Source organism: Prionailurus viverrinus, chromosome X (genome assembly GCF_022837055.1).
Source record: "Prionailurus viverrinus isolate Anna chromosome X, UM_Priviv_1.0, whole genome shotgun sequence".
NCBI lineage: Eukaryota > Metazoa > Chordata > Mammalia > Carnivora > Felidae > Prionailurus > Prionailurus viverrinus.
The window spans coordinates 40,698,807-40,987,164 of NC_062579.1; the positions used below are offsets into that span (position 1 = coordinate 40,698,807).

The 288,358-nt window shown below is 40.1% G+C and overlaps 2 protein-coding genes and 1 pseudogene across 4 annotated transcripts; 1 reads left to right on the top strand and 2 right to left on the bottom strand.

The window, feature by feature from the left end:
• Positions 1-8,500: 8,500 nt before the first annotated feature.
• Positions 8,501-144,320, bottom strand: SHROOM4 (shroom family member 4). Of its 3 annotated transcripts, none has more exons than XM_047844495.1 (9): positions 144,200-144,320; positions 54,075-54,209; positions 50,412-51,708; positions 43,061-43,122; positions 23,814-24,611; positions 18,860-19,009; positions 17,807-17,987; positions 12,845-13,114; positions 8,501-11,555 (listed from the first exon to the last, which is right to left on the bottom strand). In XM_047844495.1, exons 1-9 carry the CDS (start codon positions 144,313-144,315, stop codon positions 11,286-11,288), a joined length of 3,279 nt encoding a protein of 1,092 aa, XP_047700451.1. In that variant the 5' UTR covers positions 144,316-144,320; the 3' UTR covers positions 8,501-11,285. The 3 variants fall into 3 exon arrangements, with proteins under 3 accessions (XP_047700451.1, XP_047700449.1, XP_047700450.1); XM_047844493.1 differs by having other exon boundaries at positions 49,212-51,708; XM_047844494.1 differs by lacking the exon at positions 144,200-144,320 and adding an exon at positions 59,050-59,445 and having other exon boundaries at positions 49,212-51,708.
• On the top strand, positions 66,325-66,424 carry LOC125157990 (uncharacterized; annotated as a pseudogene).
• A 124,582-nt stretch (positions 144,321-268,902) lies between the features above and the next one.
• LOC125157606 (protein Shroom4-like) lies at positions 268,903-274,954 on the bottom strand. The gene is made up of 2 exons (XM_047844496.1): positions 274,749-274,954; positions 268,903-269,049 (listed from the first exon to the last, which is right to left on the bottom strand). The coding sequence occupies exons 1-2, from the start codon at positions 274,863-274,865 to the stop codon at positions 268,942-268,944; spliced, it is 225 nt and encodes a 74-aa protein (XP_047700452.1). The 5' UTR covers positions 274,866-274,954; the 3' UTR covers positions 268,903-268,941.
• Between the last annotated feature and the right edge of the window lie 13,404 nt (positions 274,955-288,358).

The window sequence follows — 288,358 nt, forward strand, 5'->3', positions numbered from 1 at the left end:
GTATTTAGGGGCACCTGGGTGGGTCAGACGGGTAAGAAGCTGACTCTTGATCTAGGCTCAGGTCGTGGTCTCATGGTTTGTGGGATTGAGCCCCATGTTGAGCTCTGTGCTGACAGAGTGGAGCCTGCTTGGGATTCTCTGTCCCTCTCTCTCTGCCCCTTACCTGTGTGTGTGTGTGTGTGCTCTTTCTCTCTCTCTCAAAATGAATGAATGAATGAATGAACTTTAAAAATTGTATATTTAGACTTTATCAATAGTGGAAGTAAAGCTATGTGAAAAGTAAGGAATTCAATAACAATTTGACCTCAAATCTAAAGAGGTTTGAGAAAAGTAGAGGATTTCCTTAAACCACCCTCAAATTCAAGCCCAATATACAGGTGAAATAGTTCTTTCCCTACTGTTCTTGGGACTATAGGTGGTCATCTTGCTGGCAGCTAGTAGATGACATTGTTCTAAAACATTTTCTCTGCAGGCCCCCCAAAATCTTGACTTGGTGCACAGAACGGGTGGGCAATGAGGGGAATCACCATTTACTGAGAACTTACCACATGTCCAGCTTTACTAAGGATCTCATTTGTTTCCTATTTTGGCTTTATAATAGTTAATACTCATTGAGTACTTACTCTATGTAGGCACTTTACATGGATTAACTCAATAATTCCTCACACCAACCCAGGGAAGTATTTTTGTCACCTCCAATTGACAGAAAAGGATACCAAAGGCACACAGAAGTTAAATATGCTCTAAGTCACACAACTTGTAATTGGTGGGGCCAGTATTCAAATCCAGGTGGTGTGGATTCCAGAGTGCAGGTTTTAACCTGCCTCCCTAGAGGATAATTATTAGCTTTATTATTACATAGGAGCTAAGGTTTGATAAATCAAGTGACTTCCCAGAGGCACCTGGGTGGCTCAGTTGATTAAGTGTCTGACTTCAGCTCAGGTCATGATCTCATGGTGTGTGGGTTTGAGCCTGTGTTGGGGTCTCTGCTGTCAGTGTAGAGCCTGGAAACTGCTTCACATTCTGTGTCTCCCTCCTTCTCTACCCCTTTCCCATTCACGGCCTTTCTGTCTGTCTCTCTCTCTCTCTCAAAAATACATAACATTAAAAAAATAAAATTAAAATAAAGTGACTTCCCAAGGTCATATTAAGAGAGCTATCTGGCTCCAAAGTTGAGGGTGCTTTAGTTTTCCTTATATTATTTTGCTTCAATCTCACCTCAATACATATAATAAATCTAGCAGCTAATGTTTATTGACTACTTTATGGAAGGCATTATTTTAAGTGTTTCACATGGATTATCTCATTGAATCTTCATAATAATAATTTAGGTGGTGCTTTTTTAGTCCCTTTTACAGCAAAGGTTGAGAGGGTCAAGTAATTTATAAAGGTGACATAATAAGTTGGTGGAGTCAAGATTTAAAACCTGGTTTATTTGCCTAAAGAACTGAAGTCCTTAACCACTCTACCGTACTACATGCCTAGAAAGATTGTCCCTATTCCCCAACAGGGCCTGTCCCTCTTATTCATGCTGAAGTCAGGAGACAGAGTCGAGACTACTCTTACTCATTGTCTTGCTTGGTCGGCCAGATCTGAAAGGGGAATAAAGTTATGACAGGCTCCCTCCCAAAATTCAAAAGATGTGAATATTGTACCCTTTGGACTCAGGCACGAACTACATGCTTACCATCAATTCAGACTTTGTGAAGAGGAGTGAGACTGAAAAATAAACAAAAGGTTTTTTTTAAACACCTTTACTGAGAAACCATATATCATACAGCTCAGCAATTTAAAGTATACAAGTCAATGGTTTATGGTTCATTCACAGAGTTGGGCAATTGTCATGGCAATCTAATTTTAGAATATTTTTATCATCCCCAAAAGAAACTCTATGCCCATTAGCAATTGTGGCTGATTCACTCCAGCTCTTGAGCCCTTGGCAACCATTAACCTGCTTTCTGTCTTTATACATTTGCCAATTTTAGATATTTCATATCAGTGGAATCATACAACATATGGTCTTTGGTGACTTACTTCACTTAACATGTTTTCAGGGGTTATCCCTGTTGCAGCATCAGTAATTCATCCCTTTTTATGGCTGAATAACATTCTGCTTTATGGCTAGACAAAAGTTTATCCATTCCTCAGTTGATGGAAATTTAGGTTGTTTCCACTTTTTGGCTCTTATGAGTAGTGACACTTTGAGCATTTGTATACATGTGGGTTTTTTTTAATGCCTGTTTTTTTTCATACTAAGCTTTATCTTTTTTAAAAAGTTTTTATTGTTAATTCCAGTTAGTTAACATACAGTGTTATATTAGTTTCATGTGTACAATATAGTGATTCAACCCTTCCATACATCACCCGGTGCTCATCACAACAAGTGCAATCCTTAATCCCCATCACCTTTTTCACCCATCTTCCCACTCATCTCCCCACTGGTAACCATCAGTTTTTTCTAAGTCTGTTTCTTGGTTTGTCTCTCTCTCTTTTTTCCCTTGGCTCATTTGTTTTGTTTCTTAAATTCCACATATGAATGAAGTCACATGGTATTTATCTTTTGCTGATGAATTTATTTTGCTTAGCATTATACTCTCTAGTTCCTTCCCTGTCATTTCAAATGGCAAGATTTCATTCCTTTTTATGGATTGTATATACATATTGTATATACATTGTATATACATATTGTATATACATTGTATATACATATTGTATATACATTGTATATACATATTGTATATACATTGTATATACATATACCTCATCTTCTTTATCCATTCATTAGTCAATGGACATTGGGCTGCTTCCATAATTTGGCTACTGTAGCTAATGCTTCTATAAACATAGGGGTGCATGTATCCCTTTGAATTAGTGTTCTTGTATTCTTTGGGTAAATGCTTGGTAGCGCAATCCAGTGGTTGCTAGATTGTAAGGTAGCTGTATTTTTTTAAATTTTTATTTAAATTCCTGTTAATATACAGGACACTTTGAGCATTTGTGTACATGTGGGTTTTTTTTAATGCTTGTTTTTTTCATGCTAAGCTTTATCTTTTTAAAAAGTTTTTATTATAATATAATTATAATAAACTATATAACTAGTATATAACTAGTATACTAACTATACTATAACTAGTATATAACTAACTATAAGTTAGTTAACATACATGTTATATTAGTTTCAGGTGTACAGTATAGTGGTTCAACACTTCCATACAACACCCAGTACTCATCACAGCAAGTGAAATCCTTAATCCTCCTCATTTTTCCTACCCCCACCCACTTCCTCTCTGATAACCATCAGCTTGTTCTCTATAGTTAAGAATCTGTTAAGGGGTAACAGGATGGCTCAATTTACCATCTGACTCTTGATTTCAGCTCAGGTCATGATCACAGGGTCGTGGGATCGAGCTCTGCATCAGGCTCTGTGCTGAGCATTGAGCCTGCTTAAGATCCTCTCTCTCTCTCTCTCTCTCCTTCTACCCCTCTCCCCCACTTGTGTTCTCTTTTCCTCTCTAAAACAAAAAAATCTGGTTTTGGTTTGCCTCCTGCTTTTTTCCCCCCTTTGGCACACTTGTTTTGTTTCTTTAATTCCACATATGAGTAAAATCATACTGTATTTTTCTTTCTCTGACGGACTTATTTCACTTAGCATAATATACTCTAGCTCCATCTTCATCATTGAAAATGGAAAGATTTCATTCTTTTTTATGGCTGAGTAATCCATTTTATATATATATATAATTATATATAATATGTATATAATCCATTATATATGTATACCATATATATATCATAAAGTGTATATATATATATATCACTTCTTCTTTATCCATTCTTCAATCAATGGATACTTGGGATACTTCAATATCTTGGCATTGTAAATAATGCTGCTATAAACATAGGGATGCATGTATCCCTTTTAATTAGTGTTTTTGTATTTGGGTAAATACCTAGTGGTGCAATTGCTGGATCATAGGGTAGTTGTATTTTTAACTTTTGAGGAATCTCCATACTGTTTTCCAGAGTGGCTGCATCAGTTTGCATTCCCACCAACAGTGCAACTGGGTTCCCCTTTCTCCACATCCTCACCACCACCTCATTTCTTGTATTGTTGATTTTAGCCATTCTTACAGTTGTGAGGTGATATTTCATTGTGTTTGATTTGTATTTCCCTGATAATCAGTGGTGTTGAGCATATTTTCATGTGTCGGTTGGCCATCTGGATATCTTCTTTGGAAAAATATCTATTTATGTCTTCTTCCCATTTTAATTGGATTATTAATTTTTCTGGATGTTGAATTTTATACATTCTTTATACATTTTGGATACTAGCCCTTTAGTGCATATGTCACTTGGAAATATATTTTCCCATTCTGTAGGTTGCCTTTTAGGGTTTTTTTTATAGTATTTTTGAGAGAGAGGGAGAGAGAGAGAGAGAGTGTGTGTGTGTGTGTGCAAGTGAGCAAGGGAGCGAGAGAGGGAGAAAGAGAATCCCAAGCAGGCTCTGAGCTGTCAGCTCAGAGCCCAACATGGGTCTTGAACTCACAAACTGTGAGATCATGACCTGAGCAAAAAGCAAGAGCCAGATGCTTAACTGATGGAGCCACCCAGGTGCCCCAACTTTTAGTTTTGTTGATTGTTTCCTTTGCTGTGAAGAAGCTTTTCATTTTTATGTAGACCCAATAGTTTAATTTTGCTTTTGTTTCCCTTGCTCAGGAGACATATCTAGAAAAAAGTTGTGGCTGATGGGGGGTGGGAGGGAGGGGAGGGTGGGTGATGGGTATTGAAGAGGGCATCTTTTGGGATGGGCACTGGGTGTTGTATGGAAACCAATTTGACAATAAATTTCATATATTTAAAAAAAAATAAATAAATCACCAAAAAAAAAAAAGAAAGAAAGAAAAGAAAAAAGTTGCTATCGCTGATGTCAAAGAGGTTACTGCATGAGTTGAACACTTGTTTTCAGTTCTGTTGGGTATATGTCTAGAAGAACGCTAAATCACATGGAAACTCTGTATTTAACATTTCAAGGAACTGCCAAATTGTTTTCCAATGTGGCCACAACATTTTACATTCCGACCAGCAATGTAGGACTGTTTCAATTTCTCTGCATCCTCACCAACACTTGTTATTGTCTTTTTGAACATAGTGTATGAAGTGGTATCTCATTGTTTTGATTTGTATTTCCTCAGTGTTGAGCATCTTTGCCTATGCTTATTGCCCATTTACATTATTCTTTGTAGAAATGTCTATTCTGATTCTTTGCCCATTTTTTGGTTATTTTTATTATTGAGTTGTAACAGTTCTTTATATGTTATAGATAAAAGTCTAATATTAGATATATGATATGTAAATATTTTTCTGATTATATGGATTATATTTTCACTTTATTGGTAATATTGTTTGCAGCATAGTTTTTACTTTTAATGTACTCCAATTTATTTATATTTTCTTTTGCCACTTGTGCTTCTGGAGTTCTAAGTAATTATTGCCTAACACAGTATCATGATTTACTCCCATGTTTTCTTTTTAGCATTTTGTAATTCTTTTGTGAATGTAATTCTTTAATGTTTTATTTGTTTATTTATTTATTTATTTATTTATTTTTGAGAGAGGGAACTCAAGCAGGGGAGAGGCAGAGAGAGAGAGAGAGAGGGAGACACAGAATCTGAAGCAGGCTCTAGGCTCTAAGCTGTCAACACAGAGTCTGACATAGGGCTGAACCCATGAACTTTGAGATCATGACCTTAGTCAAAGTCGGATGCTTAACCGAGTTACCCAGGTACCCCATGTAAATGTAATTCTTACATTTAGGTTTATAATCCCTTTTTAGTTGATTTTTGTGTGTTGTAAGGAAGGAGTCTAATTTCATTTTTTTCTATGTGGATATCCAGTTGTCCCCCCATCATTTGTTGAAAAACTATTCTTTCTCTATTTTTTATTGTCTTGGAACCATTATCAAAAATTAACTGATCATAAATATAGGGCTTATTTCTGTACTGTCAATGATATTCTATTTATTTACATGTCTACCCTTGTATGTGTACCATACTGTCTTGATTACTGTAGCTTTGTAATAAGTTTTGAAATTGAGAAGTGTGAGTTCTCCAAGTTCTTTTTAAAGATTGTTTTGACTATTCTGGGTCCCTTGCAATTTCATATGAATTTTAGGTTTGACTTTTCAATTTATGCAAAAAAGACAGCTAAGATTCTTTCAGATTGAATGTGTAGATCAATTTGGGGAGTATTGTTATCTAAAATAGATTTTAGTCTAAGTACTTTTTTAGATTTTAATTTTTTTCAACAATATTTTTGTAGTTTTCAGTATAAAATTCTTACATTTCTTTCATTAAATGTATTCCTGTTTTGTTCTTATTGATGCTATTGTAAGTGGAATTATTTTATTTTTTATAATTAAAAAAAAGTTTATTCTGAGAGAAAGAGTGCACATGTGCTTGAGTGCATGAGTGGGGGAGGGGCAGACAGAGAGGAAGAGAGCATCCCAAGCAGGCTCTGTACTGTCAGCATGAGGCTCCATCTCAGAACCATGAGATCATGACCTGAGACAAAATCAAGACTTGGATGCTCAATGGACTGAGCCACCTAGGTGTCCCTATTTTCTTTTCATAATTTTTTAAATGGAATTGTTTTCTTAATTTTGTTTCCAAATTGTTGATTACTAGTGTGTAGAGACACAAGTGGTTTTATGTATCAAACTTGTATCCTCAACGTTGCTGAACTCATTTAGGCAGGTAGTTGGGAGCAGCATGAGAAGATCAAGAATATGCCTGGGAGTAGAAAAGAATGAATTGAATAAATCAGGACTAGAATATTAGGTTGTTACCATGTACTAAGTTTATGATAGGTTAGTGCTTCTCAGCCTTTAATATACATATAAATCCTCTGGGAATCTAGTTAAAATGCAGACTATTAGTGGGCATGGGGTGGAGCTGGGATTCTGCCTTTCTAACCATTTCTCAGTAGACAGCTGGTAACTTTCATTTATTATTTTCAAGCCACAACTATGCAAGGTACATATTATTATTCCCATTTTACAGATAAAAAATGAACTCAAAAGTTGAAAAAATAACCCAGGTTCATATAATAAGTGGCAAAACCAGGATTTGAACACATTTCACTTTTTTTTTAAATTTTTTTTCAACGTTTTTTATTTATTTTTGGGACAGAGAGACAGAGCATGAACGGGGGAGGGGCAGAGAGAGAGGGAGACACAGAATCGGAAACAGGCTCCAGGCTCTGAGCCATCAGCCCAGAGCCTGACGCGGGGCGCGAACCCACGGACCGCGAGATTGTGACCTGGCTGAAGTCGGACGCTTAACCGACTGCGCCACCCAGGCGCCCCTGAACACATTTCACTTTAATGCCAAAGCTGGGCTCTTTCCACTCTACCACACTGGATACCTAGGAGATCAGTTGGAATTTAAACAATGTGTAGACTGAGGGAAAATGTAGGCTTTTAAGTGTCAGAGTTGGTTCCTGGAGTGCATTTGGGTCTAAATGAGGTTATTTAGAGAGAGCTGGTCAGTGAGAACCTTGTTTTCCAGGTTGCTAAGAGGAAGGTATAAGACTGGACTATTAGGTAGAAGATAGTAGAACTCAAGATTGGAGGAGGTGTAGAAGGTGTCTCAGCTCTCTGATTAGGCTAGACTCCAGAAGTGCACTCTGTATACTACTGAGGTCTATACTTGAGATTACACTTATTGTTGAGTCTTCCTGAATTCTGAATTATTTTACTGGGGATAATGAATGGTATAGCATCAATGCTACCCCCAATGGGCCAGGGTAAGAGTTTAGGGATGTGGGCAAGACTCTGGTCATACAGTTACATATGAAGGATTATTGATATGTGACCAAATTGTTTTCCAATATTTTTCAGCAGAATATTAGAGAATTTCCATCACTTCAGTCAAAACACGTGAGATAATTTCTTTTTTTTTGTCCTTAGCACCTTTTATTGAAGTGTAACCCTTGATGACCATCTGGCAGACATATCAATGTCAGCCAAGAAGGGAATGGTGGAGGACACAATTGCAGAAACTATAAGATTCAGAAAAATAATAACATGGCATAGATGACCCCCAACAGTTGTACAACAAACACTGGTTCTTTATAGAAACTGTCCCCTGCCCCACCCCCCTCTAAAGATCTACTAATCTTCCAAGAATACAATAGGCTGTTACAGAAATACTATTGGCATAGACAACTTCTTTGGCAAAGACAGTGGGAGTCACCAAGCTCCAGACAGAAGGGAGTGGCCATATATGTGCCCAGCTTCCTCCATCTGGGACTTGGTACTACTGACAGAGCAGCACCTTCAGGGAGATGGGGGGTTAAAGGTTATGGCTCTAGTGCCCAGGGCAGCTTTTTGACACTTGAGGTTAAATGGAAAACAGAACCTGACTCTGGCCTTGAAAAAAACTTTTCGTCTTTCACCCTCTCAGTTCCTCTGCTTCCAGTCTCTCCCTTTCTAGAGCTTTTAGTGTGTCTGCCTCTTTCTCTCAGGTTCCCCTTGAGCATTTACCACTATACCCTGGCTGGGTCTGCAACTTGTGGGACTCGAGACTCAATTATCTAGGTGGGGGTGGGGGAGTGAGAAGGGACAAGTGATAGTAACTCTTGTACTGACTCCTCTCTCTAGATCAACCTATTACCCACTGGGGCCTATATGAGTATCTGAAGAGAGAGGGCAAAAATTAAGACCAGTAATTGTCTTTGGGGAAATCCCTTGGCTTGCCTTCCAAACTGCTTACCCCTGGCAGGCCTTGCAAGAGGGCTGAGCCCAGGAAATAAGAACAGGGGAGAGACACCACATCGCAGCTCTGAAGCACTATGAGGCATGATGGCACTGCTGCCTCAGCAGCGCAGGGCATTAGTTCCCTTTTGGTACTTCACCTGTCTGCCAAGCTTCACTGCTCAGTATAGGTTGGTGGTTATTATATTGTTTTAGAAACCACCCTTCTTCTGTGTGAAAGTGAGCATCCTTGTGTTCTGGTTTCAACTTTTATTTCAGGTGGGATAAGGGACAAAAATAATACAATCAATAGTACTTTTTTGTGTGAGAAATTTAATGTACAAGCAATGTAACACTGACTAGAGAAACCCAGACCACAGTCATCATGCCCAGGCAAGTGACCACTCTTCCCTCGGCCTGTGTTCCCAAAAAGCTATTCTGGCCCCAGAAAATCTTAGAATGATGGACTACATTGGCCTCACCCCCCAATGTAGGATGTCTCAACTTACTCATTGTTTATCCTAGAGTCTGCTTAAGAAAAAAAAAAGATGGCAACCATAGCTTCTATTCATAGCACTCCCCCACCTTCCTCAAATGTGGCTTGGGTAAGCCTAGCCCTTTAGGAGCCATCGGCCTTCGTGAATAGGGTAGACTTCCCCAGTTGAGGGGAGAATGGCAGGTTGACATTTTAACAGTGGTTCTGAGAGCAGCAGTGTACTAAGAGCATACCCAGGGCCCCCCTCAGGACACCCTGCTGGCCAAGATTCTTCCATTGTTTTCAAATACAATGAAAAGGAAACGGAAGCTAGAGACCACTATTTGTAGCAGCAGCAAAGTTCTTTGGCAAATCCTTTGGTTGAATGAGGCATCCCTGCTGCTACAGTTAACCTCCAATGATCCTGAGGAACTCAGCAGTAACTAGAAGAGATGCCCAGGTTTGTTGGGCAGAGCTGTGCAATATGAACCGTGGGTGCCAGTGAGCAAGGAATGGGGAATTGAGCTGGATAACAAGCCAGAGTTTGGCCGCAATTCCCTTCCTGCCATCACCCACCTGAGGGATTTTCCAGGACAGAAACTGGCTAGTGGTGTCAGGGAATTGGCAACAACAGCAGCATTAGTTGTTTGTGTGCCTAAGATCCTGGCTGGATAATTTGCTCTGGGGGGCTGGCCCTGGCTGGAGCTTCCAGCTACCATGACTTTCAGTTCCCTGAGTCAGGCCACAGGCTGAGAAAGCAATTGTGAGATAGAGGGATCTCCTCCTGAGTTCACTTATACCCATTTCCTTAGATGGGAGATAGTAGAAAAATGGGTGATGAACTTTTGTCAGTTTTGGATATCTTTGGTTTTGAGAAAAAATAAGTAAAAAACTGAAATCCATTGGGGAATGCTAAGCTTATGGTCATTGCTGACTTTAGTATAGGGCCAGGCCATAGTAAATTAAGTTCAAGGTGAGAACTCCTTTCTTAGACACTTGTAGTGTTTGGTGGGAAGAATTCAAGGCCTTGGCATTCCCTCATCTAGCCATGGTGAATCCAGGCTGATCTGCAGAACACGCTTTCCTTCTAGGGTTCCTTTTCCCTTTCCACCTCCCCTCTTCTCACCTTATTAGTTACAAAAGGAAAAAAATAAATCAAAAAATAAAAATAAATAAAATCAAAAGGCGATTTAAAATACAACAAAGAACCCCTCACCCCAATAATGAAATGGGTATCCAGAAGTCAGCTTTAGTAGAGCTATTAATGGTCCATAGTGTGAAGCCCTTAGGGTAGGCACCGGTGACCACTGGCAATGAAAAGGTAAGATGGAACAGGAAGTGGTAAGCCAGAAGTATGAGGACAGGAGGAGGGCCACACTAGTTGGAGTAGGCCTCTTCCCCCTCAACCAGATGCTGGGGCCAGTGGGGGTGGAGCCCATTTGTTTAAACCTAGCTTCAGCAGGGCACCTAGGGATTCCCGATCTTTGCTCACATTCTGTTTAGTGTAATTTCTCCTTCTGTGCTTCCCACTGTAAAGCTTAGGTGAGGCCCTTAAACTGGTGGGAAGTGATGCTCTCAAGACAGCCAGATCTCTGTGGGAAATGGCTGGGCTTTGAGCCTTGGGCAGAATGGAGCTGCACAGGCAGCTTCTCTCTGAGCCTTGAGAGGCTGATTGGGGCATGGGTGGGTGGTGAGTGCATGGTGTCTTTGCAGTCCTTGGACCAAGAAGAATGAAGGCACTTTGTTGGTTCTGTGTGTGGTGAGCACTTGCCTGTGCAAACCGTGGGAAGGGGAGTTGGTTGTATGATCACCCTTTGCTGCAGGCAGCTCCTAGCTCTTGTATCTATTCCCTAGAGTAGAGGCTTGGGGGCCTCCTCAGGAACTCCTAGCTGGTTGGGAGCAATGCTAGGTAAGGGGCAGTGAGAGATGTCCAAGGTAGAGGATATGGAACAAACTGCTAACTAAATTGCTATCTACTTGCTAACAAACTGCTAACGAAGACTGAAAGCACTTCCCGTTGTGGCTGGGCAGGGATGGTGTGACAGTCTGCTGGTAGAATTAGAAATTGCTGGGCCCCAGGAGTAGGCTCTCCCTGAGACATTTGAGCTGTTCTTCCCCAAGCTTAATTTTCTCTTCCAGCTCTCGCTGTTCGATGATGAGAGCAGATTTCATCTTCACAAAGTGCTGGTAATCTTGGAGCTGGTCCTGAGGCAGGTAGCGGGAGACCATCCCAAACACCAACTTCTCCCGGTGGTCCACATGCTCCTTCAGCTCCTTGGCATCTGCCAACTGCCCTGTCAGCTGCTGCTTCTTCTCTATCAGCACCAACTGGGGAATCAGATAGACCAATTAAGAGCCATCCCAGTTACTAGTCATCTCCCTAACTCACTGCTCCACAGTGGAGCACAGCAGCTCCCCACTCTGTTAACTGATCAGTCCTATATTTCCTGCCCTGAAGTCCACCTTCAGGCAAAAGCTCTTCTGTGCTATGGCAGGGGGAGGATAAACACAACAGTGATACTGGGTGGGGCTACATGCATTCACCTCTTTCCATCTCTAAGCTGTCTTTAATCCATGGACCACCCCTGGGGTTAGGGTGGGGGAAGGCTCTGACAAAGCCAGCTCAGACCCCTTCCACCTGGAGAATAGGTATCACTATGACAGTGCTTTCAAGATGGTATGTGTCTCTGTGTGGGTGTACATGTGTGAGTGTATGTGTCTGTGTGTGTATGCACATGCCTGAGTGCTTCTTATTGTGGATTCAAATTTGTATCCCAAACCACTTGTATATGGAAAGGTGATGTAGGTTTGGTTCTGGAATGTACACAGTGTGGCCCAACCCATGAAAATGACAGACTCCCAATTTCAACTACTTGGTGAGATCTCTTCCTCTAACTCAGAGAGAAAGTGAGGTAAAATTGCTGCTGCTGCTACTACCACTGCTAGTACTAGTACTAGTACTACTACTACCACCATTATGACCACCAATACCCCCACCACTATTCTACTACTATTACTACCACCATCAGTACCAATACCACTACTACTACTATTACTGCTATCACCACCAATGCCACTACCACCACCACTACTGCTTTATTACCACTATCACTGCCAATACCCACACCACTATTGCTACTACTACTATTACTACCACCATCGGTACAAATACCACTAATACTATTATTACCACTATTGCCATCAATACCACCACTGCCATTACTACTATTACTACCACTATCACTATCAATACCACCACCACCACTACTACTGCTACTACTACTACTGGCAACTAGAACTGATTCAGTGTTTACCCTATTCCAGGACCTGTTTTAAGTAATTACTGTGGACTAATTTAATTCTCACAATCCCATGAGTTAGGTAGTGTGTTCACCCCATTTTTGAAGAGACTGAGGTAGAGTACGGTTAAGTAAGTTGCCCATAGTCACATAGCTAATTACTGGTAGAGCCAGAATTGCAAGGCACTTAAAAGCCAGTGCCCCCACTCTTAATATTATCCTTTACTGTCTCCAAGACAAGCCAAACTTGAAAGAGGGGGCCCTGAGTGAAGCCAATGGCATTTACCTCCATCTATACCCCAGAGACCCCAACTCTACCTTCTCCTGGTTAGCTTCTGAATCAATGCTGTTGAGAGCATTCTCCACCCGGGCTAGTCGTCCAGAGAGTGACAGCAACAGGTTGACCACTTTGTCCAGGTCCCCGATAAACAAGCGGTATTTTTCAAACTCATTGGATTTACAGACAGCTTTCAGGTTGGCCTCCACCTCCTCCCCAAGGGCAGAATTGGCACTAATGTCCTCTAGCAGTCCTCGCTGGGCTTCCCGCAGGACCGACAGTTTTCTGCCAATGCTTTCAATAAGCTGTATCTAGGAGAAATAAACAGGAGAAGGCAAAGGATGAGAATGGGGACTGACAGAAACTGATCTGTGCTTGTAACCTCTGTTTTGGGATCCATGGAACAGATGGCAGGCTCTACCCATTACCAGAAACAAAGGAAACCCAAGCAACTCATGAGCAATTCAAGTTTTTTGAATAGCCACCCTCCCTCTCATCTCTTCATATCTTGCAGGAGTCAGTCACCACCAAACTTCTTGGCATTAGATAAGTGATACCCATGGGCTAATTCTCATTTGCCAGATGTAACTTAATAAACACTTGCTGAGACTATTTTTTAATAGCTTAGTCTTGTTTAATTTATACTTACTGAAATCTGTATTTTCAAAATAAATTTGAACCAGCATATATGTATGTATATATCCCCCGACCCAACATCCCCACCAGCAACCTTCAGTTTGTTCTCTGTAGTTAAGAGTATCTTATGGTTTGCCTCCCTTTCTTTTTATCTTATTTTTCCTTCCCTTCCCCTATGTTCATCTGTTGTGTTTCTTAAATTCCACATATGAGTGAAATCATATGATATTTATCTTTCTATGATTTATTTCACTTAAAATAATACACTATAGTTCCATCCACATTGTTGCAAATGGCAAGATTTCATCCTTTTTGAACACTGTACACACACACACACACACACACACACACACACACACACACACCACATCTTCTTTATCCATTAGCCAGTCAATGGACATTTGTTTGGGTTCTCTCCATAATTTGACTATTGTTGATAGCACTGCTATAAACATTGGGGTGCGTGTGTCCCTTTGAATCAGCATTTTTGTATTCTTTGCATCAATACATAGTAGTGCAATTGCTGGGTCATAGGGTAGTTCTATTTTTAACTTTTTGAGGAACCTCCACATTGTTTTCCAGAATGACTGCACCAGTTTGCATTCCTACCAACAGTGTGAAAAGGATCCTCTTTCTCTGCATCCTCACCAACACCTGTTGTTGCCTGAGTTGTTAATGTTAGCCATTCTGACAGGTGTGAGGTGGTATCTCATTGGAGTTTTGATTTATATTTCCCTGATGATGAGTGATGTTGAGCATCTTTTCATGTGTCTGTTAGCCACCTGGATGTCTTCTTTGGAAAAGAGACTATTTAATAAACAGGAACTGGAATGCTTGTGAGAGCATAGTTTGGAAAAGTATTGTCAAATATTTGCCTATGTCTTCATTCATTCCCCTTCAATCCACTGAAGTACCTCTGGTGTGTATGACACTGTGCTGGATCTTCCTTCCCTCCCTCCATTTGGCCTCTGAGGCCTTTTGGTTAAGACTGTGAGTTCTGAAGTCCCAATGACTAGCTTGGACTACTAGTTCTGCCAACTTCCTGGCTGTGTGACATGTGTGAATGTCTCACAGTGTTTTACTTTCTTTATCTGCAGAGTGGGTACAAATTGTAGTACCCACTTCGCTGAACTGTAATAAGGACTGAATGACATGATGCATGCAAAGGGCTTAACATGGACTAAGTGTTTAATCAAGGTTGGCTGCTATTGTTATTATTCAGTCTGGCCCTGCCCTACCATTCCAATCTCAGGGCTCCAAAACTTTCATGATTAGTTTCTCGTTCTCTGTGTTCACCACACTCACCCTGGTGTTCCTGATTTGCATCATGCAGTTCTACCTGCTCTCAAACTCTTCCTTCACTTTGGCTATTCCCATTCTTTCTTCAGAGCCCAGCTTTGCTCCCACCCTCCCTGCTGGAAGCTTCTGCTTCCCTTAATAATGTCTTTCTTTTCTGAACTCTCCTGCCTTTCAGAAATAGGACCTATAGTGTAATTTGAAGTGGCTCATTCCCTGTTTCATGTGGGTACGTCTGATCCCTCTCCTATTGATGGTAACTTTCTTAAGGGAAGCACTGCCTGTGTCTTCTGATTTGTCTTCCCTGTAGGTATAACCAGTTCTGGAATTCCACTCCCAGGAAGGTAGTGTGGTAGAGTGGATGCTGCTGCTGCTGCTATTGTTATTATTATTATTACCAGGCACTCTGAGATAATAGATGATTGTCTACTGCAAAGTCCTAAAGAGAATTGACCTGCCCCAGCAGATCAAGCATCGCATCATGGTTAAGAGCATGAACTCTAGTGCAAGAACTACTTGGGCTTGAACCCTAGGTCTGCCACAAAGCACTGGTGTGACCTTGAGCAAATTACTCAACCTTTCTGTGACTCAATTTCCCCATCTAATTTTTTAATGTTTATTCATTTTTTAGAGACAGAGAGAGAGAGAGAGGGAGTGAGAAAGAGAGTGAGAGAGGGAGAGAGAGAGAGAGCATGAGCAGGGGAATGGCAGAGAGAGAGGGAGACACAGAATCTGAAACAGGCTCCAAGATCTGAGCTGTCAGCATAGAGCCCGACACGGGGCTCAAACTCACAAACCACAAGATCATTACCTAAGTTGGAGTCAGGCTCAACAGACTGAGTCACCCAGGTGCCCCTCAATTTCCCCATCTAAAAAATAGGACAACAATAGCACCTACCTCATAGTATTGTTCTAATACAGGTTACATGCTTACAATAGTATTCTGTATCTTGTATGTATATACTGAAGTCTGCTTCAGTGCTTGTTTTATTATTATTCCTTCCCAGGTACTCTGGGGCCATACATAGGTTTGTAGTTTTCTAGCATGTGCTCCTTTCTAGTAAGCTATTTAGACATGTCCAAGGTGACCAAGACCAAGAGAGCCTGATCTGGGTCCAGGGCCTATTATCATATTTCAGAACTGGCCAAAGGTCAGGAGATCACCATGATCTTAAATCTGAAGTGTCATAGGTTTACATTTAGGGGAAATTCTAAAACCTTCTAGGAATTAGGAATCAATGATAGAAACAAGGCAACACAATTAGATACCAAAGACTCCCAGTTATATACCTACCCTCTGCTCTCCCAAACAAAAGTCAGTGCCAGGGTCAAGGGAGGGGTGGGGGCCAAACAGTCAACTTGGAAAATCACCTACCCACCCCAGCTCTTCAGTTCCCAAGATCTAGAAGGATGCAAGAAAAGAGAACCCTTTGTTTCTTGGCACCTGGGCTTTGCAACCTGAACTTCAACCCTGGAGAAAGTGTACTGGATAGATCTGAGGAGTCATCACAGACCCTGTTTGAGTTGAGTTGCTTTTCTAGGATACTGCAAATAGGTGACCTTCTTCACCTGTCCTCAGAGACAAAAACTGTCCTAGCCGCCCCTCCCCCTCGCCCCCCCCGCCCCCCCCCCCCCTCTGATAATCACTTCAAATCACTATCTGCTGTTCTGTCCTTTGCCATTTCTGGTCATTTTTCTCTTTTCCTGGTCAGACTCTTATTAGGTTTGCTCCTAAAGAAAGGTCCTGAGTAAGCTGGGAGCAGCCTTGCCATGCTCAGGGAACACAGAATCCAAGGAGGTAGACATCTGGATCAATAAAACTTTGATACCACCATGATTTCAATTACTTCCCTGACATTTTGCTTCAGATTTGAAAGTGGTGGTGGGGTCTCTTGCAAATGGCCTTCAGTTTTCCTACAGGTCACATCCTGAATGAAAATTATGGGCAGAGGAGCAATTTATGTTGAGTTCAGTTGTCCACAAAGTGGCAAATTGGGCCTTTGGGGTTGCCATGGAAATCCTATTTGCTTATGAAATAAAATGGGTAAGTACAGGGAGGGCAAAGTGATTCCAGGAATTTGATTAGAAAACCAGCCTAGCATAACACTCTCCAGTTCCATCCATGTGAAATAAGCCATACAGAGAAAGACAGATACCATATGGTTTCACTCTTATGTGGATCCTGAGAAACTTAACAGAAACCCATGGGGGAGGGGAAGGAAAAAAAAAGAGGTTAGAGTGGAAGAGAGCCAAAGCATAAGAGACTCTTAAAAACTGAGAACAAACTGAAGGTTGATGGGGGGTGGGAGGGAGGGGAGGGTGGGTGATGGGTATTGAGGAGGGCACCTTTTGGGATGAGCACTGGGTGTTGTATGGAAACCAATTTGACAATAAACTTCATATATTGAAAAAAAAATAAAAAAAGAAAACCAGCCTAGTGATGCTTAGAGGAAGAATGGGTAGGCTTCAGAACAACATAATTTCTGTTGATCATTCTAGTGCTTTTAAGAAATTATTGATTATTCTTGCAAATAAATACTAAAGTTTACCAGGCCATAATTTCTCCTTCTCTTGCTTAGTCAATCTATTCCATCTCCCAGAAAGTTACAGAGAATACAGTCAGTGGCTGGATTGGTTAGAACTCATTGGCAAAAACTCTGATGTGCCACGGGAGGTGAGTTACTTGCAAGGCTGGCTTATTTCAGAGGGGGATGTCATGATAAAGTAGAAAGTGAGACAGTCTTGACTTCAAGTCCTAGATCTACCACTTAGTCTGTAACCCTGGGCAACCTAATCCTCTCAACCAGCAAAAAGGGGATCGTTGTCAAATTATTTTAAAGATTCAAGAGACACAGTGATGATGATTATGATTTCTACTACTATTATTACTAGTATTTTCTGGGTCAAAAGGAGACTGGAGAAACATTTCTGAGAAACACAGAGAAGCTATTTGATTTCCATACTGAAAATATGGGAATATACCAAGTTGTTCTGGAGAAGCGTAGAGGACAGGTCAACTTCCAGATACTTAAACTAAATGCTGAAAATCTAAGTCATATAAAAAAAGTCACCTTTTTTTGAGCCAGTTCATGGTCAACTTCTTCCTCTCCCAGGCCAGTCTCTGCCATCTCAGGTTGGTCTTTCAACTTGTTCAACAGCTCTGCCTTGGCCACCGAAATATTGTAATAAGCTGAGTAAGAGGTGGGGATCCCTGGGGCCCCTGGAGGAGGTGAGAAGTGCTGAAACTCTTGTCTGTGGAAACAAAGAATGACCATTTGAGCACTTCTGCTGAGAGGCTCTTGACCTTTCTGCTTCTTGATTTCCCCATTTGTAAAAATGGGACCCTGCTTCACCAATGGAGCTATGAAATAAGGAAATAATGGACCAGGAAGCACTGTTGAAACGTAAACAGGCCACATGAAGATTACCTAGAAGCCAAGTCAAGGCCAACTTTGAGAACTTGGGAGGCTATTTCTACGCCCCTGACTTTCATAGGTAAGGGGACTTCTTTAGAGATGATTTGGTTTGTTCATCACCCCACTAAGATCCAGAAAAACTGGCAGGTCCCCAAAGTTCTGGGCTTCTGATCTTCCATGATACCCATGGGTTTATGGCCCCAGTGTATGAATCCCCAGGGAAGGAGGCGGTGATAGGGATATGGCTGAGACCTTACCTCTTCATCCTCCAAGACTGCTGACCTCCCTCCTACCCATCCCAGATCCCCACCTGCTTCTGCTCTATCTAGTCGGCTTGCTTACAAAAGCACCCTGTGGCTTTCCTGGACACTCTCATCATTTCTTCTTTCCTGATGGTGCCACTCCTGCTTGAAATGGCCCCTCCACTGCAGATCTCCCACAGCAAAGAGGTCACCCATGACCTCAGCAGTGGTCACCATGTTGGAAGCCGGGGTTAAGACACGTGCCAGGGACTTGTCACGGCCTACCACATATCTCATGAGCTCTTGTGAGACTGCCTGTGAGGCAGGCCTTTGGTCTGGGAAGGGATAGGATCTCTCCACTTCTGGCATATCCCCAGTGGCCCCAGTCTCCTCCATGGTTGCAGAATGACATGGGGAAAAAATGGGACCAGTGGCACCCAGGGGCTTGACAAGTGGAATGGCAGACCCTGTTGTCTTGGATTCACTGAAGCCCATGGGACTGAGGTGCTGCTTCTCAGAGCTCCAGCCCATGAAAGAGAACTGCTCCTCAGGAAAGAAGTAGCTCTGGCTCCATGCTGGCTTGGGTTTGGACTCTTCTGCCATCAAGGCTTCTGGTCTGGTGTGAGGAAGGAAATAGAAAAGCTTCAATGTCAGGTTTCAGTGATGGAAGGGCAAGTAATTCCACCCATGGTTTATGTGAGAAGGAGGCCAACCCCCCAGTATATTCTTGTTGCCTACCAGCCACCTCTACCCTCCACCTGTCTGTGTCACTGCACCTTTGCTAACCTCTAGTTGTCTGAAAGGAAAAATAGGAGTAACTCATTAGTCATTTTCACAGCTACTTGAAGCTCTTAGATAAAGGTCAAAAATAATGGTTAAAAGGCTCCACAGCTATTTACTGATTCATGCTATGCTGTCTTCTAATTCATCACCCAAAAGAAACTTGGACATGCCAATATTGCTCATCTGAGGTATTCATTTTACATGTAGGTTTTTAAGCTAATAACACTAATAGACGAGCAATACTAGCTAATATTCACATAGTGCTTACCATGCCCTGGAAGCTGTCTTAAGATATGTGTGTGTGTGTGTGTGTGTGTGTATGTGTGTGTAGATATATCTATAAAATTTAATGCTCATGACAACCATTTTATAGATAAGGAACATGAGAACTGAGAGGGAGAGTGAGTTCACCAACGTCACCAGCCAGTAAATGACAGATCCAGGATTTAGACCTAGGTAAGCTAACTCCAGAATCTATGTTTTTAGCCATAATGCTATATTGCCAAAGGGACAACTTGATATAATATAAAACTTTGCATGTAAGGGCTTTTCTGGCTGGACTATATCTATATTAGCAGACAAGAGAACATTCTGGAGGGAATATGAATGTATGAACTTAGGGAATTCTTACTTACAAGAAAAATATATTTAGGGTATGTGTGAGAGTTCTGACTCAGAAGTTACTAAAAACACAGAATGAAGAGGAAAAAGGATGTGGCTGTATGTCAATTATATCTCAGTAAAACTGGAAATATATATATGTATATATATGTATATGTATTTTGATGAACCTGGGTGGCTCAGTCGGTTAAGCATCTGACTTCGGCTCAGGTCATGATCTCACGGTTCACTCTGCTGACAGCTCAGAGCCTGGAGCCTGTTTCAGATGGTGTGTCTCCCTCTCTCTGCCCCTCCCCCACTCATGCTCCATCTTGCTCTCACTCTCAAAAATAAACATTAAAAAATTAAAAAAAAACACCTGGAAATATTTTTAAAAGGATGTGCTAATTATAGACTGAGTTCACAGCAGACACAGCCCTGCACCATATTACAGTGTATCATATTAGGCACCATATGTCCTAGTGTTCCTTTCCTCATAATCTCCACTAATAGGGCAGGGGGTACAGCAGATCTTTGAGAACATATTCTGCAGTTGATAATGAACATTGAAGCAAAAATCAGATTCCTTCTGCAGAGCACTGAGAGGAAATGCATGGAGTTCAGGAAGCAAACTATAGCTATACTTGAACCAGTTTTGAGACTTAAGCAACACTTGGAAATTTCACTAACCTGCTCCTACATGTATCATAGTGTTTTCTAACTGAATAGTAGGTGGGTTACAGAGACACTCTGGTCTGACTTGGCTGAAATTAGGATGTCTTTGGGTTTTTTTGCATTTTAGATTCAAAATATGTATCTACTTGTTCTAACACTTCTCCCTTTACAAAGCCTTTTTTTAAAACAAAATTTAATGTTTATTTATTCTTGAGAGAGAAAGAGAGAGAGAGCACACAAGCAGGGGAGGGGCCTAGACAGGGAGACACAGAATCCAAAGCAGGCTCCAGCTCTGAGCTGTCAGCATAGACCCCCTACACGGGGCTTGAACTCATCGACCGCGACGTCATGACCTGAGCCAAAGTCGGACGCTTAACCAACTGAGCCACCCAGGCACCCCAAAATTTTTTTTTAAATTTTTAAAATGTTTATTATTTTGAGAGAGAGAGAGAGAAGGAGAGAGCACAAACGGGGGAGGGGTGGAGACAGAGGGAGACATAGAATCTGAAGCAGGCTCCAGGCTCGAGCTGTCAGCACAGAGCCCAACGTGGGGCTGGAACTCATGGACCTCGAGATCATGACCTGAGCCGAAGTCCGACACTTAACTGACTGAGCCACCCAGGTGCCCCTCCCTTACAAAATCTTAAAGCCACTTCCTTCTGGTTAGAACTCTATGTTCTGCAAGAATCTGGAATAAGATCTCAAGGAGCCCAGAGATCCTATGAGGATGCAATGGGCACAGTGAACCAGACGGCCTGGGTTCTGGCTACCTGTGATCTTCTGCAGGTTCCTTTAGCCACCTGTAATTCCTCATTCTAAAAGATGTAGCACACCAATGATATCTATTTCATAAGTTGGTTGTGAAGATTAAATCAATCAACACATAAAAGTGCTTACTTTAGAACAATGCTTGGCACATAGTAAGCAGGCCAAAAATATTAGCTATGTTGGGAATAATGCTGTTCCTTAAATCTAAATCATTCAAAGAAGCATCTATAATTGATTTTTTGCAGCCACAAGCTAAAGCTGTGTGCAAACAAATGTTTCTCCTCGCATCCCAAAGTCATCAAAAGAAATAAATCTCTGGAACAAGTTACAAGATCTCTAGTAATAGCAGTTTCTTTCTCTCTGGCCAAGGGGCCAAGGTACATGAAGGAGGCACATGGAGGAAGGACTAGGAGGCTGAAAGGGGCAAGTCTGGGGCCTGGAACTACTACCTCTTGTACACACTGCCCTACAGGGAACAAGAGGGCCTGGTAAAGGCCCAGCCTATTGCAAGAACAAGATCTCTCTGAGAAAGGCTGCCTAGAATGGCAAATTAAGCATAGGTTTTAGAGTCACATAGATCTAACTCTGGAATCTTTGCTGTGCAATTCTGAGTTAGTCTCTTGTCTTTCTTAGCTTTAGTTTCCTCATCTGTCAAATGGGAGTAATTAATGGCCCGCAGTCATGTAAAATGACTACCAGTGTCTGGCACACAGCAAATGCTTAATACATATTTGACCCTTCATTTTTTTGTTCTTTCTTCTGAAATGTTAAGTGCCTACTATGTGCTAGGTCGCCTTCCCTTCTCCCTGCTGTGACCAGTAACAATCACAGTCACTTTCCACAAAATGTTTTCTAATTACAGTAAGAACACTTCTGGCTAGATGGATAGCTTGAGAAGCAGGTGCTAGGGATCTGATAGATTCTCACAGTATCTAGGAGCCAGGCCCTGTAGTGCCTTACTGGTGGCACCTTATGCCAGAAAACTTCTCACTTAGCTCCATATAGCCCAGATCTCAGTAAAGGATTTGTGTGTCAGTAAAAGACTTGATAACAAGGTTCTTCTAAATGCTTTATTTATGTTTGAGAGAGTGTAAAAGTGGGGGAGGTGCAGAGAGAGAGGGGGACAGAGGATCTGAAGTGCACTCTGCACTGACAGCACAGAGCCCGATGTAGGGCTTGAACTCACGAACCTCAAGATCATGACCCGAGCTGAAGTCAGATGCTCAACTGACTGAGCCACCAAGGTGCCCCAACAAGGTACTTCTTTTTTTTTTAATGTTTTTATTTATTTTTGAAGGAGAGAGAGACAGAGCATGAGCCAGGGAGGAGCAGAGAGAGAGGGAGACATAGAATTTGATCAGGCTCCAGGCTCTGAGCTGCCAGCACAGAGCCCGATGCAGGGCTCGAACTCACGAACCGTGAGATCATGACCTGAGCCGAAGTTGGACGCTCAACCGACTGAGCCACCCAGGCGCCCCCCAACAAGGTACTTCTAATAGCAACAAATCTCAGGCAAGTTCCTTCTATAAAGGGATTTAAAGAAAGCACTTCTGGGATAGATACCAGGCCCCCCACCCCCCACCCCCCCATCAGAGCATTGCCTGAGCTCTCAGAAGGATGACTGGCAGAACTGAGGCCCAAGCTCCTCTGCTTCCGAACCAAGCGGACAACCAGGTGCTACAGGGCATGCAGATGAGCACTGGCACAGGGAAGCCGACACCAGGCAGCTCACCCAATCAACTACCACCTATTGCCCACTGAGGCAAATGCAAAGAGGCGGGGGGACAAGGGTGGGGGGAATAGAGAATGTGGAAGAGGAAAAGAGTGCCCTTACCTATTATAAGGAATAAGCAGGGCATAAAGGGCCCAACTCCAGGTATACCTTTGCTGCTGGGGGTAAGGGAAGAGCTTAGAAGCCCAGGCAGGGCCTAGAATGGAGGTAGGTCAGGTTGTCAGCTGGCCTCTTATTCTAGAGAGCAAGCAAAAGAAAAGGCAGAAAAGGGCCTGAGCCAGGCTTTTGGGAAATGCCATAAGGGAACAAGGGTTTATGCCTTCTGGCGCAGGGGCACCTGGGTGGCTCAGTTGGTTGAACATCTGACTTTTGATTTCGGTTCAGGTAATGATCTCTTGGTTTGTGAGTTCAAACCCCACATTGAGCTCTGCGCTGACAGTGCAGAGGCTGCTTGGGATCCTCTCTCTCCTTCTCTCTCTGCCCCTCCCTTGCTTTCTCTCTCAAAAATAAACTAAAAAAAAAAAAAAAAAGTAATGCCTTCTGGCTCACAAGCCTGAAACTGATCCATACCTTAAAGACAAACTGAGGAATAATAGTGTATTTTGATAGTGATATTTAAGAACACCAGCAGCTACTATTTACTGAGCACCTACTATGAGCTACACGTGGGGCTCTCGGCTTTATACAGATTATCTTCATATTTACAACTGTGTAGAATAGGTATAATCATGCCCATTTTCCTGGTGAGAAAAATGAAGCTGGGAACAGTTTAATTCATTGATCAAAGGTCACACAGCCGGGAGGTGATATTGCAAACTCATGGTGCAGCCTCTTTGGGGAACTTTCTTTCATAAGCACTTACTTGGGGGAATCAGTGGTCTCCTTCTCTGATGTTCTCCAAAGGCCACCAATACCATAATAGCAAGGGGGCTGAGCCTTCTCAGGTTGAGAGTCCAAGTGTCCCCTTATTGGAGGCAGGAAATTGCTGGAATGGAGACCAAAGGACTCTTGCTCTGCTGAGAGGCTTTCTGAGCCCTGCCTTGAATCCTCCAGGTGGCCAAAGCCTGGGGGTTGTGGCTGCTCCAGGACCTCTTCAGGATTGAGGGCACTGGTACCAGTGGTTTCTGAACTGAAATACTGGGGTGGCAGCTCCTCCTCCTCCTCCCCCTCCTCTTCCTCCTCTGCCCCTTCCTCCTCTTCCTCCTCTTCTTCCTCCTCTTCCTCCTCCTCCTTCTGCTGCTGTTGCTGCTGCTTCTGCTGCTGCTGGGCTGCACGGAAAAGCCTGTACTTCTCCCAGTTGGGAGGAGGAGGGCGAGGAGGAGGAAAGGCCTTCTTCCTGGCTCCCAGAGGATCCGGCTGGGTCTCAACCTTGGTAAAGAGCTCTCTCCTATGCTGCCGCCAGGCCAGGGAGCTCTGGGGCTCCAAGCTTATATGGCTTTCGGAGAAGGCACGGTTGCGCAGTGGGTGGGGCATGGAGGCCATGGAGCTCCCCTCCTCATAAACAGAAGTTTCCTCTGTTTTTTTTGAAGAGTGCTTGAAGTCTTCAAGGAGGTCAAGAGAAGAGACTGCTCGGTAGCTTGACAAGCCCAGTGCTGGGTTCTCAAGGCAAGGATTGAACGGAGTTGCCCACGAAAAGCTAGCCTTGGAATGAGCCATTTCTCTGCAAAACAGCAAGATGAGGATTGTGTAAAACAAGCAAGTTGCAGGTGGCCCCCTATTTTGGATAAAATCATTTACGTAAAATTTACAACGGCCAAAACCAGATGCAAATATTCATAGTAGATGCAATAATAAGAATAGTAATACTAACACATAATATTGATAGCTAACACTTATTGAGTGTGTACTAAATGCCAGGTACTGTTTTAAGTGCTTTCCCAGTGTTAACTTAGTTAATACTCACAATAACCCTAGGAGGTAGCTATTAGTATCATCCTAATTTTACAGCCAGGAAAACTGAGGCATGGGCAGTTTAAGTAACTTGCTCAGGGTTGTAAAGTTAGTAAGTGGTAGAGCTGGGATTTGAACCTGGACAGTCTAACTCCAAAGTTTGGATACATGCACTACGCCCACTCTGTAGCACTCAGATTGAATGTGCTGTGTACTGGGGCTTACAAATCTGGTTATCCTGTTATATTGTTTTTGTTTGCTTTGTTTTTAGTCACAAAAATTTTAAATATTTAGAAACATACAGAGATTGCTATAATAAATATTCATGTTCCCACCTACTGCCCAGGATTAGCACATTTTATTAAATTTTTTTTTACATTTATTTATTTTTAAGAAACAGAGTGAGACAAAGCGTGAGCAGGGGAGGGGCAGAGAGAGAAGGAGACACAGAATCTGAAGCAGGCTCCAGGCTTTGAGCAAGAGGTCAGCACAGAGCCTGATGCGAGGCTTGAACCCACAAACCATGAAATCATGACCTGAGCCAAAGTTGGACGCTCAACCGACTGAGCCACCCAGGCACCCCGGATTAGCACATTTTAATACCATGCCATCTATACTTTATGATTTTTTAAAGAAATGCTAATAGGCTTTGTTTCACTCCCCACTTCTATTCCCCTGCTGCCTCTCCAGATGCAAGCTATATCATGAATATGACATGTTTTCTGTCCAAGCTTTTATATTAGCACCAAAAAATATCAAGCAGGAAATTTACAAATGCTTGCTACTTGGGGTTTAAAATAGATCCTCCTAATGCAATTCTCCTCAGAATTCTCAACAGGAATTTTTAACAACAGCATTTTTTATTAACCTTTAAAATAAAGTAAGATATAATATTAAAAAGTATTTTGCTACAGAAGAATTGAGGGTAAGGGATTAAGCATGTTATAAAGCAATTATAGTTAAAACAGTGTGTTACTGATTAATATAACAGAATGAAAACTCCAGAAACATATCAAGCTATCTATAAAAACATCATCTATAATTCACCTTCTATAACAAGGAGATAAAAAATGATATCAAAAAATGTTTTGAGATAACTGCAGAGCAGTGACATTTAGAGCTGTACCTTCTATTATATACCAAAATAAATTGCAGCTTCAAGAGTTAAGGATGTGTGTGTGTGTGTGTGTGTGTGTGTATTTTAATAGATATATGTGTATACATGTATATATAGTATATGTTTATAAGAAAAAAACACTATGAGAAAATTAAAAAGACTATCACTTGTGAGGCAAAATGAGATTCTTATAAGCAATAGAAAAAATATTTAAAGAAAGAAGTACAGGTTTATTTAAATATATACAAAAATATGCATAAAAAGGCAAACTTCTGTTTAATAAAGAGTGACCAAAGTCAAAGGACATCTCTTTAGGCTCAGAGTATAAAGAGTTAAGCCCTCTATACCAGAAGATCTGGGCTTCCTGCTGTAGCCTGTGAGCAATCAGCATCATGCTAAGTAAGTAGTGCTTAGTGACAGGAAATTCCAACAGTTTAATTAAATCATCAGACAGAATACCCATTCAATAGTCATGTTGAAAACCGAGAATAGGGGCGCCTGGGTGGCGCAGTCGGTTGAGCGTCCGACTTCAGCCAGGTCACGATGTCGCGCTCTGTGAGTTCGAGCCCCGCGTCGGGCTCTGGGCTGATGGCTCAGAGCCTGGAGCCTGTTTCCGATTCTGTGTCTCCCTCTCTCTCTGCCCCTCCCCCGTTCATGCTCTGTCTCTCTCTATCCCATAAATAAATAAACGTTGAAAACCGAGAATATTTCTTTAAGAAATAATAATATACATAATGATAGCCAAGCTCAGATAGAATGAAGAACAAAATCTCTTTCACTTAGCTCATCTCCAGTCCCCATCCTGACTAGCTCATCACTCACATGGATCAGAAATTCACATCCATAATCTCATTTGGGCCTTTGGCCACCTATAGTTCCTTAGGACTATAACAACTCCTTGTGTGCAAACTGTTCCACCTGGCATTTCCTCCATCAGGAAACAAACAAACATGATGGTTACTGTAAAGTAAAAGGATGACAAATGCTATAAGCAGAGGCCTTTCCTGACCACCTTATATAAAATAGAGATGACTTATCCTTAATTATCTTTTTTCTATTTTGTTCTTTCTCAGTACATACATCCCCACCTAATATTATATCACATATCTAATTTTACTTGTTTATTTTGTGCTCTACTAAAATGTAAGCTCCATGAGAGCAGAGATCTTGTGTGTCTAATTTATCTAGTACCTAGTGCCTGGTACACAGTGGGTATTTAATAAATATTTGCTTAATAAATAAATTAATGAACAGAAATACCATATTATCCAGTAATTCCACTACTGGGTATTTAGCCAAAGAAAATGAAAACACTAGTTTGAAAAGATATACGTACCTCTATACATTCACTGCAGCATTATTTACAATAGCCAAGATATAGAAGCAAGCCAAGTGTCATCAATAGATGAATGGATAAAGAAAACAGATAAATGGATAAAGAAGATGAATGGATAAAAAAGATGGTATGTGTATACACACACACACACACACACACACACACAGAGGAATTGTACACAGCCATAAAAAAGGATGAGATCTTGCCATTTGCAACAAGATGGACCTAGAGGGTATTATGCTAAGTAAACTAAGTCATATAGAGAAAGATAAATATCATATGATTTTCTTCATATGTGGAATCTAAAAAACAAAGCAAACAAACAAAAAGCAGGAATGGACCCATAAATATAGAAAACAACCTGATGGTTGCCAGAAGGGTGCAGGTGAGGGTGGGGGTGAGCTTGATGGGCAAAACTGGTAAAGGGAAGTGGGAGATACAGGCTTCCAGTTACCTTTGTGAGCATAGCATAATGTATGGACTTCTCAAATCACCATGTTGTACACCTGAAGCTAATGTAACATTGTGTATCTACTATAATTCAATAAAAAAATAAATGAATTCATGCCAAAAATGAAAAAAACAACAGCCATGATATTCATAGCATAAAAAAGTTGAATTAAAGGCAAAAATCAACAAATAAGACAAAGAAGGGTGCTATAAATTAGTGGTTAGAATGCATGATTAAGATCTAACTACTCTGAATCTTTATGTATCAAATAACATAGCATCACAATTCAGAAAGCAAAATCCATGGGAAATGCAAAGGCAGAAAAAAGGAGAAATAAACTATGAGACTGTTTCAGCTGATTACAGACATGATAGTCAAAACAAAGATAATGGGAACATTTCAACTTCTCTATTTTCAAGGGTCCATTGAACCTTTTTAAAATTGACTACATATTAAGCCAAAAGGTGAAATAAGTACAAACTACAGCACCTACTCATAACACAACAACACTAGAAATTAGTAACAAAAATGAGAAAATTTTCTATGTATTTCTAGTACATAGAAAATAAAAGGAAAAAAATATTCTCCCTTCTAGTCAAAGAAGAGCTCTAACCTGAAATTGTAGAATACCTAGAAAATAACAACAAGAAAAATATCAGAAACTAGAGAATATGACCAATTAAAGCAGTAGTCAAAGGAAAATCTGAAGCCTTTGATGCTTACATTAATAAATACGAATAAATTAAAATCACTGAATTAAGCATTGAGCAAAAGAAGTCAAGAAAAGAGCCACAAAAATCAACCCAAACAAAGCAGAAAGAGAACTGATGGCAGAAATTAACATACTTGGAAATAAATGATAGAATTAATAATTAAAGTCAAAAGCTACTTCTTCAAAAGAAAACATAAAACAATAAAAAAGATAAACCACTTGCCAATCTAATTAAAACCCTAAACACACAAAATTAGAAATGGAGAAATAACCACAGTTACAGAGTAAATGAAAAGAGTAGGAGAATAATTTGCTCTACTCTATGAAAAGAAATTTGAAAACTTAGAATGGTTTTCTAGGAAAACAAAAATTACCAAAACCGATTGCCAAAGAATGGGGGTATCTAAACCCACCTGTTAACCATTGGAAAAAATGTTGATAAATTTGACAAAAAAGCACACTCACATGGTCTTGCATTAATTCTATCAACCTTCAAGGAACAGACAACCTCAATACTATTTATACTTCCTAGACTCTAGAATCTATTGAGGGAGAAGAAAAGAATCCTGTGTAATGTCAATACCCAAACTCAACAACTAGAACATACATAATGAAAAACTGGAAACCATTTTCACCTAAGAATATGAATGCAAAATGCTCACCATTTTTTCTATTTAAAAACATAAATATTAGGACATTAGTACATATCAGGAATTTATTTATAAACTACCAACATATATTGAAAGTGCATGCTCAAAAAATTCTTTCTGAAAAGGGTGCATGATCCAGAAAGTTGGAAAACACCAGTCTGGAACAGTTGTTCCTAATCAGCGTGGCTCCTGATCGAAATTACCTGGAGAGGTTGTTTAAAATGCAAATTCACAGCCCCCCCCCCCCCCAAATTTGGACTAAGTACCTCTGTGGTGGCGCATAGGAACCTGCCTTTTTAACAACTGCCCCAAGGGATTCTAATACAAGTGGTTCAGGGACCATACTGTGGAAACAAAGGTCCAGGGTGAAAAGGATGGGAGTGCCGTGGTCTGGGGTGGAGGTTTGGGGGCAGAGTTATTTGTTACAGTTAGGTTGGTGTCCAATCTATACAGCCTGACTTCCATCTCTCACCACACACATTCCCACATCCTTTCCCTGCCTCTCTCTCCCTTCTCCACCTTCATCTCCAATTTAGATCTTATGAAATACAGGTGGTGGCAGCCACATCTCCATGATAGTACTCAAATTTACCACTCTTTCCCTTTCCCTCGCAAGGGCACAGGAAAGGCAATAGGGCAGAGTGGAAAGAACAGTGTCAGAAAGACTTGGGTCTGAGTTCCAGTAAAAATTTAAAATCTGGCTCCATAACACAAAAGCTGCATGACCTTGAGCACAGTAATTTATCTCAGTTTCAGTAAAATATTTATCTTACAAAGCTGTTTTCAGGATTAACTATATAAAAAGGACCTAGAAATGATGCTGGGCACATGGAAAGATGATTAATAATAACAGAACTATGTTTATTGTTAGAACAAAGTCCCTAACTCAGGGCCACAGCATATCGTTGTGCAAGTTGTGCAGTGTACTACCTTCACTGCTGTGTGTTTCAGCCTTTTTCCTCATTCTCATCAAAGGAATTTGACTGCAAGGTCCCCTGGTTAATGTTTAGCCCTGCTCAATAGCCAAGAGACCAGGAGATCTTGGGTCTCAGCTCAGCCACATGTCTGCTAGCCAGGAGGCCCTCACCAACCAAGGATTTTAACCCGAGGCTCATTCACTCACTGTTCTCATCTACTAAAAATGGACATATAATAAAAGGCAAGTTGAGGCTTAAGAGCAGTGTGAAAATCAAAAGGATTAGATATTCTAAGTTATCTTGTTTGGGCACCAATTGCTTATGTCAGCCTTACAGAATTTACCTATAGGTAGCCAACCCCAGAATCAGTCGGAAGAAACATACAGTGCCCTTCTAGACATTTGGTGTCCCAATTCTTGGCACTGTAACCTTATCTGGAGGCACTGGGCTCTGGCAAGGCAACTTGGAAATTTCTATTCTCTGCATCAATACTGATTTTAAAGGCACTCCCCTCTCCCTACTTACAGGGCCAGCATGAGCTTTGCAGAGTCACTTCTGACAGGGAAGCAGAAGTGGGAATGACTCCACAAAGGAAAAGAACCTTCAATGGGATCAGCTGGGTCAATGAGCACATATTCTGTGCAAGGTGACCAGATCAAAGGGGAGCAAAACCGATATAGCCCCTCCCTTCCAGGCACTACAGATGAAGCAGACTGGTGAACAGAAGGCTGCCATTGAAGTGTGTCAGGCTCAAAGAAGGATACTGGCCCCTAGAGGTCCTATTTTCAGCAGGCTCGAGGTGTCTATATGCACAGATATCTACATCTGTGGCTTTGGGACCAAGTGGAGTGGAGTGAAGGATAAGGAGTTTCATGAAGGGAAAAAGAACTAGAGTTTCTTTCAAGTGTGTCTTAGGCACTGTTTCAGGCACTTTCACGTATGTATTTCTATTAGTCTTCCCATCAACCCATCAAAGTCGGTGCCATTATTGCCAGTTGGCAGATGAGAATCCCGAGGCTTAGAAGGAGTATATCATTTTCCCAGCTAGTAAGAAACAGTAGTGTCCAGACTGAAAATTGCCTTATCTGACTCCAAGGGACAATCCCATCGAATCAAGGACTCCTAAGGTGAGGCAAAACGTACTTGCACAGCAGTCATTTCCAGGTGTCCATGGAGACATTAGCTCTTTCCATGGCATCATGAAAGCTAAGTGTAAGAAAGGGCTTTGTTGACACCAGCAAGGAGACTACATCTCAAAAACAAAAGCAAGTTGCCTGCCAAGACCTGGGCTGTTCTTCTCTTTTCCTCTTGGCACAGTTACCTTTTCTTCTGATGAATAGATTTGCTTGTTTTGTTAAAATCTTTCTTTTTTTTTGAGCCTAATAATGACTGAAAATGAAACCCAGTATTTGCCGAGACTGAAAAATCTCCCCTGCCTCTTCCTCAGCAATTCTGAAGTTTTCTTGTTTGGAAATTTTACTTTTAAACCCACCACAATAGCTTGGCATTCCGGGATCTCGGCAGCAAGGGCACAGAGGTCAGCTCCTCTCCCCTTTCCCTTTCCTCAGCAGCCAAAAGATAAGGTTGCTCCAAGAGAAACAGCCACTCCCAGGTTATTGCTGAAGGAAATATTTGCAAGATCCAGGAAGTGAGACACAAGGAGGCTTGCACAGGGAGGGGAGAAGGGCCAAAGAGTTTGTTGTTGCTACCCTTCTCTGCCTCTGGCATCACAGAACTTAAAGTAAAGAACAACTCATCTGGCAATGACAAATGCAAGTAGCAAGACTCGTCCTGAACCTTCTACAGCCCCCCAGGAGGCTGTTGTAAAGTGTCCTTTGAAGACATCAGAGAAGTCATTGTATTATTGGGACTGTCCTGGGTAAAGACTAGCTCCCTTTCTCCAATGGCCCCAACTTAGAATTTTGAAGAGGTCTTCCCATTATTCCTTTGGATTTTACATAGTGTCATGGAAATGGTGGCAAGGGATGATAACAATCGGTCTTGTTTACTGAGAGTCCATCATGCATCGGGCACAGGGCTGGACAGCAGAAAGACCTGATTTCATTTAACTCTCAAGACATCTTCTGGCATAGGTTTTCTTTTGTCCATGTTAGAAATGAGGCTCAGAGAAGTTAAACAACTTGGTGAACACAAAGGGAATAGGGGCCAGGAGAAGTAATAGCTGAGGTCTCTCATGCCCACGCTTTTGCTAATAAAACATGCTGCCTCGCCAGGGTTCTGATAACCTTCTCAAGAGATTTAATAAAAGGCATTTTAGGAATAAGTAAAACACTGTCAAGGGACCTGGATGGTCTGATATCCACGAGAACAATTCCGCTGAGGATCAGGCTGGCCAAGGCAATCAAGGTTCTATTCTCTGATATGCAGAGGTTCTGAAACTTGGGCATGCATCAGAGCCACCTAGAGGGCTTATTCAAACAAAGACTGCTGGGTTCTACCCCAGAATGTCTGATTTAGTAAGTCTGGGGAAGGGTGGAGAATTTTTGTTTCTAACAATTTCCCAGATGATGATGGTATTGCTGGTCTGGGACCACACTTTGAGATCTGCTCTAATCATCATTACCTACCAGGTTCCCAACTCATCAGGTTATCTTAAGAGGTATAAAGCCATTTGGAAAAAAAAAACTTCTCAAAACTAAATTCATTCAAGTAACTATATATATATATATATATATATATATATATACATATATATATATATATATATATATATATATATATACACCATCCATGTGACAACTGGGCTGAAGATTTACAAAATAAAATAATGGGAATACTGGAGGTCCAAAAAGTTCTGGGAATCCTGATGTTATTCAAGGAAATTTGGTGCCCAACCATGGTTAAGCAATGGATGGGTCAGGGAAAGAGAGGGAGTGTTGTCTATTTGAGTCCTCATGTATACCAGATGTTAATGTACTGAATTTTAAAGAATACAATGGGAAAGTTATAAAGAACATGATTCTATCTTGTCTAAAAGTTTAAAAGGCATTTTTGGGGCACCTGGGTGGCTCAGTCAGTTAAGCATCCAACTTCAGCTCAGATCATGATCTCGTGGTTCGTGAGTTCAAGCCCCACGTCAGGCTCTGTGCTGACAGCTCAGAGCCTGGAGCCTGCTTCAGAATCTATGTCTCCCTCTGTCTCTGCCCTTCCCCTGCTCATGCTCTCGTGCTCTCTCTCTGTCTTTCTTTATTTCTCTCTCTCTCTCAAAAATAAACATTTAAAAAATAAAAAAGACATTCTTGTTCAATTATTAATGAGAATTATTATTATGGAGTAGTTCTCTGTGATGCATGTATTTAACATTTAAGAGTAACCCTAAAAATTCAGGAAATGTAGTAACTGGTCATTTTGCAAAGGATATGAATTTGACTTCAAGGCATCGCAATACTGGCTTATAGGACAAGTCACCAAAGAAAGGAGAGAGCCTAGTCAACAACTTGGCATTTCAATGTGGCTTGGTGGGTTTCTATTTGCCATTGAGGTACACAGGTGCAGTAACTGTGGCAGAGAGAAAATGTGCTTCTTTTGAATAATGGCACTGAAATGCAAATTATCTGTAAGCTAGTACTGGACACAGAAGTGATGGAAAGTTCTTAAGAAAGTGATGCTTCTCAGCTAGAAAATACAATGTTTATTTGTGGGGTTGGGGAGGTTCTATGTTGGGGTGGTAGTGACAGATTTGGAAATTCGCAAAGGTCTGGTGATGTACACCCTCAGAAACATCAAAGCTCTTACAGATTTAAATAAGCAGAAGTGTTGGTTGATGGAGAATTCTATCAAACTGAATTCTAGGTAACAGTGAGATCAAATGTGTTTAGTAAGTAATATTGTCTATCTGTCATTAGTATGTGGTTCTTTCCAAAGTCTTTGATCTTTAACTTCCCAGGCCTAAATCAAACCAACCAGTTCTCTTCTTGAGATTTTCTTTTTCATTATAAAAATCCAGCAATTTGACATATACCCAAAAAACACCATGCACATTCAATTCCAGCTACTTACACTTTACCAGTTGCCTTTCTGAATTTTCTTTGTGTATGGCTACTATCAGATTCAACATGTGATTTAGGATTTAGCCCTTTTTTGGTTAATATTATTACAAATACTCATTTCTGTGCAAGAGCCAATATTTGTACACCTGCCATTGTTAATGGCTATATTCTGTTCCATGATGATAATATATTAGCATGGTAAATGGTTTCCCCGATTATAAATAGCACTACTATGAATATATTTAAACAAATCATTTTTTCCTTTTTAGGTTATTCCCTTGGGGGTCTGCTGGGCCAAAGAGTATGAACAAATAGCTTTGTAACTTCTGTCACATATTTCTAGATTGCCCTCCAGAAAAACTGAATCAACTTATACTGCTCCCAGAAACAGTTTCCCCACAGCCTTGTCAAGATAATGTTTTGTAATTTCTACTGATCATTTCCATTAATTGTTGATAGTTTAATAAGCAAGTTGTGATATGTGGAAGTTGTTTTTGTTTGCATGTCTTTAATTGCTAGTGATCTTGTACTTTTCCATGCAGTTATTTTACTGCCTTTATTTTCTCATGTGTAAAGTCCCTGCCCAGTTTCCTTGCTCTTTTATGAAGCTGAATCTGAAAGCTGACTTTCTATATCTATATCCATTCTTTATATTTTTTGGACAGTCAACTGTTATCAGTGATGCTGGCCCCAGATATTTTTCTCATTCTGTTGTTCAGCTTTATATTACATTTTGTTGTACAAAGGTCCCTCCCCCCCAACTTTCATATATTTAAAATCATCCATCTTGTCTCTAATGGTATCCTCCATTTAACAGACACAAATTTATCTTCTATCCAAGCTGGAATAAATATGCTAATTCACTGTCTGATTTTTTGAATTTACTACAGAGTAAAGTGTGTACTAGTTATCTAAGTTAATCATTCTTGGGTGCCTGGGTGGCTCAGTCAGTTAAGCATCCGACTTTGGCTCAGGTCATGATCTCATGGTCCATGAGTTTGAGTCCCGCGGTGGGCTCTGTGCTGACAGCTCAGAGCCTGGAGCCTGCTTCAAACTGTGCGTCTCCCTCTCTCTCTGCCCCTCTCCCACTCGTGCTCTGTCTCTGTCTCTCAAAAATAAAATAAACGTTAACAAAATTAATTATTCTCCATAATGATACCTACAATTCCAACATTAAAGAAAGAATGATTGCTTTCTCCAGTTCAGGGATGTTTCCAGTGCTCTATATTCTTAGAATAGCTTGAATCTATTCCTAGAATCTTTAAAAAAAACATTTCACTGTTTTCCTGTTTTCAACGCACTATCATATGGTTTTGATAATTGTCACTTTATGACAGGCTTTAAAATCTGATAGGGTAGGTCTACCATCATTTCCTTTTTATTTAAAATTTTTTTTTTTCAACATTTATTTATTTTTGGGACAGAGAGACAGAGCATGAACGGGGGAGGGGCAGAGAGAGAGGGAGACACAGAATCGGAAACAGGCTCCAGGCTCTGAGCCATCAGCCCAGAGCCTGACGCGGGGCTCGAACTCACGGACCGCAAGATCATGACCTGGCTGAAGTCGGACGCTTAACCGACTGCGCCACCCAGGTGCCCCTCATTTCCTTTTTAAATAAATGTATTCTTTGGTATTACTGCCTACTTGTTCTTCCAGATAAATTTCACTATGAATTTGGCAAGTTCTATAAAGTCCCACAGTGACTCTAATCAGTATTAACTTAGGGAGTGTTATAATCATTGCTATATTTAGTCTTCCCAAATTGAAGCAGAGTACAGCTATGCATTTATTCAGGTCTTTATTTCTCCCATTAGAGTTTTATAATTTTCCTTGGATAAGTTTTGTGTGTCCAGGATTAAATTAATACCCAGATATTTAAATTCCCTTTGTCACGCTTTTGACAAATCCTTCCATGCCTCGGAAGACTGCATTCTTCTTAGATGCAAAGCCTTCCTGAAAAGTGTACTCTTCCTAATACAATGAGATTCAACTCTGAATTATCCATTTTCTTTCACTCAGCAAATAGGAAATGTGTACTAGATATTCTATACTCTGCTTATGGTGTGGTTTGATAAAAGGAAGGAAGAAAGCCCTAGGCTGAGAACTGAAACAACTGGGTAGTAGTCCAGTTTTGTCACGTACTTGCTTTATAATCCCAGAAGCAAAGGGCTTTGGAGTCAGATGCCTGTTTGACCTTGGGAAAAGGACTTTAATCTATCTGTAAGTTCCCTTGTCTGTAAAATTGGGTCAATAAATGGTAACTATCTTGTAGGGTCATGATAAATAATGAATAATGAAAGGGAAATGCTTATAGCAGTGCCTGACACATAAGAAACACTTAATAAACGTTAGCTATTATACCTTTTGTTGTCGTTGCTAATAATAGTATAATACTACCTTTCCTGAGTCTCAGCTTCCTTCAGTGAAATGGGAAAAAATAAGGCTTAACTGCATAGGGTTGTTGTGAGGATTAACTGTAAATGTGGCCATGTGTATAAAAACACTCTACACACTTTAAAGCTCTGTGCCAAGTGGTAAAATGGAAAGGATCACAGGAAGCAATTGTAGGTACAGAAAACAAAAAGAGATAATTTGGAAAATACTTTCTTTTGGCTTTTAAATACATAGCTTATGTATATAGCTTTTTCTCCCAGCAGAGCTACTCACCGCCGGTTTTCCCTCCTGCTAATATTATAATGCATTTGCATTCTCTGCACACAAACCAAATAACAGTGGAGGGATACAACCAAGAGTGTAACTACCTGGAATTAAAATTCATTGCAGGCTTCCAAACAAAGACAATGGCTCAAGAATATACATTTGATTTTCCCACCTACACCCATCATTCCAATTGAGACAGAAACGACATAAAAAATGTTAAAAATTTGTATTGTGGTGGTTGGAGGGGAAGGTGAGCGGAAACTCCATCAAGATTTCTCTTCTTAAATGTCATCTCTGCCCTTGACCTTCTCATCTTCCCTGAGGTCATAAACTGTCATCCATCTTAAGAATCCATACTCTTTTTCCTTCCATTGACCTCTCTCTTCTGGTTTTAAATTTAAACCAGTCTCCCAGATCCTGACCAAACCTTCACTTAAACCAATGGTTCTCATCAGTAGCTGGAATAAGAATCACTTGCAGGGCTGTTAAAATACAGACTGTGGGCCCCATCCCAGTTTCTGATTCAGTAGGTCTGAGTGGGGCCTTGGAATTTTCATCCCTAACAAATTCAGAGGAGATACTGAGGGTGTTGGTCCTAGGAACACATTCTGAGAACCACCAACTTAAAACTCATTGCTCTAATTACCACCCCATTTATCTCATTCCTTTCCCTGGCCAACTTTTAGAGCATTTTGAAGTGTTCGAATTCTTCCTTTAAAATGTTTTTCAAATCACATGGTCACCCTAACACATATTCATTGTATTAAAATTAATGAAAGGAAACTGAAACCTTCCTACAGTGCTAGTGGAAATGGGAAATGGTACAGCCACTTTGAAAAACAGGCTGTTCCTTGGAAAGTTAATAGAATTACCATATGGCCCCCAAATTCCACTCTTAAGTATGAGAGAACTGAAAACATGTCCACACAGAAACTTGTACATGAATGGTCATGGCAGCATTATTCACAACAGCTAAAAAGTGAAAATAACACAAATGTCCACTAAATAGATAAGTGGATACATAAAAAGTGGTATATCCATACAGTGGACTATTATTTGGCAAAGAAAAGGCATGAAATACTGATACAGGCTACAACACAATGAACCATTATAGCACACGAAGTGAAAGAAGCCAGACACAAAAGCCCTCATATTGTATCATTCCATCTACTGGAAGTGTACAGTATAGGCAAATCCACGGGAACAGAAAGTAGATTTGTGGTTGCTTGAGGTTGATGGTGGGAATGGGGAGTGACTATAAATGGGCACAGGGAATCTTTGTAGGGAGATGGATAGGTCTTAAAATTGGATTGTGGTGATGATTGCATAGCATCATAAATTTACCAAAGCTCACTGAATTCTACACTTAAAATAGGTGAATTTATGATGTGTAAAGTTCTATACATTTTTCTTCTATGAATACCCCTCACAGACCATCATGCCATCTACTTGCTATGCCCATTGCTTTACTAAGTTTGCTTTCTTGAAGGTCACTTGCTATTCCCAATTGTCAGAGCCAGTAGCAATTCTCTCTGTATCTTCTGTGATGGTGCACTGGCCAACCTCTTCTGCCACACCAGCTGCTTGCCCATTCAGTTTCCTTTACTGGTTCTTCTTCCTCATCCTACTCCCTGCCTGGATGATTGACAAACCTCCTGCAAAGAATCCACCTGTCTTCCTCACTAATTTCAAGTTCAACATATCTCAACTCAAGCTTATCTTCTGCACCAAGCTAGCTCCCCTCTCTCACCTGTCCCAGCTACTTCAATAACTTTCTCCAGGTCACCTGGGGCTCAGAGTGTTGTTGTTTTGCCCAGAGTTATTTTTGACTTATTTCCTTTCTTTCCCAAATTCCAGTCACCAGTTCTCTCTACTCTTCCCTCAAAACGTGTCACTTATTTGTAAACAAATCATTTGAACAGACAATTCACTTGAGAAACAATGCAAATATTAAATAAACACACGAAAACATTTCAAACTAGAATAATCAAAGTAAGCCAATTAAAATTATAATAGGTGCCATTTATGCCCATTGCATTAGAAACATTTTCCACAGATGGCAAGATTTGGGGGAAAATGGTATCCTTATATATTGCTAATGGCAGTGTAAATTGCCTCCTGGGAAAACAATTTGGTGAAATCGATCAAGAACAAGAAGAATGTTCACATTGCTTCAACTAGTAATCACAACTCTAGATAATTATTTTAATGAGATAATTCACAATGAGAAAAAGGTTATAGCTACTCCAAATTTTTCTGCAGCATTACTTTATAATAGCAAGAAATTTGAAACAACCTAATTATCCAACAATTTGGGAATGATTAAGCAAATTACAGCACATTAAGCTGGTGAAATATGCAGCCATTAAAATTTATAACAATTGAGGAGGCCTGTATAGTAACATGAAAAATTGTTTGCCAAGTAATGCTTAGTGGGGAAAAAAAAGAAGCCGGACACACAAAAATCGCATCTACATAGTTTTTATATAACTATGCCAAAAAAATCTCCATACCTATAGATAAGAGCTGGTAGGGAAATAAAAACAATCAGGGTGTTTGGGTGGTAGGAATAAGGCTACTTTTTCTTCTGTTTTTAATTTTCTGTAATTTTGTTTTCACAATAAACATCTCCGCACACCCCCCCTCCAATATATCACACATATTTATCTATCTCTTCTGCTTCATTCCTACTGCACCTCCACCTTCCCAATCCAAGGCCCTCCTCTTTCATGCCTGGATCACTTACCCTAATTTTTCTTCCTTCAACCTATCTAGGCTACAAATGCAGCAAGTTTGCCTCAGTACCACATTTATCACATCATTTACCTGATCAATAACCTGCAGTATCTTTCGTATTTGTGATACTATATAGTTTTCAAGGCCTACCTATCCTGGTCCAATATTTCACTCTTCACCCCTTTCCTCTACTGTTACTGCTGCTGCTGCTCCCCCATATTCCTCTTTATTATTACAACTAACATTTACCGAGGGTTTACTGTGCCAGGTTTTGTTCCAAATGCTTTGTACCTATTTTCCAATTTAATCCTGGCAACAATCACCTAAGCTAGGTACTCTTACCCCATTTCACAAATAAAGAAACTGATAGGGCAGAGAGAGGAAGAGCCACCCACTTGCCAAGGTTACACAAGCTAGAGAAAATAAGAATCTGGATTTGAACCCAGGCAGGCTGATTCCAAGGCCAGAACCATTAACCCGTGAAGTTTATTTCTCCAACATACTCTGCTTAGCCCCCTTGGGTTTTTCCTCCTGTAGGTCCCAGCCTTCAGTTTTCTTACCCTCCAGCAAACTTAAATAGAAAACAATTTATCATGTATTGGCTCCTTACCACGTGCCAGATACTTCTTGTTTAAACCATGTATTTGACACTTTTCATCTTACAACAACTCGTCAGAGTAAGCAAAAGTTAAGTTTAAATCCTGGTTTGTCCCTTTGATAGCCATGAGACCTTCAGTAAACTACTATAACTTCTCTGAGCCTCATATCTTTCTCTGAGTCAGTGGTTCCCAAAGTGTGATCCCAGGACCAGCTGCATGAGCATCACCTGGACAACCTTGTTAGAAATGCGGATTTTTAGTTTTATTCCATACCTACTGAATCACAGTTTCTGGAAGGGGTTGGGGGGTAAGTGTAGGATCCACCTGTCTGTGTTTTAACAAGCCCTCCAGGTGTTTCTAAAGCACATTCAAGTTTGAAAGCCACTGTTCTAGTTATAATAATACATACCTGAAAGGATCTTGGAAAATATAAAACATAACATAATATGTGTAACTTAGCTTGCAGCACATTGTTTTGTAAGTGGTAATTTATGATTATTGCTACTTAACTTTGTGTGGGTTAGTCTTCCTTGCTCAAGCTGTGGGTGGACAGGCATTGTGCTTCCTGATGCTCGCTCTCTAATATTCCCCTGCTTGCCTAGAAAAAGGCAGTGCATACACTAGGTTTTGAATAAAGTCCTCTTACTTCACTGGCTGACTGGGAAGAGAACCATTTTGTAGAAGCACTGTAGCTGAGTCTAGTGTCTCTAAAGGTAGACCACCTGGGTCTAATCAACTCACACTTGTGGGATTTTAGTAACGTGAATTTATCAGTTTCTTCTGCCAGAGAGACTAATAATAACTACCCCTTTAGGTTATGGTGATAGACACAGTTGACCTTTGAACAACGTGGGGGTTAGGGACACCAATCCCCACCCCCCATGCAGTTGGAAATCCATGTATAACTCTCGACTCCCCCAAAACTTAACTACTAACAGCCTACTGTTGACTGGCAGCCTTACTGATAACATAGTCAATGAGCTCATATTTTGTATGTCTTAGGTACCATATGCTATATTCTTATGAGGAAGTAAGCTAGGGAAAAGAAAAATTTCATTAAGCAAATCATAAGTTGGGGGGGGCACCAGGATGGCTCAGTCAGTTGATTTCAGCCCAGGTCACGATCTCATGGTTTGTGAGATTGAGCCCCGTGTAGGTGTAGGACTCTGTGCTGACAGCGTGGAGCCTGCTTGGGATTCTCTCTCCGTTTCTCTTTGCCCCTCCCTCACTTGCTCTCTCTCAAAATAAATAAACAAACATTTTAAAAAATCATTAAGGAGAGAAAATATATTTAAAGTACTGTATTGTATTCATTGGAAAAAAAAATCCATGTATAAGCAAACCCATGCAGTTCAGACCTGTGTCATTCAAGGGTCAGCTGTAAATATTTGTAAAGTGCTTTGGTGCCTAGAATAGAGCAATGTGCTCAAGAAATTCTAGTTAGCATTATTATTTTTGTGTCATTTCACCCATTCAATGGTGGAGGAGGCTCTGTTTCCTCAGTTGGTAGGCCAACGGCAAATACCTCTTGAGGGACTTCTCTGTGTCAGGCGCTATGTTAGGCACAGAGGATAAGTCTCTGTGGTAAGAAGATAAGGCCGAGATGTGGTCTCCTCTCTCAAAGGTCTCAGTCTAATATGGGAAACTCAGCAGATCCACAGCAGGGAATCAGACCAGCCAGAGAGTTCCAAAGGCCTCAGACTTCTGAGACAGGATGCTGAGGGATCCTTTTGAAAGGTTTCCTTTGGGATCCTAATCGATGAAGTTGTAAGGGGAAAAGCATAAACTTTGGGGCTAGACAAACCTGGGTCCAAATTCTGGCCTCATCGCTTATTGGTTGTGTGACCTCATCTATAAAATATGTAATGAAATGAACTGTTGTGGGGAATAAATGAGATTATGGGTTAAAAAAGATCCAGTCCAGTGACTGACACTTAGTAGATTATTCAAAAATGTTGGGTTCCTCTCTTTTCTCATGGCCAACCAGAAACCTGATGGGTGTCCCATACTTTGGAGTCAAAAGAAAGCCAAAATTATTCCTGAATGTACCACCAAATCACAGGGGGTCAGAAGACCCAGGATTCTAGTCCACTTCCTTGGTGCTCCCTCCATTGGTGCCCCCACAGAGGCACAACTAAGGGCCTTCTTCCTCCTTCATTTCTAGAGTTTGAGTTAAAGAATCAATATAATTTCAGGGTATCTTGTGTAATTTGACCTACAGAAGAACTGGCTAAAAGAACACATCAAGGAATTTCATGAAAAAGAAGGCTGCCAGGCTGATTGATGGAGAGCAAACTGGAAAAACTAACTGTCCACTCCTTCTAGTCGCCTATGGCAAGCGGGCTTATCTCTGGGGAGCATGAGCACTGGGTGCCAAGCTCCTCACATTACAGGAGTAGACTCTCTACTTTTTTTTTCCTTAAGGGTTTTGTCCAAGCAACTCTCTTCCCTTTAGTCCAGGCCATATGTGCTGTTTGCAAAAATGTCCCTACCTTCTTCCAGGAATTTTAATCTATCGTTAGCATGATCTGCCCCTGGATATGCCTTAAGTTCTTCACAAGCCCTGTAAAAAGAAAGGTGGCAGAGGCCAAAAAACAGGTGGCTCCAACAAAGGAGGCAAAGGCACAGTGGTAGATGGACAGTCTTATCTCGTCTCTGTACTTTCCAATTAATTGTCCAGTGGCTGCTGTGGATGTGAGCATACTTTATGCCGTCTCACCTATATTTCAGCATGACCTGCTCCCACATGTCCTTGTGGGTGGGCAAGACTGCCCCAGGCCTCTGAGCTGATGGGCACACTTCCCCACAACATACTGACTACTATGTATTCCAAAACATCATAGTGATCAGTTTGGTCTGTAGCCCAGCTGCCTGGGGAGCAGGCTAGATTACATCTGTGGTATGAAGTTCTTGGTATGGACACACCAGGCCAGGTTCCTCAAAGGAAACCGAGCAAACAGAAGATCTTACCAATTTCTATAGAAGTCTCAGAGACATCAACGCACCCCACTCCCTGAGTGATCACTTACCTCCCTGACTGGCTGGTCTTCCTGTTTCCTGTTATTGGTTTCCATTTATCCCCAGAAAATTCCTGCAAAGCAAAATTCTGATAAATTAGGGAGCTCTGAGCAGCCAGGTATCCAGATGTCTTCAAAAATGTGAAGAGGTCAGAAGCCTGTCCCTGACCAGACCCCGCTCCCCGCACTTGGTTTCTTCTACTTTCCCACACAGGCTAGAGAAATATGCACCTGGAGTGCTGCCTTTCTGTCCAGAGGCCTGGTGAACTGCTGGGGGCATGCAGAGACTAAGAGAGTACTCAGAGACCTGGATCATGTGCTCTAGAAACTCCGTGTTTCCCTCTCTTTCTCCACTCCCCTCCCAAACCATCTTGTAAACGAGTTTAGCACGTTTGCTGTTTGCTCTGGCTCTTGTGAAGCAGGTCTTTTTGTTTATTCTGCCACATGAACCTGCTCATTCCTCTTGCCTCTTCTAACATAGAAAGCATCTTCTTCGAAGCCCTGGCCCTTGAGGGGGCTTTCAGGCCTGAAGCCCCGTGCTGCTCTAACCTTTTCCCAAGGTGAGGCACACACAGAGCATGCATGCCAGCACACCTTTGTACTGCAGGGGCCCTTCCTTATCCTCCCAGATCCACTGGTAGCGGCTGAGGCGGGCTCATCTCTGGGGAACACGAGTGCCAGGTGCCACGGTCCCCACATTACAGAAGCATGCTCTCCACCCTGGACATTTTTTCCTTAAGGGCTTTGCCCAAGCAAACTGTAGCTCAAGCCATATGTGCCATTTGTAAAAATGCTCCTCCCTTCCTATTCTAGATCCAAATCTGATGCAAATTTGCCTTTTGACATTCTCCCTGACTTTGCATGCAGCATTCTCTACCTGGCAACCCAAAGCTTAACTCAACAGGAAAGCACAATTTTTCCTAAACCTCACTGATCTCCCAAATTCCCTCTTCCTCCAATGCTGTCATTAGTCCTATTCAAAGTTTTATTAACCTTTGCCCCAGTAAAAAAAAAATTTGCTCCCTTTTGGGGGTAAGATACTTAGTGTCTGTCATTCTGGCTAAGACACTTATTAGCTGTGCTGTCTGAGGGAAGTTATATCACCTCTCTGAACCTCAGCTTCCTATCTAGTAAATAAGGGCTATGCCATCAAGCTTTGCTGGCTTCCCCGGAGTGAGTACAAAATGGGATATGCATAGAGAATGCCTAGCACAATGCTTGGCATGCGAGAGGCTGTAGATGTTAGCAGTCACAAGAAAGATGAGGTTTTATAGCTTTCCCAAGACCAGAGCGGTCCCTGCCTGTACTTGTCATATTAGAGCAGCTATGACCACTTGTTAGACTTCAAACTCTGCCTCAACACCCTTCTGAGATGTTCCTGCCCTCAAAGACACTATTACTCCTTCAGGCACAGTGGGATCCAGGATTTCCTGTCCATGCCCTGTGGAAAGTGCTCAGTAAATAGCAGTGGCCAAACCAAAGTCCTGTCCCAATTTGCAACCTCCTTGTCAGCTCCCCAGTATCACCTTACTTTGTTTCCTTGAATCACTTAAGTTGGTGTAAACTGCCTGTACTCTATGGACCAATGAGGCAGTGAGCCCTACAGCTTGTCGCAGACGGGGTTCAATTGTTGCCCCAATCGAAGTTATACTGCTAGAAGGCATCCTGCCATACTGGAGAGGGCCTGGGCTTTTCTTTCTCTTTCTTTTTGCATTCCAATTTTCTCTTTATTTGATTGGCCCAGGTTAAACTTAATGAAAATGCTAAATATTAACAAGGTTATGGGGAAGACAAGCACTGTCTTCAGGAGGAGAATTTGACAATATCAACCAAGGCTTTTATTTTTTTATCTTTTAAATAGTATATTCTATTTTTTTAATATAATTTACTGTCAAGTTGGCTAACATACAGTGTCTACAGTGTGTTCTTGGTTTGGGGTGTAGATTCTCATGATTCATCGTTTACATACAACACCCAGTGCTCATCCCAACAATGCCCATCATGCATTTTCCCCTCTCCCCTTTCCCCCCATCAACCCTCAGTTTGGGCCTGGGCTTTTCAATTAGCTTATGGAGAGGCAGTGTAGCACAACTAGGAGCTTGGCCTCTGAAGCTAGATGACATGGATTCAAATACCACACCTGCCCTTCCCTAGTGGTATGACTTCAGGCAAACTACACAGCTTCTCTTTAGCTTATCTCCCCCAGCTATTTAATAGTGAGATCATCATAATAACAGTACCTATTTCCCGATTGCTTCCAGGACTAAATGAGTTGATACATATAAAGTGCCTAGAATAATACTGAGTGCAAAGTGGATACTCAAATGTCAGTTATGGTTATGTTGCTCAAGTTTTGCGTTTGCCACTTGCTAGATGTGTCACCTCTGTGAGCCTCAGCTTCCTTGGCTATAAAATGGGGATTCTAGGGGTGCCTGGATGGCTCAGTCAGTTGAGTGTCCGACTTCAGCTCAAGTCGTGATCTTGCAGTTCGTGAGTTCGAGCCCCGCATCGGGTTCTGTGCTGACAGCTCAGAGACTGGAGCCTGCTTTGAATTCTGTGTCTCCCTCTCGCCCTGCCCCTTCCCTGCTTGCACTCTGTCTCTCTCAAAAATAAATAAACATAAAAAAATAAAAAATTATTTAAAAATGGGGATCCTATTATACCTTAATCTCAAACAATTGTTAAATGAAATAATCTGATAATATGTGAAAAACTAACTGGCATGAAGTATGAGGAATGTAAGTGCATGATGATTTTAGTTCTCTTAAAGTACTAAGGAGCTAATTAGCTCCCTAACCTCTTTCAGGGGCCATAAGGAGCAGAATCTCAACCCTACTTCAGACAGCCACCGACCATCACAACCACCTTGGTCATTTGACCTGGGGTGTCCTATCCCATATTGTAAGTTTTCCTATGTCTGGCATGTACATGTGGGTGTTCAGGTGGCAGGGGAAGAAACAGGCATGAAGTGGCTTCACATATCTGAAAGCCTAGTGTATAAGCAGACTTGCTGAGCTGGTCTAACTGGCATTGGGAACCCATTGTGTCCCCTTCCTTCAGAGTACAAAAGGAGAGGCATGGTGTGGGCACAGGCACACCTGCATTGCTGCTACCAACTGCTGCAACCTTCACATTTCATCTCCTTCTCTTATGGAGCTACCAGCTCTGGGCCAATACTCCTGCAAGCCATCATGTCCTTTCCCCCAACTTCAGACTACTTCCTCTACTGTCTACTCGCAGGACCTTCTTTCAGCAAACATTTCAAACTAAGCTCAAATCTCCCTTTAGTTTAGGAGACAATAACTCACACTCAAAAGATGATAACTCTCTGGTAGATACTGTTCTAAGTGCTTTACCCATGTTCCACCATTTAATCCTCTCAACCAACTTATGAAGTAAGTTATTACTTGCATTTTTTTTTCACATGGGGAAGCTTAGGAATTTGAATGCAGGCAGTCTGGTTCCAGCATCAGTGATTTTTTAATCATTATTTTATATTTCCTCTCCTCTTTGCTTCAACATTTTGTCTTAAGTATTTCCAAGCATCCAGAAAAGTTGAACAAGTTTACAATCATCTATATACCCACCACTTAGATTCTGCAATGATTATGTTACTACATCTGCCTGATTCCATACCTATTCACTCCTCTACCCATCCACCAATCTATCTTACATTCTTGATGCATTTTTAAAGTGACAAAGAGATTTATCCCCATAAATTTGAAAACTTAAAGAAAATAGACAGATTTTTCTTGATGAATTACCAAAGCTCACTCAAGAAGAAAAAGATAACTGAAACGACCTGTATCTATTAAAGAAATGGAATTTGTAGTTTAAAATATTTCCACAAAGAAAACTCCAGGTCCCGATGGCTTCGATGATAAATTCTACTAAACATTTAAGGAAGAAATAATACCAGTAGTATGCAAACTCTTTTTGAAGATGGAAGAGGAGGAACAACCTCCCGACATATTTGGTAAGGCCAGCACCTTGTCATGAAAACCAGACAAGGACATTATAAGAAAACTACAGACTAAAATCCCTGATCATCATAAACACAAAAATCCCTAACAAAATATTAGCAAATCTAGTCTTGTTCTTATTTCAAAAACCAATCAATAGAATTCACCATATCAATAGAGTAAAAGAGAAAACTATAAGATCACTTCAATAGATATAGACAAAGCATTTTAAAGAATCCAGCATCTGCTCCTGATGAAAGCTCTCAGCAAATTAGGAATGAAAGGGAACTTCCTCAAGCCGTCAAAGGGCATCTATGAAAACTTATCGCTAACATCAAACTTAATATGGAGAGATTAGGAACAATGCAACACTAGCCACACTTACTATTTCCACTAAACATTGTGTTGGAGGTCCTAGACAGTGCAAGAAGGCCCCCCCTCCCCTAGAAAATGTATACACAATAGAAAGGAAGATAAAAAACAATTTCATTTGCAGATGACATGATTGTCTATATAGAAAATCTTTTTAAAATCTACCACAAAGCTACTAGAACTAGTGAGTTTGGCAAGGTTGCAGGACACAAGACCAATATACAAAATTAAATTGTATTTCCATATAGTATTAACAATGAATTTTAACTTGACATTAAGAAAACAATACCATTTACAATAGCATCAAAACCATGAAATTCTAGGGATAATAGCTAAATATTTGCAACATTTGTATGCTGAAAACTATAAGTTGTATACATCAATATACTTCAAAAACATCAGCATACATATTAAATAAAGTTTGATATTTGTTTATAATATTTGTAGGCAAAATTTACTTGCAGGGAAATGCACAAGTATTAAGTGCACATTTGTTGAGTTTCAATGAATGCATACACCTGTGTAACTCAAATGGTTATCAAGATACAGAACACTACCACCATCTGACAAAGTTCCCTCATGCGTTTTCCTGCTCAATCTCTGTGGCACCTTCCGTAGGTAACCAGTGTTTTCTTGTTTCCCACAGAATAGCTGTTATAGAATGTTACATAAAAGGAATAGCATATACTCTTTTGTGTAAGGCTTCTTTCGCCCCTAAGTTTCCTTTTTTTTTTCTTCAAAGAATGTGTATTGAAGAACTCCACACACTAAGTCATTCAGGAGTGTCTGCCTCTGCAACAACAGTTCAACACAGGAATTAACTTCTGATTTGAGTGCACCAGCCAAAAGGTGGCGCTAGGGAAGCCATGGGGAAGGAACCTGGCAGTGAGCTGGTAAGGACATAGGGGATCCTCTCAGGAGTCCCTTGGGGGATTGGTAGTAGCCTGTGTTTGGGGGTGGGGGGTAGGTTATAACCAGAGTATAACAACAGCTAGTCTAGACCTGGGCCTCTGACAAAGATAGGCTGGAGAAGGGCATAAGGATTTGTTCTTTAGAAAACCTGGGGGACATTTACAAATTTTGCAGGTCCAAGTAGTTTTTCAAGCAGGAATTGGAAGGGAATAAGTGCTATTTTCTGTCAGGCATTAGACCTGTTTGATCTTCACAACTGATATATGAGGCAGCCATTATTTTCCTCTACTTTAGAGATGAGGTAATAAGACTTCTCTCAGTACTGGCCATTTTATGAGGTAAAAGTTCTGTTTTTTTCCCCTTTAAAAATCATGTACCTGTGGGGCACCTAGGTGGCTCAGTCGGTTGAGCATCTGATTCTTGGTTTCGGCTCAGGTCAGGATCTCACAGTTTGTGAGTTCAAGCCCCACATCAGGCTCTGTGCTGACAATGTGGACCCCACTTGGGATTCTCTCTCCCTCTCTCTGCCCCTCCCCTGCTCATGTTCTCTCTCTCTCTCTCTCTCTCTCTCTCTGTCTCAAAATAAATAAATAACATTTTTAAAAGGTCATGTAATGCAAGTTTTGGTGGTTGAATGACTTACTTGCTCAAGGTCACTCAGATACCAATTTTACAGTCAGGATATACATCCCAGTTCTGTCCATTTTGTGAGGCAAATGTCATTTTCATCTAAAGATGGGTTAACTGCAACTTTGGTGGCTGAGTGTCTTACCCAAGGTTACTAAGCTACCACTTGGAGAAGCCAGGGCTATACAGTTTAAAGGAATTGTAATCATTACATTTTCCAATGATTTGCCTCACTTTCTCCTCACCAAGAGAATAATGGAAGCAAAAGTATCCAAGAACCAAGTCCTCACCTGCACTGTCAGCTTCCTGGGTTTCCAAGTATTGCTAGGTGCCAAACTGCCATCCTCAGGGCTACTGTGCTGGGGATTATGATAGCAAGCTGAACACCGGATGCATTGGTGGTGGTGGCACCAACAGTTGTAGCAGTTTGGCATCATATTTCTCTTTCGCAAAGCAGGGCAGATTTCCCCAGAACAATACATGCAAGGGTCATGGACTATGGCTCCCTGGACACTGCAGGAGTAGGAGCAGGTCCTGTGGTAGTCAAAATCCCCACAGTGCAGCGACTTACAGCACATGGATGGTTCTAGACCTTTGCTTGCAAAACATTCTGAGTATGTAGGAGTTTCTGACTGAAGGGGTGACACCGAATGATATGATTTGTCTGTGGCATGATATGGTTGGTCTGTAGAATGATATGATTGGTCCATTGGATGGCGCCTCAATTCCCTATAGCTGGAGCTCATTGGCTGGAAGTTTTGGTCTATAGGTTTTGGTCTCTGGGTAAAAGTCTTATTGCTATGAGTGGTTAAACCTGGCAAATGTGATGTAGATAAGGATTTGCTACTCTCTTCAAAGAACTTTCTTCTGTCTGCAAAGGGAAGGAGGATGGCTTCCTCCCCAGCTTGGGCAGTAGAAACCTTCAATTCCTTGCTGTCACTTGGGTTAGAAGGGCCTTCCATGGATAGTGCCACATGTGGCTGTAGGTTGTTCTCTGGAGACCATCTCCAGTGACCTCCACAGACTCCACGGTGAACATTTGTTTTCTCAGAGTCTGAGGAGGACAAGTCAGATGCTTTCCACCAGGTGTTCAGGCCAAAAGAGGGCTGGCCAGGCCTCTGGCCAGGGCTTATTTGTCCCTCTAAGCCTGTCCTAGATTCATGGCTCTCAGTGGCTTGGGTGAGGCACTCTGAAGACCTAGCCTTGAGTATCATGCTCTTGTTGAAGAGCTTGTCCCTGGGGCTAGGTGGTTTTTTATATGAAGATAGAAGACATGAGTTCGAGGCAGAACGTGGAGTACTTTCTAGGGGCTCCTCAGTCTCTTCCACTGGCTCCTTAGTGTCACACAGCTGTGACAAGGGATTCTTGCTCTTCTGGAGCTGGGCCTTCCTCCTCTGAATCTCATTACGCAGATTGGTAGCAAAACGCTCACTCTTACGCCGGTTTTGTATTGAGCGGCCCCGGGGCCCTCTATTTCGTCTCTCACCTACCTGGCCACATTCCTTGGGTTCACTGTCCCCTTCTTCAGTAGCCTCCATGCTGCCAGCTACTTTAGTGGTTGAATAACAATCCCTGGCTTGTTGAACAAGGGAGCCAGAGGCAGAGGGCTGCTGGCTGGCTAATTCACTGCTTGCTCTACAGGCTCTGTTTGGGTCCCAGAAACTTATCTCTGGAGGGTGCCCATCAGCCTCTCCATGTGGGGAACTGCTTGGGCTCTGGTGTCCTGAACCCAAAGACCTGTCATCCACTTGCCTGGTCTTTCTCTCTTTGCTAGGCTGGTCCTGGGTTCTTCCTGTGGAGGAACATGGACTTTTCTTCCCTGTGTGGCTGCTATGCAAAGGTGACAGAGTCCACTCATGCCCATCCTCCCCGGTCGGGAGCTCCATTCCCTTGCTGCCCCTCATATCAAGGTGTACATGCTGTAAATGGGATTCCAGAAGCTGTTCAGGGGCACTATGACGATGCCCCGTGGGTCCTGTGAGGTGTGGAGGGCTGCCAAGAGAAGCAGCCTTAGTTGGCTCTGCTGAAGCCTTCTTGAGTGGGCTGGAATCTATGCTGGAAGCTTTGTCATACACTTTTGGGAATCCAACGGCTTTGGCTGAGGCCTCCATCAGTAGATGCTCAGAGTCCTGCTGGCCGGATTCAGGACCTTGGCTGAGCTCACAGTTCTGATGGCCCTCATTTGTCACTTGGTCTTGCCCGCTGAGGCAGCAGAACCTGTTAGGGTTCCTTGGGGATAGCACGGTGTCTAAGCTCACTATCTCCTTCTGCTGCAAGGAGTCCACATGCTCAGAGGTCCAATGCTGCTCTCCATTAAGGAGCTGGGCTCTGGAGGCCTGAAGGCTGTCTCGCCTCACTGGAGGCTGTGGTGGGCCTCTGATAGCCTTGGCAGGCCCAGAGTGGTGGGCCTCCTGTGGACAGGATGACATCTGGGAGCTGGGAGTCAGGTGGCCCCCATTGGTGGTGCGCCGGCTACCTCCAGAGGTCTCAGTCACATTGGGCCGGCCACTGGCAGCTTTTGTTGGCCCCGGGCCTAGCATGATGCAGTCTACAGAGCCTGGCTCTTCTGGCTTGAGGGAAAGGGCACAGTCAGAGGCATTTGAGCTGGCTGAGAAGGAGCTATAGGCTGAGTCACGCTGGTTGGGGTACATGTTCTGATCCATGGGCAAGAGGTGGCCCTCATAGGAAGCTTGGCCTGGTTGCTCCAGGCTCTCCATGCTGCCAATGGAGCTGCTTTTCTCAGTGCTGCAGTGCCGGGAGAGTGGACACCACTGCACACACACGTCACTGCAAGACACAGGGCACACTGGTTAGTTAGCCAAATTACCACATCCCTCTCCCGCCATGGCCAGCCCTGCCGTGGGAGAAGGCAGAACAACCCAGAGGCACCCGTGCCACAAATAAGAAGGAGATAAGGCAAAAAAAGGAAGAAGGGAAACAGAGAAAGATATGGATACTGGGGCTCCAGAGAGACGTGGTAAAATGGGAGACAAAACAACATATGGAAACAGGAGAGGGCAAGATCCCAAAGACTAAAAGTGTAAGAACTCCACTGGGGCTTATGCTCTGTTTCCCTGCCGCCAGTGAGTCTAGAATTGCTTCTGGCCTGTCACTGTCCTTAGGAAGTCAGCATGTGGCTCTCTGCCAGGAGAGACAATCACAGAATATTAGTATTAGAGAGAGACTCTAAAGGGTTGATTCAATTTCAGCCAGCCCACTTTGTAAATCACTGGCTGTCAAATTTGAATGTGCATCAGAAGCACAGGGAGGACTTGTCCAAACAACACAGGTTTTCGGGCCCCATCCCCAGAGTGTTAAGTCTGGGTGAATCCTGAGAATTTTTGCCTTTGACAAGTCCCCAGGTGATGTTGGTACTCTTTGTTGGTCCAGGGACCACACTTTTGAGAATTGCTGGAGTAAAGCGAGCCCTGCAAAAGGAAGTGATTTTGTGGAGGTGATTTTCTCAAGATCACCCAGCTGTAGCTTGTGACCCAGACAGGGCTGGAATTTAGGCAGCGTCTGGTTCTCTTCTTGGTAGTAGTGATCCTGACCATTTACCAAGGACCTACAATGTGCCAGGCACTTTACAATGTCTCATTTCAGACTGAAGGGGACAGATTATTATCCCCCAAACAATAACTGAGAAAACAAGCTTAGCAATGTAAATTGACAAGCTCACATAGCTGCTAAAGAAGCAAAGCTGGAATTTGAACCCAAGCCTCTGTGAGTCCAATGTCTTAGCTCTTCTGCTATACTATTCGTTAAATTGGAATAATAATAATATCTGTATTATTAATAATAATAATATAATATCAGGTTGCTTTGTTGGTGGCATCAGTTAATAAATGTAAAGCTCTTGTCACAGCCCAGGCACCTAGCAAAGGTTCAATACACAGCTAGCTGCTGCTCTCTTGCTTTTTGTTTTAATTTATATTGTTATCAGCACCCTCTGTATCACTAGTGTTGATATTATGGTTGGCCCTTCATACCCATCACTCCCTCATCCCCCATAGCAAAGCCAAACCAGGGAGACCAAGGAAGGAACCAGGATAAGACACAATCTTGAATTTTAAGTACCATTTCCCACAAACAAAGCCAAAGTGAGCCAAGTCATGCCAGTAACTCCCTATGCCTAGAACCTCTGAGGTCACAGACTGTTCTCAGAAAGGCCATAGTTCATAGACCCAGAACTGGGAGGTGGCAAGGGCTCCCAAGATCCCCAGATCAGCCTCCCTTCATACTTGCTTCCTGCCTTGCCACTTAGCCACTCTGCTCATGTGACTTCTGGACTAAGAATCCATCAATTCCTTGTTAGTAAGGCAACCTGCCACCCACCCTACCACCCTTCCTGCTGCAGACAACCACACCCCCACTCAAATAGGAGCCAAGCTAAGAATGTGTTTCAGTGTATTCTTCCAGAACAGAACTGCCTCTGCCCGGAGCTCCTGTCTTTTGGTGCTAAATAAAGTCATTGGGGGCAAACTCAACCCTTAGCTTCCCTGAGCCTCATCACCAGAAATTCCTTCTTAGAGGGAAGTTCTTGTTGTGGAATGGAAAATATAGCTGAGGCCAGCATCCCTCTGGGCTCTGAGTTTGCAGAAAAAGTTCTCTTCCCCTTCTGGGCAGCTGTTTTCACAACAGACAATACTAGGCCCCCTGAATTGAGAGATCCTCATGGCAAATAGACCCTGTTCTTCAGAGAGGTGCCCATTCTGAGGGCTTTGGCCCTGTGACAGAGCTGGTGAACTCTGGATGAGATCACCAGTGAGTCACTGTAGCTAGAGAAGAGAACCAGAACTGAGCCCCAGTGCCCTCCAGCATTGAGACCCGGGGGGATTAGGAGGAACTAGGGGAAAAGACTGAAAATGAGCAGCCACTGAAATAGGATGAAAAGTAGAAGAGTGTGGTGTCTTGCAAGCCAAGTGCAGTATTTCAGGGAAACATTTTCTAGAAGTAAAGGGACTGTCCCAAAGTCACAGAGAATTAGCAGTAAGTAGCCTAGGACTAGAACCCAGGTACTATGGATTCCCACTCCATTTCCCATTATAGCACTCTGGGCTCTATAGCATGCATCTGGGACTAGAGCAGAAGGGTAGGAGTGGCCAGATGGTCTACCCTCCAGTTCATCTTGAAGGGGAGGGTTCTAGACTCACCTTGTGTTGCAGCCGGAATGCCAGGACAAGCTGAAGGCTTCAGAAGGGAAATGCATGGTGGTAGCCACTTCAGGGCATCCTTCCAGCAGCTTGGCCACATGCCATGAGTGTGGCCTACTGACAGGGGCGTTTCTCCTACAGCAAGAAAGGGACAGGAAGTCAGCTTAGGGAACCAGAGCTGAAATCACTTCCCATGCAGCTTCCACCCCCACCCCCTCTTTCCCTTAAATGAAGTAAAACATCTTGCAAGGAGCTGGTATGGGAATCTTAGTGGCCCTCTTCGGCTCCTGGCACTCAAATCTCCTTCGTGCTGAGGATGAGGTATGGATATACAGAATGTCAGTTTCACAGGGCTACCTTGCTCATGGGTGTATCCCAGGCACACACAGCAGTGCCAGACCCATAGTAGATGCTCAGTAAGTATTTGTGGAATAAATGAGTACTGCTGCCCAATCAACAGTGAGCCTACCCTAAGTTGTCTTTGAGGAAAAAAATCAATCTGGACAAACATCCCATTTTTCTCTAAGAAAAGAATAGGCAAGGGGTGCGTAGGTGGCTCAGTCAGTTAAGTGTCCATCTTTGGCTCAGGTCATGATCTTGTGGTCAGCAAGTTTGAGCCCCACATCGGGTTCTGTGCTAACAGCTGGGAGCCTGTATCCTGCTTCAGATTCTGTCTCTCTCTCTCTCTCTCTTCCCCTCCCCCACTCACACTCTCTCTCAAAAATAAATAAACATTAAAAAAAATTTTAAAGAAAAAAATAGGCAAGTGATAGAGAAGTTCAAAGAAGTCAACACCAGGCTGCAAATCCTCCAATTTTCACTTGTTCCTGTGATAAGCATTTGTTATATGTTTACTTCTTCACAATGTACCGTCTGTGTATAGCTCTGGGGATACAGAGATGAATCAAACATAGTCTTTGCTTACAGATTAGTAGGAAAGAGAGCTAATTCGAATAAAGCATGGTGAAGGCACTGAGGGAGTGAAGGATAAGATGGGCACAGAGGTGAGATGCCTGAGTTTGTAGGCAGAGGGGGACAAGGAACCCCAACTCCTGCCAGGGAAAACAGCACCAAGTGGTGAGTGATGCAGTGCTGGGCTGACAGAGAGACTGTCTGCTCTGCATGACGGGGGTACATAGAGGGATACAGGTCTGAGGCCAATGCCCTGGAGGCAACCACAAGGTGTCTGGTGCTGGAGGCTGCAGCCATACTATTGTACTGACTGGCATAGACAAGACCCATTCCTGTCCTCTGGTATATTCCCCGTGAATAGATACCACCCTTACAAGTGGAGAAGAATGACATGGGGAAGAGCACACGTGGGACCTGGGTAATTCACCAGAAGATAAGGAGAAGGTTGATTAGATGGGGGGCGGGGGGAAGGAAACAGAGAAAAAGAATGAAAGGGAGAGAAAGAAAGAAAGAAAGAAAGAGAAGAGAAGAGAAGAGTGAGAGAGGGAGGGAACCTGGGTGGCTCAGTCAGTTAAGTGTCCTACTTCAGCTCAGGTCATGATCTCACAGTTCGTGAGTTTGAGCCCCGCGTCGGGCTCTGTGCTGACAGCTTGGAGCCTGAGCCTGCTTCAGATTCTGTGTCTCCCTCTTTCTCTGCCCCTCCCCCACTCATGCTCTCTCTCTCTCTCTCTCTCTCAAAAATACATAAACATTAAAAAAATTAAAAACAAAGAGTGAGAGAGGAAACAAATGACACAGTGGGAGAAAACTGAGAGAGATTATAGAGGAATACATAGTAGAGAGAAATGGGTGATAGAGAAAGGGATGAATGACAGAGTAAGAGGAGGATAAATAAGTAGATGAGAGACAGAGACAGAGACAGAGAGAGAGAGAGAGAGAGATGATAGCCTCTTTAATTTATTCAGTCATTTACTGTGGCAGGCTCCATGCTAGACACTAACAGTGCAGAGTTGACTAAGATAATGGCCCCTGTTTTGAACAAGCTTGTAATCTAGTGAGATAAATCAGCTCTCTACCTCCTAGGAGCAGTAGTGGATAGACTTGAGCTGGATTCCATCCTGGCTGGGAATGCCCCTCACCCTAGTGGAAACACAGAAAATCCCAGCAGTACAAGGTTCTAGAGGCCCAAGGCCTAAAAAGGCAGTCCTGAGGAAAACAGCCTTGCTAGGGAAAACAAGGGTTGAGTGGTAACAGGCCAGACATGGACAAGGAGGTGTAAGAGGAAGGGCAAGGGAAGCTGCTCGTCAAAGGTCAGGAACCAGAGCCACAGGTCAGCAGCGCTGGCTAGATTTATGGGGAGGAAAGCCAAGCGAGGCCCCCACTTTTAACTATAGTGTTCTATTATGGGTTTCAAAATGCCCAGTAGGGAATCTAGAGGTACAAGAAGACCTTAGAGCAGGAGGAGGTGGGGTGCCTGTTCCAGAGTTTCACACACAAAGCCATGTTGTTAGAAATCTTTCCAGCTAATATTACCTGGTAGTCATCCAATAACAACTGTAGATAAAGCAGCTGACAGAAGTACTGTGTATTACTACATACTAAGAGCCATGTGTTTCTACTAGGTACTATGCTTCCAGGCGCTGAGATACAGTGGAGAACAAGGCACCTCTCTTATTTTGGGCCCTTCTTCCACATCCAGGATTTCTGAAGAGTCCAGGATTTAAAATGTGAGTGGTCAGCCTTGATACCATCTTCCCCCAGCCATCCAATCTTTCATTGAGTTCTACTGGGTCTTCTTTTATATCTTTCTGGCTTTGCCTCTCTCTCTCTCTCTCTCTCTCTCTCTCTCTCTCCATTTTCATTGATTCTATTCTACATAATTACACTTCTCCACAGAACCCACCACCAACACCTTCTGTTCTAGTCCAGGCCCTTAACACTATAATGTCCAAAATACCATGTCAGTCTGCCAGCCAGTCTCTCGTTGTTCCATCTCCAGTAATTGCTTTTGGGTCATATCACATCAAACACCAATTGAATTGTGGCACTCACCTATTCAAGAATCTTCCCTGGCTCCATGTTTCTTCCCCTGTCCTGCATCAAATATAAACCAGGTGAGATGTTCAAAGCTGTCTATGAGCTATCTTTACCCACCTGGCCCAATCTCCCATATCTGTGCTCCAGTCATGTCCTGTAAACAACTTTGCACTTTTGCCATTGGTTCTCCAATAGAATCTAGCACAGGCTCTGTAGATGGACTACCTTGGTTTGAATCCCAGCTCTCCCACTTATGAGACTATTACTTTGCACAGGTGACTTCACTTCTCAGAGCTCTAAAATGGGGATAAAATAGCTAATTCGTGGGGTTGTAAAGATCACATGAGACAATGTATGTCGAATGCTTAGAACAAGGTCTGGTAAGCCCTCAACCTATCTTAGTTATTACTCTGACTATTCTCTTCAGCTGGAATCCCCCTCTAATTTTTTCAGTCTGCATCCCACCTATTCTTTAAGGTGCTGCTCAAGTACCATGTCCTCCAGGGTGCTTGCCCTTAGTAATCTAGTCCTCACAATTTATCTTATAATAATATTATGTTTTATATTGCACATCATCATTTCATGTATGACAGTCTCATCCCACCAACTGTATCAGGCCAGTAAGGAAGGAAACAAACATGAGTGAGGTGGATCTCGGTTCATATCCTAACTCTACCAATTTGGATGTGTGACTGTACGCAAGGCACTTAACCCATCTGAGCTTTGGTTTTCTTATCTGAAAAAGGGAACAATAATCCTTACCTGGCTAGGTTATGGTGAGGATTAGGGATAATATTTTCAAAGCATCTGAGACAGAGCCTGATACGTAACAAGTGGTCAATAAATAGCACGTACTATAATAAAGGTTATCAGCTCAGACTTGTCCTTCTGGATTGTTCAAAAGTACTCCCACCAGATTTGTCTATCTGCTGTCAAGGTTTGGCTACACCACTCCTCAGCCACAATTTGAAATGTAGCTAACAAAGGCATCTACTATCTAGGGTCTCTCCAGGAGTTGGAAACAATCCCAAAGAGACAGAAGCAAGGCAATAGGGATTTGGGACCACTGAGAGAAAACCACAAGTTATGGGAAGGAAAATCCTAGCAGAGGAACTGTAGCCAGAGCTGGAGACTTCTAGCCCTAGTTTGGAAAAGGAGAGGAAACTATCAATAGGGTCTAATACTCAGTCTAGTATTATTACTAAACATCCCTAGACTTGGAGACAGTCTACACTGACATTCCACTCCTGGCTGTGTTACCTTGGGCAAGTCACTTCTCTGAGTTGTAGGTTCTTTGTCTGTAAAACTATGAAGAGAACCCCTTACTCACGAATTACAGCCTCGATTAAATGCAACCCTGTGTGTGAAACCACTCAGTGTAGTACCTGACATACCATGAACTTTACAAAAACAGAACAGGGACCATTAATTGACCACTTAGATGTGCTGGGCACTAAGCACTTTGTATATATTAGTTGATTCAGTCCTCACTCCAACCTTATCAGTAAGAGCTATTATTATCCTCAGTTTACAGATGAGGAAACAGAGACGCAGATAAATTGCTTTGCCAAGAGCACACATAATGAGGATGAGGCTCAGAACCTCCAGCCCTTTCTAGGATACCACAGGACTCCTCCTCCCCAAAGAGGGACTTGACTCAACAAGCTTGTATATCTGAGGCTTCTCCTAGCTGTTTCTACAAGAAGCAGTCATAAAGGGAAAGTCTTGGTGGTCCTTGAGTTTAAACCATACCTTCTTCGGGCAGTGGGGAAGAGTGATGAAGAGAAAGAAGCAGAGAGTTGAGAAAATGCCAACCACCAAACATGCAGCTCCAGGCCTAGCCATGGAAGGAATGACATCAGTGCCTGCCCTTTCTCCCAAGACTGGCTCAGGTACTGTCATGAACACATACCGTACCATTCATTACTCCAAAGTTCCTTTCTTAGAAAGCAAAGATAAAGGGATACTGAAGAAAGAAAGCAGAAGGGGAAGAGAGGCAGCAGCCATGGCTACCAGCAGCACCTACCATGGAAGTTGGTCCTGGTGGGGAGATGGCTTAGGAGAAAAACTGGGTATCCAGCCAGCTCAGGTGCTCAACAACCCCTCCAGCCAGCTCCTAGTGCTTCTTTCTGCAGGCTGGATCTTCCCTTAGGTGAGACCCATCTGCCTTCCTGTTAAGACTTCCTGAGATGAGGGGCCATCAGCCCAAGCTGCTGAGTGCGATGCAAAGGGCTCAGGCACAGTCAGGTCCCAGTTCCAAGAACAGAGAGGAGTGGCATTGAAGGCAAGGTATGGCCATCAACCGTTGGACCCAGATGCAGCCACAGCCAGAGGAAGGAAAGCCAGTGTCAAGAGCAGGACAGGAGTGAAGACGCTGCTCCAGAAACCAGCCAGTACCCTGGTGGCAAAGGGAAGGATGAAAGGCAGTTCCAGAAGCATAAACAGTCCCCCTGTTCCCTACTCCAGCCTCCTCTGAGCCCTGGCCCACCCCCTTCCACGGCTCAGGGGCCAATAAGGAAGCTGGGCCCCCAGCCACTGCTAGAACTCAGGAAAGGAGCAAGGAAATGATGTTTGGGAAAGATAAAGCTAGTGTCTAAAAAGAATTTTTAAAAATACACGTAAGTAAGAGAGAAAAATACCCCAGACACATACACTTAAAAGAATTCCTGTGCTTCCTGAACTGAGCTGACCCCACCCAGCCATCTCCGTGGGTCCTCTGGGCCCCAGAAAAGGAAAGCCTGGAGCAGCCAAGCCTAGCAGACTCCAGGTCCTGAAGAGCAAGTAGTAAGTACTACAGCTTATTTTACATGGCTGGGGGATAGTGACCTAGAGATTTTCCAAGGTGAATGTCCTGCTGAGCTATACAGACTTACAAACCAGTCTCAGTCATATTTACAGGGTCTGCACTTCCTATGGGCACCTGGAAAGATCCAAAGAAAACTTCATTTTGCAACTGAGATGGTGGTGCTTGGAGTCAGCATCCCTGGCCCTGCCATGAATTCTCTGAACTCTGACAACTTACTCCCATTCTCTGAGCTTCTGTTTCCTCTATGCAAAATAAAACATTGGACTCCATTGTTACAAACAACCCTTCCAGCTATAGCATGTTATGATGTAATAGTCCTAGGCCCCAGGCTGGGGCTTCAAATGATGTCCTCACTGACCTATGTGATAGCCAGAAACCAGAGTGGCCCCACATGATTTTGTTGTATATCCCAAGCCCAAAATCAGGCATCAGGGTTTAATTTCTCTCAGAGATTTAGGGTTGGGGGTTTCCTTTTGTAATACTCCTGATCCCCACTCCAGGTTCCCTTGGCATCTGGTCCTAATTCCAGCAATTTCTGGCCCAAGAAGGCTTATGTGAGCTCCCTCAGGACAAGAAGTATGCTCAGGCCATTTCTTTCTGGGGAAATCATGCCTGGAGGCCCCTTCCCTTCTCTTTCCTCTGTACCACCTAGTGAAGTCTGGGTTGACTTTTTGTCTACTCCCTAAAAGACAGGTGCCATCCAAGTAAGCCCATAGGCCCTCCTTTGGTAGTTAGTACTGTATGGGCAAAGTTTGGGGATTTTATGGGTGTATAATATGGCTTATAGTCTCAGCTTTACCATTCACTACTTGTTTGGTCTTGGGTATGTCACAGAGCCTTCATTTTCTCATCTGCAGGCATTCAACAAATGGTACCTTCTGTTAATATTATCTTCTACACAAAATAGCAATGGGCAAAGTACTGTTAATAGCATGAAAAATGACTTCTTCATTCCAAATGAAGATTAATGAGAAAGGACTAATTTAAAGAAGGTTCAAAACAGATGGTTACCAGAGGGGAGGTGGGTGGGGGGATGGTTTAAACAGGAGATGAGGATTAAGGAATGCACTTGTTGGGATGAGCACCGGAAGACATACGGAAGTGTTGAATCACTACATTGTACATCTGAAGCTCACATAAGGATGTATGTTAACTACCCTTGGATTAAATAAAAACTTAATTAAAACATTTAAAAGAAGAAAAGAAGGTTCAAAAGCCAAACCTATACTCTAGAGAAGAGCTTCTCAAACTTTAATGGGCATATTAATCACCTGTGATCTTGCTAAAATGCAGATTCTGATTTAGCAGGTCTAGAGCAGGCTCCAGATCTAACTTTCTAACAAGCTCTACAGTAATGCTGATGCTGCTGGTGTGATCACCATCCTTTGACAATACACTGGGGAATACAGTACCATTAACAGTATACTAAAGAATAATTCTTGGTCTGAAAAAGCATGAGGATAAACAGTTTCTTCTCATGTCATTCCTCAGGCCTGGGTGCCCAGCCTTCGCTAATCTTCTGGTTATCAAGTACCTTCCTCCTTTCACTCAGCAACCCAGTGCAAAACAGTGCTTTCCTGATGAGATCTGCTGATCCCCACATCATAAAAAAATAGAGAACAATGAGTTTGATAGGAGTTGGGTCCTGTCTATAGCCAGGTGAGGCTGAGAAAATTATGAGTAGAGGAGCAAGCATGTTCATGGGACTTCCTGAGGTACAGGTGGGGCAGGCGGAGGAGATGCAGAATCACCAAATGAGGTGATATGATAGGCAGGTGGGCACAGGTGGAATATACCTGAAAAATTCTTGGGCAAAGGAAGATAAAATAGGAACACTTAACAGTGTGGCCAATTTGGGATTTGGAAAAGAGGCTGGGGGTTGGGGTGAGGGTAAAAGGGGAATCCTCTCACTTATCAATGCTGAGTTCCAGATTACATTATCAAGTATAACCTCCTATATTTGGGGGAAGGTAAAGATGACTGCTTCTTTCCCAAGCACTCAGAAAATAAGAACTTGGCATGGATGCAAGATGAGGATGGTCACATGAAGGTGAAAGTGGCAGATAAGCCAGAAGCTAGCTCCCAGAAGAGTCCTCTGGTAAACACTTGTGAGAGATGAGGAGAGGGAGATGCAAAAATTCTGGATGGGGTGCCTTAGTGGGCTCTTGCCCCAGTATCTTCTGACAGCATTACCCATCTCTGATTCTGGCTCCCAGCAGACCCATTAAGCAATACTTAGAGGCACACAGAGAAAGAGAACCATGGCTTTGCCCCAACCCAGGGCAAGAAGGAAAACATGGCCTGTGTTGCTTGGGATTGTGCTTAATACGAGGTCTGGGATATAGCCTATTGCAGGCTCTTTCCTCTTTTGAAAGTGTTTAGATAAGGAGAAGCACAAAAGAGTGTCCTTGACTAGTTTTGTTTACTTTCTGTGGTTCTTCCAGCTTCCCCCTGAACAGTACATTCCACTTGCCCCACATGAAGGAGTCCAAGCTTATTCTGGCCAGCTCTGCAGGAAGGGAAGCCTGCGTACAGACCGGTGGACAGAACAATGCATGGCTTGTTTATCTGACAAAATAGGGGAAAAGCTGCTTGATCACCATGGAAGGATACAGAGCTACTAAGGTCCACTCACACCCCACTGCTAGTGGGGGACCTTGCGGCCTGGTGATCCAGGGACCCTTTCTTATTACAGACCAAACCAAGGGGGAACGTGTGTGTGTGTGTGTGTGTGTGTGTGTGTGTGTGTGTGTATAATTTTAAAGACAACTTTTACAACAGTGGCTTTCTTGTCTGGGAAAGTCAAAGTTTCAGTCATCTGAAATGTGGGTATTTTACATAGGAGGGCCTTTGGTATACTTCTGTCTCCCCAGATTCCCCACCTCCTCCAACCTTCCCTCACCTCTCTGAACAGTCAGGTCAAGCTCTTTCATGTAAATATGCTGGATCCACCTCTCCACCCTCCATCTCAGGATCCATCCCTGGCTAAAAGGAAACCAAGGGCAGTGAATAAGAAAGGGAATGTTGCAGTGGAAATAAAGACTCCCTCAAATGCTGTTGTATGTGTCAGGAGGTACCTTTGGGCTCTCCAATTAGAGAATGATAACTTTATCTGATAAGGGTCTTTATATTTGACCTTCTGTTTTCATGTATCAATTTTCACATTGAAATCTTTAAAACAGGGGGACACCTATTTTTTTTAAAGAAGGCTGGAAAGAGGTAACCTATGAATGATTCAGGAGAGCTTTGCAAATATTAGGGGCTAAAAATGCTTAGTATTTTAGAAGCACAGTACCTGTAATTCTCTTTCAGAGTGGGATAGAGAGTATATTTTAGTTCTATGTACAGTCTAATAAGACATAGCCATCATAGACTGTTTGTTGTCAATGATCCCAAAGGCAAGAAGGTTGACGGTTCATATTTCACAGCTTCTAGAAATAAGGTGAGCAAGTCAAGAATCTGAATAATGAAAGAGAGTTTTTCTCACTTCCCTGTATATACAAAAGCTAAGAGTGAAACACCAGAGGGCTGAGGGAGACTTCAGGAGAGAATATAGGGAAAATGACAATAGGTTCACAGAGAATCATCTGTTGAGCCAGCTTCTGGTGTGATGCCCAATTTCCTAAGCCAACACCCAGAGTGATAAAGGTGGAGGATGTTTGTCCTCCAGCTCTGGTTTCTATTAGTAATATTTGTAGTATCCCTTGGGAAGGAAGATATGGGAATAATACAAGATTTCCTTTCTTTTCCCTTTAAGCCAAATATCTTCTTCAGCTTAGACTCAGTACTGGAGATGCCACTTTTTCAAGAGGATGGTGAAACCCACAAAGGTTTTTCCTAAAGTTAAGTCTCAAAGCCCTTAGAATTACTTCTGGCCAGTCTTCAACTTATCTCCACTACGAAGGACATGGAGCCCTATGACAATAGCCAACAATAGTGAGGACCCTGGTAGAACCAACAGTACCCACTCCCTCTGCTTTGTGCAAACATGAAAATGAGGAAGGGTCAATGCTCAGCAGAGCTGGACCACAGTGAGCCAGGTGGAAAGCAGTGGGAGATGAGGTTGGGAAAATGCCAAGACCAGACTGTAGAGTTTTCAAAGGCCAAAGTAAGAGGTATGCATTTAATTCTCAGTGCAATGGGAAGCTGCTGGACATTGTTAAGCAGGGGACTACCATGATCTACATTTTATAAATATCTCACTTGGCTGATGAATTTAAGCAGGATGAGAGTAGAATCCAGGCAACCAGTTAAAAAGGCTCTCATAGGTAAGAGATAATAGTGGTTTGTTCTAGGGAAGAAGCAGTAGGGTAGAGAAAAGAAGTTTGATTCGAGAGATCTTGAAGAGGTAGAGCTGACAGTACTTGTTGATTGACTGAATGTGGAGAGTGAGGGAGAAAGAAGAAGCCATGATATTTGGGTCATTTGGCATCTGTACCTTCTTAACACAGAGTTCATTCCTGAAACTGACTCATTAGTAGTATATATTTTTTTTAAAAAAGTCAGCAATCTTCACCATTCTCTTATTCAAGCATTTATGGAGCTTCCATCCACAATTTAAGGTGCTTGGAGAGGTACCATGGAACATGCCAAAATGAAGATGATATAATCCATGTGCTTAAAGAATTTACAATGTGAGAGGGGATGAATAGAAATACCTAAGTAACCACTAAACCCTAACCAGAAAGTTATGTCATTGAAGGAAATGCTAACAAAATGAGGGTTTAAAAAAGGAGAAAGCACAGGTTAATTAAGGAAGACTTTACAGTGCCTCTGGGCTAAATCTTGAAGACTCAGTTTATTTATTATTTTTAATACAATTTATTGTCAAGTTAGCTAACATACAGCGTATACATTGTGCTCTTGGTTTCAGGAATAAATTCCTGTGACTCATCACTTACATAACAACACTCAGTGCTCATCTCAACAAGTGCCCTCCTCAATGCTCATCGCCCATTTCCCCCTCCCCCATACCCCCCCACCGCATCAGCCCTCAGTTTGTTCTCTGTATTTAAGAGTCTCTTTTGGGTTTGCTTCCCTCTCTGTTTGAAACTATTTTTTACCCTTCCCTCCCCCATGGTCTTCTGTTAAGTTTCTCAAGTTCCACATGAGTGAACGCTGTCTTTCTCTGATTGACTTATTTCACTTAGCATAATACCCTCTAGTTCCATCCACATTGTTGCAAATGGCAGGATTTCATTCTTTCTCATTGCCAAGTAGTATTCCATTGTATATATAAACCTGGCATAACGTCTCCAGTCTCCTCCAGTTTAAACCGAGACTCGGTTTAAACTGGAGGAGACTGGAGACATCATGCCAGGTTTGCATAAGTAAGAGTGGGAAAAGAAGGAATATGCTGAATGAAGCACAGTTTATATAAGGCACACAGGAAGTAAAGTTAAAATGATGCAAGAAAACGGTGGGCTTTAAGTGTCAGTGTATTTACCTCACATAACCCAATAGGCAAGAGAGAGGCTTAGGAAGATACAGAATAGGAGAGCAACATGGTAAAAGCAGTATGTTGGGAAGGTTATTTTGGTAGTCATGTGTAGGTTGAATTGTGTGGATAAATACTGAAAGCATGAAGTGAGGAGGCTTACACAATAGATACAATAAAAGGTAGAGCTAGAACATGACAGTGGGGATACGACAGAAGGGAAAGACGGAAAGAGAACATGAGACACAGAGCCAACAAGGTTGTACTACTCATTAAATATGAGAAGGGGGTTAACATGACCATGAAGCACGTGGAAGAAAAGTGGTAGTGCCAACCTAGATAGGGAAGTTGGAGCAGGAGCCAGAGAAATGTTTGATTTTAGACATGAATTTGTTTCACATGCTATCAAATTATGTAGATAGACACGCCCAGCAAGCAGCTCAATGTCTGGGCCACAGCACTAGAAAGAGGTTAGGGCAGGGTATGGACATGTGGTCATTATTCTGAGAAAAGGCAGCTGACATGCTGCATTAGCTACGACTGCCCATGGTAAATGTGTGCAAAGGAAAGACCATGGATGACAGGTCCCTGTAGAACAGCTAGAGTTTAGGTGGGAGAAGAAGACATGCTAATCAAAGAAACAAAACAATAAAATGTCATTTTCTTTTTTTAAATTTTTTAAATGTTTTTTAAATTTATTTTTGATATATATAGAGAGAATGCATGAGTGCAAGCAGGGAGGGGCAGAGAGAGAGGGAAACACAGAATGCAAAGGAGGCTCCAGGCTCTGAGCTATCAGCACAGAGCCCAACATGGGGCTTGAACTGAGGAACTGTGAGATCATGGTCTGAGCTTAAGTCAGATGCCTAACCGACTGAGCCACCCAGGCGCCCTGTCACTTTCAATGATATTGGTAATATATATATATTTAAACTAAGTGTCAGTAAAATTTCAGGGAAATGGGCATTCTTGTACATTCCTGGGTGGGGAGGGATATGGGTATACATTTGCTAGAAAGAAATGTGCCATATCAAGAGACATCAAAATGTTCCTATTGTGCTTGCTTCAGCCAACATACATGAAAATTGGAATGATGCAGAGATTAGCATGGCCCCTGCAAAGGCTGACATGCAAATTTATGAAGCACTCCATTTTTTCTTCGCTGGAATTAGACAGTATTAATAGTTGTGCAACCTTGTGAATATACTAAAAGCCACTGAATTACACACTTGAAGGTAATGCATTTTATGATATGTGAATTATATCTGTTTTAAAAAATGTTCCTACCCTTTGGTACAGTCTTTCCACTCCTAAGATTCTACCCTAAGAGAGCAATTAGAGATGCACACATTGATTTGTGTACATGAAGTGTCACCTACTGCAGAGTTATTTATAAAGGTAAAAACAGGAATATCCTAACTGTCCAACATTTAGGAAGAGTTAAGGGAGGTATTGTACATCTACATGAAGGAAAAATAATCTGCCATTAAAAACCATGTTTCTCAAGACTACTTAATGATCCTGGAAAAGGCTCACAATATAATGGCAAGTGAAAGAAAAAGCATCCAAACCTGTACATAGTATCAGCCCATTTCAAAAAATATATATGGATGTACATATATATTCATATACAAGCCTACACATATTATAGGGCTGAATGCCAATACATCAATATCTTACCAGCAGGTGTTTGTCTCTGTGTGGCAGAATTAAGGGTCATTCTTATTTTTTATACCTTTAAAAAATTTCAAAGCTTTCTACACTACACATGTATTAGAGCTGAATGAGAAAAAGTTTTCAAAGAAAAAAGACACCATTCTACATGGGCATATCATTTACCCTGACAATCATCTGATGCAACTGTCTGATACATTCCTAAGTTAGGGATATGCAATACTCATAATACTTGTATAATTGTAATACTCGTATACTTAACTATTTCAAACATCTGTATTTTGCCCTCAGATAAATCAGCCTAGAGCCCGCCAACCTAACAAAATGCTTCCCCAACAAATGCTTTGCTCTTTGGTGGTGGATTCCTCTGTCTATTGTACTAATTAAAAAAACCTCCATCTGACAGTTTTTTTTTACCACAATATTAGCAATGGGAGCTGTTCTTTGCTGTCAGAGGTGGCCAGGGCTGGAAGAACAAGGGGCAAGTTGAAGGAGACCAGGCAAAGGAAAACAAAGGTCAAGTCAAAGTCAGCATCAAGGCTGTGCCCAGTGGATTGAAAAAAATTGCTACTCAAGGCTTTGTTGGCTATAGTTTTTTCCCAAGTGCCTCATGAACTTGGTGGGACAAAATTGCATGGAGAGGGGACAAGCCACAGGAAAATCTGGTGGGGGTGTGTGGCAGTAAGTACCATCTGTAAAGCCATCTGATTGCTAATATTTGTACACCAAATTCACAGTCACACAGAACTTTCATAGACACCATTCCATTTAATTCTTAAAACAACTTTATAAACTCCACTTCAGGAAAGAAGAAACTCAGGTTCAGAGGTGAAATAAATCACACAAGGCTTGAACTGAAGTTCTTTGCCTCCAAATTCCTGTGTTTTTTCCCTGAACAGTGGTTCTCAAAGTTTGTTATATAGATCAGCATCAGCATCACCAGAGACCTTGTTAGAAATGAAACTCTGGGGCCCTACTCTGGACCTTCTGGATCAGAAACTCTGGGAGTGGGGCCCAGCAATCTGAATTTTAACAAGCCCTCCAAGTGATTCTGATGCATACCCAAGTTTGAAAGCCATTGCTTTAAAGAATGCTACCATATATTTTTTAAAACAGATTTTTAAATGGCTTCTTTAAAATACTGGCTGCTGATGCTTTGACTTAAATGGGTTTTTGTCTTCCAGGGCAGGCTGGGAGACTCTCTTCAACTGTCAGTGGCTGTATACACAATATAAGGGGCTGCCTGAATAGAATGCAGGCTCCAGGGGTGGGTGGGAACATACTATTTCATGGTGAGGAAGGTCCCAGAACCAAGAGGGCAATCCTCTGCTCACATCTTCCCTGTTTGAAGGGGATATGAGCTGGAGAGCAGCTGCCATATATTTATCTCCTCTTCTGAAGTTTCACTTCATAAAAGCTTTCACGTGGTTCCACAATGTCCTGCATGAGCCCCTGGGAAATTTCCTGATCTGATGTATTTACATTTACAAACCTCTGGTTGACCAAGCTTTTCATTTCTTTGGTTTTCATTTTTTTTTACAGGATTTTCAAACAACAATTTAGAAAAAAAAATGCAGCAATTGAAACAAAATTATTTTCCTTCTGGGTAACATGAACTCCCCTACTCATGCCTCCCCAACCCACTCCCTATCCAATTTCCTCACTGCAGGTAACTGTTCTCTCTCTCATTCTCTGTCTCTCTGTCTCTCTCTCTCTCATACATACATACACTCATGCACTCAATCATACACATTCCTTTCCCTTGGGATGGAGAATAAACAGATCATGTATTTTTTTTAAAAAATTGGACTTGACTTAAACCAGATTTTAAATTTTGTCAGGGTAATGTTTGTAAAATTGAAACAAAACTCATACATAAATATAGATTTATTCTGAAAAAGCTAAAGCTAAAAGAATCATGGAATTAAAATTATAAAGTATTCAAAATTCTAGCAATGAACAGAATTTGTTGTTATTCCCTTTTCTTCATAGGTACTCGCACTGAATTCATTCATTCATTCATTCATTTATTGGTTAGTTATTGAGAGCCAAGCAAGCACTATTCTGGGGTGCTGGGGACAAAGCAATGAACAAAACAGACAAGATCTCAGTCCTCATGGGGTTCAACTCAAAAAATATGAAATATATGTCAGGTCGTGGTAAATGCTCTGAAGACAGAGAAAGCAGGGTAAAGGTGGACTGACTGACAGGAGTGTGTGGGGGCCAATGCTATTTCAGAAAGTGTGGTCAGTGAAGGCCTCTGTTGGGAGGTGATACTCGAGCAGTGGCCTAAGTCAGGGAAGTAGTCAGGCACATAAGAATGTGCCTGGGCAGAAGGATCAGCAAAGGTGATGGTCCTGAGATAGGATCACTTTGCCATCGTCCAAGAACAGCAGGAAAGTCAACGTGGCTGGAATGGAATGAGCAAGACAAAGAAGGGGAGGAAATGAGGTTGAGGAAGGAGCCTGGGGCCAGGTGAGTGGCTCATTCTAAGGACTCTGGATTTAATTTTAAGAGTGATGGAAAGAAACCCTGTTTCTACTATGTGTCTAGTGGGGGCCAAAGAGTCTAAAAGTCTGCACTATGATCCTTGCCTTCAAGAAGCTTTCAATCCAGGGTGCCTGGGTGGCTCAGTCAGTTAAACATCTGACTAGATTTTGGCTCAGGTCATGATCTCATGGTTCCGTGAGTTCAAGCCCTGCTTCTGGCTCCAAACTGCCAACTGCTTGGGATTCTCTTTCTCTCTCTCTGCACCTCCCCAACTTGCACTCTTTCACACTCTTTCTCTCTCTCAAAAATAAACAAATAAACATTAAAAAAAAGAGAAGCTTTCAATCCATCCATTTGAGGAAACAAGCCAGAATTACAGGAGACTTGAGGAGGGGTGGGGATTCTTGATTTCTCACCTATACTTGGTCCTAATCTTAAGGAGCCACCTTTAGTAGAAAAGAATTCCAAAGGAGAAAGAGGCTTGCCTCCTATGCCAATTTGAGAAGATTCTCCCACTTCATAATTTGGGCATTTTAATCTCAAAAACACAATGTTTACTATGTGTTCTAAATATTAAAACATTTTATACTCATAACAACCCTACAAGGCAGGCACTACTATTGTCATCCCCATTTTACAGAGGGGAATATCAGCAGCTCAGAGAGGCTGAGTAACTTGCTCAAGATCACATAACTAAAAAGTTAGTATTGAAACCCAGGGAGTCTGGCTCCAGAGCCCACATTTTTAACCACTATTCTCACCTGCCTTGCCTACAGATAGAGACAAAAGGATGGGGAGGGGAGGATGATGAATCTAAAGTTGAGAATTAAAGGGGAAGTCTCTCAAATGTCCCAGGTGACCAAGAAGAGTGCTGGAGGTGTAAGGAGACCTGGGGAAAAGACCCTGAACTAGCCATGGGGGGAGAGCTAGACGAGCAGGCCGCAGGATACTGCATCCATGTTGGGAGTCTGCAAGGAGTGTGAACACACAGTGTTCAGGTAGGAGGGCTTTGACATTGGAGATATTTCCTGTGGGACACTGAGATACCATGGGACTTTGGGGTATCCTGACCTTCCCAGTATAGAATATATAACGTGTAATAACCTGCAGGCAGAGAAATCTACATAAAGGACGTCATGCTTGAGGTTTGGTCTTGAAGGAAGTGTAGGGATTGACCCAGATGAAAGGCACTTCTGTAGAAGGAATAGCATGTGAAAATTATGGAAACGTGTGGGGAAAATGGTGTTCTGAGGATAGGATGTGAGAGGAGGGGTGGTGAGAGGTAAGGCTTGAGAAGCAGGCTGGGCCAGAACATGGAAGAACTAAGTTGCCATGTTAATGAGTTTGGACTTTCCCCACAGGCACTGGAGGGCCAGTGTAAGATTTTAAGCACGATGGTGGCAGGACCAGATTTACATTTTGGAAAGATGTTATCAGTTGACGTTTCATAGGAAGAAAAGGGGCAGGTGGGCCACTCAGGAAATAAATGTTACAGTCCAAGTTATCTGTAATTCAGGGATAGAGTGGAGAGGTATATCTGAGAATTATCTTATCTGGGAGGTAGAACCAATAAATCTTGGTGCCTGATTGGACAGATGTGAGGAATAAAGAAGAGGAGAGAGTCCAGAATGTCTCCCAGATTTCTCACTTCAGTAAATGATTCAGCCCATCACCAATACCAGAAGAGTGGAGAGAGAAATCAATCCAATTTTGGACAAGTTGATTTTTAGTTATTTCTTTTTTTTAAAGCAATACTCACAGAAGGCAAACCATTCAAACAGTATGAAGGCATATACAATAAAAAATGAGTCTCCCACACTCCTGGGGAAACCACTATTAACAGCTTCTTATTTATCCCTGGGTAGCAGTATGGTACAGTAGTATTAAAAGCATATGCTCTGTAACCAGACTGGATCTGAATCCATCATTGCTAGCTGTATGGGTGCTTTGGGCTAGTTATTTAATATCTGTGCCTCAGTAACATCATCTGTAAAATGGGGATTATAATAATAGAGCACAAAAAGCATACTAGAATGCTGTTCAGAAACTTGATGCTTGTGCTAAACAATATATCGTGGAGATAATTTCATATCTGTATGTGCTTTTTCACATATTTTTTAATAACTGCATAGTATTTCAGCATGCAAATTTTGTTCAGTTTATTTTACTTTTACCAATTAATGAATATTGAGGTTGTTTCTATTTCTTTTTTGCTATTACCAATAATGCTGCAGTGAATATCTCTGTACATCTTCACATACACAGATGATTATATCTGTTAGATAATTCCACTGCAATTATGGTTCACAGAATATGCGAATATTTGTGATAAAGTCTCCTGAAATCCAAAGAGGTTATGCTAATTTGCACTTCCACCAAGAATGCTTTTCAATGCATTGAATTGCTTTACAGCAATGCTTTTCAAACTTTCATGTACAAACAAATTGCCTGGGGAGTTCATTAAAATGCAGATTCTGATTTAGTAGATCTGGGTTGGGACTGTGTTTCTAACAAACTCTGGGTTGATACAGATACTGCTGGTCCAAGGATCACAGTTTAAGTAACAAGGTAGATAGCAAGGTGTGAGAGTGCATTTCTCTGCATGCTTGCCAAAAAAATAGCATATGCTAAATGCTCTGATTTTTGCCACTGAGATAGGTGAAGGTTGTATCTTAAGGTAAGAGTTGTTGCTTAAATAAATATTCATTTCTTTAATTATGAGTTTTGTTGAGCATCTTTCCATTTATTTTTATAAGCCGACTTTCTTTTTCTGTGGACTGCCTGTTTAGGTCCTTTTTTCTCATTTATAATGGTTTTCTGGTATTTTCCTTAGTGATTCTCAATCTGAAGAGCTATTTATATATAAAGCCTTTGCCCATACCAGATGCAAAACCTTCTTCTCAGTTTTTTGTCTTCAGATACTGTTTATGTATTTTTGCAGTGCTGTACATTCTTTTATGTAGTCGAATTTAACAATGTTCCCCTTTTTGGCTTCCTCTGTGTCTTGTTTAGAAAGACCTTTAATATTTCAAGATAAAATCATATATTAAAAATCATGTACTAAAATATGTCTTTGGATCAATTTCTGGACCCAATTATGGTCCACTGATCTGTGTACTCATGTGCCAGTTGTAATTAAACTGTTTTAATTACTGTAGTTTTATAATATGGTTCCAAAAGGACTGGTCCCTTTCTCCCTTATTACTCTTCTTTTTCAGACCTTTCCTGACTATTTCCATATGTACTTTGGAATCATGGGCATGTTGGATTAGGGCATGTTGGATTAGGATGTGTCTGGGAGACAGTTTTGTGGAGACATGTAATACGCGGTTGAATCTGGAATATAGGAGCGTGGTCTTCTCTGGATACAGATATCTGACAGTTATCAGCAGTACCTGAAGTCTCTTGAGAAAAGTTCATAGAATGAGAAACAGGGTCTGAGATAGAACTTTAGGTTAGTGGTTCTCAGAGTCCAGTACTCAGACCAATAGCACCAGCACTACCTGAGAACTTCTTGGGCCCTGATTGGATCAGAAACTGTATGGGGAGGAGGGCAGCAATATGATCTTTAAATACTCCAGAGAATTCTAATGCACACTGAAATTTGAGGACCACTGTTTTAGGGTATACCAGTAGTTAGGAGACAGATTAAGGAAAAAGAGCTGAAAATAAGCAGTAGGAAGAAAACCAGAAGAGAGAGATGTTTAATAATCAAAGACAAGAATTTCCGAAAAGAGGTATTCAACCAGGCTAATATTTATTAAGCAACAAATACTTCCAAAGAGCTTTATACACATCATCTCATTTACTCATATGACTCCATAAGGCTATAGAAATCTTCCAGATGAAGAAATTGTGATTAGGTAAATTGCTAAAGGTTGGCCAGTTGGTAAATGATTTGGCACCAGTGCTATTATATACTAATGGCTACGTTCCTTCCTCTATACTACACTGCTGAAAAACTCAATTGGAAAATTGCCAACTGGAAAAGAAGGAAAGATGCCCTTCATCTTTTTTCAATCTTGAAGACACTAATTCATCTTGGAACAACACAGAGAAGAGGGTTACGGTAGTGGAAGAAGCCAGAATGCATTGAGGAAATGGGAGGGGGAAAAGGGGAGACAAGTAATATAAGAATACTTTTCAAGAGCCTAAGCAGCTGAGATGTGAAGGGAAAGACACTGGTAGTTGGAGGAGGATGAAGGTTAAGGGCAGGTGATGTTTTTTTTTTTTTTTTTTTTTTTTTTTTTAATTTTTTTTTTCAACGTTTATTTATTTTTGGGACAGAGAGAGACAGAGCATGAACGGGGGAGGGGCAGAGAGAGAGGGAGACACAGAATCGGAGACAGGCTCCAGGCTCTGAGCCGTCAGCCCAGAGCCTGACGCGGGGCTCGAACTCACGGACCGCGAGATCGTGACCTGGTTGAAGTCGGACGCTTAACCGACTGCGCCACCCAGGCGCCCCAAGGGCAGGTGATGTTTTTAGGAGGAAGTGCCTACCTAAAGATACTTACATGTAATTGAGACTAGTTTATATTGGGAATAGCATTCTGTGGGTCTAAAACAATCTTTGGTCTTGATCTACCTATGCTGTTCAACTGCCAGTTGAATCGCTACATATCTGATCAATCACCTCAAAATAAATAGAAAACCAAAAAACAACAACAACAACAACAACAAACATTGACACCAAGCCCAACTCTTCCTAATTTATCATTTTTTAAAAAAATCTTGTTTATTTGTTTGCTTTAAATCTTTAAAGGTCTGACTGGCTCAAATCTCGTAACCAGTTTACTTCTCCTCTCCTTTAGCCTGTGTATTGAATCAGTCACTAAGTCCTGGCTTTGAAATGTCTCCCCCATTAACTCTTCCTGTCTATTCCTACTGTCACTACTCTATATAAGCAATCACACCACGTGGCCTCCTTACATACAATCCAACCCACACCAATCTTCCACAAACACCAATTTCATTCCTATTCACCTACTCACAATCCTGCAATAGTTGCCTCTGCATACTAGGTAAAGTTTGCTTTTCTGGGCTTTCTATAGATTGCCCAAATTTTCCTCTTACTGATTCCCTACATAAAGCTTACGTTGGATGGGCTTCCTTAATAGTCCCCAAATCTACATTTCTATCTTCTCTTTATGCCTTCCCACATACCATTTAGGAATTTGGCCAAGCCCCCCCTCTTTTTGTTTTTTGTTTAGTTTTAGTTTTAGTTTTTTTTTTGTTTTCTGTTTTTTTGTTTGTTTTTGCAAGCTCCTTGTGGTGTTCTTCCAGCGTTCACAATCACTTGTTGCTGGTTATCACTCATTTTGACAATCATCTATTTCCTTACTCAACCATTTTACCTATACATGTCTCATCTCCCTCCCCTAGAGTTCAGGGCTAGAGCATACTTCTTTTTTTTTCTTCTTAATTTTTAATGGTTATTTATTTTTAAGAGAGAGAGAGAGACAGAATGTGAGCGGGGAAGTGGCAGAGAGAGAGAGAGGGAGACAGAATCTGAAGCAGGCTCCAGGCTCTGAGCTGTCAGCACAGAGCCGGACACAGGGCTGGAACTCATGAGCTGTGAGATCATGTCCTGAGCCCAAGTTGGATGCTTAACTGACTGAGCCACCCAGGCACCCCTAGAGCATACTTTTGCTATGATTGCCACCACATTGTTTAACATATTGCTAAGTACGTGCTAAATACTCACACTCAAAAATATTTATTAAATCAGTGAAATTGTATCATGGGAATTTGCTATTTAAAGAGATATTTGGTGAGTTACTGTGTAGAAAATGTCTATTTCTTTTTAACTTTCAAATGCCATATTAAAAACAATATACATTCACTGGTAATGTACCTGGTATCAGGTATTGTTCTAGGCATTTTCTCATGAAGTACCTGTTTAATCTTTACCAGATACCCATCAGGTGGGAATTACATCCCTGAATTACCCGTAATGACAAGACTACATGATGGTTAGAGGCTTGCCTAGTATTTCCACTATTTTCACTGAGTACTCAGAGTTTATACTTAAAACCCCCAAGTCCATTGCTCTATTCTTCATAACACAGATTCCTTTCTTTCTATTTTTATTTTTTAAACACGGTCCCATGGTTCTTAGTTGAATTATAAACAATATTTTTCTAGAGTCTTGGTGTAAGAAAAATTCTAATTAACAAAATAGGTAAATAATGAATATATTTACATCTCAAGTTTAGTGTCTAATTACAGTTCCTATGAATAATGAGAGAAAGTACTTTTGTGTCCCCAAAGTAAACCTGTGCCACAATGCAAAGGGAGATGAGATGCAGCAGGGTGCTGTATTAACATTCATAATTATGCATCTTATGTTCCAAAAATGAATTGTTGTTTGACAGCAAGGGAAAATGACAATAATAAAAATTATGGCAAAAGCACATAAGGTTAATCAACATATAATCGACTCACGAATTTGCACATTTTAGATGTTTTTTTATTGGTGTTTATGATTTATTATTTAGAAACACCATAAACTAATCTACCAGAATATATTTCCCTATTAAAGATGCCTGAAATGAAAACATGCACACATAAAGTGAGTTAACTTTTTATGACACATAGTAGATATATCACTTAAGGGAGATTTTGTTCCACAAATGCAATAACCTACACATAATGAGGTGTCAACTTCTTCAGTGATACTTAGTCTAAAACACACTCACATACACACACAAACACACACTTTGGGGCAATTTAAACCTATTGGGGAAAAAAGACTAGATTAAAAACTCTTTTTCTTTTCAGTATCTCCTAATGTGTGCTTTATTAAACAGAGCACACCCCAAAGAAACAGGAGGAATGCAGAATACAAATGACAACATTTTCCCATGGACTGAGACTGACCCAGCTTCAGGTCAGAAAAGAAGATGCCTTCACCTGTCAGATGGCTACTGAATATCTTAAGAAGCCAACAGCCATCAGTTTAGTTGCACAGACCCACACCTAGAACTTTAACTCTCACCCTATCCAAGAGCTAACTCTTGGATAACTCAGTTTATTCTCCTTTTGAAACTAGCAAGCATTCCAGATCAAGGCAAAGCTAAAGCCTGGGTGACCGAGAAACACTCAATTATCCTCTCAGGCCAGTTTACACTTGATTTTTCTCTAGGCTTTACTGGGATGCAAGGTTACAGCTGAGGATAATACTCACAGGGTGAGGCAAGGGAGAAAGCATGCACAGCCTAAGGATTTGTAAAGTCATACAAAGATTTCTTGAAGATCTCAACTAAAATATTCAATTTAAGGCCTCTGAAGGTATTACTGAGACAGAAACAAAGTAGGTAGGTAGGCAGAAACCAACTGAGGTGTTTAGAGAGCAAACTATATCCAGAGTCAGACAGACCTGGTTATAAGATAGTATATGTGCTAGTCACCTCATTTATTTGTCCCTCAATCTCTTCATCTGTACGATGGGGGCACGCTCATCCCAATACCTCATAAGAGAGCTGTGATGATTAAATGACACTATGTACTTCAGAGCTGCTAGCACTGTATCTGATCCATAGTGAGTGCTGGGATAGAAGGACAGAAACTAACATTTAAAGCATGTTTATTAAATCTGAAAGGAATCATATTTCTGCTTCAACCTCTTCAAACTTAGGTGAGAAGGCTCCTTGGTGGGACCTTATCACCTGACTCCAAATTCCTAAAGAGAACGCCATTCTTCCCTTACTAGTATTAACATTTTAAACCAACTACTCAGGAAAGGAGTAATACAACACCATCCTATGGAACTATGGAACTATGATAGTCCCAATGACTGGAATTCATAAAAACTCAGCAATGTTGATACAGGGAAAATTGATGGGTTCTGGAGTCACAGAGACTGGATTTGAGTCCCAGCTCTGATGCTTATTAGTTATTTGGCATTAGACAACTGACACATCCATTCTGAGCCTTGGTTTCCTCAGATGATACAGACTTTGTAGAACTGTGGTGGGAATGTAAGTTGCTATCACTATTATATTCTTATGGTCACACAGGGTCTCAGGCCAAGCAAACTAATCAGATCCTGTGATATAATACACAAGCAACACAAAGCTACTTTCCCTGTCCAGCTGTGACAAACCAATGGCAATTGCAAGGGACTACCCTGATAAGCAACTTGGAGGGAAGAAAAAATTATTTTTACTGTGGCATGAAAAGGGGCCTCTAGAAATTCTTCTTTGGGGGGATTAATCATAATAGTGATCCTGAATCACATATAAGAGATCAGTAATACTCCTTATCACTTCATGAGTGTCCTCTCCCACTCAACCTTAAACTTTCTTTTATCAAGCACCAAGCTTCTTCCAAGAAGTACAGAGTAGCAAGTAGCAAAGAATCGCACACACACACACACACACACACACACACACACACACGTATGCAGAGGGAGAGAGAGAGAGAGAGAGAGGAAGGGAGAGAGGGAGAGAGGGAGGGATAGGGAGAGAAGGAAGGATGCCACAAGAAAAAAATCCTAATCTCATACAAAATTCATGCGCCAAAACTAGTTTTTAATTTTTATTCAAAATTTATTCCATTCTGTTGGAAGGGCCATGGGTACTTTAAGAAATGTATTCCTGAAGTGCAAAGAGGGTCAACTTCAGGTAAGTAACTTTCACTGTATGTAAATTTACGTCAAACAAATTTTATGACTGAGAAAAAGAGAAGGGCAGGTGATGTTCTACTCCTTCCCTTAGAGAGAAAACCTACACTGTATAACTTCTCAAAGACTATTCAAAGGCATACATTAGCTGTATACTTAACAGAATTGAAGGATATACTGCACCTTCATCACAGGGGAAAATAAGAATATATCTTTGTATTAGGAACCAGAGACATAATCATTTTTAGCTGAACAAGCATGCTAGAATGGCCAACCAATGCTTTCCCTTTGATTAGCTGGAAAGCAATCAATGCACTCTTGCTAGATTGGAGATTTCACTCAAAATATAAACTGGCCTGAAGTCCAGAAAGCTGGCAGTTCAGAGACAAATCCCCAGAAGGGATCTTGACACTTGAACTAAGATCCAGGTTTGGCATACTCATCAGGACCTAAGTTTAAGACTAGAGCTTGAAGAAGCTGTTAAGTAATAAGAGCTGGTAAAGCATACTGACCATCTTTAGGATTCATATGTTTCTTTCATCAGCTAAAAGAAACACCTTTGGTACTTGAGATTTGTTTAGGTTAGCTGTTTTTAATAATGACATTAGATTTTTAAGAAGACTATTTTGGGGAGGTGTAGTTTTAGGTTTACAGCAAAATTAAGAGAAAGGTACAGAGATTTCCCATATATCCCCGGTCTCCACACATACATAACCTCCCCCCCCCCGTTATCTACATCCCCCTAGAGCATGGTACATTTTTTACAATTGATGAACCTACATGGATACATCATAATTAACCAAAGTCCATAGTTTACACTATGGTTCACTCTTAGTGTTGTATGTTATATCAGTTTGAACAAATGTGTAATGCCATGTATCCACCATCAGAGTATCATACAGAATAGTATGATATTCTACCCTAGAAATCCTCTGTGCTCTGCCTTTTCATCCCTCCCTCCCGTCTCATTAACCCCTGGCAATCATTGATATTTTTACTATCTCCATTTTCTTTTGCCTTTTCCAGAATGTGATATAGATGGAATTATACAATAACGAGACTTTTCAGATCAGCTTCTCTCATTTAGTAATATGTATTTAAGTTTCATGGCTTGACTGCTTATTTCTATTTAATACTGAATAATATTCCATTGCCTGGATATACTATGGTTTATTTATCCATTTACCTACTGAAGGACATCTTGGTTGCTTCCAAGTTTTGGAAAATATAAATAAAGCTGCTATAAACACCCATGTAGATGTTTTTGTATGGACATACGTTTTCAACCCCTTTGGGTAAATACCAAGGAGTGCAATTGCTGTATCATTTAGTAAGAGTATATTTAGTTCTGTAAGAAACTGCCAAACTGTCTTGCAAAGTGGCTGTACCACGTTGTGTTCTCACTAGCAACGAATGAGTTCCTGTTGCTCCACATCCTTGCCAACATTTGGTATTGTCAGTGTTCCAGATTTTGGCTGTTCTAGTAAGTGTGTAATTATATCTCACTGTTGTTTTAATTTGCATTTCCCTGATGACATATGACATGGAGTTGTCTGTTCAGGTCTTTGGCCCATTTCTTATTCAGTTTTTTTTTTAATTTTTTTTATTGTTACGTTTCTTTATTTTTGAGAGGCAGAGAGAGACAGAGCATGAGTGGGGGAGGGGCAGAGAGAGAGGGAGACACAGAATCCGAAGATGGCTCCAGGCTCTGAGCTGTCAGCACAGAGTCTGACGTGGGGCTCGAACTCACAGATCATGAGATCATGACCTGAGCCAAAGTTGGACGCTTAACCGACTGAGCCACCCAGGTGCCCCTATTTTTTTTTATTGTTGTGTTTTAAGAATTCTTTGTATATTTGGAATAACAGTCCTTTATCAGATGTATTTTTTGAAAATATATTCTTCTAGTCTGTGGCTTGTCTTCTCATTGTCTTGACAATGTCTTTCACAGGGCAGAAATTTTTTATTTTAATGAAGTCCACCTTATTAATTATTTCTCTCATGGATCATGCCTTTGGTGCTGTATCTAAAAAGTCACTATACCCAAGGTCATCTAAGTTTTCCTATGTTATATATTAGGAGTTTTATACTTTTACATTTAGTTCTATGATCCATTTTGAGTCAATTTTTGTGAATGGTGTAGGGTCTATGTCTATATTTTTTTAGTTTTATTTTTGTAAGATATTTGATTTTTAATAAAGACATTTATTCAAGTTAGATATTTATTTAATTTTGAATTATTAAAGATATGTGGAATTAAGGTTTATAAATATCAAGATGAGGGATTATAATTGAGACTTCTGCTTCTATGAAAATGAAGTAAACCTTTCCCTATTCCTCCCACTAAGTACAACTAAAAGCTTTGGATATTACATGTAAAACAAACATAAGAAGACTCTCATCTGGTTTCCTCTAATACCATTCATTTGGAGAAAATATTTGCAAAACACATGTATGACAAAAGACTGGTATCTAGAATATATAAAGGATATTTAAAATTCAAAAGTAAAAAATAATCCAATTAGAAGAGTCTTGATGTAATGAAGAAGACTTCTACATTAAGAAAGCAGACTGGCTAGAAACTCAGTAGTAAGTTCCTTTTTTTTTTTTTTTTTTTTTTTTTGCCTTATGTAGCCAAGTTTGAAACTGAGGAGCAACAACCTGGAAATGCTAATGGGCACAGACAAAATAAGTCCCAACAGAAGTTTCCTCTCCCTATCCAGAGAACCAGGAAAGGGTTCCTAATAAGCCTAATAAGAAAGAGAAAAATTTAGACAATAATTGCTCTACTCCAGCCAAACACCACAGAAAAACCGTGGCCTCATCTCCACTCATGCCAACAAAGGCTGAGTGGGGAGCTTAGACCTTTGCCCTGTCCTGGTCTTTTCTAACATCACCATGGCCAAGATGGTGGCAGAAGAGGCTAGATATGAAGACAAGACTTTAATCCATGCTGGGTGGTAAGAAAACCTCCCCTACTCACATTGTCAATGGAGACCATGTGAGGAGCATGGGCATGTACCCCCACCTTGTGGTAATAAGGAACCACTCCCTCTCCATACTGAGGTGGTGTCAGACGAGACTTAATGGACAGTCAGAACTTCTACCACTGCCTAGCAGTAAGGAGGCCACATCCCTCTGTGTCAAGGGAAGCCTCAGTGGATATAGCAAGGAAGCATTCTACCCCTCCCAGTAAGGGAGGTATCAGTGGAGACTGATTAGCAGGAAAAGGGAGCCTCCTTCCTTGTTATTAATAAATGCCAAATAGGGACCCTGCACTTCTACCTCCATGTGGCAGTAATGAGGCAGCAAACCCCTTTTCCCTGCCAGAGTGGTGTTAGAGGAAACCAGAAAATAGAAATTTTAAGTATGATTCAAAGTTTCATAATATAATACTCAAAATTTCTATATTTCAATTGAAAATCACTTGTCATACTAATAACAAGGAGGATCTCAAACTACAAGAAAAAAGAACATCAGAGGAGACCATTATCAAGATGATAGAAATGTTAGAATCATATGACAAAGGAGCAATCATAAAAAAAAAATTTCAATGACCAATTACAGATATACATGAAACAAATAAAGAAGTATAAATTTTAAGCCAAGAAGTAGCAAGCCTTGGCAAATAAACAGAAGATATAAATAAGAATCAAATGGATTTTTAGAATTTAAAAATATAATATGAAAAAAACCTAAGTAAACAGTCTACAGAAAGATGGACGGGACATAAGCATCAGTGGATCTAAAGATAGAACAACAAAAATTACCCAATAAGAAAAACAGAAAGAAATTAGACTGAAAAAATAAAGAGAGATCCAGGGACCTGTGGGGCTATAATGAAAGATCTAACATTCATAGCACTGGTGTCCCAGAAGGAGAGAAGAAAGTAGGACAAAAAGAAAATATTTGAACAATGCATGAAAACTCCCTCAAATTTGGCAAAAGATATAAATCTGCAAATTCAGCAAGCTAAACAAACTCCAATAGGATAAACTCAAAGAAATTCAATACCAAGACACATTTTAGCCAAATGTCTGAAAGCTATAGATGAAGTCTTGAAAGGAGAGACAGAAAGAGTGAGAGAGATGATACCTTTCCTGTATAGGAAAGGTAATTTGAAAGGCATGATTTCTCATCATGAATCAATGCAAGCAGAAGGAAGTGGCACAAAATTTTCAACTGCTGGAAGAAGAGAACTGTAAACCCAGAATCCTATATCCAGGGAAAATATCCTTCAGGAATGAGGGGAAATAAAGACATTCTCAAATAAAGGAAACTAAGGTAATTCATCACTGGCAGATGTACTCTTTTTAGAATAAGCTTCCTTTAGAGTGGCTAAAGGAAGTTCTCTAAAGAGGAAATTACAAAATAAGAAATCTTGGAATACCTGAAAGGAAGAACCAACTTGGAAAAGTGTGGGTGTGCGTGCACACAGACACACTGGACTTCTTTCTCTTCAGTTTTCTAAATTATGTGTGATGGTGGAAACAAACATTATAACAATGTCTTATATGGTTCTAAATGTATATATTTGAGTAAATATTGAAGACAGTTTTATTATAAGTGAAGGAGAATAAATGGATATAAAGAAAGATAAATTTTCTATACTTAACAAAAACTAATAAAATGACAATACCAATAAACTTAAATAGGTTATGTATAAATAACATAATACCTAAAAGCAATCACTAGGAATCTATATGAAGAGATATATCTAAAAACTATAGATAAATAAAAATTTAATTCTAATCCGTTTAAGTAACCTAGAGTAAGGTATGAAAAAAGAAAACAGAGAAACGAAAGACAAAAAGTACAAAGAGAAAACAAAATGAAACGTTAGATAAAATCCTAACATATCTGTAATTACGCCAAATGTGAATGGTCTAAATACATCAATTAAAAGATGGAGACTGGCAGAATGCATAAAAATACATGACCCATCTATATACTGTACAAATAAATTCACTTGAAATAAAATAATATAGGCAGGTTGAAAATAAAAGGATGGGAAAATATATCATGTAAATACTAATCAAAACAAGGAAGGAATGGCTATATTAATAGCAGATAATGCAGGTTCCAAGTGAAGAAAATTACTGGAGAAAGAAAGCAACACTGCAAAATGATAAAAGAGTCAATTCACCAGGACAACATAACAATCCTAAATGTGTATATATCAAACAACAGAACTTAAAAATACATGAACAAAAACTCATAAAACTTGAAGGAGAAATACATAACTCCATAGTTATACTTGAAGACTTTAACACTCCTTTCTCAACAGTTAATAGAACAATTAGACACAAAACAAGGATATAGAAGAAGTCAACATTACCATTAACTACAGTAGGATGCATATTATTGTCAAGCGCCCATGGAACATATGCCAAGATAGACTATATCCTGGGCTATAAAACAAACTTGAACAGATTTAAAATAATTGAAATCATATACAGTATATTCTCTGAACGCAATGAAATCAAACTAGAAATGAATAATAGAAAATAAATAGAAACTAAACAACATAGTTCTAAGTAATCTATGAATAAAAGAGGCACTCTCCAAAGAAATCACAAACTACATTAACTAAATAAAAACAAAAACACAACATATCAAAATTTGTGAGACACAGTTGAAACAGTGTTGAGGAGAATTTATAGCACTAAGTGTTTGTATTTGAAAAGAAGAAAAGGCTCAAATCAACAATCTAAGTTACGATGGCAAAAAGGAAGAAAAAGAAGGGTGAGAGAAACTCAAAGCAAGCAGAAGGCAGGATACAGTAAAGGCAAGACCAAAATCAATAAAATTGAAATTAAAAAAATTAGAGAAAACCAATGAGAAAAAAGCTGATTCTTTGAAAAAGCTGATGAAATTGAAAAACCTCTAGCAAGATGGATAAAGAAAAAAGAGAAAATGACACTTATAGACTTTGTGGACATCATAAAGACAATGAGCGAATACTATGAATAATTCTATATGCATAAATTTGATGATTTAGGTGAAATGGACCAATTTCTTGAAAACTACAATCTACCACAGCTTACCCAATATGAAATAAATCATTTGAATACTCCTATAGTTATTAGGGAAATTTAATACATAAATTGAAAATTATCAGAAAAGAAATTCCAAGGTGATATGGTTTCACTGGAGAATTCTATCAAATGACTAAAGAAGAATTAGCACCAATTCTACACATTATATTCCAGAAAATCAAAAAGGATGGAACACTTCTCAATTCATTTTGTGAAGCTAGTGTTATCCTGATATAGAAACCAAAGATAGTATGAAATATAAAACTATAGACTTCATGAATAATGACATATTTAACTTAAAAATCCTTAACAAAATATCAGAAAATAGAATTTGGCAATATATAAAAAGAGTTATATTGGCCAAGTGGGGTTTATTCCTGTGATATAAAGCTGATACAACTTTCAAAAATCAAGTCAACATAACACCATATCAACAGGCTAAAGAAGAAAACTCATATAATAATACTGATGCAGAAAAGCATTTGACCAAATCCGACATTCTGTCATGATAACAACTCTCAGCATATATGGAATAAAGGGAAACTCCATCAGCTTGATAAAGAGCATCTAAAAAAAAAATCCTATTGTTAACATCATACTTAATAATTAAAGACTGAATGCTTTCCCCCTAACATCAGAAACAAGTAAATGATATCTACTCTTGCGCTCTTATTCAACACAGCACTGGAATTTATAACCAGCATTATAAGGTAAGTAAAAGCAATAAAAACCATTCAGATTGCAAAGGAAGAAATAAAACTGTCCCTATTTGCAGATGACATATGTAGAAAATGCCAAGGAATATAAAAACAAATACAAACAAGCCAAAGAAACTCCAATAACTCATAAATTCAGCAAATTTGAAGCACACAAGATCAACGCACAAAAAGCAATCACATTTCTATACACTAACAATGAGGATATGGAAAATAATTTTTAAAAATAGCATTTACAATTGCTGTAAAGTAAAAGAAATACTTAGATGTAAATCTAACAGAACATGTATAGGACATGCATGTTGAAAACTGCAACAGTGCTGATAAAACAAAGATCTAAATAGAGAGACACACTGTGTTCATGGATTAGAAGACTCAACATAGTAAAGATGTCAACTCTCTCCAAATTCAAATACAGATTTAGCACAATTCCCATCAAAATATCATCAAGATATTTTGTATGTATAGACACAATTATTCTAGAGAGTCAGAGGAAATAGGGACAAACCAGAAAACCCAGAAATAGACCCAGACAGATATGCCCAAATTATTTCTGACAAAGTTGCAAAAACAATTTGATGGAGGAAAGAGCCTTTTCAACAAATGGTGCTGTAACAATTGGACATCTACTGGCCTAAAATTGAACCTCAATATAAGTCTCATACACATAATAAACCCTCAGAATGGATCATACATTTAATGTAAACATAAAACTATATATGTTTTAGAATAAAAAAATAGGAGAAAATCTGTAGAACCTAAGATTATGCAAAGAGTTCTTAAACTTGACACCAAAAGCATGACCCATTAAAGGAAACATTGATAAATTGGATTTAGGTTACATCATTTATTCTTTATTAACTGTTATCACAGAGTATTACATGCTAGGTGCTGCAACTTTAAAGCTGATTAAGATGCAGTCCCAGCCTTCAGGAAGTTGAGTTTAGCAGGGAAAACAGATACTTAACCTGGTAGTCATGATGACATGTGGTAAGTCCACAGACGAGAGAACCATGAGCAATTCTATGGAAATGAGTAATGGCTTGTAATATACAGTAGGGCCCTTTATCGCTGAGTAGGGGCTTACCAGGTAAAGGAGTGGGAGACTATTCCAAGCAGAGGAAACAGCATCTGTAAGGCCAAGAGTCGTGAAAGGATACTGTGTGCTCAGGGAATGGTTAAGATGTTCAAGAGGTTAAAAGCATGAGATGTGAAAGAGGATATATTTGAGGTAGAATCAAAAGGATTTTCTAACTGGTTTGATAAAAGTGAGATGGGTAGCTAAGATAAAGGAGGGGTCAAGATGCTTCTCTAAGTCCTACTTTAGGGAAGTAGGACTATTCGATGAGATTGGGAACAGGAAAGAAAGGGGGGCTTTTATTTTTGGGGTGGGGGTAATATCAGGACATGATGAGGTTTAGAAGCTGTGTTTCTGGACAAAAACGTCCTTTGGACAACTGGAAGTATGCGGTTGGTATTCAGAAAATAGTTCCAGGCTCGAGATGTAAATGTGAGTGGCATCAGTCTTAAGGTTGTTGAAACCATGGCAGTAAATTATGTTACATATTGAAAAGACAGACTGAGAAGCTGTGTGTGTGTGTGTGTGTGTGTGTGTGTGTGTGACAAAAAAAAAATGATGGAAAAAAGTCGAATGTTCTTTTTTGACTACTTGCCAGTCTTCACAAAAGTAGTTTAGATTCCCCTCAATGCATTAACATTTAGAGAACTCTGGATTGAATAAAATAAAGAGATGAAAAGGCTGTAGTTCACCCATTTCTCAGCGATCACTGCCAACTCCTCTCTCCTCTTCAGTCTCAGTGTGGCATCTCTGGGGAGGTAAGGATCTGCTGAGGTCAGTAAAGAAAATTCCATAGCTTTCTTTGGTAAATTATAATTGACTACAGAAAGTAATTTGGGAGTCCTCTAGAAGACCTAGCTAAAATACCCCCTGCTACAAATGATGCCATTTCCTCGTATACTCTCCTTAATGGGGGAAAAACAACAGACATCATGTTGTGTACATCACATAATGTGTTTTCTGGTATGGACAGCATGGGAAAGTAGGTTTTTCAGAAAAATTAAAAATAAAGTGGCTGATGGAAAGTCTTAGAGTTGACAGCAAAAAAGGAGTGGATAGAGGAGACATGGGATTGTAGAAAAGCAGATTTTTTTTTTCCTGCCTAAAAGCACTTATTAAATCATGTCTTCCTGTCTTACAAAACAAGTATATAAAAAATCCAACACATAGCTTATTTACTTTGCAAGGCAAAAATCCTCCGTGAACATTCAATTTGTTGTGAAATAAATTAAGTTGAAGTGTTTGAAGTGTTTTTTTTAAACTATCCATGGCAAATAGCTATTTCTAAGGGGCTGAAAACTTTATCTTCTCTGGATTGAATAATCTTGATTATTTTACAAAGCCTTGACTTAGATGATTTTTCTTTCATTAATCATTTTATAGCACTTCCTGGATTGTTCATCAAACTCTCTGCACCCATCTTTAGCTGTTATGATAGGATCACTTTAACTCTATGATCAAAAACTGTGTTTAAATATTGTTTAAAAAATCCCTTGAAGAAAATATTTCAGAGGAAAAAAGTGTCAGACAGTGTTACTAAGGAAGATAAACTACCTTGGGGTATTAATTAAGTCCAGTTATTGTATTCAAATTAAACTGGTGTCTCCTAACTCCAGTTTAAAAAAACAGCAAAGTAGAAGGAAGGAAAGAAATACAAAAGAGAAAAATAGAAAATATTTCCTGCTTAAGGAAAGAGAGAAAAGAGATTTTTATTTATTTAATGAAGTTACTGTTTTCCTTACAAATTCTGTCTGGTATGGAAGGAGAAAAAAAAATGATAGAAGGCAATCTAGAAGCAAGGAGGTTGAAAAAGTAATATCGGAGTTTCTCACTGGTTAGCTCCAATTGCTAAGGCTAGGGAAATAGCTTATCTATGGCCAACATAGTGTGAATTACAGCTAATCGCTGAGAAAGGCAGATTGGGTATTTTGGATACTGAGTGAATACCAAGGATGAGAACATGTTGCCAAAGAGCTTTTTTTATTTTGTTTGCATTAAGATTTGGGGTTGAGTTGATAAAAACCAAGTAAAGGAGTATTATACCTGGCAGTGGCTTAGCTATTTATTCTTTTTAAAAATTGCTCTAAAATTGCTTGTGGTGTTAACCTCAGCTGTTCTTTTTATTTTAAGATTGTTTTAAAGTTTATTTATTTTGAGAGAGAGAGAGAGAGAGAGAGAGAGCACAAGTGAGCAGGGGAGGGGCAGAGAGAGGGGTGGGGGAAAGAGAATCCCAAGCAGGCTCTGCAGTGTCAGCGCAGAGCCCTACGTGGCACTCAAACTCATGAACTCTGAGATCATGACCTGAGCCGAAATCAAGAGTTAGACATTTAACCGACTGAGCCACCCAGGCACCTCAACCTCAGCTGTTCTAACATTAATATTTATTATTATCTCAAGAGAAAGGGCATAATTTTCTCTTTTCCCAATGTGGTCAAACATAAACAGAAAGTTTGACTTGTCTGTAGATATTAAATCTGGAAAAATAAAGAGGAAAGACAGCTGTTACCTCTTAAGATGCTAAATCTCAAGTATCTTATCTATATGCTCTCATTTCAACCCTAGAACCCACTGAAAAGATGAGAGAGCTACCTCAGAGATACTAAGGAACAGGTTTAACCTGTCAGCCTACTACTTGGATTACATTGGTGTTCTAAGTTTTCTTCCCAAGGTGTCATTCATTCATTCATCAGCTGTATATTCATCAAATAATATATTCCAGGCTCTGGAGTCATGTCATGAAATTAATGGTGAACAGCAACAGGTTCTATCTTTAGGGAGCTTTACCTGTTTTTGACCAATTCGCCAAATTAATTTGAGTCTTCTCTAGTCTGTTGGCCTCCCAGTCCACATTCTGTCACCTGCCTAATCAATGGGAATTCTCAAATTTATATCCTTGTGGTCAGTGCAAATATGATTCACTCAACAGGAGGAAAACAAAATGTTCAACTAGACTTTTCTCTTACACAATCAACCAAATTAATGTAGGAAAAAACTATTAGGTCATATCCAGTCCATCCCTTTGGGAACTGAGTAAAACCGCTCCTTGTATTATGCCACATTATTTCTCAACTACATTGTCTTGCCTAATTGTAAATAATTATAAATGACTCAGTGGCAGGGTTTCCACTATTTCCTCTCAAAGGTTAGCCCACAATCCAGAAATTTTCAGTGTCAAGATGGTTTATCTGATAGCCTAAATAGCCCTTGTCTTGATTTATGCTCTCATCTGCTCTGATCCCAGTCTATACAATTCCTCATTTGTTGTTATATTTATACCCTTGAAATATAGCTAAATGGTATCATACCCTATTCCCTCCCGTCTCTAAGAATCCATTGGGTGGCTCATGATAACTTTGGCAGAAGAAACTCTGCATCTCTACCACAACTTCTAGCCACCTCAGTATTTCCTACCCTATACAGAGAAAATCAATACATACTCTGTAGAAACCGTACTTTGAATTTTGAATTTTCATCCTTTCCTGGGTGAGCAATTTACAGTACGATATTTTTCATAATGCTGGGCAGGGGCGGTGAGAAGCAATTCCCAATCAGCCATGTGATCATGAGGATATACAACTGATACACTTACAACCATTCTGTTTTTTCACTTTCAGTATTCAATAAATTATAAGCTACTCAATACTTTATTGTAAAATAGGTCTGATGTTAGATGATTTTGCCAACCTGTAGCCTAATGCAACTGCTCTGAGCATGTTTAAGGTAGGCTGGGATAAGTTATGATGTTTGGTATGTTAGGTGCATTAAATGCATTTTCGACTTACGATGGGTTTATCAGAACATAGCCCATCATAAGTCAAGAAAGGTCTGTAATTTCTTACAGTCCTAGGGTCAGATCTTCCACGTTTCTGCCCATAAGCTGCACAGTGCTGTGAGTGTCCAGAGACCACATATTACGTTGAACTACCTCCTCTGTCATCTCCATTCTTCTATTCCTCTAGGGTATAGAAGCACCTCTTTAACCATTTTTTTCCAACTACATTTTTTGAGCACAGAACAGATCCAATTTCTCTAAAAACCATCTTAGAAGATTTTGTTGACTCTGAGTACAGAGTTCATTTATTTACTCACATATTCAACTTTTATTGGAAACCAGCACACACCGTGTACAAGTCACTAGGTATACCATGTGAATCTGACATATTCTTCTTCTTCAAGGAATCTGCAGTCTAATAAAGGAGATACATAAATCCTTCTCTTCATCTTCAACTTATACCCCACCCCTTTTTCTAAAAAATACTATTTTCATATATAATTCCTTACCTCCCATTTACCCTTCATTGAAATTGTGCCTCTGCCCCTAATGTTTTTTTTTTAATGTTTATTTATTTTGGGGAGAGAAGAAAGACAGAGCGTGAGCAGGGGAGGGGCAGAGAAAGGGGCAGACACAGAATCTAAAGAAGGCTCCAGGTTCAGAGCTGTCAGCAAAGAGACCAATACGGGGCTCAAACACACAAACTGTGAGATCCTGACCTGAGCTGAAGTCAGATGTTTAACCGACCGAGCCACCCAGGTGCCCCACCCCTACCTAGTATTTTAATGAAGCCTCTTCTGCCAAGGTGAAATAACAATCTAATTAGCAAACCCAATAGCCTCTCTTCAATATTCATACAACCTGAACGCAAGAGAATTTAATAGTATTGATCAATGGCCTGTTCCTTCTTGAAGTCTTCCCCCTGCCCTTGGTTTCCATGACACCACTCTCCCATATGTCTCTTCCTATATCTCTTATTGCTCTTTATTTCTCTTAATTTATACTCCCTTTCTCCTCTCACACTCAGCTGATGACTTCCCTTCCATTTGGTTAAAAAAGAGAAGCACTGAGAACATCCCCATCATATATATATATATATATATATATATATATATATATATATAATCCTTTTTTAAAAAAAAGTCAAAGTTCACTCCCCTACTTCTGCTCTGACCTCCCGAAGGACCTTACTGCTAAAATTATCCCTTTTTAAAAAAAGTTTATTTATTTTGAGACAGAAAGAGAGAGATAGAGAGAGAACAAGAAGGGGAGGGGCAGTGAGAGAGAAAGAAAGAGAGAATCCCAAGCAGGTTCCCCACTGACAGTTGGCTTGAACACATGAACCGTGAGATCATGACCTGGGCCAAAACCAAGAGTTGGACGCTCAACTGATTGAGCTACACAGGTGCCCCATCCCTTTTTTTCTATACCATCAACTTCTCCCTCACAATTAGATTATCCCATTAGCAGTCACATAATTAATATACATTATTTAAAAGAAAATATCACTTTCTTGATCCCAATTGCCTTCCAGCTAATACTCTACTTTTCTTTACCCCATAACAACTAAACACATAAAACGAGTTACTGTCTTCATGTCTTCACTTCTCATTCTTTAATGAAACAATTCATTCAGGATTTTGTCTCCAGCATTTTATTGTCAAGGTTAACAATGACCTCCATGTTGCCAAAATCAATAGTCAATTCTCAGAATTAATGTCTCATCAACATTTGACACAGTTGACTACTCCTGTTTCTTTAATCAGTTTCTTCACTTGGACTGTGGGATATCTCTTAGTTTTCCTCCTACCACACTGGCCACTTCTCAGTTTATTTCTCTGGCTGCTCCTCATCTGCTCTATCTCTAAATCCTGAGCTCAGTCCAAGAACCTCTCCTCTTAGCTGTCTCCACTTAACTCATTAGCCATCTCATCTAGTCTCAAAGCTTTACTTCACAAAGGGTGACTCCAAAATTTATATATTTAATATTGAATTATTTCCTGAACTTTAGACTCAGTTATAATTTCTTACTAAACATTAGCATGTAGCTCCCCAATGAACATCTCAAACTTTACATATACAAAAGACACCTATTTATTTCTTACTTCTTCATACCACCCATTAAACTTGTTCCTCTTCCAGTCTTTCTCTCAGTAACTGGCATCATCCAGTTACAGTTATTCAGGCCCAAACCAAGGAAGTTTTTACTCCTTGCCTACCCACTCCATACTATAACTCTACCCAAGTCACACTGAATCCATTAACAAGTCTTCCAAAACAAATCCCACATACAACTACTTTTCTCTATCTCTATTACTAAAACCCAAGCCCTAACTCATAACCAGATCTTGCTTGAATTATTGCAATTAGCCTTCTAACAAATTTCCTCTGCTTTCCTATATCCCTCCTATAGTCTATTCCTCATACAGCAACCAGGGCATTCATCTCCAAGTCCAAAACAAATCATACCACTGCCCTGCTTAGAACACCTTCCCTCCACAATTAGAATGAATTTGAACTTTTTACAAGAGCTTATAAGGCCCTAGGGGATTGTGTCCCTGACTACCTCTTCAACTTAATCTGCTTTTATGCTTCTTTTTGCTTACTACACTCCAGTTTCAGTAGCTTTCTTTCTGATCCTTGAATATATCAGGTATTTCCCATTTAAGGGCCTTTATATTTGATTTCCTTCTGTCTGGAATGCTCTTCCTCTCAGATATTTATATGGCTGCTTCTCTCTCATCATTTAATTCTTAGTTCAAATATCCTCAGAAGGCCTTTAGCTAGTTCAGGGAAGACCCCTCTGAAGGCCCCCACCATACTCACATTCAGCCATTTTATATGCTTTTATACTGCTTTGGTTTCTTTATAGCACTTATCACTATTATATATTTACCTGTTTATGATTATTATCAACTTCTTCTATCTCCATTAGAATATCAAATCCACAAGGGGAAGGACTATTTGTTCACTGCTATATCCTCAGTTCCTACAAGAGTACACCTACCACTGAATATGGCCCTAATAAATATTTTTATAAGGAAGGAGGGAAGGAAGGAAGGAAGGAAGGAAGGAAGGAAGGAAGGAAGGCAGGCATGAAGGCAGGAAGGAAGGATTCCTCTGCCTATGCTCAGCTCTTAAATATATGTTACCCAAGATCATGTCCCAGTCCTCTTTCCTTCCCTTCTACACTATGCTTTTTGGAAGATCCTCCACCCCTGACCCATGGCTGCAATTACCATCTATCCGAATAACCCCCAATCTAATTATTGAATCCTTGTTCCTTTCCTGTGCTCAAGAATTACAGTTACAATCACCTGATGGGCACTTCTACTCAGAGGTCTTACAGATGCATAAGACTCCACATGTCTAAAACTAAACACATTATTTTCCTTCCTTCTGATATAATACAAATGAAATACTGAGTCAAATGCTCAGTACCTAGTAGGCATTCAGTAAGTGCTAGTTCTTGTAGCTCCATCTAGTCTATTAAGCAGGATTTTTTGGACTCATCTTTGACTCATATTTATTTCCTTTATTGAACCCACCACCTCAATTTTCAAGTATTTGGAAGTCTGACAACCCAACACCCCCTGATATTCTCAGCTTTTAATCTTCACTCCAGTAACCCTGATTGCCCTTTCCTGGCACACATTCCTTCCATTCAATTAGCTATTCAATGAGTTTTAAGTTTGTAACCCTGTTAGGCACTATGATGGCTATGCTAGAGATATAAGGATGAATAACACATGGATACTGACCAAATTTTACAGGGGGAAGCAGGCAAGTAAATAGGCTATACAATATAGAATAGACAGTTCTAGATAGAGAAAATTAAAGGATGTTGTTTAGGGGAGGGAAATTTAATATAGTCCAAGGATGAAAGAGCTAAAGAAATAGTCTTACAAGGGATTAAAGCCTTGGTCAACTCTTGAGTGTTGAGTAAGAGTTAGCTAAGCAAAGAAGAGGGAGCAGGGGTCATTCCAGGAATAAGGAGCAGAATGTGAAAAGACACAGATATGAAAGATGATGTTATAGTTAGGAAGGTACACACAGTTGAATATGGCTATAGCATACACTAAAAGCTTGTGTAGAGATAAATAAGGATGATACTTAAAGGGCCTTTTTCAACCAAATTAAAGAGTTTGGATTTTATACTGAACACAGTAGGGAACCTTGAAGGGTTTTAGTGAGTAAGAGTTTCAAGACCAGATTTACATTTAAAAGAAAACTCTGTTTGCAGAGTAGAGAACAAATTCAGGAAGAAGAAAACATGGCAAGACTGGAGATAGATAAACTAGTTGAGAGATTACTGCAGTGAACAAACAAGAGAGGAGAAATTTGAAAAATGGTGAATAGGTAAAAATTGCCAAGACTTGATCAACAGATACAAAAGGAAGTAGTTAAAAAAATGAGTTCACTTTGAAGTAGTAACTTATACAGGGGTAAGTAGGAGGAGAATCACGTGTTGGAGGTAGAGATTAATGAGTTTAATATACATGTGTAGAGATTGAGATAATCAACGGAGGTATCTAGAAAGAAGTGGGATATATGGGAGAGTAGCATAGGGTGAAATGAGATTTAGAAGTCTTACTTGCTAATTAAAATCATGAGAATGAATTAAAATCACCCAGAATGTGTAGTGTGAGAAGAGGAGAGAACCTTGGGCTGAACTTTGGAGAATATAATACTTACGGGAAAGGTGGAGGAAGAGAAACCATAGAAAAAATATAGACAAGAGAAACCAAAGAAACAATAGGGGAAGCACAGTATTACGGGAGCTAAAGTGTTGCAGAAATGGATAAAGTACACCAAAGATGGCTGATCAGACTAAAACAAACTCTGGCCTCTAGCTTAGAGACCCCTCCTTCAGTTTCTTCTTCCTTTGCTCTGCATGTGAAAACCCCCACAAATATGGAGGCTGTTGGCTATAAATTACCATCCCCACTTACATTCTGGGCTCAGACCTTTGGAGAAACAGACTCCTCTGAGACCACCAGTGTTAAGTAAATCTCCAATCCACCAAGGTCTCTGAGTGCCACTTGGTTTTTTTGCCAGCGTTCCAGCCTGATTACATAACATACTTGGTTCCCTGACCAGGAAACCCAGCTGTGCTGGCTTATTGTTGCCACCAGTTTGGGAGAACAGTGAGGCAGTGAAGGAATGATGGATCACAAGGGAGAGCACGCACCCTGAATAAATTTTGGCAGTCTCCAGCTCTGCCCCCTTCAGGCTGGCCCCACTCTGCCACTCCCACCAGTCTCAAGGAGACATGGCAGGTGAGGACCTGGACCTGACATCAGAACTGGTAAGCCTGGGGCCCAATCTATTCAGGACCACTCGCAAGAGTGGAAGGGGGGTTGAGGAGGAGGAAGATGGCAGCGTAGGAGGATGCTGGGCTCACCGTGTCCTGCTGACCACTTAGATTCCACCCACATCTGTCTAAATAACCCAGAAAACCGCCAGGAGGCTAGCAGAACAGACTCTCCAGAGCCAAGTGTAGACGAGAGGCTCACGAAAGAGGGTAGGAAAGACAGAGAGGCAGTGAACACTACACGGACTGGCAGGAGGGAGCCGGGGCGGTGGCGAGGCAGAGCCCCTGAGTCTGGCTTGCAAAAGGAGAGGGGCAGGACGGAGTGTGTTCTGAAAGCCAGCGGGATTTAACATCTGGAATGTTATAAGTCTCGGAGCTCTGCTCCGAGAGCAGGAGGTCTAGAGGACAACGAGAGGGAGAGTTGTAGAGCCCCGGAGGACAGAGCTCAACTTGGTGGGGAACAAAGGCACTCGCCAGCACCTTCTCCCTCACCCATCCCCCAGCCAAAATCCCAAAAGGAACCAGTTCCCATCACGGAACTTGCTTGCACCCTGCAAACACCCAACACTGTGCTTCTGCAGATCCATCCCTCCAACAGGTCTGCCTTCCTCCCAGTGCTGCAGGGCCCCTCCTGAAGCAGACCACCGAAGGCAAAGCAAGCTGAGTCTGCCCTTCCTGCCCCTGTGGACCTTGTGGATCCACCCCGACTAATACACCAGGACCCATAGAAGTAGCACCACAAGCCTGGAAGTGTGCAAGTAGCCCAGACAGGGGCCACACCACTCCACAGTGAGTTCTGCCCCTGGGACAGGGGAAGATAAGGTACACACCAGTCTGACTGTGGCCCCAGCAGTGGGCTGGGGGCAGACATCAAGTCTGACGGTGGCCCCGCCCACCAACGCAAGTTACTCCAGACAGCATAGAGGAAGAGCTCTGCAGTTCCACACCACTCTAGGGACTACCCAAAATGACCAAATGGAAGAATTCTCCTCAAAAGAAACTCCAGGAAGTAGCGACAGCTAACGAACTGATCAAAAACGATATAAGCAATGTAACAAAGGGAATTTAAAATAATAGTCATAAAATTAATCGCTGGGCTTGAAAAAAGTATAGAGGACAGCAGAGAATCTATTGCTACAGAGATCAAGGGACTAAGAAACAGTCAGGAGTAGCTAAAAAATGCTAAAAATGAGATGCAAAATAAAATGGAGGTGACCACAGCTCGGATTGAAGAGGCAGAGGAGAGAATAGGTGAATTAGAAGATAAAATTATGGAAAAAGAGAAAGCTAAGAAAAAGATAAAAAAATCCAGGAGTATGAGGGGATAATTAGAGAAATAAGTGACACAATAAAACGTAATAACATAAGCATAATTGGGATTCGAGAGGAGGAAGAGAGAGGGAAAGGTGCTGAGGTGTACTTGAAGAAACCATAGCTGAAAACTTCCCTGATCTGGGGAAGGAAAAAGGCATTGAAATACAAGAGGCACAGAGAACTCCCTTCAGATGTAACTTGAATCGATCTTCTGCATGACATATCATAGTGAAACTGGCAAAATACAAGGATAAAGAGAAAATTCTGAAAGCAGCTACAGATAAACATGCTCTAACTTATAAGGGGAGACCTGTAAGACTGGTGGCAGATCTATCTACTGAAACTTGGCAGGCCAGAAAGGAACCGCAGGAAATCTTCAATGTGAGGAACAGAAAAAATATGCAGCCAAGAATCCTTTATCCAGCAAGTCTGTCATTCAGAATCAAAGGAGAGATAAAGGTCTTCCCAAAGAAACAAAAACTGAAGGAATTTATCACCACTAAACCAGCCCTGCAAGAGGTCCTATGGGGGATTCTGTGAGTGAAATGTTGCAAGGACCACTAAGTACCAGAGACATCATTACAAGCATGAAACCTATAGACATCACAGTGACTCTAAACCCATATCTTTCTATAATAACACTGAATGTAAATGGACTAAATGCTCCAACTGAAAGACATAGGGTATCAGAATGGATAAAAAAACAAGACCCATCTATTTGCTGTCTACATGAGACTCATTTTAGACCTGAGGACACCTTCAGAATGAAAGTGAGGGAATGGAGAATTATCTATCATGCTACTGGAAGTCAAAAGAAAGCTCGAGTAACTATACTTCTATCAGACAAACTAGACTTTAAATTAAAGGCTGTAACAAGAGATGAAGAAAGGCATTATATAATAATTAGCTTCCATCAGGAAGAGCTAACAATTATAAATGTCTATGGGCTGAATACGGGAGCCCCCAAATACATAAAAGAGTTACTCACAAACATAAGCAACCTTATTGATAAGAATGTGGTAATTGCAGGGAACTTTAACACTCCACTTACAGAAATGGATAGATTATCTAGACACACGGTCAATAAAGAAACAAGGGCCTTGAATGATACATTGGATCAGATGGACTTGACAGGTATATTTAGAACTCTGCATATCAAAGAAACAGAATATACTTTCTTCTCGAGTGCACATGGAACATTCTCCAAGATAGATCATATACTGGGTCACAAAACAGCCCTTCATAAGTATACAAGAATTGAAATCATACCATGCATACTTTCAGACCACAATGCTATGAAGCTTGAAATCAACCACAGGAAAAAGTCTGGAAAACCTCCAAAAGCATGGAGGTTAAAGAACACCCTACGAAAGAATGAGTGGGTCAACCAGGCAATTAGAGAAGAAATTAAAAAATATATGGAAACAAACGAAAATGAAAATACAACAATCCAAATGCTTTGCAATGCAGTGAAGGCGGTCCCGAGAGGAAAATACATTGCCATCCAGGCCTATCTCAAGAAACAAGAAAAATCCCAAATACAAAATCTAACAGCACACCTAAAGGAAATAGAAGCAGAACAGCAAAGCAGCCTAAACCCAGCAGAAGAAGAAAAATAATAAAGATCAGAGCAGAAATAAACAATATAGAATCTAAAAAAACTGTAGAGCAGATCAATGAAACCAAGACTTGGTTTTTTGAAAAAATAAACAAAATTGATAAACCTCTAGCCAGGCTTCTCAAAAAGAAAAGGGAGATGACCCAAATAGATACAATCATGAATGAAAATGGAATTATTACAACCAATCCCTCAGAAATACAGACAATTTTCAGGGACTACAATGAAAAATTATATGACAATACACTGGACAACCTGGAAGAAGTGGACAAATTCCTAAACACCCACACACTCCCAAAACTCAAACAGGAAGAAATAGAAAGCTTGAACAGACCCATAACCAACAAAGAAATTGAATCAGTTATCAAAAGTCTCCCAACAAATAAGAGTCCAGGCCAGATGGCTTCCCAGGGGAATTCTACCAGACATTTAAAGCAGAAATAATACCTATCCTTCTCAAGCTATTCCAAAAAATAGAAAGGGAAGAAAAACTTCCAGACTCATTCTATGAAGTCAGCATTACTTTGATTCCTAAACCAGAAAAAGACCCAGTAAAAAAAGAGAGCTACAGGCCAATATCCCTGATGAATATGGATGCAAAAATTCTCAATAAGATACTAGCAAATCGAATTCAACAGCATATAAAAAGAATTATTCACCATGATCAAGTGGGATTCATTCCTCGGCTGCAGGGCTGGTTCAACATTCGGAAATCAATCAATGGGATACATCGTGCTAATAAAAGAAAAGATAAGAACCATATGATCCTGTCAATCGATGCAGAAAAGGCCTTTGACAAAATCCAGCATGATTTCTTAATAAAAACCCTTGAGAAAGTCGGGATAGAAGGAACATACTTAAACATCATCAAAGCCATTTATGAAAAGCCCACAGCTAATATCATCCTCAATGGGAAAAAAACTGAGAGCTTTTTCCCTGAGATCAGGAACATGACATGGATGTCCACTCTCACCACTGTTGTTTCACATAATGTTGGAAATGCTAGCATCAGCAATCATACAACAAAAGGAAATCAAACACATCAAAATTGGCAAAGATGAAGTTAAGCTTTCACTTTTTACAGATGACATGATATTATACATGGAAAACCCTATAGACTCCACCAAAAGTCTGCTAGAACAGATACATGAATTCAGCAAAGTTGCAGGGTACAAAATCAATGTACAGAAATCAGTTGCATTCTTATACACTAATAATGAAGCAACAGAAAGACAAAGAAATTGATTCCATTCACAATTGCACCAAGAATCACAAAATACTTAGGAATAAACCTAACCAAAGATGTAAAAAATCTGTATGCTGAAAACTATAGAAAGCTTATGAAGGAAATTGAAGAAGATATAAAGAAATGGAAAAACATTCCGTGCTCATGGATTGGAAGAATAAATATTGTTAACATGTCAATACTACCCAAAGTAATCTACACATTCAATGCAATCCCAATCAAAATTGCACCAGCATTCTTCTTGAAGCTAGAACAAGCAATCCTAAAATTTCTATGGAACCACAAAAGTCCCCGAATAGCCAAAGTAATTTTGAAGAAGACCAAAGCAGGAGGCATCACAATCCCAGACTTTAGCCTCTAGTACAAAGCTGTAATTGTCATGACAGCATGGTATTGGCACAAAAACAGACACATAGACCCAAGGAATAGAATAAAAACCCCAGAACTAGACCCACAACAGTATGGCCAACTAATCTTTGACAAAGCTGGAAAGAATATCCAAACAGTCTCTTTAACAAATGGTGCTGGGAGAACTGGACAGCAACGTGCAGAAGAATGAAAGTAGACCACTTTCGGGCAAGATGGCGGCTTAGGAGGACGCTGGGCTCACCGCACGTCCTGCTGATCACTTAGATTCCATCTACATCTGCCTAAATAACCCAGAAAACCGCCAGAGGATTAGCAGAACGGAGTCGCCGGAGCCAAACGCAGACGAGAGGCCCACGGACGAGGGTAGGAAGGGCGGCGAGGCGGTGCGTGCTCCACGGACTGGTGGGAGGGAGCCGGGGCGGAGGGGCGGCTCGCCGGCCAAGCACAGCCACTGAGTCTGGCTTGCAAAAGTGGAGGGGCCTGACGGACTGTGTTCCCACAACAAGCACGACTTAGCGTCTGGGAGGTCATAAGTTAACAGCTCTGCTCGGAAAGCGGGAAGGCTGGAGGACAAAGGGAGGGAGAGCTGCTGAGCCCCCTGACAACAGAGCTCAGTTTGGTGGGGAACAAAGGCGCTCGCCAGCGCCATCTCCCTCGCCCATCCCCCAGCCGAAATCCCAAAGAGAACCTGTTCCTGCCGGGGAACTTGCTCGCTCCGCGCAAACACCCAACTCTGCGCTTCTGCGGAGCCAAACCTCCGGCAGCGGATCTGACTCCCTCCCGCTGCCACAGGGCCCCTCCTGAAGTGGATCACCTAAGGAGAAGCGATCTAAGCCTGCCCCTCCTGCCCCCGAGCACCTTGCCTACCCACCCCAGCTAATACGCCAGATCCCCAGCATCACAAGCCTGGCACGGTGCAAGTAGCCCAGACGAGCCACACCACCCCACAGTGAATCCCGCCCCTGGGAGAGGGGAAGAGAAGGCACACACCAGTCTGACCGTGGCCCCAGCGGTGGGCTGGGGACAGACATCAGGTCTGACTGCGGCCCCGCCCACCAACTCCAGTTATACACTACAGCACAGGGGAAGTGCCCTGCAGGTCCGCACCACTCCAGGGACTATCCAAAATGACCAAGCGGAAGAACTCCCCTCAGAAGAATCTCCAGGAAATAACAACAGCTAATGAGCTGATCAAAAAGGATTTAAATAATATAACAGAAAGTGAATTTAGAATAATAGTCATAAAATTAATCGCTGGGCTTGAAAACAGTATACAGGACAGCAGAGAATCTCTTGCTACAGAGATCAAGGGACTAAGGAACAGTCACGAGGAGCTGAAAAACGCTTTAAACGAAATGCATAACAAAATGGAAACCACCACAGCTCGGCTTGAAGAGGCAGAGGAGAGAATAGGTGAACTAGAAGATAAAGTTATGGAAAAAGAGGAAGCTGAGAAAAAGAGAGATAAAAAAATCCAGGAGTATGAGGGGAAAATTAGAGAATTAAGTGATACAATAAAAAGAAATAATATACGCATAATTGGTATCCCAGAGGAGGAAGAGAGAGGGAAAGGTGCTGAAGGGGTACTTGAAGAAATAATAGCTGAGAACTTCCCGGAACTGGGGAAGGAAAAAGGCATTGAAATCCAAGAGGCACAGAGAACTCCCTTCAGACGTAACTTGAATCGATCTTCTGCACGACATATCATAGTGAAACTGGCAAAATACAAGGATAAAGAGAAAATTCTGAAGGCAGCAAGGGGTAAACGTGCCCTCACATATAAAGGGAGACCTATAAGACTCGTGACTGATCTCTCTTTTGAAACTTGGCAGGCCAGAAAGAATTGGCACGAGATTTTCAGGGTGCTAGACAGAAAAAATATGCAGCCGAGAATCCTTTATCCAGCAAGTCTGTCATTTAGAATAGAAGGAGAGATAAAGGTCTTCCCAAACAAACAAAAACTGAAGGAATTTGTCACCACTAAACCAGCCCTACAAGAGATCCTAAGGGGGACCCTGTGAGACAAAGTCCCAGAGACATCACTACAAGCATAAAACATACAGACATCACAATGACTCTAAACCCGTATCTTTCTATAATAACACTGAATGTAAATGGATTAAATGCGCCAACCAAAAGACATAGGGTATCAGAATGGATAAAAAAACAAGACCCATCTATTTGCTGTCTACAAGAGACTCATTTTAGACCTGAGGACACCTTTAGATTGAGAGTGAGGGGATGGAGAACTATTTATCATGCTACTGGAAGCCAAAAAAAAGCTGGAGTAGCCATACTTATATCAGACAAACTAGACTTTAAATTAAAGGCTGTAACAAGAGATGAAGAAGGACATTATATAATAGTTACAGGGTCTATCCATCAGGAAGAGCTAACAATTATAAATGTCTATGCACCGAATACCGGAGCCCCCAAATATATAAAACAATTACTCATAAACATAAGCAACCTTATTGATAAGAATGTGGTAATTGCAGGGGACTTTAATACACCACTTACAGAAATGGATAGATCATCTAGACACACGGTCAATAAAGAAACAAGGGCCCTGAATGAGACATTGGATCAGATGGACTTGACAGATATATTTAGAACTCTGCATCCCAAAGCAACAGAATATACTTTCTTCTCGAGTGCACATGGAACATTCTCCAAGATAGATCATATACTGGGTCACAAAACAGCCCTTCATAAGTTTACAAGAATTGAAATTATACCATGCTTACTTTCAGACCACAATGCTATGAAGCTTGAAATCAACCACAGAAAAAAGTCTGGAAAACCTCCAAAAGCATGGAGGTTAAAGAACACCCTACTAACGAATGAGTGGGTCAACCAGGCAATTAGAGAAGAAATTAAAAAATATATGGAAACAAATGAAAATGAAAATACAACAATCCAAACGCTTTGGGACGCAGCAAAGGCAGTCCTGAGAGGAAAATACATTGCAATCCAGGCCTATCTCAAGAAACAAGAAAAATCCCAAATACAAAATCTAACAGCACACCTAAAGGAACTAGAAGCAGAACAGCAAAGGCAGCCTAAGCCCAGCAGAAGAAGAGAAATAATAAAGATCAGAGCAGAAATAAACAATATAGAAACTAAAAAAACTGTAGAGCAGATCAACGAAACCAAGAGTTGGTTTTTTGAAAAAATAAACAAAATTGACAAACCTCTGGCCAGGCTTCTCAAAAAGAAAAGGGAGATGACCCAAATAGATAAAATCATGAATGAAAATGGAATTATTACAACCAATCCCTCAGAGATACAAACAATTATCAGGGAATACTATGAAAAATTATATGCCAACAAACTGGACAACCTGGAAGAAATGGACAAATTCCTGAACAACCACACTCTTCCAAAACTCAATCAGGAGGAAGTAGAAAGCTTGAACAGACCCATAACCAGCGAAGAAATTGAATCGGTTATCAAAAATCTCCCAACAAATAAGAGTCCAGGACCAGATGGCTTCCCAGGGGAGTTCTACCAGACGTTTAAAGCAGAGATAATACCTATCCTTCTCAAGCTATTCCAAGAAATAGAAAGGGAAGGAAAACTTCCAGACTCATTCTATGAAGCCAGTATTACTTTGATTCCTAAACCAGACAGAGACCCAGTAAAAAAAGAGAACTACAGGCCAATATCCCTGATGAATATGGATGCAAAAATTCTCAATAAGGTACTAGCAAATCGAATTCAACGGCATATAAAAAGAATTATTCACCATGATCAAGTGGGATTCATTCCTGGGATGCAGGGCTGGTTCAACATTCGCAAATCAATCAACGTGATACATCACATTAACAAAAAAAAAGAGAAGAACCATATGATCCTGTCAATCGATGCAGAAAAGGCCTTCGACAAAATCCAGCACCCTTTCTTAATAAAAACCCTTGAGAAAGTCGGGATAGAAGGAACATACTTAAAGATCATAAAAGCCATTTATGAAAAGCCCACAGCTAACATCATCCTCAACGGGGAAAAACTGAGAGCTTTTTCCCTGAGATCAGGAACACGACAAGGATGCCCACTCTCACCGCTGCTGTTTAACATAGTGCTGGAAGTTCTAGCATCAGCAATCAGACAACAAAAGGAAATCAAAGGCATCAAAATTGGCAAAGATGAAGTCAAGCTTTCGCTTTTTGCAGATGACATGATATTATACATGGAAAATCCGACAGACTCCACCAAAAGTCTGCTAGAACTGATACAGGAATTCAGCAAAGTTGCAGGATACAAAATCAATGTACAGAAATCAGTTGCATTCTTATACACTAACAATGAAGCAACAGAAAGACAAATAAAGAAACTGATCCCATTCACAATTGCACCAAGAAGCATAAAATACCTAGGAATAAATCTAACCAAAGATGTAAAGGATCTGTATGCTGAAAATTATAGAAAGCTTATGAAGGAAATTGAAGAAGATTTAAAGAAATGGAAAGACATTCCCTGCTCATGGATTGGAAAAATAAATATTGTCAAAATGTCAATACTACCCAAAGCTATCTACACATTCAATGCAATCCCAATCAAAATTGCACCAGCATTCTTCTCGAAACTAGAACAAGCAATCCTAAAATTCATATGGAACCACAAAAGGCCCCGAATAGCCAAAGGAATTTTGAAGAAGAAGACCAAAGCAGGAGGCATCACAATCCCAGACTTTAGCCTCTACTACAAAGCTGTCATCATCAAGACAGCATGGTATTGGCACCAAAACAGACACATAGACCAATGGAATAGAATAGAAACCCCAGAACTAGACCCACAAACGTATGGCCAACTCATCTTTGACAAAGCAGGAAAGAACATCCAATGGAAAAAAGACAGCCTCTTTAACAAATGGTGCTGGGAGAACTGGACAGCAACATGCAGAAGGTTGAAACTAGACCACTTTCTCACACCATTCACAAAAATAAACTCAAAATGGATAAAGGACCTAAATGTGAGACAGGAAACCATCAAAACCTTAGAGGAGAAAGCAGGAAAAGACCTCTCTGACCTCAGCCGTAGCAATCTCTTACTGGACACATCCCCAAAGGCAAGGGAATTAAAAGCAAAAGTGAATTACTGGGACCTTATGAAGATAAAAAGCTTCTGCACAGCCAAGGAAACAACCAACAAAACTAAAAGGCAACCAACGGAATGGGAAAAGATATTCGCAAATGACATATCGGACAAAGGGCTAGTATCCAAAATCTATAAAGAGCTCACCAAACTCCACACCCGAAAAACAAATAACCCAGTGAAGAAATGGGCAGAAAACATGAATAGACACTTCTCTAAAGAAGACATCCGGATGGCCAACAGGCACATGAAAAGATGTTCAGCGTCGCTCCTTATCAGGGAAATACAAATCAAAACCACACTCAGGTATCACCTCACGCCAGTCAGAGTGGCCAAAATGAACAAATCCGGAGACTATAGATGCTGGAGAGGATGTGGAGAAACGGGAACCCTCTTGCACTGTTGGTGGGAATGCAAATTGGTGCAGCCGCTCTGGAAAGCAGTGTGGAGGTTCCTCAGAAAATTAAAAATAGACCTACCCTATGACCCAGCAATAGCACTGCTAGGAATTTATCCAAGGGATACAGGAGCACTGATGCATAGGGCCACGTGTACCCCAATGTTCATAGCAGCACTCTCAACAATAGCCAAATTATGGAAAGAGCCTAAATGTCCATCCACTGATGAATGGATAAAGAAATTGTGGTTTATATACACAATGGAATATTACGTGGCAATGAGAAAAAATGAAATATGGCCTTTCGTAGCAACGTGGATGGAACTGGAGAGTGTGATGCTAAGTGAAATAAGCCATACAGAGAAAGACAGATACCATATGGTTTCACTCTTATGTGGATCCTGAGAAACTTCACAGGAACCCATGGGGGAGGGGAAGGAAAAAAAAAAAAAAAAGAGGTTAGAATGGGAGAGAGCCAAAGCATAAGAGACTTAAAAACTGAGAACAAACTGAGGGTTGATGGGGGGTGGGAGGGAGGAGAGGGTGGGTGATGGGTATTGAGGAGGGCACCTTTTGGGATGAGCACTGGGTGTTGTATGGAAACCAATTTGTCAATAAATTTCATAAAAAAAAAAAAAAAAAAAAAAAATGAATACTGAAAAAAAAAAAAAAAAAAAAAAAAGAAAGTAGACCACTTTCTTACACCATTCACAAAAACAAACTCAAAATGGATAAAGGACCGAATGTGAGACAGGAAACCATGAAAACCCTAGAGGAGAAAGCAGGAAAAAACCTCTGTGACCTCAGCCACAGCAATTTCTTACTTGATACATCCCCGAAGGCAAGGGAATTAAAAGCAAAAATGAACTATTGGGACCTCATGAAGATAAAAAGCTTCTGCACAGCAAAGGAAACAACCAACAAAACTAAAAGGCAACCAATGGAATGGGAAAAGATATTTGCAAATGACATATCGGACAAAGGGCTAGTATCCAAAATCTATAAGGAGCTCACCAAACTCCACACCCAAAAAAACAAATAATCCAGTGAAGAAATGGGCAGAAAACATGAATAGACACTTCTCTAAAGAAGACATCCAGATGGCCAACAGGCACATGAAAAGATGCTCAACGTCGCTCCTCATCAGGGAAATACAAATCAAAACCACACTCAGATATCACTTCACGCCAGTCAGAGTGGCCAAAATGAACAAATCGGGAGACTATAGATACTGGAGAGGATGTGGAGAAACGGGAACCTTCTTGCACTGTTGGTGGTAATGCAAACTGGTGGTGCTGTTCTGGAAAACTGTGTGGAGGTTCCTCAAAAAATTAAAAGTAGATGTACCCTATGACCCAGCAATTGCACTGCTAGGAATTTACCCAAGGGATACAGGAGTGCTGATGCATAGGGGCACTTGTTCCCCAGTGTTTATAGCAGCACTCTCAACAATAGCCAAATTATGGAAAGAACCTAAATGTCCATCAAATGACGAATGGATAAAGAAATTGTGGTTTACATACACAATGGAATACTACGTGTCAATGAGAAAGAATGAAATATGGCCCTTTGTAGCAACGTGGATGGAAGTGGAGAGTGTTATGTTAAGTGAAATAAGTCATACAGAGAAAGACAGATACCATACGTTTTCACTCTTATGTGGATCCTGAGAAATTTAACAGAAGTCTATGGGGGAGGGGACAAAAAAAAAGAGGTTAGAGAGGGAGAGAGCCAAAGCATAAGAGACTTTTAAAAACTGAGAATAAACTCAGGGTTGATGGGGGTTGGGAGGGAGGTGGGGGTCGGTGATGGGTATTGAGGAGGGTACCTTTTGGGATGAGCACTGGGTGTTGTATGGAAACCAATTTGACAATAAATTTCATAATTAAAAAAAAGAGTGGAAGGGGGACCTGATCACTTTCCAAGACTTCAGAAGTCTCACAGGTAGGGATTCTTTGGTAGGGAATATAATAACCTCTGGTGTGTATGTGAATGTGAATGTGGGATTCGATCTAGCTTGCCTGCAGAGTTCGATTCTGTGGCTCCACAGGCAGGTGGCCTTGGGGTCCTCAGGGGGCCATGGAGTCTGAGTGGGCCCGTCTGCAATTCCATGATGGATGGCGATTGGTCTGTGGTGGTATCAGAATGTTTTTGATCGTGGGTCGCAGGGCTGGGACCCTTGGGCTGAGCGTCGCCTGGATTCCTTCGGGACATGGCCAGGTGGGCATCTGGCTTGTCTCCTCATTGGGAGGAGTGCCCCTGTCTCTCTTTGTGACTCCGCCTCATGGGAGCATTGGGGGTTGGGACGGAGCCATGAGAGCCAGGCAAGGTTTTAGCCGCTTTATCTGGAGACTCACCCAGGGAACCAAAGAAGCGACCCACCACTCCCCTAATGTTCCCCTCTTCATGACTCTTTAGGCTCCCTCCCCTCTCCCCTGAGCTTGAAACTCCTACCCATGGCAGCCGCCCATTTCTCCTCCCCTTCCAGGCCAGAAAACCCTCCCCCATAAGGCCCCACAGCCAGATTGTGCCCTCAACCAGGTGCAGGTGCTCTCCAGATACCGGTCCACATCCGCTGATATCAAGAGGCCCTCAGGGGGATCAGAGTAGGGGGCTGAGAAGGCCATAAATATGCCCAGCTGCAAGGGGAAAGGACATTAAAAAGAATAAATGCCCCAACCAGGGAAAGTCCCCAAACCCAGTGGAAATCAGGAGAAACCTTGAGAAGAGGACCTTATTGGTCTAGCTGAGATAGAACCAGACTAAAAGGGGACACTGACTCTCTCTCCCTCTTCCTCTGCTTAATAGATGTGAGGGATTCTCCCTCATTTCCCAGGTTAACAGCTATAATTGGAGCCAACTGTGGTTAGTCTACCTCAGGACAGGGACTTTAAGGAATATTTCCAAGCAGTTGCTGCTTCTGCCTTCCCCTCCTCCTCATGTTTCTGCACCAACTTGGGTGTGGCTCTATAACATCCTCAGTGTCTCAGGCACCATTGGTTCCTCCTCCCACCCTCCAAGCCAAGGAGCAAAGTGCACCCCCACCTTGGACCACCCATTTCAGATATCTCCACTGGTGCCCCAAATGAAAATTGACAATGGGGAAAAATTGACTTTTAGGTGGATGCAGGTGAAACGTATTCATTGTTTAAACTAATGTAAGTTTATTGGACCTGTCTTTAAAGTTATCAGCAAAGGTCAAATAAGCTCATGTTATCTCTGTTGCAATTTTTTAATGATAATTAGTTCTGTCTGTGTCAAAGTTTTCATGGATAATTGTTAAGATAACTGTCAAGGGCCTTGGTAACCTGAAAGTTTCCAAATAGGATGGAATGCTAAAGCTTTGATTATTGAACATAGGTTTGTGTTTTTAACTTCTTATTGCTGAGAAATTAAGGCTATTCGGAACAATTGGAAATCATGCTTTGTACTTAATTGGTTCATGAATTTGCCATCTAAGAAAATTCTGATGTAAACACCTCTCAATTGGTTACTAAGTCCTCAGTTGGAGACTAAGGTTTCCTAAGAGTTAAAATTCTGCTAAATGTACTTAAGACTGATAAAAATAAAGAAAACAACTCTGTATGTAAAAAAAATAGGAGGTATATAACAAAGATATAAGGAGTGGAAATACAGTTTTGTTGAGGGTAGAATAAAGTAATTTTGTCCCAAATGAGACTGGTTATTTGGAAAAAAATGGCTTTGGAACAAAATTAGAAGCAAAAGAAAGTTATAGAAGGTTGAGATGAATGAAATTTTAATAGTACACTGGTATAAGGTTAAAATCCTCTTTTTCTCTCTGCTCAAATGACAAAGTTTTCTTGAACCGTTGATCTGCTTTTGATAAGACCATGCAAACAAAGGTTTATCCTCCATGAAAATCAAAGTTTTAGGTCTCATCTCTATCAGGTCTTTGATTACTTAGTGAAAATCTCTAAATGTTAAAGGAGCTAGGTTTTGATAACAACTGTATAATGCTATACATTCACCTTTGGAATCTTTTATTTCCACTTTGGTTGAATATATAAAATTGTAGGATTTGTAATGATCTGTAATCCTATTTAGGATGCACTTATGACTTCTGGGGTTTTAACAAACTTCCCAGGATTTAAATGGTAAATGAAGTCTTCTTGACCAATTAGGCCCTTTTATTTGGGATGTTAAGTTACTTGGAAAAGCTCTGTCATACAATGGTAAACCTTAGATTTTATTGCACAGGTAAATGCTGTAACTGCCCGAATATATGCAATTCCTAAAATTTTAATGTTTTGATATAAGGTCATCACTTAATATTCTGATCACTTGAGATGTTATGTGTCACAGAAATAACCGAATTTCTTTGTCAATTGCATCATAATGAACTCTCATCAGATCTTTAACGATGTCTATTTCTGAGATTTTGCCATTTATAATTGTTCTTATTCTCTCACAAAACATATTTCTTCTTCAAGGAGATTTATAAAAAGGACTTTGTGGATAAATACAGGTATTCGACATCTTTAAGATTAATACTAAAATGGGTAAAAATTTCCAGAACTAAAATGCTGCATTCAAGTTGAACAGGAATTAAAAACATGGGATTAAATAAACTGAGGAAGATTATAGTTTTGTGATTCTGTTGAAAATATTGTTGATTCCCTAATGTTTCTTCTTCCAGATTAAGGAAACTTTCTCTTAAAATATATATGATATACAAAAATTTCATAAAGTATGCGTTTGTAAACTGAAGCATTTATCTTTTGTCTCTACATAATTCCCATGAAATTCAAAACTCTCAATGAGTATTCTTTCTTTCATGGCAATTACAATTGTTTGCATAAGTTCAATAAGAATCTGTTCATCTTATAACAGGTCACCATTTGGAAATACTGGTTACTTTACCAAGCCTTTGACTGGAATGTCATATTTGAGTATAACATTCATAGACTCAGATATGACCAGACAGCTTTAAGGAATTAGGATCAGCTTTATAAAGCATGGAGCCATAAAGCCCCTTGGAAATGTTGGCCTGGTGCCTTGCTTACAGAGTTCCCAGCAGCCTCACCAGGTAAATAAAGAAGGTCACTTCTTGGCAGGTGCAGGAACTCAGGATACCTTGGGGACCTCAAGAAGAGGAATTTGCCCAATTCTACAGGTATTGCAGGCCTGTCTGATGGCAAGTATTTGGCTTGGCTTCTGGCCTGGAGAGGCCACTAAAAGTTCAACTCGGTGATTCCTTATAAAAGGTTCCATGAAAGCAAACTTTAAAAGATCCTCATGATCAATCGCTATTCTTGCTGAGCTTATGTAAATAATTAGGCCATATTTGTTAAGACTGGATTTATCCTACAAATGCATTGGTCTCAATTTGGCTATCTCTGGAAGGGGGGGGTAGAGAGAACAACTATATTTCAACAGTGCACCGTTATGGATGTCAAATTCTAGTTATAATTGCCTTTAAATGTTTGTTGTTTGCCTAAACTAGACAACTTGAGATAACCTTCAGAAAATTGTCACATTATTTCATATATAGGCAATCTTCTGTGCTTGTTATACTATGGGGATAATAATAAGACCCCATGGGTATATGATTATTTAAACAACTGGAAAACAGGATGGATCTCTAAATATGCAAACCATATCTTCCCTAAACCTGATCTGACAGTTACCAGAAACCCGCCACTTTCAAAGACTTGGAGGTGGACTTTACAGATATACAACCAAATACAGGATTCATTTTCAGGTATCACCCCATGGGTCCATCACTCCAGAGCTAAGAAGGCCAACTCAAAGGAACCCTCAACCTAGCGAAGTGATCCAGATCCAGTCAACCTGCTTAAACTGACCCTCAAAAAGACACTGGCCCCTGAGATCTCCAGCCCTGCTCCAGCCACACCCTGGAAGCTGGCTGGCCTGCGCATGGCAGAAGCTTGAGGAATCAACACATGGACTGAGCCCAGGGGTTCAGATGCAAATCTGCCAGCCCTTGCCCCTCACTGGTGTCATAGCCCTGATCTTACTTCTTACTGTTGGCTGATAGAGACTGCACCAACAAGCTGGACATGGGACAAAAGATGCATGCTGGATCTCACATACCTCCTCTGGATGGGAGGATTATTAAGTATTGCCTTAATATAATAACCTCTCTCACCCTCACAACTGCCGCTTACCCACTTTTCCCCCAGGATTGTTATATGACAATAAGGGGGTCAAGGGCGTCCAGTGCCTTCACCTCCCTCCACAAAGATTGCTACAAGGAAAAAAAACACCCACTGTCTGTCAGTCAGCCGGTGCCCCAAGGACTAAATATTGGACCATAGAGATCACCCAAAATGTCAGGAACCCATGTCACAACAAGGGCCTCCAGAGAGGTAAGCTTTCTACACTTACCTTCCTCAATGGGGGAATCTTGGATAGGAAAGGGATGCAAGACAGGACCCTTCAAAATGTTATAAAGGATACCCGGGACAGAGTAATATAAGCCATAAAGGCAACCACTACCCCTGGCAGCCTACCAGGATTTGAGCCTTTCAGCCCTCAATCAGATGCTTACCAATTCCCCACTCCAGTGTTGGACTAACACTACTCTACCAGTCCTCTATAAAATAGATAATCACATCCAAACCTGCTGGATGTGCTTCCCCTTAGCTGGAGGGCTTACTTAGTCACTACTATCCCTTTGACCTGGGAAGCTCCTGAAAATCTCAAAACCAACACTTCTGTCTTAATTGGACCCCTGGCCACTGGGATCTGTCTCAAAAATGCCAACAATCTAATCTGTACAGTCCCTGAAGGTATGAATGGTACCTCTCTATATGGAATAAATATAACCTTAAAGAGGAATACAACCCTTTGTTCAACCCCTGGGGTGTTCTATCTATGTTCTAATTTGGGCTACCGATGCTTAGAGGCCAACTGGACTCAGATATGTTATTCCATCTTCCTAACCCCAGAGATATCCGTACACACTGAAGATCAGCTCCTAACAGCCTTTAGCCCCAAGTCTCGGACTAAACAGGACATCCTGCTACCTGTTCTGATAGGAGCAGGAATTGCGACAGGAATAGGAACTCGAATAGGGGGCATAGTTTCATACATAGGACTCTACCATAGACTATCTCAAGAGCTAAATGAAGACATGGAACAGGTGGCAGATTCTCTGTAACCTTACAAAGCCAAATAAACTCTCTGGTGGCAGTGACCCTCCAAAATAGGCGAGCCCTCGACTTCCTTACTTCAGAAAAAGGAGGGACTTGCATCTTTCTGGGGGAGGGATGTTGCTATTTTGTAAACCAGCCAGGAATAGTTACAACAAAGGTTAAGGAACTCAAGGAAAGAATTCAACATAGACAACAGGAAAATATCAATCAATGGAAAGGATGGGATCTCACAGATTGGGCATCCTGGCTTCCTGCCCTGGTGGGGCCCCTCCTCTCCATAATTTTACTTGTATCCATCAGCCCCTGTATACTGAATGCCATTGTACATTTTATTGAAAACACTGTTGCTTGCCAAACTACCGCACACATCTTAGCCTTCCAAGAGTACCAACCTGTACAACTGAAAGGTGATGCCTACTAAAATTTTTTTAAAGGTATCAAATGGGGGGAATGTTGGAGAAGTAGATAAAGTACACCAAAGATGGCTGATTGGACTGAAACAAACTCTGGTCTCTAGCTTAGAGACCCCTCCTCCGCTTTCTTCTTCCTTTGTTTGCTGTGCGTGGGAAACCCCCCCCCACGGATATGGAGGATGTCGGCTATAAATTACCCTCCCCACTTGCACTCCAGGCTCAGACCTTTGGAGAAACAGTCTCGTCTGAGCCCGCTGGTGTTAAATAAATCTCCAATCCACCAAGGTCTCTGAGTGCTGCTTGGTTTTTCCATCAGGCCAGCGTTCCAGCCTGATTCCGTAACAAAGGAAGGAGAGAATTTTGAGCAGGAAGCAGTGGTCAACAGTGTTAAGTGCTGAGGAAAGGATGTACTGAGTTGAATGTTGTGCCCACCCCCCATTCATGTCCATTCAGGACCTCAACCTCATTTGGAAACAGAGTCTTTGCAGATGTAATTAGGCAAGAGGAAGTCATACTAGATTCAAGCAGGCCTTAAATCCAATGAATGGTGTCTCTATAAGAAGGCCATGCAGATTCAGAGGCCACAGGAAAAACGCTGTGATGCAGATGGTGGGCAAAGATTGAATGATGCATCTATGGGACAAGAAATGCCAAGGGTTTCTGGCAACCACCAGAAGTTAGGAAGAGGCAAGGACGGATTCTTTCCTAGAGCCTTGAGAATGAGAATGGCCTTGTAAACACCTTGCTTTCAGACATCTAGTCCCAAGAACTATGACAGGATTTCTGTTGTTTTAAGGTCCTCAGTTTGTGATACTTGGTTGCGGCAGCCTTAGCACACTAACCCAGAGGTGAAGTAAGATAAGAACTGGAAAAATTTCTTACTTTAAATAATTAAATAATTTCTAATGTTGACCAGAGTCACTTGAGGGATGTGGTGGGGGGACAGAATTAGATGGTTATAGGCTGTACTTGTGAACAGAAGGTGGTAGAATAAAAACAGTGAGTGTAGACAACTTTTCAAAGTAGTTTAGCTATGAAAGAAGCGACGGTACTATCTAAAGATGAATAGAGGTCTGGGAAAGGTTGTTTTCAAGACTAGAAAGACCTGAGCCAGTCTGTAAACAAAAGGATGGAAGTAGGGCAAAGGAAAGTATAACAGGCTGACCATACATGAAAAAGGGAGAGTGGGAATCAAAGGAGCAAGATTTCTTCAGGAAGTAAAGGGGAATGAGGTCCAGGCCACAAATGGAAGAATTGGGATATATCCAGGTGAAGAGATAAACTCTTTCAATACATAACCGTTTGGGTTTCAGAAAGATAAGGCTAGGGAAAAAAAGTCAGTTAGACCCATCTATGCAGTGTGTTCAATGCTGGAATGAAGTTTATGGACTTAATTCTGGAGGCAATTGGGGATTTTTTTTTTTATTTTTGATAAAGGGAATGATATGACCCAGGCTAAACACCATCAAGATCTCATAACTCATGAGGTTTACCCAGAGCACAATTACTGCTGATTTAAATGAATACAGAAATGTGCTTTAGGGAGATTCACTTGGCAGAATTGCATAGAATGGTTTGGAGGACATCCAGACAAGGGGTAATGAGTCCCTGGCAGTAGCAGGAAGAAGGCAAAGGAGATAGATGAGTGGATAATAGAAACACTGCAGAAGGAGCTAGGAAAGGTCTTAAAGACTGTTTGGGACTTACATAAGAGGAAATTGAAGAGAAAAGGATTATACAGTCATGAGCTTGACTTACAGGGATGGGAAATATGCTACGGACAGAAATAGAGATATCAGGAGGGAGGCTGGATGAAGGGTAATGCACACTTTGGAATGAAAGTTTGCACCTTAGGAAGAAGATAAGGCTGGGAAAAGCAATCTCGCAGTCTCCTGTATACAGGAGAGGTAAAACCCTTGGAAATGTATCAGTTCATAAAGGAAGAATTGGCAGAAGAAAAAGATAAGGTAAAAGATAGAATCATGAATGTACTTTGAGGTGTAAGAAGAAGACACTTCCCTCAAGTGCAGGAAGGATTCTTAGAGGAGGTAGTAAATGTGAGACATCCCAGAAGCATGGCAAAGAACGCTTGACTGGTAAGCAGAAGCTGCTGGTTTAGTCCTACCCCTATCACTTCCAAGATGTGTGGCCTTAGGAAAGTTCTTTTTTGTCCTGGGCCTCAGTTTTTTCACCTATAAAATGGGGCCTCTGAATATAGTGATTACAGAAACCCCTTTCATTCTGACATTACATTTGCCTTTGTTGGGGTACCTGGGTGGCTCAGTTGGTTGACTATCCGACTTCAGCTCAGGTCATGATCTTGTGGTCTATGAGTTTGAGCCCTGCATTGGGCTCTGTGATGACAGCCTCGAACCTGCTTCAGATTCTGTGTCTCCCCCTCTCTCTGCTCCTCCCCGGCTCACACAATATCTCTCAAAAATAAACATTAAAAAAAGATGCATTTTCCTTTGCAACTGGCCTTTAGTGTATGTCCAGTCTTTGGATTGACAGAGAGGGATGGAAAACTTTCTAGGTCAAGGAAAACATAGAAAAGGTAAAGAGGCGCATTTAAGAAATGAGAAGTAAGCCAACTTGGAACTAGTTGTTTTTCACACCTTGAAATATCCAAACTAACAATTACCCTGATTCACAATTATTAAGGTACTAAATGATTGATAATGATATATAATCTATATTGTCAAAAGTTCTAGCCATTAATGGAAATTTGTGTAATAAAGTTTTAACCAGTATTTCACTCCCTGCTAAAATCAGTACTGAAGAATACACATTGTCTATCTCTTATTAATTCAGGAAAAGGAAAAGGACAGTTATCAAATGCCTACTTTTTTATTTCAGGTACTTTCAATTATTGGACTAAAAGGCAATTTCTATGAAGGAAAGATTTTCTTTTTAAATCTGTTTTATTAACTGCTGTATCAACAATATCTGGAATAGTGCCTAACACATTAGTTGAAACTCAATAATATTCTTTGTATTGGAAAAAATATACAAAATCTTGTTCAATCCTTATGACAAATTTACAAAAGAGGCATTAGTATTCATTATAAAGTTGGGAAAAGAATGGCTAAAAGAAGTTATATACACTCAAAGTCACACAGCTAGTAGGGTAGTACCAGGTCAAATACAGTACATTATAAGCTCTATATGGACAGGGAATGTGTCAGTTTTATTCTCCATAATATTCCCAGCCAGTATCTCAGTATCTAGATTACAGTAGTACTCAATAAATATCTTTTAATAGGAGGAATCAAGCAAGCAAGTACATACTTATGTGAACACAAATACCACTCATTTTGCCTTATACTAACCACACCATCACCCAAATTCAAAAGAAAAGTACAGCACAAGGAATAGAGTCAATAGTATTGTGAAACTTTTTTATGGTGGCAGATGGTAACTACATTTATTGTAATAAGTACATTCTATACATACTAGTGTATACAAGTGTTTAGTCATTATGTTGTACACCTGAAACTACCATTGTATGCCAACTGTACTTCAATAAAGAATACTACAATCTCAAAACTTTATTTTATTCCTCATGTGTTCGTTGGTTTAAATATTCGGTGATTTTTTTATTCCTTCTCACTTATAGACTGTGATGGTTCTCTTTCTGTCTTTTTAGCCTTTATATAGAGTCTCAAGGTCTTCTTTTTGGAGGATGTTTATATCAGAAGCCAGCAAACTTTTTCTTTAAAGGGCCAGGTAGTAAATATTTTCGGCTCTGAGGGCCATATGTTCTGTGTTGCAACAACTCAACTCTTTAACACTGGTATAAAAGCAGCCACACACAACACATAGATAGCAGAGCAAGCATGTGTTCCAATAAAACTTTATTTACAATAACAGGTGGCAAGCCGGATCTGGCCATAGTTTACCTACACTTGCTTTATAATATTACTTTGATACCTCCACCTATGGCCTTTCCAGGACTTCTCTAAAACTGTGTCAACTATGAAACTCCTCCTATCCATGAAATTATATATATATATATATATATATATATATATATATATATTCAATATGACTTTAAATTTATATTAATTTCAGGTATACAACATACTAATTTGATATTTGTACACACTAAGAAACAATCATCACAGGATGAGGGCCAACATAGCGGAGAAGTAGGGGGAATCCATATGCCATGCATCTTTCAAACAAAGAAGTGTAGAAGCCAAAGGACTTTGAACACCAGAGCCTGGGAGGAAAAGAGACTGAATCTATTAGGAAGAAAATGAGAAATCTGGAAAAAAGATACGTGGGTAACTGTGAACTGGGGGAGATGAAAAAAAGTCCGCATGGGCATGGAGGGGGAGGACCCCCTTCTGAGGAGAGAGACAAAGGGAAGAAGAGAAAGAGCAGCTAGGCGAGTGCAGGACGCTATCTGGGCAGGAGAAAGACCTTGGACTGAGAATAAGAGGGATCCGATCTCTAACTGCTGTGCTTTCTTCAGACTGGAGCCGGCTCCCTGTTTGCACACCTGGGGAGGAAGGGAGCCAGGCCTGGGTGCGGTTGTAGGTCAGGGGCTCAGTCCACATCTGGAGAAAGTGGTTCCTTCCCTGGAGGGCTGCGTGATAGCACAGAACCTGCCTATGTCCTCCACCCCCAGGCACAGTGGCTGGGCTGAGGGCTCAGTCTGCAGGAGTGTAAGGCCACCATTTCCCTGGAGTGCTGTGGGAAAAGACAAAGCCTGCTTGCATCTGCCACCCTGGGTGCTCGAGGTGAGGGCAGTGGCTCAGTCCACAGTAGGGGAAAGCCGTCCTCCCTGAAGTGCAGCAGCACAGACAAAGCCAGCCAGGACCACATATCGCAGCACTGAGAGGTGTCTCCCGAGGGCCAGAGCACACAGAACAGGACTTTGAATCCTAGCCAAGTCCAGGGTCAGGGGAGTTGGTGGAGACAGAAGGACTGCCCATCTGCACACATGGCACAGTGAGGACCACTCAAACTGAGTCCACCGGCAGGGCTTCAAGGAGAAGAGATTAGGGAATCACCATTCCCCCCCGGCCCCCACCACCACCAAGGCGGGGCTCAGGGATCATCCCCCACCCCCACCCCCGCCCCATAGGGGAGGTGGGTTCAGAAAACGCCAAACCACGCCCCTTTGCACTGGGTAACTGCATATCTGCCCGAGCGGCACAGACCCTGTGGACAGCTACTCCCAACAAGCCTGCAGCATTGCCTAGACTAACTCCAGGTCAATTCTGGATACATACATATATTCTCCCCTGCCCCATTTCTCCTCCTTATCTCTTCCCTCCCCTAGGCTGGTTACTCTGGCTATTGGTCTGTCTAAACACACATATTTAATGCATTGCCTTGATACATGTTCTATACTTCTTTACACTCCTTTATCTCTTTATGGAATAATCAAGCCATATAGTTTCTCTTTATGGGTAATTATATCTTCGTTTCATTTTCCCTGCCTCCTTCTTTATTTTCCTCTCTCTCTCTGGATTAAGCCTTTTAGTCTCTCTGAATAATCAACTGCCTAATCAACGTTTATCCCCCGCCCCACTGTTGTCATTTCTCTTTGTGTGTGCTCTTCCCTCAGTACCTCCTCCACCCTCTTCTTTACTTGTAGTCTGTGATTTTGGGTTTTTTGTTTTTAGTCTTTAGATTTTTGTTTTTATTTGTTTGTTTGTGTTATTTGTTTGTGTGTTTGCATGTTTTTGTCTCCTGTTTGTCTATCTGTTTTCCTTTACAGAGCTACTCCAAGGAACAAATCAAAGCACATCTTGTGGAGGGTCCAAAATATTACTACAAGTAGGGTAATAAAATGACCAAAGTCACAACAACAGAGAATATGTAACAATCCCCCCCCCCCCCAAAAAAACCTCCTGAAGGGCCAGGCCCTGAACAGTATAAGATTCTCCTTTAATATAGCAGTGCTTGCAGGTGCAGAGCACACAAGCTTTTAAAAGGCATAAGGGATAGAAAACTAGCCAAAATGATAAAACATAAGAATTCTCCTCAAAAGAAATTCCAGGAACTAGCAACAGCTAACTAATTGATCAAAACTGATTTAAGCAATATAACAGAAAAAGAATTGAGAATAATAGTCATAAAATTAATTCCCTGGGCTTAAAAAAACCATAGAGGGCAACAGAGAATCTATTGCTACAGAGATCAAGGGACTAAAAAATAGTCATGAGGAATTAATAAGTGCTATAAATGAGGTGTAAAATAAAATGGAGGTGGCCACTGTGTGGATTAAAGAGGCAGAGGAGAGAATAGGTGAACTAGAAGATAAAATTATGAAAAAAGAGGAAGCTGAGAAAAAGAGAGATAAAAAAATCCAGGAGTATGAGGGGAGAATTAGAGAACTAAGTGATGCAATCAAATGGAACAATGTATATATCATAGGAATTCCAGAAGAAGACGAAGAGAGAGAAAGGGGCTGAAGGTGTACTTGAATAAATCATAGCTGAGAACTTCCCTCATCTGGGGAAGGAAACAGGCATTGAAATCCAAGAGGCACAGAGAACTCCCTTCAGATGTAACTTGAATCAATCTTCTGCACGACATATCATAGTGAAACTGGCAAATTACAAGGATAAAAAGAGAATTCTGAAAGCAGCTAGGGATAAACGGGCCTTAACATATAAAGGTAGACACATAAGGGTAGTAGCAGACCTCTCTACTGAAACTTGTCAGGCCACAGAGGAATGGCAGGAAATCTTCAATGTGAGGAACAGAAAAAATATGCAGCCAAGAATCCTTTACCCATCAAGTCTGTCATTCAGAAGAGAAGGAGAGATAAAGGTTTTCCCAAACAAACAAAAACTGAAGGGATTCATCACCACTAAACCAGCCCTACAAGAGGTCCTAAGGGGAACTCTGTGAGTGAAATGTTGCAAGGACCACAAACTACCAGAGACACCAATACAAGCATGAAACCTACAGATATCACAATGACTCCAAACCCGTATCTTTCAATAATAATACTAAATGTAAATGGACTAAATGCTCCAACCAAAAGACACAGGGTATCAGAATGGATAGGAAAACGAGATCCATCTATTTTCTGTCTAGAAGAAACTCATTTTAGACCTGAAGACACCTTCAGATTGAAAGTTAGGGGATGGAGAACTATCTATCATGCTACTGGAAGTCAAAAGAAAGGTGGAGTAGCCATACATATACCAGAAAAACTAGACTTTAAATTAAAGGCTGTAACAAGAGATGAAGAAGGGCACTATATAATAATTACAGGGTCTATCCATCAGGAAGAGCTAACAATTATAAATGTCTATGCACTGAATTTGGGAGCCTCCAAATATATAAAACAATTACTCATAAACATAAGCAACCTTATTGATAAGAATGTGGTAATTGCAAGAGACTTTAATACTCCACATACAGAAATGGATACAACATCTAGACAGAGAATAAATAAATAAACAAAAGCCCTGAATGATATATTGGATCAGAGGGACTTGACAGATGTATTTAGAATTCTGCATCCCAAAGCAACATAATATACTTTCTTCTCGAGTGCGCATAAAACATTCTCCAAGATAGATCACATAATGTGGCACAAAACATCCCTTGATAAATATAAGAGAATTGAGATCATACCATGCACACTATCAGACCACAATGCTATGAAACTTGAAATCAACCACAGGAAAAAGTCTGGAAAGCTTCAAAAAGCATGCAGGTTAAAGAACACCCTACGAAAGAATGAATGGGTCAACCAGGCAATTAGAGAAGAAATTAAAAAATATATGGAAACAAATGAAAATGAAAATACAACAATCCAAACACTTTGGGATGCAGCGAAGGCAGTCCTGAGAGGAAAATACATTGCAATCCAGGCCTATCTCAAGAAACAAGAAAAATCCCAAATACAAAATCTAACAGCACACCTAAATGAAATAGAAGCAGAACAGCAAAGACACCCCAAACCCAGCAGAAGAAGAGAAATAATAAATACCAGAGCAGAAATAAAAAATATAGAATCTAAAAAATCTGTAGAGCAGATCAATGAAACCAAGAGTTGTTTTTTTTTGAAAAAAATAAACAAAATTGATAAACCTCTAGCCAGGCTTCTCAAAAAACAAAAAAGGCACAGACCCCAAATAGACAAAACCATGAATAAAAATGGAATAATTATAACCAATACCTCAGAAATACAAGCAATTATCAGGGAATACTATGAAAAAATATATGCCAACAAACTGGACAACCTGGAAAAAATAGACAAATTCCTAAGCACCCACACACTTCCAAAACTCAAACAGGAAGAAAGAGAAAAGTTGAACAGACCCATAACCAGTGAAGAAATTGAATCAGTTATCAAAAATCTCCCAACAAATAAGAGTCCAGGCCCAGATAGTTTCCCTGGGGAATTCTACCAGACATTTAAAACAGAGATAATACCTATCCTTCTCAAGCTTTCTCAAAAAATAGAAAAGGAAGGAAAAATTCCAGACTCATTCTTTGAACCAGAATTACTTTGGTTCTCAAAACAGACAGAGACCAGAAAAAAAAAATAGAACTACAGGCCAATATCCCTGATGAATATGGATGCAAAAATTCTCAACAAGATACTAGCAAATCGAATTCAACTGCATATAAAAAGAATTATTCACCACGATCAAGTGGGATTCATTCCTCGGCTGCAGGGCTGGTTCAATATTTGCAAATAAATCAGTGTGATACATCACATCAATAAAAGAAAATGTAAGAACCATATGATCCTGTCAATCGATGCAGAAAAAGCATTTGACAAAATTCAGAATACTTCCTTAATAAAAACCCTTGAGAACGTCGGGATAGAAGAAACATGCTTAAACCTCATAAAAGCCATTTATGAACAAGCCCACAGCTAATATCATCCTCAATAGGGAAAAACTGAGAGCTTTTCCCCTGAGATCAGAGACACAACAGGGATGTCCACTCTTGCCCCTGTTTTTTAACAAAGCATTGGAAGTTCTAGTATCAGCAATCAGACAACAAAAGGAAATCAAAGGCATCAAAATTGGCTAAGATAAAGTCAAGCTTTCACTTTTTGCAGATGACATGATATTATACATGGAAAACCCAATAGACTCCACCAAAAGTCTGCTAGAACTGATACATGAATTCAGCAAAGTCGAAGGGTACAAAATCAATGTACAGAAATCAGTTGCATTCTTATACGCTAATAATGAAGCAACAGAAAGACAAATAAAGAAACTGATCCCATTCACAATTGCACCAAGAATCATAAAATACCTAGGAATAAACATAACAAAAGGTGTAAAAGATATGTATGCTGAAAACTATAGAAAGCTTATGAAGGAAATTGAAGAAGATATAAAGAAATGGAAAAACATTCCGTGCTCATGGATTGGAAGAATAAATATTGTTAACATGCCAATACTACCCAAAGTAATCTACACATTCAATGCAATCCCAATCAAAATTGCACCAGCATTCTTCTCGAAGCTAGAAGCAATCCCAAAGTTTGTATGGAACCACAAAAGACCCTGAATAGCCCAAGTAATATTGAAGAAGAAAATCAAAGCGGGAGGCATCACAATCCCAGACTTTAGCCTCTACTACAAAGCTGTAATCACCAAGACAGCATGGTATTGGCACAAAAACAGACACATAGACCAATGGAATAGAATCGAGACTTCAGAACTGGACCCACAGAAGTATGGCCAACTAATCTTTGACAAAGCAGGAAAGAATATCCAATGGAAAAAAGACAGTCTCTTTAACAAATGGTGCTGGGAGAACTGGACAGCAACATGCAGAAGGTTGAAACTAGACCACTTTATTACACCATTCACAAAAATAAACTCAAAATGGATAAAGGACCTGAATGTGAGACAGGACACCATCAAAACCCTAGAGGAGAAAGCAGGAAAAGACCTCTCTGACCTCAGCTGCAGCAATTTCTTACTTGACACATCTCCAAATGCAAGGGAATTAAACTAAAAAATGAACTATTGGGACCTCATCAATATAAAAAGCTTCTGCACTGCAAAGGAAACAATCAACAAAAGTAAAAGGCAACCAATGGAATGGGAAAAGATATTTGCAAATGACATATTGGACAAAGGGCTAGTATCCAAAATGTATGAAGAACTCACCAAACTCCACACCTGAAAAACAAATAATCCAGTGAAGAAATGGGCAGAAAACATGAATAGACACTTCTTTAAAGAAGACATCTAGGTGGCCAAGAGGCACATGAATAGATGCTGAACGTCACTCCTCATCAAGGAAATACAAATCACAACCACACTCAGATATCACCTCATGCCAGTTAGAGTGGCCAAAATGAACAAATCAGGAGACTATAGATGTTGGAGAGGAAGTGGAGAAACGGGAACCCTTTTGCACTGTTGGTGGGAATGCAAACTGGTGCAGCCACTCTGGAAAACAGTGTAAAGGTTCCTCAAAAAGTTAAAAATAGATCTACCCTATGACCCAGCAATAGCACTGCTAGGAATTTACCCAAGGGATACAGGAGTGCTGATGCACAGGGGCACTTGTTCCCCAATGTTTATAGCAGCACTCTCAACAATAGCCAAATTATGGAAAGAGCCTAAATGTCCATCAACTGATGAGTGGATAAAGAAATTGTGGTTTATATATACAATGGAATACTACTTGGCAATGAGGAAGAATGAAGTATGGCCTTTTGTAGCAACGTGGATGAAACTGGAGAGTGTTATCCTAAGTGAAATAAGTCAGGCAGAGAAAGACAGATACCATGTGTTTTCACTCATATGTGGATCCTGAGAAACTCAACAGAAGACCAGGGGAGAGGAGTAGGGGCGAAAAAGTTACAGAGAGGGAAGGAGGCAAACCATAAGAGACTCTTAAAAACTGAGAATAAACTGAAGGTTGATTGGGGGTGGGAGGGAGGGGAAAGTGTGTGATGAGCATTGAGGAGGTCACCTGTTGGGATGAGCACTGTGTGTTTTATGAAAACCAATTTGACACTAAATTTCATATAAAAAAAGGAATGCTCATCACAGTAAGTCTATTTACCATTTGTCACCATACAAAATTACAAAAACCTTTTTCTTCTTGTGATGATAACTTTTAAGATTTATTCTCTTACCAACTTTCAAATATGCAATACAATATTATTGATTGTAGTCACCATGCTATACATTACATCCCTATGACTGATTGTTTTTATAACTAAAATACTGTACATCTTGACTCCCTTCACCTATTTTGTCAAATCCCCAAACGTCTTACCCCCTGACAACCACCATTTTGTTCTCTGTGTACATGATTTTTTGTTTGTTCATTTGTTTTTTGTTTAGATTCTGCATATAAGTGAAATTATATGGTAGTTGTCTTTCTCTGTCTGACTTATTCAACCTAGAAAATATCCTTGGAGCCCATCTATGTTGTTGCAGATAGGAAGATTTTACTTTTTTATGGCTGAGCAGTGTTCTATTGTACATATATACCACTTCTTCTTTTCCATTCATCCATTGATGCTTAAATTGTTTTTGTAGGTTGGTTAGTGTAAATAATGCTGCAATAAACATAGGGGTGCATGTATGTTTTCAAATTAGTGTTTTTGTTTCTTTAGGTTAAGTACTCAGAAGTGGAATTCCTGAAACATATGGGAGTTCTATTTTAAATTTTTTGAGAAACCTCTATGCTGTTTTCCATAGTGGCTACACCAATTTACATTTCCATTAACAGTGAACTAGGGTTCCCTTTTTTCCACATCCTTGCCAATACTTGTTATTTCTTGTCTTTTTGATAATAGCCATTGTAAGAAGTGTGGGGTGATATCTCTTTGTGGTTTCATTTGCATTTCCCTGGTGATTTGTGATTTTGAACAGTTTTTTATATGCCCGTATGTCTTCTTTGGAAAAATGTCCATTCAGATACTCAGCCCATTTTTTAATCGGATTTGTTTTTTTGCTGTTGAGTTGTATGAGTTATTTATATATTTTAGATATGAATCCCTTATCAGATATATAATTTGCAAATATTTTTTACCATTTCAGTAAGGTGTCTTTCCATTTAGTTGATGGCTTCTTTTGCTGTGTAAAATATATTTAGTTTGATGTAGTGCCACTTATTTGCATTTGCTTTTACTGCCTTTGCACTTGGAGTCTAGGCAAAGATCTAGGCAAAGAGTGATGTCAAGGAGCTTATCATCTGTTTTCTTCTAGAAGTTATACAGTTTCAGGTCTTACATTTGAGTCTTTAATCCATTGTGAGTTAATTTTTGTATATGGTAAAAGATAGTCTAGTTTCATTCCTTTGCATGTGGCTGTCCAGATTTCCCAGCATCATGTATTGAAGAGACTGCCTTTTCCTCATTGTATATTCTTCGTTTCTTTGTCATAAGTTAATTTACCCTATATTTGTGGGTTTATTTCCATACTCTATTCTATTCTATTGATCCACGTGTCTGTTTTTATGCCAATACCATACTGTTTTGATTACTATAGCTTTGTAACATAGTTTGAAATCAAAGAGTGTGATGCCTCCCGCTATAATCTTCTTTCTCAAAATTGCTTTGGTTATTCAGGGTCTTGTTGTGGTTCCATTGACTTTTAGGACTATTTTTTTCTATTTCTGGGGAAAAAAGTCATTGGAATTTTGATAGGGATTATAATGAATCTGTAGATTTCTTTGAGTAAATGGACATTTTTAATATTATTAATTATTCTAACCCATAAGCATGAAATTGCTTTCTACTCATCTGTGACATCTTTGATTTATTTCATCAATATATTATAATTTTCATTATATAGATCTTCATTTCCTACATAAAATTTATTTCTAGATATTTCATTCTTTCCGATGCAATTGTAAATTAAATGATTTTCTTAATTTCTCCTTCTGATAGTTCATTGTCAATGTATAGAAATTTAACCTATTTTTTGTATGTTGATTTTGTGCCCCATAACTTCACTGAATTCATTTAATAGTTCTAACAGTTGTTTGGTAACATCTTTAGGGTTTTCTCTATATAAAATCATGTTGTCTACAAATAGTGACAGTTTACTTTTTCCTTTCCAATTTGGATGCGTTTTATTTCTTTTATTTACTTATTGTTCTGGATAGGACTTCCAAAACAGGGATGCCTCATTCTATTTTATTTACTTTATTATGCTTCACAGGTACTCAGTTTTTTTCTTACAAATTGAAGGTCTATGGAAATCATGTGTTAAGCAAGTTTATTGGTGTCATTTTTCCAACAGCATTTGCTCACTTCATGTCTCTGTGTCATAATTTGGTAATTCTTGCAATATTTCAAACATTTTCATTATTATTATATTTGTTATGGTAATATGTGATCAGTGATCTTTAATGTTACTACTGTAATTGTTTTGGGGTGCCATGAACCATGCCCATATAAGACAGCAAACTTAATCAGTAAATGTGTATTATCTGATTACTCCACCGAGCAGCTATTATCCACTATCCATCTCTTTGGAACTCCCTATTCCCTGAGACAGCTATATTGAAATTAGGCCAATCAATAATCCTAAAATGGCTTCTAAGTGTTTAAGTGAAAGGAAGAGTCATGTGTCTCTTACCTTATTTATTTTTTACTTTAGACAGAGAAAGAACGTATGAGCAGGGGAGGGGGCAGGGGAGGGGAGAGAGAGAGAGAGAGAGAGAGGAGAATCTTAAGCAGGCCCCCTTCTCAGAGCAGAGCCCAACGTGGGGCTCAATCCCATGACCCTGGGATCATGACCTGAGTTCAAATCAAAAGTCGGACACTCAGCTGCTCAACTGTCTGAGCCACCCAGGCACCCCACGTCTTTGACTTTAAATCAAAAGCTAGAAATGCTTAAGCTTAATGAGGAAGGCATGTCAAAAGCTGAGATAGGCCTAAATCTAGGCCTCTTAAACCAAACAGTTGGCCAAGTTGTGAATACAAAGGAAAAGTTCTTGTAGGAAATTTAAAATGCTACTCCAGTGAACACACAAATGATAAGAAAGCAAAACAATCTTATTGCTGATATGGAGAAAGTTTTAGTGGTCTGGATAGAAGATCAAACCAGTCACAACATTCCCTTTAGCCAAAACCTAATCTAGAATAAGACCCAGACTCTCTTCAGTTCTATGAAGGCTGAGAAAGGTGAGGAAGCTAAAGAAAAAAAAGTTTGAAGCTAGCAGAGGTTGGTTCATGAGGTTTAAGGAAAGGAGCCAACCCTGTAACATAACAGTACAAGGTGAAACAGCAAGTGCTGGTGTAGAAGCTGCGCCAAATTATCCAGAAGATCTAGCTAAGATAATTAATGAAGGTGGCCACAATAAAAAAACAGATTTTTTGATGTAGATTAAACAGCCTTATATTGGAAGAAGATGACATCTAGGACTTTTATAGCTAGATAGAAGTCACTCTCTAGCTTCAAAGGTTCAAAGTACAGGCTAACTTTCTTCTTAGGGGCTGTTGGTGACTTTATGTTAAAGCCAATTCTCATTTACCATTCTGAAAATTCTAGGGTCCCTAAAAATTATGTTAAATCTACTCTGCCCGTGCTCTATAAATGGGACAATAAAGCCTGGATGACAGCACATCTATTTACAATATGGTTTGCTGAATATTTTAAGCCCACTGTTAAGACCTACTGATGAGAAAAAAAGAAGAAATGAGTCCTTTTAAAATATTACAGCTTATTGACAATGCACCTGGTCAACCAAGAGCTCTGATGAAAATGCACAATGAGATTATGTTATTTTCATGCCTGCTAAAACAATATCCATTCTGTAGCCCATGAATCAAGGAGTAATTTTGACTTTCGAGTCTTATTTAAGAGATACATTTTGTAAAACCATAGCTGTCATAGATAGTGTTTCCTCTGATGGATATGGGAAAATAGAAAACTTTCTGGAAAGTATTCACCATTTTAGATCATTAAAAACATTCATGATTGATGGGAAGAAGTCAAAATGCCAATATTAACAGGAGTTTGGAAGAAGTTGATTACAACTCTCATAGATGACTTTGAGGGTTTCAAGATTCAGTGAAGGAAGTGAATGCAGATGTGGTAGATATAACAAGAGAACTAGAATTAAAGTAGGGCCAGAAGATGAAACTGAATCAGTGTGATCTTATGATAAAACTTGAATGGATGAGAAGTTGCTTCCTATGGATGAGCAAAGAAAGTGGTTTCTCAAGATGAAATCTACTCCTGGTGCAGATACCGTGAAGATTGCTGAAATGAGAATGAAGGACTTAAAATATTACATAAATCTAGTTGATAAAGCAGCAGCAGAGTTTGAGAGGATTGACTCTAATTCTGAAAGAAGTTATACTATGGGCAAAATGTTATCAAACACATCTCATGCTACAGAGAAATCATTCGGGAGAAAAGTCAATCGATGTGGCAAACTTCACTGTTATCTTATTTTAAGAAATTGACACAGCCACTCCAACATTCAATAACCAACATCCTGATCAGTCAGCAGCCATCAACATTGAGACAAGACCCTCTACGAGCAAAAATGCAACTCACTGAAAGTTCAGATGATGATTAGCATTTTTTAGCAGTAAAGTATTTTTTAAATGTTTATTTTTGAGAGAGAGAGAGAGAGAGAGAGAAAGTGAGAGTGAAAGGAGAGCACAAGCAGGAGACGGGCAGAGAGAGAGGGGGACAGATTTACCTAAATGGGCTCTGTACTGACAGCAGAGAGCCCGATGTGGGGCTCATACTCATGAAACGTGAGATCATGACCTGAGCTGGTCAGACGCCTAACCGACTGAGCTACCCAGGCACCCCAGCAATATTTTTAATTAAGGTATGCACATTATTTTAGACATAATGCTATTACATATTTAATATACCACAGTATAATATAAACATAACTTTTACACGCACTGAAACTAAAAAATTCAATTGACTTTATTTACATTATTGTGGTGACCTGGAATCATTCCACAATATCTCTGTGGTATGCCTGTATTATGCAGAACAAAATTGTCAAGAGTGGGCATCCTGTCTTAATCTTTATTGTAGAGGAAAAGCTTTAAGCTTTTCACCGTTAAGTATGATGTTAGCAGTGGGCATGTCATATAAAGGCTTTATTATGTTGATATAGGTTCCCTCTATAACCACTTTGTTGAGAGTTTTTTTTTTACAAATGGATGCTTAATTTTATTAAATGCTTTTTCTGCATCTATTGAGATGATCATAGGATTTTTACCCTTCACTTTCTGTTTTCTTTTTTTAATAGTTTATTAATCTTTTTAATTTACATCCAAGTTAGTTAGCACATAGTGCAACAATGATTTCAGGAGTAGATTCCTTAATGCCTCTTACCAATTTAGCCCATTCCCCCTCCCACACCCCCTACAGCAACCATCCATTTGTTCTCCATATCTAAGAGTCTCTTATGTTTTGTTCCCCTCCCTGCTTCTATATTATTTTGGCTTCTCTTCCCTTATGTTCATCTGTTTTGTATCTTAAAGTCCTCATATGAGTGAAGTCATATGACATTTGTCTTTCTCTAATTTTGCTTAGCATAATAGCCTCTAGTTCCATCCACACAGTTGCAAATGGCAAGATTTCATTATTTTTGATTGCCGAGTAATACTCCATTGTATACATATACCACATCTTCTTTATCCATTCATCCATCGATGGACATTTGGGCTTTTTCCATACCTTGGCTATTGTTGATGCTGCTATAAACATTCGGGTGCATGTGCCCCTTTAAAACAGCACACCTGTATCCCATGGATAAATGCCTAGTAGTGCAATTGCTGGGCTGTAGGGTTGTTCTACTTTTAGTTTTTTGAGGAACCTCCATACTGTTTTCCAGAGTGGCTGCACCAGCTTGAATTCCCACCAACAATGCAAAAGAGATCCTCTTTCTCCGCATCCTCACCATCTGTTGTTGCCTAAGTTGTTAATGTTAGCCATTATGACACGTGTGAGGTGGTATCTCATGGTTTTGATTTGTATTTCTCTGATGATGAGTGATGTTGAGCATTTTTTCATGTGTCAGTTGGCCATCTGGATGTCTTCTTTGGAGAAATGTCTATTCATTTCTTTTTCCCATTTCTTCACTGGATTATTTGTTTTTTGGGTGTTGAGTTTGATAAGTTCTTTATAGATTTTGGATACTAACCCTTGATCTGATATGTCATTTGCAAATATCTTCTCCCATTCTGCCTGTTGCCTTTTAGTTTTGCTGATTGTTTCCATTGCTGTGCAGAAGTTTTTATTTTGATGAGGTCCCAATAGTTCATTTTTGCTTCTGTTTCCCTTGCCTCTGGAGACGTGTTGAGTAAGAAGTTGCTGTGGCTAAGGTCAAAGGGGTTTTTACCTGATTTCTCCTTGAGGATTTTGATGGCTTCCTAACTTACGTTTAGATGTTTAATCAATTATGACTTTATTTTTGTGTATGGTGTAAGGAAGTGGTCCATATTCATCTTTCTGAATGTCGCTCTCCAGTTTTCCCAGCACCACTTGCTGAAAAGACTGTCTTTATTCCATTTGATATTCTCACCTGCTTTGTCAAAGATTAGTTGGCCATACGTTTGTGGGTCCAATTCTGAGTTCTCTATTCTGTTCCATTGATCTGAGTGTCTGTTCTTGTGCCAGTATGTCTTGATGATTACGTCTTTGTGATACACCTTGAAGTCTGAGATTCCAGCTTTGGTTTTCTAAGATTGCTTTGGCTATTTGGGGTCTTTTCTGGTTCCATACAACATTTATGATAGTTTGTTTTAGCTCTGTGAAGAATGCTGGTGTTATTTTGATAGGGATTGCATTGAATATGTAGATTGCTTTTGGTAGTATTGACATTTTAACAGTATTTGCGCTTCCTATTCAGGAGCATGGAATCTTTTTTTCCATTTTTTTTTTTTGTGTCTTCTTCAATTTCTTTCATAAGCTCCATACTTTTCAGTGTATAGATTTTTCACCTCTTTGGTTAGATTTATTCCTAGGTATTTTATCAGTTTTGGTGCAATTGTAAATGGGATAGATTCCTTGATTTCTCTTCCTGTTGCTTCATTGTTGGTGTATAGGAATGAAACTAATTTCTGTGCATTGATTTTATATCCTGCGACATTGCTGAATTGATGGATCAGTTCTAGCGCTTTTTGGTGGACTCTTTTGGGTTTTCCACATAGACTATCATGTCACCTGTGAAGAGTTCAAACTTGACCTCCTCCTGGCCTATCTGGATGCCTTTTATTTCTTTGTGTTTTATGATTGCTGAGGCTAAGCCTTCAATACTATTTTGAATAACAGTGGTGAGAGTGGACATCTCTGTCGTGTTCCTAACCTTGGGGGAAAGCTCTCAGTTTTTCCCCACTGAGGATGATATTAGTGTTGGGTCTTTCAAAAATGGCTTCTATGATCTCGAGGTATGATCCTTCTATCCCTACTTTCTTGAGGATTTTTTTCTATCAAGAAAGATGCTGTATTTTGTCAAATGCTTTCTCTGCATGTATTAAGAGGATCATGTGGTCCTTGTTCTTTCTTTTATTGATGTGATGAATCACATTAATTGTTTTGTGGATATTGAACCAGCCCTGCATCCCAGGTATAAATCCCACTTGGTCGTGGTGAATAATTTTTTTAGTGTATTATTGCATCCGTTTGGCTAATATTTTGTTGAGGATTTTTGCATCCATGTTCATCAGGGAAATTTGTCTATAGTTCTCCTTTTTAGTGGGGTCTTTGTCTGGATTTGGAATCAAGGTAAATATGGCTTAATAGAATGAGTTTGGAAGTTTTCCTTCCATTTCTGTTTTTTGGAACACCTTCAAGAGAATAGGTGCTAACTCTTCTTTAAATGTTTGGTAGAATTCCCCTGGAAAGCCATCTGGCCCTCGAGTCTTGTTTTTTGGGAGATTTTTGATTACCAATTCAACTTCCTTACTGGTTCTGGGTCTTTTCAAAATTTATATTTCTTCCTGTTTCAGTTTTGGTAGTGTATATGTTTCTAGGGATTTGTCCATTTCTTCCAGGATGCCCATTTTATTGGTGTATAATTGCTCCTAATATTCTCTTATTATTGTTTGTATTCCTGCTGTGTTGGTTGTGGTCTCTCCTCTTTCATTCTTGATTTTATTTATTTGGGTCCTTTCCTTTTTCTTTTTGATCAAACTGGCTAGGGGTTTATCAGTTTTTGGGTTTTGGGTTTTATTTGCTGTTCTTTTTCCAGCTCTTTAAGATATAAGTTTACGTTGTGTATCTGGGACCTTACTTCCTTCTTTAGGAAGTCCTGGATTGCTATATATTTCCCTCTTATGATCGCCTTCGCTGTGTCCCAGTGGTTTTGGGCTGTGGTGTTATCATTTTCATTGGCTTCCATGTACTTTTTAATTTTCTCTTTAACTTCTTGGTTAGCCCATTCATTCTTCAGTAGGATGGTCTTTAGTCTCCAAGTATTTGTTATCTTCCCAAATTTTTTCTTGTGGTTGATTTCGAGTTTCATAGTGTTGTGGTCTGTAAATATGCACGATATGATCTCAATATTTTTGTATTTGTTGAGAACTGATATGTGTCCCATTATGTGATCTATTCTGGAGAATGTTCCATGTGCACTGGAGAACAATGTATATTCTGCTGCTTTAGGATGAAATGTTCTGAATATATCTGTTAAGTCCATCCAGTCCAGTGTGTCATTCAAAGCCATTGTTTCCTTGTTGATTTTCTGTATAGATGATCTGTCCGTTGCTGTAAGTGGAGTGTTGATGTCCCCTACTATTATGGTATTATTATCAATGAGTTTCTTTATGTTTGCAATTAATTGATTTATATATTTTGGTATATTCTACGTTGGGAGCATAAATATTTATAATTGTTAGGTCTTCTTGCTGGATAGACCCTTTAATTATGATATAATGCCCTTCTTCATTTCTTGTGACAGTCTTTATTTCAAATTCTAGATTGTATATATAAGTATGGCTACTTCGATTTGCTTTTGTTGACCATTAGCATGAGAGATGGTTCTCCATCCCCTTACTTTCAATCCGAAAGTGTCTTTAATTCTAAAGTGGGCTCTTGTAAACAGCATATAGATGTATCTTGTTTTCTTATCCATTCTGTTACCCTATGTCTTTTGTTTGGAGGGTTGAGTCCATTGACGTTTAGAGTACTGAAAGATATGAATTTATTGCCATTATATTGCCTGTAGAGTTGGAATTTCTGGTGGTTTCTCTGGTCTTCTCTTTCTTTGTTGCCTCTGGTTTTCTTTTTTTCTTTTCTCCCCTCAGAGAGTCCCCCTTAAAATTTCTTGCAGGGCTGCTTTAGTGGTCACAAACTCCTTTAATTTTTGTTTGGGAAAATTTTTATCTCTTCTATTTTAAATGAAGGCTTGCTGGATAAAGAATTCTTGGCTGCAAATTTTTCTCTAATTCAGCACATTGAATATATCCTGCCACTGTTTTGTAGCCTGTGAAGTTTCTGTGGACAGGTCTGCTGCAAACCTGATCTGTCTTCCCTTGTAGGTTAAGGGCTTTTTTCCCCCTTGCTGCTTTCATGATTCTTTCCTTGCCTGAGTATTTTGTGAATTTGACTATGTTATGCCTTGATGGTCATTTTTGGTTGAATCTTATGGTAGTCCTCTGTGCTTCCTGGATTCTGATGTCTGTGTCTTTCCCCTGGTTAGTAAAGTTTTCCACTATGATTTGCTCACATAACACTTCTACCCCCTTTTCTCTCTCTCTTCATTCCCTGGGACCCCTATGATTCTGATGTTGTTCCTTTTTAATGAGTGACTGATTTCTCTAATTCTTAAGTTGTGCTCTTTAACCTTAGTCTCCCTCTTGTTTTCTGCTTCATTATTCTCCATAAGTTTGTCCTCTATATCAGCTCTGTGACTTTTTTGGTACATTCTCATATTTTTTATCTCTTTGTTGAAGTTCTTGTGTTTATCCATTGTTCTTTAAAGTTTGGTGAACATCTTTATAACTATTACTTTAAGCTCTTTATCAAGTAAATTACTTATCTTTATTTTATTAAGATTTCTTTTTGAGGTTTTATCTTGTTAGTTTGCTTGGAACATATTTTTCTGTTTCCTCATTTTGCTTGACTGTCTGTTTGTTTCTCTGTATTAGGTGAAACAGCTCTATCTCCCAGCCTTAGAGGAGCAGCCTGTGTAGGTGATAAACCTTATCATTTAACTTTGCCCTTGCTTTTAGTTGTCTCTGAAATGTTTGTGATTATTTAACTAGCCTGATTTATTCTTAATAGTTGCCAGTTTTTGAGGGTATGCCAAGATCTGTCCTCTCAATCAGCACCTAGTTTCAGGCTGATTGGAAGTCAGCCCCTCAGGCAGCAGGTTTTAATGTATGCAAATATATACAGACATGTGGGACTGCAGTCATAATCCTTGCTGGCCTGTCCCAGCAATCTGGAGGTTTCCCCTAGGCAACAGTTGTAAAAATGAGGGCTCTGAACAATGTACGAGCACCTTTCTGGAGGGTACCAGCAAAGTGTAACAAGGCAAATATGGCATTCCCCAGCCTATGTTCCCTAAGATTATCTCCTTAGCCTCTATATGTATGGGAAACCTGACACCTATCCCTAAGGTTGAAGCTCCAGGACAAGTAAATAGGCCTTTTTCACGGGAAGACTCAGGGTGTGCCTGCTGCCTGTGCAATGCCCTGGTAGTGGTAGCCTGCCAAGAACTGTGTCTCTGAATTTTTCAGTCCTATTGACATAGAGATGCAAGGCCCCTGGCCATAATATCCAGGAGATCAAGGGGTTTCTCCTGTGTGGACTACACATGTCCACTGGCTTTAACAAGGCAGAGCAAGACTGTAGGACCAGGTCATGCCCACTGGCTTTAGTGGAACAGTGGGAAGACACAGAGCTGGGACATGCCTATTGGCTTTAGTTAGGCAGCATATCCCTGGTATATTAATACACAACAGGATAATTACAGTTTTAATCAGTTTTAACAGTTTAACAGCTTCCATTTAATTGTAGATCACATGGGTATAATGAAAACAACAGAGAGAGGTAACTAGGGAAGTTGGCAGGTAGACTGGACAAAGCCCCAAAATATGGTAGTTCCTTTTCATATTCATGTTGATCTAAGATCTGGACATCAGGTTTTCAGGACAAAAACTAGATTTTTTGTTTGTTTTTTGATCAGTATGTCTAGAGCTGATCAGTTACTGAAAAACAAGAGTCACAAATAAGCATACTCACAAGAGACTGAATACAATCTTACCTGCCAGTTCAGGTGACCATGACAATATAACTACTAAGTGGACCAGTTACTTATATTCTCTGCTTCCCTATATCAAGATGTATAAATAAAAAATTCTGAATCCTTCCAATGGGCCATACATATATTAGATGCTAGGGATACAACAATACATACAAAGCAGTGCCTTCTCTCATGCCCCCAAGAGTTGGCAAAATGTTTTATCTGTAGAGGCCCACATAAAAAGCACTTTTAGGCTTTTCAGGTCATAGAGTTTCAATCAGAACTACTAAATTGTGCTGTTGTTGAATAGGCATAGTTTTGTTCCAATAAAACTTTATTTATGGACACTGAAATTTGACTTTCATATAATTTTCATATGTCATGAAATGCTATTTTTCTTTTGTTTTTTTTTCCCCAACCATTTAAAAATATATTTTTAAAAAACACTCATGGCTAGCAGACCACTCAAAAACAGGTAGTGGGCCAGAATTAGCCCATGGGCTAAAGTGTGCCTACCCCTGTCTAGTCTAATGTGGAAGATTAATACAGAAACAAATTATTTCAATACAATGTGATAAAAGCTAGAGTTCTATGGTTCTCTGGGAGTCAGAAGAAGGCCACCTAACTTAACCCAAGGCATTAAAGAAAGTATCCCATAAACATTAGCCCCAGATCTGAGTCTTAAAGAATGTTAATATGAAGGCATTAAGTAAGCAGAGAAAGGGGAAAGCAGGCTCCAAGTAAAAAGCAGAGAATGAACACAGTCACAGAATTGATAAACAGCATGAAATTCTTGGGCAATGTTATTGCTCTAAAATCAAATATAAGGAATGCCAGATGAAGTTGTAGGTAAGGGTAGGGATGAAGCTATAAAATATATATACCATGGTGGGTATATATATACCATAGGCTCACACACACACACACACACACACACACACACCATGCCTTTGGGCAATGACGACCACTGACAAGTTTTCAGCAGGGGATTGATATAATTGAATCTCTATTTTAGATATATCTCTGTGGCAACACTTTGGCAGACAGATCTGAGACAGCTGAGAGGCTACTGAAAAAGTCCAAGGGTGAGATAATGAGGGCCTGAACCAGGGCAAAAGTAATGGAAATGATGAGAAGAGGATAAATTATAGAAGCATCTGGAAGGTAAAATTAACATGGCTTAGTGAGGAGAGAAAGAAGTCAAGAACGACTTGGGTTTCTCACTTAGATGACTAGGTGGATGAAAGTATCACCAAATGCTATTGGAATGAGAGTTTTATAAGCTAGATAATGAATTCAGATTTGTACACTTTGCAATGCATTTACTGTTGGGTTTTCCCATGGATATTTTTACCAGGCTACTGTACATATGAATTTTGGGGACAGATTAGAACTAGAGATACAGTTATGAGCACAGAGGTGGTAGTTAAAACCATGAATGAATGAAGATGCTCAGATTCAGTGAGTAGAGTAAGGAGAGTCATGGGCCATGGTGATTATAGGAGACTGGAAGAATAGGAGAAAATGATATTTGAGACTTTGATGATATTAAAAAGTAGCTGTGAAGAGAATGGAGAAGGAGAAGGAGAAGAGATTGCTATCAGAAAGGTGAATTTAGTCTTTCACAACAGATTCCTGAAAATCCTTTAATTAATCCTTTAATGCCTTGAGGCAGTCGTTCTCAAACTATATGCTTTTCACCTGGAAAGCTTTGTTAAAACACATTGCTTGGCACCGTGCCCCAGAGTTTTGAGTCAGTAGGTCTCTGGTGGTACTCAATAATCTGCATTTTAATAATCTGTTCTTAAGTGATGTTCACCAGCAAGAATCACAGCCCAAAAGCATCCATTGTATGAAATAAGTTAATTTCTCTTTTATGCATCTAGAACGCTTCTAGTTATGTGTCATCCTTGAGGATACTAAGATAATGGGACACAACTGACTTTCTTTGTCCTGTGATTCAAGGAACCCTGTCAGAAAGACTGGAAAGTGTCAGAGGCCATGAGAGCAGAGACCATACCTATGTTATTCATGATTGATTCTCCAGATTCTAGCATAAGTTAGACATTCAATTAATACATGTTGACTGAAAGACTGACAAGGTCCATAGTACAGTCAGAGGAGGAAGCTCCTGCTATAGAGAGTTTGTTGCTGAAGTTATAATCAAAGACTCATAAAACTAAAGTTTGTGATCCTTTACAAGGACAATGAAATATTTCAGTATGACAGTATGAATTGAGGTAGGGAAGATGATGGTGAAGCAGGTGCCAAAGTATAAAATGGAAGTGGGAGAATGACCTGGAGGCTGATAGATGCCAGTGGTAGGGAAAGGAAAATGCCAAAGCCTGCATATTTGGATTTCAAAAGTGAAGAGATTCTGCATGAGGGTGGAGGAATAATGCTTTGGAAGTTGTGTATAGAGAGCATGCCTAAATCAGGGCATATGAACACACTGTCCATTAAATTGTGTCTTGGCTTTTTTATTTTATCATTTATTTTATTTTATTTTATTTTATTTTATTTTATTTTATTTTATTTTTAATATATGAAATTTATTGTCAAATTGGTTTCCATACAACACCCAGTGCTCATCCCAAAAGGTGCTCTCCTCAATACCCATCGTCCACCCTCCCCTCCCTCCCACCCCCCACCAACCCTCAGTTTGTTCTCAGTTTTTAACAGTCTCTTATGCTTTGGCTCTCTCCCACTCTAACCTCTTTTTTTTTTCCTTCCCCTCCCCCATGGACAAAGGGCTAGTATCCAAAATCTATAAAGAGCTCACCAAACTCCACACCTGAAAAACAAATAACCCAGTGAAGAAATGGGCAGAAAACATGAATAGACACTTCTCTAAAGAAGACATCCGGATGGCCAACAGGCACATGAAAAGATGTTCAACATCGCTCCTTATCAGGGAAATAGAAATCAAAACCACACTCAGATATCACCTCACGCCAGTCAGAGTGGCCAAAATGAACAAATCAGGAGACTATAGATGCTGGCGAGGATGTGGAGAAACGGGAACCCTCTTGCACTGTTGGTGGGAATGCAAATTGGTGCAGCCGCTCTGGAAAGCAGTGTGGAGGTTCCTCAGAAAATTAAAAATAGACCTACCCTATGACCCAGCAATAGCACTGCTAGGAATTTATCCAAGGGATACAGGAGTACTGATGCATAGGGGCACTTGTACCCCAATGTTTATAGCAGCACTCTCAACAATAGCCAAATTATGGAAAGAGCCTAAATGTCCATCAACTGATGAATGGATATTTTATCATTTAATACAATGCCCTGAGACTTTACCCACATGATCATAAATTACTTATACACATTTTCTCATTCTGTATAGTTCTATAATTTTTACCATATACATCCTCTTTCTGTTATACATATTTATTCTTAAGGCCATTCCTAAGAATTTTTTGTGTTTGGTTGCTATCATGAATGGAATATATTTCTCCTTATAGCTCCTAATTGGTTATTCTGGTCTATTGTTGTTTTAAATTAAATTTGTGCTTTTTTGACTTATCCTTTGAGCTCGTTGTAACACCTTACAATTTCCTCAATAAAATCTTTAACATATGTTCATTTTTATATCATTATAAGTTAAGATTTTTACCTTAAAAAATTACCTTTTAACATTTGCTATGAATTGTTATTGTGCAATTTTATTGAAATAGATTTGATAAAATTCATTTATAGGTTTTGTATCTAAGCTTACAACCTGAAGAGAATATTCTTTTTGGAACCGTCCATCAGATATTGGTATTAGAATGATGCTAGTTTCAAAATCAATGTGAATAACTCTGTAAGATTTTCATTTCTATAACAGTGTTCTATAACAATTCTATAATACTGTTATAGAATTGGCTATTCCTAGAAAATGTGAAGAAAAAAAACATGTGGTCCTAAAGTATTGTTGGTACTTTCTCTTTGATAATTGTTTTCAAGGTTTCTACAGTTGCAGGCCCATTTAAGTTTTGAATTTCTTACTAATGCTTGGTGTTTAACATTTTATATTTCAAACTTGGTGAGATTTTCAAATTTATTGAGGTAAAATTACAGTAGTTTCCTATAATTTAAGAAAACTTCTTTGTATTTGCTGTTATATTCCATTTATCATTTAAATTTTATTTATAATTTATCTTTGTTTTCTTAATTAAATTTGCTGGAGGCTTATCTACTTAATTCATCTCCCCATAAAAACAACATAGCCCTTGGCTTAATATTATATTGGATTCTTAATCATGTAATTTCATTCTTCATTTTTAATAATGAAATATTTAAGGTTATGAATTTACTTCTGAATATTGCTCTCAAAGTTTTTATAAGTCCTGATCTCATTTTTGTTATTTTTTATTAGTCACTAGAAGCTAGTGTTTCTTTTGTCTAATACTTGCATATAAATGTGTTCTGAAATATTATAGCAATGGAAGACTTTTGTTTAGCTTTGTTTCTATATTTGTAGAAGTTTTACATTATCATCAGAGAACAGGGCAAGTATGATTTCTACTTGTAACAGTATGCAAAGGTTTTCTTTGTTGTATACCATATGATCATTTAAAAAATGTTCTCTGGATATTTGAAAAGAGGGTATATTCACTGTCCATCAAATATAATTTTTGGTACTAATTAAATCTGATGAATTATGTTTTTCATATATTCTAAGTACTTATTTTTACTTACTCTATATGTCATAGCTAAATTGTGGGAAGTCTTCCATAAAGACATTTCTGTAAGTTTTCTTCTTGTATTGCCAATAGTTATTTATTTAAATATTTGGATGTAAAAATATGTCTCATGAATATAAAATACTTAAATATAAGGATATAAATATAAATGCAAAATAAATCTTTTGGGACCAACATGATTATATGGTTATTGTTCCTGTTTTGTTTTGTTTCCAAGTAGATAAATGACATGGTCATTTATTTGGAAAATTTATTTGGCCTTATTTGGAAAATGGACTGATTAGAAGGAGGTAAAATAGGCCATTTTCTAAAGTTCTTCTTTCTCATTATATTCATCCCAAAGGGCTCAAGTACAGACCTAAAGCTGAGTGTTGAATCTTTGCCAGTTGATTGCTTACTCAAACCAAAGTTTTTCTACTTTAGTATAAAACACTAGGCTAAATATTAAATATCAAGGAGATACCATTTCTTTTATGTGCTAAGAGTTCCTTCATAAATCCAAGAAATCATTTGGACTAAGAAAGGGGGAATAAATAAATGCCCTATACCATTCCTGGGGTAATCCATACATGAAGGTTCAGTTTTCCACAAGAGGGCAGCATCACCTAATAAATTATGTCGTTGAGCCCCTCCTCCAATAGGCGGCTGAGATGGGAGGCTGAAAGGGTAGACAGAGTAGGTTCTGGGAGCCATAGGACCTGCCACACCATGAAAACCAAAGGGCCCTACTATCTCCAAAGCCAGGATTACAACTATTCCTGAGATGTTGCTACAGCAGGAACAAAGAGAACATGGAGCTCACCAGGAGAGATTGAGTAGGTGACACACCCAGATACTCTCATTTTTAGGACTGACTCAGAAGCCACCATGGATGGTATCTACACTCCCTCCAAGTGCTGGTATCTGTGTATAACCAGTATCTCACAGGGACCTCTATTTCATGTTCACATCTTTGTCACCCCTAATGATTTCCCTGTGAATTTTGTGCTTTGAAGGTTAGGCTGCAAAGCACACTAGAGTTCTGATGTTCTCCTTATTTAATAATGCTTAGTTACTCCAATTATCCTTCTTTTATACCCCAGGGAAAGGAATGGGAATGAGATTCCTTGAGAATTCACTACATGAAAGGCATTTTATATAAATTGCCTTATATAATCATCACAACAGTGCCATTATATAGGAACTATTATTTCCCATGTGATGGAACTAGGCAGTGCCATACATGGATCTGACTCTAAAGGAAAAACTACCAAGCGACCTCTCCAAGAAGCCTTATCTAAAACGTAAATCCATGGGGCGCCTGGGTGGCGCAGTCGGTTAAGCGTCCGACTTCAGCCAGGTCACGATCTTGCGGTCCGTGAGTTCGAGCCCCGCATCGGGCTCTGGGCTGATGGCTCAGAGCCTGGAGCCTGTTTCCGATTCTGTGTCTCCCTCTCTCTCTGCCCTTCCCCCGTTCATGCTCTGTCTCTCTCTGTCCCAAAAATAAATAAACATTGAAAAAAAATTTAAAAAAAAAATAAAAAATAAAAAATAAAACGTAAATCCTGACCAATTCAAGACTGAATCAGTAACAATGTGTCTGTTGTGTAAGGCATTTATTAACATGTCCCTTCCTATCCAGGTATGTGAGCAGGGATAGCTTAATCTTAGGTACCAGCAAGTTATCCAATAAATCAATGGGATCCTATGTAACCTCACCCTTACTAACTTAAAACCCTTTCTCTCTTATGTATTCCCTCAAGATAAATCACTTGGATGTAGAGCATGAGAACAGTGGAAGAATTACAGATGGCTTCTGTGTTTCTGGTTTGGTTGAGGGCATAGTTGATCCCAGGCACAGAGATAAGGGGCTTGGGAGGAGAAGATTATATGTTAGGTTTTGAGCATATTGTGCTTGAAATGCTTTTGAGACATTTAAGTATAGATGTCTGGTAGGCAGTTGACTATATGGGTCTGGGGCTCAAGAGATATAGTCACAGATACATATAAATGATAATTGAAGCTCTATAACTGAGTGAGGTTTTCCATGGTATATTAATGAAGTTAGAAAGAGTGGAACTAGAGAAAACACCAACATTTAATGGATGATCAGAGGAAGATCAGGTAGTAGAGGAGCCTGGTGTTAAAAAGCAAATGATTTCTCCCGCTATGTTCATCTGTTGAGTTTACCGAATTCTACATGTGAGTGAAATCATATGATATCTGTCTTTCTATGGCTGACTTATTTAGCTTAGCATAATACACTCGAGTTCCATCCAAGTTGTTGCAAATGGCAAGATTTCATTATTTTTCATTGTCAAATAGTATTTCATTATATATATATATATATATATATATATATATATATATATACCACATCATTTTTTTAAACAAGTGATTCATGTATTTATTTTATTTATTTTTTCAATGTATGAAATTTATTGTCAAATTGGTTTCCATACAACACCCAGTGCTCATCCCAAAAGGTGCCCTCCTCAATACCCATCACCCACCCTCCCCTCCCTCCAACCCCCCATCAACCCTCAGTTTGTTCTCAGTTTTTAAGAGTCTCTTATGCTTTGGCTCTCTCCCACTCTAACCTCTTTTTTTTTTTTCCTTCCCCTCCTCCATGGGTTTCTGTTAAGTTTCTCAGGATCCACATAAGAGTGAAAACATATGGTATCTGTCTTTCTCTGTATGGCTTATTTCACTTAGCATCACACTCTCCAGTTCCATCCACGTTGCTACAAAGGGCCATATTTCGTTCTTTCTCATTGCCATGTAGTACTCCATTGTGTATATAAACCACAATTTCTTTATCCATTCATCAGTTGATGGACATTTAGGCTCTTTCCATAATTTGGCTATTGTTGAGAGTGCTGCTATAAACAATGGGGTACAAGTGCCCCTATGCATCAGTACTCCTGTATCCCTTGTACCACATCTTTATCCATTCATCAGTCAAACAGAGAAGATGACAAGACATAAGAGACTTTTAAATACAGAGAACAAACTGAGGATTGCTGGAGATGGGGTGGGGGGATGGGTTAAATGGGTGATGGCCATTAAGGAGGGAACTTTTTGGGATGAGCACTGGGAGTCATATGTAAGAGATGAATCACCGGGTTCTAGTCAAGAAGCCAAGATTATATTGTATGTTAACTAACTTGAATTTAAGTTAAAAAAATCTGATTACTCTTGAAAGAAATTCTAAAAAAAAAAAAAAGCAAACCATGAGAGACTCTTAACTGTAAAGAACAAACTGAGAGTTGATGTAGGGAGGTGGCCAGGGGATGGGCTAAGTGGGTGATGAGTATTAAGTAGGGCACTTGTGATGAGTGCTGGGTGTTGTATGTAAGTGATGAATCACCAAGTTCTATGCCTAAACCAATTTTACCATATATGTTAACTAATTGGAATTTAAATAAAAACTTGAAATAAAAAGAAATATTTAAAAAATGAGCTGAGAGGTAGGAAAAGAACAAGAAAATGTGTCGTGCAAGCAAGAAAGGAGAATTTCACCAAGGAGGACATAATCCAGAGCAACAATGTCAAATGTCATATGCCAGTCACACATGATAAAGACTGAAAATAATCCATTGACTTTGACAATTAGGAAGTAATATGTAGCTTTTGACAGAGTAGTTTCAGTGGGGTTCTAGAGGCACAATTCGGACTGCGGTGGGTGGAAAGCCAAACTGTAGATGAAGGTGGTGAGTACACACTCTTCTTTTAAAAGACTAAGTATTAACAAAAGGAGAAAGATGGGGCAGTAGCCAGAAGGGGAAGTATGATGATGGGAAGATGGCTTAAAATATTTTTAATAAAAATAATTAAGATGGAGAAACTCAGACATGTATACAGGATGCAGGAAACTAATAGAAGGGAGAAGTATGAGCTCCAGTAGTACAGAGCAAAGATACAGCAGCAAAATGAAAGAGAAGCCATATGGAAAATTTACCAACAACCAGATATGTAGTAGCAACAGCATAACTATGCTCAAATATGTCTTTACCTTCCTTCTGCTTATGCCACTCTACTTCTCTTGAGTGCCTTTCTCCTCCTGATGTCTTATTTGTCTAATTCTACCTAACCTTTAGCTCAAATTCCACCTCCTCTCTGAACTTTTACCCTATCAATCTCTTCTGAAGTACTTTCTCTTGAATTATAGTAGCAAGTTCTGTCTGAACAATCCACTTGACAATCACCCTTCACCCTGTGAAATCTCCTTTATTGCTTTTTTTCAAAAATGTATCGCTAATTAATTTGTCACACGTGTGTCTTTTCTCCCCTATCAGGCTATATATTCCTTAAGGGCAGCGTTTATATCTTAGAGGCTGCCACAGCTTCCAGAATGCCTATAATGGCTGGTAGTAGGGTCTCTTTAAATAGGTGTCATTGATTTAAATAAAAACTTGAAAAAGAAATAAATCTATGTGATTGAGCAGTGGCAGCTTGTTATGAAGGGTACAGAAGAACATCAGGTTAGATAGGCTCTTGGTGTGTATGGAGTCATTTAGTTCTCTCAGTAGCAAATAGGGAGACCAAGTCTTGCAGATGTGAAATAAGTTTAACCAAGATGACACGGGTAGTGCCATCGATGTGAACTAAGGTAACATGGGTAATATGTGGCAGTGTCATGAGTTGAACCAAAGACCCTTTCTCCTATGCCACTCTGCTTCAGCTGTCTGCAAAATTCGGTTTATGAGAAACACCTCTTTCTCTGATGATACTGATAAGAGACATAACTGTATTGAGGCTTTCTTTAGTACCAACCAAGTGGTCTCAGCGGTCCCTGTTCCTTACAGAAAATCTCCCTGTGCCTTACCTCCTGACTATCAGCTTGAGGATCCGGAAGGAGCCTTTGATGAGGATGAGGGCCTCTTGGCGGGATCCATACAGTGGAGTGCCATTGATATTCACCAGTTCATCACCGGTTTTCATCTTCTGGGACAAGGCTGCCTTGCCCCCATCTTCAATCTGTGTTGTAGAGAACAAAACAGAAAGCAGGTGGTGAGATGACCCCTTACCCAAAATTCGACATCCTGGTTCCTCCCAACCTCTGAGCCTCAAGTAGTACTGGGGGATGGCTCCAGGAAGCTCCAAGAAACAGCTAAGAAGCTCATCACAGGTCATTACTTACTGAAGGCAAAGCTTGGGCAAACCCTTCAGGAAGGAGACAACACAGAAATAATGCAATTTCTGCTCTGGAGGAATCCATGGTTCATCTGGGAAGAAAAGTGCTTCTAAATGAGAATAATGTTTGGAAGGAATGGGACAGTGTGAGCTGAAGGAGCAGCATGGCATAGCAAAACATGCCCACAAATTACAGACAGAAGAGCTAGGCTGCAGCAAAATGACCTTTGGCAAGTCCTTTCCTATCTTTGGTCAGCCTTTTGAAGTCTGATAAATTTGAGTTTGAATTTTGGTTCTAGTATTTCCTAGCTGTGTGACCCGGAGAAGGTTACCTGACTTCTTTGTGTCTCAATTACCTGATATGTGAAGTATAAATAACAAGAGTACCTACCTCACAGGGTTGTCAACACATGAAATATCTGAGAGCAGTTAAGTCCTCAATCATTGTGAACTCTGATGATCATAGCAAGGGAGTTGACTCTGAAGACCTTGCGCTTCCAGCTCAGTATGCTGTGAGTGGCATTGCAAATTCAAAAAAGTATGTACAAACAAAGTACCTGATGATTTACCTATGTCTCCAACAAGTGCCTAGAACAGTGCTTCTAGGGTCCTGGAACATAGTGGGAATTCACCAAAATCTGGAAACATGGGTGTTCACTGTTTCACCACAGCCTACAGAATTTCCATTGACCAGGGCAATCTTGGCAGAGAGGTATTCAGGCTGGAGGGCATTGAAAGCAAAGGGATAAATAATAGCAGGTAGGGTAGGCAAAAGAAAAGCAAAGCAGAATGTCCCTGCTGCGGTGGGGGGGGGGGGAGGGCTTGATTATGGCTACTTTTATATTCCTTCTACCACCAAGGTGAAGTCTACCAATTAGAACACCAGTTCCATCCATGGTGGCAGAAGTCATCTCATCCATCCATTAATCATTCCTCAAATTTTTAGTAAATTTCTAGCATGCACAGATCAGCATGCTAAGTGCTAGACATACTGAAATGAACAAAGCACACATGGCACCCAGGCTCAAGGTTAGGTTACTGTCTGAAGTTCATATGTCCACAGAGATGGTTAAGTAAAAAAAAAAAAAGTCCACTCCACTGATAAAATCAGGAAGAGATGTTTGCTTGTTTGTTTTTCTCCTCAGAACAAGTGAGGCAAGGATGATTAAGCCATACAGTGTTTAGGGAAAGGCAGATTCTAAGTGGGGCAACTAAAGGTTGGTCCTTTCTGCAGGTGTTTTTACATTTCTACTCTTCTTCTAATCTTTTTCTCAGTCTTTTATAGCACCCCTCCAATCTATCCCCCACCATGAAAGTCAGAATATTGTTGAGGTTTAGGTTGGCCAGCTCATGTACAATTTGGCAGTTGAGACCTCCTGAATACAGAGAAAAATGTTAATTCAGGATTTTAAAACTCCATCAAATAAATTGAAATTCTAAGTTAAATCACAGACTTATTAAATTTATTGCTGCTAACCCAACATTTGTGTTTTTTTTTAATTAACCTTTGTCTGACAAATCATAGGTTAGCCAAGTGACATTGAATATATATATACTTTTGTTCCAGTACTTGGGCCACCACTCAAGATAAAACAAGCCAATATTGGTAAATGGGGAACAACTTTCAGCAAATTAATTAGGATCACATTCTTATTTCCATTGTCATTATCATTATTACTTCACAGTCAGTGCTGCCTGCTGCCAAAAAAAAAAAAAAAAAGCAAAGTGCTGTACTTGAATTTCAGAAGTTCTATTTGAATGACTAATTCCTTTGGCATCTGAAGAAGGCCCTCAGCATCAGGCAGGACTTTCAAAAAGGATCAGCCATCTAAAAGGGCTTCCTTAGGCTAACAAAGTGCCATAAACAGGAGCCTAACTAGTGAATACTAATAGATTTTTCCTGTTGATGTACATTAGTCTGCATTCACTCTACCCATTTTTTATTCATGCAACTCAATTATCTATATTACTGTTACCAATAGCAAGTCTTCCCTTCATTAAGTATTGATATTAAGTACCACCTCAAGTTAATTAAGCACTTTGTTACATCAACAAGATCTCTGTTTATTCTAGGCCAGAAAATGAAAGGAGGGGGGACCTTTTAAACTAAAATATTAGTTATTGCTGCAGGAAAAGCTTAAGCATTTTGCATTCCCTTCTGCCACTGGGGATGCCACCGAGTCCTTGCAGGGACTCTTTCTTGGACTGTAAGCCTCAGGTCAACTATGCATGCCGCTTTTCTGTTTACTGCCCTTTCTCAGTCACTAGAAGCCTCCTCCTCAGGACAGATGTGTTGAGTGTAATAATACCAATTTAGCACAAGTGCAAGAATTTGCAGACAAAAAACCAGTAAATTATGGGTAGGTGGCACAATCCTAGAGTCCAGATGAGTCTGGATCAGGAGATGAAATTGATTGAAGGTCCCTCGGACTATACTCCAAACCAATCCTTTCCCAGACCCTGGGCACTTACTGTTTTATGCAACTGATTCCTTTTTACTTCTCCTGACTTTTTGATGCTTTTAAAAATTATTGTTTACTAGTCTTTCTTCCACTCCACTTCTTCGTTACAGCATATCTTCCATTTATTGTTTTGCTTCCTGATAGCCAGTTCTCCAGGTCAATGGCTCAACCGCATATTTGCTTACATAGAAGATAAAACAGCTGCTCATTTTTCTATCAAGGAAAAAAAATGAAAAGGGAAGGAAGGAAGGAAGGAAGGAAGGAAGGAAGGAAAGAAGGAAGGAAGGAAGGAAGGAAAGAAGGAAGGAAGGAAAGAAGGAAGGAAGGAAGGAGGAAGGGGGGAGGCAGGGAGAGAAGATGCATATATTCTTTTATAAAATGTTTTGTTTTCCCTTTTCACCACCCCATTCATAAGTCTGGCTGAGGCCCAGGGAAACTGTGAATCAACAAACTTGCTGAGGATAACATGCCCTGCTTGAGGGGCTGTGTACCATTATTTGATACTGCTTATTCAGTAAGGCTGACAAACATCCTAGCCCTTCCTGAATCAGACTTTTAGGGTGGCTTTCTTGTTTCATTTCAAGTGTTGGGAATTCTCAGATTGGACCCAGACACACTGGAATGTCAGTATAAACACACATCACAAAGATCAATGTAAATGATGGTTAACTTAGGTGTCATTTTGGATTTTCTAAGCGATTTCTGGGCTAGCAGTGAGTGGCCTGAGTAATTGAAAATGGATTGCATAAAGGTCATATAACCAAAAGCCAGCTCATGTCTGGAAAATGGGAAGAGCTGACTGACCTTGGACAAGTCCCTTTCACCTCTTGTGGCTTCTTTTACCCTTACTGATAAAACATGGGGATCTGACTAGATGATCTCTGAGGGCCCTTGGAGCTCTGACATCCAGTGACCTGTGAACAGTTAACAAAATCATGCATTATCCTTCTGCTGGCACAGATAATCCCAGCTTTTTGCCCCACTGTACTTTGCCTTCACCCATGTTTCACTCCTTCAAGACTGACTAACATCCATCTCTCATTTCCCTGTGGTCTTTATCCATTGTTTTGGAGTGGGCCATCAAGGTTGGAACACTTTGAAAAGCACAGTTGGGACACTGAGAGAAAGAGATTCCTGAATGAAGCCCAATTTTGTGCTAATGAGCTGGCAACTTGGAAATTTTTGATGCATCTCCAATGAAGCATGAAGTGCTCTGATACCTGTCAACAAAGTGACAAGCTGGCCCCTTGAGAGTCAAGGCAAAGAAAAATGGACTTAGAAACACTTACTGGTTTTTTAGTAGTAGCTTTTATTTAGTCAGATGCTAGCAGGTACTTGCTTGGGGCTTTTGAATAGATTTAGGAGATAAAAGAGAGTGAAGGAAAGAAAAGTTAAATAAGGTTTATCTTTTCAAAGGCAGTCATCAGGAGACACATCTGCAACAATAACCAACATGTATTGAATGCTTATTATAATAGTGTAAGAGCAGCATTAAAAATCAATGGCATGACTGTGAATACCTCAGCTTGCTACACAAAATTTATTGTAAAAAAAAAATAGGTATTGGACTAAAACTTTCCTGGCAAGTTCTAGGAGTTTCTGGACAAATTACCAGCCCACATTCCTACTTCCACCAGCTTGTCTATAGTCTAAGAAGGCAAACAACATAGTTAAAGATAGTTTAATATAGTCAATTGTTTACATTGATTTATTTTTTTGCAAATAGACAGAAAAGGTCCACCTTAAATAGTGGTCATATTGCTTAAAAAAAAGAATCTCCTCTGAATGTCTTATTAACACCCTTCAAAAGATTTTCAAGTTTTTAGTGACACTTTAGACACCAATTCAGTAATTCAGTCTTTTTTGGGGAATCAACTGAGAGAAAATGTAGAGAGGGTATAAAAGGTGGATTTAAGAAGTTTTGGGGCGCCTGGGTGGCTCAGTCGGTTGAGTGTCCAACTTTAGCTCAGGTCATGATCTCATGGTTTGTGAGTTCCAACCCCAGGTTGGGCTCTGTGCTGACAGCTCAGAGCCTGGAGCCTGCTTCGGATTCTGTGTTTCCCTCCCTCACTGCCCCTTCCATGTTCATGCTCTGTCTCTCTCTGTCTCTCTCTCTCTCAAAAATAAACAAACATTAAAAAAGAAGTTTATTAGGAAGTAGTTATATTAGGAAGTAGGATTACAAAATAATCGATACAGTCCATGCTTATTTTGAAACTTAGTTTGAAATCTTGAGCTATATCTGTTTCTGATCTGCCCTCTCTCCCATATTGGTATCCCTTAGAATTTGATAATGCTAGGAAAAATTCATCAGAGTGCCCTGGACAGGGAAGACAGAGGCCTTGAAACATCTGCCATCTCTTTGCCATAGCTTTCAACACTCTGATGCCAGGCTTTGGACATACTGGCTGCCGTAACTTCTTTTTCTTAGCAACTCTCTTCCTTCAAAATCCCTCTCAAATTTCCAAAGTAGCTTAGATTGGAAAAACAAGAAACTCTGCTTTTCCTCATCTTCCCTACTTTACCCAAAGGCAAAACAGAAAACATAACCTGTCTCTTAAACAAGAATTCAAAAACAACCACCAATTAAAAAGATATAAGTGGGCCTGGTTCTATGTGGTAATCCCTTTATGCAGATAGATTGAGGAGGTGGACACCAAGTGAGGAGATTTTTTCCCCTCTACTATGTCAGAAGCAGATGCCCAAATCCTACATAGAGTTGCTCCAAGAGTGTAAAGTTCTGTAGATAAGGCCCATGGTCTCCACTGATCTTGGACCAATGGAAATATGCTATGCCACACAGCATGACCTATCCTTACAGACAGTGCCTTCCTCCCTAGCTGCTTAATCACCATCTCGTTAACTAATCCTTACAACAAAGGTCCCCTAAGCTCTGAATCATTAAATTTCCCTAGGGATTAGCCCAAGTTGAATTCTAAGTATCTTTGCCAAAAACTTAGTCCAGAACCAAGCTCAGTTCTAGGAATTTGGTGATAAAGAAAGGAGTAGAGTCAAAAGCACTGCATCCTACATCAGCAATCAAAAGCAAATTGGTCTTTACTCCTACCAATTCAGATCATCCTGCTATCTCCATAAATCAAGTAAGGGGAAACAAACATCACTGTGCAAAAGTCAGCTCAGGGCTTCTTACATTATCAGCAAATATGCTCATTGAGGTCCTGGTGACACTTTGTCAACTCTAGCTACTTATTTACACTGAAGTCTTTTGCTGACATTAATAATATTCTCAGTGTTTGTCAAAAAAATCAGCCTTTGGTGGTTCAGAACAATGATCTCCAGAGTGGGGTGTATATATCCCAGGTTATGCACAAGATAATCTACTGGAAGGGGAGATATTTGAACTTCTGTTTATGTTTACCTTTATCTAAAATAATTTAGGGGCACCTGGGTGGCTCAGTCAGTTGGGCGTCTGACTTCAGCTCAGGTCATGGTCTTGCAGTCTGTGGGTTTGAGCCCTGCGTCATGCTCTGTGATAACAGCTCGGAGCTTGCAGCCTGCTTTGGATTCTGTGTTTCCCTCTCTCTCTCTGCCCTTCCCCTGCTCATGCTCTGTCTCTCTCTCTCTCTCCAAAATAGTCAAAAATAATTTAAAAATCAAGCATTATTAATATTTAATATCGGTGGTAGTAAATTCTATAATTCATAAATAAAATTATGTGTACTGGAGACACAAACTTAAAACATTTTTGCTGGTGTAAATTTTTACTAAAAATTTGGCCAAATCATAGACTTAAATGAGAGGGCTAAAACCAAAAAGCTTTTAGAGGTAAACATAGGAGAATATCTTTGTGACCTTGAGGTGGGCAAAGATTTCTTGGACAGGATGCAAAAGCAATAACCATAAAAGAATGAGTGCTATATTTGAGTTCATCAGAATAATATATATATATATATATATATATATATATATTATATATATTATTATATATATGTATACATACATACATACATACATACATATATATTCATCAAAAATGTCACTAAAGAAGTAAAAAGGCAAGTCACAGACTAGGAAAAAATATTCATACTACATATACCTGACAAAGGACTTGTATCCAGAATATGAAAAGAACTCCTACAAATCAAGAAGAAAAACACAGCCAATTAACAATTGGCAGAAGACTTGAACAGGCACTTCACTAACGATAGCCAAATACCCAATAGACACATGAAAAGGTACTCAATATCATTATTCATCAGAGAAATGCAATTTAAAGTATCCATTAGAATACTTAAAAAGACTGGAAATACCATGTATTGGCAGGAACATATAGCATTTGAACTCCACACTGCTGGTGGGAGTATAAAATTGTACATTCAGTGTAGAAATTCTGTACACCCTCTGTTGGACCCAGAAATCCCACACTTAGGTATATCCAAGAGAAGGAAATGCAGGTGCCCACAAAAAGATGTGATTGGACATAATAGCTTTATTCATAATAGACAAAAAAAGTAGGAACAACCCTAATGTCCATCAAAACACACACATCCAAGAGCTTGGGAAGATGATGGTGCAGGAGGACCCTGAGCTAACCCCATCCCACATTTACAACTCGTTATCATCTACATCCAAGTCAGTAAACAGGAGAGTGATCTGAAGACTGGCAGAACAAACTCCACAAACAAATATAGAGAAGAAGCAGCATCTAAAAGGTCAGGAAGGTCAGAAAGGCAGAGGCAGGAGGTGCCTGGGTGGCTCAGTTGGTTAAGTGGCAGACTTAGGCTCAGTTCATGATCTTGTGGTTCATAGGTTTAGGCCTCACGTTGGGCTCTGTGCTGACAGCTCAGAGCCTTGAGCCTTCTTTGGATTCTGTGTCTCCTTCTCTCTCTGCCCTTTCCCTGCTCATGCTCTGTCTCTGTGTCTCAAAAATAACAAATAAACGTTAATTTTTTTAAAAAAGAAAAGGCAGATGGGGGTTGCCTGCAGGAGAAAGGGAGCTGTATGCAAGGAGAAGAGAAACAGGAACTTGTACCAGGGAGCTCACACAGGGAAGACTAATCCCCATAACTTTTGGCTTTAAAAACCAGAGGGGATTAATTCTGTGAGTTTGTAAAACCAGTGGAACTTGGAGCCTGGAGCTTTAATATTCAGCTGCCTCAGTACTGGGCTAGCTGGGAGAGCTAGTGATTGCTAAGTTGCTGACTTAAAGAGACAGCAGTCTATGCAGACAGGCAACATAAAAACAGCAGTTTACAAAATGCTGCTGGCAAATGGGAGGCAGACCTATTCATATTGATTTTGGAGAGTGTTGTGGGACTTCTTTGAGAATGCATGAATTGGTAGGCTCGATTTCCCTCTCCCATCCTCCAGCATAAACACAGAGCCACCTGCAGGAGGCAAGTCTGCACAGACACTTGTAGCCTCGGCTGAGGGCAAATTTTTTTTAATATGAAAATTATTGTCAAATTGGTTTCCATACAACACCCAGTGCTCATCCCAAAAGGTGCCCTCCTCAATACCCATCACCCACCCTCCCCTCCCTCCAACCCCCCATCAACCCTCAGTTTATTCTCAGTTTTTAAGAGTCTCTTATGCTTTGGCTCTCTCCCACTCTAACCTCTTTTTTTTTCCCTTCCCCTCCCCCATGGGTTTCTGTTAAGTTTCTCAGGATCCACATAAGAGTGAAAACATATGGTATCTGTCTTTCTCTGTATGGCTTATTTCACTTAGCATCACACTCTCCAGTTTCATCCACATTGCTACAAAAGGCCATATTTCATTCTTCCCCATTGCCAAGTAGTATTCCATTGTATATATAAACCACAACTTCTTTATCCATTTGTCAATTGATGGACATTTAGGCTCTTTCCATAATTTGGCTGTTGTTGAGAGTGCTGCTATAAACATTGGGGTACAAGTGCCCCTATGCATCAGCACTCCTGTATCCCTTGGGTAAATTCCTAGCAGTGCTATTGCTGGGTCATAGGGTAGATCTATTTTTAATTTTTTGAGGAACCTCCTCACTGTTTTCCAGAGCGGCTGCACCAGTTTGCATTCCCACCAACAGTGCAAGAGAGTTCCCGTTTCTCCACATCCTCGCCAGCATCTATAGTCTGTTGATTTGTTCATTTTAGCCACTCTGACTGGCGTGAGGTGATATCTGAGTGTGGATTTGATTTGTATTTCCCTGATGAGGAGTGACATTGAGCATCTTTACATGTGCCTGTTGGCCATCTGGATGCCTTCTTTAGAGAAGTGTCTATTCATGTCTTCTGCCCATTTATTCACTGGATTATTTGTTTTTCAGGTGTGGAGTTTGGTGAGTTATTTCAGGGCAAATTTTTTAAAGCTTTGCACATGTCCCATCAAGTCACTGGGAGCACAGTGACCACTGCATTCCCTGCCCAGCCCCTGCACCAAGCCCAGTCACACTCCCCCAGTCACCAACATGTGCTGCACCCACCTTTGCCCCCAGCCACCACAGTGCTTAGGAATAGTGGCCCAACACAAGTTTTACTAACAAGGCTGCCATGCTCCCAAGTTGCCAGAAGGGCATGCCTCCCTCATAGCTGGCCTGCCATGGTCCCACTAACACCACTGACAGCAAGCACCACAACTGGCAGAGAGTCAGTGCAGATGACTACACTGAAAGGAAAAGTGACTTAGACAAAACACCAGCGTGTAAGCAACACACAGGATACTCTCCTGAAGTGCCAAGTACTGGTGAACAGGGGATGTTACAATGCACGGCATTCCAGGACTCCTCTTCATGAAGTCACTCCTTTCAAGGCAGAAGACACAGCTGACATTCTTAACATAAAGAAACAGACATAGAGAGGCAGACAAACTGAGGAGACAGAGAAATTTATCCCAAATGAAAGAACAGGACAAGACAATGGCCAGATAGCTGAGTGAGACAGATATAAGTAACATGCCTTAGAGAGACTTTAAAGCAGTGATCATAAGAATACTCACTGGACCTGAGAAAAGAGTGGAAGACATGAGAGAGACCCTTAACACAGAGATAAGGAATAACATAGCAGTCATAAAGGACTCAATAAACAAAACAAGAAACATGCTTGATGGAATGAATAGCAGCAAGGTGGAAGAAGCAAGGAATGAATTAGCGACCTAGAAGCCAGAGTAATGGAAAGCAACCAAGTTGAAAATAGAGAAAAAAGAATTACACAAAACAAAAGTAGACTCAGGGACTTGAGTGACTCCACCAAAGGTAATAGCATTTGTATTATAGGAATCCCAGAAGAAGAAGAGAGAGAAAAGGAGGCAGAAAATTTATTTGAAGAAACACTGGTTGAAAACCTCCGTAATCTAGGGAAGGAAACAGACATCCAGATCAAGGAGGCACAGAGAACTCCCATCCAAGTCAACAAAAGCAGACCAACATCCAGACATACTGTAATTAAATTGGCAAAATATAGTGATAAAGAAAAAAATCTTAAGAGCAGCAAAAGAAGTCACTAACTTACAACAGAAATCCTATAAGGCTAACAGGAGATTTTTCAATAGAAACTTGGAAAGCCAGAAGGGAGTGGCATGATATACTTAAAGTGCTAAAAGGGAAAAATCTGCAGCCAAAAATACACTATCCAGCAAGGCTGTCATTCAGAATAGAAGGAGAGATAAAGAGTTTCCCAGAAAACAAAAAATAGTGTTTGTGACCACTAAGCTGGCCCAACAAGAAGTATTAAAGGGTAATCTGGGTGGAAAGGAGAGACCAAAAGTGACACTATAGGGGTAAGAAACACAAAAGCATTAAAAACTGAATATTTCTGGGGCACCTGGGTGGCTCAGTCGGTTAAGCCTCCGACTTTGGCTAAGGTCACAATCTCACAGTTCATGAGTTCAAGCCCCGTGTTGGGCTCTGTACTGACAGCTTGGAGCCTGGAGCCTTCTTTGGATTCTGTGTCTTCCTATCTCTCTGCCTCTTCTCCACCCACGTTCTGTCTCTCTCAAGAATAAACATTTAAAAATTTTTAAAAATGAATATTTCTATTAAGAACACAGTCAAGGACATCACAAAAAAGGGATATAAAATATAGTAACATATATCTAAAATGTGGGGATGAGAGGAGAAAAGAATGAGTTCAAACTTAAATGACCATCGACTTAATATAGACTTCTATATGCAGAAGAGGTTATATACAAACCTAATAGTAATCATATATCAAAAACCACTACTAAACATGCAAAGAATAAAGAGAAAGAAATCTAGATACATCACTAAAGAAAATCAGCAGATCATGAAGGAGAGAAATAAAGGACAGAGAAAAAGTTCAGAAACAACTACAAAACAAGTAATAAAATGGCAATAAATACATATCTGTCAATGATTACTTTGAATTTAAATTGACTCAGTGGGACAATCAAAAAACATAGGGTATCAGAATGGATAAAAAAGGGGGACATCTGTATGCTGCTTACAAGGGACTCATTTTAGACCTAATGACATGCAGATTGAAAATGAGGAGATGGAGAAACATCTATTATGCAAATTGATGTCAAAAGAAAGCCAGAGTCACATGTGACAATACAGTCTTTTAAAATTTTTTTTCAACGTTTATTTATTTTTGGGACAGAGAGAGACAGAGCATGAACGGGGGAGGGGCAGAGAGAGAGGGAGACACAAAATCGGAAACTGGCTCCAGGCTCTGAGCCATCAACCCAGAGCCTGACGCGGGGCTCGAACTCCCGGACCGCGAGATCGTGACCTGGCTGAAGTCGGACGCTTAACCGACTGCGCCACCCAGGCGCCCCAACAATACAGTCTTTTAAAACAAAGACTGTAACAAGAGACAAATAAGAACACTATATAATCATAAAGGGGACATTACAATAAGAAGATGTAACAATTGAAAATATTTATGCACATAACACAGAAGCAGAAGCACCCAAACACATAAAAACAGTTAATAACAAACATAAAGGAACTAATTGATATAATAACAGCAGGGAACTTTAACACTTGATGTACATAAATGAACAGATCATCTAAACAGAATATCTACAAGGAAACTATAGCTTTGAATGACACATGGGAACAGACAGACTTAACAGATATATTCTGAACATTCCATCCTAAAACAGCAGAATATGTATTCTTTTCAAGTGCACACGGAACTTTCTCCAGAATAGATCACATGCTAGCTGCAAAACCAGCCACAACAAATACAAAGAAGTTGAAATCATACCATGCACCTTTTCTGACAACAACACAATAGTGTCAAAACTAGAAGTCAACCACTAGAAAAAATCTGGAAAGGCCACACATACATGGAGGTTTTAAGCAATATGCTACTAAACAATGAATGGGTCAATGGAAAATCAAAGAAAAAATTGAAAAGTACATGGAAACAAATTAAAATGAAAACACAATGGTCCAAAACCTCTGGGATGCAGCAAAAGCGGTTCTAAAATGGAAGTTTATAGCAATACAGGCCTATCTCAAGAAGCAAGATAAATCTCAAACAACCTAACCTTACACTTAAAGGATCCTAAATGATCTAGAAAAAGAACAACAAACAAAACCTAAAACTAGAAGAAGGGAGGAAATAATAAAGATTAGAGCAGAAATAAATAATACAGAAACTAAAACAATAGAACAGATCAATGAAACCAAGAGCTGGTTCTCTGAAAATATTAATAAAATTGATAAACCCATATCAAGACTTACAAGGAAAAAAGAGAAAGGATTCAAATAAATAACAAATGAGAGAGGAGAAAGAAAAACAAACACCACAGAAATAACAAACAATCATAAGAGAATATTATGAAAAACGATATGCCAACAAATTGGACAACCTAGAAGAAATGGATAAATTCATAGCAACATATAAACTACCAAAACTGAAACAGAAAGAAATAGAAAATTTAAACAGACTGATACCAACCAAGAAATTGAAGCAGTAATCAAAAAATTCCCAACAAACAAAAGTCCAGGACCAGATGGTTTCACAGGCAAATTCTGCCAAATATTTAAAGAAGAGTTAATACCTATTCTTCTCAAACTATTCCAAAAAACAGAAAAGCAGGGCGCCTGGGTGGCGCAGTCGGTTGAGCGTCCAACTTCAGCCAGGTCACGATCTCGCGGTCCGTGAGTTCGAGCCCCGCGTCGGGCTCTGGGCTGATGGCTCGGAGCCTGGAGCCTGTTTCCGATTCTGTGTCTCCCTCTCTCTCTGCCCCTCCCCCGTTCATGCTATGTCTCTCTCTGTCCCAAAAATAATTGGAAAACGTTGAAAAAAAAATTAAAAACAAAAACAACAGAAAAGCAAGGAAAACTTCCAAATTCATTCTATGAGGCCAGCATTAGCCTGATACCAAAACCAGATAAAGACACCATTAAAAAAGAGAAATGTAGGAAACCAATTTGACAATAAATTTCATATTAAAAAATAATAATAAAATAAAATAATAAAAAAATAAAATAAAAGAGAAATGCAGGCCAATATCCATGATGAACATGGATGTAAAAATCCTCAACAAAATACTAGCAAACTGAATTCAATAATACATTACAAAAACCATTCACCACAATCAAGTGGGATTTGTTTCTAGGTTGCAAGTGTGGTTCAATATTCACAAATCAATCAACATTATACAGCTAATCAACAAGAGAAAGGATAAGAACCATACATGATAATTTCAATAGACACAGAAAAAGCATTGGACGAAGTACAACATCCATTCATGATATTAAAAAAAAAAACCTCAATAAAGTAGGTTTAGAGAGAACATTACTCAACATAATGAAGGTCATATATGAAAAACCCATAGCTAATATTATCCTTAATGAAGAAAAACAGAGCTTTTCTGCTAAGGTCAGGAATAAGGCAAGGACGTCCACTCTCACCACCTTTATTCAACATAGTACTGGAAGTCCTAGCCACAGCAATCAAACAGCAAAAATAAATAAAAGGAATCCAAATCGTTAAGGGAGAAGTAAAACTTTCATTATTTGAAGATGATATGATATTCTATATAGAAAACCTGAACCACTCCACCAAAAAACTGCTAGAACTGATAAATTAATTCAGTAAAGTAACAGGATACAAAAATCAATTCACAGAAATCTCTTGCATTTCTAAACACCAAAGTGAAGCAGCAGAAAAATTAACAAAACAATCTCATTTACAGTTGCACCAAAAATAATAAGATACCTAGGAATAAACCTAACCAATGGGGTGAAAGACCTGTACTCTGAAAACCATAAAACACTGATGAAAGAAATTGAAGAGGACACAAAGAAGTGGAAAAACATTTCATGCTCATGGACTGGAAGAACAAATATTGTTAAGATGTCTATACTACCCATGGGGCGCCTGGGTGGCTCAGTCAGTTGAGCATCTGACTCTTGATTTCACCTCAGGTCATGATCACAGGGTTGTGGGATTGAGCCCCATGTCAGGCACCATGCTGAGCATGGAGACTGCTTGAGATTCTCTTCTCTCTCTCTCTCTCTCTCTTTCTCTCCCCCTCCCTCCCTCTCCCTCTCTCTCTCTTTCTCTCTCTCCTTTTCTCTCTCTGCCACTCCACCCTGCTCATGTTCTCTCTCTCTTTCTCTCTCAAATAAAAAATAAATACTTAAAAAAAAGACTGTATGGTACTGGCACAAAAACAGACACATAGACCCACAACTATGTGGTCAATTAATCCTCAACAAATCATGAAAGAATGGAAAAGACAACGGGAAAAAGTCTCTTCAACATATGGTCTTGGGAAAACTGGACAGCAGCATGCAAAAGAATGAAACTGGACCACTTTCTTACACCACGCACAAAAATAAATTCAAAATGGATTGAAGACCTTAATGTGAGACCTGAAACCATAAAAATCCTAAAAGAGAACACAGGCAGTAATTTCTTTGATGTTGGCTGTATCAACTTCTTTTCAGATAGGTCTCCTGAGGCAAGGGAAACAAAAGCAAAAATAAAGTATTAGGACTCATCAAAATAAGAAGATTCTGCACAGTGAAGGAAAAAATCAAAAAAACTAAAAGGCAACCTACAGAACTGGAGCAGATATTTGCAATTGACATATCTGATAAAGACTTAGCATCCAAAATATACAAAGAACTTACAAAAATCAACACCCAAAAACAAATAATCCAATTACAAAATGAGAAGGAATAAACAGATGTTTCTCCAAAGAAGACATCCAGATGGCCAACAGACAATGAAAAGATGTTCATTATCACTTATCATGAAGGAAATAGAAATCAAAACTACAATGAGATATCACTTTACACCTGTCAGAATAGCTAAAATCAACGACACAAGAAACAACAGGTTCTGTCAAGGATGTGAAGAAAAAGAACACTCTTGCACAACTGGTGGGAATGCAAACTGGTGTAGCCACTCTGGAAAACAGTGTGGAGGTTCCTCAAAACATTAAAAATAGAACTACTTTATGATCTGGTAACGGCACTATGGGGTATTTATCCAAAGAATACAAGAACACTAATTCAAAGGGATACATGCACCTCTATGTTTATAGCAGCATTATTTATAATAGCCAAGATATCGAAGCAGCCCATGTGCCCATCGATGGATGAATGGAAAGGAAGATGTGGGGTATGTGTGTGTGTATATAAATTTATTATATTATTATATTATTTTATATATATATATATAATGTATTATAAATATATATAATGGAATATTACTCAGCCAATAAAAAGAATGAAATGTTGCTATTTGCAAGACATGGATGGAGCTATAGAGTATTATGCTAAGCAAAATAAGTCATACAGAGAAAGAAAAGTACCATATGATTTCACTCATATGTGGAATTCAAGAAACAGAAAAAAAATGAGCAAAGGGCAAAAAAGAAGAGAGACAGAAATCAAGAAACAGATTCTTAATTACAGAGAACAAACTGATGGGTACCAGAGTGGAGGGGGATGGGAGGATGGGTTAAATATGTGATGGGGCTTAATGAGCATACCTGTAGTGATAAGGGCAGGGTATTGTAGGAAAGTGTGAATCACTATATTGAATTACTATATTGTACTCCTGAAACTAATAGAACACTGTATGTTAACTGGAATTAAAATAAAAACTTAAAAACCCACACATACACAAAATTATACACTACACAGCAATAAGAACAAGCTATTGATGCACACAAAAAATTGGATGAATCTCAAAAATATTATGCTTAGTAAAAGAGAGCAGACTACAATAATACATCCTGTGTGATTCCATTTCAGATGTAGGTCAAGAACAGACAAAGCTAATCTATGTTGACAAAACTCAGAATATTGGTTACTTCTGGAGTGGGTGTGTACTGACTGTGAAGGTACATGAGCATTATTTTCAGTGGTGCTGGAAATGTTTCACATGTTGATCTGGGTGCTGATTACCTGGAACATTATACATATCTAAAAATTCATTGAGGGGCACCTGGGTGGCTCAGTTGGTTAAGTGTCTGACTTTGGCTCAGATTATGATCTCATGGTTCGTGGGTTCGAGCCCTGCATCGGGCTCTGTGCTGACAGCTCAGAGCCTAGAGCCTGCTTCGGATTCTGTCTCTCTCTCTCTCTCTCTCTCTCTCTCTCTGACCCTCCCCCATTCATGCTCTGTCTCTCTCTGTCTCAAAAATAAATAAACATTAAAAAAAAATTAAGGGCTCCTGGGGGGTTCAGTCAGTTGAGCATCCGACTTCATCTCAGGTCATGATCTCACAGTCCATGGGTTCGAGCCCTGCATCAGGCTCTGTGCTGACCGCTTGCTCAGAGCCTGGAGCCTGCTTCAGATTATATGTCTCTCTCTTGCCCCTCCCCCACTCACGCTTTGTCTCACTCTGTTTCTCAAAAATAAATAAATGTAAAAAAATTAAAATAAAATAAAATAAAAATTCATTGAGACTTGTGCATTTTACTCTCTGTATATGTTATTCCTTAAGAATTTTTAAAATAAAGAGCACTAGACTACAGATTATATTTCTAAGGTAGGGACCAACAACCACCCACTGTTTCTACATACTCATAGCTTTAATCAAGGCAAAGCATTTCACTTTAAAGGGCAATCATTCATGATAGGGCTATAATTTATGAATGTCCTCATTGTTCCTCTCTGCTTTGAGACAGTGCGTGTTCATAAAGTGAATGATTTCAGTAGGAAATGAAAATGAAGACAAACACTTCATTTTTTAATCTGCCAACTGGTAATGGTGAAGAGTTTTTTTTTTTTTTAATCACCAACTCATTTCTATCCTGACATATCATAGAAATGGAATCAATCCCTTATCTAGTCTCAGAGACATCTACTTCTGCTCTGCCTATCCCAGATATGTCTCTTTCTTGTGGTCCTCAGAATTGCTAATACCCACTGTGAGAACCAGAACTCCTGCTCAGGCCAAGGCCATATAGGCAACTATTTCCTCTTCAGGCATCAATCATTACTGCTTCCTACTGGATTGCCTATGAAGTTGGCTGTCTAATAAACTCTGCATTTCAGTGGTACAAGTGAGCAAAGAACCTTGCAACGGTGATGTAGTAGACAGTTCAGGGAAGACTGGGTGCAAGGAAGGAGAAGAAAGGCTATGGTAGTGTGTTAAAGACTTTGTTCCTAACTTCTAGAAGCAGTAACAAAATTCACTATATACAACCATGATATAAGCTTCCTTGTATAGGGTTAAAACAGTTGAAGACAAACCAGAAGGTCCATATGATGGCCCCCAGCATTAAGATAGAACAGTGTGAGGGGCGCCTGGGTGGCGCAGTCGGTTAAGCGTCCGGCTTCAGCCAGGTCACGATCTCGCGGTCCGTGAGTTCGAGCCCCGCATCGGGCTCTGGGCTGATGGCTCAGAGCCTGGAGCCTGTTTCCGATTCTGTGTCTCCCTCTCTCTCTGCCCCTCCCCCGTTCATGCTCTGTCTCTCTCTGTCTCAAAAATAAATAAACGTTAAAAAAAAAAAAGATAGAACAGTGTGCAAATCTAGTGGGTGAGCCTACATGGCTGGAAACACCAAAAGTCTTTTTCATACCACCTAATATAAAACTGCTAGAAATAGGATATATTAACTTATTGGCATTTATGAACTGTACAGTGAATGCTTGTAAGAAATGCCCCAATTAAACCAAAAATGGACATTAAATTCCAGCAGATAACTAGAAAGAGATGGAAATAATTCTACTTGGATTAATGTAATCTTTATTTCTCCAGCATCAACCCATGGTTGATGTTAAAACTATTTAAGTTGACCCAAAGAATCTTTTTAACTTTCCAGCTGAATGCAAATGAGTTAGATACAGTCTTTCAGCCCAAGATGATGTGATTAACTATCCAGAATCTGAACCATCCCAAAGCCAGGTTCACTCAATAACTCATTGCTGGTTCCCTGAAGCCATTTATTTATAACCCATTATGCAAAAAGCCAAAGACAGTTTCTAAAGAGTGCACAAATCCAACATTAGTCATTTCTGACTGGAAAAAGACCAAAGGACTAACACCCTTCAGGAAAGGGACAAAAAGCTGCCTCTGGAAACCACTCAGCTTGGTCTACTGTCTGGAAACCACTTGTCAAGCTTACTGGGCACCCGCATGCCTTCTACCAGATGTGGACTAAGGAAGAGGGAGTTTGCCTTCTATTTTCCACAGCTTGGCCCCTGCATTCTGCTTCCAGAACATTGTTTGCCTCTGCCCAGGCCCCCTTTCTCCAGCAGTGATTTTAATCTTTGGTCTTCACTGAGCACTCTGAACAGTGTTAGACGAAGAAGGAGGAAAAGGGACATTTAATTTCCTCCCATACTTCTGCATAACTGCCAACAGTTCCCACATAAATAACCTACCAAGGTATACATGTATGTTGCAAAGGCAATAACAATAATATGATTTACTGACCCTAGGGTAGATCCAATTTTAAATTAAACTGGCCCACTTACTGCTGTTTTCACATAGTGTGCAAATCTGGGAACACATAAGCCATCACACCATTCTGTTCCAGGCTACTGTCCTGTTCACATGGTGACTGAGAAGTGACATATCTCTTACCCCGCCTAGCAAAATGTATCAAATAACATAAAACAAAACTGTGCTTCCACAGTTGAAAAAAAGGGAGAGAAGATACAGTCAATTTTTTGTGTGTTAGTGGAGGGGAGGGACTCTTACATCAGAGTGCATTTCCTTTTGCAATGCCAGGATTAGTCTGAGAAGCAAATGAAGCAGGGCATGGTGGGCATTTGAGTTCAAGATCTGGGGAATTGATAAGGGTAAAGTAGTATAGAAACCTTTCTCCTGGTAGCAGGTTTGCTTTACAGGTTATGGCTGGATGAAAAGAACCAGCTTTTTAAATTATTATTTGAGTATAGTTGATGCACAATGTTACATTAGTTAACATTAGGTGTCAGATGTACATCATTATTCAACATTTCTACATGTTATGCTGGGCTTACCACAAATATAGCTACCATCTGTCACCATACAACTAGATTATTACAAGAATATCGACCATATTCCCTATGCTATGCCTTATTCATTTCACAGCTGGAAGCCTCTACCTCCCATTCCCCTTCACCCATTTGGCCCACTCCACCACCACTACCTCCCCCCCACCTCCAGAAGATTTTTAGCTCCTGTTCCTGCTCATCCCCACTTTCTAATCTTAAACACAAGGATAGAGCCCTGCACCTTCTCCTGTAATGGTTGACACCTTCTGACAGCAGATGCCACAAACCTTGGCACTGAGGATGTTCCTCATAGCCAAGGTCACTCTGGTGCCTTCCCTTCTTCCTCCAGACTTCTTACACCTCTCCCTAACCACTTCTCCTGAGTACACACTCTCTTCCATCCACACTTCTTTCCCCCGCCAGACATCTGAGCTTGTCTTGTCTGTCTTAGCCTCTCCTTCACCCCCCAGCAGTGCCTCTTCCTGGGTTTCTTATGGGCAAACATGAAGCACCCCTATCATTAACATCTGGCACTTATGTTCACTAATTAAATAAGACAGGGAGACCAAGGAAAGATTCTTACAATTCAAATAGCAGAAGATTAGAAACACTACACAGTCTGGCCATGCCTGCCGTTTTGGCCTCATTTCCTACACACACTGAAGTCATACTGAACTTTCTGTTCCTCAGAGAGGTCAAAGCCATCCTTATCTAGGACATTTGCCCTTGCATTTCTCTCTGTTGAGAACATTCTTTTTCTAGGTCCGTATGTAGCTCCTTTCATCATGCAAGGGTCAGCTCAAATGCTACCTCCATAGAGAGGCCTTCCCTGACCACCAATATAAAGTAGATGCCTTCTCTCTTTCCCCAGCCCCGATCCTCATCATTCTCCCTCACATTATCTTGTTTTATTTTCTTCACAGAATTTATCATTTTACATTAGCTCATTTATTTCTGGATATGTTTGCTTTCCAGAAGGATACCTATATTATAGTGGGAAACACAGACCATATTTTTATAGCTCTATCGCTGGCACCTACAAAAACAAATGTCTGTATTGAGCTGTGTAGTAGTTGTTCAATAAGTATTTGTTGAAAGTAGAATTCAAATAATTTCAGGATGTCATCCTACTCATTTTCCTGCTTCTAGACAAATAACATTTTCACTTCACTGATCATCTGACTGAGGTTCATGGATGTTCTGTGACTTGCACAAGATAGAGAATCTATGAGGTTTAAGATATTTTCTTCTGTGAGGATGCAACAAAACATTTTTGCTTTCCATAGTTATATTGCTACTCATGACCCTTAACTAGCAATGCAAAGAGCTCTGGTTAAAGAGGGACTTGGGGCGCCTGGGTGGTGCAGTCAGTTAAGCGTCTGACTTCAGCCAGGTCACGATCTCGCGGTCCGTGAGTTCGAGCCCCGCGTCGGGCTCTGGGCTGATGGCTCAGAGCCTGGAGCCTGTTTCCGATTCTGTGTCTCCCTCTCTCTCTGCCCCTCCCCCGTTCATGCTCTGTCTCTCTCTGTCCCAAAAATAAATAAACGTTGAAAAAAAATTTAAAAAAAAAGAGGGACTTAAATCACCAAGCCTTTTAAAAAGCATTATTATTATTGGCTCAGAGTATTCCAAAATAATTATCCTTTGAGCTAACTGTCTCCTGTTTGTGGTGAGTGCCCAGAGGTGACTGTTAGGCTCTTAATTTGATGGGAGGAATGAAGCTTTTAAGTAAACTTAGGCACATGGTAACAATACCTTGTCTCCATATAGGATTCTCCTTAGTTTTTAACATTCTCAGCCTTAGGAAGTTAATTTAAAACACACACAAGCCCTCACAAACAGACCATGAATACTGGGAGATTTAACTGCTCCCAGCATCTGGGAATTCAAAGTAACATCTACTCCACCTTCCTGTGTACAGACATTACAGCAAGGCCCTTTCAGTCTACCATCCTGGAAAATTTTAAGAGCAAATCCAGACGATGGGTTTAAAACAGATTCTAATTTGATTTAGTGCTTAGTTAACCAATTCCTTCAGACCCCTAAAAAGGTGTATGACGGCAGGGGGTGGGGGGCTCACCAATGTCTGAATGGGAGTTTGCACTAACCCAATTTCATATGACTATAGTTCCTTCCTTAAAGGCCATTTGTTCAGTGTTTAAGCGCAGTTTAGTGTTTATGTCTTTGTGAGGCTTTTCATATAAACAAATTCACAAGTCAGGGAAAAAAAATCCTTGGTCAAGGCAGGTTTCCTGATTTGGGGTTTGGACAATATAGCCACCATGATATGACTAAAAAGGTTTAACTGTAGAGTATGCATTTGGCACTAATGGACGCTAAGTGATAGGGAAGTTTTGTCAGGTCTGATTCAGATTACCTGTTGCTGCTGTGAATTATATGGAATTACACAAAGTATAATGGTTCTCTGGCAATTTTCCTTGGTTCAGTGTCAAGGCAGCTGATGCTTCAATCAAACTGCTCTCCCCACCTGCCGCCCCAAGACAATTTCTGTTCCTGTCTGTGTCTTGAGCGTATCTGTGATGAAGCCCTCAATGACACCTTAATACAAATGCCAACTTTTTTTTTCTCTGTCACTTTCCCTTCCTTCTTTATGGCCAGGTCTATGAATTGCTTCTGCAGCTTTGCCAAGACAAACTGCCTGGCTAGCCTTTATGAAGAGAAGACCTTTTAAGGTTTGATTAAAAGAGAGGAGCCAACAGTGAGAAGATGAGACCAGGACAAATAGGGGTTGGCCCTATCCCTTTCCCTGAAGTGCCATCAGCTAGATCTAGTTCACCCTGATCAGCCTGCAGCGTGACCTAAGATAGCATCCCACACCATGCAAACAGTTCAGGAACACATCCCATCAAAGGCAGGTAATCCACCTGACAAAAGAGAATCCCATCGCATGGGCAAGTGACCTCCTCTCTTTAGGAACCCAACAGGCTCTGAGGCTGGACTTCTGCCACAGACTGTAGGCATCACTTTCACTGAGTTGGTACAGTGGACCAAGGCCAAGTCCTCAAACAAAAGCCAGACAAGTTCTCTGCAAACTTGCAAATCTGGCCTGTACAACTCTGAGGTGCAATCATTCTGTAGATGGCAAACATGCTGGGTCCAATTTTTTGCTCATGGGTCCCTGTTCACTCCTGTCCCCCCACCCTCTACTAAAATTCATGTGGAGCTTCAGCACTATTAGCACCTCCTACTTTTTGGCTAAGGTGATTTCTAGACTCCATGCCCAGCTGATTCTAAAGTCACATTTACCGGCCATACTAAGGAGAAAGCTCATTTTAAAGAGACTAGCTGCCATTGAACCAGCAGGAGGGAAGGGAAGAAACCACAGGATTCCTACTCTGCACTGATTGCCACTAACTCATTTCAGCTGCTAAGGGGAGGCCCTGTTGGAGGAGCTGGGAGAGGAAATGAGTTCCATGTACAGTCCACTTTAAATTGTTCACAATTGTGTGCTCAAAAATAGTCTCTACTAAACATTTAGCACGTCCATTAGCACAAGTCATAAAGCATTAGACTTTGCTGCACTGTTGGCCCAAACTGCCTAAGTTGCTTCCCTATGGCAAAAGATCATTAAATGGTTGGCAAGTCAGATATATGCAGGAAGGAAAAAAGGAGCTCCAAGGATGGTTAAACCCGGGCCCAGGAAGGATGGTTTACTAGGTTTTTTTATGCACATAAAGAACACAGAGGGTGAGGACCAGCTATTGTTAATTTTTATTGAAAGCAGAGCAAGGGAAAAGAAACTGAAATTGCAATGATGGGGACTGATGCTAGCAAGAAGGAAGAGCTTCCTGCCAGAGAAGGTAGGTAAATACTAGGCTGAGCGGTCGGTCAATGAAGGTTGTGGGATTTCCTTCTTTGGAGTGGCTCTTCTGTCTGGGCTATTTCTGTGTGGTCCTTCCAGTGGGTGAGAGTGGAAGTAGGGAGGGGGAGGAAGAAAGAGAGGCAGCCAGAGGTCCAATTCAGTCCTTCTCAGGACTCCAAATCTCACATTTGTAACATTCAAGGATCTATAATTGGGATCACTGAGAGACACCTAAAAAAAAAAAAAAAAGAAAAAAAAGTAACAAGCAGCTTGTTGCTCATCTAAAGTGTTTAGATTTACCCCAGCTTCTAGTCCTTTCCAAGAACCAAGCTTTTGCCCTGGCCCCCACAATCTTAAGAAAGAAAGCAAAGACTTGCTTTTCGCTCCCTAGGGCCAGGCATATGGGAACAATCTTTTCTGAACCCCAAAGCAGGACATGGTCTGACAATTATATTTATGGGGACAAGAGGACATAATATGTGAAATCAGAGCTGTCCTAGGAAATACGGGACGTATGGTCTCCATGGCTACATATTATCTCTTTCTAAGGGTCCTGACACAGGAGGGAGTTAATTAAAACTATGCCATGTGGTTTGGGGCCTGGGTTTTTTCCTTGTCTGTGGCAAGATGAGTTACAACTGTGAAAAAAACAGGATCATCATAAGCCAAGCACAAATTCTTGCTGTGTAGTTTGGAGAAGCAGGTAGTGTATATATTCTCCTCCCTAGCATCCCCCAACTCTAAAACTTAGCAGGAACAGGCACATGCTACACAGGGGCTGCCCATTCTCACTCAACTATAAATAATGCCAAAGGGTTATGGAGGGGAAGAAATGTGTTCTCACACAAGGGATCCTATTCATTCATTCATTCATTCATTCATTCATTCATTCATTCAAGCAGTGGTTCTCAAAAGTGTAGTTTCTGAATCAGCAACAGCATCTCCAGGGAGCTTATTAGCAATGCAAATTTCCAGGGGACACCTGGGTGGCTCAGCTGGGTAAGTATCTGACTCTTGGTTTCGGCAAAGATCATGATCTCATGGTTCACGAGTTCAAGCCCCATGTTGGGCTCTGCGCTGACAGTGCAGAGCCTGCTTGAAATTCTCTCCGTCTCTCTGTGCCCCTCCCACGACTCTCTCCCTCCCTCTCTCTCTCTCTCAAAATAAATAAACTTAAAAAAAAAAAGAAATGCAAATTTCCAGGACCCACTCTAGGTCTACAGAGTCACAAATTCTGGTGGGGGGTGGGACAGCAATATGTGTTTTAATCCGTTGGGGGGCAATTCTGATAAACTTTAAATTGTGAAAATCCCTAGATAAGAAGTCCTAGTGACAATGCTCACACTGCCAACCAGCAACAGTACCATTAACCAAAAGGACCAAAGCCACAGGCATGTTTGGTAGGCCCATCATTATCTCTGCCAATTCAACCTATAATGCCTCTCACAGTCCCCAAATCATGGAATAGCCAGATTCTTACTAAATACCAAATTACTCGAATCCTGGGTTTCCAGGAGGTAACACAGCTTATCTGCTCCAATATGCCTTTTTAAAATAGGCGAAAGTCCCTTTTGGTTATCTAAATCCTACTCAGGTACACACTCTCCTTTGAGTGTTGTGTGTATATTTCAGCTCTTAGCCCTGATCTGAGTTTCAATGAACTGAGTGGAGTTCATGTTGAGGACCAAGCTGGGAACATTTTATGTTTAGCAGCATTATTTTTACTTTTAAACAAACACAGATGAAAGAGTCCCTGCTGAAAAAAGCAGCCATTAATGCTAGTATTTGTGCATTTACTGACATTAAATCACAATAAAATAAATTTATTGTTTCACCTCAGTTTAAACTGATAAAGTTAATTGCCATAATCAACAGGCAATCTTTCACAAATGTTGACTTGAAAGGCAAAGAAATGCTTCCAGGTGAAATTTATCAAAGTGAAGGCCCTAAGGACCAAATCTTGTTAAATGCCACCTGGTTCTCCCCCAGAGTATCAGTTAATGAAGGAAAAGCAATTTCAACACAGCTTCCCAGTTAGAATCATTGATGACTTCTGGCTGCCAACAGAGCCGCTGGTTCAATTGGGGAAGTTGCACAGCATTTAAGAACATACATGAGGGAAATTTCTGGGTTGATGGTGATGTTCTTTTCTTTTTAATGGTTATTTATTTTTGAGAGAGGAAGAGGAAGGGAGACAGTGTGAGCAGGAGAGGGCAAAGAGAGAGGGAGACATGGAATCCAAAGCAGGCTCCAGGCTCTGCACTGTCAGCACAGAATCCGACTCGGGGCTCAAACTCATGAACCTTGAGACCAGGACCTGAGCTGAAGTCCAACACTTAACCAACTGAGCCACCTAAGCACCCCAATGGTGACGTTCTATATACTGATAGGGACTTGGGATATACAGGGGCCGCTTGTGTCAAAACTCACGCAAAGATTCATTAAAAATTTGTGCCTTTCATCGTATGTAAATTTTACCTCAAAAGAAAAAAGAAAGAACTGTAAACAAATGTTAGTGATATGCATGCTGAAATATTTATAGGGACCTGTACTGATGTCCTCAATTTACTTTGAAATGTACCAGAAAATAATAGGGAGTAATGAATAGACAGAGGGAATCAATAAATGAATAGATAATATGATAAAGCAAATATAGTAAAATGTTAGTAATAGAATCTAAATGATGGGCATATAAGTGTTTAATGTAAAATTCTTTAAACTTTTCTCTATGTTTGAAAATTTTGTTATGAAATGTCAGAAACATAAACAGGCAAGAAAAATACTACTGGATATAATTGTCAGAAATACCTTTCATTAATTTATTCATTTCACAAATAATATACATGAGATGAAACTACTATGTGCTAGGCACTAGTTCAAATCCTGGCTCTGCCATTTAGTAGTATTAACCTTGGGAAAGTCACTCCAACTCTCTGAAACTTGCTTCTTTCTCTGTTAAATGGGGAGAATAACAACACCTTCCTCACAGACTGGTTATTGTTGGAATTACGTTAAAATTGCTGAGCTCTTAATGAGAACTATATTAAGTAGGGAACTCTCAATGAAATGCTTCTTGTTCCTCACTCCCTTGAGACCCACAGTGTTTCAACCTTGGAAATCCTTTTAGGACAGCTTCAACTTAAATGCTGAGCACTTTTTGTTTCTTGGAAATTGTTTGCAGCTTGGGCCAAGACCTTAGATTATGGTGTTTGTATAGGACTCAAACGTTTTTAACTGATTAGTCTGATATTCAACCATGTTTTAGATTGCAAACACCCTTTTGCAAAAAAATAAACAAAAAAGCTAGAAAGCAACTTATTTTTTTTGAATGGAGTAGAAGACAAATTTAAGAAAAATAGTGAAGTTGGAATGTGGTCTAAGGTAATTCTGCCACACCCATTTGAACCCACGGTCAAAATCCTTTATAGTTAGCTCACTTGTTCATCCTCTCCTACAGCTCTGGCATCTTTTCCAGCTCCTGGATGAGTCCCAAAAGAAAAGGAGCCCTACCATCTGGAGAAAGTGTACACCCCTTCTTGGTTTCTGTTTATTTTCTGGAAGGATTCTCTCAGTCCTCTTCCACTTAATGCAGATCACATCATTTACTAACTGGTGTGCAAGAGGTGAAGCGTTCCACTTTTTAAGGCCAGGACCCTGCAAGTGGTTGCCTCTGGCTTTTGTGAGTCCCCTCATTGGTCTGGGGCAACAGGGAGAACAACTGTGTCCCCCAGGAAAGCACTGTCAAACTTTGGGCCTGGCGATGCAACCTGAGAACAGGCAGATGGCTAGGTACCTCAGGAGGTAATAAAGCACAGCGTCTGCCAAAGAGCAAAATTTGGGCCTGAGAAGCTGTCCAGGAGAGTGCTTTATGAGCCTACTGAACAGCACAGGAAACCATGTACCAAAAGCACAGCAGACTTTCTAGTGGTCAAATCCAATCAGATTCTAATTAAGATATTGTAGGAGGCAGCCTTGGGCAGCAAAGATCTCTGCAGAAGAGTGATCAGAAAGGCCTCTCATTCATTTATTCCACAAACAATATACATGAGCTGGGACTCTACTATGTGCTAGGCCATATTTTATTTTATTTTATTTTTATTTTTTAAATATAGGAAATTTATTGTCAAATTGGTTTCCACACAACACCCAGTGCTCATCCCCAAAGGTGCCCTCCTCAATACCCATCACCCACCCTCCCCTCCCTCCCACCCCCCATCAACCCTCAGTTTGTCCTCAGTTTTTAAGAGTCTCTTATGCTTTGGCTCTCTCCCACTCTAACCTCTTTTTTTTTTTCTTCCCCTCCCCCATGGGTTTCTGTTAAGTTTCCCAGGATCCACATAAGAGTGAAACCATATGGTATCTGTCTTTCTCTGTATGGCTTATTTCACTTAGCATCAAACTCTCCAGTTCCATCCACGTTGCTACAAAAGGCCATATACATTCTTTCTCATTGCCACGTAGTATTCCATTGTGTATATAAACCACAATTTCTTTATCCATTCATCAGTTGATGGACATTTAGGCTCTTTCCATAATTTGGCTATTGTTGAGAGTGCTGCTATAAACATTGGGGTACAAGTGCCCCTATGCATCAGTACTCCTGTATCCCTTGGGTGAATTCCTAGCAGTGCTATTACTGGGTCATAGGGTAGGTCTATTTTTAATTTTCTGAGGAACCTACACACTGCTTTCCAGAGCGGCTGCACCAATTTGCATTCCCACCAACAGTGCAAGAGGGTTCCCGTTTCTCCACATGCTCGCCAGCATCTATAGTCTCCTGATTTGTTCATTTTGGCCACTCTGACTGGCGTGAGGTGATATCTGAGTGTGGTTTTGATTTCTATTTCCCTGATAAGGAGCGACGTTGAACATCTTTTCATGTGCCTGTTGGCCATACGGATGTCTTCTTTAGAGAAGTGTCCATTCGTGATTTCTGCCCATTTCTTCACTGGGTTATTTGTTTTTCGGGTGTGGAGTTTGGTGAGCTCTTTATAGATTTTGGATACTAGCCCTTTGTCCGATATGTCATTTGCAAATATTTTTTTCCCATTCTGTTGGTTGCCTTTTAGTTTTGTTGGTTGTTTCCTTTGCTGTGCAGAAGCTTTTTATCTTCATAAGGTCCAAGTAATTCACTTTTGCTTTGAATTCCCTTGCCTTTGCAGATGTGTCGAGTCAGAGATTGCTACGGCTGAGGTCAGAGAGGTCTTTTCCTGCTTTCTCCTCTAAGGTTTTGATGGTTTCCTGTCTCACATTCAGGTCCTATATCCATTTTGAGTTTATTTTTGTGAATGGTGTGAGAAAGTGGTCTAGTTTCAACCTTCTGCATGTTGCTGTCCAGTTCTCCCAGCACCATTTGTTAAAGAGACTGTCTTTTTTCCATTGGATGTTCTTTCCTGCTTTGTCAAAGATGAGTTGGCCATACGTTTGTGGGTCTAGTTCTGGGGTTTCTATTCAATTCCATTGGTCTATGTGTCTGTTTTTGTGCCAATACCATGCTGTCTTGATGATGACAGCCTTGTAGTAGAGGCTAAATTCTGGGATTGTGATGCCTCCTGCTTTGGTCTTCTTCTTCAAAATTCCTTTGGCTATTCGGGGCATTTTGTGGTTCCATATGAATTTTAGGATTGCTTGTTCTAGTTTTGAGAAGAATGCTGATGCAATTTTGATTGGGATTGCATTGAATGTGTAGATAGCTTTGGGTAGTATTGACATTTTGACAATATTTATTCTTCCAATCGATGAGCAGGGAATGTCTTTCCATTTCTTTAAATCTTCTTCAATTACCTTCATAAGGTTTCTATAGGTTTCAGCATACAGATCTTTTACATCTTTGGTTAGATTTATCCCTAGGTATTTTATGCTTCTTGGTGCAATTGTGAATGGGATCAGTTTCTTTATTTGTCTTTCTGTTCCTTCATTGTTAGTGTATAAGAATGCAACTGATTTCTGTAAAATTGATTTTGTATCCTGCGACTTTGCTGAATTCATGTATCAGTTCTAGCAGACTTTTGGTGGAGTCTATCGGATTTTCCATGTATAATATCATGTCATCTGCAAAAAGCGAAAGCTTGACTTCATCTTTGCCAATTTTGATGCCTTTGATGTCCTTTTGTTGTCTGATTGCTGATGCTAGAACTTCCAGCACTATGTTAAACAACAGCGGTGAGAGTGGGCATCCCTGTTGTGTTCCTGATCTCAGGGAAAAAGCTCTCAGGTTTTCCTCATTGAGGATGATGTTAGCTATGGGCTTTTCATAAATGGCTTTTATGATCTTTAAATATGTTCCTTCTCTCCCGACTTTCTCAAGGGTTTTTATTAAGAAAGCGTGCTGGATTTTGTCAAAGGCCTTTTCTGCATTGATTGACAGGATCATATGGTTCTTCTCTTTTTTTTTTTTTTTTTGTTAATGTGATGTATCACGTTGATTGATTTGCGAATGTTGAACCAGCCCTGCATCCCAGGAATGAATCCCACTTGATCATGGTGAATCATTCTTTTTATATGCCGTTGAATTCGATTTGCTAGTATCTTATTGAGAATTTTTGCATCCATATTCATCAGGGATATTGGTCTGTCGTTCTCTTTTTTTACTGGGTCTCTGTCTGGTTTAGGAATCAAAGTAATACTGGCTTCATAGAATGAGTCTGGAAATTTTCCTTCCCTTTCTATTTCTTGGAATAGCTTGAGAAGGATAGGTATCATCTCTGCTTGAAACGTCTGGTAGGACTCCCCTGGGAAGCCATGTGGTCCTGGACTCTTATTTGTTAGGAGATTTTTGATAACTGATTCAATTTCTTCGCTGGTTATGGGTCTGTTCAAGCTTTCTATTTCCTCCTGATTGAGCATTGGAAGAGTGTGGGTGTTTAGGAATTTGTCCATTTCTTCCAGGTTGTCCAATTTGTTGGCATATAATTTTTCATAGTATTCCCTGAATAATTGCTTGTATCTCTGAGGGATTGGTTGTAATAATTCCATTTTCATTCATGATTTTATCTATTTGGGTCATCTCCCTTTTCTTTTTGAGAAGCCTGGCTAGAGGTTTGTCAATTTTGTTTATTTTTTCAAAAAACCAACTCTTGGTTTCGTTGATCTGCTCTACAGTTTTTTAGATTCTATATTGTTTATTTCTGCTCTGATCTTTATTATTTCTTTCTTCTGCTGGATTTAGGCTGCCTTTGCTGTTCTGCTTCTATTTCCTTTAGGTGTGCTGTTAGATTTTGTATTTGGGATTTTTCTTGTTTCTTGAGATAGGCCTGGATTGCAATGTATTTTCCTCTCAGGACTGCCTTTGCTGCGTCCAAAGCGTTTGGATTGTTGTATTTTCATTTTCGTTTGTTTCCATATATTTTTTAATTTCTTCTCTAATTGCCTGGTTGACCCACTCATTCGTTAGTAGGGTGTTCTTTAACCTCCATGCTTTTGGAGGTTTTCCAGACTTTTTTCTGTGGTTGATTTCAAGCTTCATAGCATTGTGGTCTGAAAGTATGCATGGTATAATTTCAATTCTTGTAAACTTATGAAGGGCTGTTTTGTGACCCAGTATATGATCTATCTTGGAGAATGTTCCATGTGCACTCGAGAAGAAAGTATATTCTGTTGTTTTGGGATGCAGAGTTCTAAATATATCTGTCAAGTCCATCTGATCCAATGTCTCATTCAGGGCCCTTGTTTCTTTATTGACCGTGTGTCTAGATGATCTATCCATTTCTGTAAGTGGTGTATTAAAGTCCCCTGCAATTACCACATTCTTCTCAATAAGGTTGCTTATGTTTATGAGTAATTGTTTTATATATTTGGGGGCTCCGGTATTCGGCGCATAGACATTTATAATTGTTAGCTCTTCCTGATGGATAGACCCTGTAACTATTATATAATGTCCTTCTTCATCTCTTGTTACAGCCTTTAATTGAAAGTCTAGTTTGTCTGATAGAAGTATGGCTACTCCAGCTTTCTTTTGGCTTCCAGTCGCATGATAAATAGTTCTCCATCTCCTCACTCTCAATCTAAAGGTGTCCTCAGGTCTAAAATGAGTGTCTTGTAGACAGCAAATAGATGGGTCTTGTTTTTTTATCCATTATGATACCCTATGTCTTTTGGTTGGCGCATTTAATCCATTTACATTCAGTGTTATTATAGAAAGATACGGGTTTAGAGTCATTGTGATGTCTGTATGTTTTATGCGCTAGTGATGTCTCTGGTACTTTGTCTCACAGGATCCCCCTTAGGATCTCTTATAGGCCTGGTTTAGTGGTGACAAATTCCTTCAGTTTTTGTTTGTTTGGGAAGACCTTTATCTCTCCTTCTATTCTAAATGACAGACTTGCTGGATAAAGGATTCTCGGCTGCATATTTTTTCTGTTTAGCACACTGAAGATTTCATGCCAATCCTTTCTGGCCTGCCAAGTTTCAAAAGAGAGATCAGTCACGAGTCTTATAGGTCTCCCTTTATATGTGAGGGCACGTTTATCCCTTGCTGCTTTCAGAATTTTCTCTTTATCCTTGTATTTTGCCAGTTTCACTATGATATGTCGTGCAGAAGATCGATTCAAGTTATGTCTGAAGCGAGTTCTCTGTGCCTCTTGGATTTCAATGCCTTTTTCCTTCCCCAGTTCAGGGAAGTCCTCAGCTATAATTTCTTCAAGTACCCCTTCAGCACCTTTCCCTCTCTCTTCCTCCTCTGGGATACCAATTATGCATATATTATTTCTTTTTAGTGTATCACTTAGTTCTCTAATTTTCCCCTCATACTCCTGGATTTTTTTATCTCTCTTTTTCTCAGCTTCCTCTTTTTCCATAACTTTATCTTCTAGTTCACCTATTCTATTCTCTGCATCTTCAATCCGAACTGTCGTTGTTTCCATTTTGTTTTGCATTTCGTTTAAAGTGCTTTTCAGCTCCTCGTGACTGTTCCTTAGTCCCTTGATCTCTGTAGCAAGAGATTCTCTGCTGTCCTCTATACTGTTTTCAAGCCCAGCGATTAATTTTATGACTATTATTCTAAATTCACTTTCTGTTATATTATTTAAATCCTTTTTGATCAGTTCATTAGCTGTTATTTCCTGGAGATTCTTCTGAGGGGAGTTCTTCCGCTTGGTCATTTTGGATAGTCCCTGGCATGGTGAGGACCTGCAGGGCACTTCCCCTGTGCTGTGGTGTATAACTGGAGTTGGTGGGCAGGGCCGCAGTCAGACCTGATGTCTGCCTCCAGTCCACCACTGGGGCCACAGCCAGCCTGGTGTGTGCCGTCTCTTCCCCTCTCCTAGGGGCGGGATTCACTGTGGGGTGGCGTGGCCCGTCTGGGCTACTTGCACACTGCCAGGCTTGTGATGCTGGGGATCTGGCGTATTAGCTGGGGTGGGTAGGCAAGGTGCACAGGGGCAGGAGGGGCAGGCTTAGCTCGCTTCTCCTTAGGTGATCCACTTCAGGAGGGGCCCTGTGGCAGCGGGAGGGAGTCAGATCCGCTGCCGGAGGTTTGGCTCCGCAGAAGCACAGAGTTGGGTGTTTGCGCAGAGAGAGCAAGTTCCCTGGCAGGAACTGGTTCCCTTTGGGATTTTGGCTGGGGGATGGGCGAGGGAGATGGCGCTGGCGAGCGCCTTTGTTCCCCACCATACTGAGCTCTGTCGTCCAGGGGCTCAGCAGCTCTCCCTCCCTTTGTCCTCCAGCCTTCCTGCTTTCTGAGCAGAGCTGTTAACTTATGACCTCCCAGACGCTAAGTCGTGCTTGCTGTGGGAACACAGTCCGTCAGGCCCCTCCGCTTTTGGCAGCCAGACTCAGGGGCTCTGCTTGGCCAGCGAGCAGCCCCTCCACCCCAGCTCCCTCCCGCCAGTCCGTGGAGCACACACGGCCTCGCCGCCCTTCCTACCCTCTTCCATGGGCCTCTCATCTGCGCTTGGCTCCGGAGACTCCATTCTGCTAGCCTTCTGGTGGTTTTCTGGGTTATTTAGGCAGGTGTAGGTGGAATCTAAGTGATCAGCAGGACGCACGGTGAGCCCAGCGTCCTCCTACACCGCCATCTTCCCTCTCTCCTGTGCTAGGCCATATTTTAAATCCTAGTTCTGCCACTTAGTAGAAGTATGACCTTGGGCAAGACATTGTCACTGGGACTCAACATTTACCCCTGAGGTTTGGTTCAAGGATTAGATCCCACAGACTTTATATACCCTATCACCACAGCACCTCCATCAGGGCTTTACACAGTTCAAGGAATGGATAAGGTCAATGAGAACAGTATGTGAAGAAACTAAAAGCTTGCTTTATATTTAAAGTATATATTGTTTTAAAAAATGCACAAAAAAACATTTATAAATATAGTTTTATTTAGCATTTATTTTTTAATGGATATAATTTATTGTCAAACTGGCTTACATATAACACCCAGTGCTCATCCCAACAAGTGCCCTCCTCAATGCCATCACTCATTTTCCCTCTCCCCCACCTCCCAATCCACCCTTAGTTTGTTCTCTGTATTTAAGAGTCTCTTGTGGTTTGCCTCCCTCACTCTCTGTTTGTATCTATTTTCCCCCCTTTCCCTCCCCTATGGTCTTCTGTTTAGTTTCTCAAGATCCACATATGAGTGAAAACATATGATATCTGTCCTTCTCTGACTGACTTATTTCACTCAGCATAATACCTTCCGGTTCCATCCACATTGCTGTAAATGGCATGATTTATTTTTATTTTATTTTATTTTATTTTATTTTATTTTATTTTATTTTATATTTATTTTTAATATATGAAATTTATTGTCAAATTGGTTTCCATACAACACCTAGTGCTTATCCCAAAAGATGCTCTCTTCAATACCCATCACCTACCCTCCCCGCCCTCCCACCCCCCATCAACCCTCAGTTTGTTCTCAGTTTTTAAGAATCTCTTATGGGGCGCCTGGGTGGCTCAGTCGGTTAAGCGTCCGACTTTGGCTCAGGTCATGATCTCACAGTCTGTGAGTTTGAGTTCCGCGTCGGGCTCTGTGCTGACCGCTCAGAGCCTGGAGCCTGTTTCAGATTCTCTGTCTCCCTCTCTCTCTGACCCTCCCCCGTTCATGCTCTGTCTCTCTGTCTCAAAAATAAAAATAAACGTTAAAAAAAAATAAGAGTCTCTTATGCTTTGGCTCTCTCCCACTCTAACCTCTTTTTTTTTTCCTTCCGCTCCCCCATGGTTTCTGTTAAGTTTCTCAGGATCCACATAAGAGTGAAACCATATGGTATCTGTCTTTCTCTGTATGGCTTATTTCACTTAGCATCACACTCTCCAGTTCCATCCACGTTGCTACAAAGGGCCATATTTCATTCTTTCTCATTGCCATGTAGTACTCCATTGTGTATATAAACCACAATTTCTTTATCCATTCATCAGTTGATGGACATTTAGGCTCTTTCCATAATTTGGCTATTGTTGAGAGTGCTGCTATAAACATTGGGGTACAAATGCCCCTATGCATCAGTACTCCTGTATCCCTTGGGTAAATTCCTAGCAGTGCTACTGCTGGGTCATAGAATAGGTCTATTTTTGATTTTTTGAGGAACCTCCACACTGTTTTCCAGAGTGGCTGCACCAGTTTGCATTCCCACCAACAGTGCAAGAGGGTTCCCGTTTCTCCACATCCTCTCCAGCATCTATAGTCTCCTAATTTGTTCATTTTTGCCACTCTGACTGGCATGAGGTGAAGTCTGATTGTGGTTTTGATCTGTATTTCCATGATGAAAGGCAATGTTGAACATCTTTTCATGTGCCTGTTGGCCATCTGGATGTCTTCTTTAGAGAAGTGTCTATTCATGTTTTCTTCCCATTTCTTCACTGGATTATTTGTTTTTCGGGTGTGGAGTTTGGTGAGCTCTTTATAGATTTTGGATACTAGGTAAATGGCATGATTTAAATGTCCATGAACTGATGAATAGATAAAGAGATGTGGTTTATATATTCAATAGAATACTACTTGGCAATGAGAAAGAATAAATATAGTTTTAAAGTATGTTAAGGGACCTCCATACTGTTTTCCAGAGTGGCTGCACCAGCTTGCTTTCCCACCAACAATGCAAAAGTGATCCTCTTTCTCCGCATCCTCGCCAACATCTGTTGTTGCCTGAGTTGTTAATGTTAGTCATTCTGACAGGTGTAAGGTGGTATCTCATTGTGGTTTTGATTTGTATTTCCCTGATGATGGAAAATAATATAAAAACAGGCAGGGGGACAAAACAGAAGAGACTCATAAATACAGAGAACAAAGTGAGGGTTACTGGAGGGGTTGTGGGAGGGGGGATGGGCTAAATGGGTAAGGGGCACTAAGGAATATACTCCTGAAATCATTGTTGCACTATATGCTAACTAATTTGGATGTAAATTCTAAAAAAATAAAATAAATAAAATAAAATAAACCCAATTGTTAAAAAAATAATAAATGAATGGAGGAATGAATGAATGAATAAATGAATGAATGAATAAATAAATAAATAAATAAATAAATAAATAAATAAATAATGTTAAGATAGAAATGTGTGATAGGAGATGGTAATTTTTAATGGCAGGATATGTGAGGCCCTACGTCCTAAATAATCTTCTCTGAAAAAAGTTGATACATATGCCCCAGTAAGTTATCAGCGGCCTAATCTTCTGCAGTTCCCAGGGGACATGCTATGGAAGATCATGAAGCAACTTCAGAGGATACTGTCTTGCCAGTGAAGATCAGTATTCAGTTACAGTCTGAGACCCTATTATGCATGGAGATGCTTAGATTTGATACTGTAAATGTGGATGGGAAGCTCTAGGGAGCATGTGTGGGTTAACCACAATATATGGAGAGGAGGGACAAAAGAATTCATCACCCCATTGTTTACTCATTGTTTTCTACAGAGTCTACTCCTTAGTTTTCTCCTAAAGTATAAATTATGAATGCTGTTTGGAGGTTCTGCTATACATGTATCTATATTATATGGCACTTTTCTTATCTTCTTATTGCTTTCTAAATTCCTGACACTACCCCATCCCTTCACTATGTAGCCTGGATAGTTCAGTAACTCCTGTGTACTCCCAATGTACTCTGCACACACCTCTACTGTTCCATGCACTTACCAAATTTTATTGAAACTGTCTGTTCATGGGCCTGTTTCCTGCTCTACTAGAAGCTCCCTGAAGGCAGAGACTAGGTCTTTTCTCGTATCTTTGTCCTCAGCACCCATGGGTGCTTAGTAGGTGTTTGTTGAACTGTTTAGGGGAATTTGAGGTTATTTTTTTAAAGTTTTAAATTTTAATTCCAGTTAGTTTACAGTATTATATTAGTTTAGGTGTACAATATAGTGGTTTAACACCTCCATACAACACCCAGTGCTCATCGACAAGTGCACATTAATCCCCATCACCTATTTCATCACCCCACCCACCTCCCCTCTGGTAACCATGACTTCGTTGTCTATGGTTAAGAGTCTGTTTCTTGTTTTGTCTTTCTCTTTTTTTCCCTTTGCTCATTGGTTTCTTAAATTCCACTTGAGTGAAATCATATGGTATTTGTCTTTCTCTAAGTTATTTCTCTGACTTATTTCACTTAGCATTGTACTCTCTAGCTCCATCCATGTCATTGCAAATGGCAAGATTTCATTCTTTTTTATGGCTGAATAATATTCTGATATATATATATATATATATATGTATATATATATATATATACATATATATATATACACACACACACACACACACATACACACATATATACACGCCACATCTTCGTTACCCATTCATCTATCGATGGACACTTGGGCTGCTTCCACATCTTGGCTATTGTATACTGCTGCTATAAACATAGGGGTATGTATGCATCCCTTTGAATTGGTGTTTTTGTATTTTCTGGGTAAATACCCAGAAGCAAAATTACTGAATTGTAAGGTAATTCTACTTTTAACTTCTTAAGGAACCTCCATACTGTTTTCCACAGTGGCTGTACCAGTTTGCATTCCCACCCATAACGCAAGAGGGGGAACATGAGGTTATTAAGTAGATTTTATTCTAACCTTGTAATCTAATAGTCCCTTGTGCACAGTAGGTGTTCCATGTATATCTTCTCTGATGATAGTAATTTAAAAAGGTCTCAAAGGTATATGGCACTTTATATGGCTTACCAAATGCTTTCACATTAACTTATATGATCCCCACTGCAAGCCTCTTAGGAGGCAAGTCAGATACTATAATGATTGTCACTTGACACATGCAGACACTGGCTCAGAACAGTTAATTGACTTGTTCAAGGCCACACAGTTAATATGAACTCAGTGGGTACTCTGAGTCTACCCTATTTTCTCCAGTGCCCATGTTTCTCTATTATCTATAAAGATGAAACTGAGTACATTTGATGCCAATGTGGTTTCCTAGACTACTAGTTATTAGATTCTTCTCTCTCCTGCTAGATAAGAACAAGGTAACTAATCATCCTAGTACCTGCTGACAGTCATGAGCAGGTGAACAACCAACCTCTCCCTGGACTTCCTGTTATGTGACATAATTTCCAGTCAGAGTCAGACTTTTAGTTACTTTCAGCCTAAGTCATACTTGATGTATGAGGCCTGCTTCCTCAGGAAGACTATGTTCTTTGAAGATAGGGCTCACGCATTCTACCAGTCTGAACTTCTTGACAAAACTCACAACTTGGATGGCTACCGTTGACTATTCTTATGGGGGTACAACAGATGGAAAGGTTGTCAGAGATTCCTGAAACAAAAGTTAGCTTGTTGTTCAAGGGGCCACCAGTTATGAGCCATGTTAATGAGGCAGAAGCTGGCAACTAAATCAAGAGAGACATAATGTATTCTCCACCCCAGCTCCACAAGCCAGCGTCTCTCCTGGCAGTACTAGAGGAGAAGGGGCAAGAACATTTATATCACTTCCAACAGATAGTCCTCGGGTCCCCTTAGAGAGACTGCAAGACAACAACTCCCCAGAAGGCAGCTGTCTATAATTACTCACATTAGGGCAGCAGTTTTCACCCCCAAATCCCAAAGGGCTTTACAGCACTGTGGGTAAGGAAAAGTTCCAGAGACATGACTTTATGTCTCAGTTCTATTAAGCATTCATTGTGTGGTTGAGACACACTCTTGAAATATTTCCATCTCTCCAGTAATAGAATGGAAATAGTACTTTCTCTTTCTTTCTCTTTCAAGGGTACTGGAAATGTGAATAGCATTCATGAGGTACGTATTAAGACCAGGAAAGTGCCTTGCACCAGCTTCAGGTCTGGACCCTGGAGTGGTTTATAATATTACAAACAGAATGGTCCTATCTATTAGCATTCTCTATGTTACGAAACAAACATAGTTTCCACTATGTGTTCAGTCTTAAGCTGGGCTTTGGTACTACATTGATAAGGAAGCCTGGAAACACAAGGAGTTTCCAGTATAGTGAGAGAGACAGGTGTATAAATCCAGACAAGGAATATGAGAATTTCAGTGTTATTGACATCTGTCTAGAGAACTTATTAAAGATGAGGCCAGAGGGGTGCCTGGGTGGCTCTGTCGCTTAAGCGTCCGACTTCGGCTCAGGTCAGGATCTCACAGTCTGTGAGTTCGAGCCCCGCATCGGGTTCTGCACTGACAGGTCCGAGCCTGGAGCCCGCTTCCGATTCTGTGTCTCCCTCTCTCTGTCCCTCCCCCACTCACGCTCTGTCTCTCTCCCTCTCTCAAAAATAAATAAACTTAAAAAATTTTTTTAAATAAATAAATAAAGATGAGGCCAGAAAGATAAGCTGGGATAAGAAGAATAATAAATGCAGAGGTAATCCTCAAAATATTAAAAAACCCAAAGAGCAGGAGCACCGAGCAAGCAGTATGGATGCAGGTCAACCCATGGAATAGTGATCACCAGGCTCCCTGCTGTGCTGGGCACTATCCTTTTAGTTGCTGAGTCCTGAAGAGGTCAAAAAGAGGTCCGGGAGTGGGGAACAAGGTAGCAGAAGGGGTCTTGAGGGGACTCAAAGGAGAAGCTGGTATCAAAGTATTCCACAATTTTAACAAAATGTGTGACTGTATCCATGTCCTCCTTCAATATCATGTGAATGAGCACGAATGTTACCCATGGCATCCAGAAGCACAGGAATTCCATATGTGTTGGAAAGAACACTTTAGCAGCAGTGTGATGGATAGACTAGATTGGAGTAGCATGAAGTCTGGGAGTAGTAGAAAGGCTTTGCAATACACCAAGGAAGACAGATAACGGGGCTTAGTGCACTTGCAACAGGGCATGTTCTTTCTGTAAGAAGCGCAAAGATGCTTGCACAAATTGCCATCTCTGCCTATCACCTTTGTTCCTAATAGTTCTCCAGTCTTTCTGCTGTTATGGCGCCACTATCCTAGCTCAATGTGAGCTTACACACATTACACACACACACACACACACACACACACACACACACGTGTATAATTATGTGACAGATTCTGTTTAAGTATACACACTGAACCAGTGGCTGGCAGGCTATAATTATGGCAGGCAAGAGGCATGCCAAGAAAAATTCATTCAAATACTAAGGTCATCCTACTCCCAGCTGTAGGAGAGTGGCCAGTATAAACACCTGCCTTCATAATACCACCCTATGTTATGGATAGTCCTGTCTACTATTCCAAGCAGTCACACAATTATCTCATTTGTTTTCTTAACAATGGTCCTAGGAGGTGGGTAAGACTGGTATTATTTAGTTACAATGTATGGTTGGGGAAACTGAAGTTCAGAAGGATGGACTTGCCCAACATCACTCACAATTATTCAGTGGTGGCATGAGGACTAAGGTGCCCTCTGCCTCTTAGTCTCATGTTACCCTCAATCTTCCATATGGTCTCCTTCAGAATAATTCCAGATCTTTCTTATTCTCACCTCCTGCAAACTAACACTCATTCAATCCATTATTTTTTGAAACGAAGACTTTATTTTTAAGTAATTTCTACACCCAACGTGGGGCTTTAACTCACAACGCTGAGATCAAGAGAAACATACTTCACTGACTGAGCCAGCCAGGTGCCCCTCATTCAATCCATTCTAATTGACATTTCTAAGAGAATACTGCAGATGACTCCAGTCCTATCCTTCAAAGCCTTGCTCTGGTCTCATCGTCCCCTCCAGGAAATTTGCCCTGGGACTCCAGTTCAGTAACCTCAAGCCCTTCTCCTTTAATATTTAGTCTGTATCATTGTCTTAGTGCTTTCTTTATGCTTTCTTGTTGTGTTCTCATTATTTCATCTGTGACTTCTGCTGCCCTGGCTTCTTTTCTTCTTTCTGCCTAGCACAATACTTGGCACACAAAGGAACACTTAGTAAAGTGTTGTTAATGGATGACTTGATCCAATAAAGCCTTACTCCACCATCAGAATGGCTGAAATTCCCAGTTCACAACAAAGCACTCGGGATGTGTGTGTGTGTGTGTGTGTGTGTGTGTGTATGTGTGTGTGTGTGTGTGTGTGTGTGTGTGTGTGTGTGCATGCACCACTCACCTAGTGACCCTGAGGGTAACTAAATCAATGCTGTCAAAGTGCAGCATCAGCACATAGTTATTTTACATTCCAGCAGGAACTGAAGCAAGGAAATTTTTTCCCTTAATTTTTAAAAAATAAATACTGCTCTGGTTCCAAGTGGTATATTTTTGACATCTTGTGTACATTTCTGAAATAGAGTCCAGATGAGAAACCAGCTCATGTGCATGTCCATCCCAATCTTAGAATGGTATATTCCTACTCATGGATATTTTCATTTCTGAAATCCCAATTTTCAGAAAAAGGACTAGGGAGCTAGGTTGTAGAAAAGAGCAAGGCCAACATGGGAGTGACTGCTAGACAATCTCTTTGAGGCTTGAGGGCAAGACTAGGGCATGAGGAAAAAAATAAAGGGGTGCTAAAATTTCATCTCTCCTTCCTCATACCTACCCATACATATTTCTAAGGGATATGAATGGGAAAGGAGCTGATAGCTGCTCCCAGCAAGGCAGGATACTTACAAAACACCCTTTAGACAAGGGTGTGGCCAAAGGCAGGTGAACCCCAAGAAGACAAATAGGTAAAGCAGGTCCCAGTGAACACCACCCAGTCGGTTGCCTGGTGATAAAAGCCTCCTGAGAGTCCCAACTAAGGATTAAAGAATCATTTTTCTATTTCTTTCACAACATGCAACATTACCTAAGTACCTAACATGTATCGGGCACTGTGCTTGGCACTTATCGTCATCAGCTCCTTTGCCCTATTGGGAATCATATTTCCATTTTACAGATGAGGAAACTGAAACTCAGAGAGAGATTAAGTAATTTACCCATCATCACACAGTCTGGCTAACTCTATAATCTGGGCTCTTTCCATGGCACTACTCTGCCTTTCTGAGGTATACTCATTGAGCTCTGGCAACAAGAAGGAATATGAAAACCCCTCCCCAGTAAGCCTAATGTTTCACAGAGGCACTTGGTCTTAAATGATGAGTGGGACATGCCTTATGGGAGAAAAAGAAGAAAAGTTACCCATTACTGGCTGAAGGGATAGCAGATGCAAAGGGGCTGATGCAGGAAAGAAAAAAACATGTTCAGAAAAATGGTAAATAGTCTTGTGGGGTTACCTGAGGGTGAGGATAGGTGATGGAACATGAGGCCAGTTTATACAGGGTCTCATATATCATATTAAGAATTTCAGGTTTTCTCCTGAAGATGAGAGACGAGAAAGGAGTAGAGATTGAATCTCTGTTTCGGAAAGAGCACTTGTGGCAGCCATGTGGGCAGATTCGCTGCAGGGAGGCTGAGTTGGAAAAGTATGGCAATAGTGAAAGCAAGAGTCAGAGTGGTGAAGGAAATGGGGGCCCAGCTCAGAAAATGCTGCCTCCAGAGCAGTCACTGCAAGTCAGCCTCAGTTTAACTTCAAAGCTGGGATTCCAGGATTTGCAGCACCTACCCCTATGGCCCTTAAACACTGCTTGTGTAGCTCTGGCCTCAAGACTAGTAACAAGTCTTGCTTTGTCCTTTGGGGCCTCCCCATTTGTCTCCATCTTCTAAGCTAGTGGCTTTGTAGCTCCCCTGGGCTCAGCCTAGCCCAGCTGGCTAGGGGGGGTGGGGAGAAGTCAGGTAGGCTCCAAGCAGAAGGGGCCTTGGTTAGCACATGTTTCACATTCCCCACATTGCATGGCAATTCAAAGCCAAATCCTCCAGGATTGTTTTCTTAAAGATTTGGGATGGGTTTGGGGCTTCTGCCCTTTCTTTTTCTTCCTCCTCTCCTTCCTCCTCCTCCTCCTCTCTCCTTCCTCCTCCTCTCTTCTTCTTCTTCTTCTTCTTCTTCTTCTTCTTCTTCTTCTTCTATTATTAAGTGTGTTTCTGTATTGCAGCTATTTCTTCTGTCCTTGAGTTAAGTAATAGCAGAGTGGGGAAAGAAAGTGAAGGTTTGCAACAATGCAGAAAAGATGTTTCTGGAAAAGTCCGGAGGAGGGAGGGAAATCCAGTGTGGGGGCCCACAGCAATGTTCAGGGAAGGCCAAGGAATGCTGTTGCAGGGCAGGTTTTCAGGTAGGGCAAGTGTATAGAAGTCAGGCAAAATCTTACCTAAGGGAAGTGGCCCCTGACACCCTGGCCAGATCCAGCCTTTATTTCCTCTGCCATCAACACTCAGACTGACTTTGCTCTGGTCATCAGCAGCTGCCATAGTGTCAGCACAACCCCAAGGTGTGGCTCCCAGCTCTGCCCCATTAACCGAGGAAATTAAAGCCCTAAAATGTAGCAAAAGCACTTCATAGGCAAAGGCAGCCAGCAATGCACTCCTGGGAAGCCCACACTCCTAATTGAACAGGAGGGTCTTACAAAAACGTCCCAGGCTTCCCTCTTTATTTGTACAATTCTGAAATAGAGCCCAAATGAGAAACCTGGTCATGAGTATGTCTATCCCAGACTGAGAACCTACTCAGACAATTTCAGTTTTGAAATCCCAATTACAGAAAAATGACTAGGGGGGTAGATTTTATTTTCTATCTTGCTCCCTTCCTATTATTTCCTTTCTCGAGAGAGAGAGAAAGAAAGAGAGAGAGGTAGAGATATATATCTTAAAGTACAATGAAGTCTTGTGACAATGTGTAGCATTTAGGGGAACAGTTGTTTATAATATTTTAGTTAACAGCTTTATTGACATAGTTTACATACCATACAATTATACCATACAACTCATCAATTTTAAGTGTAATTCAATGATTTTTAGTGTGTTTGTAAAGTTGTGCAACCATCACCACATCTAATTTTAGAACATGTCCATCACTCTCAAAAAGAAACCTTGAGCTCATACACACTCCATGTTCCTGCTCCCAGCCCTAGGCAACCACTAATCACTTCTGTCTATATAGATTTGCCTTATAAGTGGAATCATAAAACATGTTTTTTTTATGTCTGATTTCTTTCCCTTAGCATAATGTTTTCAAGGTTCATCCATGTTGTGACATGTATCAGCGCTTCAATTCTTTTTATTGTCAAATAGTTCACCATTGTATGGATATATCACATTTTGTTTATCCATTCACCAGCTGATGGATATTTGGGACATTTCCACACTTTGGCTATTAGGAATAACATTCATGTACAAGTTTCCATGTGGACAAATGTTTTCATTTCTTTCTGGGTAGAATTGCTAGATCATATGGTAATAAACCATAGATGTATGGGTTTATTGCTGGTATCTCAATTCTATTGCATTTATCTATATATGCCTTTCCTTATATTGTCTTGATCACTGTGGCTTTGTACTAAATTTTAATTAAGAGGAGTGAGTCCTTTAACTTTCTTTTTTTAATTTTTTTGTCAAGATTATTTTGGCTAAAGAGAATACATGTAACAATGTTGATTTCAGAATTAACATTAAATGAATATGAATGAATGAAATGAATATCCAGCTTGTCCATTTCTGCCAAAAAAAAAAAAGGCCATAGGAATTTTGATGGGAATTGCACTGAATCTGCAGATCACTTTGGAAAATCTTAACAATATTAAGTCTTTCAATCCATGAACATAGAGTGTCTTTCAATTTATTTTAGGTTTTCCTTAATTATTTTCAACAACATTCTGTAGTTTTTAGTGTACAAGTCTTGCACTTACTTGGTTAAATTTATTCCTAAGTATTCTTTTTGATAGTATTGGAAATGGAATTTTCTTAATTTCATATGTGGATTGTTCATTGCATACATATAGAAATACAATTGATATTTTATTTTATCTATTTTGTACTATTGGTTTTTATTTTTTTAATATAATTTTTTGTCAAATTGGCTAACATATAGTGTGTAAAATGTGTTCTTGGTTTTTGGGGTAGATTCCCATGGTTTTTCATTAAACAACTGATATTTTAAATGTTGATCATGTATCCTGAAAGTTTGCTCATTTTGTTTACAATCTCTAATAGATTTTTTTCTTATTACTTAGAATTTTCTATATAAACAATCATGTCATCTGTGTATGGATGACCTATATTTCTTTTTTTTTTTTTGCCTAATTCTCCTGGCTAAAAATTCTAGAACAATGTTGAATAGAAGGGGCAAGAGTGGAAATCTCTGTCTTATTCTTGAATAAAGGAAAGCTTTCAGTTTTTCACAATTAGATATGCTGTTGCTTGTGGATTTTTCCTAGATGCCCTTTTATTCAATGTTTTTCTCATGAAAGTTTGTTGAATTTTATCAAGTCTTCTTTCTGAGTCAGTTGAATTAACTGTATGTTTTTCTTCCTTCATACATCATCTGGTCAAAAAATCAATTTACCATAAATGTAAGCATTTCTTTCTGAAATCTCAAATCCATTCCATTATCTTGATTACAGTAGTTTTACAGTGAGTTTTGATATCAGTAAGTTTAAATCCTCTTCCATCTTTATCAAGATTGTTTTCACTGTTTTGTTTCTCTTTTAAGTATGAATTTTGGTATAAATGTTTCAATTTCTAAAAAAAAATCTTGGATATTGATATAGTTTGCATTGAATCAAACTGTGGACTGCTGCTATCTAACAACTTTGACACTCCTGATCCATTAAATTGGGATGTGTTTATATTTACTGAGGTTTTCTTTAATTTTTTGGCCAACATTTTGTAGTTTTAAATGTGTAATATTTGTACTTCTTTTGTTATATTTATTCAGAAGGTTTTTAAAAAAATTTTTTTTTCTATTATTTAAAATTTATATTTATTGGTTGTTTCCTTTGCTGTGCAGAAGCTTTTTATCTTCATAAGGTCCCAGTAATTCACTTTTGCTTTTAATTCCCTTGCCTTTGGGGATGTGTCGAGTAAGAGATTGCTACGGCTGAGGTCAGAGAGGTCTTTTCCTGCTTTCTCCTCTAAGGTTTTGATGGTTTCCTGTCTCACATTTAGGTCCTTTATCCATTTTGAGTTTATTTTTGTGAATGGTGTGAGAAAGTGGTCTAGTTTCAACCTTCTGCATGTTGCTGTCCAGTTCTCCCAGCACCATTTGTTAAAGAGGCTGTCTTTTTTCCATTGGATGTTCTTTCCTGCTTTGTCAAAGATGAGTTGGCCATACGTTTGTGGGTCTAGTTCTGGGGTTTCTATTCTATTCCATTGGTCTATGTGTCTGTTTTGGTGCCAATACCATGCTGTCTTGATGATGACAGCTTTGTAGTAGAGGCTAAAGTCTGGGATTGTGATGCCTCCTGCTTTGGTCTTCTTCTTCAAAATTCCTTTGGCTATTCGGGGCCTTTTGTGGTTCCATATGAATTTTAGGATTGCTTGTTCTAGTTTCGAGAAGAATGCTGGTGCAATTTTGATTGGGATTGCATTGAATGTGTAGATAGCTTTGGGTAGTATTGACATTTTGACAATATTTATTTTTCCAATCCATGAGCAGGGAATGTCTTTCCATTTCTTTAAATCTTCTTCAATTTCCTTCAGAAGCTTTCTATAGTTTTCAGCATACAGATCCTTTACATCTTTGGTTAGATTTATTCCTAGGTATTTTATGCTTCTTGGTGCAATTGTGAATGGTATCAGTTTCTTTATTTGTCTTTCTGTTGCTTCATTGTTAGTGTATAAGAATGCAACTGATTTCTGTACATTGATTTTGTAGCCTGCAACTTTGCTGAATTCCTGTATCAGTTCTAGCAGACTTTTGGTGGAGTCTATCGGATTTTCCATGTATAATATCATGTCATCTGCAAAAAGCGAAAGCTTGACTTCATCTTTGCCAATTTTGATGCCTTTGATTTCCTTTTGTTGTCTGATTGCTGATGCTAGAACTTCCAGCACTATGTTAAACAGCAGCGGTGAGAGTGGGCATCCTTGTCGTGTTCCTGATCTCAGGGAAAGAGCTTTCAGTTTTTCCCCGTTGAGGATGATGTTAGCTGTGGGCTTTTCATAAATGGCTTTTATGATCTTTAAGTATGTTCCTTCTATCCCGACTTTCTCAAGGGTTTTTATTAAGAAAGGGTGCTGGATTTTGTCGAAGGCCTTTTCTGCATCGATTGACAGGATCATATGGTTCTTCTCTCTTTTTTTGTTAATGTGATGTATCACGTTGATTGATTTGCGAATGTTGAACCAGCCCTGCATCCCAGGAATGAATCCCACTTGATCATGGTGAATAATTCTTTTTATATGCCGTTGAATTCGATTTGCTAGTATCTTATTGAGAATTTTTGCATCCATATTCATCAGGGATATTGGCCTGTAGTTCTCTTTTTTTACTGGGTCTCTGTCTGGTTTAGGAATCAAAGTAATACTGGCTTGATAGAATGAGTCTGGAAGTTTTCCTTCCCTTTCTATTTCTTGGAATAGCTTGAGAAGGATAGGTATTATCTCTGCTTTAAACGTCTGGTAGAACTCCCCTGGGAAGCCATCTGGTCCTGGACTCTTATTTGTTGGGAGATTTTTGATAACCGATTCAATTTCTTCGCTGGTTATGGGTCTGTTCAAGCTTTCCATTTCCTCCTGATTGAGTTTTGGAAGAGTGTGGGTGTTCAGGAATTTGTCCATTTCTTCCAGGTTGTCCAATTTGTTGGCATATAAGTTTTCATAGTATTCCCTGATAATTGTTTGTATCTCTGAGGGATTGGTTGTAATAATTCCATTTTCATTCATGATTTTATCTATTTGGGTCATCTCCCTTTTCTTTTTGAGAAGCCTAGCTAGAGGTTTGTCAATTTTGTTTATTTTTTCAAAAAACCAACTCTTGGTTTCGTTGATCTGCTCTACAGTTTTTTTAGTTTCTATATTGTTTATTTCTGCTCTGATCTTTATTATTTTTCTTCTTCTGCTGGGCTTAGGCTGCCTCTGCTGTTCTGCTTCTAGTTCCTTTAGGTGTGCTGTTAGATTTTGTATTTGGGATTTTTCTTGTTTCTTGAGATAGGCCTGGATTGCAATGTATTTTCCTCTCAGGACTGCCTTTGCTGCGTCCAAAGCGTTTGGATTGTTGTATTTTCATTTTCGTTTGTTTCCATATATTTTTTAATTTCTTCTCTAATTGCCTGGTTGACCCACTCATTCGTTAGTAGGGTGTTCTTTAACCTCCATGCTTTTGGAGGTTTTCCAGACTTTTTTCTGTGGTTGATTTCAAGCTTCATAGCATTGTGGTCTGAAAGTAAGCATGGTATAATTTCAATTCTTGTAAACTTATGAAGGGCTGTTTTGTGACCCACTATATGATCTATCTTGGAGAATGTTCCATGTGCACTCGAGAAGAAAGTATATTCTGTTGTTTTGGGATGCAGAGTTCTAAATATATCTGTCAAGTCCATCTGATCCAATGTCTCATTCAGGGCCCTTGTTTCTTTATTGACCGTGTGTCTAGATGATCTATCCATTTCTGTAAGTGGTGTATTAAAGTCCCCTGCAATTACCACATTCTTCTCAATAAGGTTGCTTATGTTTATGAGTAATTGTTTTATATATTTGGGGGCTCCGGTATTCGGTGCATAGACATTTATAATTGTTAGCTCTTCCTGATGGATAGACCCTGTAACTATTATATAATGTCCTTCTTCATCTCTTGTTACAGCCTTTAATTGAAAGTCTAGTTTGTCTGATAGAAGTATGGCTACTCCAGCTTTCTTTTGGCTTCCAGTCGCATGATAAATAGTTCTCCATCCCCTCACTCTCAATCTAAAGGTGTCCTCAGGTCTAAAATGAGTCTCTTGTAGACAGCAAATAGATGGGTCTTGTTTTTTTATCCATTCTGATACCCTATGTCTTTTGGTTGGCGCATTTAATCCATTTACATTCAGTGTTATTATAGAAAGATACGGGTTTAGAGTCATTGTGATGTCTGTATGTTTTATGCTTGTAGTGATGTCTCTGGGACTTTGTCTCACAGGGTCCCCCTTAGGATCTCTTGTAGGGCTGGTTTAGTGGTGACAAATTCCTTCAGTTTTTGTTTGTTTGGGAAGACCTTTATCTCTCCTTCTATTCTAAATGACAGACTTGCTGGATAAAGGATTCTTGGCTGCATATTTTTTTCTGTCTAGCACCCTGAAAATCTCGTGCCAATTCTTTCTGGCCTGCCAAGTTTCAAAAGAGAGATCAGTCACGAGTCTTATAGGTCTCCCTTTATATGTGAGGGCACGTTTACCCCTTGCTGCTTTCAGAATTTTCTCTTTATCCTTGTATTTTGCCAGTTTCACTATGATATGTCGTGCAGAAGTTCGATTCAAGTTACGTCTGAAGGGAGTTCTCTGTGCCTCTTGGATTTCAATGCCTTTTTCCTTCCCCATTTCAGGGAAGTTCTCAGCTATTATTTCTTCAAGTACCCCTTCAGCACCTTTCCCTCTCTCTTCCTCCTCTGGGATACCAATTATGCGTATATTATTTCTTTTTAGTGTATCACTTAATTCTCTAATTTTCCCCTCATACTCCTGGATTTTTTTATCTCTCTTTTTCTCAGCTTCCTCTTTTTCCATAACTTTATCTTCTAGTTCACCTATTCTCTCCTCTGCCTCTTCAAGCCAAGCTGTGGTGGTTTCCATTTTGTTATGCATTTCGTTTAAAGCATTTTTCAGCTCCTCGTGACTGTTCCTTAGTCCCTTGATCTCTGTAGCAAGAGATTCTCTGCTGTCCTGTATACTGTTTTCAAGCCCAGCGATTAATTTTATGACTATTATTCTAAATTCACTTTCTGTTATATTATTTAAATCCTTTTTGATCAGCCCATTAGCTGTTGTTATTTCCTGGAGATTCTTCTGAGGGGAGTTCTTCCGCTTGGTCATTTTGGATAGTCCCTGGCGTGGTGAGGACCTGCAGGGCACTTCCCCTGTGCTGTGGTGTATAACTGGAGTTGGTGGGCGGGGCCGCAGTCAGACCTGATGTCTGCCCCCAGCCCACCGCTTGGGCCACAGTCAGACTGGTGTGTGCCTTCTCTTCCCCTCTCCTAGGGGCGGGATTCACTGTGGGGTGGTGTGGCTCGTCTGGGCTACTTGCACCCTGCCAGGCTTGTGATGCTGGGGATCTGGCGTATTAGCTGGGGTGGGTAGGCAAGGTGCTCGGGGGCAGGAGGGGCAGGCTTAGATCGCTTCTCCTTAGGTGATCCACTTCAGGAGGGGCCCTGTGGCAGCGGGAGGGAGTCAGATCCGCTGCCGGAGGTTTGGCTCCGCAGAAGCACAGAGTTGGGTGTTTGCGTGTGGAGGGACCAAGTTCCCTGGCAGGAACTGGTTCCCTTTGGGATTTCGGCTGGGGGATGGGCGGGGGAGATGGCGCTGGCGAGCGCCTTTGTTCCCCACCAAACTGAGCTCTGTTGTTCAGGGGGCTCAGCAGCTCTCCCTCCCTTTGTCCTCCAGCCTTCCCGCTTTCCGAGCTGAGCTGTTAACTTATGACCTCCCAGAAGCTAAGTCGCACTTGCTGTCGGAACACAGTCCGCCCGGCCCCTCCGCTTTTGCAATCCAGACTCGGGGGCTCTGCTTGGCCGGCAAGCCGCCCCTCCGCCCCGGCTCCCTCCCGCCAGTCCGTGGAGCACACACCGCCTCGCCGCCCTTCCTACCCTCTTCTGTGGGCCTCTCGTCTGCGTTTGGCTCCGGCGACTCTGTTCTGCTAATCCTCTGGCGGTTTTCTGGGTTATTTAGGCAGGTGTAGATTGAATCTAAGTGATCAGCAGGACGTGCGGTGAGCCCAGCGTCCTCCTAAGCCGCCATCTTGCCGCCTCCTATCTTTAAAATTTTTTTTGATGCTACTATGAAGAGAATTGTTTTCTTGATTTTACTGTTGAATTGTTCATTGTTGTGTATAGAAATACAATAGACCTTTGTACACTTATCTTGTATTTTGTTACCTTGTTTAACTCACTAGATTTGGGTGCTTTTTAAAGAGTCCTTAGAGTTTTCTATATACAAGATCATGTCTTCTACAAATAGAGTTTAACCTCTTCTTTTCCAATCTGGATGTTTTTTATTTATTTTTCTTGCTCACTTAACTAGGCTAGAATCTCCAGTACAATGTTGAATAGAAGAGTCAAGTGTTGACATCCTTTTCTCATTTGATATTTGGGGGAATCAATTAGACATGCATGGTTATCATGTTAGCTATGGGTTTTTAATAGATTCTCATTATCATTTTGAAGAAAATGTGTTACCCTTCTAGCTTATTGGGGGTTTTTACATGAGTGTTTCCCATGTTTTTCATATGCTTTGACTTCATCTATTGAGATAATCATGTTTTTGCTCTCTTTTCTACTAATATGTTACATGAGTTGATTTTTGGTGTAGTTTTTAAGTATTTGTGGGCCATGACTTTTCCCTCATCATTGTATTTTTTTCATATTAATCTATGTATTTATTTAAAGTAAGTCATACACCCAATGTGGGGCTTGAACTCACAACCCTGAGATCAAGAGTCACATGCTCTACCACCTGAGCCACCCGGGGGCCCCACATTACTTGATTTTTGAATGTTAAACCAGCCTTGCATTCCTGTTTATATATTTAAAACATACACTTTTAAATGTTGCAAACCCAAGAAAATAGTATTATAATGATTGCTTTGTAATCTAGTGTATTTTGAAGAATTTAAGACAAAGAAGGGGAGAAGGGGCCAACATGGCAGAGAAGTAGGGGGATCTGAAGTTCCCTCATCTCTCAACACAGCAGTGTTGAGGCCAAAGGACTTTGAACTCCAAGAGTCCGGGTGGCAGAGTGACAGAGATGCCTCCAGGGACCCACCAGGATAATCTGACAGGCCATTGTTGTGTGATTGTGAACTGGGAGAGATAAAATGGGAGGCAGAAGAACTGAGGGGAGGGATCCCCGTCTTCAGAGAAAAAGGGAAGAAAAAGAGGCTGGGAAGTTTAAGACTGTATCTGGACAAGAGAAAAACCACGGACCAGGACAGAGAAAGATCCAATCTCTAACTGTGGGGCTTTCTCCAGATGGGGGCTGACTGCCCTGTTCTGCACCTGGAGAGGAAGGGAGCCAGCCCCAGCCCTGGTAACTAGTTCAGAGGTGCAGTGCACAGTGGGAGAAAGCAATCCCCTCCCTGGAGGGCAGTGGGAAGAAGATATCTAACCATTCAAAGGACAAAGATTTCCTGTGCCTGCCAGCCAGAGGCCATATATCAGTGGCACAGAGCAGCACTTCCCTGGAGCAGGGGTGTATGGAGTGGGAATCTTTAAGACAGCGGAGTTTAAATTCCAGCTGAGCACCAGGGAAGCACAGGAGTCACTGGAGTGGGACAAACTGCCTCCTTCACACCCACGGCACAATGAGGACAGCTTGGAAGGAGGGGTTTGGGATACCCGGTTGGTGGAGGAGAGACTGGGGTGTTGCTATTTTTCTAGCCATCACCAACAAGGTGGGGCTTCAGGGAACAGACAGCCCACCCACAGTGGAGGCAGGACCCTCCTACACCAAACCACGCCCCTCTGTGCCTGGTAACTGAGTATCTACTAGAGTGAGATTGACGCTGAGGAAGCAGACAGCCCCTCCTCCAGACCAGTGCTGTTGCATTGCCTGATTTAACTCTCTGACAATTCTTATTATATAGATATATTCTTCCTTCCTTTTCTCCTTATCTCTTCCCTCCTCTAGTCTGGTTACTCTGGTTGTTTGTTTCTTTAAGCAGACATATTTAATCTATTCTCTTTATACATGTTCTACACCTCCTTCGTTATTTTCCTTTCTCTCTCTCTCTGGATTAAGCCTTATAGTTTTGCTGTCTGGTCAATTTTCTTTCATTTTATTTTTCCCTGCCCCTGTCATTTCTCTCTTTGTATGGGCCTCTTCCATCAGCACCGCCTCCACCCTGTTATTTACTTGTAGCTGGTGTTTCTGGCTTTTTGTTTTTGTTTTTTGTTTGTGTTTTTGTTTTCTGTTTATTTTCTGTTTGTTTGTTTGTTTTCCTTTCCTGGGCTACTTCAGTGAACAAACCAAAGCACACCTGGTGGCAGGTCCAAAATATTAATACGAGTGGGTGAGATACAGGACCAAAGTCACAACAACAGAGAGCAAGTAACACTCTCCAAAAAACACCTCCTGAAGGTCCAGGCCCTGGAGAGTGTAAGACCCCTTTTAAACATAGTGCTTGCAGGTGCAGGGCACATAGTGAGCTTCTAAAAAACATAAGGGACAGAAAACTAGCCAAAATGATGAAATGGAAGAATTCTCCGTAGAAGAAATTCCAGGAAGAAATGATAGCCAAAGAATTGATCAAAACAGATATAAACAATATAACTGAACAAGAATTTAGAATGATTTTAGAATTTAGAATCTATTGCTGCAGAGATCCAGGAAATAAAAAATAGTCATGATGAATTAAAAAATGTAAATGAGATGCAAAATAAACTAGAGGTGGTGACAATGAGGATTGAAAAGGCAGGGGAGATTAAGTGAAATAGAAGATAAAATTATGGAAAAAGACAAAACCAAGAAAAAGACAGATAAAAATATTCTGGACCATGAGGGGAGAATTAGAAAACTAAGTGATTCAATGAAGTGGAACAATATCTGTACCATACAAGTTCCAGAAAAAGAAGACAGAAAGAAAGAAGCTGAAGGTGCACTTGAACAAATAATAGCTGAGAACTTCCCCAATCTGGGGAAGGAAACATACATTGAAATTCAGGAGGCAAAGAGAACTCCCATTAAATGTAACTTGAATCGATCTTCTGCACGACATATAATAGTAAAAATGGCAAAATACAAAGATAAAGAGATAATTCTGAAAGTAGCTAGGGATAAATGGGCCTTAACCTACAAGGGTGGACACATAATGGTAGTAGCATACCTATCTACTGAAATTTGTCAGGCTAGAAGGGGTGACAGGAAATTTTCAATGTGTCGAATAGGAAAAATATGCAGCCAAGAATCTTTCATCCAGCAAGCCTGTCATTCAGAATAAAAGGAAAGATAAAGGGTTTCCCAGAAAAAAAACAAAACAAAAACAAAACTGAAGGAATTCATAACCACTCAACCAGCCCTACAAGAGATCCTAAGGGGGGCTCTGTGAGTGGAATGTTGCAAAGACCACAAAGGGCCAGAGACATCACTAAAAGCATGAAACCTACAGATAACACAATGACTCTAAATGCATATCTTTCAATAATAACACTGAATGTAAATGGACTAAATTCTCCAATCAAAAGACATAAAGTATCAGAATGGATAAAAAAACAAGACCCATCTATTTGCTGTCCACAAGAGACCCATTTTAGACCTGAGGACACCTTCAGATTGAAAGTGAGGGGACGGAGAACCATCTATCATGCTACTGGAAGTCAAAAGAAAGCTGAAGTGGCCATACTTCTATCAGACAAACTAGACTTTAAACTAAAGGCTGTAACAAGAGATGAAGAAGGACATTATATCATAATTATGGGGTCTATCCATCAAGAAAAGCTAGTAATTATAAGTGTTTATGCACCAAATTCGGTATCACCCAAATATATAAAACAATTAATCACAAAAATAAGCAATCTTATTGTTAAGAATGTGGTAATTGCAGGGGACCTTAATACTCCACTTACAACAATGTACAGATCATCTCAACAGAAAATCAATAAAGAAACAATGGTCCTGAGTGATACAGTGGACCAGACAGACTGACAGATATATTCAAAACTTTTCATCCTAAAGCAGAAGAATACACATTCTTCTCAAGTGCACATGGAACATTCTCCAAGATGGATCACACACTGGGTCACAAAACAGGCTTCAATAAATGTAAAAGAATTGAGATCATACCATGCACACTTTCAGATCACAATGCTATGAAACTTGAAATCAACCACAGGATAAAGTTTGGAAAACCTCCATATGCATGGAGGTTAAAGAATATCCTACTAAAGAATGAATGGGTCAATCAGGCAATTAAAGAAGTAATTAAACAATATGTGGAAACAAATGAAAATGAAGACACAACAATCCAAACCCTTTGTGATGTAGCAAAGGCAGTCCTGAGAGGAAAATACATTGCAATCTAGGCCTATCTCAACAAACAAGCAAAATCCCAAATAAAAAATCTAACGGCACACCTAAAGGTACTAAAAGCAGAAAAATAAAGAAACCCCTAACTCAGCAGAAAAACAGATATAATAAAGATGAGATCAGAAATAAACAAAATAGAATTAAAAAAAACAAGTAGAACAGATCAGTGAAACTAAGAGTTTGTTTTTTGAAAAAATAAACAAAATTGGTAAACCCCTAGCCAGGCTTCTCAAAAAGGAAAGAAAGAGGACACAAATAGATAAAATCGCAAGTGAAAATGGAGTTATCACAACCAATCTCTCAGAAATACAAGCAATTAATTATAAGAGAATACTATGAAAAATTATATGTCAGAAAACTGGACAACCTGGAAGAAATAGACAAATTCTTAGAACCCACGCACCACCAAAACTCAAATGGGAAGAAAGAGAAAATTTGAACAGACCCATAACCAATGAAGAAATTGAATCAGTTATCAAAATCTCCCAAAAAATAAGAGTCCTGGGAGAGATGGCTTCCCTGGGGAATTCTACCAGACATTTAAAGCAGAGTTAATACCTATCTTTCTCAAGCTGTTCCAAAAAATAGAAGTGGAAAGAAAACTTCCAGACTCATTCAATAAAGCCAGCATTACATTGATTCCCAAACCAGACAGAGACCCCACAAAAAAAGGAGAATTACATGTCAATATCCTCATGAACATGGATGCAGAAATTCTCGACAAGAATACTAGCAAATCAAATTCAACAGCAAGTAAAAAGAATTATTCACCATGATCAAATGGGATTCATTCCTGGGCTGCAGGGCTGCATCAATATTTGCAAATAAATCAATGTGATACATCACATTAATAAAAGAAAGGATAAGAACTATATGATCCTGTCAACAGATGCAGAAAAAGCATTTGACAAAAATACAGCATCCTTTCTTAATAAAATCCCTCAAGAAAGTTGGGATAGAAGGAACATATATAAATATCATAGAAGCCATTTATGAAAATCCCACAGCTAGTATCATCCTCAATAGGGGAAAACTGAGAGCCTTCCCCATGAGATCAGGAACATGACTGGAATGTCCATTCTCACCGCTGTTGTTTAATATAGTGTTGGAGGTCCTAGCTTCAGCAATCAGAGAACAAAATGAAATAAAAGGCATCAAAATTGGCAAAGAGGAAGTCAAACTTTCACTTTTCACAGATGACATGATATTATACATGGAAAACCCGATAGACTCCACCAGGATTGCTAGAATTGATACATGAATTCAGCAAAGTCGCAGGGTACAATATCAACATAGAGAAATCTGTTGCATTTTTATACACTAATAATGAAGCAAGAGAAATAGAAATAAAGAAACTGATCCTATTTACAATTGTACCAAGAACCATAAAATCCCTAGGAATAAACCTAAGCAAAGATGTAAAAGATCTGTATGCTGAAAACTATAGAAAACTTATGAAGGGAATTGAAGAAGACACAAAGAAATGGAAAAACATTCCATGCTCATAGATTGGAAGAATAAATATTGTTAAAATGTCAATACTACCCAAAGCTATCTACATTTTCAATGCAATCCCAATCAAAATTGCACTGGCATTATTCTCAAAGCTAGAACAAACAATACTAAAATGTGTATGGAACCACAAAAGATCCTAAATAGCCAAAGCAATATTGAAGAAGAAAACCAAAGCTGGAGGCATCACAATCCCAGACTTTAGCCTCTACTACAAAGCAGTAATTATCAAGGCAGTATGCTACTGGCATACAAAAACAGACACATAGACCAATGGAATAGAATAGAGAAGCCAGAATTGGACCCACAAATGTATGGCCAATCTTTGCCAAAGCAGTGAAGAGTATCCAATGGAAAAAAGACAGTGTCTTTAACAAATGGTGCTGGGAGAACTGGACAGCAACATGCAGAAGAATGAAACTAGACCACTTTCTCACACCATTCACAAAAATAAACTCAAAATGGATGAAAGACCTAAATGTGAGACAGGAAACAATCAAAACCCTAGAAGAGAAAGCAGGAAACAACCTCTTTGACCTCAGCCACAGCAATTTGTTGCTTGACACATCTCCAAAGGCAAGGGAATTAAAAACAAAAATTAACTATTGGGACTTCATCAAGATAAAAAGCTTCTGAGCTGTAAAGAAAACAATCAACAAAACTAAAAGGCAACCAACGGAATGGGAAAATATATTTGCTAATGACATATCGGTTAAAGGGTTAGTATCCAAAATCTATAAAGTACTTACTGAACTCAACACCCGAAAACCAAATAATCCAGTGAAGAAATGTGCAGAAGACATTGACTTGACACTTTTCCAAAGAAGACATACAGATGGCCAACAGACACATGAAAAGATGCTCAACATCACTCATCATCAGGGAAATACAAATCAAAACCACACTGAAATACCACCTCACACTAGTCAGCGTGGCTAAAATGAACAATTCAGGAAACAACAGACGCTGGCAAGGATGTGGAGAAATGGGAATCCTCTTGCACTGTTGGTGGGAATGCAAATTGGTACAGCCACTCTGGAAAACAGTGTGGAGTTTCCTCAAAAAATTAAAAATAGAACTACCCTACGTCCCAGAAATAGCACTACTTGGAATTTATCCAAGGGATACAGGAGTGCTTATGCATAGGGGCACACATATCCCAATGTTTATAGCAGCACTCTCAACAATAGCTAAATTATGGAAAGAGCCTAATGTCCATCAACTGATGAAAGAAGATGTGGTTTATATATACAATGGAATACTACTTGGCAATGAGAAAAAATGAAATCATGCCATTTGCAGTAATGTGAATGGAACTGTAAAGTATTATGCTGAGTGAAATAAGGCAGAGAAGGACAGATATCATATGTTTTCACTTATATGTGGATCTTGGGAAACTTAACAGAAGATCATGGGGTAAGGGAAGGGAAAAAATAGTTACAAACAGAGAGGGAGGGAGGCAAACCCCAAGAGACTCTTAAATACAGAGAACAAACTGAGGGTGGATGCTGGGGTGGGGGTAGAGGGGGAAATGAGTGATGGGCATTGAGGAGGGCACTTGTTGGGTGAGCACTGGGTGTTGTATGTAAGGGATGAACCACGACAATCTACCCCAAAGTCCAAGAGCACACTTTACACACTGTATGTTAGCCAATTAGACAATAAATTATATTTAAAAAATAAAGAAAATTTAACGAAAGACAAAGAAGGAGAATATGTTTTTGTATTAACCTTATTATTTATCATTTCCATTATTTTTCATTTATTCCTGTGCATGAATTTACTCTCTGGTGTCATTTCCTTGCTATACTCTAACTTCTTTCCTTTCCTCTGCCTTGTTCTATTATTGTCAATATTATAGATATTATATTATGCTATTGGTTTTTAAAAGTATTTTAATTTTTAGAGCAGCTGTAGGATCACAGCAAAATTGATAGAGAACTATGATAATATCCCATATACCCTTGCCCCACACATTCATGGCCTCCCCAATACTTACATCCCCCAAGAGTGGTACTTTTGTTACAATTAATGAAACTACACTGATACATCACAATCCCCCAAAGTCCATAGTATACCTTAGGGTTCACTCTTAGTGTTGACTATTCTATAAATTGGATAAATGTATAATGACACGTATCCATCATTATACTATCACAGAGTATTTTCACTGTCCTAAAAATCTCTGTGCTCTGATAATTCATCCCAACCTCACTCACCCCAAACCCCTGGCAACCACAGATCTTTTTACTATGTCCATAGTTTTGCCTTTCATATAGTTGGAATCATACAGTATGTAACATTTTCAGATTAGCTTTCACTTATTAATATGCATTTAAGTTTCCTCCATGTCTTTTCATGCATGGATAGCTACTCATTTATTTTTAGTGCTGAATAATATTACATTATATGTATATACCACAGTTTATTTATCCATTGACCTACTGAATGACAACTTGGTTGCTTCCACGTTATGGTAATTATGAATAAGGGTCCTATAAACATCTGTGTGCATGTTTTATATGTGGGCATAAGTTTTCAGCTCCTTTGGGTAGGTACCAAGGAGTAGAATTGCTGGATCATATGGTTAAGAGTATGTTTCATTTTATAAGAAAGTGCCAAACTGTCTTGCAAAGTGTACCCTTTTGCATTCCCACAAACAATAAAAAAGGGTTTCTATTGCTCAACATCCTTGCCAACATTTGGTGTTGTCAATGTTCTGGATTTTGGCCTTTCTAATTGGTGTGTAGTGGTATCTCATTGTTGTTTTAGTTTGTATTACCTTATGAAATACGAGGTGGAGCATCTTTTCATATGCTTCTGTACCATGTTAATATCTTCTCTGGTGAGATGTCAAGATATTTGGCCCATTTTTAGATTGAGTTGTTTTCTTTTTTTTTTGTTTGAGGGAGACAGAGAGAGTGAGTGGGGGATGAGCAGAGAAAGAGGGAAAGAGAGGAAATCCCAAGCAGGCTCTGCACTATCAGCGCAGAGCGCAATGTAGGGCTTGACTCACGAACTGTGAGATCATGACCCGAGCCAAAACCAAGAGTTGGAAGCTCAACCGATTGAGCCACCTAGGTGCCCCTTGAGTTGTTTTCTTATTGTTGAGTTTTAAGATTCTTTGTATATTTTGGATAACAGTCCTTTATCAGATATATCTTTGCAAATATTTTCTCCTAGTCTGTGGCTTGTCTTCTCATTTTCTTGACAATGTCTTTTGCAGAGCAGAAGTTTTTAATTTTAATGAAGTCCAGCTTATCAACTATTTAATGAGTCATGCCTTTGGTGCTATATCTAAAAATTCATTCACTGCCTTATCCAAAGTGAACTAGGTGTTTTCTATGTTATTTTTTAGAAGTTTTATAGTTCTACATCTTACACTTAGGTCTAGGATCTATTTTTGAGTTAATTTTTTGTGAAGAATGTAAAGTCGGTGTCTAGATTCATTTTTTTTTTGTCCAGTTGTTACAACACCATTTGTTGAAAATACTACCTTTATTCCATTGTATTGCCTTTTCTCCTTTTGCAAAGATCAGTTGACTATATTTCTGTGGATCTATTTCTAGGCTCTCCATTCTGTTCTATTGATCTATTTGTCTATTCTTTTGCCCATACCACACTGTCTTGATTACTGTAGCTTTATAGTAAGTCTTAAAGTCAGATAGTGTCAGCCTTCTAACTTTGTTCTTCCTCAATGTTGTGTTGGCTATTTAGTGTCTTTTGCCTCGTCAGCATAAACTTTCAAATTATTTTGTCAATACCCACAAAATAACTTCCTGGGATTTTGATTAGGATTGCACTGAATCTGTAAATTAAGTAGGAACAAATTGACATCTTGACAATATCAAGTCTTTCTATCTATGAACATGGAATATCTATCCATTTATTTAGTTCTTCTTTGATTTCTTTCATCAGAGGTTTTGTAGTTTTCCTCATATGGCTCTTACACATATTTTGATTTATACCTAAGTATTTCATTTTGGTGGGTGATAATGTAAATGGTATTGGGTTTTTAATTTCACACTCCACTTGTTCATTGCTGATATACAGTATTAACCTTGTATCCTACAACTTTGCTATAATCGCTTATTAGTTCCAGTTTTGTCAATTCTTTCAAATTTCCTACAGACCACCATGTCATTTGCAAACAAAGACAGTTTTCTTTCTCCTATCCCAATTCACTCCTATCCCATATTCACTAGGATATCCAGTGAAATTTTGAAGAGGAATGGTGAGAGGGGAATTCCTTGCCTTGTTCCTGATCTTAGTGGGAAAGCTTTTTACCATTAAATCTGATGTTAATACTATTTAAGAGTTTATTTGAGGGCACCTGGGTGTCTCAGTCTGTTAAGCGTCTGACTCTTGGTTTCAGCTTAGGTCATGATCTCACGGTTTGTGAGTTTGAGACCCCCATCAGGCTCTGCACTGATAGCAGGTCAGCATGGAGTCTTCTTGGGATTCTTTCTCTCCCTCCCGTGCTTATGTGTGCATACACTCTCTCTCTTAAAAGAAATAATTGTTTTAAAAAGTTTATTTTAAATAAACTTTTATTTTAGAATAGTTTTAGCTTTACAGGCAAATTGCAAATAGAGTACAGAGGTTTCCCATATACCCCCATGTCCCCTATTATTAATATATTACATTAATATATTGAAAATAATTAACCAATATTGATGCATTATCATCATCTAATGTGCATATTATTCAGATTTTTTTTGAGGAGCACAAAAGCTTTATTTTTTTTTAATTTTTTAAATTTTATTTTTTTAATTAAATCCAAATTAGTTAGCATATAGTGTAACAATGATTTCAGGAGTATATTCCTTAATGCCCCTTACCCATTTAGCCAATCCCCCCTCCCACAACCCCTCCAGTAACCCTCTGTTTGTTCTTTAGTTTTTATCTAATGTCCTTTTTTCTGTTCCAGGATGCCAGCCAAGGATATGACATTACATTTAGTTGGTACATCCCTTTAGGCTCTTCTTTCCTTTGACAGTTTTTCAGACTCCCATTGTTTTTGATGACCTTGACAGTTTTGAGGGTACTGGTTAGGCACTTTGTAGAATGTTTCTTCATGGGTATTTGTCTAATGTTTTTCTCATGATTAGGCTGGGGTTATGGGTTTTTAAAGGGAAGATCACAGAAGTGAAATTCCCTTTCATCACATTATATCAAGGGACATATTATCAATAAGACTTGTCTGCTGATGTTAACCTTCATCACCTGGCTGAGGTAGTGTTTGTCAGCTTTCCTCACCATAAATTACTCTTATTTTTTCCTTTCCAAACTGTACTTTTACAAAGTGGTTACTATGAACAGACCTTACTTAAAGAGAGGGAAGTTATACTCTGTGGACCCGAAGGAAGAGGATCAACATAAATTATTTGGAATTCTTCCACATGAAAGAGTTGTCTATTCTCCCTATTTATATGTTTGATCAATCATTTATTTCTACCTGTATAAACTCATGGATATTCATTTTATACCTAGGGACACAGATCATTGCTACCTTATTACTATTATTTTTTATGCTTAAGTTGTTCCAGCTTTGGCCATTGGGACCTCTTTCAGTTGACTCCAGTGTCTCTTTGATATACCCCCTTCATTGTGTTTGTGTGTGTGTGAGTGTGTGTGAGTGTGTGTGTGTGTGTGTGTGTGTGTGTGTGTGTTAGCACTTTAGCTCTTCTTTATTTTGGGAACTACAAGATTTTCCAGGCTAATCTTGTATGTTTTTTTTTCCTGGTTCTAGAATCAGCCAATTATCCAAGGATTCTCCAGTTCTTTTTATTGGACAATGGTATACAGTCTGGGTATTAGGAATGCACATTACTGTTTTAGTATGCTATTGCTTTTAACATCAACTAAGAGAAGAGGGAGAAGGAATATGTATTTATACTGCCTCTTATAGTTATTACATAATTACTTTATCAGCATTCTTTTTCATGTGTATTCAAATTATTGCCCAATGTTACTTGTTTTCAGCCTGAAGGATTTCTTTTCATTTTTTTTATAATGGATGTCTGCTATATACACATTCTCTCTATCTTTGATTATCTGGGAACATCTTTATTTCACTTACAGTTTTTGAAAGTTAGTTTTTCTACATATAGCGTTATTGGTTAATTTTTATAACTTTGAATATGTCATCCTCCTATCTCATGATATCCATGGTTTCTCATGAAAAGTTAGTTTTCTTTCTTTTCTTTTTTTTTTAAATAAGACTTATTTATTATAAAAACAGTTTCCAAACTTACTGTGGTTCCTTTTTGTGATGGGTCATTTTTCTCTTGCTGCTTTCAAGACTTTGTCTTTGGTTTTAGATTTAACATTTTGACTATATTTCTAGGTGTGGATCTGTTTAAGTTTATCTTACTTGGAGCTCACTGAACTTCTTGGAAGTTTAGATAAACATATTTTATCATATTTGGGAACTTTTAAGCCATAATTTATATGAATACTTTTTCTGTCCCTTTCTTTCCTCTCCTTTGTGTATTTCCATTACACCTATGTTGATGAGCTTAATTGTGTTCTACATGTGTCTGTTTATTTTTCTTCACTTTTTTTTTACTTTCTCTTCTTTAGAATGTATATTTTCTATTGATCTCTCTTCCAGTTCAGTAATTCTATCTTCTGCCATGTCAAATATATTGTTGATCCTCTCTTATTAATTTTTCATTTAGGTTATTGTACTTTTCTTTTATTATTTATTTAGGGAGAAACAGCGCACATGCAAGCAGGAGATGGTCAGAGACAGAAAATCCCAAGCAGGCTCTGTGCTGTCAGCACAGACCAAGAGATCATGACCTGAGCTGAAATCAAGAGTCAGACACTTAACCAACTGAGCCACCCAGGCGCCCCTATTATACTTTTGAAATCCAGAATTTCCATATGGTTCTCTGTCTTTTTAAAATATGCTCTTTTCATTTAATATTCTTTATTTTATTATCATTGTCATCATACTTTTCTTTATATCATAAAACATGCTTTCCTTTAGTTCTTTGAGCATTTTTATAACTGCTTATAAGTCTTTATCTGACAAGCACAACATCTGGGCTCCCTCAGAAGTAATTTCTATTGCCTGATTTACTTCTTTTCCATGTTCATACTTTCCCATTCTTTGTCTTTCATTATTATTGTTATTTTTGACAAGGATCATAATTGTTTCAAACTAGATATTTAAATATATTGTGTAGTAACTCTGGATTCTGTTTACCCACCCACAGGTCCTGTTTGTGTTTGTTCTGCTTTGTTTTGCTCTATTTGTTTAATGACTTTCTGTTGGTTTAATTCTCTCTGAAGTCTAGTTTCTCTGCAGTGTGCAGCCTCTGACATCATGCTCATTTTCCCTTTTGTTTTATTTTTAAGTTTGGCTTTCTAGAAGTCACTTCTAGTTCAGCATAGTTAGTGTTTAACCTGTGATAAAACAGTAAGAGGTTTTTCTTAAGCTCCTAGATCCAGTAAAGTTTCTATCCAGTGTATCTTTGTATAGCTTGGGGACTGCTTTCACAGTTCAGAGAGTTTTTGATTCTAGCCTACATTCAAACAGAGTTTAGCAGTTCACAAATAACATCTCTAATGCATGTGTATAGCCTTCCAGTCTACTAGAGATGAGTTTGATCTTAGCAAGATCTCTTTTTGATGTTTTCTTTCCTTAGGTCTGTCTGACAAGAATCTTGCTGGTCTGCTCTTTTATGTCTGCTATTAATTTGTAATTGATATTCTAATTTTCACTACTATTATCTCTATGGTTTTCGACAACACCTTTAGGCATGAGTTCCTTCATGCTCTGTATTAAAAACAAAAAGCCTCCATAGGCTGTGCCACTATGCTGGAGCTAGATGGGGAGAGAGTGATATGGCAGCCTGCTTCTTCTGGAGTGACAATATGAGCTCTTGAAATCCTTATCTGACAAGTAAATTTGGGCCCTGGCCCTGGAAGGGAGAAAATGGTAGCCCCCAGTCTTCTCTAAATACCACTCAGAGTTTGCTGCATCTTTCAGGATATAGACTCCACCTTAAGAATAGGAGCTTGGCAAAGGATGGGAGCCCTCAATGTTCTTGGCCATTCCCACCCGAAATAAATCGCCTACAACACAGAACTAGAGGGTGGAATGACAGGCACTAGCAGCCTCCCCATTCTGAAGTGCAACAATAGCCCTACAACCTGGAGCTGGTAAAAAGGAGAACCCCTGTTGTTTTGTTTTTTGGTTTTTTTGTGTTTTTTTTTTTTTTTTTTTGCTGCATCCATCTGAAATAAATCTTCTGCAACATAAAGCTAGATGAGTAGGAGCAAGTCCTGGCTCAAATTGTCACAGATGCTGATTTTTCTTACCAAGATTCCATAAATTTTCTTGAATAAATGCTTTTCAATTTGTTGCATGCTTTTAAACCAATTTCCAGATACTTTAAATGGCTGTTTTTGATAACTTTTACCAGAGTTTAGTGGTTATTTCACTGATAACACGCACTGCTGAGCTCCTCACACAGCCATTCCAAAAGTTGGCCTGCCACAATTATTTAATTCAACATGTATTTAGCAAACACCTACTATGTGCCAGGTGTTATGTGCGCTGAGTTTGTTCTAAGTAACAGCGTTGTTAATGTACAGTTGACATACATTAAATTGAACATATTTAAAGTGTACAATTTGATGAGCTTTGACATATGTATGCACCGTCACCATAATCAAGATAGTGAATATATATATATATATATATATATATATATATATATATACACACACACACACACACACACACACACACACACATTAACCCCAAAGTTTATTTCTGCCCTTTGTACTGCCACCTACCTTTCTTTTCCTCACTTCCTCAGGCAACCATTGATCATCGTTCTGTCACTACTGGTTAGTTTGTGGGCATATTTCTAATTTAAAAAGATGATTAGTGATGAAGTTTATCCTTCACTAAGAAACCCATATCAGCCAGATTGCTCTTTTCTTGTGAGCAGAATATTTTAGGGATTTTATTTATGTCTCTAGGTCAAGATTCCTCAACAGGAAACAAATATTCCAGCTACCTCCCTCCCCTCCAAAGGGAGCCTTGGTGATTAGCTCACCAGATTCATGAATATATGTTTGTAGACATCTAAAAAGGGCAGCAACGGGGCACCTGGGTGGCTCAGTTGGTTAAGCCTCTGACTTCGGCTTGGGTTATGATCTCATGGTTTGTGAGTTCAAGCCCTGTGTTGGGCTCTGTGCTGACAGCTGAGAACCTGGAGTGTGCTTCAGATTCTGTGTCTCCCTCTCTCTCTCTGCCCCTCCCCTGCTCGCTCTCTTTCTCTCTCTCTCAAAAATAATAAACATTAAAAATAATTTTTAAATAAAAATAAATAAAAATAAAAAAAGGCAGCAGCATTTCACTCTTGTTTGGGTTGGTAAACCCAAGTTTTTGCATCTAAAGAATTGTGGGCCATAGCTTAAGAGGTGCCTTAACTCTCCAAGGTTCTTCTCACTATCTTTATCTATGTGCCACCAAGGGCTATTAAGCAAACCAGCGTATTCCCATTGCCCTTCAGGGGAATGGTTATAAACTTTTAGCAAAATCTGAAGGATCCAGGGATATTCAGTTTCTCCATGAACCCAGGAATATCTCCAATCCTGGACATATTATTCCTTTAAGTCTCCAACAGGGAAATGATACTGTAGCTCCAAGTGCTTAGCTGCTATTAACTGGAATTGATCCTAAGAGCAATGATTAATGTTTGCCTACTAGGTGCCAAGCACTGTGTTAAGTGGTACAGAATTGTTAACGCCATTTATAATACTTACAGTAAGCCTCAAGGTTGATATAATTGTTTCTCATTTTACATAAGACAAAGCTGTGGTAACATGAGGTCAGAGAACTTGTCCTAGACCATACAACTAGTGAATGGCAGATATAAATTCCAAACTTAGATCTAACACCAAGATGACCCTCTGTTCATTCTACTATATGTCTGATTGCCAAGCTTAGAGACTTTCCTCCACATCCCCAAATCCTCTCATAGAAGAGAATTCCAGTAATATGACCTTTTATCAGTGTGGCACTGAGTGTCATTTTGTTATCTATATTTTTATTGATTTTACTCAAACCTACATCATCCTTTCAGAGGAATTAAAAGCATCAAGTCATATAAATGTTCCTCCTCAAAAGACACAGGAATCACATTATCCAGAAAACCTATGAATGAATTCAGATTAGGGGTGTGATTTTGACTGTTTACATGACAGTGAACAACACAAACTGGACTGATTATATTCCAAGCATCCATGATTAGCACCTTGAGATCTTATGATATTAAAAAGTTCTCACCAATAACTATCCATGCAATATAGAACTCTAACTCAGTTGTGCTGTGTCAGAAATTGGCAAAGATACTTACCACAATATTTTTATAAGAACTACTTTACAAAATTGGATCCAGTCTGTCAGTTTGTGTAATATTTCATGCAAGATTGCCATTCTCTAAAGGGCTAAAAAGAAATTAATTGGAACAGAGCTACTTGGCTCAAACCAGAAATTCAAGTTCAAAATTCAAGTTCAAAGCAGTTACTGACTCTTCTCAGTAGAGGGCAGTGGTGGGTAGGGCAATGATGGCAGAAAGAAAAGAGGGACATTAACTTCTGTCATGCACACACTAAGTGTTCAGGCACAGTGCTTAATGCCTTATAGACAATATCTAATGAATTCTGACAATGATCCTATGAAGGAAGGATAATCATCACTATTTTAGTCTCAAAGAGGTTAAATGAATTGAGCACATATCTGGTGCCCTCCAATTCAACTCTACCATGCTGTTTCGTGAGAAGTGCTATTCCAAAGTCCCATAACTAAGAACTTATACTGGTAAACTAAAAAGAGCAAGCTCAACCAAGACATAGTAGGTCCTACATATTATGGGATCCTAAACATATGGACTGGCTGGAAAAAACGGGAAGCATTTAACAAGCATAACATGAAACAAGTTATAAACTTTGGAGCCAGTGACAAGATGGAAATTATCTAGAAGAAGTGATTCAAAGGAGTGAAAACCTGACATATGGGAAACTGTTGAGGGACCTGGAGAAGATTAGACCAGGGTTCCTGGCACTAGAAAAGTGTTCATAAATGTAACAAAACAAAACAAAACCCTGCACATAAAAAAAAAAAGGTCATTAAAATCCAAAGCGTTTCTGGAGGGGTTGTTGGAGGGGGTATGGGCTAAATGGGTAAGGGGCATTAAGGAATCTACTCCTGAAATCATTGTTTCACTATATGCTAACTAATTTGGATGTAAATTTTAGAAATTAAAAAATAAAATTAAAAAAAAGAACATATAGGCTATTTCGTATGGCTCCAAAGGCTAGGCTTTGGACCAGTTGGAGGCAGATTTTAGTTCCTCAAAAGGAATATTCTTCTAAAATACAGAGAAACCTCTAGAAGGCAGCGACTCAAAACTGGCATGAGTCGTTTTGTGAAATTTGGTTTTGAATATAACCTCCAGGAACCCTTTAAACTCTAGTATGCTCAGATTTTGAGCTGGTCAGGATTCCCAGAATGGCTCCTTTACCCTTTTCAAGTGAAGGCCTTAACCTTTCCCAAGAAGGAACTAGTTGGTTCGCAACACTTAGGAGCCAAAGCATTCATACTACTGGAACAACTCTACTAAGAGGAACTTGTCCACAGGTCTCCTTAAAAATTAATTATAGGAGAAAATCTGAGCCTGCCTCACAAGAGGGAGCCAGTGGTGTTCCATTGGAATCCGGGCATTGAACCAATTCACTTGAAGCCTACAAGCGTACATTTTTCTCAAGGAAACAAACAAACAAAAAAGGTCAAAATCCTAACCATTTCATTAAACAAGAGGTCCCTGAAATACACACACAAGGTATGATACCAAATCAAGCCTAAGAATGATAGAACCCAGAAATATGTAACCCAAGCTGAATCTGAATAAATAATTCAATTACTGAATCAGAATTTACTTGGTTCAGCCTGCTGTATGCCAGTCTCTGTTCTGGCTATTGGAGATAACAGAGATAATAAGACATAATTTCCACTTTAGAAAGGGTCACAGTTTAACAGAGAGGTACCCTCATAGATAACTTACTCCCTCATATGAGCAATGCTAGAATAGAGATCTATACAAAAGGCTTTGGGACCGCAGAAAGGGTAGGGTGGGAATGAGGGAAAGGTATACAGATGATATATCATTTGAGCTGGACCTCGAAGAAGGTTGAAGAGTGGACCTTGAAGAATGGACATTCTAGCAAAGGGTGCAACATGTGCAAAGACAAAGAAGTGGGAAAGATCTTGGTACATTTGAAGAAGACTGCTTTAGCACTCTCAACAATAGCCAAATTATGGAAAGAGCCTAAATGTCCATCAACTGATGAATGGATAAAGAAATTGTGGTTTATATACACAATGGAGTACTACGTGGCAATGAGAAAGAACGAAATATGGCCCTTTTGTAGCAACATGGATGGAACTGGAGAGTGTTATGCTAAGTAAAATAAGCCATACAGAGAAAGACAGATACCATATGTTTTCACTCTTATGTGGATCCTGAGAAACTTAACAGAAACCCATGGGGGAGGGGAAGGAAAAAAAAAAAGAGGTTAGAGCGGAAGAGAGCCAAAGCATAAGAGACTCTTAAAAACTGAGAACAAACTGAGGGTTGATGGGGGGTGGGAGGGAGGGGAGGGTGGGTGATGGGTATTGAGGAGGGCACCTTTTGGGATGAGCACTGGGTGTTGTATGGAAACCAACTTGACAATAAACTTCATATATTGAAAAAAAGAAGAAGAATACTGCTTTTTAGATATGGATTGGTTAGGGTATAGGATGTGTAAGGATGTGATGAATCAACTTCTTGGTATTCTCATTACAGGGAGATTCTCTCTAAAACTAGACTTTCAGCCAACTTAACAATTGCTGATACAATGACATGCCTTCTACTGGTGATCGCAGACTGGGCCACCAGAAATCTGATTTTTAGAAGACAGATCTCCATCATCTATCTCTTTGAGGGTTATCAAAGTGAACTAGTAATGGACAACAGAGATGCTTCTTGAGAACTTTAATCTGGTCATAAATCATCAACACAAAAGACCTGCCAAGCCATTAAAACACCATTTCATATGATATTCCATATTTAACAGTAAGACTCTTTTTTGAAAATTTAATTTTTATTGAAGTATAGTTAACATATAATTTTACATTAGTTTCAGGTGTGTGACATAGTGATTCCACAACTCTATACATTATGCTATGTTCATCACAAGTGTATCTGACTTGCTCAGTAAAAATAAGATGAATTTTTAAAATAATTTTTTCTTTAACATTTATTCATCTTTGAGAGACAGAGACAGAGCACAAGCAGGAGAAGGGTAAAGAGAGAGGGAGACACAGAATCTGAAGCAGGCTCCAGGCTCTGAGCTGTCAGCACAGATCCCAATGTGGGGCTCAAACCCACGAACTGTGAGATCATGAGCTGAGCTGAAATCTGCTGCTTAATAGACTGAGCCACCCAGGCACCCCAAAATAGGATGAAATTTTAAGACTTGCCTTCATTCATCTTCACCCATGTTTTCATAAAGACAAACACATAGAAGAATGTATTTTTGGAAGCATGCTAATTAAACCTGTCTTTATTAATTTATAACAAGGTAATTGTTGTTAGCAAGACTTATGAGGCAATAACAGAATCCTGTCACTCTAAGGGTGCCTGGATGGCTCAGTAGGTTAAGCATCTGACTCTTGATTTTGGCTCAGGTCATGATCTCACAGTTCATGAGTTCGAGTCCTGCATCAGACTTCTCATTGACAATGCAGAGGTTGTTTGGGATTCTCTCTCTCTCTTTCTGCTCCTCCCTCACTCTCTCTTCTCCCTCAAAATAAATAAATAAACTTAAAAAAAAGAATCCTGTCACTCTAACTGAAATCACATACTCTATGCTAAACAGAGTTGAGAATATAGATGGGCCCAGGTGGTACCACCACTTTGACCAACTGTGAAATTTTTGCTCCTAGGGTGCTGTGACAATAGAATAAAAGAATAATGGAGCTTTTATCTTCTAGAACTATCAGGCATTAAATCCTCAGCTATAGGTCCTGGGGGAACAATACAAGACTAGTATTTCTCCACCCACTGGTAGAAATCAGACCTAGTGTTACCCAAAGGGTGTCTATCACTATGGCAAAATAGTGTCAGCTAAAGAGCTAATGATACTCTGTCTATCAAGAAGAAGTGGGATTCATTGTTAGATTTTTGGTACAAGTTTGTTTCTGCAGTAGTTTGAGGGGAGAGTTACCATAGTCACTTTCTTTAGGCAACAGTAAGCTGCATTATTGACAGCTCCTTGTCTACTTTTCCTACTACCCAACATAATAGTAACTAACACTATCAGGGAAATATAAAGTGTTCCCTGCCTGACCTTAGAAGTATTCCTAATCATGTCAAATATATATTGTCTCTACTTTACATTCTTATTAGAGTTTAATTATAGTTAACATAGTACTTTTTTTCCTCTGATTGTTTCTTAAGAATACAAGTTATATCTTCCTAAACAGTAAGATTTAAGACAGGAGCATAGGGCAGTGGGAAGAATGGGCTTTGGAATAAGGCATATCTAGGTTTAACTCCCTTCCTTACTAGCTATAAGTCACATAAGGACTGTTGGTCTTAGTCCCCTTATCTATGAACTGTGGAATATGCCATCTACCCCACAGGATGCCCTTAAGAATATGTAAAGTGCTTGCCACATCTCTGTAAATTAAAGTTACCTCCTTTCTTCTCTATAATCCCTACATCTAGCAAGATAACACAGAATGTTATGATCAGGTGTTCAGTAAATCTTGACTAAACATAGAGGATAAACATTTTGTTTCATGGGTTTTTTTGTCCAATATTACAAGGATTCCTTGTCCTGATCCCCCTCCAGCTTTAAACCCAGATTTAGTCACTGCTGGATGCACATGGTTCTTCAACAAGCAGACTAATCCCTCTGGGAAATGTGGTCTATAAACACTTCCTATTCTGATAGAGCAAACAGTGTAAGTCTCACTCATACCTAAATCCTAAGGAATGTGCCTTTTTTCTTCTGTTTTGATGTGCTGACTTACAGCAACATCTTCTCCCTGGAGAAAGCAGACAACAATCTGTGACTGTGTCTGTTTCAGGGCAGCAAGATGGCCACCTGTCTTACTTTTCAGATGATTAACCCCATTAGCCAAAGTGTCTTCATAAGCAGTCTAAGAGAATGTCTAATGTAGCTCAAGGGCTGCTTCAAACAATCCCTCTTAAAAAGTATTGCTGTCTCATCACGCCTTTCCATTCTACCCCAAATGGTTAAAAAAAGAAACCCTCCTTCTCACAGGGCCCTCTTTAAAAACACATTTCTAGGGGTGCCTGGGTGGCTCAGTCAGTTGAGCGTCCGACTTCAGCTCAGGTCACGATCTCACAGTTTGTGGTTTAAGCCATGTGTTGGGCTCTGTGCTGACAGTTCAGAGCCTGGAGCCTGCTTCGGATTCTGTTTCCCTCTCTCTCTGCCCCTCCCCTGCTCGTGCTCTCTCTCTCAAAAATAAATAAACATTAAAAAAATGTTTAAATAAAAACACATTTCTAGGGTTGTCTGGGTGGTTCAATCAGTTAAGCATCTGACTCTTGATTTCAGTTCAGGTCATGATCTCACGGTTTATGGGTTCGAGCCCCAAATCAGGCTCTGCACTAACAGTGCAGAGTCTGCTTGGGATATTGCCTCCTTCTCTCTCTCTCTCTCTCTCTCTCTCTCTCTCTCTCTTTCTCTCTCTCTCAATAATAAATAAACATTTAAAAAACACATATCTAAATCTCTAATCAAGGAAGACCTAAGACCACCTAAGACAACTCTAACAGTCCTTTATGTAAGAAAATAGATTTAAAATATTGTCTTCCAAAGAAGAACCCAATTTCAGTTTTGAATCCTCCTTTGTGATAGACAGCCCCTGCAACTATAGGGAGAGTCTATCACTGGAAATTGTCAGGTGAGCTCAGGGTCCAAATTCAGTCTCCATTAACTTGTGTCTCCTGCTTAGAGGACACAAACTAGAAAGAATTTTTTTCCCTTGCTTATTTCTAGATACACTTTTGGGCCTATAAACTCATCCATCTACCCATTACTTACAAAGCTGAGCCATGATAGCCCACACACAGTCATACACCCTCACACAGTCACTGTGTGACTGCATACCCTCCCACATACAGTTACACATTCCCCCCCACCTACCCACACCAGATCATAGAGGAAACACAGGGAGCCTCTAAGAGATGGAATGTCCTGGGAGAAGAGATCGAGCAATGTAAGGGTAGATAGAGAAACGAGAGAATTGTCAGGCTGGTAGGTAGTTCTTTCTTGGTCTTTCTCCTTGATCACTTGAAGGACTTGAGTGGCAGGGGCCTTTTCTTTGATGACCCTTAAGTCCCTACCTTAAATTGCTTCCTGCCTCAGTTCACGGCCACCATGCAGAGGTCTGTGACCTCCATGCCTTGGAAAATGTTTGCAGAATCAAAATGATGTCCTGATTTAATATAATTACTCTCCCAGAAGCAGTGGAAGAGACTTTGAAGGAACTTAAAAGATTGTTAATGTTACATGGGATTTTAGCCTCCTGATTTGCAGCCCATCTAGGTAATAATTGAAAGAACATATTTCTGCTAAACAAACTATCAGACTCATTCCAGCTGATGTGCCTTTCCTCATCACTACAGAAAGGTATCTAATACATTTCAGTATCCATGAGAGGAAGACCTAGCTCTGAGTTGTCCAGTATAGTAGCTACATGCTAGACATGTGTGACTTTGAGCACTTAAATGTTACTAGGCCAAATTGAAATGTGTTTGTAAGTTTAATATACACACCAGATTTCAAAGATTTAATATGAAAGAAAGGATGTAAAATATCACATGAATAATTTTTTTATAATGATTACATGTTGGAATGTTAACATTTTGGATACATTGGGTTAAATAAAATATATTATTAAAATATATCTTACTTGTTTCTTTTTACCTTTTTAATATGATTACTTGAACATTTACAATGGCATATATGTAGCTCTCATTATATTTCTTTTGGGTAACACTAGCTTAGCACCTTGCCTGGCACATAGTTGATATTCTATAAATGTTTGTTGAAGGAACAAAAGAACAACAGCAACAGAAAAAGGACAAGAACCTTAACAGGGGTATCAAGGAACAGTTGGTTCAGCCCTGGGTTTAACCCAATCTCTTTCTACCTCTTTCTGAGTCTCCAAGCCCAAGATGAGGAATTTGTGCTTCTGGACTCCTTATGTGACACTTTAAAGCCCCTTTTACTAGCATTAAGTGTATTTAGCATGTTTGAAATAACATTCTTGAAAGGAAAGGCTGTATTCGTAAGACCCTGACCCCATCGGATAGAAGGTAAATGTTTTGGAGGAGAGAATTTCAACTTCTAAAAGCAAAAAGAAAACTTTTGGGACTTTGCCATAATAGAGTTTATAAAACCATTGCTTGAGATTTCATTAATCTTCTGGGGCTAAATAAGACACTCTCACCCCAGGGAACTTGCTGAAGCATTTTGGAAGAGGAGGGATGAAGTTATTTAATGATCCCTGGTAATTCCAAATCACCAGGTCATCATTGTTACGGGAAAGAGAAGACATGGTATTAGAAAATATAAGTGTTTTTTATGACATTTCAGCAAGGCAAGATTCCCCTTTCCCTTACGTAGGTCTAAGTGTGTGGCATAGAGTAGAGTTTGGGCCTTAATAAATGTTCCCTGAATCACTGAATAAGTAGTAACACAGAAAAGGAGACAATGTAGAATAGTGGAAGAAGATCAGGATTAATGGAAGAATTTGGTTTGATTACTGGCTCTTCCTTATACTAGCTGTGCAGCCTTGGGCAACCTACTTAAACTCTTCAGGTCTCAGTTTCCTCATCTGTAAAATGTGCCTAATTAAATGTCTATTTCAGAAGGTCATTATGAGGATTTAATGGGTTAATGGATGTAAAGCACTTATCTCTCTACCAGGCACACAGAAACACTCAATAATTGGTAGCTATGCTACTCAAGGAAAATAAAAAGGGCTTCCCAAAGCGATGTTACACATCTCATCACTCAAGTGACATCATTTGTCTTTACATAATTGCTAAAGGGATCCTTAGCTGGAAAAAATGTGAGAAACTTAAGTGTTGGCCTGCTATGGATCTGAGAAAAAACTTGGTTTCAGGTAGTAACCAAAATGGAAAGACCTACAGGCCTGGAGGCAAATCATCTGTTCATCCATCCATTCATCCATGCAACATACTGAGTGTCAAGCACTTTTCTACACAGCAGGGATATAGCAATGAATAAAACAAAGATTCCTGTTGTTAGGGAGTTTTGTTTCTAGTGAAAAATAGGCATATACCTGTCTTCAGAAATTTGCTTCAATCATTTATACCTTCTGACTTGATTTGTAAACCACTACCTCCAGGGACAGCATGGATCTCTCAAATGGACAGGTCTAGACCTTGCCTGAAGTTGAAAAAGAATGTGCTGCTTCAGCATCTCTTCCACTCCTCCAGAAAAGTCAGGAACTCCTAGCCATTCAACTCAGTCCCTCCTTAGACTCAAATCAATCAGAGTTGAGAAGTTCTCTGTCCCACATCATGCATTGGTCTTCACTGCCTTCCTTGCCTGCTGCTCAGAGGGATTACCCAAATATTCTCTAGCAAGCCAAATTCACTATAAACGATGTCCTGATACTAAATCCTCAGAAGGTGAACAATATCCAGAGCACTATCACTGGAAAAGTGCATTGCCTCATCATCTCCATTGCTATCTTTGCCCTAGGAAGTATCATGGTTCAATGAAAGTAGCATCAGATTTGGCATTCTAATGATCAGGATTCAAATCTTAGCTTGGAAGTGTACTGTGTGGCTTTGGGCAGACTATTTTAACTCTCTTAGCATCCATATACTCACCTGTGAATTGGGTATCTTCCTCACAGGTATTAAAAAGAGTATTTAAATGGCACAGTGCCTAGCACAGAGTTGCTACTATAAAAGCATTAGTTCTCTTCGTCCCAAAGTCCTTCCAATACCAGGTTGGGTGGTATCTCAGGGACAGTGTGAAAGTTATTCTTGGGGCATTAGGACTAAACAATTGCATCTTAGTAGAGGGTTCAAACTGGCTAGCTTCCCAACTCTGCATTCAGTAATATCACATTAGTTACTTGAAAATGGCTATGGCAGGAGTATAGCCACTCTGGAAATCACAAATACTACAAATCAGGTTTTATTTATTTAATTTTCCATGGAGAGCCATTACCAGCACTCCAGTGCCTTAAGCCCTAAGACACAAGGACAACTCAGGGACAAAGAGAAGGCAATTATACTTTTTCCACTTTTATTTTATTTTTTTAAATATGAAATTTATTGTCAAATTGGTTTCTATACAACACCCAGTGCTCATCCCAAAAGGTGCCCTCCTCAATACCCATCACCCTTTTGTGGCTTTTAAATAGAGAACCTTCTATTTGTTGAGCAAAAATTGCCATAAAATATAGCCATTGTCCTGGCTTCTACACAGAATATTTTACGTGACACATTAAAAATTCGTATTCTCCCCAAATATAAGGATCAGCAACATAAGCCACAACAAGTATCATAATGGGGTAAAGCACACAGCACATGTTCAGTAAATGTCTGTCAAATGCATAAATCCAAGAGAAACTATTTATCACTTTTCACCAAAGAGATAGAACCAGCAGTTTGAGAAACACACTCAGGATTTGGAAATGAAATAAACCTCAAGGAAAAAGGGCTTTAGGAGAGAAGTCAGAGCACAAACCAGGATGCCGGGGGTGAAAGAAGTTTTGGAAGAGTAAATAGGTTCAAGGCAAGTGAAAAGATGGAGCATAAAATCCAAAGCAAGAGGTCTATGGTAGGGTACGGAAAGAGTACATGGGGGAAATTGACAAATGGAACAAGGTCCTGAAAAGGCAACAGGAATTGGAGAGTTATACTGTATCTGGGAATGGACTTAATAGTTTAATTTGTTTTAGTGATCCTATTTTTTATAAAACCATCCAAATTTATTATCTTAAACCACTGCATTTTAACAGCTTTGTTGATATGTAATTTATACATGATAAACTACCCATTTATAATGTACAATTTAATGAATGTTAGCATATTCAGAGTTGTGCAACTATCAATCCAATCTAATTTTAGAACATGTCCATCACCCTAAAAAATCCTTTTGCCATTTACAGTCTCCATTTCCACACCCAGCCCCAGGCAACCACCAATCACTTTGTCTTTACTGATTTGCCTTTAACAAAAAAAAAAACTCAAAACATTTCATATAAACAGAATCATACAATGTGTGACCTTATGTGTCTGGCTTCTTTCTTTGAGCATAATGTGTTGGAGGCTTATTCACATTAGTAGCATGTAACAGTGCTCAATTTCTTTTCGTCATGGAACAATATTCCATTGTATAGATATACCTATTGTATTTATCTGTTCATCATTTGATGGACATTTGGGGGGTTTCTGCTTTGGGGCTAGTATGAACAATGACATTATGAACACTCTTGTACAAGTTTTGATGAGGACATATATTTTCATTTCTCTTGGATGAACAGGTATGTAGAAGGAGAACTGCTAAATCACATGGTAATTCTATGTTTAACATTTTGTGGAGCTACAAAACTATTTTCCAAAAACTGCACCATTTTGCATCCCCAACAGCAATGTATGAAAGAGGTCAAAATTTTCCACATCCTCACCAACACTTATAGTCTTTTTTATTAATATAGCCATTTTAGTGAGTGACAAATGTTATCTAGTTGTGGTTTTGATTTTCATTTCCCTAATGCTTAATGTTGAGTATCTATTCATGTACTTATTAGCCATCTGTATGTATTCTTTGGAAAATATTTATTAAAATTCTTTTTTAATGTTTGTTTATTTTTGAGAGAGAGGGAGCATGCGAGTCAGTGGGGAAGGGGCAGAAAGACAGAGAAGACACAGAATCTGAAGAATGCTCCAGGCTCTGAGCTTGTCAGGCTCCAGGCCCAGAGCCCAATGCAGGGCTCGAACTCATGAACTGTGAGATCATGACCTGAGCCGAAGTCAGGACCCAATTCAAATTTTTATCCTGTTTTTTAATGGGTAAGTTGTCTTTTAATTTTTTTAAATGTTTATCTATTTTTGAGAGACAGAGAGAGAGAGCAAGCAGGGGAGGGGCAGAGGGAAACAGAAGCCCAAACATGCTCCGTGCTGCCAGCACAGAGCCTGATGTGGGGCTTGAACTCAGAACTGTAAGATCGTCCCGAGCCGAAATCAAGAGTCAAATGCTTAACCGACTGAGCCACCCAGGTACCCCAATAATGGGTAAGTTGTCTTTTTAGAATTGAGTTGGAAGATGGGGAGCCTGGTTGGTTTAGTTGGTTGAGCGTCTGACTTCGGTTCAGGTCATGATCTCACAGATCACGGGTTTGGCCCGCGTCTGGCTCTGTGCTGGTAGCTCGGAGCCTGGAACCTGCTTCGGATTCTGTGTCTCCCTCTCCCTCTGACTTCCCCCTGCTCACACTCTGTCTCTCTCTCAAAAATAATCATTAAAAAAAATTAGAATTGAGTTGGAAGAGGCCTTTGTATGTTCTGAATCCAAATACTTTATAATATAAATGATTTATAGGTATATTCTCCCAGACTTTGGGGTGAAATTTCACTTTCAGGGTGGTATCTTTTGAAGTAAAAAAAAATTAATCCTGTTTGAATCCAGTTCATTTCTTTTTCTTTTATCACTTGTGTTTTTGGTGTCATGTCTAAAAAGCTTTGTGTAACCTAAGGTCATGAAAAGTTACTCCTATGTTTTCTTCAAAGAGTTTTATAGTTTAACCTCTTATACTTAGGCCTCTTATACATTTTGAATTATTTTTTGTGTATGGTGTGTAAAGGACCAATTTTTTTTTTTTTTTTGCATGTGGATATCCTATTAGCTAAACACCATTTGGCTAAAAACCAATCTTGGCCAATCCTATTGGCTAACCCCTATTAGTTAAACACAATTTCTTTCCCTTTGAACTTTCTTGGTAATTTTATCAAAAATCAATTGATCATAAATGTAAGGGTTTATTTCTGGGATCTCAAGTGATCTCCACGCATCTGTATGTCTGTCACTATGCCAGTACCACACTGAGCTTGACTACTGTAGCTTTGTAGTAAGTTTTGAAATGGACAAGTGTAGGGTCTTCCAAGTATGATCTTTTTCAAGACAGTTTTGTCCCTTGTATTTCCATGTGGATTTTAGGATCAACTTATCATTTTCTGCAAAAAAAAAAAAAAAATTCATGGACGTGAGATGTCTATTTATTTAGGTCTTCTTTCTCATTGCATTCACTAATGTTTTATAGTTTTCAGTGTACAAGTCTTGTACTTTTTGGCCAAATATGTTCCTAATTATTTTTTTTGCTAGTGTGAATGTAGTTTTTTAAAATTTCGTTTTCAGATTGTTTATTGTTGCAGTAAAAAAATACAATTGCATTTTAATATCGATGTTATATTCTGCAAAGATGATAAACTTGTCATTAGTTCTAGTAGTTTTTAGTGGATTCCTTAGGGTCTCCTATGTATAACATCATGCCATCTACAAATAAAGACAGATTTACTTATTCTTTTTTTTTTTTAATTTTTTTTTTTTTTCAACGTTTATTTATTTTTGGGACACAGAGAGACAGAGCATGAACGGGTGAGGGGCAGAGAGAGAGGGAGACACAGAATCGGAAACAGGCTCCAGGCTCCGAGCCATCAGCCCAGAGCCTGATGCGGGGCTCGAACTCACGGACCGCGAGATCGTGACCTGGCTGAAGTCGGACGCTTAACCGACTGCGCCACCCAGGCGCCCCCAGATTTACTTATTCTTGTCTAGTTGACCTAGCTAGAACCTCCAGTACAATGTTGAAAAAAACCTGGTGACAGCAGACATCCTTGTTTTGTTCCCATCTTAAAACAGAAACATTCAATCTTTCTCTGTTAAATTTGATGTTACCTGTAGGTTTTAACAGATGCCCTTTATCAGCTTGAGGAGTCCCTTTCTCTTCTAAATTTAAGGGTTTTCATCACAAACAGGTGTTGGATTTTGTCAAATGCTTTTTCTACATCTATTGAGTTGATCATGCTCTTGTACTTTATTCTACTAACACAATATTCACATTGATTGATTTTTTATGTTAATTGAGCCTTGTATTTCTAGGGTAAATCCCACTTGGTCATGATGTATAATCCTTTTTATGCAGTTAGATTCAGTTTAAGTATTTTGTTGGATCTTTACATCTATATTCATAAAGGAAATTGGTCTCTAGTTTTCTTGTGATATCTTTGGCTTTGGTATCAAAGCAGTACTTGGAGAACACATGGGAATTTGTTCCCTCCTCTATTTTCTGGAAGAGTCTGTGAAGGGTTGTCATTAACTATTCTTTAAGTAGAGCTGGTGAAATTCATTGGTAGAATTCACCAGTGAAGCTCTCTAAGCCTGGGCTTTTCTTTGTGGGAAGATTTTTAAATACTAATCACTTTATTTGTTAGAAATCTTTTCAAATTTCCTATTTCCTCTTGAGCAGTTTGGAAATTTTTACTTTTCCAACAATTTGTCCATTTCATCTAACTTATCTAATTTGTTGGCATACAGTTTTCTCTATGGTCTTTTAGTCATTTTTCTGTAAATTCAGTAGTGATATTCCCTTGCCATTCTTGATATCAGTAATTTCAGTCTTATTTTTCTCAATCAGCATATTTAAGGTTTTGTTAATTGTTACGGCCTGAATTGTGTCTACCCTCAATTCATTTATGGAAGCTCTAACTCCCCATTCCTCAGAATGTGCCTGAATTTAAAGGTAAGGCCTTTAAAGAGATAATTAAGTTAAAAGGATGCCCTTAGAGTGAGCCCTAATCCAATCTGACTGGTGTCCTTATAAGAATAGGGGATGTGGACACAAAAGAGACACCAGATAAATACACATGCACAAAGGAAAGACCATGTGAGGACATAGCAATAAGGAGGCCATTTGAAAGCCAAAGAGTTCAGAAGTCTCAGTAGAAACCAAACCTGTCAACACCTTAATCTTTGACTTTTAGCCTTCCAAACTGCGAAATAATAAATTTCTGTTGTTTATACCACCTAATCTATAGTATTTCATTATGCCAGCCCTAGCAAACCAAAACACCATTTTTTTTTCATATTTTCAAAGAACCAACTATTGGTCTTGTTGATTCACCATGCTGTTTTTCTGTTTTCTATTTCATTTATTTCCAGTCTAATCTTTATTATTTCTTTCCTGCTTTCTTTGCATTTACTTTGCTCTTAATTTCCTAGTTTCTAAAGGTGGAAGGTTAGGTTTTTGATTTTTAGCTTTTTCTTCTTTTTAATATAGGCATTTGCAGCTCTAAATTTCCATGTAAGTATGGTTTTAGCTGCATCCTGTTAAGTATTGATATGCTGTTTTCATTTTACTCATCTCAATGTGTTTTTTAATTTCTTTTGTGATTTATCCTTTGACTTGTTGGCTATTTAAAAGTGTGTTGTTTAATTTACACATATTTTTTAATTTCCCAAATTTTCATCTGTTGTTCATTTCTGAATCGTGGTCTGTGAATGTACTTGGTAAGATTTCTATTATTTTAAGTATTTTGAGGCTTTTAAGTGCTTTATGGCCTAGCATATGATGTATTCTGGAAATGTTCCATACACATTTGAGATGAGTGTATATTCTGCTCTTGGGTAGAGTGGCCTGCAAATGTCTGTATAGTTATTCAAGTCCTGTATTTTCTTATTGATTTTTAAGTATTTTAAGTATTTTACCCATTATTAAAAATGGATTTGGAAGTCTCCAACTATTATTGTTGAACTGTCTCTCTCTTTAATTCTGTTAGTTTCCTTCATGTATTTTTGGGGCCCTGTTAAGTTCATATGTGTCTTTCATAGTTGTTTACTGATGAATTGACCCTTTTATCATTATAAAATATCCCTTTTTATCTGTAGTATTTTTTCTGTCTTAACGTGTATTTTGTCTGATATTGTATAGCTACTCCTGCTGTCTCCTGATTGAAGTTTGAATGATATATTTTTTAAATCATTTTACTTGCAACCTATTTGGATTTTGGAACTGAAGGTGTATCTTTTGGACAGCATACAGTTTGATTTAAGTTTTTTTCATCCAGTCTGTGAATCTCTGCCTTTTCATTGCATTTAGTTCATTCATATTTAACAGTACTGTGAATATAGAAATAACATCTCCCATCTTGCTACTTGTTTTCTATGTGTCACATGTCTATTTCTCTGTTCTGTCTTTACTGTCTTGTTTTGTGTTAAATGGGTATTTTCTAATGTACCATTTTAATTCCTTTATTTAATGTTTAACTGTATTTTTATGTCATTTTCGTATTTGTTGCTCTAAGGATTACAATACATACCATAACTTATCATATTCCACTTATGTTTTATACTAACTTAATTCCAGTTAGTTAAAAAATCTGTTCCACTATAGTTCCATTCTCTCCCTCTCCTTTGCATTATTGTCATATATATTGTATCTATATATATTACAAAACCAACAAAATGTTATAACTATTCTTTTTTTTTTTTTTTTTTTAATTTTTTTTTTCGACATTTATTTATTTTTGGGACAGAGAGAGACAGAGCATGAACGGGGGAGGGGCAGAGAGAGAGCGAGACACAGAATCGGAAACAGGCTCCAGGCTCTGAGCCATCATCAGCCCAGAGCCCGACGCGGGGCTCGAACTCCCGGACCGCAAGATCGTGACCTGGCTGAAGTCGGACGCTTAACCGACTGCGCCACCCAGGCGCCCCGTTATAACTATTCTTTAATAAGTTTATGCTGTTTAAGTAAACTGGGAAAAGAAATAAATTATACAAAGGGGTTTTTTAATATTAAGCTTCTTATTTACTATTTATGATACTCTGTTTCTTCCTGTGCATTTGAGGTACTCTCTGATGTCACATTCTTGCTCCACTATCACTTCCTTCCCTTCCCACTACTTCATGCTATCATTATTAAGTATATCTCCGTAGACTGCAGGCCAAAAAAATCAGTTATACAGATATTTTTATGCAAATGATTTTCATATTGGTTGAGGAAAAATGAGAATATGAAATTATTTTATAGTTACTACATAATTACTTTTACCAGCACTCTGTTTTTTTCATGTAAATTTGAATTTCTGTGTGGTGTCGCTTCCTTTCTGCCTGAAGAATTTCCTTTAATATTTCTTGTAATGCATGTCTGTTATCAATGAGTTATCTTCATCTTTGTTTATCAGAGAATATCAAATAAAATTTTGTCTACATTTTTCAAAGACAGCTTTGTTGGATATAGAATTCTTATTTGATTTTTTTCCACTTAATCATTTTGAATGTCACCCCTCTACCTTCTGGTCTCCATTTTTTCTGATGAGAAGCCAGCTATTGATCTTATTGGGTGCAGTTCACTTATATTTTTTTTCTCCTGCTGATCTTATGGTTTTCCCTTTTGCTTTCAACATTTTAACTGATATGCCTACATGTAGCTCTGGGAGGTTTTTGCAGGTATAGATTAATGTTTTTCATCATGTTTTGTAAGTTATCACCCATTATATCTTTTTTTTCTGCTCCCTTGACTCTCACCTTCTGGTACTTTCATCATGTGTATGTTGGTGCACTTAATAATGCCTATCCCATAGGTTTTGAGGGCTCTGTTCATTTTTTCTTCTGTTGTTCAAAGTGTATAATCTCTAATTATTGTCAAATTCATTAATTCTTTCTTCTTCCAGCCTAATTCTGATGCTGAGCCCTTCTAGTGAATTTTTCATTTCAGTTATTGTACTTTTCAAATCCAGAATGTTCATTTGTTTCTTTAATATAATTTCTATCCCTTTACTGATATTCTCCTTTGATGACTCATTGTTACATCTTCCTCTCATCATTTTTTTCAAACTGGCTCCTTCAGTTGTCTGAAAATATTTATAATAGCTATTTTGAAGTGTTTGTGTTTGTTTGCTAAATATATCATGTGCCCCCCTTCAAAAGTAGTCTCTATTGCCTGCTTTTTCCCCCATATTATTCCTATATCATCACATTATTTCTTTGCATTCCTTGTAATTTTTGTTGAAACTGGACTTTTTTATTGTTTATTTATTTTTGAGAGAGACAGAGAGAGAGAGAGAGAGAGAGGCAGAGAGAGAGGGAGAGAGAGAATCCCAAGCAGGCTCCACACCGAGAGAGAGGGAGAGAGAGAATCCCAAGCAGGCTCCACGCCGTCAGTGCAGAGCCCAATGCAGGGCTCATACTCACAAACTGTGAGATCATGACCTGAGCCAAAATCAAGAGTCGGATGCTTAACCAACTGAGCCACGCAGGCACCCTTGAAAACTGGACATTTTACATATTTTATAGCAGCTCCAGATTGTGATTAGTACCACCACCAACACCACAGACCTTGTTGTCTGGTGGCTTGCCTGAATTAAAGTTATGAAGTCCATTTCCTCTGCATTGTACCTCTGATGTTACTACTCAGTTTTTCCTCCTTATTTGTGTGTTAACTACCTCAGAGTGGCTCCTAGGTGAGCATAACTTCATAATATTCAGCTAATGATTGGTCAGAGGTTATGCTTATTCCCCTTGAGTTGGTAAGATGCTAGATCTCTGTGTGGCTTGGGAAATGCTTAGAAGTCAGATCCATGTTCAAGCAGTGACTATTAGCTCTCAAATGCCCACTCTGGTTGATTTTGAGTGAATGCAGTGTAGGATATGTGCACAGCCTTCCTGATCTCCAGGGATAAGTCTGATGTTAACATGGCTCTTTTTAGCACGTTCTCTCTCTCTCTCTCTCTCTCTCTCTCTCTCTCTCTCTCCAGTTCTATGAAGCTTCTGGCTAGTGTGCCATTTCATTTGTTGGTCCTAGTTTCATGGAACTATTAGCCTTCTAAGAATCGCTCAATACAAAGATCTCTACTGTTTTTGACAACACCTTCAGAAATGAGTTCCTCTGTGTTTTTCCCAAATAAAGTTAGCTCCCTCAACAAAGATGCTGAGCTGCCAATCCTCCCATCTTGCCTAACCCCTAAGCCAGATCTCTGTATTACTTCACTAGAATGAGGGTCTGGTGGTGGCCTGATTATCCCTGAGTGATTCCTTCACTCTATAACCAAGATTTGTAAGGTGGGAATGATAGTCCTCATCTTCTTGGTAGGTCTCTCCTGGTATGTAATCTCTACCCTACAAGCAGGACCTGGGGGAGGCTGGTACCCTGTGATCTTCTAAGCTTGCTTCCCCTGGCATGGAACCTCTTATCTTACAACTGGGAGGGGAGCCCAATCTTCTTGTCCATGCCAGCCCAAAATAAAGTTTCTACAACATGAAGCTAAGAGAGTGGAAAGAAAGATGCTGATAGACTATTCCCTCCCCACACTGCCTGGGATGAAACCACAACCCTGTGACTGGGACCTAGAGGTAAAGGGAGCTCCATGTTCTTGGCTATACCTGCCCAGAGTAAAGCATCCCATAGCATGGGTCTGGGGAGAAGTGACAACTAGACTCCCATTGTTCTTACTGAGACTTAGCAGATTTCTTGGAATAAATTCTTTTCAATATATTGAATTCCCCTAGGTCAATTTCCATAGACATTAACTGATTGTTTATGATAATTATCACCAGTTAAGTACTTATTTCACTGGGAAGAGGGTCTGTCAAGCTCTTCACACAGCCTTTCTGGAAGTCCTGCTCCCAAACCATTAATTTTTAAAGCCTCTGATTAAGCTTCTCTTGGCCTCTGAGAAACAATCAATTTTAAAATTTGTAGATGCCTTGGGCCCATTTACCAACGGTTTAATTTCTATACTGTAGTCTTCATGCCCACAACAAGAAAGAAAACATTTCACAAATTCACTAAGTATATGTTCATGTGAACAGCCACATTCAAGTTAATTTTGTCTCATGTATACTGGCCCCTCATTTTTCCAGAAGGTGGGAATGAGCTGTTTTCTCATAACTGAATCTTCTTGATAACTGGACTTTATTCCTTCAAACACCAGTCTCATGATAGCCATCTTGATGTATTCACTCTAAAATGTCTCCTAAATAACTTAGGCAAAAGGCAGAGACTACTTGAAGCTACTCCTTGAAACAGAATGAAGAACTGCAGAAAAAAGAACTAGCTGTAATATACAAAAAATGTCACAAACGCTGTCAATTATAGAGAGGTATCAGAAATATCGATAGACTCTATAAAGGGTAGACTTGATACTGTCAAGGAGACCAAATATCAAAATGGTACACACATTTTGAGTTCCTCTGTGTTCCTCTGTTCCTCAGAGAACAGTTTGGCAAACAGATAACAACCTTCCAAATGAAATGGACTGGCCTAGAAAACCACTCTGATCCTGGCACTCTTTCATATTCCTAAACCCTCTCCATACAAAAACAAAGGAAGAATCAAAGCCTCCTCTTGACATTTAAGGTCCACCCAAAACCTGCTCCACCCTTCCTTTCTAGTCTCAATCTCTACTGTTCTCCAACTTTTAACTTTCTCCAAAGACATCCATTTCCCTTTGTCCTACCTCCTTCTTCTATGTTTCCTTTAGCAGCACCCTGTCTTGCTAGTCTGAGAGCTCCTTGAGGTCAGGATTAGGTCTTGTTAATCTCTATTCCTAGCAAAAGGATAAGGCCTGGCAGAAGAGATATTCGGTAGGTGTTTTTTGAATGAATGAAATCCTGCTATCTGTGCCCTTCCTTTTTTCTAATTTTTAAAAATGTTTTATTTATTTTTGAGAGAGAGGGAGTGCAAGCTGGGGAGGAACAGAGAGAGAGAGAGAGAGAGAGAGAGAGAGAGAGAGAGAGAGAGAGAGAGAGAGAAGGGAACAGAAGATCTAAAGGGGGCTCTGCACTGACAGCAGCAAGCCTGCTTCAGGGCTCAAACTCACAAACTGTGAGATCATGACCTGAGTTGATGTCAGACATTCAACCAAGCCACTCAGATGCCCCTATCTGTGCTCTTCTTAAACATCACCTCCATCTTGAGGCCTTTCTTTATGTCAGGTGGAATCTCTTACTCCTTTAAATTCTCACAGCATCTTGCTTTTAAACTCTGTAATGATACCTATCATAGTCTTCCTTGTACTTTGTTATAATTATTTAAATATCTACCTTATTACTACCACTGCCACCCTTCCCATCTTCAGGGAAACAGGGAGAGTGAGAAACAGACAGATACAGACATGGGATCACACACTTGGAGACCCTGGGCTTTGCGTCATTTTTAAAAAACCTTCTTGTGGTACTTAGCACAATATTTAGCACACAGAAGGAGTTCAAGAAATATTTGCCAAATTGAATTGCTAAAACATTTGAATATCAGTATGGAGATTGTACTTTAGGTCCATACCTCATACCATACACTTCAATAAATTCCAGATGGATCCAAGAATTAAACACAAAAAAGAAAAACACCCTGGGGGAGTGGAAAGGACAGAATCACATATTTGTCCCAGCTGTGGGGGAGTGGTAGATTTCTGAATATTGAAAAATGAAAGAAACATCACAGACAGGATAGATGGATCTGAATACATAAATGTGAAAAAGAACACTCTTGCATAGTGAAATATAATAAAGCTCACACAAAAATGAAAGCAATAAAATTGGAAAAACATGTGACAAATACAGATCACACAGTTGGACTACCCAAAATATAAAGCATGGATAAAAATATAGAAGGTCAACAGATTTTACACGATAAGTGCTTGAAGAAAATGAAGAAGGGAATTATGACATTAAGAAATGTAAAGCCTCATAAAATAACAATTAAAATGAATAGTATACTCACATACCTATTAAACAAAAATATGAAAAATAATAACATACAGTGTTGTAGGACTTGGAGAAAATAGACATACTTACACAGTTTATAATCTTTGGGGAGTACAATCTGGCAACATGTTGTAACAACAGCTATAAAACAGCTCATACCTTTTGAGCTGGTTGTTATACTTTTAGTAAGATACCAGAAAGCAATAACTCTAAACGGAATAGAGGCAATTTGTACAGAAATAATTCACTGCATCACTTTTCATGAGAGTGAAAATTTTTAGAGAACTTAAATCTCCAATAGTCACAGGATAGCTAAGCAAAACCTGGCATATCAGTACTACAGAATACCACAATGTTATATTTTTGTGTGGAAGGCTATCTACCTATTCCATACTACCAGGTCATTCCTTTTGTAGTCTCTCCATCTCAGGTGTCTAGTACACAACTGTCACTGTGCTTACTTCTAGGGTAAACTACCTCCTCAAAACCCAGGCAACTTGCCACCCCCAGTTCTAATCTGCTTGTATTCTGCTATAACTGAAGGAATACAGGTTTCCTGTTATCTGAAAGTAGACTGTTTCTATGAAACCTTCAATAAGCTGAAATGCTGTAAAGGGAAGAAGCACTTATTATTAATGTACAGCTGATCCTTAAACAACATGGGTCTCAACTGCATGGGTCCACTTATATGCAGAGATTTTTCAATAAATACCATACAGTACTATAAATGTATTTTCTCCTCCACATGCCTTTCTTAACATTTTCTTTCCTCTAGCTTACTATATTGTAAGAATACACTACAGAATACATATAACATACACAATATGTGTTGATTGTTTATGTTATTAGTAAGGCTTCCACTCAACAGTGGGCTGTTAGTAGTTAAGTTTTGGGGGAGTCAATAGTTGTGCACGTATTTTGGACTGCATGGGGATTGGCATCCCAACCCCATGTTGTTCAAGGGACAGCTATATATGGAAAAATGTTTGAGTGTTCACAGACCCCAAAAATAATGTCTCTTAGGCTTTTCTGATACCTTAGGATACATTTTGCTAATGGAGGTACAAAATAAGTCGAGATAAAGTACAGATGCTCACAGACACGGTTCAACACTATGGCAGTTGATGTTGAAATGGTGAGTGTATTTCGTGGGGAAGGAGTTTGGTGGGGCCACTCTTGCTGCCTCTATACTAGCTTGCTGTAAACACACACACACACACACACACACACACACACACACACACTGAACACTATTTTCACTTTTCACCTTTTTTTCAAAAGCAAAAATCCGTTTCAAATTCTTTTGAATAGTAAAAATGAGTAGTAATATAAATCTTTAATAAAAGCATGGTGGCATGGTGTGAACTTTTGAAAAGTGGGGAATACCTCTAATAGGCTCTAAGTAAACGAAGGATCAGAGGATCTCTTTAATGTCAAGGAATGGGGGCCTCTTCCCCTATACCATGGGCTTTGTGGTAGCTGTTTGAAAATCTCAAATCCTTATTTTTTAAACTTAATTCCTGGGGCCCAGGCTATGTTCTGAGCTTCCAAATAATTGAGGCATTACTGAAAATGGTTTTGCCTTAATTACAGGCCCTTAGTAACACTGCATTTCATGAACACTGTTTTTGAATAAAACTCTTCTAGTTCATACTAGAAATATTTTCTAATGAAAACACCTCTGATCAGCAAAGATAGCCTTAAACTCTATAGATTGTAAGTATTTACCTGTCAGAATGGCTAACATCAAAAACCCCCACAAGAAACAGCAAGTGTTGGTGAGGATGTGGAGAAAAAGGAACCCTCGTGCACTGTTGGTGGGAATGCAAACTGGTGCAGCCACTGTGGAAAACGCTATGGAGGTTTCTCAAAAAATTAAAAATAGAACTCCCCTATGATCCAGCAATAGCACTACTTGTTATTTACCGACAGAACACAAAAACACTAATTCAAAGGGATACATGCACACCTATGTTTATAGTAGCATTATTTACAATATTCAAATTATGGAAGTAGTTCAAGTGTCCATTGATAGATGAGTGGATAAAGAAGATGTGGTATGTATGTATATATATATATAATGGAATATTATTCAGCCATAAAAAGAATGAAATCTTGTCATTTACATCAACATGGATGGAGCTAGAGTATAATGCTAAGTGATGTCAGAGAAAGACAACTACCATATGATCTCACTCATATGTGGAATTTAAGAAACAAGACAAGCAAATGAAAGAGAGAGAGAGAGAGAGAGAGAGAGAGAGAGAGAGAGAGAGACACCAAGAAACAGACTCTTAACTATAGGAAACCAACTGATGGTTACCAGAGGGGAGGCAAGTTGTGGAGGAAATGAGTGAAATGGGTGATGGGGATTAAAGAGTGCACTTGTGATGAGCACCAGGTGACGTAGTGTTGAATCACTATTCCTACACCTGAAACTAATATAACACTGTATGTTAACTATACTGAAATTAAAGTAAAAAATAAGTCTTGAAAATACATATGGTCATGCTGTGATTAAAGAGAAACTTAGGGACAAGTAATAGGAAATTCATTCCTTAGAGTCATGCTTAAATGCCCATTATCAACCAAAATACATTTATTTACACTTAGGTTTCTTTGGCTTATTACAGCTTACTACTGCTTTGAAATAATAGAAACGAATTTCACAAATATGTAAAACACGGTCTTACATTTTCATCAAGCACCCAATATCAAACTTATTTTTTAAAGCAAAATGTCACTACTCTGCAATTTATAGGCATTACTTAAAGTCGTACATGATTAGCCTTCAAATCTGAAATCAGTGAATGACTCAAATATAGACTGTAACATGAACATATTAGAGCATTATTGTGAAAGACGTGGATGCCAGCTTCATCAAAGAAGTTAGAAGATACTTTAAAAGCAACTCAAAATAAACAGAAATAACATTTTGGGGTGGGAAAAATGATTGTTGGTGATGTTGAAAGAGAATGACACACATGGGGCACCTGGGTGGCTCAGTTGATTAAGCGTCCAACTTTGGCTCAGGTCATGATCTCACAGTTCATGGCTTCGAGCCCCGTGTCAGGCTCTGTTGTGACGGCTTGGAGCCTGGAGCCTGCTTCAGATTCTTTGTATCCCTCTCTCTCTGGCCTTCGCCACCCCCCCCACCTTCATGCTCTGTCTCTGTCTCAAAAATAAATAAACATTTTGTTTTAATTTAAAAAAAGAGAATGACACCTTCATTTTCAGCAGCACAACCAACAAAACAAAAACACTTAGAAGAAATTCAAGCTATGATAACTTGGCTGTGATGACAAGAAGATTTCAAAAAGTGAAAAATTTCCCACCTTGGGTCTATTCCCTGGATGGGGAGAGGGGTGTTAATTCTGCTTCTATAATGTTGGAAACAATAATCCTAATAGTTCTGAAAGGAATCCCTGAATGAGAGCCATTCTTTGATTTTGGTCATTCTGCAAATTGCTTTATTTCTGTAAAAACAGTGTTAGTGAATCTATAAATCTCTTTTCTTTACCTATGAACATAAACTGCTTAGTGCTTTGGCCATCTACAAATACTATGTATGCTCTTTTTTTAAAAACTTTTTTTTAATGTTTATTTTTTTTTTGAGAGCGAGAGACAGAGAGGCAGTGGGAGGGTCAGAGAGAGAGGGAGACACAAAATTGGAAGCAGGCTCCAGGCTCTGAGCTGTCAGCACAGAGCCTGATGCAGGGCTTGAACCCACGAACCTACGGGGTCATGACCTCAGCTGAAGTCAGACGCTTAACCAACTGAGCCACCTAGGAGCCCCTATACACTCTTAATTCAGCTTTAATGGGGTTCAAATATTCCCATATGTTAAGCATGTGAAATAAAAATGCAATTCACGTTGATGGGCAGGAAAGGAAAGAAGAGCTCAAAGAACTGCAGACTCAAAGCCCACTTTCAGAGTCCAGATTTACTGACACCTAACACTGACACTCTATTAGGTTGTCAGATTGATAGATTTCTTCTTACCAAAGTTTGGTTTCTTGAACTCTTAGGACACTGGAAGAGATATCAACCTAGTAGTAGGGCAGGATGGGGGGACCTGCAGGAGATATTGGCTGAGCCATTTCCTGAGCATATCAGAACAGAATGATTTCAATTATTGTCACACAATGAGCCAAATGCTCTGTCTTACCATAGCCTCACTATGTTCCCCCTTCCAAAACAAAGAGGAAGGAAGGAAGGAAGGAAGGAAGGAAGGAAGGAAGGAAAGAAGACAGAGAAGGAGGAACATTACAATTAAGTCAAAGCAAGGATTAACAATTGTACGAAATAAAGGTTACTTTTGCATAAAATGAAAATACAAAAGGTCAGTGTTCGAAATGTTAACACACTAGCTCAGTTACTCTCAGTTCATGGGCCTGAGTCATTAGGCTTAAGCAGGCCCAGGGAATAGTACCACAGTTTTGTCACTTGCACTTTTATGAGGCATATCTGTGCTGGTGGCAGCTAGCAGACTGGCAGGGCTACAAACTGGCATGCCCTCAGGTCATAAACTAATTATGGAACAATTATTCACTTGTTCTAGCCATTCTGCCAATTATTTCATGAGTATGGAGGGCGGGACCCTTGTTCAAGGCCAGCTCTGGAAACAAGACCTCCCAGGCTTAAGCCTTCCTTCCTAGGGAGTTATGTGGGAGTTATGTGGGAACTTCCTAGGGAGTTCTGTAGCATCGACAGTCTCACTAAGCCTAGTAGTCTATTCTTCTGTCTTTTTTTTTAATCTTTTTTTTTTAACATTTATTTATTATTGAGAGACAGAGAGAGACAGAGCATGAGCAGGGGAGGGGCTGAGAGGTGGGGAGACACAGAATTCGAAGCAGGCTCTGAGCTGTCAGCACACAGCCCGACACCAGTCTCGAACTCACGGACCGTGAGATCATGACCTGAAGTCGGATGCTTAACCGACTGAGCCACCCAGGCACCCCTATTCTTCTGTCTTAATAATCCATTCACTGTTTATTAGGCATCTGTGTTATGCAAGGCCTAGAGAGGAATTCCAAAAAATGGAAGAATGTACCTTCAAAGGGCTTAGAGTCTAGAGAGGGTGGGAAACGTTAGAACCACTCAAAACCTTCACCTGTCTTAAGCCCACCTGCACATCTCAAACCCCACATTTCCTGAGCAGAAGAGGCCTTTTGAATCTAGACCCTCCACTCATTACCTGAGTCCACCCCACATGCTCTAGAAAAAAAAAATAAAAGAAGAAATTTTCTTCCAGAGTCAGTGTAATCTTCCATCTTTTCCCCAACATTGGGAAATAAACTTCCCTGTTATCTAGACTCATAATTCAATTAAGGGTTCAACAAAGTCTGCTTGTCTAAACAAGGCAAATCACTGCCCTCCAACGCAATACCTCTTGCCAAGCATGCATACCCATAAATGCATTTGAACACATGAGAAAAGGTATTGTACACAGTTTTGCTTACAGAGTCCAAAGAGAAAATAAACAGATTGTGGAGGAGTAATGAAAGTTCACAGCTCAGTGAGCTGGAGACCTGGGGAGAAAGTGAGAGGATGGAGTCCAAAATGCCCACAGGGTTCTGCTTTTCAAGATCGCAGCCTACACATAGCCAGCAGTGATGACCGATTAGCTGGGATCGGATTGGAAAGAATGGATTTGCAAAGAGAGCTCAGGAAACAGCTGGAGGATCAATAGGTCCCATCAGTATGCCAGTGATATAACAGTAATATAGTCAAGGCCCCAGAACAAATCATTTCCATGCTCATTACTGCTTATGGCAAACATCACCCGAATCAGACCTAGACACACAAAGAGCCCAAGCTCTCTGAAAGATATCACTGAAAACATTCATGCAAAGATCACCCTTAATAAGGTGAAGCCTGGCCAAGCACATAGGCATCTGCTCACCTCCATGATCACATATTCTCCTGCTGCCTTCCCCCCCTGTATGGGCCCCCACATGCATTCCCACACCTGGCCCCACCTTCTAGCAGGGGCCAAGAGCATCATTCCTGGATGAGTGCCCAGCCTTTGAAGTCAGAGAGAATTCAGGCTGTTAGATGAGGAGATCCAGATTCAAGACTTCTCAACACACACTTCCCCCTACTCAACAATGCTTATAATAAAGTTACACTCAAGAGGCACTCTGGCAGCTAGAAAAACAGGATGCCAGAGGAGTGAATGGGTGAGTTAGTCTCTCTAGGCTGGACTGAGCTCTGTGGAATGTCAGGCTTGCTGGAAAGTTGAAGGTGTGACCAGGTACCTTTAGGCTGAGCACTGACCAACCAGTCTTGCCATAGAAATGTATTTCTCCCCAACACCCGCCCCTGCCCCGCAACCACCACACATACAGACAAAGCAGGCAGGCCCTCAGGCTTGCTTCTCAAGAGTATAGCAGAACAACTCAGCACAGAAGCAGCTTGGGAGAACTTGTGCTCTCTCTACTCAAGTGCTTTCCTAGAATCTGAGGCTGGCAAAGAACAGGTCTCAACATTTGGCTGGAAGCAGCCATATTTAAAAGCAATTGTTTCACTTCAAGATTACAAGAGCCTTTGTTTATCTTGGCAGTTTGGGGATGGAGTGGAGATGTATATCCTTTAGAATAGACAGTAACTATCCACTTATGGATGCAGGTTGATACAGGTGTATTTCATGTTTATACAGGCATATGTCATGGGGAGAAGTCAAGCCTTATCCCCTCTCCTAGTCCTTAAGGTCATCAATCTGCTACACCTCTAACAATAACAACCACAATGCAATAATTCACACTTGCACAGCACTTGACAGTTGTAAAGATTCCTCCCATTCAATAATGATTAATCCAGTGTGTGCTGGAATTAATGAAGCGGATGATTTTTAAAGTGTATTCTCTTTACCTAGCAATTCTTCCTTTATAAATATTTCTTAATAAAATAATTAGACAAGTGTGTGAGGATGTATGTACACAAATGGCTGCTGTAGCATGGTTTATAATAGCAAATCATTAGAAGCAAATTAAATTAATATGGTACTAGATAAAATATTTATCGTACTCATATAGTCATAAAGTGTGATATTATGAAGCCACTAAAATGATCATGTAGATTTGAAAAGACTTCTACAATGTATTGTTAGGTATAGAAAAGTGGACTACAAAACAACATATATCATACAACCTCATTTTTAATGTGTGTATGCATGTATATATAAACAGAAAAATAAACTGAGATATGCATACACCTAATTTTTTTTTTAATTTTCAATATTCATTTATTTTTGAGAGAGAGAGAGAGTGAGCACACGCACAAGCAGGAGAGGGGCAGAGAGGGAGACAGAATCTGAAGCAGGCTCCAGGCTCTGAGCTGTCAGCCCAGAGCCTTACGCTGGGCTCGAACCCACGAACCGTGAGATCATAACCTGAGCCGACGTCAGACACCTGACGGACTGAACCACCCAGCCACCCCTGCATACACCTAATTATTAATGCTTGTTATCTCTAGGTAGTAGGCATGTAGGTAATATTCATTTTCTTTGAACTTTAATATATTGTCTAAGTTGATGTTAAAACAATAGACAGTATTGCTTTTGATGACATGGAAAGTGATCAAACTATATTCATTTTGAAAAGGAGAGTAGATTGGGCATGCAACAACAATAGTAGCTAACATTTATTGGGCAATTATTATATCCATAGTTTTAAGCACACTTCTCATATTTTAGCCCTCGCACCACCAGCAAGAGGTATTTAATATCATCCCCCATCTTACAGATGAGGAGACTGAGGCTCAGAGAGTTTAAGGGACTTCCCAAGGACACATAGCTAGAAGTGACAAAACTAGGATTTGAACTAAGGTTTCTCTTGACTCTAAATTAAAAAAAAATAATGTTTATTTATTTTTGAGAGAGAGAGAGACAGTGTGTGAGCAGGGGAGGGGCAGAGAGAAAGGGAGACACAGAATCTGAAGCAGACTCTAGGCTTTGAGCTGTTAGCACAGAGCCTGACCTGGGGCTCAAAGCCATGAACCTCTAGATCATGACCTGAGCTGAACTCCGACGCTCAACCAACTGAGCCACCCAGGCATCCTGACTCTAATTTCTTTTTAACATTTCTTTATTTTTGAGAAACAGTGTGTCTGTGTGCGCACACGTGTGAATGAGGGGGAGAGAGAGGGAAACACAGAATCTGAAGCAGGCACCAGGCTCTGCACTGACAGTAGAGAGCCTGCTGCGGGGCTCGAACTCATGAACCAAGAGATCATGACCTGAGCCAAAGTCAGAAGCTTAACCAACTGAGCCACCCAGGTGCCCCAGGTTTCTCTTGACTCTAAATCTCATGCTCTTATTTGCTGCTCTATCACCTTTGTTCTCAAGGGCCATTCTCCCTTGAAGCGCTCAATCTACCACACCCAACTTCTGTACTTTTGAGTACTCATGCCAGAGAGATCCCATTAAGAGCACAACTATTTCCAGCTCAGAGAAAATTTTCAAGGAATATGCAGAACCATCAAAACCTAATTCCAAAAGCCCAGGGCAAACAACAGCCCAAATCGAAGCCTGGTCCCCAAAATCTCAGAAAGGCAAGGCAAGTCCTTGTTTGAGTTAAACCCTTGCTTCCTCCATCCATGTATTCCTTCACTGAGCACCTATCATTTGCCAGGAACTGTAGGGGTATCATGATGAATAAGGCAGGCTCTCTACCTTCAGAATTACTTGAGAACAAATTCCAGGTTGGAATGTGACCACTGGCCAAGGGGCCACAGCAGGAAACTTGGAAAGACTGGAAGCAGGTAGCCAAATCCTTCTTTACTACACTTTAAAAGAATAGTATGTATATGGATTCAATTACCCCAAACCAGCCAATGTTATTGAGCAATGACTGTGTACCAGGCCCTGTGTTAGGTGTTGTCACATATCTTATTAGCAGTACTATGATTACTACTAAGAAAAATAGCAGCTAACATTTTATTAAGTCCCTACTGGTAGTGGCAGGAACTGGGCTAAATGCTTTACATACAGTGTAAATTTTCACAGCCATGATTCTGTTAAGTTTGATTAAGGAACGAGTTTAATATGAAAACAAAATGGAACAAATGCAACAAACCAAGCCTCGAGAATTCTCCAGATTCTTTTTTTTTTAATTTTTAAAAATCTTTATTTATTTTTGAGAGAGAGAGAGAGAGAGCGAGAGAGAGAGAACGAACAGGGGAGGGGAAAAGAGACAGGGAGACACGGAATCTGAAGCAGGCTCCAGGCTCTGAGCTTTCAGCACAGAGTCTGACACAGGGCTCAAACTTACGAACTGTGAGATCATGACCTGAACCGAAGTAGGACGCTTAACTGACTGAGCCACCCAGGTGCCCCTCCACAGATTCTTTATTCACCACTAGAAATTTGATGGTCATCATAGAGGTAGAATGGTTTGAATATCCAGACAACTGGACACTGTCCATTTGTTCTTTTATTATTTTTAATATTGGATGGACAAAACACACATTTATCATCTCTCAGCTTCTGTGGGCAAAGAATTCAGACATGGCTTAGTTGGGCTGTTTGCAAGGCTGTAATCAAAGTGTTCGTCAGGGCTGGGGTTTCATCTGACCTTCAACTAGACAAGGATCTGCTACCAAGCTCACATGACTGTTAACATATTTACTTACTCATGTTAAGAAACCAACATCTGGGGATGGCAGATCCTGACTTGGGGGGCAAGTAAAAGGAGATATCATTAGCATCCAAAGTCTCTTCAAGGTGTGAGAAATGGGAGAAGTGGTCCCTAGTACAGGCTAGGAGAGACAGTGGAGGGTGTGGTATTGTAAAAAGCCAGGCAGAAATTCCAGTGAGAAAAGAAAGGCACAATAAAATAATTTCACTTAACCATGGATCAAATACAGTCACATCAGCATTATTATTTAGTTGAAGTCTTCTTACAACAATCCTGAAACCTAAATATGATGGCCATTTAACAAAATGACAGAACAGAGATACAGGGAGCTGTTTCACAGAAATTATTCAACGGTACCTGGCTAGAAAAGAAAACTTCCAGGATTTGGACCCAGATGTCTATGGCTCTACAACGTGTAGTCTTTCAACTCAGCCTGCTGCTGAATAGTTCCAGCCCTGCACAACTAAGGCACTGGGCCCCCAACACTGGTGATGGTGAAGGCAGCAGCAACTTTCCCTTGGCAGCCCAGTACCAGAGAAAAGCTTTCCCTCCTGAAGTAGGAAAGAAAATCAAAACTGAATTTCTAGGCTTCTTTAACCTCCTACCTATTCTGTTGTTTCTAAGTATAACTATATATGTGTATGTGTGTATATATAGATAGATACACATACATATACACACGTTATTTATAGTTATATTTAGAAACAACAGAATAGATAGGAATATAGAAATATATATACACACATATTTAACTACATATGTATATTTTAACCTTTTGTTTAAATAGTATCCAATAATATTAAATAATAATACTAGGTAGTACTTATTACCTAGTAATAAACATTACTGGGTGCCAGGCACAGGATTAAGCACTCAGTGGCTTAGATCATCTCTTCACATCAGAAAATCTGCATATAAGTAACATTATCATCAATTCACAGATAAATAAATTAGGCTCAGAGAGGTTCAATACCTTGCCCAAGGTCACATAAGGAATAAATGACAGAAATTCAGTTCACCTCTGCCTCCTAACCTATACTACATGCCTTCCTACCTCTTCTCTGTAGATACCACAGAAAATATAGATTAGCAAAAAGTGGGAAACAAATCACTCAAAAATCATTAACATACCTTCTTTCTCTACAGATTTTCAAGCTACATGAGCTGGCATCTTGATTTGCTCTGTCTGGCCTCTCACTCCAAAGAGCTGATAACGCCCTCACAGGCAGGAAGTAGGCCTTCTATTTACTTCTCCCCCCCACCCCCACTGTCGTTTTATGCCATCTTCTATCTAAAGCCCAATGGATACTCATTATCTGTTGCTGATGAACCAGCATGAGGAGACCCAAGATCAGCGATGATAACAGAATGCAGCAGAATCTTCCAAAACATGACTCCCTGAAACTAGGGGCCCAGCAAGAGTTCACTGTGTAATCTGAGACAATTAGAGATACTTTGAGAACCTCTTCAAACCCTAGGCTGACCCAATCTTCTAACAAGCATTCAATCATCAGTAAATTTGCTAGTTCATACATCTTTAGGTAAATTATCGGATGCTTGGACAAAGATATATGCACAAAGATGCTTTCCACAGTGTTATTTACAATAACAAAAACTGGAAAACCTAAATGGACAATTACATAGAAGTAGTAAATTAAATTGTAATTTAAACTTTTCAAAATATTTCTAATGACAACAAAAAAGAAACCTAATAAGTGGAAGAATTTGAGGGAGGAACACAGATAATATAGCCATGTAGTATGATTTCAAATATGCATTACTGGTATAATCAAAATATATTACTCCGTTAATGAGGAAAAGTCAATTTATAAAAACAAGATGAATGATTGTGACCCATTTCACAGTGTCTTTTCTCAGACACTAAATTTACCTTTTCTCAGGCATGGTTTAAGTTGCTGCTTCCTACATTATTTCAGTTTCATTTGTAAAAGGGAGGGTGAAAGTAACTACTAAACTCCCATAGTTGCAGTGTTGATAAAATGAGTTGAAGGAGCTGGTGAGCATCCAGCTTTGGCTCAGGTCATGATCTCATGGTTCGTGAGTTCCAGCCCCGCATACGGCTTGCTGCTGTCAGTGCAGAGCCCACTTCAGATCCTCTGTCCACCCCCCCCGCCCCTCCCCCGCTCATGCTCGCTCGCGCGCTCTCTCTCTCTCTCTCTCTCAAAAATAAACACTAAAAATGAGTTAATGCAAATGGAAATGATTTTTTTCAAACATTAGAGTACTATTAACTTCTGAGCTATTCTTGAGGACATCCTAAGTATGCTGAATTTTTGGTGATTTATAGAAATCAATCTCTCTTGGAGCCAGGACTTCCTGCCCATTTCCACTAACATAATCACACTCCAGGCCTTGAGCCCCTCATTGCCTGAATTTCCACACCAGTCTCAGAGCTAGACCTCCTCCGGTCTGTGGCACCCTCTCTCCACTCTCCACGAAGCAACAAGAATCACCTTTCTGACCATATGAATCCTTTCCTCAGACTCAAACAGAAATTCCTAAGTACTCTTCACATATACCACAATGATCTTTAAACCAAATCATCTAAGACACTGTCCAACTATCACACCGGTCCCCATACAGTCAACTTTAAAGTCTTCAATATGTCTTTGCTTAACTAGAAAGCACTGTGTTACATTGTAGACCTTCAATGTGTCATACCTTTCTATTCAAAGTGTGGTCTCTGGAGCAGAATCATCAGCCTCACCTGGGAGTTTGTTAGACAAACTCTCTGGCTCTTCCCAGACCTCTTTAATCAAAGTCTGCATTAATTTAAGAGTATTCCTGGGCAGCCTGGGTGGATCAGTCAGTTGAGAGTCTGACTTAAGCTTAGGTCATGATCTCGCGGTTGGTGAGTTCGAGCCCCACATCGGGCTCTGTGCTTACAGCTAGAGACTGGAGTCTGCTTTGGATTCTGTGTCTCCCTCTCTCTCTGCCCCTCTCCCCTCTCAGAAATAAATAAAACTTTAAAAATTAAAAAAAAAGAGCATTCCCAGGTGATTTGCCTCCACAGTAATGTTTGAGAAGCACTGGCCCAAAAGGCCTTAAAGCTATCAAGGTAAAGCAAAGTGTTGACAACTGTAATTAATTGACAGATTTATATACTCTTTCCAAGCTGTCCTTATGCCTCTCTCATGTGTTTGTCCATCTCCTCCCCTATATGGTAAGATCATTAAAAGAAGTAACATATTTTTCTCTTCCTTCATCTCAACTTCTATCATCCAGGAGGTCCCCAGGAAGTGCTCATCAACTAAAAATAATTTTAAAGGCCATATTTTAAAGTTACCAGGATCAAATTTGTTTCATATAGCAGACTGGTTAAGAATATGGAATCTGGAGCCTGCCAGCCTGAGATCATAAACCAGGCTTCGCCGTTTTCCAGATGAGTAAACATGGGCCCTTTTCTTAACCTCTATGTGCCTCAATATCCTCATCTGTAAAATAGTAATACTAATATTGAAAAGATTTTTGCAGGGAATTAAATGAGCAAAAGTGATGGGAAGCTTTAAACAGCATCTGCCACAGTTATCACAATATAAATTTTAGGTATTATACATGTTTCCTTAGAAGATCATTATGGTAAGTATTTCAAAATTCAGGCCATTAATAATCATGACAACTAGACAGCATGGTATTGGCACAAAAACAGACACATAGACCAATGGAATAGAATAGAAACCCCAGAACTAAACCCACAAACGTATGGCCAACTCATCTTTGACAAAGCAGGAAAGAACATCCAATGGAAAAAAGACAGCCTCTTTAACAAATGGTGCTGGGAGAACTGGACAGCAACATGCAGAAGGTTGAAACTAGACCACTTTCTCACACCATTCACAAAAATAAACTCAAAATGGATAAAGGACCTAAATGTGAGACAGGAAACCATCAAAACCTTAGAGGAGAAAGCAGGAAAAGACCTCTCTGACCTCAGCCGTAGCAATCTCTTACTCGACACATCCCCAAAGGCAAGGGAATTAAAAGCAAAAATGAATTACTGGGACCTTATGAAGATAAAAAGCTTCTGCACAGCAAAGGAAACAACCAACAAAACTAAAAGGCAACCAACGGAATGGGAAAAGATATTCGCAAATGACATATCGGACAAAGGGCTAGTATCCAAAATCTATAAAGAGCTCACCAAACTTCACACCCGAAAAACAAATAACCCAGTGAAGAAATGGGCAGAAAACATGAGTGGACACTTCTCTAAAGAAGACATCCGGATGGCCAACAGGCACATGAAAAGATGTTCAGCGTCGCTCCTTATCAGGGAAATACAAATCAAAACCACACTCAGGTATCACCTCACGCCAGTCAGAGTGGCCAAAATGAACAAATCAGGAGACTATAGATGCTGGCGAGGATGTGGAGAAACGGGAACCCTCTTGCACTGTTGGTGGGAATGCAAATTGGTGCAGCCGCTCTGGAAAGCAGTGTGGAGGTTCCTCAGAAAATTAAAAATAGACCTACCCTATGACCCAGCAATAGCACTGCTAGGAATTTATCCAAGGGATACAGGAGTACTGATGCATAGGGCCACTTGTACCCCAATGTTTATAGCAGCACTCTCAACAATAGCCAAATTATGGAAAGAGCCTAAATGTCCATCAACTGATGAATGGATAAAGAAATTGTGGTTTATATACACAATGGAATATTACGTGGCAATGAGAAAAAATGAAATATGGCCTTTTGTAGCAACGTGGATGGAACTGGAGAGTGTGATGCTAAGTGAAATAAGCCATACAGAGAAAGACAGATACCATATGGTTTCACTCTTATGTGGATCCTGAGAAGCTTGACAGGAACCCATGGGGGAGGGGAAGGAAAAAAAAAAAAAGAGGTTAGAATGGGAGAGAGCCAAAGCATAAGAGACTGTTAAAAACTGAGAACAAACTGAGGGTTGATGGGGGGTGGGAGGGAGGAGAGGGTGGGTGATGGGTTTTGAGGAGGGCACCTTTTGGGATGAGCACTGGGTGTTGTATGGAAACCAATTTGTCAATAAATTTCATTTAAAAAAATAAAGAAAAAAAATAATCATGACGACTGAATTATTTCCTTGAGGGACTATGCACTGCAGATTTAAAAGGCATAGTCTTAATGAATTATCACAACTCTTCAATGAGATTGATGGTAGTCTTCTTTTACAAAAGGCAAAGCTTACACAGCTATACTTGAACTCAGGTCCAAAGGAGTTCACAGTCCATGTTCTCCAATATTTATAAGCAGGAAGCTTGGGGGCGCCTGGGTGGTTCAGTCAGTTAAGCGTCCAACTTTGGTTGAGGTCGTGATCTCCCAGTTCCTGAGTTCCGAGCCCCATGTCAGTCTCTGTGCTCACAGCTCAGAGCCTGGAGCCTGCTTCCAATTCTGTGTCTCCCTCTCTCTCTGCCCCTCCCCTGCTCACACACTGTCTCTCTCTCTCTCTCTGAAAAATAATCAATAAACATTAAAAAAAATTGTAAGCAGGAGGCTTTATAGGCAATAAAGAAAGAGTTGATGGTTTTAAAAGATAATATAGAATGAGGTTAAAGTTGATGAGACTATTATGCTTACCCTGATTTTGGAAAAGCAGGATGTGGCTTTGTAAGAGTTCACAAGCTCACTGATACAAAGAATTAAAATAGTGTTGTAGATATTACATTCGGTGACTTACACATGAAGCGAAGTTTTGTGGAGGGTAAGCCAAAAGTAATAATCTGGGCCTCTGGGACTTCTCCTTCAGTGTTCTAGGCCAAGAAATGGTTAATGGCAACTTGTCTGCACCCCCAGCTACCTAGACTGCTCCTGGACAGGAATTCAGCACAGATACTCCTATGCTGGAATAAGGGAGTCAGGAACACACAGGAAGAAGAGAGGCCTACAGTGTGCTTCCAACACTCCTCTCCTAGACATTGCTACCACTGGTTCTTCTTTCTTGCCCTAGGGATTCTCCCAGTCACCATAATCCCCAGTTAAGGTAAACCACACGCTACTCTTAAGAGAAATCACAGGGAGATAATGCATGGGACTGGTGGCAGCGCTGGGAAAGTAGTATAATGTTCCCTCCCTGATGGAAAGGGGATGTGGCGAGTGGTGGCCTTTGGGAATCTTCCAAACTCCTAGCAAGCAGTGGCAGCATATTGTGAAAAGAAAGGGCCCTGGAACCAGAGGCATAGCTGTGGGGCTCCCAGTAGGGTGTTTGGCACAAGGGTGAGGGCCTCAGTGCATGGCTGTTAAGTAATACATCCTTTGGATAAGGAAGTATGCAAAAGAGTCCTGAGTCAGCCCCATGCATACCAAAGGCAGGAAAACAGACAGTAAGTTTTCTGTGTATACATGTGAGAGACTATTTAACCATCTAAATAAGATGATCTTTTTTTCAAATTTTTATTTAAATTCTAGTTAGTTAACATACAGTGAAATATTAGTTTCAGGAGTAGAATTCAGTGATTCATCACTTATATATGACATCCAGTGATTGTGAATAAGATAACTTTTTAAATGTTTATTTATTTTTGAGAGAAAGTGAGTGGGGTAGAGGCAGAGAAAGGGAGGGAGACAGAGAATCCTAAGCAGGCTCCAGCACTGTCAGCGTGGAGCCTGACATGGGGCTCGAACTCATGAACCCTGAGATCATGACCTGAGCTGAAATCAAGAGTCAGACCCTTAATGGACTGAGCCACCCAGGCGCCCCAAGGTAATTTTTAAAAGTCAACCAAAAAGTAGGCAGAGATCATGAGCTCTAGAATCAACAATATGTATACCAAACAAGGGCAAAAATAGGAGGAAGAAGCAATGATTGAACTGTAACCTCAAAGGATGCTGTGGCTGAAAATGAGTCTGTGATGACAGTGATAAGATCCAATTGGAAAACTCAAATGTAAAGAGTTAGAAAAACAAGCAAAATTGAGTCCTATCTGTAAAGGACATTATGAAAAGAGCTATTAATGAAATCACCTAACATCTAAGTACTACAAAAGGTCCACATGCTGAGGGAGTAAATGGGCACCTGGGCTCTACTTACCAAGACTGGTGCCTCTACACAGAACGGTATGCACCTGAAGAAAGGAAAGTCTCTTTGTAAATGGCATAAAAGCACCATCTGGGCTAGCAGAAGCTCAGAAGTCTGTGTCCTCGGGGGCTTTCATATTGATAAAAATCATGATTATACAGACAAGTATTAATGTGTTAACCCCAAACAGATCCAGCTATTTCATCTCTCACTTGATGTATTTAAAAACATAAAGCTGACAAAGGAACATAGGAGAAAAAAAAAGAGAGGCAAACCAAGAAACAGGCTCTTAACTATAGAGAACAAACTAATGGTTATCAGCGGGGAAGTGGGTGGGGGATGGGGATCAAGGAGGGTACTTGTGAGGATGTGCACTGGGTGTTGTATGTAAGTGTTGAATCACTGTATTTTACACCTGAAACTAACATTACCCTGTGTATTAATTACCTGGAATTTAAATAAAAACTTAAAAAAAACATAAAGCTGGATAAGAGTTTTACTTGATTGCCTGAAAAGCAAAACTTCTAACAGAGTTAAGATTCAAATAGGTAGTTAAAATTATTTTTTAATCTAAAACTAAACCACCATCATCACAATTCACAGTATTTTGTTATGCCCTATATTGCACTCAAAGAAGGAAAACAAAGGTTGGGACCAGAATGTTCAAGACTGAAAGGGTCCTTAGTGTCCCTAGTTTAAATTTTCCACTTTACAGATGGAGAAAATGAGACCTAGAAAATGGTAGTAATTTGTCCAAGGTAACATATCGTGGAAGTAATAATGTGAACCGCACACTGTAGGGTCTTCTGCTTTACATGACTTAAAAATCTGGTGAGGTTGTGGTGGGGTGGGATAAAGTTCCCTGAAGTCTGGGACCATGCATGTTCTCTATTTCCAATTCTCTACTTGACATGAATTGAATAATCATCTCAAAAAGTCACTTTGCCAAGCCAAGGACCCCCCCCAAACAAGCAAATGGGCAGAGAAGGAAATAACCCAGATTTCAAAAATGGAAGCCTTGCACATAGCAGGTGGTAAACCATGTTTACTGAATGCATATGTAGTTCGGGAGAAAGGAAGTTAGGAGACAGACAGGGGCCTACCTGTGTAGCTATAAAAGCCATAGGGCAATTTAAATAGCCCAGCTACTCTTGTCCACCCCACAGTAAAGTCTCAAATCAAACTTACGCCTGACCCCAATCCTCCTTCCCTTATTTCCACCCCTACGTGATCCCACCAGCTATCAAAGTTCATTTGAAATGGCCTGGGTACATTCTCTTCTCTGGCACAGGGTCATCAAACTATGCCAAGTTAAGCTGCAAAATTTCCTTCATTTTATATCTTTAGGTTCTAAGACATACCAGGAGTATAATAGAAGACTAACATGAAAGGCCAGTCTGATATTAGGCATCTTACTTTCATTTTCTCTAAACCAAAATTCTTCTTTTGCTCCACACTGGTCATGTAAATAGAGCTGAAGTCCACTATGGATTAGGGGTGGGCAGGTAATATTGGCAAGCAGCTCTATAAATATGCATATATTTCCAGTGAGTGCTCTTGGTTAGAAGGGCAGGGATGGGAGTGAAGTGGGAGGTGGGGAGTTTGGATACTTTCAAGGAGGCTTTTGTCTGACCCTGGATACCTATGTTTGTATGCCAGGAGACCAAGAGACCTCCCAGCTACTCCAGATACAGTCTCAGCAGGGACAAGTATAAGGTATTTTTTGTTTGTTTGTTTGTTTGTTTGTTTGTTTAGCATAGGGTTCAGCCTCTGGGAATATGCATGCCAAGCTATAAGCTCTGAACAAGGAAAGGGATCTGGAAATCACTGTACACTGCCTCCTAAAGACACCCTTCTAGTTTACTGTTTTAGTGAAAATAATTATTGGTCGTGTGGCTCCTGGCGGCTCAGTCAGTTAAGCGTCCAATTTCAGCTCAGGTCATGATCTTACAGTTCATGTGTTTGAGCCCCACATCAGGCTCTGTGCTGACATCTCAGAACCTGGAGCCTGCTTCCAATTCTGTGTCTCCCTTTCTTTCTGCCCCTCCCCTGCTCATGCTCTTTCTCTCTCTCTCAAAAATAAATAAACATTAACAAAGTAATTATTGGTCTAGGCCTGTCAGGAACAGAATAAAAAATAAAATGCTCCATTTCCTCACTATGTCACCTCACCCTGTCTCCAATTCATTCTTCTTGGGTTGCCTTTGCCTGGGATATCATGTGTAGGTCTGGTCACCCCATCTCAGGGACAATAACATAAGGCTAGAAAATGTCTAGAAAAAAAAGGCATAACAATGGTAAATTTACAATAAATAAAATGAAATTTTATCCATATGTCATACAATTTCAACTTCATACAATTAGTATACTTATAAAACACATTGCTGGGGTACATGGGTGGCTCAGTCGGTTAAGCAGCTGACTCTTGATTTTGGCTCAGGTAATGATCCCACACTGGGCATGGAGCTTGCTTTAGATTCTCTCTCTCTCTCTCTCTCTCTCTCTCTATCTATCTCTCTCTCTCTCTCCCTCCCTCCCCCTCAGCCCTTCCCCCCCTCAAAAGAAAACCCACATTGCTCCCCAATGTTTAGAACAGTCTGACAATAGAAATGTGGGGGTAAAAAGGTTTTGATAAATTCATTGATGACAGATAGTAAAAAGGAAATTAATGTTTGGAGGACATCCCTTACTACGGATGTTGACTTAGTGAAAGAGGAAGAGGACCCAAAAGATGAGCATTTGGGAGCTATATATTCTGCAAAGTCCTGTACTAGTAACATTATTTACATTATCTTATTGAATCCTCACAATAACCCTATGAGCAGGTACTATATGATCCCCACCTTACTGATGAGGAAACAGAGGTTTAAGAGAAGTTACATGACACATCTAACCTAAACACTGCTAGTTAAAACCAGGTTTGGATATGAATTAGAAAGGAAGTGAAGTCATCTTTCTTCATAGACCATATGATCAGCTAGGTGAAAAATTCTAAGGACTACAAAAAGCCTACTAGAACTACTAAGTGAGATTAGTACGTTGCAGGACTGAAATATCAATAGATATAAATCAATCATATTTTTTATATACTAGAAATCAGAAAGTGACATTTTAAAATATAAACCATTTATGATAGTTTCAAAAATATGAAATACTTTGGGATAAAGTTGACCAAAGATGTCTAAGAAGCCGTAAACTGAAAGTACAAAACATGGCTGAGATAAACAAAAGAAGATCTAAATAAATAGAGATGTATACCTTGTTCCTAGATAGGAAGAGTCAGTATTGTTAAGGTGTTAACTCTCTTCAAATTGACCTACAGATATGGCATAACCTCAATCAAAATCCCAGCAGGCTTTTTAAATAGAAATTGACAAGTTGATTCTAAACTTTATATGAAAATTCAAACAACTGAGAATAGCCAAAATGCTTTTGAAAAAGAACAAATTTGGAGAGCTTATACTACTTGATCTCAAGACATTAGAAAGATACAGTAATCAAAACAATGTGGTTTTGGCATAAAGATAAACATATAGGTTAATGGTATGTAACAAAATGTTCAAAAATATACCCATGTGTATAGGGTCAATTGAATTTTGATAAAGGTGCCAAAGCAATTAAATGAAAAAAAGGATAATCTTTTCAACAAATGGTACTGGAACAATTGAATGTTCATATGCAAAACAGATAAATAAGCAAAAAAAAAAAAATGACAAACAAAAAAACTTGGCCCTAAAAAATTGACCTAAAATAGATCCTAGACCCAAGTACAAGAGCTAAAACTATATAACTTCTAGAAGAATATATAGGAAAAAATTATAGTTACCTTGGGTAAGGCAAAGATTTCTTTAAAAGGGCACAAAAAAGATGAAACTTAAAATAAAATAAATCATTACATTGGATTTAATCAAAATTAAAACCTTTAACTTTTCAAAGGATACTGTTAAGAAATGGAAAGGCAAGCCCAGGCTGGAAGAAAATGTTTGCAGATCACATATATCCAACAAGGGGCTATATCTAGAATATACAAAGAACTCTTATACCTCAATATTAGAAGAGAAAAACAAATAAAAATGGACAAAATATTTAAATAGACACTTCACTAAGAAGATAACATGTATGGCAAAGAAGCACATGAAAAGATGCACAACATCACTAGTCATTAGAAAAATATAAACTAAAAATACCAAAAAATACCAATACAGACCTACCAGAATGGCTGACGTTTTAAAAAAATTGACCATAAGTATTGGTGAGGATGTGGAGGAATGAAACTCTCTTATACTGCTGGTGTAAGATATTTTCTACCACTTTAGAAAATAACTTGGAAGCTTTTAAAAATGATAAAGATATACCTACCATATGACTCAGTCATTTCACTTATAGATTTAACCAAGAAAAATGAAAGTATGTGTTCACACAAAGGCTTATACATGAATGTTCATAGAAATTTTATTCATAATAGCCAAACTATTCATAATAGCCATAACCAATCCAAATGTTCAACAATAAGTGAATAAATGATCAAACTTGGTACATCCATGCAATGGAATATCACTCAGCAGTAAAATGGAACAAACCGTTAATATATGCAAGATCTTGAACAAATGTACAAATATTCATGCTGAAAGATATAATAATACTATATTATTATGTAGATAAAATTCCAGAAAATGTAAACTAATCTGTAGCAACAGAAAAGCAGATATATCAGTAGTTTCCTGGGGATTGTTGTGGTGGATTATAAAAGGGTACAAAAAACTTTTGGGGGTGATGGAGATGTTTATTATCTTTATTGTGATGATGGTTTCACAGGCATCACCAAAGCTCATCAAATTGCATATGTACTTGTACATGTATAATTATATACACCACTTATACTACAATAAAGCTATAAAATATAAAATTAATTCAACCTTGCCTCAACATCATAGTGAATATGCCTGTAAAACAGGGACTGATTTCCCAAGCAAATAAAAATCAGTATCCTTATTCTGTAGTCAAACTTTACACAGTATGTACAGTTCATTCTGGCAAAAGAGACTAAATAATGACTCCCAGACCTTTCTAATCCAAAAAATTGTTAGTAAAAACAATAAGGGGTCATGAAGGCTGCACACTAATGTATATTGCAGTAACTGCTATCCCCCTCCTGTGGAACAGATTTCAGGTGTTAGCTGTAAGAAAAAAGAGGGGCTATTAACTTTTGGCTTTATGAGATGATGAAATTAAGGCAGGGCTACTTGGTAATAAGTTTCTCAATAGTTAAAAACTTGTCTACTAGCCTTGGTTTTTTAAAATTCATTTAAGAAGACATAACCATTATTGAAGAACACAGAAGAAAAAAATAAGATGTGTGGTTCCCATATGGTTCAGTAATAATCACAACCAGTCTATAACTCCCTTAGAGTCTGATGAAATATATGAAGGGAGAAAAAAGGGGGTCCTGTGAAAGGTGCATGGAATGAGGGGGTGTTTGACAAAGATATTATGAGGCCAGAGAGAGAGATCAAGAGCACATTTTTACTTTGCAAAACCAACTTAGAGACCCTTAGGTAGGTGGCTTCTACTCATATCAAATACCAGCCAATCCATCAACATATTTTTTAAAGTACCCACTAGTGATTTATAGTTAATGCTTAGTGAACTGGAACACTGAGACTGGAACTACTTAAATTTTTCTGACTTCTGAAATGTAATTAAATTGGTACATACAGGGAATTAGCAACAGTATCATGATCCTTAAAAGAACAATGTGTTACCCACTGAATTAGTCTGTCTGGGTAGTAAATCATGTCCTTGTCTAACAAGCTAGATAAGAATATCTCACGCAACCAGAGAGCTTGGAAACTTCAGATGGAAATCATTTACAAAATACAAGTGGGAAACCACAATCACTTCCAAAAGAAGGGAGAAAATAGAGAAGAGGAGAGAAAGGAGAGAGGAAGGGAGGGGGAAATCCTACATCTATAGGATGTAGCATTTTAAAAGAGCTTTCTTAGCACAGAAGACAAGGAACATTTCTACTCCAAAAGAATCACTCCCTGACTACCCAACCACCACCACATCTGTCTGTCTTTCTCTTGTGCACTCACTTGCACTAAACCTCACAATCTCTAGGTCAAGTGGTGACGTATCTATCCATCCATCTATGTCAAAAAGCAAAATTCATATTAATTTGTAAATAGAATAGCAATAAATGTTAAGGGCAAGGGAGAAGGAAAATGAGAAGTAATAAATATTAAGCTAAAAGCTTTTCCTCTGAAATCAGAAACACGATGAGAAAGCCCACTCTCAAGAATTCTATTGAACATAACACTGGAAGTCCTAGCCAGAGCTACTGGGCAAGAAAAAGAAATAAAAGGCATCCAAATTGAAAATGAAGTAAAATTGTCTCTGTTTGCATATGACATGATCTTATATATAGAAAACCCTAAAGACTCTCCCCCCAAAAAATGTTAGAACTAATAAACAAATTCAATAAAGTTGCAGGATATAAAATCAACATACAAAACTCAGTTGCATTTCTATACACTAACAACAAACTATCTGAAAAAGAAATTAAGAAAGCAATCCAATTTACAATAGCATCAAAAATAATAAAATACTTAGGAATAACATTAACCGAGGAAATGAAAGACTTGCACACTGAAACTATAAGATATTGACTAAAGAAATTGAAGACATGAATAAATGGAATGATAGCCTGTGTTCTTGGATTGCAAGAATTAATTGTGCTAAAATGTCCATACGACCCAAAGCAATCTACAGATTCAATGTGACCCATATCAAAATTCCAATGGCATTTTTCACAGAAATAGAAAAAACAATCCTAAACTTCACATGGAACCAAAAAAAAGACCATGAATAGACAAAACAATCTTGAGAAAGAAGAACACAGCCAGAAGCACTGCACTTCCTGTTTTAAAACTATATAAGCTCTTGAGACAGCCTTTCTGGATAAAAACCCTAGCACTACCACTTACTAGCTATGAGACTCTGGGTAAATTATTTGGACTTCTGTAAACCTCATTTCCCACTTCTGTAAAATGAGGAAGAATAATAGAAACCTACATGGTTGCTGTGTGGATTAAATGAGGTAATACATGTAAAATGACTTGGAATAGTGTCTGACATCCAGTAAGTGCCCAATAAATGTTAGCCATTTTTTATCTGGATGAAGTGCAAAGGAAGTATCCAGGATTTAAGGCTGGAAGAGAAGGTAGGAGCCATATTTTGGAGAACTTGTGATGCCTGACTTGAGGGTTGGTACTTAAATCAAAATGAAGGAAGTACTGAATAACAGAGTGTCAGAAAGGCAGACAAATTTGTGTCACTTTGTGATAGATTTATAACAACTCTAGCTACCTGGCAATGAATGCAAAGGGCTGGTTTGTGAGAGAGTTGTTACCATCAATGGAAGGGTTCAAACACATCCTGTTCAACCAAATGCAAGGGTGTTATAAATGGTAGTCAGGCAGTAGGTCAGTGTTGACCAAACTGAATGGCCTCTAAGATCCCTTTCAACTGTAAGTTGATTTAGGATAAAGAAACTGGGAACAATATGGAGGAAAGACTTGTGCAAGGTACTACTAGGAGTGGCAATGGTGGGAGGTGGGAACACACTGTTTTGGAAGATTGACACTCTAGAGTTTCAGAGCTGGAAAGGACTGTAGAAATCAACCAGTCGATCCAGCTTCCTCACTGTAAAGACAAGGAAACTAAAATTCTCAGATTGGGGAAGTGAGTTAAAGGGTAAATTTAAAAGGAGCAAGACTAGGGGCGCCTGGGTGGTGCAGTCGGTTAGGCGTCCGACTTCAGCCAGGTCACGATCTCGCGGTCTGTGAGCTCGAGCCCCGCGTCAGGCTCTGGGCTGATGGCTCAGAGCCTGGAGCCTGTTTCCGATTCTGAGTCTCCCTCTCTCTCTGCCCCTCCCCCGTTCATGCTCTGTCTCTCTCTGTCCCAAAAATAAATAAACGTTGAAAAAAAAATTTTTTTTTAAAAAAGGGGCAAGCCTAGAGGCAGGGGAGCCAGCCAGGAATCCAGAAATCCAGAAATTAAAATAATAGGAGATTCAAAAAGGGTGGAAGTAGCAGGACTTGAAAGAAAGGGAGTAGACATGAGGGCTCTCTTGAAGGAAGAAAGACCACAGGGGTGTTAACTGATTGGATATAGGGAATGAGTAAGCAGTGACTCCAAGATTTCAATGCTAGTTTAGTGGGAGGCAGAAGGCTAAGAACAGAGACTCTTTGGCAAGGGGAAGACAACAAGTTCCATTTTAGACACATTGGGGTTTGAGATTTAAAAATAAAGGATAGGAGAGGCAGTTGAATCACAAAGAGAACAGAGAAAACAGTGAGAAAGAGTGGAGAAACAAAATAGTTCAGTGCCACAAAAGAATGCTGGCAGCAGGGCTTTGAGAACACCAGATGGGTACCTTGGAAACAAGGCCAATGGCTAGTAATATTAAAGAGTGTTCAAATAAATATAATATGGCTGTTAAAAAATTCAGCAGCCCTGTATATTCTGATAAAGAAAGATCTCCAGTGTATGTAAGTTAAAAAAACAAAGTGCAGAAGATTGGTTTAGTATGCATAAAAGACAAGATAAAGAATCCATACGAGATTTGTTCGTGTGTGTATAGAGATACTCTGGAAAGATGCATTTAAGACTCTTTTTTTAAATGTTTATTTATTTATTTTGAGAGAGGGGGGCAGAGAGAGAATCCCAAGTAGGCTCTGTGCTGACAGCAAGGGCTCGATATCACGAACCTTGAGATCATGACCTGAACTGAAATCAAGAGTCAGACGCTTAACTGGACACTCAGGTGCCCATTAAAAAAAAAATCTAAGCACAGTAAGGGGGTGAAGAACCTAGGACAGGATGAAGGACAATGAATAGCAGGACACTATGCTCTGTCTACCTTTTCATACTAACTGGCTTTTGAACCATGTGAATGTTACCTATTCAACACATAATTTTATTTATTTATTTATTTATTTATTTATTTATTTATTTATTTTAATCTTTATTTATTTTTGAGAAGACAGAGAGAGACAGAGTGTGAGCAGGGGAGGGGCAGAGAGAGAGAGGGAAACACAGAATCTGAAGCAGGTTCCAGGCTTTGAGCTGTCAGCACAGAGCTCGACACGGGGCTCGAACTCACAAACCACAAGATCAGGACCTGAGCCAAAGTCAGCCACTCAACCAACTGAGCCACCCAGGCACCCCTTTATTTTTTTTAATGTTTATTTTTTATTTATTTTCAGAGAGACAGAGACAGAGAATCCCAAGCAGGCTCCACACTGTCAGTGCAGAGCCCAATGTGGGGCTCAGTCTCATGAACCACAAGATCATGACCTGAGCCGAAAGCCAAAGTCAGATACTTAACCGACTGAGCCAGCCAGGTGCCCCTACACATAATTTTAAATATAAAATAACTGTGTAAAGAAGACAAGTGGGATGACAACCATGAAAAGGCCAGTAAATTTGGCTCTCACGAAGACCTCAATGGAAGCCAGATTGGAGAGGACCAAGGAGTACACAGGCTATGAGGAAACAGACACACTGAGCACACAAATATACAAGCATATGCTACACACATATATAATGCACATGCTATCTTTGGAAGGGTAAACAAGGGATTGGTAACAGTGGCTGCTTCTGGGAAGAGAAATTAGGGATAAAGAAACACTTGCCCACCTATATAATTTTAATTCTTTTTCCATGAACATTTATCACTTATCCCCCAAATAACAATTTAAACAAATAGATTGTGTTGAGAAGAGGGGAATGAAGGAGGGAAGAAAGGAAGGAAGGAAGGAAGGAAGGAAGGAAGGAAGGAAGGAAGGACGGACGAAAGTTGGGCCACTCCTCATTTCACAAAAATTGGTTGCAATGAGGGCAGGTTAACACAGGTCGGTTTTGTAGAGGGCCAAGAGGATCAAGTTGGATTTTTTATCATTCTCCCCCCCATCCCAGTATAAGAGTCAACAGGGACACTGGGAAGAACAAACACTCTAAAATGTGATAAACTGAATTTTAGATACTAGCTCTGCCACGTACTGGCCCCATGAATTCTAGAAAGTTAATTAACCCTCTTAACCTCGATTTATGCATCTTAGAATAGGGATACTACTAAGTACCACTCATATATCAGATTATGTAATCCTGAGTCTAATCCAACGTGGGGGTTGGGGGCACCAAACCCCTGCACAATCAAAAATCCATGTATAACTTTTGACTGCTCCCAAACATAACTACTAATAGCCTACTGTTGACTGGAAGCCTTAGTGATAACATAAACAGTCAATGAACATATATTTGTATGTTATGTGTATTATATATTATATTCTTATAATAAATTAAGCTAGAGAAAAGAATATGTTATTAAGAAAATCATAAGGAAGAGAAAATACATTCACAGTACCGTACACATATTTATTGAAAAAAATCCTCACATAAGTGGTCCCACATAATTCAAGCCCATGTTGTTCAAGGGTTGGCTGTGTTTAACAAGCTTCCTAGGAAAGCCTGGGAACAAGCAGTCTGTGTGATCCACTTTTCTCCAAGGCTACAACACAAAGAACATGGTCATAGGAATAGCTGATATTGGTATAAGAAGGAGGCACAAAAGGATGATTTTAAAACAAAATTCTAAAACATAGTGGGACAAACTTAGGATTTGGAGTCAGAGCTGAGTTCAAATCACAGCTCCACCATTTACTGGCTCTGTTACTTTGAGAATGTTGTTTGGCCTCTCTGAGCCTCTTTTGTTTTGTCATCTGTAAAAAGGGAACACTGTCAATTTACAGTAGTGATGAGAAGATTGGAGATTATGCATATAAGATTCCCAGAACATAATTGGCATTTAGTTAACGGTAGCTTTGATCATCCTCAGCCCAGAGCTGGGGCTCCCAAGCACACGAAAACAACAATGCACATTTCCTACTGTGCACTTCCATTCCCTTGTGCCTTCGGACCAGCGCTCAAAAAATAAAAGCGCATCGGCCATCCCTGTGATTTTTCAAGCACCTATGAAGTCTCCCAAAGAATTCCTTCCTGCCCTTTGAACTTTCAATTCATTCTCAAATGATTTACTGGCTGCCTGTCCTCCAAATGACCATACTAGCAGTCATGTCCTTCCTCTCTGAAGTTCTTTCCCTTTGATAACAATGGTGCCCCTAATGGGGTTTCCCATTCCCACACTTTAGGAGCATGCTTCCAAAACAAAACTTTCAGCTTTGGGAGGACCCTGATGGAAAGGGTGGTAAGGAGCAAGCTAACAGTCTCTGCTTCTCCAACCAATGCCTGCAAAGGCTGAATCATCTCCTCTAAGGCTTTCTCAGGTTGTACTCCTTTCAAACTTACTAGGTGATCCTGATAAGGACAAATGCTTCTGGGGTCCCTTTTGAGCCCTGTTCCCAAAGTTAACTCCAGTGATTCAAACTCTCCAGCAGTAACCTGGGCAGGAACAAACTAAGAGAAGGCCCTGCAGTGCGTCTTTTAAACTGTCATAGTCCTGCCACTATGAGTTTCAATCTGTCTCCTTTGGTGCCCTGACATGACCTAACTGACTTCCACAGAGACAGCCACCAATTACATTAGACTCCATTGGGAAGGAGAACAGAGATGGTTCTTTGGGGCCCTTTTCAGCATTCTCAGCTTTGAGTAAAATAGTGAGAAAAGGAATGTCATAGTCAAATAATGAGGACACTTAAGGCACTGAGTATAAATACCAGACGATGACTCACATCCAAGGCTAGTCAAACAGAACACGTTAGGGCTTGCTTAAGCAAAAGTGGAAACACACACACACACACACACACACACACACACACACACAGTATGTTCACATAAAGCTATCTCCTTTAAGCTGAAGCATCAAAAACACTTAAGACAGGCAGAAGATTCACACTATGTCCTCCTCGAACACATAGCAACAGGAGGGGTGGCTGCTGTTTTCAGAGTCTCAAAACAACACTGCCCAACAGCAAGGACAGTGCTGTAATCATCAGCCAGCAGGCCTCTCTCACATGCAAGCCTCAGGAACATAGCTCACACACAAGAGCTGCAGCAGCAAGAAACCCAACTGTTACAAACCAAACTCCAAGCAGCTCTGAGACATGCAGGTAACCTCCCCTATCCCCCACTGCTGCCATTGTCCCTCTCATCCAAGGTTGCCTCTGGGATCCCTCTCAATTTCTACCCGAACCACTATTTCCTTCTACATGTTCCCCCTGTCCCTAGCTCACACATGTGTGTCATTTAAGGCTCACCCTACTTACTAGGTGTCACCAAAAGACTAGAAAACTTGGCCAGTATATCCACCTTTTCAAATCATATCCTCTTTCTAATTTGGGGTTGGAAGTGGGAAGGGGAAAATGACCAATTATTGAGTACAAGACTTTTGCTTGAATCCTCCAGCAAACGATTATGGAGAGTCTATTTGGTACTCAGTGCTGAAGATAATAATAAAGATACAGAAGATATAACTATTGTCCTCTAGAAGATCTTGGTCCAGAAAGCCAGACACAAGGCAGCCAAAGTGCCCAAAGATTTCTACTGGAAAAATCAGAACTCCAGCATCCAAAAAAGGGAGAGATTACTTCCTCCAGGAATACACTGAGATGATGTCCTTGAGGCTTATGGCTAGGGCTTGAAGGTTAGGCCCATTTGGAAGGGGCAGAGATGAGAGAAGGCCTTCCAAGTATGCAGTGTAAAGCAAAGCCACTCAAGGAACATCAGGATGGGGTATTTGGAGGTCAGAATTTCCCCAGTGTGTCTTGGGGGGGGGGGCAGAGAGGGAATTATTCTTGCTGAAAACCTGAGTTCTGGAAGGAAGGAATGCCACAAGTAAGACTAGAGCCAGATGGAGAATGGTCCATACAGCAAGCTGAAGTAGTTTGGGCTCTATTTTAAAGGTAGCAGGGAACCACTAACTAACTTTAAGTGGCAGGGGGAGAGGATGATCAAAATGAGGGAAACTAATAGGGAGGCCACTACAGTAGTAGAGTTGCTCCAGAAGGAGGCTTCTTCCTGCCTGTCCCAGCTCTTGCAAGATCCTCCTTCAAAGTTGCGCTCTGAGCTATTTCAAAGCTCATGACTATGCATTTCTTTTAAGCTGGGTGAGATATGAATGACACTTCTTATTCTGAATGACATTCCTAATATTGTAGTGAAGTTGGGTCACGGACTTAAGTAGAAGTAAAAAGTAGAAGCTTCATCTATCCAAGTCTTCCAGTTTAGAAGAAAGGAACTATGATACATCATTTCCATTTCTGTAATAGCATCGGGTGGCTTGACCCCTGGGGTCACTGGTCTCTTGTGAGATCCCAACAGAAAAGTGGGAAGCAGAGAGAGAGGGAGAAAAAGGGAGATAAAGGAAGAAGGGAGAGAGAGAGAGAGAAAGAGAGACAGAGACAGAGAGACACAGGATAACTGCCAACATAGGGCAAAACCTGATTGTCAAATGCATTTCTGGGGCCTGTTCCAGATCACTGCCACTTATAGGCTTAGACTAGATCTCAGCCCTAAATTAGGGCTCCAACCTAGAAGCCGGGATGGGAGTTGGAAGGACCCCACCTGGGTCTTAGCAGTGGGAATTAACTCTCCCTGATCCTTAATTCTTTTGGCTTTTAGTAGTGGCTGGAAGAGGAGAGGGATGTAACCTGAACCCTAATGCAGCTGAGAAGGGCTAAGAGCCAAAACCCTCCTTAAGCAGATACAGTATATGCAGGGCTTGGGCAGGTTTCAGAATACTGCACATTTCTCCAGCCAAAGGCACAGGAAAATATGACAATTACATATTTAACCCTTTACATCCAGAGGAGGAGAGTATCATCCTCCCACCAGAACTCACACAGCAGAGACAAGTTAGCAAGCCAGCTCTTATAAAAGCCAGAGCATTCAGGGAGTCCTTTACACAAAAGAGCCTCAGCAGCTAGATATTCAAGTCAATTTCAAATATAAATTTTAAACTATTTCACTTGACAGAGAGAACAATTAGGTAAAGGAACCCATGTGCCTGCCCATTAGCCCTTAGCAGGAAGGGAGCTGTGTCTACAAGGAGGTAGGGAGGGAGTGGAGAGACCAAGTTCCACAGCACAAGCATCTTTACAACGTTCTGAATTTTACTTCTTCACCATGCAGAAAAGCAGGTGACACTATCCAAAAATAATGGATCTAGAAAGCAAATCTCAGAAGGATGGGGGCAGAAGAGGAATGGATAAGCCCATCTGCACACGAAATTAACCTCTCCTGAGAATTTCATGTAAGTATACATAGCATCAGAGCTAAGGTTTGGGTCAGATAATCACCCCCAAATTTTTAAACGTCTCTTAATAATAAAGTGACATTTTTCAGCCAGATTAGCAATAAATTAATTTTTGAAGCAATTCTCTATTTCCTCTTTATTTTAATATAAGAATCAGAATGAGAGTATGGTAAGGACACCACAGAAGGCAGTTAAATCATACTTGCAAGTTTAACAGTGCTTTTTCAAAGATCATATTTAACAACCAATACTACTGTAGAAACATTAAGAATGATATTCACAGATTAATAATATTACACTATGCAGAATATAAAACTGCTAACAACAAAAATGCAATACAGGGATGCCTGGGTGGCTCAGTGCATTAAGTGTCTGACTCTTGGTTTCGGCTCAGGTCATGATCTCACATTCGTGAGATCGAGCCCTGCATAGGACTCTGTGCTGACAGTGCAGAGCCTGCTTGGGATTCTTTCTCTGGCTCTCTTTGCCCCTCCCCACCTCTTAAAATAAAATAAAATAAAATAAAATAAAATAAAATAAAATAAAATAAATTTTTAAATGCAATACAGACTTGAAATTCCAGAGGTTTGAGGTTTGCTTTACCATGCCTCCACATTCTGTTTTTCATATAGAGAAAACAATCCTTAAACATCTTGGCAAATCAACTGATGCTTTTTAACAGCCTCAAACCTTTTAACATTTCAAGCTCCATGTCTGAAGTTTGGCATTTTGACATTTTCTTCTATTTTTTTTTTGTTTGTTTGATTTGTGGACTTTCCCATCACTTGAAAGTACTAAGTTAAACAGAAGGAACTTCAGCCAGTAACACCTCAGGTGACCAGGCATCCCACAGATTGGAGGAAACAACAAGACAAAGCTATGACCAGAAAAGCCCATTAAATAACAATGCAGGCCTGTGATGTCTGTTGGAGCATGAGATTGTCTGGTAATTAACTAATTCCCAAAACAATCAGCAGATTAGTAAATTGCCTTTGTTAACCATTAGGGTCCTAAAATAATGATTTGTTATTTTAACCTATCAGTGGCCTTAAATAAACAAATCTTTTTTTTTTTTCTTCTCCAAACTGTCTATGGAACTTCTTAACTAGATAGTCCCTACAGACCTGTGTCTCAGAAGACCCAAAAATGAACAAAAACTCATTGGCCTCCCAATCCCTAACACCACTTAGAACCTTCTAGTTATACTGGAAGGGGTTCATCTCTAACCCCTGCCTCCCCTTCATTTCTTTAGATCCAAATGGTGTGTATTATCACAAATCTCTGTCAACTTGCTAATGAACATTGCCAAGATGGCTGATTCCCTTAAAATGACCTTTCATGGGGCACCTGGATGGCTCAGTCTGTTGAGTGTCTGACTCTTGATTTTGTTTGGCTCAGGACATGGTTCATGGTCGGTCATGAGATCCAGCCCTGCATCAGGCTCCGTCTGCCCTGGGTGTGGACACTGCTTAAGATTCTCTCTGTCCCTCTCCCTCTGCCTGCCTCTCTCTCTCTCTCTCTCTCTCTCTCTCTCTCTCTCTCTCTCTCATTCTCTCTCTCTCTTAAAAAAATGCCCCTTCATATTGTTCAGCTCAGGTCTTTCCTCATGGAAGCACTTAAGTGGCTGATACTCTGCTAGGTGCTTTATCTTGAATACATTAACTCTAATCCTCCAAAACAACAAAATGGTTACCTACTTCAAACCTGAATCTATTCTACATCCAACTTTTCTGGGTTCTTCAGAACAGCTGGCTCAAATCCATTCACCTTTATATTCCAGTAGTCTGCAACCCTCAAGCAGATCTCCACTGACTCATTTATCTAACCATACAAGCAGTATGACATTGGGCAAGTTAACTAACTTCTCTATGCCTCAATTTTCATATCTGTAGAATGGTGTTAATAATGAGTTCCTAATTGTTCAATTGGAAAACCACTGTCTGGCTCAGACAATGTACCATGAAAGTTTTACTTGTTAGAAAACAAATAAAAGTGACAGTTATGGAGCTCGGTGCTGGTTTCATAGGCCAGAAGAAAACTAGTTCAGTTCCTAGAACAAACATTCAATACATTGAATGAATGAATGAATGAATGAACAAACAACACACAACCTGTCCTTGGGGAGCTCATGCTGTTAGTTCACCGTAGGGTGAGCAAACCAACCTCAATCTCCTGTCTTTAGGATACACAGTATATATACTAGCATATACTAACTAGAATTAATGCCTTTCTTCCTCCCCAGCCTACCTGAGTCCTATATATCCCTCATGGCCTAGCTCCAATTCTTCTTCCTTTTTTCACAAGGCTCCCTAACCACCTCAGCCCACAGTGAAATTTCTCTCCACTGAATACATGTTGCTCTTAGATCCTATACCATGGTTTCAGCACTTAAAGGTTTTTGTTTCCTGGGCTTGCAGTAGTGGCTCTCCTCACAGAACTGTCACTTCCAGGGAACAGGTCTTCTATGATGGCTATCTCTTGCATTCTCTAGTTTAGAGTTAGGCATTTTAAAAGTACTCAACAAATATGTGTTGAGTGGTCATTTGATTGACTGATTGATTGATTGATTTGAGGCTTAGTTGAGAGCTCTTAGGTAGAGGCCAAACAAGGTTTAGCATAGCCTTTCAAATTGCTGGCTGTTCAGACATTAGCCAGAAATTATGTCTGGTCTTCCAACTTCTGGCCACAGAAGACATCCCATTAATGGTGTCTTGCCATTTCACACCTTCTGAAAGATTCCATAACTTCATACAATAAATTTTGTAAATTCAAAATTCTCTTAAGAGAATTTTTGTTTAATAAGAGACAACTGTGGAATGCTTTTGTCTCCTAAATCACATACACATCTGGTATTTATATGAGATAAAGGATAAAATCAATCTCCCTTCCTCTTAGGAAAAAAGTGTGAGTTTTATCATTTTCATTTTTCAAAACAGGAAATTGAGACACAGAGAGGGAAATGACTTGCCTAAGGACACACAACTGAGTAGCCAAAGCACAGACTAAACTTCAGGCCTTCTGAATAGGAGCCTGCACCCCTTACCCTGATTTGAGATTTAAAACAAAATGAAACAAAATCCTTCCTTTGATCTTGGCCCCTGAGGGGCATATACAGGTAATGTTACTGGTTTTTGCACAAATTTCCATTTCTCTCATTTCTTTCTCCCTCCTTTCCTCTCCCTCTCTCCCCTGCTCCCGCTCATTTTTCTCTTTTCATTTCTATCTTATTTCTCTATCTCATTTCATCCCCCCACCAGGATCATATTCTTATCCAGTTCTTTTTGTCTTTCTCTTTCTTTCATTCACCTATGGTATTGTAGAAAGAATCTGGGATCGGGGGTCAGACAGAAGTAAATTTTGATGCCAGCTCTTGCACTTACTGTGTGACTTAGAATCTATTACTGAACTTCCCTGAGCTTCAGTCCCCTCATCTCTACAGTGGAGACATAAGTATCTACCTCAAAGAGTTACCATAAAAAATGAAATGAGAATACATGTGAAACACCTAGAAGCAGCAGTATTTGCCACATAGCAGGTCTGTTACCTCTTGTATCCCACGATGTCTAGGTGTTGACTACCCTTTGGATGTGAGAGGTTGCTGAGATCCTTCTAAACTCCATTGCCTCCAGCCAGTGAGGCACATCCACACACATGGAGTACCCAGGTCCTTGCCCAGTCCACTTTTCAGCCTGTTGTCTTGATACTCCCTGATTGCAACTTTAAATTAACACAGAGCTCCAAACTCTCAGTCAAAGCCCTCCAAAGAACATGAGAGTCAAGATCTAGTTACTCACCCCTGAGGCTCCAAGATGTCATCACTCACCCTCTCTGTCAGATAATATGCCATCAAAAGCTGCCTACCTGCAGAAGTTTCCACAGGAGCTTTTACTGACATCAAACACATGCAAAACAAAATGGAAAACAGCAAGGCAGCTCAACAAAGACAAGGCTTTAGCTTGTCATCTTCTCATAAGCAAAGATGGGGCTGCAGCCATGAGATTCTAACTGCTTTCCAGAATAACTAGTTGAACCAGCTTTACTCCCAGGTCTACCTCACATCACCCCAACCCCCATCCCCAAAAGAAAAATCAATTTCTGATGGACCGTGAAAGGCAGTATAGGAGAACCATTCAAAACTTCCCTGCCAGAGGCTCAGGAAGAGAGCAGAGCATACCTCTGGGAATCTGCTGAATGGCATTCGGGTGGGGGCCAGGAGACACCACAAAGGGTCTGTCCGTCACTGGGCTTAACCCTTGATCTTGTCAAATTAGTCCCACCTCTTGCATTCCTCACAGATGTAACATTAAAAGACTTGAGTGAAAGTTAACAGACCATGCCGCATGCCATCCCTGAGAACATACCAGGAAACAGCCACTTCTGGGAAGATGGGAAGTAGTAGCGTGGAGAAAAGCAATGCCCTGTAATAACTGCCTGATGTCAGTCAGGCTTCACACTTCCACAGCCCAGACCAAGCAAGGATCCTGGAGCCCTTAACAGCCCTTCAATAAAGCAGAAGCTCACCCCACGGAAAGTCTGAGAAGAAAGAGGAGGGTGCAGAGAAGTGAAGCAGCTTGCCAAGATTACTCTGCAAGTTGATGAAAGAGTATCAGTAATGTGACAAAGGTCCTGTCTTCTACTGAAACAGGACAGAGAGAGACACAATATAAGACAATATCCCCCAATGTCCAGCTATTAATTTGCTGAGTGTTTTCAAACTTTATCAACCTTCACTCTGTGAGTTTTGCACTGGTAGCATGGTTGAGCCAAGAGGGACAACATTGGTACAGCAGACTAGAAGGGCCCTCTGTGACCAAAGAAGAAAAAAAAAGTTGGGTTTTGGACAGAGGGCTGAGTGGCCAATGAATGAACAAAGAGGCAATGGCACTTGAATAAGCCAGTCCAAAGGGTAGGCCTCAAGCAACTGGTGCTGATGGGTGGGGGCTGGGAAGCAAAGATTGGGCATGAAAGAAGAGAGAAGCCTGGATACCAGGAAAATGTGTTTCTATTGCTACTAGGCAGTGCTCACTCTGTGACACAGCATAGCCATAGACTTGCACTAATGGAGGAGGGAGTGGATGTGAAGTCAAAGGGGAGAGGTTAGTCACTTTGAGAAACCAAGTCGTCTTGATTGTTGCAACCTTAGTGCCCAGCCGGGATGGCTATGTGCCCAAGTAAACATGCCAGTGTGATGTGAGGAAGAACGGATCATTCCTTGCAAAACTAATGCCTAAGACAATCTTCCCACTTGGCCTATTTACAATGGATGTGGCAAAGGGGTATAAAGAGACAAATTTCTACCCCATCCCAGTCCTTGGAACACAATCTTTAGGCAGGAAAAAAATATCTCAAACTATTCATTAATGACTTAACTGAAGTCTGTTTGAAGGGGATATTTCAGGAGAGAGAACACCAGGAGACAAAATACTGGCTTCACAGAAATTGAGTGAAAGTGATCTAGGTACCAACATAAGCAATATAAAAGGATCAGTTGTTGATTACAAGGTAACAGGTAAACCTGGAGTTCAATTTCAGAGACAAATTTGACCATACATACACTGGGGACATACATCTGTTCCCAGCATCAAGAAGATGAGCATGTTCAGGGGGGTGCCTGTGCGGTACAGTTGATTAAGCATCCAACTCTTGATTTCAGCTCAGGTCATGATCTGATGGTTCATGAGATCGAGCCCCATATTGGGCTCTGTGCTGACAACATGAAGCCTGCTTGGGATTATCTCTCACTCTCTCTTTCTGCCTTTCCTCCACTTGTGTACATGCACTCTCTCTAAAAATAAATAAATTAATTAAAAAAAAAAGAATATGAACATGTTGGGCACCGATAGTAGTAGAAACCCCAAACCCACCCAGATCTCTGTAACTGAGATTCTAGAGCACTTGTCCCTAACTTATGAATAAACTGTTTTCTCAAGAATACTTTTTGAAAATAAACAGCTTGGAGCTTTGGATGGTTTCCTGTAGACAGAATATTATAAATGGTCCATAGGTTCTATAATTTCTTCAGTTACACTATGGATTAAGTAGGCCTCCCCAGAACTGTTGTGAACCTAGGCACTATCAATAACACTGTGTCAGAAAGACATGTTTCCTACTCTTCAATGGTGTCTCCTCCAGGCTTCTCATCCTTCAATAATAATGAGGATTAAGCTCCATCCAATACACTCCCTGATCAGGGCTTTAGTAGCAAGAAAAAATATTTGCCCAACTCAGGTGGCAAACTGGTAGATGTGAAGGGCATGAAGAGATAAGGCCATGGGTGCAAGGCCTCCAGCAGAAGTGACCCTTATGGGTATTCAAGGTATAGACAGAAGACTTCAGAACCCAGGGATGACAGCAACAGCAGGAGCTTTTGCAGTCTGGGCCAGTGGCAATATGCAGGGAGATAAATATCTGACAGGGGTTTGGGATGGGAATTGCTGTGTCTAAAATCCTACATAGGGGCTCTGCAACTTGGAGACTGTATGTCACATATGGTCAGCATCTTCAATCTTGGAGACACCTGTTTTTCTCAGAAAGGGAACATTCCATTCAGAGAGGCTACTCCTACAAATTCCAAGCCAAAAGTTGATAATAAAATAAAATAAAATAAAATAAAATAAAATAAAATAAAATAAAATAAAATAAAATAAAATAAAATAAAATAAAATAAATCTGACATTCTGAAGCTCTGGTTTTGACCCTATTCATTAAATGCTGCTTCCTTCTTCTAATATACACCTTCCTTCTCTGTGTCTTTTTGTATAAACATATATGCTCATTGAGGTCAGGGCTTATATCTTCTCTCTCATCTCCCTTAGAACACTTTTCTTAACACTAGCCTGAGCTAGGCATGGGGCTGGGGCAATTTTAACTAAACAGTAAGAGATGAAATGTGTTCCTCCCAAATCTATTATGTGGCTATCTCAGATGCCTATGTAGACACCTTGGGCAGGTATGGCTTCACAGTAGCACATGGACTTCCAATAAAAGGTCTTGCTTGACATCGGGCTTTTGTAGGCAAGGACACCAGAAAGAGCCAGAGTGGTCTTCAGTTGTATTTTTTTTTTAAGAATCATCCTTCTGGTCAGATTCTCCTCAGCTATTGTATTTGGCTGCAGGGTCCATAATTCAAGAGAAACATGGACAGGCGACATCCAAAGTAGGAGGAGGAAGCAGGAGAGAAGGCTGGATCTCAGATGCCATAAGGAATAGCTGAAGTTGCTGGGGTTCTTTAGCCTAGAAAAGTGAGACAAGGAGACGTGGTCTGTGTCTTTGGACCTCCAAAAGACTGTCCTGAGACAAAGAGAAAGCATTCTTGTTTTGTGTGGTCCCAGAAGGTAGGGCTAGGACCCATGGATGGAAGCTAGAGGGATAATGACTGCAGCTCAATATACGAGAAAGTTGTGTATGGTCAAAACTTTCCAACCAGGAAATGGATTGGCTAAGAAGGCAGTGAACTCCCAGCATAAGCACAGGAAAACAAGCTTAGAGCTACTACACAGAAGGCTAATATGGGGCGCCTGGGTGGCTCAGTCGGTTAAGCGTCCGACTTCAGCTCAGGTCATGATCTCACGGTTCATGAGTTCAAGCCCTGCATTGGGCTCTGTACTGACAGCTCAGAGCCTGGAGCCTGTTTCCGATTCTGTGCGTGTCTCTCTCTGCCCTTCCCCCACTCATGCTCTGTCTCTCTCTGTCTCTCTCAAATATAAATAAAACGTTTAAAAAAATTTAAAAAAATAATAAAATACACAGAAGACTAATGGACTGGTTAAGATTAAGACCAGGTGACTTCCAAAAGGCCCTCTTGGCTCTGAGAGTCTGTGATGATTCTAGGCCTCCTCCAACAACAGCATTCGGTTAGCAGCCCTGAGTCAAGTCTGTCCTTTGGTGCTTGATGGGGGTGGGGTAGTGATGAACTCTCCTCAGATGGGTCAGCATCCTTTTCCCCTCCTGGTTCTGAAGAAGCTTAACTATAAAAACTGTGGTGTTCCCTCCAGATAATCGCTCCATAAACACCAATGTCAAGCCTGAGTCTCTTTCCTCTTTAAAAAAAAAAAATCCTGGGAGAGGGTTGGGAAAAGCAAGAGGGGAAATCATTTTAATTTTTTTTTTAAAGGGACAATGCTCAAGTGTCTTCCAGATGGAATTGAATTATTTTCTTTGTCTGAGGTTTTGGAGGGGGAAAATCCTCTAACAGGCTTGACCTGTTTCACTTTAAGAAGCACATGTGTGGATCTCAATAGGGTACCAGGTGTATTATGACAGCCTAGCAGGCCCCAAAATAGTGTGTACCCAAAGCTCAGCCAAGGATTTCCAGACACACCACCCATTCCCCACTCTTCCTGCCCTACCTCCATCCAACCTTCTTTGTATCTCTCTGGATGGATTCCCATTCCATGTGTCTAAATGCCTTCTACTTTCTGGGAGAGGGTAGCAGTTGGGGAACTGAGGCCCTAGATGTGTTTGCTGATTCTAGAGGCAGATGAGGAGGGTATTCATGTAAGTACCCAGACTGGACTAAGCTCCCAAGAAGCACACCCCTTGAAGGTCCCTCTGTGAATGCCAAGCCTTGGTCTGGGATGGGCCCAGGAAGGTTTCACTGTAACTAATGGTTCTCATAGAACACTATCTTTGCAGCCAGCAAGAACTCAAACTCACAGCCAAATTTACTGCCAGTCACACGAAAGCCTCCATTTTACTTTACCCACGTCCTCTTGAAATCTCAACCAACTCTTTGTGTGCTTCTCCTAGAAATAAGGTCACAGTGGGGATGGGTGAGAGGGAGTTAAAAACAACCTAAAGAGCATGCTCTGCCATCTTTCTAGGCTAAAGACAGCAAACAGTATTAGAGTTTTCCCAATTCATTCTCACATCATCTTTGATAATAAAGATATCTGCCTACTCCCATTTAGCAAATAGACATCTGGGTATACAGAGGGTAAAATGATATAGCAATAGCAATACCCATTAAGTGGAGGAAGTGAAGTTTCCTTCTCCTCCAGGCTACTCCCCCATCCCACCCTACCTTGTTCCGCGGCCATAACTAGCCCCCTCCCCCACCCGCTTGCTTCACCATGCCAGATGGAGACTGCCACCAAAAATGGGCCAGGAACATGGCAAATATGTAGGAGGAGTCTGTCTTCTCCTCCCCCAATTTCCTCCTTCTCCTGCATCCCCACTGGTCTCCACTCCTTTTCTTCACCTTTCACTCACCTCAGGGCACATTTGCAAGAACTCAGAATCAGTATAGGAACCTCAAGTTACAGCTCAGTAACTCTCTCTCTCTCTGTGTCTCTGTCCGTCTGTCCATCTGTCTGTCTATCTGTATGTCTGTCTCTCTCTCTCCTACACACACATGCACACACACCCCACAGGAGGATACAATTGAATTTCTGAGGCCTCTGAGAGGTCCTGTTTGATGCAGAATTACTGCTGCCAGAAACTTGGAAGGGTCACCCATCCCCAAAGAAGATCTTTTCCAGTGCAGGGAGCCAACTTCATGGATGGCTGTTTATACTGTAGATGGGACCCCAAATAGCAAAACAGATAAATATGATTAGAAGAGAATTACCACTTTATCTAAACAGGCCTCCTGGGCCAAGGAGGTAGTAGAAGATGCTGACCAAAGGAATTAATAACACCAAGGTCATGGGCCTAAGGCCCTTGTGGGTTATGTTTCTTTGGAAACATCACAAAGTATGGTGAAATCATAACCATCCCTTAACACTTAGGATAATCAGTAAAAGGTGTTTTGTTTTGTTTTTAACATTTCTTCTTTTTTTCTCACTTGATTGTCAGAAGACTACACCAGTCTCCTAAAACGTGGGCAGTTGAATTCCCACATTCAAGAAAATCACAACAGTCAGTAGGATCTGACCATTTTCCAACCTGATCATGACAAATATGAGATAGACTTTCACACTCAATGTGACCTTTTCCCACTAATCACCCTTTCTCAAATCCCACCACTCCCTAGATGCCTCCACAAGCTATCTCCAAGCATGTACGCCACACCAGACCCATTTTTTTCCCCCGTGATATAAAAGGAGGTTCTCCAGCATTTCTCACCATGGGTCTTGGACCTTACCCCTCTCTCTGCCTGACCTGAAATGATCACAGTGGTTTGGAGGCACTAAAACCATCCTCTCCTACTTCCTGAGCCCAGACTTCAGCAGGGAGTGTCTGCAATCTGGTCCTCACCTACTACGGAGCCACAGGCTGGCACGGAAAGTCACCTGGGAAGCTGTCAAGACTAGGTACGTCCCTGAATGGTACTGCCCCATGCCCCTTCACAAACTGCAATACTACCAGAAGAATCAAGAAACTCTCCAAGTAGTAGAAAATATGATAGACTTAGAGCCTACCACTGACTCACTGTATGGCAGACCTAGGCAAGCCATTCAGTGAATCACAGCCTCAGTTTTTCCATCAGTTTCTCCACAACTTTCCCTTGACTGCCTCACAGGGTGGCGGGAAGAGGCTAATGAAACAAGGGATATTGAAACACAGTATAAACAGTAACACTGTATGCAAATGGAACAAAGCCTCTTCTTCAGTCCACAACCCTTGAGAAAAGGGCCAAAGCTAGCAGAAAGGGTTGCCTACCAGATTGTCATAGTCTTATTCAAAGCCCCCCCCCCAACTTGAACCTCGTTATACACATGGGGACACCTAAGCCCAGCGTGGCAGGGGGGCGGGCAGGGAAGTGATGAACTCAGGACCCCAAAGCAAATAAGCAGGGGAGTAAGGATTAGAACCCAAGTTTTCAATCTGCCAATACAATTCTCTTTCTACTACCTTCCATCTCATCCACACCAGTGTGTGCAGGCTTAGGCTATTTTCAAGAAGAAAGCTGTATTGTTCTGAAGCATAAGGGGAAACAAAAATAAGTTAGAAAAATGAAAAGGGGACTAATGAACTATGCCACAGAGTGTCTTGGTAAGAAAAAAAAAAATACCACTGAACTTAAATACCATGCTTTTACTGTAAGGTGCCAGGCTATGTGGGAGGGATGGGAGAAATGATTCTACCCCCTGCATACCCAAATGTGTGTAATAATGAGCTTTCATATAATAGGGGTCAACTGTACATTCAGTGGAAAGGGAATCATTAAAAGGCACCCTGCCTCTCAACACACGAGTCACTTCCTCAACCGCTTGGCCAAGGAAACCCTCATCTACCCTCAAATAATCCCCCAGCCAGACCACAAATTGCTGGCTGCCCCATACTTAGTAACACCCCCTGCTATGCTCAGCACTGGCACACAAAACAATCCAGGGAGGGCCACAGCAATAAGCACTCTCTGGAGCACTTCTCAGGATGGGTCAGCCCTGGGCAGAGGTGAAAACATGATCTCTCCAAGATAGGCTGTTTAGGCAGACTGTGGAAATTCTGTGGGTGGTGTAAGGAGAAAAAGAAAGGGAGGAACTGCCAGACCCTGGAGGGCTGTATAGCCAATTCGGACCTTGGTGGAAAAGGGGAAGACAGGAGTCTGATTAGAAGAAATTCCTGAAGGTCAGGATTCTCCTCCCCAAAATGGTTGTCTGAGAGTGTTGTTTCATTTTGTTTTGTTTTTTTTTTTTCAAAGAAAGCTTATTACTCCCTCAGAAAATATTGGAGGGAGAGTACCTTAAGAGGGGGAGGGACAGTGGGTGACAAAGGCATCTCAGGCTGGTTAGAAATACATGACTAGTATGGGGAAGAGAGAGCTGGGTGATGATATGGGCCCCAAGGCCTGAAGGACCTCTACACTACAAGCTGACCAGCAGGTCCAATGCGAGGGGAAAAGCAGCACTGGTTCCTGGGGAGGGGGGGGCGTGGCAGGACACTAGCCACCCCCTGCTGAGACGTGACCTTCCCTTACAAAGCCAAAACTTAGTGACATTTGTGCCCTGCTGAGAAGCCACACCTTTCTATCTCCAGCCCAAACCCACATCCACAACCCCAACTGCAATCTGCGTGGGCTGGCAGGGGAAGAGCTTCTCAAGATGCGAACGTTTACGAGAAACAAAACAAAACAAAAAATGGGATAAAGTTCGTGAAGTCCGTTCACTTGGCAATCTGGCGCCACAAGGTGAGTGGCCCCACAAATCTTTCTTCCCAGGAACGGCCCCCGCAGCCCCCACACCCCCCCACCCCTGCTGACGATGGCTCGTCTGGGGAGTTCTGGAGCACTCAGGAGAGCTCGTCTCCCCTGCCCTTGGCTGCAACTTGGCTTCCAGCGGATCACAGCCTCCTAAAACAAACAAACCCCGGCGGCGGCGGCGGCAGCAGCAGCAGCATCAGCAGCTCCAGCACAGCTGCGCTCCATGGCGCAAAAGTTTCCTCCACACTTCTCAACGTGCAGGAAGTCTCGCCGGCGCTGGGGCAGGACTCCGGAGGGAGGGAAAGGCCGGGCCGAAGCCGCAGGAGCAACGCCTCGCCAGCTGAATGGATGTGCGCGCCTCCGGCCGTGGGAAGTGAGTCCGACGAAAGCCACCAGTGCCCCATCTCCGTTCCCACACCAGACCCTTGACCTGCAACCTGCCCTGGTGGGACGACCCCGCTTCCACGCTGCCTGTCCCGCAGGGGCGCGAGAACTTCCAAGGAGAAACCTCCAACAGCCACCACTTCCTCCAGCTCAAACTGAGGGGAGCAGCCGCCCCGACGTGGGGGAGCAAAAACTGTCTCCAGAGCCTCCCGAGTATGCGCGCACTGGGCTCTTGCCCCAGGGCCAGGCGTGCTCGCGTCTAGTGCTCCAGCCACCATCAAGGGTGTCTGTGACTGGCCTTGGTGGCAAGACTCCTGCGGGCAGCTAAATGCTCCACAGGAGGGCTTTCACGCCCAGCTCCGACCAAGTTTCAGAGTTGGTCTGAGGGCCGCGTCCCCCGGCAGCCTGCGCACCCGCTTGCCCATTCACAGTTGGGCACTGCTGGGACACAGGCGCCAGGTCTTACCTTAGACACTGTGAGCGGTTCGCAGTGTTCCAGACCCCCCTTCAGGGTGAAGCCCCAGGGCGCCCCACCTTGCAGCTGCACGGGGACGTACTGGAAGGACCCAGGCCGGCTCTCCATCCTCCGCTCCTCTCAAGCGACGCAGAGCTCCTTTTCCTCGGGGGCTACGTTGCCTCCGCCCCCAGCAGCTCCGCCACCATCGCCCTCCAGTGCTACGCCACCCCCCACCGCCCTGCTCCGCCTACTCTCCCGGCAGGAGAAGCTCGGGCAGCGGGCGAGCCTAGCTCGAGGAGGAAATGACACAGAGCTGGAGAAAGGGGGAGGGGGGGAAGGAGAAGGGGAAAAAAAGAAAAGAAAAGAAAGAAGGAGAGGCGGAGGGATAGCGCGTAATGGACAAGAAAACGGAGCAATGGGGAGGGGCAGTCAGTGGGACCTCGCCTATAGGATCGCTGGGGAGCAGGAGCCAGGCGAGGCCTTACATCAATTGTTACATTGTTTCATTCAAGCTCCCCCCCCCCCCCCCGCCTTTGGTCCTCCTCCTTACGGCCGGGTTCCCCGCCCCTCGGGCCAGCCAAAGCTAGGGGAGGTGAAAGTCATTAGTGTGGATAGCCCGTGTGGCCCAGTGGGCTGAAACTCTGGCTTCCCGATTAGTGCGTTCATGTTTCTCTGACTACCTTTTTCTTCTGAGGGTCCCCAAACCGGGTCCTGGGAGGGTTACAAGGCTGCTCATTTGTGGACCTTGCCTAGAGGGATAGAAAGTAAAGCAAGCAGGCCAGCGAACACAGTGCGACTGTGCGTGTAGGCTGCTGTGTGTGTATGCACTAGGTGTGTGGGGTCATTTTGAAACATTGCCCCGGAGCATAGTTTAAATAAAGAAGCACTTTGAGGATGCCCCCTGCCCGGGCTTAGCCGCACCCTGGCTCAGCGCTGGCGTCTATGGGTAGCACTGTGCTTGTGTATGTTGCAGTCATCTGGAGTTCCTGGCACGGCCTTGCACTTGCTCCCACTGAGATGACCAAGCCAGGAATCACTAAACTGCTAGCAGACTACTACTATCGTTTCCACTCCTAAACAAACCTACAGGAAAGAGCATCCATTGATAAGCTGGCCAATTAACAATGTGCCTTTTGGAAGAATCAGCTTTTAGACAGGGTCCAGAATATTTATGCTCATCTATCCATACTTGAGGCTGTAGTTTCTAAGCTGGGCTTTTAGAACAGACCAAACACACACACACACACACACACACACACACACACACACACACACATACACACACACACAAGCAAACTCCCAGTAATAGTCTCAAAAGGTGAATCTGTTATTAAATATTATGCTTATTTTATAGTCTTGACCTAGACAAGTTGCCTACCCTCTCTGAGGTATTCACTCTAGAGCCACATACAGGCAGTGAGTTTTTAAAGGACCTCACACTAGGAGGGAAAGTTTTAACAAGTCAGTTGTGACTCAAGGGGACCTTCCCACTCCCTCTTGCCTGTTCAGTCTCTTGCCCTCTTCCTGTGCAAGTTGTTCCAAATCTCCAAGAAACACACTGTGGCACCCAGCCTTCTACAGTCAGCTTTATGCAGACAAGGTTTCCACTCTCTACTTCCATTCCCTCACTTGTCACTGACTCTTCCCCATGCCTGCTGTGTAGCCCAACAGGCCACTGAAATTTCTCTCACAGGCCCCCCTCCTTCCCCCAATCCTTTCTTCTGAGCCTTCTAAACTGCCTGCATTATATGATGCTGACCAGACTTTTCTTTAATAAAACTGCAATTTCGGTTGATAGCCTTCCTTTTCATTTTTTTAAATTTTTTTAACTATATATATATATATATATATATATATATATATATATACACACCACATCTTCTTTATCCATTCATCCATCGAGGAACATTTGGGCTCTTTCCATACTTTGGCTATTGTTGATAGTGCTGCTATAAACATGGGGGTGCATGTGTCCCTTCAAAACAGCACACGTGTATCCCTTGGATAAATGCCTAGTAGTGCAATTGCTGGGTCTAGGGTAGTTCTATTTTTAGTTTTTTGAGGACCCTCCATACTGTTTTCCAAAGTGACTGCACCAGCTTGCATTCCCACCAACAATGCAAAAGAGATCCTCTTTCTCTGCATCCTTGCCAACATCTATTGTTTCCTGAGTTGCTAATGTTAGCCATTCTGACAGGTGTAAGGTGGCATCTCATTGTGGTTTTGATTTGTATTTCCCTGATGATGAGTGATGTTGAGCATTTTTTCATGTGTCGGTTGGCTATCTGGATGTCTTCTTTGGAGAAGTGTCTATTCATGTCTTTTGCCCATTTCTTCACTGGAATATTTGTTTTTTGGGTGTTTGATAAGTTCTTTGTAGATTTTGGATACTAACCCTTTATCTGATATGTCATTTGCAAATATCTTCTCCCATTCTGTCGGTTGCCTTTTAGTTTTGCTGATTGTTTCCTTCCCTGTGCAGAAGCTTTTTATTTTGATGAGGTCCCTGTAGTTCATTTTTGCTTTTGTTTCCCTTGCCTCCAGAAACGTGTTGAGTAAGAAGTTGCTGTGGCCAAGATCAAAGAGGTTTTTGCCTGCTTTCTCCTCGAGGATTTTGATGGCTTCCTGTCTTACATTGAGGTCTTTCATCCATTTTGAGTTTATTTTTGGGTATGGTGTAAGAAAGTAGTCCAGGTTCATTCTTCTGCATGTCGCTGTCCAGTTTTCCCAGCACCACTTGCTGAAGAGACTGTCTTTATTCCATTGGATATCGTTTCCTGCTTTGTCAAAGATTAGTTAGCCATACGTTTGTGGGTCCATTTCTGGGTTCTGTATTCTGTTCCACTGATCTGAGTGTCTGTTCTTGTGCCGTACCATAATGTCTTGATGATTACAGCTTTGTAGTGTAACTTGAAGTCTGGGATTGTGATGCCTCCTGCTTTGGTTTTCTTTTTCATGATTGCTTTGGCTATTCGGGGTCTTTCTGGTTCCACACAAATTTTAGGATTATTTGTTCTAGCTCTGTGAAGAATGCTGGTGTTACTTTGATGGGTATTGCATTGAATATGTAGATTGCTTTGGGTAGTATTGACAGTTTAACAATATTTGTTCTTCCTATCCAGGAACATGGAATCTTTTCCCATTTTTTTTTTTGTCTTCTTCAATTTCTTTCATAAGCTTTCTATAGTTTTTGGTGTATAGATTTTTCACCTCTTGGGTTAGATTTATTCCTAGGTATTTTATGGTTTTTGGTGCAACTGTAAATGGGATCGATTCCTTGATTTCTCTTTCTGTCACTTCATTGTTGGTGTATAGGAATGCAACCCATTTCTGTGCATTGGTTTTATATCCTGCAACTTTGCTGAATTCATGAATCAGTTCTAGCAGTTTTTTGGTGGAATCTTTTGGGTTTTCCATATAGAGTATCATGTCATCTGCGAAGAGTGAAAGTTTGACCTCCTCCTGGCTGATTTGGATGCCTTTTATTTCTTTGTGTTGTCTGTTTGCAGATGCTAAGACTTCCAATACTATGTTGAATAATAATGATAGCCTTCCTTTTTAAAGTCTTTAGAGATGATTCACGTAGGAAACCACCTTCAATCTTTTAGACTTCTAGACCCACAGGAACCATTTTGATCATGTTCATTGGTTTGCATTTTCCCTCCTAGAAAGTAGAAAGTTTGAGAAAAATGGCATCTCTATATCTTGATTCTTAATTGTGTGTCAACCTATGACATGAATTTGCTTGGTCTCACCTTTAAACTGAACTTTTCTCTTTGCAGGATAAGACTCCTATCTTCATGGTTGTTCCTTGCTAGAACTCAGCATGTTTCAGTCTCAGGACATTGAAATCTGTAAAGTTCAGTTCACAGAATGTGTAGTCATCACTCATAGTCTACTGGAAATATGTGTCTAGACTAGAGGAAGAAGTTTGGAAGTAGGAGACACACATGTGAGCCTTGGCCTTGTCACTAACTAGATCAGTGACCTTGGGAAAATCACTGAACTGTTATTAGTCTCATTTTCTTCATCTTTAAACTTCAGCTAGTAAAAACCCTGACCTACATGACCTCCCAGGCCTGTTGAAGACTAAAATGAAATAATACATATGAAAACACTTTGGTAAGTAAAGAGTAAAAATCCTCATAACATGATTATGAAAAAAATGCTGAGCTAGCCTTTAACCAATCTATTTTTATACCAAGATTTATTACACACTATGTCCTCCTGCACTCTTTAGTTTATCCTTTTTATCATTACAACAGAAGAGCCTAAATTACCTTGCCCCTGATGCAAAGAACACACAAGTAGACATTTTGAACATCAGATGGCTGGATAATGTTGCCTTCTTTACTGGTAAAAATCACTGCTAGTAGCAGGGATCTTATTCTTCCTTCCAGTTAGTGGGAGCATGATTATGTAGTGGAAAGGGTACTGGGTAGAACTTGAGATGCCTGGATTCTCAGCTTGTTCTACTGTTAAATTGCCATGTGATGTTAAAAAAAAGATCACACCCCCTCTCTGTAAACTGAAGGGTTCGAGCTACTTGATTTCTTAAGTTTCTCTACAGTTTGCAAGTTCTGTTAACTACTTCCTGGCAGGTGGCTAAAAAGAGCATATGTGGGGGCACCTGGGTGGCTCAGTGGGTTAAGTCTCCAGCTCTTGATTCTGGCTCAGGTCATATCCCAGTGTTGTGGGATCAATCCCTGTGTAGGCTTCCTTGTTCAGCGAGGAGACTTCTTAGGATTCTCTCTCTCTCTCTCTCTCTCTCTCTCTCTCTCTCCCCTCCCCTGCTCCCCTCCTCTGCTCATGCATGAGTGCGTGCTCGTGCTCTCTCTCTCTCTCAAAAAACAGAGCATATGTGAAAACAAAGGCTTGATGATGGAGATGAACCAAGTGAAAATAATGCAATGGAGAAAAATCCAACGATGTATTTCTTTGTGTGGGCGTGCGCACATTGTGTGGCTAAGGGACAGATAATGAATGCACTCTAAAGTATGTTACATTGCCTGTGAGAGTAAAGGTGGAAAGTCCAGTAAGCAGGTAAAAATAGGAAACTGCATATCAAAAGAAGAGTGGTGATTGATAATACACATTTGGATTACAGTTGAAGCCTTTTGGAGTGGATAATCTCACCCAGGCGTACCACAATGATAAGAAAAGGGGGTTTTAGATGAAATCTTGGATTGTGCTAATATTTAAAAGTCAAGAAGGATCACAAAGGATCTAAAAAGGAGCAGACAGAGGAGGTGGGCAAAAGGCCAATCTGCAGAAACAGGGAGAGAAATTAAAAACAGGCTGTTTACTTCCACCTCATTGAAAAAATCCTCACGAGTCTTTTCTTCATTGAAAATCTATTGACCAGTTTATCTTTTTGGAAGGAAGAAGACTAAAATACCAGTCGTTCCCTGAACTTTTTTTTTTTAACTTCCTTAGCTCCACTTTTTTAAACTCAAATTTGAATACAATTTTCCTCAGAGCCGTGCCTCTAGAACCTTTATGAATTAAGGACTCTTTTGAGGTTCTAGTGAAATCTATGCACTCCTCCCTAGAGAGCTATACATCATCATGCAATGTTATATTCAATTTGGGCTGAGGCTTATAGACCATAGCTTCAGAATCCTTGCTCTAATAAAATATAAGATTTTTTTTATTGTGGTAAAAAACACGTAACATGAAATCTACCCTGTTAACAAACTTTTAAGTCTACATTATGGTATTGTTAACTATTTGCACTATGTTGTACAATGTACTGTGTGAATCTCTAGAACATTTTCATTTTGCATGACTGAAACTTTATACCTATTGAACAGCAACACCTGTTGAACAGCAACACCTCTCCCCCGCCCCTGGCAATCACCATTCTACTTTCTACTTCTATGAATTTGACTACTTTAGATACCTCATATAAGTGGAATCATGCAGTATTTGTCTTTTGTGACTAGCTTATTTCACTTGGCCCAATGTTCTCAAGGTTCATCCATGTTGTAGCTTATGACAATATTTCCTTTCCTTTCTAAGGCTAAATAGTATTCAATTTCCACTGTCTGTATATACCACACTTTGTTTAGCAATTTATCTGTCAGTGGGCATTTAGGTTGTTTCCACCTCTAGGCTGTTGTGAATAATGATTCAGTGACCATGGGAGTGCAAATATCTCTTCAAGATCCTGATTTAAATTCTTTTGGATAAATACCCAGATGTGGAATTGCTGGCTCATATGGTAATTCTACTATTAATTTTTTCAAGAAACTCCATACTGTTTTCCCTAGTGGCTATCCCATTTTTTACATTCCCACCAATAGTGCACAAAGATTACAGTTTTTCAGCTTCCTCACCCACACTTGTTGATATAGATTTCCTTTCTTTAATAGTGATCATCCTAATAGGTATGATGTGATATGTATTGCATTTCCCTGATGATTAGTGATGTCGAACATCTTTTCATATACCTGTTGGATATTTATATATGTTCTTTGGATGAATGTCTATTCAAGTCCTTTGCTTATCTTTTAATCAAGATTTTTTTGGGGAGAGTTGTTTTTTGTTTTTGTTTTTTTTCCTATGAAGTTGTAGAAGTTCCTTATATATTTTGGATATTAAGCCCTTAGGAGATATACAGTTTGCAAGTATTTTCTCTTATTATGTAGGTTATCTATCATTTTGTTATTTTTGTTTGTTTTTCTGTGCAGAAGCTTTTTAGTTTGATGTAGTCCCGATTGTTTACTTTTGCTTTTCTTGCCTATGTCTTTGGTGTCATGTCCAAGAAATCATTGCCAAGACCAATGTCATGAAGATTTTCCCCTATGTTTTCTACTAGGACTTTTATGGTTTCAAGTATTACATTTAAGTCTTTCATCCATTTTGAGTTCACCTTTGTGGGTGGTGTAAGATAGGGGTCCAGTTTCATTATTTTTGCATGTAGAGGTCCAATTTTCCCAAGAGCACTTATTAAAGGGACTATCTTTTCCCTATTGTGTATTCTTGGTGCCATTTTTATATTTTTTAAATTTTTTTTAACGTTTATTTATTTTTGAGACAGAGAGAGACAGAGCAAGAATGGGGGAGGGTCAGAGAGAGGGAGACACAGAATCTGAAACAGGCTCCAGGCTCTAAGCGGTCAGCACAGAGCCCGACGCGGGGCTCGAACTCACAGACTGAGAGATCATGACCTGAGCCGAAGTCAGACGCTTAACCGACTGAGCCACCCAGGCGCCCCTTTGGTGCCATTTTTAAATATTAGCTGACCACATATGCTTGGGTTTAACTTCTTGGATTTCTATTCTATTCCATTTATGTATGTGTCTGTTTTTATGCCAGTATTATACTGTTTTGATTACTATTGCTTTGTAATATAGTTTGAAATTAGGAAGTGTAATGCCTCCAGCTTTCTACTTTTTTCTCAGGAATGCTTTAGCTATTCAAGGTCTTTTGTAGTTCCATATAAATTTTAGGATAGTTTTTTCTCTTTCTGTGAAAAATGCCATTGGAATTTTGATAGAGATTGCATTAAATCTATAGATCACTTTGGGTTATATGGAAGTAACGTGTTCATTTAAAGACTTACATATTTATGGAAACAGTGTTTCAAGAGAAAATTTAATAATATTCATTCAGGTGTGCTTAAGTTGCCCTAGGTTGAGAGAACAATTGCTAAATGCTAGGCATTCTGCAAAGCACTTTCCATTCATTATTGGCAATGATTACAATGACTCTGCAAAGTGGGTATTTTTAACTGTTTTCCAAGTGAGAAGTGAGTGACTTTTCAACTGAGGCAAGAAATGGTAAAACCAGGATTACAAGGCAAGGAGGCTGGGAAGCATCCTGTGATAACTGTATGAATCGTGTCTCTGTCATATTTTTCCCTTTTGCAAGGAAGGGGGCAAGTGATTGGAGTCCTCCATTCTGTTCTCTTCATATTTCTACTTCGGAGTACTTCTGCTAGAATAACTCATTTGACCTCTTTCTCCACCCCTGGGGGAATTAGTAATTCTGTCTGGCTAATTGAGAAGAGTGTTATGAAGACTATTATTACTGCCTTTATATTCTCTGTCGAACTATCCGGCTTTTAACAGTAATAAACAGATATTTTTCATCTCTGCCTGTCTGTTTCCTGTGTTTCTCAGTTGGTTCCGAACTTGAGAGTAAATGAGATAGGTGCTATTTCTACATAGTTTGTGTGTCCTTATATATTCCATATTGTCACCTGAATGTCTATATGGACCTATTTCTTAACACAGTGCTGATTGACTAGGCATCTCCCTGTGTCTCCAAAGAAGACATCTAGATGGATGACAGACACATGAAAAGATGCTCAACATCACTCATCATCAGGGAAATGCAAATCAAATCCACAATGTGTCAGAATGTGTCACACGTGTCAGAATGACTAAAATAAAATAAAATGACTAAAATAAAAACCTCAAGTAACAGCAAGTGTTGGCGAGGATGTGGAGAAAAATGAACCCTCAAAAACTGTTGGTGAGAATGCAAATTGGTGAAGCCACTATGGAAAACAGTATGGAGGTTCCTCAAAATTTAAAAATATAACTACCATATGATCCATTAATTCCACTACTGGGTAATTACCCCCCAAATAAAAAAAAAACATTAATTCAGAAAGATATATGCACTCCTGTGTTTACTGCAGCATTATTTACAATAGCCAAATTATGGAAGCAGCCCAAATATCGATTGATAGATGATGGATAAAGATGATGAGATACACACACACACACACACACAGGAATATTACTCAGCCATAAAAAATGAAATCTTGCCATTTCCAATAACATAGATGGATCTGGAGAGTATAATGCTAAGTGAAATAAGGCAGTCAGAGAATGACAAATACCATATGATTTCACTTATATATGAAGTTTAAGAGAAAAAACCCTAATGAACAAGGAGAAAAATAGAAAAACCCCAAAACAGACTCTTAATTACAGATAACAAACTGGTGGTTACCAGAGGGGAGGTAGATAGAGGGATGGGTAAAATAGGTGAAGGGGATTAGGAGTTCACTTATGATAAGCACTGACTAATATATGAAAGTATTGAATCACTATATTGTGCACCTGAAACTAATATAACACTGTATGTTAACTAACTGGAATTAAGAAAAATAAAACAGGATGGGATTTTTTTTTAAAAAAAGAAAGTATGGGAGCACCTTGGTGGCTCAGTTAGTTGAGTGTCTGACTTCAGCTCAGGTCATGATCTCATGGTTTGTGAGTTCAAGCCCCACATCAGGCTCTGCTGTCAGTGCAGAGCCAGGTTCAGATCCTCTGTCCCCCTCTCTTTCTGCCCCTGCCCCACTCAAGCGCGCTCTCTCTCCCTCTCTCTCTCAAAAATAAATAAATAAATGTTGAAAACAAAAGAGAATATAAAAGAGAAAAAATAAAGAGTGTGTGGGTATTAGGCCCAAGCGCCATATGATCCTTAAGGGAGTTTGATCTGAGTGTATGCAGGAAAGAGAGAAAGAATCAAGAACACTCCTTGAATTTGGCTTTGAGGCCATCTTCCCATAGTTACCACAAGTGATTGTTGCCCTTCTCTCATAGAAGCAGGCTTTACCTAGAAAGGCTGCTTAGTCCCATTTCTTTACCTTTTCTTCCATTCTGGAGTCAGAGACTTCCCTCTTTCTGTGTGTGTGCTAACAGTCACCATTTAAGAAACCATTTCTGTTCTAGCTCCAAGATAGTTTACAGATTGTTTCCTGACTAGGGGGGTTCTCACTTGTCATAGACAAATGATCAGATTAGATAAATCTAACCTGTGTTTTGTAATTGTTATCTCGTGCTGTATGACACATACTCAGTGAATTTTTATCAAGTTCTCTTCTTTATTTTATCAGAACCTTGGGAAAAAATAAGGTAAGAGAATTGAAGTCACTATTTTATAGGTGAAACCAAAGGCAAAATAGATTCATTGCTTTACTAATCATCCATCCATGCTTCCCTGGAAAATCAAATGTTGGTGGGCCCATAATATTCCTGTACCAGTTAACTCATAGGCAAATAGGGACCCAGAACATTTTTTTAATGAAATGGATTTTGTTATAAATATGTCAAAAATTCTCTTATCAATTAGATATGCTGGACTATTCCTCTTGGACTTCTACAGCCCCTCTTCCTTTATTCCCGATTTACCCTCACCCTGCCCAACAATTAACCTAGCTCTTCTGAATATTTCTCACAGAGGAGAGATCTGGGACAATGATAATTATCAGTGAAAAGGGAAACATAGTTTAATGTATCAGGTATTATTCATATACAGATTATATGAAAATAATATCAAGCTCTTCCCTCCACCAAAGCTATGCATCTAAGGGTGTGGTGGGAGGAGTGCAGAAGAGGACAATTTTAGGTAGACTGTCCTATTAAAGAGTTTGATTCCTGGAGAATTTTGCCTAGGGTTAGGGAAAGATTTTATGGTCAAGGACTGTTTCTTTTGAGGTAAAGCTACTATAACATTAGTATACTGTCACCTTATTTAACTATTTTAGTTAAATAGGTTGTAGTAAGTACATAGTGCTAAAGACATACGGAATTTTAGTTTCTTCTTGGGTGACTTTATAAAGAGTCCTCTTATTGTCAAGGTATCCCATTTGGATCATGCTATACTTTTATCCACTCAGGAAAAATACCAATTGTCTCATGGAATCTCAGAATCTTGACTTGGTATTATGCTTAAGACTATAGATGTAGAGCCTCTTCATCCTTGAACTGACAAATTTAGACAGCTTTTGTGTGTGTGTGTGTGTGTGTGTGTGTGCAAAAGAGGTGACATCTGTGGTGATTGGTGCTCTCTGAGAAGGCTTGTTGGGGCAGGAGTTGGTTTGTTTGTATTCTAAGTTCACACTAATGTCAGCCCAATTGGAAAACCTCAATTTGCCATTGGCAAAATCAGTCATCTGATACAGGTTCAGCTGGTATGTAATGGATGTTTGCCATTGCTCTAGAGGAGTTTCAGCCAGGGATTGACTCCTTCATATCAAGAATGTGAAAATCAAATGAACTGCTCAGATTCAACATGTGGGCTTGGAGGTGGCCTCTTCTTGGTACCCAGTTTGGACAGGGGCCACCCCCTGCTTTCAGTTGTGGGTTAACCAATCTGTTCTACTTTCTCAAATGCTGTTTTCTGTGAGCCATTCATTGCTCCTTAATAAAATAATATTTTTGGTATGTATTAAGCTCTTACCTCAACTCCTCCATCTATGGAAGGAAAAAGTCACATGCACAAACATACCAAACCCAGATTTTTTGCTCTCAAAAAGTTTCCATCATTTTCCTCTCATATAGAGGCAGAGAAGGTACACTAATTCAGAGTGCATTTGAGCAAAACAAAGCCCCTGCTACAGTTTTGATGAAGTTCTGGAGAAGTACACAGCTGACACTCAAAATATAGATTTAGATATGCTTATTTTTTCTTTTATAGTTTATTTTTATTTTGGATCAAGTAGACATGAACCCATTTATGAAATATTGGCGAAGGAAGAAACCATCTTGCTTTGGCTTGAATCTAAAATGACCTAGCCCAAAGAAAAAAGAATAACCAGCTTCCTTTTTCCAGGAATATCATATGGGTTTCTGAAAAGGAGTCATTTCTCCAACTACCTTCTTTGGGGGAGATAGTTCTAGGCAGGTGTACATGTGCTTAGATGTGTACACACACAACCTTTGCTCGTATAGATATATGAACATAACCACACAGAAGAACCAATGTTCACATTTGGGAATGACTGGTTCCTTTATCTGAGAGTCTGGCAGCTCAGGTTGCTAAAGAAAGAATATTCTGAAGCAACTTCCAGGAAGCTGACAGTTACTTGATGTTCTAATACATAGGGAACTTTCAGTGTTTTCTCTCTCACTGGTTTAGATTAAACTTCAGAAACCTGGCTATCATACTTAACTCTGTCTTTCTCCCCACATCACTGACATGCATTCAGTTTCAAAGCCCTGTCATTTCTAGTCCTAAAATAGCTCTCAAATCCATCAGCTCTCTCCATATTTACTGCCACTCCATCATTATCTCACACCTAGACCACTAGAACAGCTTCCTAACTGGGTTCTCTGATGCCTACAGTTCTGCCCAGATGCCTCCAATCTATTCTCCATGTTGCAGCACTTTGCAGCCAGGGCACTCTTTCTAAAGCACAAACTCTATGTCACTCCTCTGTTTAATTTTTTTTTTCAATTGTTTCCCATTGTATACTGAGTAAAATCTAATTCCTTTGACTAAGATCCTTCTTATATGGCTCATGCATACATAGATAGCACCTTTCCCCCATGCCACAACCCTGTCCCAAATTCCTCCACACACACTTGGATCTCCAGAAATACCAAATTATGGGCAGTTATTCCAGACACAACATGTTTTCTTGTACTTCTAGTCCTTTCCACAAACTCTTCTTCTTGTCTGGAATACCCTTCACTTCATCCTTGCCCATTGGCCAATCTCTACTCTTTCTTCAAGTCAGTTCCAAGGTTACACAGGTTGTACTTGTAGAAGAAACACTCCTTGATACTTCTAAGCTGTTCTTTCTTCATGTTCCCACTGACCCCTTTATATCACTCCATTGTGGGCCTGATCATATTTGATTCTAATTATCTTGGGCTGGATGTTCCTGATTCTTCAATATTCTCCCCAGTGTCTGGCATAGGGTATGGACTTGATGTTCAATCATCACTGACATGTGACCCTAGGTGTGAAAGACCAAAGGAATTTTTGGTCATATGTGAAGGAGCTTTATGGTTGGTGTCTTGATATATCTCTTTTTTTGAGTCATAATTAACATATAACATTGTGTTAGTTTCAGGTGTACAATATAATGATTCAATATTTGTATATAGTGAGAAATAATCACCACAATAAGTCTAGTTACCATCCACCACCATACATAGTTACAATTGTTTTCTTGTAATAAGAATTTTTAGGATTTTACTTTGGCAACTTTCAAATATGCAATACAGTATTATTAACTATAGTCACCATGATGTACATTACATACCCATGACATATTTATTTTATTTTATTTTATTTTTTTGTGGTTCACTTAGATGCCTTTATTTTTTTTAATTTTTTTTATATATGAAATTTATTGTCAAATTGGTTTCCATACAACACCCAGTGCTCATCTCAAAAGGTGCCTTCCTCAATACCCATCACCCACCCTCTCCTCCCTCCCACCCCCCATCAACCCTCAGTTTGTTCTCAGTTTTTGAGTCTCTTATGCTTTGGCTGTCTCCCACTCTAACCTCTTTTTTTTCCCTTCCCCTCCCCCATGGGTTCCTGTTAATTTTCTCAGGATCCACATAAGAGTGAAACCATATGGTATCTGTCTTTCTCTGTATGGCTTATTTTATAATGAGAAGTTTGTACCTTTGATTTCTTTCACCCATTTCATTCACCCCACCCCCCTTTCCTCTGGCAACCACCTTGATATGTCTCTTCATCATGGAATAGAAGATAAAAATTGCCTCCCCTAAATATCCAGCAAATAGGACACCACAAACAGGCTCCTCTAGAGGAATCTGAGACTGACCAAATTCCAAGCCGAGAAATCTTTTTACATTGATGCTGTTTATTGGTACATGTTACTGAAGAACTAATAACAA

Excerpts from the sequence above, each read along its gene's own strand:
- LOC125157606 (XM_047844496.1), bottom strand. The coding sequence starts at position 274,865 with ATGGAGAGCCGGCCTGGGTCCTTCCAGTACGTCCCCGTGCAGCTGCAA. Across the intron at positions 269,050-274,748 it reads AACCGCTCACAGTGTCTAAG|GCTAAAGAACCCCAGCAACT; the intron begins GTAAGACCTGGC and ends TCACTTTTCTAG.
- SHROOM4 (XM_047844493.1), bottom strand. The coding sequence starts at position 144,315 with ATGAAAACCGGTGATGAACTGGTGAATATCAATGGCACTCCACTGTAT. Across the intron at positions 19,010-23,813 it reads GAGACCACTGATTCCCCCAA|ACCAGAAGCCTTGATGGCAG; the intron begins GTAAGTGCTTAT and ends TCCTCACACCAG. Across the intron at positions 11,556-12,844 it reads CAGAAGCTAACCAGGAGAAG|TTGGTGCTGATAGAGAAGAA; the intron begins GTAGAGTTGGGG and ends CTGATTCCCCAG.